Raw genomic sequence first — 263,906 nt, 5'->3', positions numbered from 1 at the left:
GTGCAGACGCACAGCTGGTTGACGTGTTGATGTTGTCGTTTGAGATGTTTTATCTGGATAATGGCGGTTGATGCAGAACATGGCCTTCAGCCCCCGCCCCCCCCCCACCACCCCCATCCTATCCCAGCTGCTCACATTAAGTTCTGGTTAAGAGAGGCCAAGCAGGCAGTGATGAGGGGCCCCTATGCTGTCAACCAGGGCTGGGGCAACAATAGTTCTCCATCACTTTATGGCTGATGGCTGAAGCAGCTGTGGGTCAACATGCCCCTCTCGCTTCCTAAGTGCCCCCCGAGGAGGACAACCCCATCTCGCTCTCCGTGCCGAGGCCCAAAGGTACTCAGAGCCTCGGGCTTCCGAATTCCCTAGATCCAGGAGGGAGAGCGCCGTGCCCCGTGCCTCGCCCTGCCTCCTTCCTGACAACTGTCCTTCTGATGCCCTCCCATCACACCAGGGGGAATGGGTCCTGTTCCCCACCCTCTTTGGATGCTAACGCATACCAGGAATACCTCAATTTGGACCTGACTCAGGTCCCCCCCCCACCCCCCACCCCCCCGAAACTTGAGTTTCCATAACATGACCCAGAGGCGGGAGCATATCTGAACAAGACACAAAGAGTAAATGGATCAATGGATCAATGGATCAATGAATGGATGGGCGATCGTGTGAATTCGTGAATGGGTGAGTGAATGAATGGCCCACGCTTGGTGTGAGAGGCCAAGTGAATGAATGAACGCATCCCTGTCTTTGTGCCCAAGGGCGCAATGTGCAGCACGGACATTGGAGGGGAGGCCAACGAATGTGAAATTGGGTGGAACAAGTCTCCACGGAGCGCGTCGATGGTAAAGGGCGACTGTGTTTGTTCCTCCTCCTTGATAAAAGTTCTGCCATCCGCAGGGAGAGCACCAGCTTTGCAACCCCGGGTCCTTTATCTGGGGTCGACTGCTGGCTTTGTCATTTCTTAGCTTGTGACCTTGAGCAGCTCGCTTCATTTCTCTGGGCCTCAGTCTTCTCATTGGTACAATGGGATGAGCGGGTAGCTATCTTTTGGGTTGTGTGGAGAAGTGGAGGATTTGAACATAAGGCCCTTGCCGAGTTTTAGTGCTCGTCTCCCTGAAGGGGGGGTCAATGGAAAACATAACCTCATCACCTGGTGGCACAGCGGGTGAAGGCCACCTTTTGGTCCCAAGGGAACATCTCCTCTCTCTGTGGAAAGACATCTGGCTACAAGGACATCTTCGGGAACACAGATACACCCAGGGGACACTGCCAGTCTCCTCTGTCCTTCCCCTCTCTCTCTTAGCTCCTGGTGAATGTTTGACATCACATGGACCCAGACGGAGTGGGTGGATTTAGGAAAAATACTTCTTGGTGTGAACGATGGAACTTCCTAGAAAGAATCACTACTAAATACTAGCAGGGGTAGCAGAGAGAACGTTCACTGGGGCTGAGCGTGTTAATTGCCGAGGCCTGCCATCGTTATGAGCCAGATAGCAAGCAATGGTGTAGAGCTGGGCCGACGCTGCTGAAATTCTTCCCGGCAGGTGGCCTTGGCCGTGTTATTTAACCTGTTTACCTCTGTTTCCCCATCTGTATGATGGCAAAAATAGCATCTACCTCAATGCTTGGAATACAGCCTGGCACATGGTGAGCAATACATAAATGTTAGCTAGTATGGTGGTGATAGTCCCCAACTACAAGCTCATTCTTTTTTTTTTTTTTTTAATTTTTTTTCTTTAACGTTTATTTATTTTTTGAGAGACAGAGCATGAGCTGGGGAGGGGACAGAGAGAGAGGGGGAGTCACAGATTCCAAAGCAGGCTCGGAGCTGTCGGACCCCGACGCGGGGCTCGAACCCACAAACCATGAGATTGTGACCTGAGCCGAAGCCGGATGCTTAACCGAGTGAGCCACCCAGGCGCCCCAACGCTCCTTCTTGCAAGAGGATTACGCAGCCTCTCCCCACTGTGACCGGGCTGGGGCACGTGACATGCTGTGGCCACTGGAGTGCAGACAGGTTGAACTGGTGTTCCAGGTCCCAGAAGAGCTTTGAAGAGCATCTTCTGCTTGCTGTCTCCGGCCTGCCTCCACCATGAGAGCAGCGTGTTCTAGATTATGGTTGGTTCTTCAGCCTAGGACGTGGTACAACAAGACATGTAGAGCCCAGCCAAGTCCGGCCAAGGGCAGGAAAGCTGCAGTCCCCATGTAATGAGAGCAAGAAACAAATGCTGCTTGTATAAGCTTCAAGATATCAGGACTGCTGTTAACCGCAGCAAAAGCTGACCAATGCAGCTATTGTTACTATCATTATCCCCATTTTATAGATGAGGCAACCGAGGCTCCGAGAAGTTTGGTTACTTGCTGTGTTTACACAGTAATTACGGGGGTGCAGATGGAATTCAAACTCGAATCAGGCATTCATTCAACAACAAGGGCTGGCACTGAAAAGGTAGACAGGGACCCGGCTCTTGTGGAGCTTACATTCAGCTGGGCAGGAACAGAGAAATACAAGTCAATTGGTAAATACACAAGAAAATTTCAGGCTGTCATAAATAGAGTAAAAATAGGGCTAAAAATAGAGTGATGTGATCGTGCCTGGGGAGGAGTGATGGGGTAGTTTTGACAGGACGGTCAGAGAGGATCCTCCTGAGGAGGTAACATCTCCTTTAAGGTATCAAGGATGAGAAGAAGCCAGCCCTGGAGAAGAGCGTGGCACAGCAGAGGGAACAGCAAATGCAAAGGCCCTGAGGTTGGAACCAGCATGGGGTGTTCCAGGAGCAGAAAGGGGCCTGGAGTGGCAGGGGGCAAGTGAGGACCGAGAGTGGAAGACCGGGGTGTCGAGGGAGAAGGGCCAGTGACGCGTGCTTTGTCATCCATGCTCTGGAAGGCGGGGGGAATTTATTCCGAGTGCGCGGAGGATTCTAAGCAGAGGAGAGATGTGTTTGCATTTGCTTTCTAGAATTACGGTTATTTGGGATGGAGAAGGCAGGAGGCCAGCTGGAGGCTATGACAGCGATGTAGGAGGAAGCAGTGGCGAGGCCCCATGTGGGGGTGGAAATGAGCGAACCGACTGCGGATATCCTTTAGAAGGAAGGGCTGCGTGTTCATTGGAGGTTTGGAGGTGGGCGAGATAAGGCGGTGGCTCAAGGATGACCTTCAGGTGACCTTGGGGGGGGTTTGGTACCTGACTCTGACTTGAGGAGAGCTGGAGGAGGGACCAGCAAGCCACTTCTGTCTAATTCCAGAGGAGGAGCTCATTATGAAGAAGCTCTGGGGGGCCCCTGGGGGCTCAGTCGATACAGCATCCGACTGGATTTCAAGCTCAGGTCATGATCTCACAGTTTGTGAGTTCAAGCCCCGCACTGGGCTCTGTGCTGGCAGTGTGGAGCCTGCTTGGGATTCTCTCTCTCTCTCTCTCTCTCTCTCTCTCTCTCAAAATAAATAAATAAACTTAAAAAAAGAAAAAAAAAAAAAAAAAGAAGAAGCCCCGTGACCTTCGAAGCCTGAGACCGTGTCCTGTTCGCTCCGGTAGCTGCCAGCCATGGATGGCTACCAAGCACTAGAAGGATGGCAGGGCCACGCTGACATGCACGACGAGTGCATGTCAGCCTCCAAAGACTTAGTACGGAAACCAGAATGTAAAACAGCTCATTAATAATTTTTATATTGATTATACATAGAAATGGTAATATTTCAGATATGTTGGGTTAAATAAAGTAAGATAAATAAGATATATATAACGAATGTAATATAAATATCATATATGTTACAAATGCTACCTGCTTCTTTACTTTTAAAAATGTAGTTACCAGAAAAATCTAAAGTTACTATGGGGCTCACGTTTGCAGCTTGCACTGCCTTCCTACTGGGCTATGCTGTCGTAGAAGGACCACCATGGGGTGCCACCCCACATAAGGATGTAATTGCTACAGCGCTGCCCAGAGCTGTCCCCAAGACTCTCTTCTTCCTGTCCTCCGGGGTCCCTGGGCTCCCTCAGCCAAGAGTAGGTGTCAGATTTCTCTGCAAAGACTGACAAGTTCTCACTCCAGCCCCTCCGGACCTGTTTTTGCCTAGAAACCACATGCAGTTTTCATCAGAAAGAAAAATACACACAACACGAAACTAAAGAAAGGAGCAAAATTTCCCTGACGCACTGCCAAGCAACTGTTCCATCTCCCACAACGCCCCGCAGTTTCTTCAAACACAAAGACGTTTGCCACATGGTCAATGAAATCATTTGGGAAAGTGTCAAAAGACTATCCACTTCGCCGGGAAGTTTGGGAGCCCTGAGATTTCCCCATTCCCCACAGTGGTCTCGGGGCCATTTACCTGTTTCCCCCTAGCTCAAAGCTCCCCTGGGGGTGGTCCCTGAGATCACACCCCTGTAAAACCACAGCCCCACCAGACCCCGCGCCCACAAGGATTGCCACCAAGGGTCCGCATGGGCCCTGGGGGCACCTTGGGGCTCTGAGCAAATATCATTTCTCCTTCATGGGGGGTATTTGAACTCAGCGGGGTCAGGCAGTTTTTGAAAAGTGTCATATTCCCTGCCTGCCCACAGCCTAGACTGGATACGCCACCTTGCCCTGGGGCCATTAAACGAGGTGGAACCTCAGGAGAGCAAGATAGCTACAGAGAGAGGCAAAACCCAAAGAGACCACCCAAAGAGAGAGCCCAGAGACAGTGAGACAGAGAGAACAAAGGGAATACAGAGCAAGGACACCTTGGGTACTCAGGTAGGGCCAGGCCTGAAGAAAGTTCAGAAGAAGAGAGTGCATTCATTCATTCACGAAACTGTAACTGAGTACCTACTATGTGCCGGGCACTGCACTAGGTGTGGCTAATTCAACAGTGAATTAGAGCGCAGCAGGTCTGGCATCTGCCCTCACAGGCTTGCAGACCTGTTGGGAAGATTAAACAAAGAATGTGTGGATGTATTTATAATGAAAACTATAAATGCTATACAAAGATAAGGATATGACGCCGTGAAATCTGCAGCAGAGACATTCGAGCTGAGCTGAGAGACCAGGAAAACCTTCCTTGAGGAAATGACGTTTGAGCTGAGATCTGAACAGTGACTTGGGGCTAACTGCACAAAAAGGAAAGTGAGCATGCCAACCGAGCAGTGCAAATGACATGTGCAAAGGCCCTGGGGCAGAGGGAGCAGAGTGAATTTGAGGACTAGAGAGCAGTGTGGTTAGAGCAGAGATAGCTAAGGAAAGCTTGGCAAGAGATGACTGTGGAGATGGAGGCAGGGGCCAGACCACACGGGTCTCACGGAGGCCCCAGAGTCAGGTAGGGAAGTAGAGTCGAGACTCTGAAGCCAAAGGCTAGAAAGAGGAGGAGACTTGTTCATCGCCAAGGAGAACAGGTGCATGGTTGAAGCAGTGACAGAAGCTGGTACTTACTATGAGTGGGTCACACCCGGAGTCAATCACCTCTGTGTTCACAGACCCAAGATAACTTTTACTTGGTGGGGTGTCCTGATGATTAGATGAAATATGCCTGGGACACCCTTGGCAGAGAGTTGGCATGTGGTGAGCGAACACATTCTAAGCAATTATGAAAAAAAAGCAATTACATATTAATCTATTATTAATATTGTGGAGGTGGGACAGGGGACACAGGCAGGGAGCCCCACAGCAGAGCCGAGACCTAGGGACAAGACGGTTTGTGTCCATGGAGGAGCAGGGCTGTCGAGAGGCCAAGCGGTCTGGGGTAGCAGGCCGGGCAGGGCACTGCCAGGCTTCCCCAGGACCTGCCACCACAGTCCGGGGACCTCAGTTCCCGCCTCTCCTCCTGTGTGCCTGGGAGTTGCCCTGTATTTTCCAAGAGGGAGGCGGACAGAGGCGGCATCCTGGGGCCCCGTCCTGGTGTCTCCCTCTAACGACCTCAGCCTTGAGCTTGAATTGAGAAAAAAAGACCCTTGTTCCTCCCGTGGGAGCTCAGGCACCAGTTTCTGAGATCTTCTCCGGAAGCAGTCACCCTGGTGTCTTCTGGGCGGAGCCTTCGGGGAGCCTGGGAGCTTAGCATTAAAGGATCATAGACGTCCGGGCTGTGAACAACAAGGTTTAACATGCTTCAGGCTTCTCCAAGATTCCAAATTTTTCATCTGCCTTTAAAAAACTTTTTTTTTCAATTTCAAAGGGTTGAAGGTTTTTGTTTTGCTTTAAAAAATGTTGCCTATGTCTGAAGAAATCCACACAAAAGAACTTGGGGATTCGGGAGGTGATTAGTATACAGGTAATATTTTTTTGTGCTTTCTCTTAATGATAAAAGTAACATACACCCAACCTGGAAACTTGTAAAACACAGAAAAAGATCAATTTAAAAAAATTGACCTAAACCCACTCTCTGCAGATACTCACTGTTAATGGTATTGATGTGTAGCACAGGTATATATATTTTTTGAGCTCTTATGACAATATACGCCAGCCATTACATTTGAGGTTTTTATGCACGGTTTTATTTTGTCCTCACAACAGCCCTGTAGGGTCGTGCAAGTATTTATTCCCAATTTACAGATAAGTAAAGTGACCCTCAGAGGATCACACAGTTTGTTCAAAGTCATTCACATTAGGTGGGAGGAAGCAAAGCTGGAATCCAAACCCTTTCTGACCCTAAGCCCACCCAGATCACCACCACATTTATTCAGCTTCTGACTCTGGTTATATCCTAGTCACCTTCCTTTCTTTTTCCTTTCCTTTTCTTTTTTTTCTTTCTGAGAGAGACAGAGAGAGAGAGAGAGGGGGAGAGAACGAGCAGGGGAGGAGCAAAGAGAGAGGGAGACAGGGGATCTGAAGCAGGCTCTGCCCTGACAGCACAGAGCCTGATGCAGGGCTTGAACTCATGAACCATGAGATCATGACCTGAGCTGAAGTCAAACACTCCACTGACTGAGCCACCCAGGCGCCCCACTACCTTTCTTTCTATACACACATTTATACATACACACACACACACACACACACACACACACACACACACACACACACATATATATAATATGTAATCACATTTAAGGTAATATTTACACTTATACTGATTGCATTGCCCAGGTTATTTTGCTTTTTCACTTTGCAACACATCACGCGTATTTTCTCAAATCAACAATACTCTTCGACAGCACTGTTGTTAATGTCGGTATAGTATGTTTCAGTGCAGACTGGTGGCGGCTCTCAAGGTTCGCTCCAGGGTCATCTGGGAACTTGTTGGAAATGCGAATTCTCAGGCCCTGGCCCCAGACCTACCGCATCAGAAATTCCGGGAGTGCGGTCCAGGAATCCGTGCTTTAATCGGCGGTGACTCTGACGCAGCTCAAGTTTAAGAAGGGACCCTTCAGACGTTCTGTATTTTTCTGAATTAATCCCCTCTAACGGATATGTTTAGATTATTTCCAGGTTTTGTTTACCAAAAACCAGGCAAAATAAGCATCTTCGTTTGCCCACTTCTCTGAAGATCAAGAAAGTGATTTTAAAATAAAACAGGTGTCGAAACCAAATCAAAACAAACAAACGAAACGCGAATTAATAGATGCTACACTTAAAAAAAAAAGGGGGGGGGAACTAAAGAAAAGCATGAGAGATTTTGGTCAGACCCGAGGAAGTACTCTCTTTCCTGGCAGGACCACCTGGCAGGAGGAATGTCTCTGGAGCCCTGGATGTCATCTGCGGGGACAGCTCTGTCCCGCAGCAGCCTGGGAGGCCCCCGGGACACTGCTGATGCACTCCAGGCCCTTCTCATGTTTTCTGGGCTTGGAAGCATACTGGCTGAGCCGTTTATTAAAGAGACAGCTGCTGTCTGGGCCCACCCAGCGGGAGGAGGGCAGAGGGGCCCGGAAGCCGCGAAGGTGGATCTAGAGGGTAGGCTGGCCACTCACCTCCCAGCTGGTGATTTCATTAAGCGGGTGCCTGCTGAGCGGGCTCTGCCCCACGCCTCACTGTTCCCCTGCCCAGCTGCAGGGTTGTCGGCCTGGGGCCGAGCCCAGACTTCTGAAATCAACTCCAGGCTGCTCCCCGGGTTCTTGGAAGACACCCTCCATCTGATACCGAACGGAGATCGGTCAGCGGGGCATTTTGCTGCCTGTTCTGGAGCTCAGGCTATCGCTAACGCCCGCCAGCTCTTATTTCCTGTCCACGCCTCCAGCCTGCCTGTTGGCAGGAAAACTTCCCTGGAACCTGATGGGCCCGAAGGATGCCTTGACAAAGAATTAAGGAAAGCAGTTTTAACTTTCCGGTGTGTCTGTTTTCTCGCCTGTGAAATGGGAGTGGCCGGCGATCCCCGTCCAGTGAGCAAAGGGACTGCTTGTGGGGCGTGCGCGGTAAGTCTTGGGTGTGACGTGGGGTTTTGACGTCATTGCTGTGTATTCCGAGTTTAGAAGCGGCCGTTGGGGCTGGCTACTAAGGAAAGCACAGGTCTCTGGGGACATGTCGCCGGGGAGCAACAGGGCTCTTCCGCTTAGTGACTGTGTGACTGTGGGTGAGTCACGTCTCCTTCCTGAGCATCCGGTTCCCCGTTGGTGAACAGAGGTGATAACGTCTGCCTCACAGGATGAAGGTGAAGGCTGTGTGGGTGGCAGGGCCGAGAGTGCCTGGCACCTGGCGGGCTGCTTAGCAAGGGGGCCGTCTTTCTGTCCCGGAGACGGTGAGATACAGCAATATGTGTTTTTCACATCAGACACCTGCAAACTTGGGTCTTGGCTTTCCCAGTGAACGGGCAACTTTGGACACGTTACTTGACCTCTCTGTGCCTCAGTTTCCGTCTCTGTAAAATGGGGGAACAAAAGCACCTACTTTGTAGGGTTCTTGAGAGAATACAATAAAATCTGTTCTTAAAATGTGAGGGATTGTTTGGAATTACTGTTACCATGTTTACTTTCCAGATGTGGCACAGCCTGAGTCTCTGTGCCATCAAATATCTGGAAATGTGGGCATGCTGGGAGAGCCCACTGCCTGCCAGTTTTGATGGGACATTCAGTCGGTGGATGTTTATTGAGCACCAGCTGTGTGGCAGGCCGTTTACTGACCCCCTCAAGCCCCTTGAGCTCGGGGTTTGTGGAGGACCCATGGCAGAGAGGCCCCAGGACTGCGCATGCAGGAGGGCACAGAGGGGGCCACTGTCGGAGGCAGTGCACGAAGGCACAGAGGCAGAGGGGGCAAAGGTCGGAGGAAGTGCACTGCCCTTGGCCACCTTCCAGCAAGGAAGCAGAGCTCCCAGCTGGTGTGGATGCGTCTCAGAGTGGTCCCTGACTGCCCCTCTCTCACAACCTCCCAAAGAGCAAGACCTTGAACAATTTCGGGTTCAACATCAGCCCTCGGATTCCACTGCAGGTAATTCAAGGGAGAAAAAGAACAAAAATCAATGCGAACCCAGTCTCCGGGTCTGAGGACCAGTCGCCTCTTGTTTGTAACCTGAAGGGATCAATAGAGATGCTTCTTTGGGTCCATTTTGAAGCTCAATACCATGGATGCAATTTGGTTGACAATTATGAGCAATCAGTTATCTTGTACAGCCTCGCTCCCACCGCCAGCCGCCAGTTCAGGCAATCATGAGCTATTACCCCGGGGGGGGGGGGGGTGGTGGCGCTGGCGAGGGACTGGAAACTATGACACGCTCACCAATGATCACTCAGGAGTAAACGGAATTCGTTGATCAATTAAGTCGCTGGGATGGAGAAGTTATGAATGCTCCAACGCAGAAGGCTAGCTTCTTCTTTTCATATCCATTAGCCAGGGGTAGGTTACTATTGATTAAATGATCTATCTCCCTGGCATTGGCAGTCACAGGGGCCAAGTGTCTAGGTTAGGGCTCGCAATAGTTCAGAACATCCAGTGCCCCCTGCTGCCATCAGGAACACACAGGGACAGTCGCCTTCACGACGCAGATATCTTGAGTTAGGGTGGATAAAAATCTATGGGGTGCTCCTGGGTTTTAGGTGCCCCAGAGACGGCCCGAGCTAGGGTTTGGCAATTCCCTTGTGGGGAACCTTCCTCCGGGATTCTTGGCTTGTGGCCACTTGGCTGCAGGTGCACACAGAAGCAGCCCTGTGCAGAGTGGGTGAACGCCGGGGACCCCGACCCCTCCCGGGTCATGAACTGCTTTGGAAAATGGGTGTAGCCTCTTCATCCTTTCTCTGGAAAATTGCTCAGATCCCCCAAGTTGTGCATATCCTTTTAAGGCCGCCTATGAAGCCCGTGATAAGACTGTAAAGCCAAGAGTTTGGGAATCAAATAAATCTGAATTCCTTCCTGTTTGCAAGGCATGAGATCCCGGGCCGCTAACCTTCGTCCTTCAACCTGCATTTCCCCCCTGTAATGGAAACGATACTACTACTGACCTGGTAGAATTGCAAGCTGGTCCACGTGAAGCAGTAATCCATATGCTTAGCATGTAGTAAGTGCGTAGTAAACATTGACCAGCATCATTAGTAACACGAATAATAACTATTAGTAGGAAATAACTATAAATCATGTACTCTCTCTATGCTGCATCTGTAAAATGGGGATATAATAGTACCCGCCTTACAGACACATCGAAGGAAGTGTTACTTAAAAGGATGTGTATGAAGCACTTAGCCCAGGTCTGGCACATCGTAGGTGCTCAATAAATAGTAGTTCTTTATCGTGATTCTGGTGGCTCCTATTTTTCTACTAATGAATATTACTGATTATTTTCTGGGCCCTCCCATCTGCCAGGGCAGGCGTGGGCTGAGGGGGATTCTGATGAAGGCCTTGGCAGCTGGCCATTGACAAAGATGGTGGTATTCATGGTGGCCTCTGGTGGGGGGCAGGGAGGCCACAAAACAACCACATGATGCAAGCTACCTGGCCCCAACTCTGCAATGGGTATGCTGTGTGATCTTAGCTAAGCCTCTTTCTCTATCTGGCCAGCACTTTCCTTTAACTTCCTAAACCAAAGTTGATGATTTGCAGTGGTCCAGACTACAGTTGGCTCAGCCCATCTTGTCAGTTGCTGGAGACATTTCCTGTAGCTGGGTCTGGACAGGTGTGGCCTGATGCTAAGGGTGGACCAAGGAGAGCAGTAACTTGACCAAAGGCAAAGAATGCCCCTCCTTTGCCTTCTCCTTTCCTTTGGAATAATAGGGTTTGCTGTTCCCCAAAACCTCCTGGCCACTGTGGGTCACCTCATTCCATCACATCTAGAAGTTTCAGGTTGGGCTAAGATTGCCCCCTGTCACGGTCCCAGGAGGCCAGGCAGCCAAGTCCTCTCTCTATCCTTCCCCAGGAACCACGGGCTGCCTCATGCTCGCTACTTCGGCCGTGGGGTTGGGATAACCAGGATGTCTGGCCTCCACCATTGACTTATAGATCTCTTGGAGCCTTCAGATCTCTTTCTGTGGAACGGGGTGAATAGCCCTCGTCTTGCCTCCTGGTGGCAGAAAGGCAGGACTTCTCCATGTGGAGCAGGGACAGTGACGTGGCCACCTACAAAGCCAACGTTGCCTTCACCAGCCCTTTGAGTGAGCTGGCCCACCCCAGCAACCTATCCTCAGGACCCGTATGTATGGACGACCGGCACAAGGTCGTGGAGGCGGCTGTTTCTCACCCTGGATTTGCCCCTCCCTCCCCTCCGAGGCCAGCCTCCTTCTCTGGGGCCCTTCTCTGCAGTTTTGTTTTCGACGCCATCTCTCCGCCTTCCCCCTCCATCTCCCCGCCAGCCCCTGACTCGACGTTCATCCCATTAACCTTAAAAAGCAAACTGCCAGTTATTTTACTAAAATAGTGAGTTCATTCAAGAATAGCGAATTACAATCTAGAATAAGCAAGCTGCGGCAAAACAACACGCAAAACCAGGAAAGAAAGGAAAGAAGAGCTCTTTGATAGAGGGAAGCGGGAAGCTGGGAGGAGCTGCTATCAAAAAGTCCATTGGAGGAACCTGGGAGCAGGAAGTGGCTTCTCATTGGTTGACTTGTGACGGTCTGTCATTGGCTGAGCTGTTGCTGGGGGAGGAGGAAGCCTGCCTTCCTCTTGCTAGGATAATAAAGAGGCAAAAGGTCTCTGTCTGTCTCTCTCTGTCTCTGTCTCTGTCTCTCTCTCTCTCTCTGTTGGGTCTGCAATGGATTTCCAGTGGTAGGGCGTGTGAGCTCCTGACCCCGTTCTAAATGAGGTTTGCCTTTATGTATTTTCACAATCCAGATATTTTCCTGCCAGCGTCTCAGCTCCCTCACTCTTTCTGTTGGCCAGCACCATCCCTTCATTTCAGGACCCTGTCCTAGGTTCTTCCTTTCATGCATGTTCACAGCCAGTGTCACAGCCTGTCTTCCTAGGGGAAGTGAGAGCAAGAGGGACTGGGGTGACTCCAGATACCCTGGGCTGCATTATTAGAAGCATACAATTTAGGAGGAAGGAGGTGACAGTCATGCCCATGGTCCTGCCAGGCCCCCCAAGTGTTATATTCAATACAGGTTTCCTGTTATCACTTCCAGGGAAGTGGGTGACCTTTCTTTTGAAAACACTCCTTACTGTCTGGCATTATTTACTTAAGTGACAATTTGTTCTCTCTCTTGCCAGACTGCATGCTCCATGAGGCTAGAGACCATATGAATGGGTGTAATTAAAAATTTTTTAATTTAAGCATTTATTCAACTTTGAGTGACAGAGACAGAGCACAAGTGAGGGAGGGGCAGAGAGAGAGGGAGACACAGAATCTGAAGCAGGCTCCAGGCTCTGAGCTGTCCGCACAGGGCCCAACATGGGGCTAGAACCTATGAACCGCAAGATCATGACCTGAGCCCAAGTTGGACACGTAACCAACAGAGAGCTACTCAGGCACTGGTGTCATTCACCTTGTGTTTATAGCTCCTGCCCACGTGTTACCACCATGGTAAGTACTCAGTATCAATTTATTGAGTATAGGAGTGGATGAATGGATGGTAAAATGGATAAATAGGGTAGGAGGGGAAATAAAGACTTCCTATAGAGGCAGCCCCTTACAGGTGTGAGTTTAAAGGAAGTTACATTAACCTGAAACACAACGCTGTTGATTATTTTATGAGCAAAACTGGTTTATTTGGGGATAAAAGAGAAATGTAATACAGGACAAGCAAGCTATGCCAAAACCATAGGCAAGCCCAACAAATAAAGGAGAGGAAAGTTATTTTATGGAGAAGAGGGAGGAATGTGGGAAGGCTTGTTTTGAAAAGTCAGCGGGAGAGAAGCAAGAGTTCAGGATGATGACGGTTTCTCATTGGCTGAGTGGCTGGGGTAGTTGATTTCATAAAGGAAATGCAATGTACATTGCTCCCTGTTGGGACTTGTAATTGCTGATTCTTTTCTGTTAATGATTCTTCGGTTGGGGTCGGTAATTGAGGATTCTTCCTGAAATTGACATTGAATGGTATGGCTTCCCCTCTCCAGCCTCCCTTTCCAGCTCCACAATCTACTTTAGTGAGGTTTTCCTTTACTAAATTTCATAGTTAGAAGGGGGAGAAGCCCTATATGCAGAGGTCAGTGTCCTGTGAGTGTCTGGGAAGGCATCCCATCTCTGAGTCAGAATTCAGGTCTCCTCCCATCTCAGGGCATTATAGAAGGAATTGGATGGACCACAGGTCCTGGACATGCTTCTACCCACCCCTGCACCTCACCACCCCACCCCCCGGCCCCTACCCTTCAGCCCATCGGATGGCAACCTTGTGCCCCAAACCATCTTGCCTTCAGGAAATTACATGATCCTTTCAGGAGCACCTGAGACTGAACTGGATTCCATTCTTGGGGTTATTTGCATTTTAATGACCAGGGAAAAAACCACTTCAGTCCAAGGGGTGATGCAGATGGGGTGAGACAATAAGCCCTTGTGTGAGGCTCTTTAGGTGTTTACAGAGAAGGTCTCTGGGTAAGGAGGACTTGATAGTTGATGTCCCACTGGCAGGTTTGTGGGCCATACAGCTTCACTCCCCACCCCCTATTCCCAACATGTACTGTTCCAGAAACGTTCTTTATTTCCAGAATGGAGCTGGGTTCTCCATGGTGGGCATCGTGGCAGCTTTTCCTAACCCAGCTGCAGGCTCCCCTTTCCTTGCCTTCCCCAGGCGAGGAGGGTTCCTCTACCTGCCCAGGCCACCCAGCCTGGCTGGAAGCACCCCATTCAGCTCCTCCCAGAGATGTACTCCTGCATAGGGACTGTAGCTTTTGCAGAGATGGGACTGGAACAGCCAGGCTGCTGCGAAGCCAGAAGTGGGTTTGCAGCAGCCCCCAGCCCCTCCGTGTAATTAGGCGGGCACTGTTGGGAAGGAGGAGGGGAGCGAGAGCAGACAAGCGGCACCAGGCACCAGAAAAACAATCGCATGAAGTGCCTGCGGCTTCTCAATTTAAACAGTCTCCTAGAAGGCCCAGATGGCTATCAGTGACCCCACAGAGAACCTTGGGGTGGGGAGAGGGTGGGTGGAGGTGGGTTGAGAGGAAAGGGGCCTTTTCCCAGCCAACCCCGGGTGGGGAAATGGTCTCCCAGGAAAGCAGACCCACTTTTGCCTAAGTGGCTGGTCTGTGTAGCACATTCATCCGGTATTCATGAGCCTGGCATTAACTCTAATGGCAAGGCACCATGGGCTCTGGCTGTGATACTCAGCGTGGCCTTGTCGCTCCCTTCTTCAGCCACTCTGTGATTTCCATTAGTGAAATGCATGCACAGAACTCAGATGACAGTAGTCTGGACTTCCAGACATGGAGACACACACACACACACACACACACACACACACACACACACACGTCTGCACATGCACGCACACTGGCCTGACTTCTGACCCCATGCCTGGATGAGGGTGGCTGGAAAGGCACCTCCAAACCCAGCTAAACATCCTCAAGGACCTGCTCAGGACCTGCTGCATCACAGAAAGCTAGAGTACCACACACGGAGAGCACTGGACCTGAAGTCAAGAGAACGGGGTTCAAGTCCCAGCTAAGAGCTAAGACTTGCCAAGTATTTCTCTACCCCTAGCACTATGCCGTGTGCAAGGTGTGCCTTATCTCCTCAAATTCTCAAGACAACTGCTCGAGTAGCTACCATTATCCCCTTCTACAGATGAGGAAACTGGGATCAAGTAACTTGCTTGACCTCCCACAGCCAAGGCAAAGCTGGAATTCAAATCCAATCTGTCAGATGCCAGTGACACGCAAGCTGGTGCTGTCACTTGGCTGCTTACTCACCGACGACACTCTTCCTGGAGTCCCCAGTTCCCTCATCTGCAAAACAGAGGCTCACACCTCTCCTGCTTCCTGCACAGGATTGTTACGAAGCTCGCAGGTTACACACATCCCTACATACTCACCGAGATTTTTAAGCCTCTTGATGCACGTTGAATTCTAGGCCAGACATTCAGCCTGTCTAAGATAGCGGAGAGCATTTTTACTATGAAAGCCCTACTCCAATGATTCGAGAAATGTCCTTTTCCTCGTGAAAAACAACGGAACTGACATGTTGTGGGAGAAGGAACCCGAGCCAGACTTGGCAATGCCTGAGAAGACCCAAGGTGATGAATTTCTGTGAACTTGCACCTTGGCCTCTCCGAGTCATTGTCCTGAGGGCAGAAGAAAGGGCCGGTGGGAGGGGGTCTGAGGCAGCTGACCCTTCAGCACCCCCACCCCCGCTCTTGCCCACACAGAAAGTAGAGGAATCACCCCAACCTTCCTGCGTCTAATCACCTTTGTCTTGTTGTGCTGTCCCCCAGGCCGGTTTTCCCAGACCCTAGAGCAAAGGATGTTTACTCCGTTCCTACCTGAATCCGCGACCATCAAGAAAGCATGAGTGGGCTTTCTGGGGAGGGGGACTGGACAGCCAGCGGGCTGATTTTCCTGTGTCTTGGAGAGCTAGACACATGACGGCTGAGGCCACTGGGTCTAGGTTGACCTGCTAAGACTGAGGCAGCAGAATCCGTTCCAAACAGCAGCCTTCTCCTTCCATCATCCTAAGCATGAGCAAAGCCACCACCACCTACATGGTGGAGTTGGAGGGGCGCCCAGCTTGCCAGTCTGGCACCTCCACACTGAAATGTCCCAGTTATAGGCACACGAGACACACACATTCCAAGTGAGAAAGGCACTGGGAGACACTGTCGTGTGATGAAGCCGCTCTTCTGGGTTCTTTGGACCAGAACCAGGGGAGGCCACAGGCACGGTGAGTGCGGGGCCTTGGAGAAAGACGAGGTCGCTGGGAGCCATCGCCTGCTGGCTGCTCCCTGACCTTTTTCTGTTCAGGCCCCAGAGCAGAGACGGGAGTCTCCTTCCCTCCCTTCATCCGCAAGCCTCTTCTCACCTCGCTTTGCAAGAGGTTCTGCCCCAGGCACTCATCTGGCCACATCTGGTTGTATGAGTCATTGTACACTTATGAAGACGTGTGGATCCGTATCTGTATGTGCGTGTGTGTATACGCACGTGTGGGCATGTTGATGTGTACAGAACACAGCGTGTGTGTGCGCGTGCGCACGAGGGGTTCATAAAAGCACAAACCCGTGTGTTTGCCCGTGTTTGTGCATTCTCAGCCCGCCTGCCTCCAGATTCTTTTCCCTGCCTGGGTAACGGTACCTCCGGGCTGCTTCTCTACCGAGTCTATACTCGTATAGGGATTTCATTCTGATTCATAGCTTCTTTTCTTCCCCCGTGAGGATAAAACTCTCAGATCTATACCTCCAACCTCCGATCTCTTTTCCAGGCTCTAAAGCTTTGTTTCTGATGGATCGCTTGTGTGCCTCTCAAACCCGATGGTCCCAAATTGTCCCTTATCACCCCTTTCCCCAAACGTGTTTTCCCTCCAGCCCTAAGTATGCTAGAGACTGGTATGGCTGCCCTCCCAGCCTCCTTCACCCCTCACACCTTGTGACAGAGGCTTGTGGCTCCTTCCTGTGAAATGTCGCCTTCTGTTTTCACCACCGCCATCCTCGGCCAAGGCTTTATCGCCACACACCTGTTCCACTCATGAGCCCCTAACTGGTCTCCCGGGATCCAGGCTCTCTGGCCCCGGCTCACCCAGTCCTGGGAGAGTGGAGCCCTTTCTAAAAGCATGAGCTAGATCTCATCACTTCCTATTAAAAACCTTTTGCTGGGTTCCTGTGGCCTTCAAAGTCAGCTCTACCGGAACCTAAATATACCCTCTGATGCTTGCTACCTATGAGACCCTGTCCACGTTACCAGGCCTCTCTGAAACCACACTACGGTTTTCACAGTTATGGCCCAAACTAAGCAAGGCAACACGTGGAAGTCCTGCAAAATGTCTTTTCTGTAATATATATGCTATATGAATGTGCTTATATATGTATACAATATAAATATGTGTGAGTATTGTATGAAATATGTATTTTCTTAATTCTAGTTCCTTGGTTTGGGGGGAGAGGTTGTGTGTGTGTGTGTGTCCATGTGTCAGTTTGCAAATATGTAAGAAAACGAGGGTTGTATATAACTACATGCACAGAAATGCTTTTATTTGTCTATCTTGTCATTCATTCATTCATTCATTCAGCATGCAAGCAAGCAAACGTTTGTTGACCCTACTATGTACCATGCATTGTAGAAAGACCTACGTTCTAGGCCTTAAGGATTTGGCTTCATATCTGAACTTCCTCTCAAGTCATATGCTCTGAGCAAAGTCCAGATTCATCTGTCAAATCCTACTTCCCTTGTCGAGTCCGAGTTCATGGAGGTGTGATGATCTTTTCAGGGAGGGCTGGCTGGCCCTGTCTCTCCATCTCTGAAGGCCCCTCACCTGGAATTATTTGTCTTGGAAATCGCCAGGCTCCACGGAGCCCTTCTGCATCGTGGCAGGCCTGTCTTCTGCCCTGCTTTGCTCTGCCGAGCAGGAGGCCCTGGGCAGTGCAGGCGATGGCCTGTGCAGAGGGGCAGAGGGCGGGCGAGGCCCCTGCAAACCCTTCCTGGGAAAGCCATGCTTGCCTTTGTGGGGGGCAGGGAGGTGGAGGTCGGCCAGACTCCATCAAACGGAAGGCTCTCCAATTTACTTTCAGGAAGGAGCTCCATTAACGCGAGCGTTTGGGGAAAAAAACAAAAACACTAATCACCATCCGAAATGTACATGCTATTTCCCATCTGGTGTGCGGAATTGGATCATCTCGGGAGTCTCGGGAAAATGCAGCAGATGGGCTGGGTTTGGAGCCCGTCTCCCCACAGGCAGTGGGGAGAGGAGGAAGAGGCTTGGCACAGGCAAGCCAGCCTGCGTGAGGAATGGTGGGCCCCGCCGGGTCCCCATCAACCGGGTCCTGGAGGAGCCCTCCCCGCCGTCAGATGCCTGATGCAGCCAGAGCAGCTGTGTTGGCTGCCCCTGTGGCTTCTGGTCCGTTCTGGGAAGCGGTGGCTCATGCTCTCAGTTTGCAGGAACTCTGCAGCAGCTCAGGCTGCAGTGGTGCCAGGGAAAGATTTGAGGGGCTCAGACGCTGGCTGGGACTACCCCTTGGCTGTGCAGTATGGGGCCAGTCTCTCACCAAGGCTCATGGTCAGTGTCTCCCAGAGCGGCCGAGAGGCTCAATGAGGCCAGTGGGAAACACCTCCCACGGTGCCTGTGCACCTGATTACTTGGTTGGGATGCCCCCAGGCGGGGGATTTAGGGGTGCTCCGGAGAGGATGGGGGCATAATGAAAGACCTCTGCTGGGGAGGAGGCCTCACCCGCGAGCTCACGGTCAGGCCGAGGGAAGAGGTGCCCAGGCCCCCACACTGTACCACGGCAAAGGGGTGCGTGTGTCACAGACAACAGCTCATCCTGTGACCTCCGAGTAGAGTCAGGAGGGACAGGGGCATGTGCAGGCAGAACACTGGAACAGCTCCCAGCAGGTGGACAGAGAGAAACTGGAAGAGAAAGAATGGGGCGGGAAAACAGAGCTCCTGCAGAGGACGAGGGAGACACAGCAAAGAGTAAACAATGCATGATGGCCGTCCCTTCTGGAGATGGGATGCCCCCCACCTCCATCTGACCCCCACCGATGACTGCTGTCCTATCAGGTGGCAGGATGCTGCCAACACCTTTCTTGTCTGCAGTGACTTTCAGACCCCCTCCCTGGGGCACCCCTCCCCTCCACATCTAATTAAAGGGAGGAAAGTAATTAAGGAAGGGCATGTAACATTCCTTGTTACACTGAACTTAATAACACCCCCCGCCCCTCCCCCACCTCCGATCCATAAATATGACACGCAGAATAACTCGCTGCAACACCAAATTGTTTATTGCTTGCTAAGCTGGAAAGCACTTGAATTAACCTCCTGCATAAGAGGAGTTAGGAAAGATCCAGGCATCTTGAAATGGAATGAGGACATGAGCCAGACAGAGTCCTTGTCTGGGAACCCAGAGGATGAGGCTTCACTCACTCTCTCACACACGCACTCCTTCATACAAGCATTTGAGTGCCCACCGTGTAATAGAGCATTTGGTAGTGCTCAGGACAGAGAGGAGGCTAAGCCAGGATCGCCTCTGCAGTTTGACACGTGTTGTCCTTTGCAGCTTTAAAAGGGGCGGCTCTGAGCCAGTGAGGGGAGGGCCTGTTGCATCGGGGAGAGGACCCTCCTCAGGCTGGGGCTGAACGGAGATGGTGGGACAGCTGCTCAGTCCTGGCTGGGCCATTGCTGTTCACGGGGCCCTTCATATACGCAGGGGCAGTGGGGTTATGGAGATGAAGCAGCCGCTGCCCGCCCCCCCCCCCCCCCAACCCGGCCCTAGAGAAGCTCACAGTCAAATTGGGGAGAGGGACGGGGACACAGCACGAGTTGCAGCATTAAGAGTGCCAGTCCTTAATTGAGATGTGTACCAAGTGCAGGGAAAACACGGGCGGCAGCCATCAACTTTGTCTGGGGGAACACTAGAAAGGATCACAGAGGAGCTGACATTGAAGGCGGGTTTTGAAGCGTAACTGGGAATTCCCAGTGGAGAGAAGGGTACGGGAAGATCTAGGTATGAGAAAAAGCTTGTGCGGAGACTCAAAGGCATGAAAGGGGAGGTGGCCTGCTTGGGCTGGAGTAGAGAGGGGTGGGGACCGGTGGGGGAGCGGGAAGGCATGGGGGTAATCTCAGGGAGGAAGATACTCTCTCCTACGAAGAGCAGTGTGATACGGTCTAACGGGTGAGCTGCCTGGATTCAAAACCTGGTTCCACCACCTCCTAACCATGTCCCAGTCTCCTGATGAGGAGTGAGACTTTCCACTTTCCAGAGTGGAAAGAACGGCAGCACGCACCTTATAGGGGAATCGTGTGGATTAAGGGAATTAACACTTGCAAAGTGCCAGGAGCTGTGCCTGGCACGTAGCGTGCACAGATAATGCCTGGGATTACTATCTGTTTCTTGTCACCACCCCACCCTGGCACGCTGGTCTAGGAGCCATCGGAGGGTTTTGGACCGAAGGGCAGTACCCTCTCTTTGCGTGTTGCATTTTGGAAAGGTCCCTCCAGCGGTGGTTTAGATCCAGTATGTCCCCGAACGTCCCTGTCCCAGAATCCCCTAGGAAACTTGTTCAAACATACATTCCCAAACCCTGCCCCAGAATGACTGAGTCAAAGCCCCTCAGATGAATGGGCACCAGGGACATTTGGGGGTGATGGAAATGTTCTAAAATTAGATTGTAGTGATGGCTGCATGACCCTGTACATTTAGTAAAAGTCATGGAATTGTACACTTAAAATGGATGAAGTTTATGGTATGTAAATGACACCTCAATAAAGGCATTACAAAGTTTTCCCCAGGTGATTCTGTAAGCCGGCTCTGCCTTGAAGGTAGGGGCAGGCCGGTGGGGGGACTCAGAGCCTGACTGCAGGCTTGATGGGCAAGGTGGGGGGAAGGGACAGGGAGGTCACAGAAATCCTGCTGGCGGCTTGTGCAGGGCTCGCCTGGATTTGAGGCTGCTTCGCTGGGTTTAAATGCTCTCTCATCTTTACCAGGGAAGCCATTGGATTTCGCCCAGAGCTCTCTCTCCTCAGGGCTCCTACAGCACCAGCGTCTGCGGCCCGCCATTAGCATGTGGCCCCACCCACGGGATGTTCGGCATCCAGGCTGGCTCCCCACCAGTCCTGGGAGCTCCTCAAGGGCAGGTCCACAGGGGCGCAGAGTAGGTGGTTTCCTAGCATGCAGCGGGCCTCCGTGCACACACCACTCCTGGCTTCCTCTGCGCGGGTGTGGACAGGGCTTCAGAACCTAGGAGGAGCAGGTGTTCAACTTGGCCTTCAAGGCCTGGTTGCTCAGAAGCCACCTTGAGATGATATGTCTTCATCTTTTCCTCCTCCTCTGGCCATCAGCTTCATCTGTGGCTTTTCTGTTCTTCAAGGCTGAGAGCTCCTTATAGGGGTGATTTGTCCTCTTGGGTTCCCAACTTTGTCCCCTCCGGGTTTCCCTGAGCCATCACGACTCCTACCTGTCTTTCTCCAACTCTCGCCTGGGTTCCAAGACTTTGGATGTGACTACTTTGGATATGACCCCCTCGTTTGTCCCTCTGTCCCCTCTGTGGGCTCTCAAGTTCTCATCCGTCCCCTCAAACTCTCCAAATGTTACCCTTGTCCATTTCTGTGACGCCACAGAAACCTGCCTCCTTCCTGTCACTATCTGTGCCCCTTGGCCTCTGCCATTTATCCCCATGGATCCCCCCTGTGACCCTATGGCCCTCCTCATGTCACCTCAGCCCTTCCTGGTCTCCCTATGACAGCGGGTCGCCAGGGAAAAAGAATAAAGGCATGGATGAGGGGAACAGCTGGGCAGGTATTGGAACGAGCTGCAAGTACGGTTGGTATAAAAGTGTTTTTCCTTGAATTATCTGGAAAGTTGTTTCTATTTTTTGCTCAGTGGTATGTATGTTGATGCAGGCATGGGCCTCAATGCCACACCATGGGCTGTGGAACTTGTGTCCATGCCCCCTGCCCTTCAGTCCTGACCGTTAAAGACCCAAGTCCCCTGACCCAACACATAGGGACCCTCTTGCACTTGACATGGAGATCCCGCGGGCCATGTCAGATGCCCTCATATCCCAGGAGAACGGGCATCAGAACCTTGTTCTCTGGTTCCCATCTGTCCTCAAGCTGCTCGGAGTTTCTCTGGGCTTCTCTGGATATCTCTGAGCATCCTGGTTCTTGCAAGGGACACGCATGCCCGCTTGAGAGCAAAGGGACCCGGCAGGCAGAGTCCACAGAATGACATAAAGCCAAAGCGGAGAAATGAGGCTGTGGCCACTGGCACCTGTTCCTGCCCAGCCCGTCTATTCAACCCAACCAAACCCAGGCGGAGGGTGGGAGACTGGGATTAACTGATTGGCAGAACACAGCTCTCCATCACACAGACCTCCTGGTGCCTCGAGATAACACAGAGCAGGAGGCTGGCTCCTGCAGCCAGCACCCCCTCCCCATCCCAGGTCCAGGCGACTGCCCAAATCTGCCTGCCGCCTCCCTTAGCTGCATCCCTTTTCCTCTGGGAGGCACAGCAGCATTAGCAGCTAGGCCACTAGGCTTATGGGGCTTTTGAGACAGCCTGGGGACCCGAGCCCTCCCTGACGCTTCCGAAGGCTCCCAGCTTCTGATGGGGAGGGAGGGGCAGGTGTTCTCTTCCCAAATAGGATTTCCTGAACTGTTTCTTGGGCCAGAGGCTGGGGAATTCCCCTAGGGATGAGAAGATCCAGGACTGAGATGCAGGGAGATCAGGTCACCAATGTCAAGACCAAGAGGCAGCCCAGGCTGGTAGGGGTGGAGAGGAAGGAGCCCGGAGCAATCTCCAAGCTTGGAAGCTGGTTTGGAAGTCCTAGGCTGCCCTCCTGCCCCACAACGGCAGCCAGTTCGTCCCCCGCGGAACAGAGACCCCACCCCCAGCAACCCCACAGATTCTGTGGGCATTCCATCATGCAGTGTCGGTGAGCAGGGGAGGGGAGCAGAGGGCCACCTTGACACAGAGCATTCCTTCTGAGCCCTTCCCCACCCCAGGGAACCCGGCAAGGCCCGAGTGAGTGTGAGCGAGAGTGTGTGTGTATGTGTAAACACACTGTGCTTCCTCCCGGAGCCTTGCAGGAAAGACGGTTTTCTCCCAGGACCTATTCAGGGGCTCAATGCATCCATACAGCAGAGAAAGTTAGTCACTAAGTACAGTGCACTCTGACTGTGTGCGGGTACCATTCTAAGCACATCACATGTGTTAACTCATTTAATCTTGCAACAACCTTGCATGGCAGATGGTATGATTATCTCCATTTTACAGACAGGAAAGCGAGGCAAAGAAAATTTGGTAAATGGCCAGCAGCACTCAGCTGGTAAGAGACAGGGCAGATGTGAAGTCAGTCTGCCTGGTTCCAGAGTTCGTACTTTCCAGAGAAGCAGGCCTGCCCAGCTCTGTTCAATGAAATCTTGAGGAATCTGTCTCTTCTCCTTCCCCCAGAGAAGCCTGCGGCTTTCCTCTGCCCAGGCTGCCTCTGCCTCTGCCCAGCTCCCCGAGGCTGGTGCTCACCACCTCTGCGCCCTTGCTGTCCATGGACGAGGCATCAGGAACAGGAACAAAGCCAAGGCATGCTTGAGCCCTGAGAGCTTGGATGTGGGGTGGGTTTGATTTCTAGCACCTGCCTGCGGCTGGAATTTGGGCCACCCCCAGCCCTACTTGGGACACAGACACCAATCAATATTTCTTCCACATTAGGCAGTTGCTAGAGGAATATGTCTCGTTAGAACCAGGTGGAATAGGGACCATATTACTGGGGGATCTCCTGCACCAAGAGGCGGGGGCTGGGAGTGTCCGCATCAGAGCCGAGGTCTGACATCATGGAGAGGTAAGGACCACTCCCCTCTGGACCTGAAGCAGGGAGGCAGCATCGCATTCCAACAGCCTGTTGTCCCCATCTCCCTCTGGGTCCTCCTCCCGAGTGTGAGGGCACGTGCTCCTCTCCGCTCCCCGCCTGGCTGCCTGCCGCCTTGTCTGTCTTGCGGGCAGAGAAGTGCCATACCTGTGTGCCAAAGAGACACAGGTGTGCCTGCGACGCTCACACAGTGCACCACCTGCTGGAATCTTGGCGGAGGGTGGACCTGGGACGGGATCCATGCGAGAGACAGTCTGCGGCATAATTAAGAGGGAGCAAAACACAAAACAAAACAATGTTTTCCTGCCTCTCTTTTCTACCACTTGCTCTAATTATTTTCCCACTTTAAAATTCTACATCAACTTTAATTAAGCTGGCCTCGGGCAGGGAAGTCTGGCAAACTTGGAGAAGTTCACTTGTTTATTTTCTTATCACTCAGTGATTGGATTTTCGCGGCTCTCTCTCTCTCTCTTTTTAAGGAAGGATGATGGCGGCCTCCTGCCCGTGGGAGGGACAGGTGCAGACAAGAATGGCTCCGTGCAGCCTCTGAGGGACACACTCCTCCAGAAAACTCTACTTCGTGCTCTGTGTTTGCCTCACCTCCCCCTCCAGCCCCCGCCTCTTGCTATACCCTGCAAGGTCAAGGTGTGGTAGAGGGGAGCAATTGTTAAACAAAGGAGAGAGCACTGGGCTTGGAGTCCAGAAATTTGGGTCAGAAGCTTAGTTTAGCCTCTTATTTGTTGGGCGCACATCATTCATTCATGCATTCGTTTGCTCATTCTCTCATTTATTCGTTCATACACACGTCCACTCCCTCATGTATCATTTAGTTTCTCATTCATCCCTCTCTCCCTATCACATTGAACCAAGGCACATGCTTGCTTCTGCCATCCGTGCCCCCAGCAAGTTATTTGTGGGAAAGTTATTTGACCCCTCAAAGCCCATTTCCTCCCGCTGGGTCGTTTCAGGGACAAAGAGATCATGCAAATGGAAGCCAAGGTGGCTCCTGGCACAGTGTGGTGGCACCAAATGGCACCTCTGATATTACGTCCATCATCAGCCCTGGGCTCTGAGTCTCTGTGGGCCTTTGATTTGCTAGCACGTCAACTGCCCAGACCATCTCCAGGGTCAGAGGCGAGAGCTGAATTCTGAAGGTGGCTGAATTTCACGATCCAGTGAAAGAAGTGAGCACTGGGGGGCTCTGAAGGAGCCAAGAAGCCTGGGGGGCTGACTGGGGACTCAGCACACTGCTGGGGTACACTGGGCTGTACCATGAGGTTGGACGGTGTCTGAGGCTCCGCCTGCAAAGTGGCCGAGGACAGGAGAAGCAGGCAGGTGTCTGCCAGCTCTGGTGGGCGCCCAGTGCGTGAATGACTGAGTGATGGAGGGAACGAGTGTGGATGTGGATGCGAGTAACGGAGCGAGGGGGTGATGGAGCAATGGGCTGAATACATGAGTGAATGTGCGGACAGCTGACTGTTTGAAGCAAAGGGTAGATGACTAAGTAAATGAATGAGTGAATGTCTAAGTGAGTCATTAGTGATGGAATGAATGAATGAATGGGGAATGGCTGAATGGATGGATGAGTGGATGAATGGGTAAAGAACTGCGTAAGTAAATTAATGAATGGGCCAATGACTGAGAGCATACATAAATTAGGGAATGACTGAGTGACTTCAGTGAGCGAGTGAATCTCATCTGCACACCCAGAACCAGGCCCACGGGACCCAGGAGGTGACAGTTTCCTGTGGGCAGTTGTCCCCTCCTCCCCTCTCCCTCTAGCGCCAGAACCCCATGGGCACCCAGCCCAGAAGCGGGGCCACTCCGTTATGTATAAATACAAACAGGATCCCCGTGTGTCATTTACCCTCTACCACAACTGCATCCCGACTACTGAAACGCACATGTCAGTAAAATAACATATCTCTGGTGGCTTGTCTACCTGTCTCCCTCACTGCTGAGAAATAACTTGCAGCAGCGGGTTAAGCTGACAATAAACACAGGAATTGACTTCACTGGGAATGAACTTGCTTGACTGTTGACAAAAATCTAAGGTGATACAACCTTTGCGGGGCTTGTGGCTTGCTCAGGGGGCTCGGGTAGCTGCTGTGCTCCTTCCTTCTTGGGATAGGGATGAAGGATGCAGGCCCCAGGGTGTTGAGAGGGTCTCCTGTCCCTGGGCCCAGAGGCAAGTCTCCGTGTCCCTTAAAGGGCTTTTGTGGTCTCACCAACTTTGCCGTGGAGAGAATGCTGCGAAGTAAAGACCGGGTATGAGGAAGGCATCTCCCTCCTCCTCCCTGCTCTAGTAGTCGGCAAAGATCAGGGGAGGCTGGCAGTGACCAGCTTCTGGTCCAGGCCCCCTCCAGGGTGAGATGGTGGGAGGTAGCCCGTCCCCTCACGCTCACCAAGGCACCCAGGCTCCGGGTGCAGGTCTGCACAGCCGCGGGGAGAGGGCCGGTAGTGGGACACTTGGAGGAGGGGCTGGAGCCCGGGCTACAGCAACCAGCACCCCCACCCCCTCCCCCAGCCGGCAGCCTGCCCGCCGCTGGGCAGCCTGAAGGGAGATGAAGGTAGGCAGGCTTCAGCAGAGGGCACTCCAGTGCTAGGAATCTGCACTCAGCAACCACAAGCCTGTGCTCCGTGGTTTCCCTGGGAAGCGGAGATCATGAATCTCGGTAACTCGAGCCCAGGGCCTCATCACTCACCGTGATTGTGGGGGGATTGAGGGCTGGAGTGGATCGGTCTAAACAAAATGCGCACACAGGGGACTCGTCCAAATGAGCCCGCCTGGCCACCCCTGGGAGGCTCCTCCCGCCCCAGCAGAAGCGGGGAGGGGCCGGGAGGGGCCGGAGGTCTAGGGTTTCTTCCTTCCCAACCCCCACCTGGGAGCCAATGGGAGACATGAATCTCGCTGGCAGCGACTTGGGCCAGCTCAGCCATTTTCGGGGATGTTAATGAAATGCGGGAGCACTTGTCCTTTCAGACAGCGGCCCCTTTTATTTTGGAATGAAAAGCTGCATTAGTCTGAATGAGGTTTGGAGGCCTCATAAATCCGGCGCTGGCTGCCTCGTGGGGGAGTGAGGAGCCGAGGCCTGGCTGGTGGGTAGACTTGTTTACCAACAATTCGAAAAGCCTGGATTGGCGGCTCCCAATCCCAGGAGATGCAGCTTGAGACCCCGCCAGCTCTGGTGCCTGCTGGTGGCAGGACAGCCTGGAGAGGCGCCCCACCACAGGGAGAGAGGGCTGCAGGTTTGGGGGGCGCCCCGGTTTGCTCTAGTAAAGGGCCCCGATCCTATTCTACTCTTAGCCTTTCTGCAAGCAGCCGGAAGCCCCAGTGGGCCCCCAGCAGAGGTGATGAGGACCTTTTGCTAGAGCCTATCCCTTGCTGAGTCCAAGCAGGACAGGATAAGGGTCGAGCTTGCAAGCTTAAGAGGCGGATAGGACTGTGTGCGGATCCTGGGTCCTCACCCACAGTGCCTGGCAGTGATGGCCAACAAGTATTACAGGAAGGAAGGAAGACGGAGGCAAGGAGGAAGGAAAGAAGGGAAGGAAGAAGGAAGGAGGAATGAAGGGAGGGAGGGAAGGAGGAAAAGAGGAGGGAGGGAGGAGGGAGGAAGGAAGGGGGAAGAGAGGGAAAGAAGAGGAAGGAGGGAGGAAGGGAGGGAGGAGGGAAAGGAGGAAGGAGGGAGCAGAGGAGGAGGAAGAGGAAGGGGAGAGAAAAGGAAAAGGAAAGGAAGGAAGGAGGAAGGGAGGAGGGAAAAAGAGGAAGGGAGGAGGGAGGAAGGGGGAAGGAGGAAGGTCACACACTAGCTTTGTGACTTTGAACCTCTGAACCTCCCCGAGGCTCAGAGTCTTTAGGGTAAAATGTAAAAATCCCAGGGATCCTATCCTGGCAGGCTGTGGAGAGGGCTAGAGGAAGTGATGCATGTAAGGTACATTGAGTAAGTACATCGTCTGGAACATAGAAAACATGTAATAAATACTAGCAGTCATTATCGTCATTGCTGTTGGTTTTGTTGACGTAATGCGTCCCACCCTTCCCCAGCCTGGAAGGGAGCGGGCTCCTGTCAGTTTGGCGAGACCTCTGTGGTACAAGATGGATTGCAGCGAGGTCCAGAATAAGGCCCAGTTCTGGGCTCGTGTCAGCCCGCTTCCCTCTGACCCAGGGGGCTCCCGAGGGGCTGCGGGCCCGGTGACCTGAGCCCCACAGCCTCTGCAGCTGGGGGCTGTTTTCCACCGCAGCCAACGTGGCAGCAGAGGGAAGCCTCCTTCTGCAGCGCTGGCTAACACCCGCCCACTCTGGGATGCGGCAGGAAGCCTGGCCCAGCTTGTGCTGCTTCCCTGGACCTGGCCAGGGGGCTGCAGGGGACAGGGCCACAGCGTGCCCTGGGGGCCTCAGATTCCCCCTCCACATTCATCCACTCACTTCTCTAGTACCTCTCCTCTTGTGCTGGCTTTCTTGAAGGCTACTCCTTCTTCTCCTGCCCCCCATCTTTCATGCCTCACTCTCACTGTCCCGGCATAGGGTTCTGGTCTAGGGTCCAGATCTGCTCATCCCCTGGAGTCGTACCTCTTCCCTTCTGCTTCCGCAGTTTCCTTGCCAGGCCATTTGTTCCCTGAACCCTACCCCTCTCCTGGCAAGAGGCCGCCTGCAGGATAACCAGACAGAATTAGCATCCAGGCTCTTGCCTCCTCCCCCACCTCCCAACCATGCTTGGGCACTGTTGGCGAGGCTTTTTTAGCCCTGCATCCTTTGCCTTGAGTTCAGGTCCTGCCAACCCCCTTTCCGTTCCCCATCAGGGCACCGGAATTTCCTTCCTTAGAGACTGGTCCTGGGCTTTCTAGCCTCTTGGAGCAACTAAGCCAGGGGACAGGGACGGGTGTCCACCTTCATCCTGGAGGGTGGGGCCTCTGGCTCCCCTTTCCCGCGCTTCCTCCTTGCTGGTGCCCACTGGGGCCCGTTGCTCTCTATCAAGAGGTGGCAGTTGCTGCCTCTTTGGCTCTGGTCTGCATGTCCTTCCCTCTGGTCTCTTGGGCAACATTTTCCAGTGGCTGCTGGGGAAACCGGCCGCTGCTGCGCACGGGTGAGGAAGGCCGAAGTTCGGGCAAAGACGGAAGCCGGTAACCTCTCTTTGCTGTTGGGTCTTTGAGGATGGCCTCGAGCCCGGCACACCTCTTCCCCTTCTTAGAAGAAGAGCCCTGATGGGGCGCCTGGGTGGCGCAGTCGGTTAAGCGTCCGACTTCAGCCAGGTCACGATCTCTCGGTCCGTGAGTTCGAGCCCCGCGTCGGGCTCTGGGCTGATGGCTCAGAGCCTGGAGCCTGTTTCCGATTCTGTGTCTCCCTCTCTCTCTGCCCCTCCCCCGTTCATGCTCTGTCTCTCTCTGTCCCAAAAATAAATAAACGTTGAAAAAAAAATTAAAAAAAAAATAAAATAAAAATAAAAAAAAGAAGAAGAGCCCTGGGAATCCTCCTCCCTGCTCCCGGCTGCCTTCCCTTCAGGTGGGAGGGAGTCCCCTTCCAAGTGGCACGATTGGCCACGCTGCAGTGTCACATCTCCGCACAATGCCAACGTGCCCTACTCCCAGAACGGAAGGGAAAGAAAAGCCAGGGAAATTAACGGGCCGGATAGAACTGGACTCATAGTCTATTTGTAAGAAAATCAAAGATTTGCTTTTCAGACGTTGGGGGCCATGCTCTTACCAGACAGCTGGCAAATGGGAGGTATTGGGAATGATGGAATAGATCAAGTTATTTAAATGAGAAAAATAAATTCACACACAGCCTAGCCGCTGCCCGGTGACAGATCCGTTTATTTATCTACTGTATCGGCACCGCTTTGTCTCTGTCAAAAAGGTCATTAAACTCGCCTAACTGCGTAATTCCCAGCCTCCTGCTCTAGACTCGCTCCACAGCCCTTCCTTTCCCTCGACACCCAGCGCCACTTGAAAAAAAATTTATTATTGCTAATAAACAAGGTTTTTTTTTTTTTAACCCTTTCTAGCTTGTCCCCCCATGGGTCTCGCTGTATCCCACAGAAAATGACAGTTTCTCTTTATTCGTTCTCAGGAGGAAAGGGGAAGGGAACTAGCCCCTCCTGCACGGTTGGGGAGTTGGGGGAAGACGGGTGGGAAGTAGGTACCAGGGTGCATCTCAGATGCCCTCCGAGTCTAAGGATTTAGCCATCTGCCTCCGAAACCCCTGTGGTTGCCGGACGTCGTCAAGTCCTGCCTTCCAAGGCACAGGGTCTGGCCTGGGCCGTCCCACCGCCACCAGCTCCCGCTGCTCCCCTAGCCCAGCGTGGTCGATTCTGTCTTCCCGGAGCCCCAGCCCCAACTCTGCCTCCCCGAGACATGGGCTTAGGGAGGGAAACCGGTTCCCGGGTCCGTCTCCCGCCGCAGCCGTCCAGCCTGCGCCCGCTGCGTGGGAGCTGGAAGGCGAGACTCCGCAGACGGCGGGCTCCGCGTCCCTCTGCTCCGGCGGGCGCGTCTCCTCCAGCTGGTCGGGCCGCTAGGCTGCCGCCGTCGCCCAGCTCGCGGTGCCAGCTCCCTTGCTCCACGCCCGGCTCCCAGGCTCCGTGCCCTCGCTGTTGAAGGGACCGGGGGCGGCAGGGCGGATGGGGACATCTGGGAAGCGAGGAGAACCCTCGTTCTCCGGGCGTCCCCCTAAACCGGGTCCAGGGTCCCCTTCCCCGCCCCCTGCGCAGGTGTGAGCGCGCGAGTGTACGCCTCGGCGGGCGTGAGTGTGAAGTGTGTGTGCGCGGGGGAGTGCGCGGAGGGAGCGCGGGCGGCGGGCGGCGCGGGAGGCGGGAGGCAGGGCGCGGGGAGGGGGCTGGGAGGGAGTGTGTGCGCGCGTGCAACTCCACTCCGGGGCTTTGTGCGAGCCCGGGCGATAGCATTGGCGGCGGCTGGAGGAGGAGCGGCCGGAGACGCGTGCAGCCCGCCCGCCAGCGCCCGGCAGCCGGGGCAGGTGGGAGCCCGCGCGGGAGCCGAGCCGACGCGAGCCGGAGCAGAGTCCGAGCGGAGCCCGAGCGCAGCCCGGGCGGAGCCCAGGAGCCTCGCTCGCGGGCGACCCGTGGGCGGCAGCCGGGCGGGGCGGGCGCCGGCGGGGCGGCCCCCCAGTAAGATGTGCGCGGCGCCGCGGGGCGCCCCCCACTCGCAGCGGCGCTCGGGAGCCGGGCAGCTGGGCCAGGCGGCGCCTCGGGGGCTGCTGCACGCCCGCGCCTAGAGCTGCCGCCCCAGGGAGCCCGCCACGGCCGCGCCCCGGGCACGCTCGGCGGCGCCCAACGATGACCGCTCCCTGGCGGCGCCTCCGGAGTCTGGTTTGGGAATACTGGGCCGGGCTCCTCGTGTGCGCCTTCTGGATCCCGGACTCGCGCGGGATGCCCCACGTCATCCGGATCGGTAAGGGCTCCCTGGAGCCGGGGTCTCTGTGCGCCCGGGCGGGGGCGGCAATGGGGAGCCAACGAACGCGATCCCAAGAGATTTTTCCCGATCTCTCCGGGCCGCCGGGGCCGGGTGACCACCGGGAGCTCGGCCCGGTCAGGGCAAAGTTCCAAAGCCGGGGGTCACGGGCCCTACTTAGTGGGGAGGAGACAGCCGGGCCGCGGCGGGCGAGGGGCCCTTGGAGCGCTCGTGAGAGGCCAGACCTGGCGGAGAGGAGCGAAGCGTTCCAGCCCCAACCCGAGTGGAGGGCTCATTTCCCGGCCACTGCCGTCACGACCGGCCACAGACCGAGTTCTGGGAGCGGGCTTCTCCGCGGAGCGGGAACCCTGGGGGAAGGCGCCAACTTCTCTTTCCTCCTCGCTCCCGGCAGGCCCCCGCCCCCACCTGGGGAACAGCTCCAGCGGCCGCGGCGGGGACGCGAGGGACGGCTTCGCAGGACGGAGGAGGGGTGGGCGGCGGGTCTCTCCTCCCGGCGGCCGCCCTCGGCCTCGGGAGTGCCCCATCCAGCCCGGTGGCTTGGGGGAGGGGAGGGGCAGCCCCGGCCGGTCGCTCTTGCGTTCCCTCGCGGCTGGGGGGTAAGGGGGGCGGTGAAGGAAGCCACGGAGGCTGCCCGCCGCGGCCGGGAATGTGGCGGGAGGGATGCGAACGGTTTATAAAGTTAGCCGAAATCCTTCCGCAGCTGGCGGCGGCTGGCGGGGTTGCGCGCGGCTTTCCGGGGCTGCCGCGTCTCCGCTCTCTTCTCGCCGGAGACTCCTACTCCGGGCTTTAACTTTGTTGTGGCCGCCCCAGGCACCCTGTAGGCAGCACTCTGGGCAGTGCGGGAGACCCTGCGGGGCCCAGGCCCGCGCCCGCCAGGGCTGGGCCCGGCCTGGCCACGCGGGAGCCTGCCGCCAGGCCGGAGACTTGGGCCTCCTGGGTTCTCGAGGCGCCACCACCAGCATCTGGCACAGGGCGGGCAGAGCTCTGCTGAGCCAGGGCCACCTTCCCCCCTTGTGGCTCTTCTCCAGGAGAGGACTGCTAGAGGCTTGAGGGGATGCAGGGAACCGAGGTCGGGCTTGGTTTCCGTACTTGAGGTTTTCCTAGGAGGTGGTCAGGAATCGGGGGGTTGAGGGGTACGTCTTCGTGGTTCGCTCCTGGATACCACAACCTCTGGAACTCAGTATCCGGGTGGGGGTAGTGCGCGGTGCTCAGCGCTGCCCACGCTGGGGTCTTTGAGTCCATGCCCGGGACCCTGGCAGACTCACACCCCGAGGCAGAAGAGGCACAGGAGGCAGAGGAGTCCAGGCACGGGACTCTTGGGACATCCCTCACGGTCAGGCTTAACCCTTTGCAGCCCAGGCTGCTCTTGGCAAGCCAAGCAACGTTTTGTATCTGCTTTTTTGCCTGCCCCAGCTCCCTGTTTGGTTAGCATTCCAGGGGCAGGCACAACCTTAGTACTGGGCCAGCACTTCTTTCATTCCCTCCTTCCTTCCCTGCTTTTTGAGGGCCTACGCGGAAGAGTGCCCTTGAGAGAAAGGAGAGGGGCCCCAAAAGGTGCTCTGTGCGCGTCCCACGCGTTGCAGTTTCCTTTCCTCTGCACGCGGGGAGCTGGGTATGCTCCCAGCCTAGCTTCAGGGGTGGAGGTTTTTGGGGCCCCAGGAAGTCAGGAGAAGGTGAGGACAGCCCCAGAAGATGAGCTAAGGAGGGGCAGGATGGTGTGTCCTTAGCTGCCCCCTCTTATTGTGAAATTGACTTCACTGGGGGCTCTTCACTGCTCTGAGGGGAAGCCCCAGCCTGCCTGCCCTTTCTTGGGTTCATGTTGTAATAATGCAATTAAGGATGGCAAAGCCCTCCTCTCTTCCAATCTTCTTCGTATTAAGCCCCAGGATTAATTAGCATGTCGGCCCAAGCCATTTATATCAGAGAGCCCTGCCCCATTTGATTCCCAGCCCGAGGACTGGGGTGCTGTGTGGATGCCAAACGTGACCGCCGGAGCTGTGCCAGCTTAGATGGAAGATGGGAAGGCTCCGAGGCCTCTGGGCTTCTCTGGAGCTTCCTAGGGAGCTGAACTTCCATCCTTGGGAGTCCGGGCTGGAGCCTTAGCTGGGGCCAGGGAAGCACAGTGGACATGGGCGGGCCCATGCGCGCGGGAGCGCACACACACGCGCGCGTGCGTGCACACACACACACACTTATGCAGAACCTAAACACACTGCCTTGGCTGGGTCCCCCACCATCTCCCTTTTCTGATCCACCCGTGGGATTCCAGGGTTTTCTGCCTGAGGCTGCAGGAATTGAGGTCCTGGAAATGGGGTTCGGGAGTATGCTGGGTGCTTTGTGGTTCCCGAGATTCGTGCCTGAGCTGGCTGTTCCTGGAGCCGAATTCTCCAGCAGGCAGGCATCCTCAAACACCAGCTTGGGAGAGGGTTTTCCTGCAGGTGTGTGAGGGGCTCTCTGGGCTGGGAGCAGTGTACCCGCCCCCTCTCTTTGTGCCTTTTTTGGGGGCTGAAATTTCCTCTTAGACAAGGAGATGGATAGCTCAGCGGTGTGACAGAGTGTTCAAACAATCCGTCTTGAATAGATGAATTGCATTGCTCTGTCTTTTTGTAATTGTGTCTATCAGAGGGAGAGGTCAAGGCATTGATTGCTTGGATGGTTTGCAAGTAACAAAGGAGAGCGAGGGAGAGAGCGAGGGAGAGAGAGTAATTGGATTGTAGTCTGCGGGAAAAAATGATCATTGATTATTTTATATGAATATGTGAAAGATGTATCTGCGTGTGATTATCAAGTGTTTCTCATTGAAGGTTTTCAAGGCATATTGTTCGGCATTTTATTATTACTCTTATCATCGTTATTATTGTTGGGATGGATTCTGGTCTTAACTCATGGGAAGCAGTTTAATGCATGGATCATCTCAGCCAGATGGGCTTCAGTGACCTTTTGTGGGAACCTGGATTTCCTGGTTATATGACCTAGAAGCTGAAGTGGAGGGGCCCTAAGCTGGGAGCTAGGAGGCCTGGGTTTTCTGCTCTCTCTTCTGCCCATTTATTGAGCCATTGTGGTCAAATCACACCGGTCCCCCCAAACTTGAGCCTCTGTTTCCCCATCTGTAAACCACCGTTGGATTGGCTGTGATGGTTTGGGATATTCTGTGGCTTCAAAGTTCCTTTTAGTGCAGACGGTGGGGACTGTCCGTGCCACTGTAGGTTTCATGGTTACACGAGGCTCCCTCGTATTACATGCATATGGTAGGATCGGGGGCCAGCTTGGAACTTGAAAAGGGATCCAGACAGTGGTGGCAGCAGCTGGGGAGCCCTGGTGGATGGTGATGATCTCTAGCCAGCCAGGGGGAGGTTGGGAGCCAAATGACTGCAGAGACATAAAGCAGGTGTATGTGTTGGGGATGGGGGTGGGGTAGAGAGGGAAGGATTGGCTCAGCTCTGGACTCTCTGAGCATCTACAGACAGCAGAACAGATGAGCCTCAAGACCCAGAACCTGGGCCGGGGGCGGGCGGGGGTGGCCAGCGGGCAGTCACAGCAGTCTCTCCCTGGGGAACGAGATCCCCCTCCCCCAGAGTTCCCCAACCAGCCCCGTCTTCATTGTCTCCGATCAGTTCACCCAAACGGTCCTGACCATTCGTCTCCTGAGTTTGGGAGCCGTGTGTAAAACAATGAGGAATTTCTTACAGTGACTGGTGATGCGCTGAAACATTGCCGCCTTGTAGGAGCAGACAGGAGCTGAATGAAGATCAATAGGGCTTTCCCCCCTGGAAGTAAATAGCTTCAGACAAGACCTGGGAGTGGCCCGAGGGGCCTTGGAAGGCATTGACTTGAGCAATTTCTGCCTCCACTTTCCAGCCCAGCCGCTCCTGTCAGCCCAGGCTTCCCTCTTCCTCAAAGCTGGAGTTTAATTTCTTCGTGATGCCTGCCTCGCACTGCGCTAAACAGTCTTTTGACATCAGGATGAGCTGGGGGTTTTAGAGGTGGCTTATGCAGGGTGAGCCAGGCACTGTGTCCTGACTAGGCTCCTCCAAGGTCATTTGCATTCCCCTGTTGCTGGCCTGACAGCCAGTCCAGCCTGATGTGCTATTTTGAAAGGGCTTTGAGGGGCGGCCCTTTATCCCCCCCACTCTTTCAGGAATGCAAGGTTGCTTGGCTGCTTTTAGGGTCCTTTCTGGGGCCTGGGAGCCTCCCTGAGTCCTCCTGTTCCGGCAGGCACTCTCTGTCCCTGCTCTAGGAAACAACCCCCTCGCGGTGGGGGGATGCAAGGGGGCAGGAAGCACAGATTCCTCTGTGGACATCACAGCGCTCCCTCCTCTTGGGGGAGGCACGAGGCCATGTACAGGGAAGGTGGCAGAGGCTGCTTGGGGTGTGCTTGTCAGAGGAGACTTGGTGGTACTCAGCAGCTGGGTTTGTTTCTGATCTGCTGAGGCCAAGCCTCCTCCATTCTGCGAGAGACTGCTGCCCCTGCCTCCTGTGGCTTCAGCCCAAGCCGTGGACCCTCCAGAGGGAATGCAGAGAGGCGAGAGCCAGTGCTCCATTTGGCTGGGCAACAGCAGAGAGGACCGAAGTTCCGGGGACAAGGCTGGTCCTCCCGAGGCTGGTGTGATGGGGCTGGAGCTTTGGATGGATTGATGGGCCCAGGGCCTAGTGCAGACGGGGCTGGGGCTTGTTCGCCAGAATAGCTGTTCTCCCAGGTGCCCATTCCCCGACAGCAGCACCAGGGGGCAGTGTGCCTGTGTCGAGGTATCCCTGTGTCTCCTGCCTGGGACCCCACCTGGGTCGGGAGTGACATCAAAATAATGCACAGCAATGCGACAATAACAATGACCCCCACTTAAGAAGCGCTTACTAGGTGCCAGGCACCGCGGTGTTTCACACGCTGACTAGTAATGCGGGCGCATAGTAAGTGCTCAGTAAATGCCGCTGCATTTCCCTCCCCCATCTTATTTAACCTTCACCGCCGTGCGGGCATCATTTCCATTTTGCAGTTGAGGAAACTAAGCTTGGCAAAGTCACTTGCACAAGCTCACACGGGCAGTGAGTGGTAGACGGATAAGAACTCCTGTCGGCCTGACTGCAGGGGTCCTGCGTGTTTGACGGTCCGTGAGGGCGGAGGACGAGGAAGCACCACCAGTTTGCACAGGTGCTGAATGGAGCACCCCCACCCCCACGGCTCTGGGCGCTGAGTGTGTCCTCACAGGGCCGGGCTGTGTTTGGCCCTGTGTTGGAGGTGGCTCTGTAGGTTCTATGACATTTAACCCTGCCAGTGCCAGTTTTCAGAAGCAGATAGCCCTTGTTGATGAGCTGTGTGGCAGATACGCTTCCTGGATGGGAAAGGATGGATGGTCTTTCCCACCCTCCCACCAATAGACACACTGACTACATCTCACTTTGTCCGGGCTTCTGGACTCTGCCCAGTGCTTCCCTGGGAGCCTGAAATAAAGGATGAACTCTCCCTTGGATATGGCTGGTCCACCCATAGGAATCCTTCTGCTCCGGGGACTCCAGCCTACGTGTCCCCCTGGAAGCCACCGAGCTGTCCTCAAAGACATCGTCAGAACCATGAGGGAAGGGCTCCATGTCTGTGCCTCGTCTTCGCCTCTGTCCTCATCAGCCACTGACCTGGCCAGAGAAGGTGGTCGCGAATTGTTCTCTGTTCTTCTTTTTCCCCTCACCTCCCTTTCCCCTCCCCAATCCCATCCCCTCTCCCTTCCGACATCCTTTCCAGGCTAATAGGTTTTATGGTCATTTTATTTTTAAGCAAGAGTCACATTCTGCCCTTCCGAATAGAGCCTGCCTTGCCAGTCACTGAGACAGGTGGACAATCCGAGGCCACTGACGCTGGGCCCTGGAATATTTATTGCTGTCTCAAAAGACACTGTGGTAGGGTGTGGGGACGTCGGTGCAGGAGCTGCTCAGTCCACTCTTCCCCATGCCACCTCTGGAAGAGCAAAGGCAAAATCAAATTTACTCTCCTTGTCCCTCATGTTCCTTCTTCTGGGGGACCCAGGAGGCTGGAATAATGGTGGCTTCCAGGGACGGAACTGTTTTGGAAGTGGGCGGAAACTGCATGCTGAGAGCCCCTAAAGAGGTGACAGATTTGGGATAAGCACAATCAGAGGGCTCATGGTATTTTCCAGGACCTCAGTTTCCCCTTCTGTAAAAATGGGGGCGATACTGTCTGCCTCACAGAGCCGAACAGGTACGACATCTTTCCAGAAAAGCTTAAATGCTGTCCAAAGATCAGCATTTCTTCTTGTTGTTGTTTGGGGCGTCTGACACCAGCACAGGGCCAGCACCGGGGTGAGGTGAGCGAGGCAGCTAGGGAGCAGAGTTGAAGCAGGCTCTCTAGTGGTGACCCTGCATTCGCACGACTGACCACGAGAGCGGGCGCTTCCTTAAATGTTGTGCCCCTAAGTGCCTCATTGGCCTGGACCAGTACCTGTGTTTGCTCATGGAGTCAGTTTTCTTCTGCTTCTCTTTGTGCCCCAGAGACAAAATCCTACCTGAGTGTGATTGGGAGTGGGGACACTGGGTCGAGGGCCAAGGGGTTGGGCTCGAGGACCATAGGCCATTCTGATTTGGCTTTCGTTCCCCGTCGGCCACCTTTTATAGGCAGCACAGAGCACTCCGCCCCGCCTTGCCTCATTTTATTTCCTTTGGAGTTATGTCCAGGGTCCCACTGCCTTTTACTCCAAACCTGGCCCTCCCCTCTCCCCAAAGCTCACTTTCCCATGTCCCCCTCCTTGTTTCCTTGGACCTCTGTGCCTTGTTTACTAATGCTGGTTGGCCTTGGCTGTAGTTATGCTTTGTGGGTTTGTCTAGGGCTTTCTCTAGTGCGTGCGTGTCCTGCCTCCCCCGTTAGGCCAGAAGCTGCTCCAGAGTGTGTAAGGCCAGCTCCCCCGCATCATTACCAAGAGGCAGAATGAATTTTTGCGGGGGAACCAAATAATATATTTCATTGATTCTAGGATGGACTTTCCTCCTCTCTCTTCTCCCTTCTCTGAAGTCAGTACGTGTCTCACGTGTCGTAGCTGGGGTTGCCTACAGGATGTTTTCTTTTTTGGCACCTCAACACGTAATGGCATGGCTTGGGTTTGATGAACTGTGGTGGACCTGGGTTAGACCGTGCGTCTCACATGTCTGCGCCGCGTGACCTTGGACGCGTCACTTTACCCCTGGGTCTCCGTTTTCTCATTTTAAGATAGAAGTATTAGGATTAAGTGAGACTACATTCAGATGTTTTTGACCTGCAAAAATTTCCTGTGGCCGAACCTTAGAGTATCGTCTTCACAGAGTCAGTGCGGGGATTAAAGATGATAAAGTGTATGAAGCTCTTTGCTCAGTGCTTGATGTTTAATAAATGCTGGGAGAGAAAGGATTCTCCAAGGTTGGAGGCCATGTTCCTTCATCAGACTGTGAGCTCTGAGGCTGTCTGCTTCCTACGTACCCTGTGCCAACCCTGGTGCCCAGTACTCCGTGCCGCTCAATACCTGGCATTTATTTACCCTTTGCCCACACACCCACATGCCCCGTAGTGGAAATGGTAGGGTCCGGCTGCCTGTGACAATTATCCACCACATTAGGGGGAGAGAGAGGTGCCGTTTGGGATGCTTCTGTGTGTCAGCTCCCAGACTCCTCCTGGCCTGCTATTTATCACATACCTGCAGCCCATGGGGTGCTGGTTCTTCCTCCCAGGTGCAGTGTTTTAGCTGAAATGCATTTTGCATGTATTCAGGACCGAGGAGACCCTGGTTGTGGGATGCTCTTTAGGGACTGATCCAGAGAATCCTTGTCAGTCCTTCTTGGATGTAGAGTTCAGTCTTGCTTCTTGGGCAGGCTAGTATGGCCCAGAGAGGGTCTGCGGCTAGAGCCTGGGCCCCAGGGGATAGAGACCGCTGGCTCTGCTGGGAGACATCAAGTAATGAGGCCACGGCAAGAGCTGGGGAGGAGAGAGTCCCCATGGTGATCATACAGATCGGAGATAATGAGATGGAGTGAGATCCGGGGGGAGTGGCAGCTTCGACTCCAAATCCTTTGGTGCCATGCTGAATGGTGGTTAAGGAAGGCAGGGGAAAAAAGGGAGCGAGAAGGAGCTAAGATTCCAGTTTGTGTGAAGAGGGTTCCGATCCATAGGAGACAATTAAGCCTTGTGCTATTAAAGGGACTGATGCAGACAGGCTGCCGATGGAAGGGGGTTTATAGAGTTCTCAGAACAACTGCAGGGATGAGCTCTTTAAATATGGGAACGAGGGAGACTTCTGCAAAGCCTTCCTGCATCTGCTTTGCAGAACTGAAATATGCTATTCCAAAAAGCCTGCCCAATTGGGCGGAAAAGCAGGAGCAGGGAGCCAAGGACTTCCCAGGGCTCCACGCATCACATTTCCTATCTGTGGTGGAGAATCACAGAATCTAGGCTGAAAAGGACCCCAGGGGTCATTCTTAGGCCTCTGGTTCTCAACCGGAGCCTTGCACTAAAATCACCTGGAATGCTCATTAAACTACAGATTGCTGGGCACCCGCAGAGTTTCTCATTTGGTAGGTCTGGGGTGAGACCTGGGATTTTACACTTTTGACAGGTCCCCAGATAATGCTGATGCTGCTCCTCTGGGCACTACCCTTTGAGGACCACTGTTCTCAGTCACTGGAGGGACCTTCCCCTAACCCCCCTTATAGGTGGATATCTGGTCTCTGATTGAACATCACCCGAGATAGGAAGCTTACTACTTTTGACCCTCTTTTGTTCTTTACTGCGAATGTTTCGGCTGACTCCAATCTTTGTTGCAAATACCGCCCCCCCCCCCCCAAAACTTGTCTCCCTGCAGTCCCAGGGAAGGCGATAGAACTTGGATGTTGGGAGTATAGGTTCTGAGATCCATCTGTCTGAACTTAAACGTTTTCCCCCGTCCAGGCTCTGGCACTTGGGATAAGTCACTTAGCCTTCGATTTCCTCACCTGCAAAATGGGGATAATAATAGATTTGGCCGCGTGGGCTCATTGTGAGAATTAGTATGCCTGGCAGAAGAGCAGCTTTCAATGCACTTTTACAGTCTAGCATGTGGATAAGTTCACAGGTTCTGGAATCTGCTGGCCCGAGTTTGAGGCCTGCCTCCATCACTTCCCACCTGTGTGATCTTAGGCAAATTTATCTAATAATAATAACGATGATGATGATGATGATGATGATGATGATGATGATGATGGTATCTGCCTCACAGGGTTGTTATAAGGATTAAATGAATTAATGCATATGAAGTGTGTAGACCACAGCCATGGGAAGCACTCAACAAATGGTGTCCATTATTCTTATGGTACAATAGCCATGCTCCCTGGTTCTGGTTCTGGTCTGCTCCCTATGCTCCCATGCAACCCTACAGAAATGTAAAGGCATTTCTCCCAATTAGAGATGCTCAGTTCTTCCCACCAGGCGTTGAGAGCTAAGCTAACCCCAGTGCTGCTTGTGTGTTGCACCCAGTGAGTGCCTGGCTTCCTCGGACCTCAGCTTCGGTGTCTCCTTGTACAGCCCAGGCCAGTTCAGCCTTCTCAGCAGCTACTTCACTTTGCCGAGTTAGACTGAGCTGGCGGTCTCTTGAGATCCCCTGGTCTTTTTCACAGGCATCGCTGCTGATCTATAACTTCTCTCATCTTCCCTTTGGCAGTGATCTTTTGAGCCTAAAGGCAGGACCTGTCATTTATCCTCAGTAAATCCCACCATGGAACCTTCAGGCAGTTATTCTTGCTCGTTGTTCCTGGACCACCAGAGCCTGCTTCTGGTTCAACATCCTCAGGAAGTAGGCATGGATTTCACCTGGCCTCCCTCTGGGGGGTCTGTGGTGGACAGGTTAAGTGGTTATTGGCCTACACTACGGTGGGGGCTGGGAATTGCTGCTCTGGACAGTGTAGCTTTTGCGGCTCCTCTTCCATTGTTTGCCTTACTCCGTGCCATCTGAGCCTGAGATGAGCCCGCCTTCCCTCCCTTCAGCTATTTCTGCCATTGACGCATTAGGCAGGAAATGACCAACGTCAGAGTCTGTTGGCTTAATTCAGTAATCATGGATCCACGATCCTATACTTTAACCCACTTCAAAACCCCACTAGCTTCCTTATACTTTCAGGCCCTTTAGGACATGCCCCGGTTGGCAGACCTATACTGCATCCCTCCTTGCCTCATACACACTCTGCGCTCCACTATACTGAACACTCAAGTCCGCAGGAGGCACCGTGCCTTCCCTCACACCCTGGGGCCTCCACTCTTGTTATTCTTTGCAGACAACTTCTAGTCATCCTTCAGGTTTCAGCAAACGTGTCTTTTCCTCCAGGAAGCTTTTCTTCATGTCTGCCCACTTCTTTGGGCCCCCACAGCACCCTGTATTTCCCTTATCGTAGCACTTATTATATAAGCAGGGACCCCGATGACTTATTCACCACTTCATCTGGTGCGCCTAGCACAGTGGATGGCACATAGTAGGTGATTAATAACTGTTGAATAAATGAATGCATTGATGAATACAGTCATTTGAGTAGAAGTCCACACTCCTGCCCTGTTACTCAGCTCAACATTTTTTCCATCTGGTCAACAAGATTTCATGAAAGGCATTGTTAGAGCCTTCTACAAAGTCAAAGTTCTAATGATGTCTGTGGTGTTCTGACACATGAATTCAACACCTTCTATACCAAGACTTTTTCCGTGTAGTAGCTTGGGCAGAACTGGAATATTCAGGGGAGTGGGTCCTTCGTTCCCGGGACTAGATTGGTCTTCATATCCATTGTTTGGTTCATACTGTGATGATTCTCCTCGTGAGAGACACAAGGTGTCTGTTTCCAGAAGAAACTGAAGAAGGGCTCATGGTCCTCCTGTCTTCCTGACCTCACCTGTTTCTCCTTCCCACTTGCCCCTAAGCATCCCTGCTGCTCCCTTGGATTGTTGAACCCAGCAAGAGAACTTCTGCTACTCATCCTTAATAGGCTGGCCACTTAGGACAGCTGCTAGACAGGGATGTTTTGCCGCTTACACTGTGGCCAATTATAGGTCAGGCCTCTCTGTTTTCCGTCGTCACCACATCACTTACTCCTGCAAGGATGTCTAGACAACAGGTCTACATGCCAGCTTTGTGTAAAGCAGAGGTGTTCAGGCTACATGGACAGTCAGCCTGGGGCATTTAGCCCTGGGGTTGAGTGCATCATCTGCACTGGGTTCTTGAGAGTGTGAATGTGTATATTTCTATGTGTTTGTGTTATTTTAAGAAATGACCAGTTGGAGGTTTGCTTCTCTAGCACAGGCTTCCCAGGTTGTGGCTCAACAGCCATTCTTTACCCCAAGCCTGTTAAATGGATCAGTGGGAAACTGAAGACTTAAGTGTTGAAGTGACGGTCCCAATTCCTGACTGTGCTGATTGGTCTGCTGTATTTGTGTAGCTGAGAGTGAGGCCAGGGCAGGTTTGCAGTGAGGCCCTGGGCTTCCCCTCTTGAGCATGACAGAACCGGGCTCTGCCCTGAGGCCATGCCCTCCCTTCCTTGCTTCCCTCCCCAAGGAAACAGATGACACATTATGGGCAGAAAGAGCCTGTTGCCTACATGGCCATTTTTCCTGCCCAGTTTAATAGAGGTGACAGCCGTCTATTTTACTTGTCTCGTAACATTGAATCAGTAAATAAAATATGGGTGAACTCTCAGGTTTAGCTGAATTATGGCTGGTCCCTGGGGGTTGAGGGCTGGGGGAGAGCTGAGCAGAGAGGTTGAATCCCTGGCTTGTTGCAAGAGAACCTGAGCCTTGTGTCCTCCTGTGGCTCCAGGAAATCTTTCAGTGCTGAAGAAGGCCAGGCAAGGTCACCTTGTTGGACTATCTCTGAGTCCATGGAAGAACCGGAACACAACTGGGGGTCCCCCAAGTGTTGGAACTACAGGAGTACAGTACCTGTCCCTATTCTCTTCCTATCACAGATTAGGATACTGAGGACCAAATGGGGGGCATGATTTGTGCCACATCCCTTGGGAAGCCATGGGAAAATCAGATGAAGACATGAGTGTCTGACCTCCATTATATTAAGAAAACTCAGTCTCTCTCTCTCTCTCTCTCTCTCTCTCTCACACACACACACACACACACACACACACACACACTTGAAGCTTTACATTTTCAGTCGTGAAATAGAGACTAAATTTTTGTAATACTGAAAAACAGACCGATAAAACATTTTTCCACATTGAGGGAGAAGTACAAACCAGATTCGTGTGTGTTTAGAAAGGCTTGTAGATAACGGATCCACCCTATGAAGTTCCCACGAGGCCTGGGAGATTAAGGTTCACCCCTAACCTCTGTGTTCAGCACCACGGAGAGCAGTCAGGCGCTGGGGTAGTGAGTGGGCGCCATCTGCCCGCTGACTCCTCTGGCAGGGGTGATGTGGTTATTGCAAGGTCTTGCTAAACAGGCATTCTTTTTCAGAATGCTATTCCTCTAGGATTCTGGTGTTCGTAAACTGGACTGAGGTGTTTAGCAGGCACACGTAGGCTAGTGAGAACTATCGTTTGTGGTCGTTCAAATCAAGCAATTCACAGTAAAAAAAAAAATGAAGGCAACAGATAGAATTTGCTCATCCCCCCCCCCCCCCCCACATAAATTGTGCCTAAGCCTTTGGTGCCTTGTACAGCTTGTCTGCTAGGGAGCAGTAGCAGATGACAAAACGAGTGAACATTTCTATTGTCAAATATCACACCCGATACCAAGCATCTTTGCTCAGCTTGTCAACATCATCTTTCACATTGCATTTGGTAAGTAGGCTTGTGTTATGTATTTTTATCCTGCTAAATGTGATTTCTTAAAAGTATTTTGTGTGTTATTATTTCCTGAGTTGTGGAACCCTGCATACCTATAATGGAGCCGTATTTCCTGTTAGTAAATAAAACGATTCTTCGTTCAGGTGATGGGAATGGAATGTGCCAGGGCTTTGTGGTTTTCCCCAAAGAACCCCAGCAGTACCAGGTGCTGTACCACCTGGATGTGTCTGGGAAGCCTTGTGATTGTCCTGGGTATTGACAAAGGTCTCTCCTAGATAGAAAGTCACTCCGAGTGGCCTCAGCATACCTCTGAGAGAGGGGTAGCTTGTGTCCATTACCGAGACACTCTGGGTTGGCCGGAACACCTGGTCTAGAAGCCAAAGAGCATAGGAACCTAAGAGTATTTGGATGATAGACTCTGAGGAACTGACACGTGCCTCTGAACACGGAGCGACATTTAAGTAAATAGGCTCCAAGGATGTAGGAGACAAGATGGCACCTTTCAGTCATACAGCAGAAGGATCTGGAATGGGCAGAGGGGAAGTGCGCTATGATACCAACAAAGCAGGGCTCTTCAGGAGCCCTGGCTTGAGACATCTCAGGAAGAAAGGATTGGTTTCTTTGCTGCTCCTGCTTGGGTTCAGAGAATCAGAAAAATCTGCTTTGGAAATGTGGCTATTTTTATGCTGTTTGTAATTTAGTGTTTATTTCCTGTCGTTTTCACATGGACTCTGGGCTGACTCACCGATTCACCAAACATGGGTGGCGCGTCCACTCTGTGTACTGCAGAGTGCACAGGGAAGGGACTTGTGGAGGGCCTGGGGGCGTGAAGCAGCCTCCCTGGACCTGGTGGTAACTCAGTGGCCTCCTGCTAGGTCCATGTAGGTGACCTTCAGTGATAGCCATGGTTCCTTGAACAATCAGATACGTGCAGTTTGGACCAGAGCCCCACACTTGGATCTTTCTCATTCTCCTGGGTGCTGGGGAGGGGCACTGAGGCTCAGAGAGGAGAAGAAACAAGCTAAAAATCACACAGCAGAGCCAGCTGGGAAGCCATGTCTGTTCCCTTTCACCCTTTACTCCTCTGTTCTACTTGCCTTGCTGCTAAACCATATCACTCCTTCCACTGTTCTGAGAGCCCCCTCCTCCCGAGCTGTCACACCCTATCCTCGGGCCCCCGTCAGGGTTCATTTTGGCCAGTTGTCTGTCTCTTGTCAGAATGGAACCTTACGTTTTCTAGATGGGGCAGGTGAGTAAGTGTAAGTAAGGAGGAAAGGTAGGGGTAGGGACTAGTATCTGATTTTTGTCTCTGAAGAAGTGAGTCTGTCTCCTTTGGTGGAAGTTTTTCTCTCTGACTGACTCACCTTCTTCCTGCTGCAGTGTAAATCCATCTTGTCCGTGACATGACATGGCCATTTGTGGAGTTTGGGAAGGAACATCTAGATTGGGAAACAGTAGCTTCGGGGACTTCCTTTTCTAGGGCTGTAGCAAAGAAACTCTCAAACAATTAAGCTGAAATGGCTACACTGTCCCTCACATGGGCTCAGGCAGATTTATAAGATTTTCTTTTTTAAAAAATTGGGATTTTTTTTCCCCTGGAGACAATGATTTATGGAATAATCAATTTCTTTATCTACCTAATACATTGGAGCGATCCGTCCACGCAGGCATCAATCTCCCCCAGAGGCTGGAGAGGGCCGACAGCCTTTTGAGCCTGACTCACCCGGCAGAAGGTGGCTTTTTCTGTGAGCGACTTTGATCCCAGAGTCTGGCTCTGAGGCCCGCAGTAAGGAAGGTCTGGGGCTCCCGCAGCCCCGCTCTTTGAGCAGAAATGCTAATGCTTTCTCCTGCTTGGTGTCAGCCCCACCTGGAGAGGAGTCAGGTCCAGCACTTGCTGGCCCCGTGGTACAGGTATGGAGGCTGAGATGAAGGTCAAAATCCAGAGCTTGGAGATGTGAAGGTAAGGGCTGTCATTCTCTTCATCTCTGAAGGCTGTAGTGTGGAAGGGGGAGCAAACCTGGCCTTAGAAGTCCCAGCGGAGAGAATTGGAGCCAGTGGGATGATGGTCCAAGGAGGCAGAATTTGGTTCAATGCCAGCTATCTCGTATTCAGTGCTATTTGAAGATTAAGTAAGATACCTCGGGAGTAGTGATCTTCCTGGTACGGGAGATAATCAAGAACACGTTGGCCAAGGATGTTGCCAGGGGACTCCGGGTTCCTTTCACCGTGCAACTCCAGGCATCCCCAGACGTGATGCTACAAAACCCCAGGCTTTCTAAGCTCCCCGAAAGGAATGCGCCCACCCTGGTTACACAAACTCCACGAACTCACAAACTCTGAGTTCAGAGTGGTGGCTGCAGCCAGCCCCAGGAAGGACCTGTCGATATTTTTGAGCAGTGTAATTCCAAATACACGGGCACTCCTGATGTCACGTAATTGGCACATCTCTCTGAGGTAGGTACGATTACCTTCTCATGCAGTTGTAGAAACCGATGTGTAAAGGAGAATGGGTGGGTCCAAGGTCACACAGCTGGTTGGGGTAGAGCTTTGGCTCATTCAAACCAGCACCTCTTTACTCCATGAGCCTTTAGTGAGCACATACTGTGAGCACATACAGCCCTGTGCCAGGTGCTAGGACTACAAGGGGGAGCAAGACAGATATGCTTCTGGCCCTTACGGAGCTTGCATTCTGGCAGGACAGACATCAAGGAGTCACTACAAGTTCAAAGCGTGTTATAGAAGGGAAGCGCAGGCTGCCTGGGGGAACACCAGGAAGGGCTTCCCTGAAGAAGTGACATTTGGGCTGACACCCGGGGGAGAAGAAAGGGGCAGTGAGGTGAAGGTGCTGGGGAGGAGGGAGGCACGGGTTCTAGGTAGAGGGAGCAGCATGTTCAGACGCCCAAGGGGCAGACAGTTGTGTTAAGTTAAACCAGAAGAAACTGCCAGCTTTGTAGGTCAAACGTGGCCAAATACCAGCAGAATTGTATTTAAAAAAGCAAAAACAAAACAAAACTCAAGGAAGTCCAGTGTGAATAGAGCAGAGAGAGGGGGTATGGCAAGATAAGGCCTGAGTAGTGGGCCTCGAGCCAAGGTAAGGAGGCTGGACTTCATCCCAAGGGCACTGGGGAGACATGGAGGACTGTAGAAAGGGAGCAACCTTTGAAAAGTCATCCTGGTGGCTGTGTGGTGTGACTACATGGGGGTGAAAGTGGAAGCTGGGGGCCCATCAGGAAGCTGTTGAAGTAGTCCAGGTGAGAAAGGACAGCGAGACGGGCAGATGGCAGGTTAGTTCGGGACCAAGTGTCCAGGGTCCTTCTCAGAAGCCTGGCTCTTCCCTCTGCCCCAGGCCTGAGCACTGGAGGCCAGGCCATGATACCTGTGAGTGGACCGTCCCCAGAGCCATGTGCCTGTTTTCTGAGCCCTCCATCGATGGGTACCACATCTGGTCATCTGAGAGCTCAGCTGGGCCTCCGGCCACATTTCATGGTTTCCTGGGTTGGCCGGGGAACCCTAGGTGAGTTCCGTCTCCTCCTGCACAAGGCAATGAGCCCTCCTTGGCAGGTGGGCCGCTCTCAGTCTCCTTCAGCAGGCAGGCGGGGCTTGCAGGTCAGACCTTCTACAAGTGCTAGGTCTTTGTGACAACCTGTCCGAGAGGCTTCAGAAAGGAGCTCTTTGGGGGCGCCTGGGTGGCTCAGTCGGTTAAGCGTCCGACTTCAGCTCAGGTCATGATCTCACGGCTCGTGAGTTCGAGCCCCGCGTCGGGCTGTGTGCTGACAGCTCAGAGCCTGGAGTCTGTTTCAGATTCTGTGTCTCCCTCTCTCTCTCTGACCCTCTCCCGTTCATGCTCTGTCTCTCTCTGTCTCAAAAGTAAATAAACGTTAAAAAAAGAAAGGAGCTCTGTGGCTGAGCTGAAACCCCTTCTCCCGCTGAGGAGGGAACCCTCCTTCTCCTTGGCAGAAGGTGGGAGGAGGGAGACCTCTGACCTGCAGGGCAGGCGCAGGGGTCGCTGCTGCCTAGGACTGCAGCATCAGGGGCGGGAGTGACAGCCCCACACAGATCTGGCTGGGCTGGGCTTCCCCTTGTGGTTTCAATTTCCAGCCCCCTGTGCTAACACAGTGTTACTGTGCTCATAGACGTAACAGTCGTGATGTGTTAGAGGCTTGCAGTGTGTCAGACACCGCAAAGAGCATCTTCCTGACATTCATTCACTTAATACAGCAAATCTGAGCAGTAGGAACTTTATCCCCACCTTATAGATGAGGAAAAGAACCTGACGTCACGCACGCGGCAAAAGCATTCAGAGATGGTAATTGACATCATCGCTGTCATCCATCATCATGGTCGTTGTTGGTTTAAATAATGGATACAAAGACCTATCCCAGTACCTGGCGCAAAGTGGGTGCTCAGGGAGTATTTGTTGAACCTGTTTGTACAGATTCAGGCAGAAAATGGGGTGAGTGGCCTGGGTCAGGAGAGGGGAAAAGCTTGGGAAAGGGGTCTTCCCAGCTTCCTGGATCCCCGAGGATCTCTTGCTTCCATTCCCCTGGCTAGGCCTTTCTTAGCCTGGTCCCTCCCCTGTCGCCTGCTCCTCGCCCACCCCCCATTCTTCTAGCGAGGGCGCCGGATTCTCTGATGCCATTTCTTGGCAGCCGCAAGGGAAGCAGGGACAGCCTCCAGTGTCCCCCTGTCTTGGGAGGGAGTCGGTTGGAAGACCCTCCCATCGTTCAGGGCTTCACCCTCCGGTTGGCTCTGCTCTGTCCTCAGCCACTGGCAGCCGCTTCCCTCAGCCAGTCCAGTCAGGACTCCACAGAAACACCTCTTCACACACAGACCCGTTGTCAGCTCGAGGCAGGTGGTGAGGCTGTTTCTGACCCCGTGCTTCTTTCCACCTGAATGCCCTCCCCTCTTCTCCTGCTGCATTTCTTTCTCATACTTCATGTTCTGTCATAGGCTCACCTCCTCCAGGAAGCCTCCTCTGATACACCCAGGCAGTGGTGCAACCTTCCCTGAGCCTCCCGGAGCCTTGCTGCACCGTCCGTTGTTATAACACTTCTTGTGGGTGCAGAAATGATCTTCTTCCCCATCATCCCCCTGGTGACCCCAGAGCTCACACTGAAGCTTGTGGAACCTCTTGGGTTTGCCTCCAACTAGTTGTTAATATTTTTTTATCCTGTTATTAAAACGACACCCATGACAACATCTTTTGATGGTTTACTCTCTTGGAGACAGACTTCTTAGCCTAGAATTTAAGGGATTCTCCTTCTGATCTCTTTTTCTAGGTTCTGCCCTCCCCCACCCCCCCATCAATTTAATTTTAAGTTGAATTAGTTTCTTAGGTTGAGTTAGCCAACATACCCAAATTGGGATGTTTTATATAAAGTTTTGGGTTTCCGGCTTCCTTTCCCACATTCCCACATGCCACAGCCCCCACCTGTCTTTATAGAGCTTCCGCCAAGATGGGGCGATTTACTGTTATGCAGTAAAAGCATAAGTACTCTTCTTGCTGTGGAGTTAAGAGGGAAAGGTGAAATGTTTTGTGTGGCTGTGTTTTTATTATCAGGAGTGAAGAAGACGCAGACCAGGAGGGCCGTTTATTTCAAACATTTGTTCCTCACCGGTCCTGCTTCCCCGTTGGGTTCCTGTTGGCTCCTGCAGGCACCGAGTCCCTGACCCCCACGGGGGCCAGGAGCTTCTCAAAGGCAAGGCCCTCATCTCATTCTTATTTACTGTGATGATAAGACCTAGTGCTCACTGAGCCCTTTTCCCATCTCCTTTAACCCTTACAACGTCCCAAAGATGGGGGCCCTTATCCCCTCTTCCCAGAGGAGGGATCTAAGCCCTAGCCAGGGGGAGGACCCCTTCGGTAAGTGACGGTGTCTCCCAGATTTGAACACTGGTCTGCCTGGCCCCAGCTTGATTCCCCTCTGTATTTCCAGCAGCCATGCCAAACGAGGCCCAGAGCAGACCATTCATAAGTGCTTGACAAATCAGACTGAATCCCGGAGTCGCAGATGGGATGGAGTTCTGGGAGACGTCCTCCGGCAGTGGACAGTGGCATGCTTGGGATGTCCCTGGCCCTTTTCCTTCTTTTGGTGCCTGGATGGCTCTGAGTGATGCTGTGTATCTCTAGGGCAGCATCACGCACAATTAGGCTAATGTGTGCTGGGCAGAGAATTTGCTGTGAGTCCCTTCGCATTACCATGTCTTTGAGGCACTAGGACGTGGTGGGGGCATCAGAGCTCTGCAGTAGCATTTAAAAACATTTTTTTAAAGTTTATCCACTTTTGAGAGAGAGAGAGAGAGAGAGAGAGACAGAGCATGAGCAGGGGAGGGGCAGAGAGAGAGAGAGAGGGAGACACAGAATCCAAAGCAGGCTCCGAGCTGTCAGCACAGAGCCCGACGCGGGACTTGAACTTTCGAACCGTGAGATCATGAACTGAGCTGAAGGCGGACGCTCAACCCACCGAGCCACCCAGGCGCCCCTGCAGGAGCATTTTAACAACCTCTGTCTGTGCTGGCTCCCTCTGGTGTTCGCCGTGGCCGCAGGCCCATCATGCCGACACAGTCCCGGCAACTAATCAGGCCTGGATAATAGGCCACACGGACACACGCCCTTTTCCCGCCGGCCTCTGAGCTCTGGGGATGCAGAGGAGGAGGGTTGCACAGCCTCCATTTCTGCTTGGCTGGGGTCGGGGGAGAATGGGGAGGGCAGGGAGAGGCTGTGCCCGCACTCCAGCAGGCATGAGGTGCTGGGCGCCCTTGCCTTGGCTAGGCTGCGGCTGAGGGGCACCTACGGTGAGAGGGCGGGTTGTCTGGTGTCAGTCAGGACTCAGGAGGTGGCCGCAGAGGGAAGACTTAGCGAAGAATGAATCAGCGGCTGTGTCTAGAATAGTGTCTGTAAATGCCGCCTCTCCCAGACGCAGCCGGTTTAAGATTCTAGACATCTGGCCTCTCTGGGTCTGGAAGAGGGTCTCTTCCCGGGGAGAATATCCTTGGCTGATGGTGGTAGGTATCGTGGCAAAGACAAGGCGTGAGTGACTTTCTCCCGACACCACCTGGGAGCTGGCGCCCGCTGGAGGTCTCCCGGGCCCACGGTTCAGGGCCGCCTCCCGGGGCTGGGCTCAGATCCGCCCCACTGTGGGAACCGGAGGTCTTGGCTTTTGGAAAGTGCGGTGGTCCTCAAGGTTATTGGAGGCATAGCTCTTGTGACAGTCTGTCGGAGTAGCCTTCGTTCTTCCCAGTCCTGAGTAGGTCATGCTGAGGATGTCAGCCCCACCCCCGTATTAGCGGATCTAGGGTCATCCACCTCCTGGGAGCTTGGAACCAAAAGAGGGGGAGTAAGGGGCCCCATGCAACACGCCATATCCCTTGGCCTCGGTGTTTCCTGCGCCAGCTGGAAGTGACTTTGCACGGTCCCCTTGCCGGGGTAGATGCCAGCCCCTCCAGGGGTGGCGAAGAGAAGACTTCCTCTGTGTCCCACTCAGGGTGGACAGCACTACCTCTCCTCATTGTCCCTGGAGGCAGGCTCACACTTAAAACAAATAAACAAGAAGAGAACTAATAGACCCAGACCGGGAAAAAACTCCCACTAGGACTTACTGGGCACTTACAATGCCAGACAGTATGGAAGCAATTCTGGGTATTCACTCTTTAGTCCTCGCAGCAACCCTGTGAAATGGTCCAGTCATCCCCATCTTCAGGTGAAGAAATTGTGTGTGGCTCGGGACATGAGAGCACTGACCGGGTCACTCAGCCAGTGGGTGGCAGAACCCGGGTTCCCGGGGGGAGGTCGGCTTCAGAGCCCTTAGCCGTTCGCTCTAGGATGTGTCTGCATACTTAGAGAAAACACGAGTTACTGCTGAGTATGGATTTTTCCAGATTTCTGAACCTAGAATCCTGATAGAATCTGGGCAGGATCTTCCTGGGCTTCAGGATCCCTTGATGCTAAGACAGGAACAGGATGTTTAGACTCTATTTTGAGCCCACTGTTTTCATCCTTGAATGAACCAATGTGGATGAATTCCCATTGAGAGACAAAGAGTGAGTCAGGAAGAGGAAGCCAGTGATTGAGACAGAGGCACTCAGAACAGAGGAGATGGGGAGGGACAAAGAGATGGGACAGAGACAGAGAGGAGAAAGGGAGATTAAGTGTGTTTGGTACTGGGATAAAGAAGCTCTCAAACACCTGGTGGGGTCAGAACGACTTCACAGAGTGGCAGGTTCAGATATCCTAGACGCCCACCTGGGATTGCTTCACTCTGGTGCCCACCAGGCTTTCTGCCCCCCACCCCCCCACTTACCTCCAGCTGCTCAGCAAAGAGGCCATCCGGTGTGGTTTACCCCCTATAGGTGGATGGGCACCACATGTAAAATACTGAAAGTTGTGCTAGCCTGGCCCAGAGTGGGGTTCAGTGAGTTACTGGATGGAGTCTTCCTAGAGGAACCAGATCATCTACATGGGATCCATGTGAAGAGACGTCTGAGAATCTGCCAGAAAAGGAACACCTTAGCTTAGAGTACACCCATCCTGGTTGATTCTCAGGAGCTGGTCTGCAGTTCACCTTGCTTGCCTGGCTTCTTCCGCCCCTCCCCCCCCACATCTCTCCTTCCCTCAATAAATGCTGGTTGAGCCCCTATTATGCGCCCGGAGCTTCAGGTGCTGGCTCTAGGGACGAGATTCCCTTCTTCATGGGATCCTGTCTAATATGTTCGGGATGACAAACAGTAAGCAAGTGAAAAAGCCAGTACACGCACAGTTAAGGATTAGAGCAAATGCTAGGCATGAACATAATTGAGAGGCTACTCTGTGCTTTTTGGGAGCAGGGCGAGCCTCTCTGAGGAGGTAGCATTCAGGCCGAGGCCTGAAGAAGGGGGAGGAATTGCCATGTGAAGCATGTAGGAGCGTTCCAGGCAGAGGGAGCAGCATGTGTGAGGGCCTTGAGGGTCGGAAAGATTGTAGGATGGTCAAAGGAGAGAAGGAAGTTCTCTGTAGCACGGGGGCTTGGTGTGCAGGGGTGGGGGTGAGGCATGGCATAAGATGAAGCTGGGAGGTGGCTTTGCAAGGTCCCGTTCCGGTGTCGTCTCTGGGCTTTCCCAAGCTGGCACAGGTTCTGGTCTGAGGCTCGGGCCAGCTTCATACCACAGACCATTGGTTCCTGTGGCCCGTTTAGGCTTTGGGAGGTCAGCCTTCACTCTTCTGTACATTCTCGCGTGGAGCTGCTCTTGGCCAGTGACGCCTCCTCCCAGCCTGGGGCAGTGGGGGGGCTCCCCCAAGCCTGTCCCAAGCACATGCTGGATGCAGCAATGGAAAAGCCAGCGCGACCCCACGGAGGGGCAGGCTCTCTGTGGGGGCGGGGCTTCTCTTCCAGGGAGATTCATGTCTCCTGGCAAATCCCCAGCATCTAGGGGAGTGAACTCCAGGTGGAGGTCTTTAGGAGTCTTATGGTTGTGGGGGACACAGGTGGGCATTAAACAGCCAAGGTTCTTTTTGGCTGCTTCCATGGAGCATGTGACAAGAGTTTTTTTTTTTTTTTTAATGTTTATTTTTGAGAGAGAGACAGAGTGCGAGCAGGGGAGGGGCAGAGGGAGAGGGGGAGACACAGGATCCGAAGCAGGCTCCAGGCTCAGAGCTGTCAGCACAGAGTCCGATGCGGGGCTCGAACTCCCGAGCGGTGAGATCGTGACCTGAGCCGAAGTCGGACACTTAACCGACTGAGCCACCCAGGCGCCCCACAGGTGCCGGGCTGTGTGCCACCTACGCGTGGCCCACACTTCTCGAGGAAGAGTACACACACTCTTCCAGGCATCCAGGTATCGCAAGGATGGGACACCAGGCCATCTGGTTCAATCCACTGATAGATTATTCAGCATATGTGAGTGTGTGGGTCCAGGCTGGGTGCTTTGGGGGAGGAGAGTCCGTCATTTCCGATAGCAGAATTCTCTCCAGTTGGCCGAGTGTGTGCACGTCTGTGTCCCGTTCCATGCTCCCAGCAGCGAGTTCGGCAGGCAGGGCAGGACGGAGGCTCCCCGGTTGGCGCTGAAAAGACTGAGGTTCGCTGAGGCCAGGTCACTACTTCAAAGTCACACCGGGGGTGTCTAGAAAGCCCTGACTGAGGTCCGAATGCGGATCACTCCTTCACCATGTAGGCGCTCTGCCAACTCGAGAACACAAGGCCAGCCCCCTTTTTCTCATCTGTAAATGTGGGGTAACGTGCTAAATGTCGAAGCGCTTGGCTGGGGGCCTGGGAAAGGGTCCGTGGCCAGTAAGCTCCGTTTCCCTCTGGCCTTCTGACCCGACTCTGGGCCTGGGCATCTCCTAGCCCATCCCCTTCCTCCCCGCCTCGCGAGTTTCACGTGTGTTGTCGTGACCTTGCACAGAAATGTCTTGATAGCTGCTGCCGGGTAGACAAAACATCTGGAAGATTGGTCCATCCTTTTTCTCTCCGTCCCACTGTTTTGGTGTCATGAAGATAAAGCCACAGACACGGAACTGCCAGGGCCCAGTTCCCAGAAGGCCATAAAACACGGGCGATGCTGCCTGGCCCCGCTCGCCGCAATCCAGTAAAGTGCTCCTTGCATCCAACACACGGTTATTTTTTACAAAATCGCTGAACTAGCCATGTTAGCTGTACTGATCAATAAATTACTTTGATGAAAACTCAGTAGGCGGCGTCCCCCCGGCGCTCATTCCCACATGAAGGAAGAGCTCCACACTCTTCCCGTCTCGGTGCCACTTCTTGGTGCCATTTCCTGTCTCCTTTTTCTTCCTGGCGTACCGTTCCCGGGGCCACTGTCTGAGCCAGAACCGCCCCCCTGGACAGGATGTGGAGAATTCCGGGACCACCGGCAGGGCTTCCGGCCCAGGGCATGGGAGCTCCGTGGGGGGAGAGAGTTGATCCATCTACCGAAGCCTCCAAGAAGAGACTTGCTTTCCAGGGCACCCTGTATCCATGGCCACCTGCTGCTGGGTGTCCTCCCATCTGTGAGACTCCTGATTAGCAGCCCTGCTGGGGGGAGTGACAGCCAGTCACAGCACCGGCCTCCTTGCTTAGAAGAACCAGGAGCCACAACAGATCCATGGTCTTCCCTTCAAGTCACTCATTCATTCGTTTGCATGACGTGTTTTGAGACCTTGCTGTGGGCTCGGAACTTTCCGAGTGCAGTCTTACTGAGTCCTTGCCAAAGGCAGGTGTCGGGAGTTGACTTTTCACCACTGCCTCCCTTAGTTATAACAATACCTTTATTGCATATGCTTAGGGAAGGCAGGTTCCTGCATTCGATGAAGCGGCAGCTCATGCTAATGGTAAGTCCAGACACGGGGCTTCGCTGCCTGGGTTCAAATCCTGCCTCGTGACCTTGGACCAGCTCTGAACTTCTCCACGCTTCAGTTTTTCCTTCTGTAAAATATGGATGAAAAAGTGTTTACCTCATCGGGTTGTAGCATAGATTGAGTTACTGAGGGCGAGCACCCCATGCCTAGAATTTTTGAGCACCACACGAGTGTTGGCTGCTTTAAGCTGGTGAGGATTAAGTGGGCTCCTATGTGGGGGCGCCTGGGTGGCTAAGTCAGTTAAGCGTCTGACTCTTGCTTTTGGCTCAGGTCATGATCTCACGGTTTGTGAGTTCGAGCCCCGTGTCAGGCTCTGCCCTGACAGTGCGGAGCCTGCTGGGGATTCTGCCTCTCCCCCTCTCTCTGCCCCTCCCCTGCTTGAGCACACATGCTTGCACTCTCTCTGTCTCAAAATAGGTAAATAAAAAAAAACGTTAAAAGCTATGTGTAAAGTGCTCAGGATAGCACCTGCTGCATCCTGAGAGCTCGAAGAATGTAAGCTAATGGCCTTGTCCCATCCAATTGTCACAGCACTGCTGAAGCAAGAACTGTTAACCACCCCATGTTACAGATGAGGAAACTGAGGCCAAGCAGCTCACCCAGGATTTCAGAGCAGAAATCTGACCATGGCTTGTCTGGCTGCAGCCCCCAGCAGTCTTCTGTAGTGCTGGGCTGCCTGTGACTGTACTGCTTTGGAGTTGGAAAGCCCCCGGGAGATGCTTGGATGGGACAGGTGGGGAATCTGCCTCCCAGAGGGGTCACATGACTCACCTGAGAGCACACCGTTAGGTGGGTGACTCCTGGGTGCTTCCTACACGCATTGTAGCCAGGGATCGTGTGTCCTGAAGTGGCCTGGGCTGTCTCCTGGCCACGTGTGCTGTCCTGTGCAAGGATGACCTTGTCCCCTTCACTCCAGGAGCATCTTAAGAGCTCCTCGCACAGGTGCTAAATGAGTAGCAGGTACTTGAGTCGGACTCGCCGGGTTTGGATCCTGGATCCACCATTTCCCGTCTGCCATGTTTTCTGTGCCTCAGTTTCCCTGGGTTGTAGACAGGACTGGGTGGGAGAAGGTGCCTGGCGTGCCGCGGGCACTCAGTAGACGTTCGCTTCTATTTATTCTCCTCAAGAATAAACACTGGAATAAAAAGAATAAACGTCCTTTGTACAGCTCTAAACATTTACAGCTCGTTCTGACCCTCAGACAGCTCTGGAAGATAGAACGGCTGGCGTCCGGTCTTCGCTAATTTGTAGCTGAGCAAAGAGAGGTCCCGCTTAGGTGATGGGTCTGGGTCACACAGCCGGCCGGTGAGGGAGGCAGGACGCAAAGTCACATCTGTGGATTGGCAGAGCAGGCTTCTCCCCCAGCTGCATCTGCCCCCTTTATGAAGGCCCCGCAGTGGGGAAACCTGGCCGCCCCCACGGAAGCCAGTACAGAGCTTGCTGGCCGCTCAGGCCGCTTCTCCCCCTCCCCAGGGTAGGTTCGCTGTCGGGGAGCCCAGCACTGCTGGTCCCTGGGGGTGGCCCCGATCAGTAGCCTCAATACTTGCCTCCTCTTCTTCATTATTGGGACATTGGCTGCCCCCTCCAGGCTCTGTCTCTCCCCTGTCCCCTGCCCCCGCCAGTCCACATCCTGGGGACCGTGGCTGCAGGCCAGGGGACATTTTTCCCAATTACAGCGGTCACCCAAGTTCCTGATTCAGCCTGGCCCGGCCCAGCCGCATTTGCATACCATTAGCTATGATGCCATGCATTATGGATTCATATTTAATTTTAGGACTTTTTGGAGGCAACTCTAACCTAATTAAAATCTCCTTCTCCAAGAACCTGACATTTCCCCGAACTCTGGTAACATGGGCTCTGCACGAATGGACCCCACACGCATACACACACACACACACACACACACACACACACACACACACACCCCTCCAGCCATAGACACACACTGCCATTTCAGCCCCGGTTCCTGTGGATTCTTTTTTTAAATGAAAAGGAAAAAAAATGAAAAAAAAGTCTTTTTCCTCCAAGTTGATTTGTATGCAGACTTATCTCTGCGAGCCCCCTGGGGCTTGTGCCTGGAGAGGCTGCCAGATCTGGGCTCCACAGAGAATCCGGGGCCGGGGGAGTGTGGGGACCCAGGCTCTGCCTCAGCCTCGACCTGCCTCCCTCTGGGAGTCACTCAGCCTTCCTGCGCCTCAGTTTCCCCTCCTCCTTGCGATCATTGTGCGATAAAAATCTCAAGTCCACATCATGCCATTATCTTCAGCCCGTTTCAACTCAGGCAATCTGAAATGAAGTATGTGGAAATCTTTTTCCTTAATCAAATGAAAATAAGATAGCGGGGGTGGGGGGACGGAGGGAGAGATGAAAAGGTGGTGCACAGGGGATTTTTAAGACAGTGGAACTCTTCTGGATGATACTATAATGGTGGAACCGTGTCATTACACATTTGTCAAAACCCACAGAATATACAACACCAAGTCTGATGTCTGTGTAGGCTCATGGGTTGTAACAAATGTACCACTCTGGCAGGCGGTTGTTGATAGTGGGGGAGGCTGTACATGTGTGGGGCCAGGGCTATATGAAAACTCTGTTTGCTGCTTATTTTTTTTCTTCTGTGAACCTAAAACTTCCCTAAAAAATAATAAATTGCTCAATATTTCTTGAGCACTCACGTCCGTCTAGCATTTCGCATGCATTAACTAATTCTCACGGCAACGACTTGAGGTCAGTATTATGATCGTAGCATCCCCACTTGACGGAGGAGGAAACTGAGGCTCAGAGGGATAAGTAGCTTGCCCAAGGTCACACAGCAAGCAAGAAGAGGAGACTGGATTTATTCCTGGATGTTCTGGCTTCAGAGCCCATGGGCTTAACTATAACACTGACCATGCTGCACTAGAAATGCTGGAACTCAGACCGCACCTAAGCAAGCTGGGCCCTGTCTTGTCTGGGGAGGGTGAGGTGAGAGCACAGAGCTCCCCAGGGAGCGGGCGGGGGACGTTGGCCCAACACCATTCCCAGGTCCTCATCGTGACCTGCCCACACGCCTGTGTCTTTCCACGCGTGGAATAGCCAGAAAGCTGCACCTAGGTGGGTGGCTTTGTCTGGGGTTGATCCTAGGTTTGCAGTGCCAGGGGAAAAAATACAGCATTTATTTTCCCCAACACTGAATTATGAAAAAATTTAAATGCCTAGGAAAGTTGACAAGAATTTTACTGGGAATACCCATACACTCACATGGTATTTCTTCAGTCATCGTCTGCCTTGTGCTCTGGCAGAGTCCTGGCCGATCTCCTCACACGCTCATTTCAGCCCTCATGCAGGGCCAGTGGAGTGGTCATTTTACAGACGAGGATACTGAGGCTCAGGCAGATGAAGATACTTGTCCAGTGCTGCCCGGCTTGGTAAGGGGGAGAGCCGGGAGTTGTACCCAGAGCTCTCTGACCCTCAAGGCTGATCTTTCTCACTTTTCTCTGTTATCCTCGTGAGATTCTGAAGTCCCTTTCCTAATAATGGCAGGCAAAGCATCCTTACCTCGGCCCCTCTGGGTACCAGGAGGAGAGATGTGCATGGCGGTCAGAGGATGGAAGATACGGGGTGTTTGTCTTAGGCGGGCTTGTGCTGGGCACATCACCCTTTATGACAGTGGCTCCCTCTTCTGAGGCTCCTGGCCCATGAGGGACCCAGAGCTCTAAAGAGCAGGTGGGCCCTCAGGCGGCTGCATGGGTCCCGGGGCTCCGGGGTCCTCCCACCTTCCCACTCTGCCTGCTTGGCTTGCCACACGGTGAAGCCCAGATTAGTGCTGTGACCCATCGGCGCCCTCCTCAGAAGCCTGAGCGGGCTTCCTGGCTCCCACGGCGCTCAGCCCCCTCCCTGGTCCGGGCCACTTCACCTCTCCCCTGGGACAGCCATTTTTCAACTGTGATGTGAAGAAGTAATTGTTGGACCAACACTCGTGGTTGACGGTGCTGAGAAAAGGCGCACAGTATACACACAGTATGGGGACTGTTCTTGTGACCTCCAGCTGGATTTGTACTCCCGTCTCCAGCCGGGGCCTGATGGCATCCAAATGCCACCGCACACTCGGACCTCCTCGCCTTCACTCCTTTGGTCCTCTCTGCCTAGAATGCCCTTCCCAACATCCTCCAGTGTCAGATCTCCTCTCCTCCGGAAGGCTTTCCAGTATCCCCTGTACGAATGACTTCCGTCTTCTCCCTCTCGCTGCCACCTGAGCTCCGTGATTAGAGGCACGGTCGGGTGCCGGGCCGTGTGGTTTGACTCGCCGCTCTGTCACGTGTTGGCTACCTGACCTTGTAAGTTACCGATCTGCTCTCTGCCTCAGCGGGCTCATCTGCTAAATGGGCGCGATGGAAGTAGCTCCCTCCTCGTGAGACCTGCGTGAGTTATGACATGAGGGAGCATTGGCATGGCGTCTGCCACAAGCATTTCAGAGCCTGCCGAGTTGAGACGACTCTGTGCTCAGCCTCCAAGTGTGAGACTCGGCAAGGGGGAGGCCCCGCAGGCGGACGGGATCGCTCCAAAGGGCAAAACTCGGGGCGGCTCGTAGACTGGGGTGGAGAGCGGGCATGCCGCTGGGCTGAAGCAGGGGCCTCTGCCCTGTACGGGATCATCTCGGTGAGGACGTGGGCTTTCCCGTGCCCCGGTGCCAGTGGCACAGGGCTGGGGAACAGCCTCTTGGTTGTAAGAAGTCGCTGTGGTGACAGACCTGAGTTCAAATGCTGCCTGCACCACCGGTTTGCTGTGTGGCCTGGGGCAAGCTCCTGGGCTCCTCCCCGGCCTCAGTTTCCTCTCCTGTGAAGCGGACAAGCGTCGTGCCGCCTCCAAGCGTCCTCAGCGCGGCAAAGCCGTGGCCCTTCTGGCACTCGTTTCACCGCCCTTGGACGTTCAGCTCAGGCCTGCCTCGCCCGCCCGCCTCCTTCGCCTGAAGCCCCTGCTGGTGACTGGGAACAGAGCGCTGACGTGTAACCCACGGGCCTGGTTTGCATGGAGGCTGCCCTTTGTCCAGAGGGATTTCGATTTTTAGATTTTTCGTGAATAAGTTCACCTGAGTCCTGCGGGGCATTGACCAGGAAGGTCTTTGACTCGAACCTCCATTAGCTGCCGCCTCCTCTCATGCTGAGGCTTTTGCAGAAAAATCATTTAATGTTTTCTCTGTGTTTAAAGAAAGCTCCGAGGACCCATCAGGCTCAGCCTGGCTGGCGTGATCCTGAAACAAAGTGCAGTCCCCAGTGGAACAGGCCAACCTCTGCTCTTAAGTAAATTCAGGGGAGCATTTCTGCACGTGGCCTGCCTGGCTATATTTAGGCCTCGCCAGGCCTTTGAGTTCCTCCCCACTGCATTATTAAAGTTGCTCTGAGCTAAGGCTGACAGGACGGGGGTGGGGAGAAGCCCCCCCACCCCCACCCCATGAACACAGCTGGAGTTTGCCCTTCGAGGTCTGGGATTCATGCTTAGCTCTGTCATGTGTGCGTTTAGAGGCAGGAGAGAGGGCCACAGACTCCCAAGGGAACAGATGGCTTTCCAGAAGAGGCTCCCCCAGCCTCAGGCCTCCTGAGTCCCCATCTCACTGCCCACTCACTCACATCCTCGCCCTTCTCTTCATCTCTACCTTGACGCAGGTGACCTTCCGTGTCAGGGATTCTCAGTCTCTGCCATGTCTCTGCAGGTCATATTATCCTCTTCAGAAACCCTTAAGGGCTTCGCGTTGCCTGCACAAGAAAGCCTAACCTCCTCAGCCTAGCATTCAAGGCCTTCCGTGATCTGGCCTCTGCTTACCTTTTCATCCTCACCCAGCAGGCATAAACCGCCTTGAGTGTAAATGCCATGCGAACAGGGGCTTTCATCTGCTTTATTTACCACAATATGCCTAGTGCCTTGAGGATTGCCTAGAATACTGTAGGTGCTCCATAAATATTTGCTGAATGAATGAATGAATGAATGATGCAGTGATCTGCAGTTTCCCAACCCTTGTGGTGTTTTTGCTCTGCCAGCCATCTGCTGCCAGGCAGGCCTTCCCACCTCTTTGCCCACCTGCGTTCTACCCTGTAAAGCCCCAGCTCGGGTCCTGCCTCGTCTGGTGGCCCAGCCCCTGTGATCCCTCCTGGCCTACCACTTTGACACCATCTGTTGTTAGACACCCAGCGTCTTCCTTGTTAGCTGGCTTTCTGGAGGCCCCATCTGCTCTTATACTTGGCTGCACACCCTTGAGGTCTAGGACGGGTGAACATGGCCTCCCAGGGCTTCACAGACTTCCCATGTGGCCAGAAAGTGACCGAGCTCAGAGGAGTAGTCCCGGAAGCAGGTGAGGTTCAAGGCAGCAGGCGAAGTGGGCCAGGACTAGGGGGTGCTGTCATTGGAGAGACGGTCCTTAGAGGGAAGAGACTGTTAGGCGGGTGTCTGAGACTGGCACCGAAGGCCAGGAAATAAGGCAGCAACCCTGTGTGATGCCCAGAGACCAGGGTTAGGGCTCCAGCTGCCAAAGGACCAGCTCCATCAGGGGCTCACTCTAGTGCTGGGTTGGTTGGGAAGGACGTCCAGAGATACGGAGAGCCGAGATCCATGGGGGGCAATCCAGGGGTCTCGTGGGGAAGGGAAATGAAGAGACTCCAGTTCAACACAGTAGGTGTGTTGTAAATGTGGGCTTCAGCCAGTGCAGATAATGGTTGTCCCCACTGTGGTCACCACGCCTGAGTCGCTTGTAGAAATCACCATTGGAAGCCTTCAGAGGACGCGCAGACGCACACACACGTGTGTGCATATTCACAGATACACACACACGCACACACACAGACACACAGCCCCCCCTCTACAGCTCAGTGACAGCAAAAGGACACCAGGCATGGAGCATGGGGAGGAACCAGATGACCGCCCGTGACCTCTGGAGGCCCCTTCTCTAAAGACCAAGCTTGTGGATTCAAGGGTACGCATGTGAACAGAGGGAGTGGGAGATGTGTAGGGGGGAGGGGAGGGGAGGGGGAGTGGGAGCTGGGAGCCCTGGCCGGAGCCCAGACCCCGGTTCCGCTCCAGATCCTGAAACTCAGTGTTCCTCTGTTTTTTCTGGGGTCACTTAGCTCTCAGAGGGAACAATTCTCCACTTCTTTGTGTGATTCTTTATCCTTTTCAAAGCCCTTTTGTGCACAGTTTTCAATTTGATACCCACCCCGTGAGGGAGAACGGTATTCTTATCTCTGCTTTATAGATAAGGAAATGGAGCCTCAGAGAAGGTGCCTGGCTTGACCAAGCCCCTCAGAGGGTGGGTGGTGGAGCGGGGATTAGAACCAGGAGCGTGTGACTCTGCCCCGTTGCATTTGCCTGTGCCCCCTCTGATGAGTGCTTATTTTGGAAAGCAGCTTCCTTTGGCCTGCAGGCGTCCATGCTGAGGCTTCCTGGTGTGTGTGTGTGTGTGTGTGTGTGTGTGTGTGTGTGTGTGTGTTTGAGGGGGTGCGGAAAGCAGCGGATGGGCCAAGCCCTCCGGTATTTCATCCACCCCCTTCCTTCAAGTTGGCTTTGGGGGTTCTGATGGCAGCAGGCACCAATGCCGGTTCCCTCCCCCCCTGCCTCCCCTGCCCACTGGGGGCAGCCCTGGGCAGAAGAGAGTGGGAGCTGGGGAACCCAGTGGGGCCCCAGTGGGGTCCAGTAGGTGGCCCTCTCATCCCAGAAGGGTGGCAGCTGGTGGAGCCTGACTCAGGAGTCAGAATTTGTCAGCTTGGAGGGAGCAGAGAAGCGGAAGAGCCCAGGTCACCAGGAGCCACCGAAGGGGTCTATTTGAGACCCAAAAGGACAAATTCCAGGAGAAGTTCAAAGAGGAGGTTAAGAGGCATTTGGAGAGACATGTGGGCTCCTAGTTGCTCAGAAAGACCAGGAGTTGATTCAAGGTACAAAGGAAAACAGAGTGGTGATTCTATTTGGGGGAGGGGCAGTGAGCTGGGGGCTGGGAGCCTCTTGGCCAGACCCCAGACCCCCGCTGCTCCAGATCCTGAAGCTCAGCCCTTTCTCCTGTTGATGCTGATGTTATGAACATAAAGGAAGCAAAAGACCTTTTTCTCTTTCTCATGTGCGAGGCAGACTCGGTGTCTGAAATTTCATGGCACTGATGCAGGAGGGCGTTATTGATGTTTTATGTTTATGTCCAAAAGTGCAGTTGGGGGGCATCAGCTGGGATTAATTTTTATTTTTTATGTATTTTATTTTTTTAAAACGTTTATTTATTTATTTCGAGAGAGAGGTGGAGGGAGCTCACTTGAGGGAGGGGCGGAGAGAGAGGGAGAGAGGGAGAGAGAGAATCCCAAGCAGGCTCCGTGCCGTCAGCTCGGAGCCTGATGTGGGGCTTGATCTCACAAACCACGGGATCATGACCTGAGCCGAAATCAAGAGTTGGACGCTTAACGGACGGAGCCACCCAGGTGCCCCAGAATTAATTTTTAATTAATGAATCAGTAACTTACTCCATCTCATAACACGGAAATAATTTGAGGCTATTTGTAAGACTTACATTAAATAAGGTGGCTAACTTATTTTTCTAAGTATTTAGAGTAAGGAAAAATATAAATTAGAAATAAAATGTTTTCTTGGAAACATGCTAAAATACTTTTGTTAAGTCATAATGTCCATTGCAGTTGCTGTAATGGGGCCATGTATTTTTAACTCTGTGCTTTCTAGTGGCCAACACTTAGTTATAGAAGTTTTGCCTTTTCTTTGCGGAAAGGTCACCTAAGTTTCTCTGGGGCAAAATAAACCTTTTATTAACCCCTCATTAAAAATTTTTTTTAATATTTATTTATTTCTGAGACAGGGAGAGACAGAGGATGTGTGGGGGAGGGGCAGAGAGAGAGGGGGACACAGAATCCGAAGCAGGCTCCAATCTCCGAGCTGTCAGCACAGAGCCCGACGCGGGGCTTGAACCCACGGACCGTGAGATCATGACCTGAGCTGAAATCAAGAGTGGATGCTTAACCCACTGAGCCACCGAGGTGCCCTGTCATCCAGGGCTTTAGATGGAACATGCTGAGGATGCAAAGTCTTTCTAACAGACAGCAGTAGCAGATTTCCTTAACCAACCCAGGCGCCCCCAGCAGTAACAGATTTCCTTAACCAACCCAGGTGCCCCCAGCAGTAACAGATTTCCTAAGACTGGGTCTGTTATTGTCTGCTCTTCATGTTACCTGAAGCCATGAAGACAAAACTCATGAAGACAAAACCAAGCCAGGAGCCTAAAGATGCTCCAAGTGCACAGCTTGATCAAGGACAGATCCTGGAATGGCTGCAGGAATAGGCGGCTGGCCTCCCCTTCTGCCCATTCTCCGAAATGTTATTTTTCTCCATCAGACTTTGGGTTTGTGTTGGGCGAGAGACGGCTGATGGGACCGTCTCTGGCAAGATCTGACATCCAGGTGGCTCTTTGGTTGAAGGCCGCTCCGTGTAATTGAGAGCAGTGATCACCAGGCTTTTCTCTGATTGATAATGATTCCCCACTACTAACAAAGTATAGCATGCACCCTGATCAATGTGGCTTATTCTTTATGTGTCGTATGCAGATACACCCAGGTCCATCTACTATTTACCCTATACCTCATATGTGGGAAGAACTAATTAAAATGGGTGAAATTCAGATCAATGTAGGTAGAAGATAATATTTTGTTCCTCTTCCTGGTGGGTTGTCTTATGCCCTCCCTAGGCTGTGCCCTCCCTCCACCTTCTTCTTTGGTTCCTCTGCAAGCCTAGGCTGCTTACTAATTCCTGCTGCTCTGACTGGGAGCTGGAGGGCAGAGCGAACCTTCCTCCAATGGCAGGAGATCACTACCCCTGCTCCCTCTCCCCTCCGCTGGGATAGCTCCGAGGCAGGTTCCCCACCGTCTCCCAGAGGTCCCCCCGTGGTGGCTGGCTTGAGCCCAGCTGATAAAGCATCCATTATTAGCTACCCCTTTCCCTCACTTTCCTCTCCCTACCATTGTAGCCCGAGATCACCTCCCAAGTAAACTATGGGCACTCAACTCTCGGTCCTGGACTCTGCCTCTGGAGAGATTCAAATTCCCCCAAAGCCTTTTTCTGAGGGGCTGAGGAACCTATCCAGATTCTCCTAGCTTCTTACTTTAACATGAAGAGGGGCCTTGGTTTTTTTCTTCAAATCCAGTCCCGTGTCTCTTCCCACAAATGAACCAATGGACAGTTCTGTACCTGGTGTAGGGTCCAGGCCTGGGAGATTTCCTTACCAATCTTCCCAGGCCCCCTCTGTGAGCAGGGAGAAATTCCGTAATGCTCCTGGGGCGAGCCAGCGCTAGAGCCCCATGGCTTCCTGCCCAGGGAGTCAGGTGCAGGACATCCCCCCTGGCCCCCACCAAGTAAGGACATTGAGCTCCCTGCTGTATGGAGTTATTGAATATACACTCGTTAAATTTGAGAGGACAACTGCCAAATGCAATTGATTTTTTGCTTTAGAACAATTGATCTCAGACAATTCTTTCTGACAATAGGCAGATGAAGGACCACTTGGCTATCACAGCCACTCCTGGTTTGTGACGATAAAATGGAGCCCTGGGCCCGCGGGAGCTCCTCTTTCTGAGTACTGTGGGCAGCGGGGGTGGGAGACACAGAACATACATTTGCAGCATCTCAAGGTATTTTGATTCTTTACGTTGGGAATGAATGTTACTCGCTGGTAATCCCAAGAATCCCCTTGGATGGTTATGGACAGAATCGAAGGAGGTGGTGAGACAGCCATATGCAATTTACTCCTTGACCTCTGCAGCCAGGATGTGCTCCTGGCTTCCCTGGCTGGGGATTAAGTGAAATCAGGGCCCAGCACAGTGCTTCCTTCCGTGTGGGCTGGTGGATGATCGCGGAATGTGGGTTTCAGGGATGGAAGAACTCCCCACAGGCATTTTGACCCAAGAAAGGAATTGGGATCTAGTCCATCGTTTTCAAGGCTTACCTTCTTGCGCACTCTGATTAAAAAAAAAAAAAAAAAAAATGTTTATTTACTTTTGAGACAATGCAAAAGACAGAGTGCCAGCAGTGGAGGGGCAGACAGAGGGAGACACAGAATCAGAAGTGGGCTCCAGGCTCCGAGCTGTCAGCCCAGAGCCCAACGCAGGGCTTGAACTCACGATCCATGAGATCATGACCCGAGCTGAAGTCGGACGCTCAACCAACTGAGCCACTCAGGCGCCCCTTGCCCACTCTGATTTCACGTCCCTCTGAATGCCCACTTCTGCTGCGAAGCTTCCTGCCCAGGTGGACATGGGGGAAAGGAGGCTGAATTTGGATTCAGACAGACGTGTGTGTGTACCTTGCTACCCGGGTGACCTTTGACAGGTCACTGCCTTTATCTTGGCCTCAGTTTCCTATTCCATAAAATAGAGTTATTGCCTTGTAAGAGCGTGGTAAGCATTAAATGATGTAATCCACGTGGAGCACCCACATGGTACAGGGCACATGGCTGTGTGACCTTGGGCAAGTTACCTTACCTCTCTGAGGTCCATTTTCCCCAGCTGTCAAATTGGGTTAATAGCACTTAGCCTCCTAGAGTCGTGAAAATTAAATTGATCAGATTTATGCATGTGGAGCTATATCACAGGCCCTGGCACATAGGAAGTGCTCAATAAAGTGAGCTATGAGCACTGTAATTATTATTCACTCATACATATGATAGCAGTAATAAAAGGAACACCTGTCTTGCCAACCTTAATGATAGGAAGGCTGAGAGATCAAGTGGGTGGTTTCTGAAGGTCATTCGCTCAGCAGGTATTTCTGGAGTGCTCACTGTGTGCCAGGCACTGTCCTGAGCACTGGAGAGTGAGCAAAGAGCAGAACAGCAAAACTCCTTGCCCTCCCGGAGCCTACATTCCAGCAGGGACATTAACCACAAGCCTCGTAATTGAAGGAAGCTATAGAATGTGCTTCGTAATATGAGGTGTTTAGGAGACAAAATAATACAGGATGAGGACCAGGAGGTGGAAGGAAGGGGTCATGTGAAATCGAGGTCCGGGTCCCCAGGGACCTAGGTGAAAAGTCTGAGCAAAGACCTGAAGCAGTGCCTTAAAGCGGAGACAGTCGAGGGACTGAGGTGGGCCTGTCCTTGCAGAGGCCTTCTGCTGGGTGTGGGCCAAGCGTGCCTTCTGGAGGCCCAGCCAAGGGACGGTGCCCTGGACTGGTGGGGCGGGGGCGCACGCTCCTGCAGGAGGGAGCTGGAAACTCCAGGCTGGGTGGGACAGGTGAAGCGAGCACTCCCTAAGGCCCCTCTCCAGCTGCCTCGGGCCCCTTTGGGTGCAGAATGGGGAAACTGACTTAGATTTGGGGCCTCAGGGTGCTTTCCAGAAAGGACCTTTTCTGAAAGCAGTTCTGAAGGTCAGACGCTGAGCGCTGTGCTCTCTACCTGCCCCCGTGCTCGCCAGCCCCTCACACCTGGCTCCTGACTTGCAGTTTCCTTCCTTCTGAGACATGGACGTTTGGTCCCGGTCTGGGAGAGTGACCCACTCTTCCATCTGCCCTTGCAGCTGCCTCTCTGCCTCGGTGCACCTGGGCCCCTCCCCTGGACCATGCACCTCGGCCCCCCAACTCTGTGTTCCCAAGCCTCCCTCCACGATTCCTGGGTCCCTCTGGGTGTACCTGACTCTCCCTCCCCCCCCCCACAACCTTTATGCACCCAGGCCCCCAGATTCAGGCACCTGAGCCTTCCACTCTGTACCCCATGTCCTATCTATTCCCCAGAGCAGCCCTCATCCCTGCTCCTCCCCTCCCCACCCCCAGCACACGCACGCGTGCGCGCGCGCGCGCACACACACACACACACACACACACACACACCCTCCACACCTGAAGTTCAGCAGAAGTGGGCAGGGCTGTGATGGGAACCGCAAACGCTGCAGGTGGACGTCCAAGGACATGGCAGGGGTCTCAGAAGCCCCTTAGGCGTCAGCAGGAGGGGTCTTTCACGGATTCCGGGGGCCTAGGGACTTGCCTTGCCCCGATTACTGCTTTGGAAACTGACATTCAAGCTGCCTTTCACAGGTTGGGAGAGGGGTTCCCTTCACCACCAGCCCAATGGGGAGCTTTGGGAAGAGCAGTGGAGGGGGAAGAGGAATTTCTCTGTAAAATGGAGATAATAAGCACCCATCACAAAGCCGTCGGGACAGCCGGGTGAGACGGTGCAAGGGAAGCTCTGAGCACAGTGCTTGGCACGTGGTGGCGAGTCCAGCCAGTGACCGGTGCGGTGAAGATGCTGCTGGTCGTGCACCCCCACCCCCTGGTCATTTATGGATCCCCCTAAAAGACGCTAAGCACCGTCTGCATCTGGGTCCTTGCTGATACTGGAGAATAAATTAGACGTGGGGCTGATTCTCAGGGAGACCACAGGCTTACTGGGGAGGCAGTATTAGGCTCCAAGGTCAGGCTCTAACAGGTGTGAGATGGAGTGCTGGCTTGTCCACTGGGCACAGTCAAGGAAGGGTTCCTGTGTTAAGCCAATGGGGAGGGCCCCTCGTGGCGGGGTGTTGGGCCACTTTATCAGTAGGAGGGCAATGGTTCAGCCAGGGCCTTCCATCCCCAGATGCGGATCAGGTTCACAGCCACCTGTTTGTTTATTTGTTTTAGTGTTTATTTATTTATTTATTTATTTATTTATTTATTTATTTATTTATTTCGAGAGAGACTATGAGTGTGAGAGGGGCATAGAGAGAGAGAGAAAGAGAATCCCTAGCAGGCTCCATGTTGTCAGCAGGGAGCGGGACACGGGGCTCGATCCCACGAACTGTGAGATCATGACCTGAGTCGAAATCAAGAATCGGTCATGCAACCGACTGAGCCACCCAGGGCTCAAGGGTGACTGAGCCACCCTTGGGTCCTCCAGTCAGAAACCTGGGCTTAAGGGAGTGGTACGGCCAGCTTTGGTCCCCACAAGATGGGCCTGGACACCGTTGCTTCCTCCCACCTGTGCCTACTGTAGGCCAGGTGTTGCTTTATGCTCTGAAGTTACACCAGGGAACCGAGCAGATCCTGGTCCTTGGATTAATAGTCCCCTCTAGTTGGGGGAGCGATGGCCAGTCAATGGGCGCGGTCACCCCTGGCCCCTCCCAGGCAGGGTCTGGCCACTCTTGTTTTCTCTAGAAGTAGCTTGAGAGGCAGGAGTCCGCAAGGGCTCTGGACGGAGCCCCCCTGCGCAGGGGTACCTCCATGGCTCCCCGTATGGTTGCGGCCGGCTCCCCCTCGCTGCGCGTGGCGTTGAGCTCTGGAATTATATTTCCTGATTTAACAACTGCAAGTGTTTGCTGCAGCTTTACTGCCTTAAAAATGTTTTCTAATAATCCCCAGGTGTTTCTCTCGCATACAATAGCCTGGCTTGTTACAACCCAATTAAATCCTTATTTGAGACGCTTAATTAAAACTCTGAACGGAACAAGCCATAAAGCTTGCTCCTCGCCAGCCTCGTGCCAAAAGTGCCTATCCCTGCCCCCCACCCCCACCCCTTTCCCAGGCCAGCCGCTGACATTTGCCACTTCCGGTTTTGCGTGGTGGAGGGGGGCACTCCGTTTCCCGCTTGGGGGGAGGCTCAGATGCTGAGCTCGGTTACCTAGAGACACAGGGCTGGGCTCCTTGAACTCTGGGTACCCGGTTCCCCACCCAGAATCCGCCTCTCCCGGCTGCCGCAGAACAGGGTTTCTCAGCCTCCGAACTGTCTGCATTTGGGGCCAGATACTTTATTGTGGGTTGGTCTGTGCACTGAAGGGTGTTTAGCGGCATCCCTAGCCTCTCCCCCCAAGATGCCAGCAGCACACTCCCCCCAGATGTGACAGCTAAAAATGTCTCCCGACGTGGCCCAGTGTCCCCTTGGGGGGCAAAATGGCCCCCCACCATTGAGAAGCCCTGTCCTAGAGGGAGGCGCCACCCCAACACCACTGACAGCCAGGAGCCTGGGCACAGCTGGGTAGCCACTGGCAATTCACTTTCACCCCCTCCTCAAACCAAGTTCTAACAAAATAAGGAGCTACAGGCGATAGACTGTGTTCTCTGTCTGGGGCACCGGGAAAGTGTCTCATGCGGAAACTGAGAGAGGAAGAGGGCCCTGCCTTGGAGCCCACAGACACACATCTCTGCCTGAACAACCGACTCGTCTTCACATCTTCTTGGCCTTCTTCTTTTCTCCCGCTCCATGCTCGGCTTAGGACAAAATGGAGCCAGATCTCTTTGAGTAGAACCTGAAGGTAGGGTGACCCACTTGTCCTGCTTTGCTGAGACTTCTCCAGATTTAGCACTAGAAGCCCCAGGTCCCGGGAGACTCTGTGGAGCAAAGTGGGATGGTGGGGAAGGCCTGTTCGTTGCTCTTCCCACCCACCAAGTGGTCCCTGAGGGGCTAAGAGAACAGCCCTGGAAGAAGGAGTTGTTATTGAGAATCTATGGGTCCCGTGGGCGTCATCTCACTTCCTCCCACAAACTGGTGGGCCATTAGCTTCACCTTATGGGTGAAGAAACCAAGGCCCAGAAAGACTGGCCCACAGTGATGCTGTACAAGTGAAGATCCAGGATTTGAACCCGACCTGTCTTGCACATGCCATTCTCATGTACCTTTTCCCTAAGATCCTGGAAAGGGAGGACTTGGACACACGGGTTCTGACGTGAAGAATCTCTCTTTGGCCTTGGCCTGGCCATGGAGAAAGAAGGGCTGCTTTCCTGGTACCTACTGCCTGCTGATGCGGAGTCAGGGGTTGTGATGGCAGGAGAGCCTGACCTCCCAACATCAGCTTAGGAGTAGCTTCAGTCCTGCACGGGCTCCCGGTCGGTTCTAGACTTGCCTGGTGACAGTTCCAGCGCCCAGAACAAAAAGAAAGTGACCGGAGGAGCCGCTCGGGACCAAACTGTCACCAACAAGAAAACGGCTGGTGAAGGGGCATGATGGGGACCAGCTCTATATTTGTGGTGTCCAGGGAAGATGCAGCCCGCACTTTAGAAAGTGACATATGGAAGCTCAGAAGACACAGGAGCAGGTGTCCATGGCCTGAGCTGATTGGTGGCAGGGTGGGAGGTGCTCAGAGAATTGGGACAATTGCAGACTCCTGTTTCTGACAGTGTAGTTGCAAATCGACCCAAGGAAATAGAAGGTGGGGGGGGGGGGGTGGCTCCTAAGGAAACGTGTGATTGTGTAAGGAGCTCTCTGGATGGGCTGGATTTATAGTGGTTGTATTCCAAGGGTGGCAAAAAGGCACATCAGAAGGGATGTGATTCCTGGACCTCATCATCCCCAGGAGGAGTGTCAAATGCTGAGACTTCAAGGCAGTGTGTATAGCATATGTGTAGAAAAACATAACTGTGAGTCTTAACAATGGCTGTTATGTATTGAGTGTTTACTACGTGCCAAACCTGGCATTAAACATTTTCCATAACGGCCCGAATAGCCCTCAAAACAGCCCATGAGGCAGGAAGTGTTGGCCACCCTTGGCTTTTCAGATGAGGAAACTGAGGCAGATAGTGGCACCTGCCCAAAGGCACACACATAGTCTGTGCTGGAGGCAGGATTGAGGACCGGCAGACCTGGGTTCACGTAATGGTTTGGCCACTTCCTTACTCGCTGTGTGGCCTTGAGTTGGTTGTCAGTGGCTGTTTCCTAGATGGAAGGTCGTGAGGCTTGGGAGAGTTCATCCACGTGACATGTCAACACAGAGATGGGTCCACGGCCGGTGTCCAATAAACGGGAATTCCTGTCTATCTAAGGGACTGGCCATCATAATGTAATAACTGTTAAGGGGGAGCCCCGGGGTGGCAGGGACTCATTTCACACCATTAAGGGGGACGATGGTCAGCCCAAAAGGGGAAGCCCAGACCTCGGGGACAGACACCGTGGCCCCGGGGACAGACAGGGTGGCCCAGGCACCGTGGACATCCCTGAACTGCTGGAAAACTGAGGACAACGGAGCCCTGGGGGAGTGGGGAGGGGCAGATCCCAAGAGGGAGACTGGTTTTCAGAAACCACAGGTCGGGGAGCTTGCTTAAAGCTGAGGTTTGTGAACGCCCATAAACCAAAAGCCAAGCTTCCTTGAAGACCTGTCATGTGTCCCATGTCATGTTAGGTGTGAGGCCAAATTCTGCTAGACTGGACTTGCTTTCCTGGACAGTCATTAAACTTCAGACCAGGGGCCTGCATTTGCCTGAATTCAGCAGTGATTTGGGTTTGCTCCTCAACTCTCCTTGTGGACAAGATGGAGAAGCCAGGTATTAAGAAGGACAGTTAGGTGGGTGGGTAACTGGCCCAATGGTTGCATCCCAAAGGTGCTTACTTATTAACAGTTCTGTCCACGGGCAGAGAGGTTTCTGCTGGAGTGCCACGGGGCTTTGCCATTGGGTTACAGATGTAAGGTACGGGTTGCTAGGTTCCTGTGCACAGGGCCCAGTAAAAGAGAAAGAACCGGGGTTCGCTATGACAGGGCCAAAGGTGAGGAGTGGTTCGGATCTAGGACCAAAGTCGGGGGACCTCAGCCACAGGAGTGCCCCAGAGACAGCACTTGGATTCCCTGGCTTCTGCTCCGTCTTCCTGATTGCCCGTTGCTTCCTCACCCTATTCTCTGAGCTCTCGGAGCTTGTGTTCACACATAGTTCCTGGTCCCCCGTGCCTGTCACTTGCACATGGTTGTTCGTGACCTCTCCCTCCTATCTAACCTGGTGGCCTTTCAGCTCCCACTGGCAACAGCTTTGTGCTCAGCATTGTGTAGTTTACATTCGTTTGTGAAGGGATCTGATGGGACCTCCAACTGTTCACATAAGGCCATTGTCGTGGGCCTTGGCCAAGCTGTGGATAGGCTTCCAGCCACAGTCAAGCATTTGCAGCCCCCGGGGATGAGGGCTGGCGGGGTCACTAGATGCAAAACAGAGGGGCCCAGTGGCTGCTCTTCCTGTAGAAATGGTGGATTGAATGAAACCACCATGAACAATGATGATTAATTGTTATTACCGATGGTGTGGCAGGCATAAGGATGTTAATTTCACGTTGTAACATGAAATTGTGGGGAATTGCAATTACGGATGACAACAGCAACATTCATGACTCTCTTGATGGCTCTGGGCTTTTCGAAAACCCACTCCTCCTTCCAGTGGGCATCTGCCCCGCCCGTCTCCGGGAGCTCATTCTCCATTCCCACCGCTCTGCTGAGGTCACTGGCAGTGTCTGTCCGGCTCATTTGTGGGTTCTCTCCCCCCTTCTGTTTGTGAAGGGCTTTCACCGGCAGAACCAAACGGAACAAGTCTAACTGAGCGAAAGGTGGCGCCTTGCACACAGGTGCAGAATCCCACCCGAGTCAAAAGGCACAGACGTGCCGGGAAAGCGTGCGTGCACGTTTCACAGGCGGTTCTGTGTTTGTTTTTGTGTTCTGCCGGGAATCTCAGGATGATGCTCCGTGTGTGTGATGGCTTAAAAGACCCATTCTGTAAAAATACTGTGCAGCGTCATTCAAAGCAAAGGATCTGCCAGGGAGGTGATAGGGCCACTCTGCTCTGCGCTGGAGACACCATAGCCAATGGTACTGCATTTAGTTCTGGGCACCCACTGATGAAAGAGCTCTGAAGATAATAGCTGACATGTATCGAGAACCTACTGCACGCAAGGCACCATTCGAGTGTTCCGTGGATTAAATGGCTCTAGGAGATTTGGTGCCACTCCACAAATCATAAAACAGAGAGATTGGGTAACTTGCTTAAGGTTACGCAGCTTAAAATAACTTGAAACCTGGATATTTTTTTAAACGCTTATTTATTTTTGACAGACAGAGAGAGACAGAGCACAAGCGGGGGAGGAACAGAGAGAGAGGGAGACACAGACTCTGAAGCGGGCTCCAGGCTCTGAGCTGTCAGCCCAGAGCCCCACGTGGGGCTCCAACTCACGAACCGTGAGATCATGACCTGAGCTGAAGTCGGACGTTTAACTGACTGCGCTGCCCCGCCCCCCACCCCACCCCGGGCGCCCTGAAACCTGGACATTTGTATAATTATCTGAGAAATTGGGAATGAGAAAGTTTAGTGGCCAGTGGTTTGAGGGCACAGCCCGTGTTACATCCTAGGCCGTGCACGAATATCTTAAGAAACACTTAACAGTTGTGCAAAGTAGGGGTTACCATGTCTACTTGATGGAGGAGGAGACCAAGGCTCAGGAGGAGTGAACTAACATGTTCAAGGTCCCAGAGCTAAGAAATGGAAAGGGGTTGGCCCTGATTGGTGGTATTGACCACCCGGCTGGGCGATGTGTGGGACCCTGAGAGCTGTCAAAGCAGCTGCCTGTCAGGAGAGCCTGGTAATGGCTGGCACAGTCCACTGATGGGCTAGGCCACCCAGGGAGATAGAGTCTCTGTCACTGAGGGTGTGCAGGCGTGGGCTTGGCGATCTCCCGGAGGGGTGCTTCTTAGGGAGGGTGCTTGGGCCCCACAAACCCCACACGGTGCTGTGGAGCTAGGGTGGCCCTCCGGTGGCCCGTATACCCCTGTGCCGATCAGTTACTCTACACAGGCCACCACTGGAGGCGTGACCTTGGGTAGGGCCGTTTTCTACAGCAGGGGTAATCCCCAAAGCGGGCCGCAGGCTGAGGGCCGCTCTGGCGGTGGAGGGTAATCTTTCTTATTTCTAATCATCCCAACGGCCACCACACCCCCTCCCTGTCTCGCACGTGTCATCTGGAGACACCTTGCCAAGACTCTCTCATCACATCACCGTCACTGTGAGGGTGCTTATTAATATCTATCAGATTTCCTGCTAACAAAAGGCTCTTAAATGTTCTGTTGCATTTTATCCTCCCAAATGCCCTCTGAACGGAGGATGATTAACGCCCCCACTTGATAGAAGATGGGCTCAAATGCTCAGAATTAAGCTACTGGTTCAAGGCTGCATACCCAGCAGGAGGTAATGTGGGGACTGACCACATCGGCCTCCTGCCCCCAGCTACAGGCCCTGGGCGTCTCCTGTGGCACCCATGGAGATGGCACCTTGGATTTGCCACACTTGGTCACTTTCCTGGCTTTCCCCTATGACCGATCCATTGACTCTCCCCTCTCCCTCCCCCTCCCTCCCCAGGGCTTCATCTCTCCCATCTGTGCTGATGCCTCCAGAACTCCCATTGCCCCTGAAATTCAGGCCCATGTTTGTTTGTTTTTTTCCTCCCTGTTAGCCCACCCAGATGTCCCAGGGACACCTCGGACTTGCCATGTGTAGCACTGACCTTATCCTCTGAACTCAGGGCTGCAGGGCAGTGAGGTGGCATGAGCTCAGGCCCTGGGATTAGACTGGGTTCGAATCCTGGCTCGCCACCTGCTGGCCATGGCCTTGGGATGCTGCTTAGCCTTTGTGCCTCAGTATTCTCATCTGTAAAATGGGGATGAACATGGTGTACGCCTGCCTCATGCCGTCGTGAGGGTCAGCTGAGCTAATGCACGTCGAGTGTTCAGAGCAGGGCCTGGCACATAGCGGTCTGCAAATGTGAACCGTTTGGGTTATTGCTCGTGATGGCGCTTACAAGGACCGCCATCTACCGAGTCCCGGGTAGGAGCGTGTGCCACCTCGCCCTTGACACCTGACTGGTCTCTGCTTCCCCGTGTCTGGGGCACACGTGCCTCCTTGCCTTCCCTGTCACCACTGCCTCAGCTTCCGCCGGGACCAGTATTTCAGTATTTCCTAGGAGGGCCACCCGATCCGTCCACTGCTCTTCAGCCACCGGAATTGGACTTCCCTAATGTGAATGTTTGATCGTGGTTCTCTTCGGCTGCCCGTCCTTCCATGGCTTCCTATCGCCCGCAGGGTAAGGTTCAGCTTCTTGAGGCGGGTGTTCGGGGCCCCCTAGCATCCCACCCACAGCCCCTTCTCCAGCCTCTCACTGCCCACGAAGGCCCCTGGATCCTGCCTCACTAAATGCCTGGCATCTATTCTGCCTTCCGACCTCTCTTCCCTGGGTGCTGTTCCTAGCACACCGCCCTCCACTAAGCCTCTGCCGTCACACCGGGATATGTACACAAAGCCTCTGTACAGGGGCTTTCCCTGGTCCCAGGCCCTCCCTGCCACCTGGCTGATAACCTTTGCTGCTGTGTTTACCCTTTTGCTTCCTGGACCTTGGCTGAGCCTTTGACTGATGCCGGGAGAGGCAAACGGCCTGAAACTACAACCCTCAGGGACCTTCAGTTTCAGCCGGGAAAAGGCAGATTCCCGGGAAGAGCTCCTTTTGGAACCTGAGAGACTGGAGTTCGAATGCCAGCCTTTCCCCTTGCTGGTGGTGTGGCCAGTGATCGGCACACCGCTTCTCCTGCAGGGCCCGGTTTTGCCATCTGTAAGGTGAGGGCTGTGGCCGGCAGGCTGCTAAAGCCCTTTCTTATGGAGCCGAGCCCAGTGGGGCAGCGGGGGCGCTGAGGGAAGATTGGGACCTGGGTTTGCGTCTGGCCTCCACCATTGACTACTGTGTGTTTGAGGCTGCTCACTGCCTCTCTCGGGGCCTGTCAAATGCAGGACTGAAGCTGATGGTTTCTGTGGCCCCTTCAAGTCCTGGCCTGTGATGATTTAGGACTCCTGTGAAGGGGAGTCTGAGAGAGAACGGTGGAAGTTCATGTTTATGAAGCTACTATGCGGTTCCAGCGCTGGACTAAGTGCCTTATATGCATGAGCACCTCGGTGAGGTGAGGGCTGTTATTATTTCTAGTTTACAGATGAGAAGACGGGCTCAGAGAAGTAAAGTGATTTGCCCGAGGTCACACAGTAAGTAAGTGGTGGTGCTGACTCTGGCACCCTTGCACTTGCCTCGGGCAGCTCAGGGTAGTCTATAGTCCCTTTCACACACCAAGGAAGGGGCAGCTGGGAGCAGGTGGATAGACAGGTGGGTCGGGACTCAGGACCCAGGGCCCAGTCTCCACTCCCACGTAGACTATGGAGGCCAGATCGTTGCCCCTTTTGAGAAGGCTCCTGGCCCTGGCACGGCCCAAACTTGAGTCTCCAGCTAAGCACCTTGCCTTCTCATCTGATCCCAGTGACCCTGGGGATCGCCTTCCCCACTCCCTGGAACTCTGGCTACCACTGGCAGCCAGAGTCCTGGGCCCAGATGTTCGTAGCTCCTCAACCGCAGCCCCTTGTGACTGTATCCACACTCACAAGGGAATGGTGTCTTTCATTCCCTTAACAGAGCGGAAGATCCTGTCAATATCCGTATTTGCCATTAGAGAAAATGAAGTTTGTTTTGCTTTCCCCCTTTTTAAGTGGGACCCCAACCCAGGCAGTTCCTTGGAACTCAGATACTAAAAACAGCAAATTAACGGGAATTTGTCTGGGTGGAGCCCGTCACGAGTCCAAATGCTTCTCTGGGACTTCTCATCAGTCCTCCCGGCGGCCTTCGTCTGGAGCCAGCAACTCCTGGACTTCTCCCAGCACCCCCCGGGGTGTGAGCACATTGCTGGCCCAGGTGCAGGGGTACGGGCCCTTCCAAGCTGGGAAGTCAAGCAGGATCTGGTGCTGGGAGACCCGGATGGTATAGATGTGGCTGTGCGGAGAAGGGCTGACCTGGAGGACACAGCAGCATGGGGTGAGGACAGGCATGACTCAGGGTTGGCTCGTATCTCAGAAACTGGACCTCAAGCTGAAGAGGGCTGAGCAGAGCTCGGGGCTGGGCACCACGGGTCTGAGCACTGGAGGGCTGTAGTCATGACAGGGACCTGGCAGACGAGCAGTGAGAGCCTTGTGCTGGAGTGTACTGGTCCAAGGTGTGTGCTCTAAAGCTAGGCTGTCGGGGTCGAGCCCTTACTTTCTGCTACTTGGTCTAAGATCTTAGAGGAGTTACGTAGCCTACCTGTATGTCAGTGCCTCCCTCTGGAAATTCAGGATGAGTGTAAATGTCTGCTTCATAGAACTTCAGTGAGGCTTAGTGGGAAATGGTATCCTGAAGAAGTCAGAGGGCCGTGTGGTTGTTGTTGTGTCGTGGGTTTCACGAAGGGGAGGTTGTGAGTTAGAGCGTGGTCGGGATGAACTCTGGTTCACACAGGACCCGCGGGAAGAGAAGTGGACCCCAAACTGTGTGGGTGTGAGGGCGGCCAAGCTTTCTTGGGCCGGGCAGGGATCTGGCCTGTGTCCACCGCATGGTGGGTGAGGCCTGGCTGGAAAGTGGTGGGGGGCCCATGCTTGGTCTCCCCAGGAGGATCCCAGAGATCGGAGCATGTGATTCAGAGGGGCCGTTTCGCTGACAGCTCCCTCTGCCACACCAGACTCCAAGCAATTAACCAGCCAGGCCCCTGGGAGGAGTGCTCGGCGGCAGTCAGAGGCTAACCTTGACCTCCTTTGCACACTGCTGCAGCCGCCTCCTGCCTCCCATCTCCAAGGTGCTCCAGTGTTGTTGAAGGGCAGCTCCTCCCTGGCATACGGAGCGCTCGTGCTTCTCTGCCAGCAGAATAGCGGGCGAGGGCTCCCGGGCCATGAACGCTGGCTCTTGGGTCTCCCACTGAGACAACGGGCCTCCCTGGGTCTTTAACCCCGGGCACCCTTTCTTGGAGACGCACAACATCCTCAGCTGTGTGTGTGTGTGTGTGTGTGTGTGTGTGTGTACGCGCGCGCACACAAAGGGGAGAAGGGCTGGAGGATGTGCGTATGAGGGCAGGGGTGGAAACACCTGTATGCATGTGCGTGAAGGGAGAGGATGCGTGTGCACGCGTGTGCTCGGCTGGAGGAATGCGGACGAAGCGTGTGGAAGTGCGAAGCAGGGAGAGGGGATGTGTCTGTGGGGGGCGGGCGGGTGGGAGTGGGGGACGTGTTGAGGGGATGTGAGCTGCGGCGGGGAGGAGGGGGAGTGTGTCTGAGCATCGCGTGCGTTGAGGCTCCGGGATGGGTAGAGGGGCGTGGAGGGATGTGGTGACACTACATTCCCCGCCACCCCCTCTCCACCAGCTCGGGGCCTGTACGTTTCAAATACTTCATTGTCAGTCCTGGTAAAGCCTTTATTTATAAAGCGCGGGTGTCTCATTCAGCTTAACTGAAAAGGCCTTTAAATCACCGCAGCTGGGAAGGGCTAATTGCAGTTAGTTGTCAAGGACTCTCTTGTCTGCTTTTGCCATCTGTGACATAGTGAATGCAAAGATCATTTTAAACATAGGCAGTTAATGTAGAGAATAATTTGAGAGCTTTAGATATTTATGGTAAATTATTTAACTTTATAGTTGAGTTTTATTGCCTCATTATTCTATGTGTGAGGAATCTTGGCGTTTTCTGTGACTCGGCACTTTGTGGAGTTTCTCTTTGCAACACTCGAGAGTGAAGTTATTCGGCCCTCACGTGAGGTCCGGGCTCATTGCTAGTCCTCTCACGGAAGGGGCTCTCTGATCTTTGCCCAGCTGGCCACGGCTTCTACTCGCCCTGCCGTCAGGGTTTCTGGGCGGGCTTGGGTGCTCAGCAAAGCTTCTGGGTGCTTCCTGCTGCCCCGTGGGTGGGATGCAACTCTGTGGAGCGCAGCACTGCTCTGCTGCGGTCCCTCTGTGGGCTCCACGGCGATGCTGGCGGGGTGGGGAGGAGGGAGGGGCAGGCAGGAGGCTCCCGTTCTGGGATGGTCCCCAGGCTTGGGTTTTCATTTGCACTGAGGCTCTTTGGCACCGCTCTCCTGGTGCCTCTCGTGCCTGCCTGAGTTCTGTTAGGGCAGACCCTTGTCATCTGGATGTCATTTATCTGCTTGCGTTGTCACTGATCACTGTTCAGAGTTGCAGCTTACTTAGATCTCTTTTGGGTGTCTGAAATGGAAGACTTCCCTCCTCCTGGAAGGTAGCCTGTCTCTCCTTGCCGTGATCAGAGGGGGTCCTGGCCCAGGCACTGCGGCACAAGCTCTTGGTGCCCCTGCCTGTGTCCCTTGGGCACTCACCATTCCAGTGCTGCTGGCAGCCTTTTGCTGCGAGCACCCGAGACTCCTCCCCCAGGCCCACGTGCTGGGGTGCTGGTGCCTCAGGAGCAGCCCTCAGCCAGGGGTGGACAGGAATAGGAAGAGAAGTACCCCAGCCTCTTTGCTGCTCTAGTGGATGATGCTGGGGTGTAGCCTGTTCTGTCCCCCATAACAACCCGGTGAGATTGAGCTCAAGTTGTCCTTGGCCATAATCTACTCATCAGCACTCCCTTTTTTGGCTTCCTTCCCTTCCCTGCCTCACTGCCCTTTTCTTCCCCCGTATTTCCTGGTATCACCTCCCAAAGAAACTACTTAAACTCCTTGTCTTAGGGGCAGATTTTAGGAGAAACTTTATTAGGCACCTGTGTAGTTGAACTTTACCACTGCCCACTTGATAAACTGGGAGCCGTGATCCTTGAACTCTTGCTTCTCCAACCCACTGGCTTGGCTTGGTCTTTGGACGTGGCATGTGCATTGCTTCGGGCTGTGCTCTTGACCAAGTTCAACCTTGATCAGGATTTCTGTGAGAGGGAGGGAGTGCTCAGCTAGCCAGAGCTCCATGAGCACAGCTCCCTGAATGAAGGTGCTGGGATTTCCAGGGGAAGATTATGTCCTTGGGAAGGGTGAGTGACTCTTTTCTGTGAGGCTCCAACTCCTAGTTCAAGGTCTCAAATGAGTGCATCAGGTCCGAGTTCAATGGCTGGGGAGGATTTAGTTTGAACCCCAGAGTTATTAGTTGTGGAGCTAAAACTGTCACAAGATACTTGTGAGGAATGTCAGAACGAGCTCTCCCCCACATCTCCTGCTAGAAGACTGCCACTCATTCTTCAAGACTCAGCTGAAATGTCACCTCTTCTGCCAAGCCTTCCCCAACTCCTGCAGGCTTTGGCCGATGTGTTTCCACAGCTCTCTGTTCATAGCTTGGTATTTGTATTTATCACATTGCCTTGCCATTTATCTGTCTCCACATCTGATCCCTGACCAGGCTGTGAGCTCCTTGACGGCAGGGGCTGTGTTGATTCATCTTTTCATCTTTCTTGTCCGCAGAGCCCAGGGTGTGGCACAACTATAGGCCGAGAAACATGATCTGAATTCATGGATGGATGTGGATGGGTGAATGGATGGGTAGATGGATGGACAGATGGACTAAGGGAGGGAGGGAGGGAGGGAGGGAGGGATGGATGGATGGATGGATGGATAAATGAATGGTTTGACAGGCAGACTGAGAGATGGATGGATGGATGGATGGATGGATGGATGGTTGGATGGATGGATGGACTGACAGGGATGGAGGGAGGGAGAGTGGGGGATGGGCTGGTGGGTAAGTGGGTGGACGGAAGGGTGGGCAGATTGTTGGGTGGATGTTGAAGAATTGTGGCATTCTGTGTTCAAGTCGAAATTCAGAACCAAGAAACGGCTGCCTTCTCCAATGTCTCTGCATTCTTGGGCAGTAGACAAACACCTCAGGATTTTCCCTGGAAGCTCAGAGAGGAGAAGATAGTGAGTCTGGGTCCCTGGAGGTAGGTGTGGGCTCCTCTCAGCTGGAGGATGGGGGCCTTTCGCTTGGGCTGGGAGCTGTGGTTCAGGGGGACTTCCTCCTCCACCTTCTCCTGGAGCCAGGGCATTTCTCCACCATACCTGCCCCCACAGCTTTGCAGAGACACCACAGGGAGGAGCAGGGAGGAAACTCAGCTGGGAGGGGCTGCCAACACCCTTCACTGAGGTCCTACTTTGGAGAGAGAGCTGATGAGGAGGGACCCAAGTAGGACATGCTCAGCAGGTGGAGAGGGAGCCCATGCATGACTCCAGCTGTGTGGCAGGAGGTCTGGGGTCAGGGGCAGGACAACAGCCTAGAAGGCAGGAAGCAAGAGTACGTTTGAAGTTCAGTGACAGTAGCTGGGGACTTTGGGTGCAGCCTCTGACAAGCCGCCTTTTGCCATTTGATGGGAGGAAGCCAAGATCCCAAAGCCTTCCTCTGGCCCTGAGCTGTCCCAGCAGGAAAGCTCATCCCACTGCCACACCTGAGACCCATCCCTGCCACCTTGGGCATGGACAACACCCACCCCTTTCATTAGCAGCGACAAAGGAGGCCGAAGGAGATGCGAGGCACTTGGACCCATGTGCATGCCCAGCCTCTGCAAGGCATTGTGCCCGTGAATATCAAATTCACCACGCCTGCCCCTGCTTTCTCCACCCCAGACGTCCAGGTGCTTTCCATGAGGACAGTGCTCTGAGGCCCCTGTCAATGATGGCAGCCCCTGGGAGGCAGGCAGACGTGAGGGGGTCGTGGCTGGTAGAGAGGGTGCACCAGGAGCCCCAACTGCAGGGTAATAGCAGGTTTTCAGCACTTCGGACAGCTTTATTAGGGATGGGCAGGGACACCCCGGCGGCCTTGGAGCCTGAGGCAACAAGGCAGAGCAAGAGCGGCACCCCACCCCACCCCCATTCTCCTCCCCAGAGCTCTGAAGACAAGGCCCTGCCTGCTGTCACCCTGGCCCTGCTTTCCCTCCTCTTCTCCTTGTGGATTCCAGTCTTTTCTCTGCCCCCTCTGGCTGTCCGCATGGTCTCCAGAGCCTGAAGCTGCCTGCGCCCCCGGCACTGCTGAATGTCCACCGTGGGGGCGATCCTGTTCGGGGCTGCTCTGAGTGTCCATGCCCAGCATGTTCCTTCTGCCCTTGCTTCGTGGAGCCTGTGGTCACAGTGCTTGTCCCGGCCTCCTGTCCAGCTGTCCTGCACCCCCTCCTCTGCCCATTCTGCATGTGCCAGACTCTCCCTGAGATGTCCCTGAGGCCTGGAGCACCCTGATTAATCCTTGTCTGCTCCCCATGTGTGCTATGTAGCCCTCCTGACCTGGGCCCCGCTCCCCGGCCGCGCACACGGGGCTGGATTATTCTGGCACGGAGGTGCCACCATTTCAGCCGGGCTGAAGAGGGGACGCCATGGAATGGAGAGGTTTTGTCCTTACCCCTGGGCAGACCCCAGCAGCCACCCACTGCCTCCTCCCTTCCCTCCTAGTTGCCACCACCCCCCACCGCTCTTTCCACCCCTCACCCACTCGCAAACACCTCATTACCCACACTGGCCCATCTTCGTGATTCCCAGAGCCCATCTGTCCAGGAGTCTGGGCAAACGGGGTAGCCATTTAGAGAGCTGGGGGCGAGATATCTGGCTGCCTGAGAGGGTCACTTCCTGAGGCCAGGTGCCCTGAGCTACAACTTTCCTCTCTGTCAGCTATTGAAGCTTCTGGAGTCACACCTCTGTCCCCACCTGTGTGGGGGTGGGTGGGTGTGTCTATGCGTGTGACCGTGCGCCTGTGAGGATGCGGGTGGGGTGACGGCATGCGGGTGCCGAGGCTGAGGGTGGCGCTGCCAGCATGCGAGGCTTGGAACCCCAGCTCTTTGCCCGTGTGCACGTGTGTGCAGATGCCACAGTGTGTGGCTGCTATGTTGTCTGTCTTTCTAGCTAATTCTGTTCTTATCCAGTGCCTGCTCCGTGGAAGGCACCCTGCAGGGTGGGGTAGACAGTGGCGGGAGAGACCGAGACCTCCCCGGTAGAGTGCCTGGCACCTGGTAGGTGCTCAGTCAGCATTTGTCGAGCGAACAAGTGAAAGTTAAACAATCCCATAAATACATCATTAACTGATCATTGACTTCAAGGAATAGCCCAGTGTGCCCCCAGACCATATGTTGGAGCAATCTAATTTAAACTGGGGGTCAAGGAGGGCCTCAGTTTTGAAGGTTTCTTGCTGTGAGTATCATGGATGGAGCAGTTAGACCAAGAGCTCGGATTGGAGGCCCAGCTCTGCTCTGTATCAGCCGTGCGATGGGAGTAAATGCCTTGACCTCTCTGTGTCTCCACCCACATCCTGTGAAATGAGCACGATCAGGGCCCCTACCTCCTAGGGTTGCAGTGAGGAGTAAAGCTGGGGAGAGCACTAAGGACGGTGCCTGGCACATAGGAAACTCTCAGGGCTCCCTGGAATTGCTGTGTCCCCCACCCCCGGTGCTGGAAGGGATGTGCAAGCGTGTGCCATGTGTACATGCTGGTATGAGCCAAAGCGGGCACGTGAAACGGTATATGTGGCCCAGCGGTGTCGGGGTGTGGATCCATACATCCTAGCTGTGTGTGTGTGCAGGAACTCTCTCGTGTGTGTGGGACAGTGTGGATGTGATATGTGCGGGGAGGGGGCCGTGTGTGTGTGTGTGTGCGCGCGCGAGCATGCGCGTACCAGAGCAGAAGAGGCAGCCATTCTGGGAGTGCCGGCAGCCATCAGCGTACGGGTGGGGGAGAGCACGCCTGCTCCTCAGTGTGCACATGCATGGGTGCACACTGATGTGTGCTGTAAGGGTTGCAGGGAATGAGTGTCTGTGTGACAGTGTGAGAGAGCAGGAGTGAGCAGGACCAGGAGAGGGCTGGAGCCAGAGCCGGCACAGCAGCAGGTGGCCCGGGGCCGCCAGGGCTCACTCCGAGACAGCCGGGTTTTAATTGTCCGTGGAGAGGATGGGGCTCTGGGGAGTTGTCAGCAGCCCTCTGAGAGCTGCAGTTGGGCTCCTTGCCCTACTTGTGGGCCAGCATCCTTCAGCTCAGCTGGCAGCCGCTCCTCTCCTTCTCCTCCTTCCCCTCCTCCCCCGCTTCCTGCTTGCCTCCCGGCTCCCTCCCTCTGCCAGCCTCGAAGCTCTGTGAGTGACCCCCCTCCCCACCTCTTTTCCCCCTCCCCTTCACCTTCCTACTGCTTCAAGACCCTCGGCCCTGGGGCTGCCCCTTCCATTCTCCCTGACCAGTGATTTGCCTGGTCCTCCCTCTAGAAACTTGGATGGATGGGCCCAGGAATAGAGCACTGTTCCCTCCTGCCTGCTCCCTGAAGACCCTTTTCTTCAGAAAGTGACCTAAGGCAGTTTTCTCCCAATTCAACACATGGATTCCTCTTTTTTTTTTTAAGTTTATTTATTTTGAGAGAGAGAGAACGAAAGCACAAATGGGGGAGGGGCAGAGAAAGGGAGAGAGAGAATCCCAAGCAGGCCCCCCACCGCCAGCGTGGAGCCTGATGCGGGGCTCGAACTCATGAACTGTGAGATCACGACCTGAACCCAAGTCAGTGCTTAACCAACTGAGCCAACCGGGTGCCCCATCACTTGGATTACTTTTATGCAGATCTGAGGGTCTGGGTTATGAATAGAACCTGAGGTTCTGTGTTCCCTACAAACCCCTAGGGTGGTATAGGCGCCCCGTCTGGTCTGAGTTCCACACTTGGAGTGAGGAAGACGCGAGGCCTTCAGGGACCAGCTGTAGACAAGCGGCCTTGCTCAAGGACTCCATATGCTCCCCACTCATCCTCTCTGAGCGGCCTGAGCCAGGCCACCTCCCTTGGATGCTGCAGGAGCAGCAGCCACACTCGAGACCCCGGCCCTGGGGGACCACAGCCACAGCACACGTGTGCTTCTGGCCGGCCAGCCTGGGAACCAACCACAGGAGTCCTCTCCCAGGGAGCTGCCCCTCGCTGGCACCACCTGCCCACTCCCCCCGCCCCACCCAGTTCACCTGGACAGGTTGGGGACGCCGCCCTGAAGGTCTGTAGGAAACATGCCTTCTGGGGTACCCTAAGCTGTGACGGCTGGATGAGATGGTGACAGCAAGGGTGGGATCTAGGAGCTGGGGGCAGTGGGAGGACTTAGGAGTATGTCAGGGACCCTGGGGAGGTGGGGAGGACTCCCTCCTCACCACCTGCAGTGCCCTCTCCAGCACCCCCGGCCCCGGTTTGCAGCATACCCCTCCCCCTGAGGGAGACGCAGACATGCTACTCCCTTACACCTTGGCTTAGTGTCATTGGCTACTTGACATTACGTTCTCTCATTTGTTGGTTTATTGTCTGACCCTTCTATAAGACTCGAGGCTCCGAGGGGACTTTGTTCAATGTCATGTCTTCACTGCCCAGAGCAATGCTCGGTGCATAGTAGGTGCTCAAAAGCATTCACTGCACGAATGCCCTAGGCAGCCTGTATACCCTCCTAGAAAGAATGAACAAGAGTACTCAGTTCAAGCCTGACTTGCCCCTCACCCCCCATTATCTCTTGGAGGAATGACTAGGCTGGCTTCTGGGAGGTAGAATGGAGCAGGTGGCAAGCCGACTCTAGTCAGATGAGCCTGGCTGCACTCCCTAGCTTGGCCACGTACAAGCTGGGTGCTGTTAGGCAGATTGTCTCGATGGCTCCGTTTTCTCAACTGTGAAATGGGAGCGATAATCCCCCACTCACTGTGGCCATGAGGAGTCTCAAAGCATCGTTGAAACGGAGCTCTGACGATGGTTCCCTGTACCTTCCCTTCTGTCACCCCTGACCTGTCTGGCTGCCCCACCACCCCACCTCCCTGGTCACCCCACCTCCCTAGAATCCTGTAGCCTCTGGAAGCAGCCTCTGTCTCGATCTGGGTCCCTTCCCCCCCCTCCCACCCCATCTCAGGCAGTGTGGCTTCAGCCCTGTGATGTATGAGTCCTCTTTGTTCTCCCTGTTTCTCCACCCCCTGCAGTCCAGAGGTTCTGCTCCCCGTGGAGCACTTGGCTTCTGTGGCCCGTCATACCCTCTCTGGCCTGACTGCACGTTATCGTCTCTCGTCTGCAGCTCCTGCCACTGCCCAGCAAATCTTGTCTGTGTTTCTTAGTTCAGATTCCCAAGAGAAAGAAATCTGATTGGATCAACTCTTCCTTATGAGTCCGGTCATACATTGTTTGTCTTTGGGTCAGGTGCCTGCCCATTTGTCTGATGGGTTATGTCCAAGGAAGACATGATCCAAAACACAGTCTCCAAGGCAGCAAGCGCTATGAATGGGGCACCTCCCCCTTGGAGAGGGTGCGCCTGGGACGGGCACATCACCAGCTTATTCCAAACCTAGAGAATTCCTGCGCCAGAGCTCCAAACTTGAGGCCTCCTGGATCGGACTGCTTAATCGGTTGTGCTGAGAAGCCAAAACCAGGTTCTGATCAGCTCTGGGTGACCAGAGCTGAACATAGATCTCCAGCCAAAGTAAGACCTAATTCTGGCCTGTTGGCTGACTAGCCCATGCCACTGGTTCCAGCAAGGGAGTGTGACTGGTTCCTTGCAGGCCAACCTCATGGTCAGAGTACATTTTGTACTGAGGGCTGGTGGATCTGGGCCCTTTTCTGTCTCAATGACTGGCCCATTAGACTAGGGCTGGATACCACACTTAGAGGGGAAATAGAGTTAATAGAAGTCACCATGACCAATAACAGTTCATCTGTCCTTGACCCATCCAGACATCTCCTACAGTAGCTTGATGGCAAGTGGCTATACATTTTTTCATTCCTCTCTGTATCCCTGATCTACATAAGGTGACTGCAGCATCTCCCATCAAGAGGTGGTCTATTTTGGGCCAGTAGAGTTTGACAGAAAGGACATTGTGCCAACTCTAAGCCTAGACTTTAAGACTCTTTGCATGCTTTTACTCTCTCTCCATTGGAATCCTGCTACTGCCCTATGGATGATGAGAGATGGGTGGCCAAGTCACCCCACGGCCGCTGTTGACAGTGAGCCAACCGCCAGTCATCGAACGAGGCCATCCTGGGCCAGCTAGCCCCTACTCACCACTGACACACAAGCAAGCCCAGCCTGGGTTTGTCTAGGTTGGCCCATATCAGTAGAACCACCCACATGAGCTTGTTTGTTGCTTTAAGCCACTAACCTTTAGAGCGGTTTGTTATACGGCAGTCGCTGACTGATACACCTCCTTGCTGGGAGACCTCCAAGGATGTGTTAATAAGCGCTGACTAATTCAGTCTCTGAGCCTGGGAAGTTCACTCCTTGAAGGCAGGACATAAAATGTGGTTGGACTCAAGTTGCAATGATGACTCTGTACGTTGATAGATGCCCCGTAATCTGGGTGGGGTGTGTGCACCAGGCAGCTGCACTTCCTGCCACTTACAGAGAATTTGCTGTAATGCATTGTGATGCATTAGCATAATAATTGCTAAGCATTCGCAAATGAATAGCTCACTGACTGATGGATTTTGTACAGAATCTGTGAAGGTTACATCGAGGGTGAAAACATTTCACTGTGTCAATGAACATACTTAATTTTTCTGGAAGTGCTATTTAAATTGCGTTGTGCTGTGACATTAGCATAACAAAGACATAATGCATTCGTTTATGCTGTAGTAGGGAACACTGCCTTAATCAGCGGACACCATGGAGGGAGGAGGCGGGACGTGCAGAGAGTGGCCTGGGAGCTCCGAAGAGCAGCCCCATTGGGTCCCTGTGGCTGTGCAAGGGAGGTCCTGCCTGTGCAGGTCCCGCCCCAGACGCGACTCCAGGGGCCCTGGGGGCTCTGGCAGTGGGTGGACTCTTTTTATTGGCTTGTTTCCTTTTCACTGATTTTTCTCTTCTCACTGTACTGGGCACGGAGTCCTGCTAATGGCTGGGTGGGTCTTGGCTGTCAAAAGAGAAATCCTCAGAACAGTTAGGAAGCGTTCAAATCTGACAGCAGTCACCCGCCCCCCTCAGAGGGTAGGGTGGCCTCCCCAGAATCCGCCAGCTGGTCCCAGGAAGCTGTGCCTTGGGGCCTTGGTCTCTCTAGCCCCCTCCCCTGAATGGGCCTTCAGAGCTGTCACAGAAAACCTCAAGAGGGAGGGTGGCTCGTTATACATTTTCTCCATATCTGGCTCTTCAAGGGGGAAGTGTTTGGGGAGGAGAGAAAGAGCCTGCTAATTGAGAATCTACTGCCTGCCAGGGAGTGAACTGTCTTTATATGCACCATCTCAGAGCTTCTCTGCCAGCTGTGCACAGATGCGGCATTTCATGGTCCAGTCCTGGGTTAACCAGAGTGGGACAGACTTCTTTTTTCTTTTGCAGGACTTCTCAGGACCTTTAGTATAATAATGAATCTTAAGTATGTCCAAGAGGGAGATATAAGGGAACCAGACATTTAAAACAGTGGAACCTGGTGAGAGACAGACAGTTTCATTTGTTGCTTTATAGGGGCTCCATGAGAATAGGATTGTTAACCTCATCTCAAAGCTAAGGAAGTGGAGGGTTCACAAGGAAGTAATTGACACAGAACTGGCAGATGGCCCAGGTGGGATTTTCAACCACGTCTCCCTGATTCTCACACCAGAGGGATGGTGTGGACTGGCTTCCTGAGCGAAGGAGGGTACTGAGAGCCAGCCTTTGGAGGGAGAGACCAAACTGAGGATGACCCACAGTTACTGCTGGTCACACCCACTCAGACCCTTAAGACCCTGGCTGCCTGAGGGAGCCCATTCTGGAGATGCAGGGCTGAGGTCAGGACAGAGAGATGTCTGTCGTGTGTCCTGTGGCCAGGGGCCCTTCTGGCAAAAGGTACATAGTTGAGAAATGTGAGTCTCTGGGGAGGAGGTTGGCCAGGTCTCCTGCCTCCTGACGTGGGGCTTGCAGAAGAGGTCATTTGAGTGTCTTGGTGCTTTGAGACTGGGCTAATATGGAGTGAGGAGGGTGGTTGTGATTGAGTCCAGGAAGGAGGGAGGAACCATGGGGAGGGGAGGGGGATCAGTACCCTGTCATCCCGTCCACCAACAGTGTACCCTTGAGATGCAGTTGATTTCACATGGAGTCTCAGTCCTCAATCCAGATGGCCATGAGGTCTGGATAGTGGCTGAGCTCACTGGGCGAGCTCCTCCACCCTCGCCTGCTGAAATCTAAGGCCCATGGGGATGAGGGACAAGTTGTGTGGGACCCTACCCAATTGACTTTTACCCAGAGGTCTTTGAGGTATCACAAAGTCCTTTTAGAATCTGATGGAAGCTATGGACCCTTTCCTCAGAAAACTGCACATTCATATAATGAGTTGCTTACAGTATGAAGGGTCACAGATGCCCTGAAGACCATCCTCTGGTAGGATCTTCTGTCTTGGGGAGAAAGTAGTTGAGACTTGAGACTCTGGCAAAAGGGAAAAGGCAGGGAGCCCTCCCACTGGCTTCTAAGGACTCATCCCAACTGCCCTAGGTTGGCGTTCAAGGGCTCATTTCGCCTTCTATCCTCCTCGCCCACTAACCACCCCAGCTCACACTCCCTCCCAGCACCACCACCCCCACCTGTCCTCTGCCAGCCCAGCGTGACCGCTCACCGTCCACAGAGGACACTGCAGGTCTCCCTACTTGGTTTGGGTTTCTGCTTGGGATGCTCTTCTGCCTCTGCTCCCAGAGCGAATCTTGTCCACTTTTGGAGTCTCTCTTCTCCTAGGAGGCCCTCGTCTAATTCCGTCCCTTTCAGTTGAGCATTTATTTTATTAAACACTTTGCACATGCTACATTCCGGGATACAGAAAGGAGCAGGAGGGACAGATCACTGCTGTCACATAACCTATAGGCCAGTGGGGGAATCAGAGGAAATAAGCATTTACAGGTGTAATGGGTGTTTTGAAAAGGAGAAAGTGGGAGAGTGCTCTGCGACCATGTGGCAGTGGGGATTTCATTTCCTCTAGGGTGGAGTTTCCCAAACGGTGATCATTGAAGTTCCATTTTTACAATTTTTGCCATATCCGCTTGCCATCTATACTATAGTTTACTTCTCATTTAAGGAAATAAACATTAAAAAGTCTTACCTTCTTAGCATTGTCCTCAGCAATATTATCTGTGAAATCATGGGTCTTCATGGGTTATTTATGTATTTAAAAAAAATTTTAAAGCTTTTCTTATTGTGATAAAATATGCATAACATAAAATGTATTATTTTAACCATCTTTAAATGTATGTCTCAGTGGCATTCAGTACATTCACCAGGTTGTGTAACTATTACCACTATGTATTTCCAGAAATTTCTCATCATCCCAAATAAAAACTCTATACCCATGAAACAACAGTTCTCCATTATTTAAAAAAATCTCTATTATCACCTCCTCCCAGCTCTTGGTAACTTCTGTTCTGCTTCCTGTCTCTATGAATTTGCTTATTTTAGATAGCTCACATAGATGGAATAATACGATACTGTCCTTTTGTGCCTGGCTTATTTCACTGAGCATAATGTCCTCAAGGTTCATCTGTTTTGTAGTCTGTATCTGAATTTTCTTCCTTTTTAAGGCTGGATAATATTCCATTGAGTGTATATACCACATTGTTTATGTATTCATCTGTGATGGACGTTCGGGTTGTTTCCACCTTTGGGCTGTATGATGTGTGTTTTTTGTAAGTTAATATATGTTAAAACATATACATAAATATTAAAGTAAAAAAGATAGTTGTCTGTGATTTTTTTTTGTCCTGTGAGCAGAGCCCAAGATAAGGACCTGAGTGCAGGCAGTTTATTTGGGAAGTACTTCTAGTAAACAAGAGTGAAGGAGCAGAGAACATTAAAGAGGGAGGGGATAGAATCCAGTGAAATAATGAACTGGTTTTTGTGGGCAGTTGGGGCTCAGTTCCATTATGGCCTTTTGAAGAACCAAGTAGAACACCCCTCAGAATTACCCCATTGGAGGACAGGAAAGCTGGGCACATAACTGCGACTTCAACACCCACTGCTTTATCTCCCACCCCACACTTCCTGGTGGTTGCTGAGGGGTTCAGCAACCTTCCCAAAGCTCAAGAAAATAGACTCAGAGACCAGTGCTTGGCAATCCCTATAAAAATAACACCAGCATTCTTCACAGAGCTAGAACAAACAATCCTAAAATTTGTATGGAACCAGAAAAGACCCTGAATAGCTAAAGCAATCTTGAAAAAGAAAACCAAAGCTGGAGGCATCACAATCCTGGACTTCAAGCTGTATTACAAAACTGTAATCATCAAGACAGTACGGTACTGGCACAAAAACAGACATTCAGATCAATATAACAGAATAGAGAACCCAGAAATGGACTCACAAATGAATGGCCAACTATTCTTTGACAAAGCAGGAAAGAATATCCAGTGGAATAAAGACAGTCTCTTCAGCACATGGTGCTGGGAAAACTGGACAGCAACATGCAGAAAAATGAACCTGGACCACTTTCTTACACCATACACAAAAATAAACTCAAAATGGATGAAAGACCTAAATGTAAGACAGGAAGCCATCAAACCCCTACAGGAGAAAACAGGCAAAAACCTCTTTGACCTTGGACGCAACAAATTCTTACTCAACACATCTCCAGAGGCAAGGGAAACAAAAGCAAAAATGAACTATTGGGACCTCACCTCATGAAAATAAAAACTTCTGCACAGTGAAGGAAACAATCAACAAAACTAAAAGGCAACCGACAGAATGGGAGAAGATATTTGCAAATGACATATCAGATAAAGGGTTAGTATCCAAAATCTATAAAGAATTTATCAAACTCAACACCCAAAAAACAAATAATCCAGTGAAGAAATGGGCCAAAGACATGAGTAGACACTTATCCAAAGAAGACATCCAGATGGCCAACCAACACATGAAAAAATGCTCTACATCACTCATCATCAGGGAAATACAAACCAAAACCACAATGAGATACCACCTCACACCTGTCAGAATGGCTGCTATTAACAACTCTGGCAACAACAGATGTTGGTGAGAATGCTGAGAAAGAGGATCTCTTCTGCACTGCTGGTAGGAATGCAAACTGGTGCAGGCACTCTGGAAAACAGTGTGGAGGTTCCTCAAAAAATTAAAAATAGAACTACCCTACGACCCAGCAATTACACCACTAGGTATTTATCCAGGGGATACAAGTGTGCTGTTTCAAAGGAGCACATGCACCCCAATGTTTATCGCAGTGCCATCGACAATAGCCAAATTATGGAAAGAGCCCAAATGTCCATAGACAGATGAATGGATAAAGAGGATGTGGTGTATATATATACAGTGGAGTATTACTCGGCATTCAAAAGAATGAATGAAATATTGCCATTTGCAACTATGTAGATGGAACTAGAGTGTATTATGCTAAGCGAAATTAGTCAGAGAAAGACAAATATATGACTTCACTCATGTGAAGACTTTAAGATACAAAACAGATGAACATAAGGGAAGGGAAGCAAAAATAATATAAAAACACGGAGGGGCACAAAACATAAGAGACTCTTAAATATAGAGAACAAACAGAGAGGGTTGCTGGAGGTGTTGTGGGAGGGGGGATGGACTAAATTCCTAAGGGGCATTAAGGAATATACTCCTGAAATCATTGTTGGACTATATGCTAACTAACTTGGATGTAAATAAATAATAAAAAAGAATTGGGGAAGCCGAATTGGAAGCCCAGTGCTTGAAGTGGGACGTGGGCAGGGAACTGTCCACTACAGCGGTGCTGAAATCAGGTGTGCCAAAGGATGGGGCACACTGCATTGTAAATGTCTGCTGCATTATCTAAAAACATTCCTTATACTTCATTTTATGCTTTGAGAGGGTTGGCCCCTAAAGAAAGTGATCTCTAAACTCTCAGCTGAAGAGACATTAGGAGCTAGTCAGGCAAACACCATGGGAAGGGTGTTCATGGTGGAAAGAACAGCTCAGATAAAGGCCTGGAGTACGGACATCGCAAGGCCATGTTTCCAGAAGGTCAGAGCTGCTGGAGCAGGGAGGAGGAACAGAAAGATGGCTTCAGGGAGGTGGGCAGGGACAGATTGTGGAGAGTCCTCAGTGTGCCCCCAGTGACGTTAGTATGCTTTCCTAAGACCCATGGGAAACCTAGGAAGGATTTAAACAAGGTTGGGGTGTGTGTGATACCCTGGGCCTGAGACCACCTGAGCAGGCCAGACCCCTGTGTGGTTCTCTCAGTGTCAGCATATCTTTCTCTGGATACATGTGTGCAGCCATATCCTTTGTCTTCCAGTGTAGCAGAGAGGAAAGAGTTCCATGGGACTGGGTCCCACCTCTGCTACCAGCTAGCTGGAGAACTCCGGGAAAATCACTTTTTTTTCTCTGCTAGTCTCAGTTTCCTAGTCTGTTAGGTGGGAATAATCATAATGTCCGTCTTTCATGATTATTGGGCAGATTCCATGAGAAGACTTTACCAAGAGCATAGCAAAGTGCTTGGAAACATAATAAATGTCCAAGACATGAGGGTTTCCTTTCCTAGTATCCAACACACATCTTGGTTCCATGAACATAACCAGGCCCAACTTGCCGGAGAGAAAGTTCGCTTAACAGTGGCAGAAGGAAACCCTGGAGGTAGTGAGAGCCCTCATTAGGGTAGGGTCCACCTCATTTCTCAAGAGTATACTCCTGTCCCTTTCATCTTCCTTGTTAGTGGGCATTATATCTTCATCCAGGAACTGTCTGAGGTCGGATGGACCTGGTACTTTGTTCTAAAGGTGCTGAAGTCAGGAAAGGCTAGGCCACTCCAGCAGGATCTGTCTGCTTCCAGCTTGGGCTGGGTCTTTGGTGGGGTTCTTAGGGGTTCCACGGTGGCTCTAGCCCCAGTGAGGTTCTTATAGGCAATTCCCAGGGCTCCCAGGCCCTGTAAATTCCCCTTCAAAAACAATGGCCTCGTTGGGATGCTGAGCACGTGGTGGAGCTCGTGCCAAAGATGGATCGGGAGCCTCTGCGTGTGGCCCGGCTGGGATGATTACTGCTGCTAAGTAAATTGCCAGCGCCTCCTCAAGCCCCCTCCTGCCTGGCTCTGTGATTCATTTCCGTTCAGAGAAGTTTAATAATTAGCAAAGGGGATTTCTAACAACAGATGGTGCCTGGCCCTGGGGAGTGGTTCTGCCGCAGACATACTTTGCAGAGAGGTAAGCTGGAGATGTTCTCCTGCTCCTTCCAAACGGGTGTCTCCAGGGCTCTGTGACGACTGAGTCTATTTGCATAATGAGGCTGCAAAAAGAACAGAAGGAAAGGAGGGTGTCAGCTAGGGGCATATGGGTGGTGGTGACTCTGCTGGAGAGGGGGCACCAGGCAATTGTCTCCTTCGCTCTGCTACCCATGTGGAGGTCTACAAAGATAGAAGAGAAGAGCTGCCAAGTGTCATGAGAGGCCACTTAAGAGCCTGCCTGGGACTGGGGCAAGAGAGAATGAGTGGGCTAGGGGCCTCCAAGGGCCTCAGGAGGCTTCTCGTACCCATGCATAAACTTTCCCCCAGACCTCCTCTGAAAGCTGAGCAATTTGCTCGTCTTCTATCTCCCTCCTGGTACAGAGGGAGAGCTCAGATCTACCTTGGGCTGTCCTGATTTTAGAAGCCAAACTCAAAGTATCTTAGGTAAAAGAGGAGTTGGCAGGCCCTCCACATTGGACAATCTCAGGATAGACTGGCTTCAGACATGGGTAGACCTAGGGGATCATTCCTTGATTTTGCTTCTGGGAGGCCTAGTGGTGGCCTCATTCTCTTTATAGCATAGGCTTTCTTCCATTTGTGCGGGAAAGATGTTGCCCTGCTAGCTCTAGCCTAAACCCCCTACGCTGGCCCGAACTCATGTGCCCATCCTGTAGTTGATCTCTGTGGCCATGAGAGTGCTGATTGGCCAGTTTGGACACTTAATCATTTTCTGTGCCTGAAAGAGAGCACTGTGGTTGATGACTCCACCAGAACCACAAGGAGCAGGGGGTTTTCCAAATGAAGAGCTGCAGAAGAGCCAGACCAAACATGTCCTGGAGGTGGCCAGCCAAGATCATGCAGCAGCAGGGCTTGGGTTAGGCAAATTATACTTTGCTTGACTAGTGGCATCTCAGGGATCAGCATGGCTCCCCAGTGAGGGCCTGGTATGTTCATATTACCACCTAGTGAGTTCCTACTGGGACTTGCCCAATGATCCGGGACTGTCCTGGGATAACACAAGGTATTTCCTTCGTGATAGTGGTAGGCTACTTGGAGGACAGACATAAAAAATGGTTGCAAGATGAAGAAGAACGTAAGACATTGCAGGGGCACTCTGCAGAATCAAGGCATGATTTATATCCCACCGAGCATGGCAGACCCATTACCAGAGGTTAAGAGAGACAAGAAACCACTGTGTGATCAGATGAGCTGGGTGAGGGAAGGGTCCTGGAGGATAAATCTTATGAGCCAGTTGTTCAAGGGTAAGCTGGTTTGGATTAAGAGTTCCAGGCAGAGCAAGTGGCATGGTGGTAGGACCTCTCCAACCATTCGTCCATCCATTCACCCTTTTATTCATTATATAGAATACGTGTTGAGTACAATTTATGTGCTGGAATTGAGCTAAGTTCTGTGTTGATCAGAACAGTATGTCATGTGACGGGAATGGTGAATAGAACATCCCAGCTAGATTAGAGAGTAATCTAGTGGAAGAAAAGACTTGAAATGTATTTTGGCTCAGAGAATGGGGGCCTTAAAAACCAGACTCAGGTGTGGAAGGAGTTTCCTGAGAGAAGCCAGTCCTTATATGGGGAGTTGATTCCACTCACTACCCAAGGACACTGTGGGGACAGTCTCCTAGGTCAGGATAGGGGTTTCGTGAACAGAGAGTGCCTCCACTGGTCTAAACATAGTGCTCTTTTCCCAAGTCATGGACACTGTGCAGTTAGTTGATATTCTGAATCACCACAACTCTTGTGCATTTTTTATTAAATCTTCGGTGCCTGCCAACACTGATCTCCAGCAAGTAGTACTAGATGACATGAACAGAGGCTGTTCAGTTTTGAGATATCGCACCTTCTTCAGCCTGTTGACCTCCCCCTTCACACTGCTGTTGGTGAGATTGGTATTATGTGTTTTCCCCTGTCAAGATGGAGTTTCTTAACACTACTTCATAGTGTTAGTTTCTATATGATCATGTCTGTTAGCTGAATTGTTCTTAGCTCATGCAGTAGAGTTCTACTCATCCACGTTTTCATGGTGTTCCCAGGAAAGTGCTATGATTTCTGGGTGTGCAATGCCCTAGATGTGTTTAAGACCTGTGTAGCGGCCTGAAGCTGGGACCCATGATTTTATTGAACTCTGTGAGCTTCCTGCCTCCCCTTGATGAATTCTTGCTTATCCATCTAGTGCCTGGGCCTGTGTCCCTCAGCTATGAAGTCCTCTCTGATATCCTCAAGAAGTAGTGAATCTTTCCCCACCAGAGGCTTCCAGGGCACCTTGCACGTAGCTCCACCCTAAGACTAATTCCATCATTAGGGCTTTCATTTCTATACCTCCAAGGCCTAGCCTCAGAGCCTGGCACATGGTTGGTGCCAGAAAATGTTGAATGGATGAATGAACGAAACTATCTATTAGTGATTGTGTGTGAGGGGGTCAATCTGTCAAGATCACAACTCTGCAAACTGTTCCAAAAAAAAAAAAAAAACAACTAACAAAACAAAAGCCAAGTCTGTTCCCAGGTGATAGATTCAAACACAAGTCCCATGCTCCTTGTTAACACCTTCCACTGATCTCCCCAGAGACGTATAGGGTAAAGATGATGGGATACAGCCTCCTGTGCTAGTTGCCAAAGACAGGGGTGATCCCTCTGAGTTCTTTGGGTTCACTCCTCCCCTTTATCCCTGGCTGTCTTGTCAGGTGTCTGCCATTGGTGGATACCCAATCCACTCAGCTCCCAAGGAGACTCTTGGTGAGGGAATCAGTAAGGGCTGATTGAGATGAGCAGGGGGATGCTTACCTGTTTTTCTGGAAAGGACACTTTGTCTTGGGAGCCAGAATAATTTGGGGGAAGCAAAGGTGGCATTTTCAGCCAATTCCATTAATCTGGCCTCCTCTTGGGGAACAGAGGGAGTGGAGAGTGGGGGCTGACTCCACAGTGGGCACTCTGACGAGGCCATTTAATTAGTTTGCTTCCCGTGGGAGAGGGTTGGAAAGGCTCTCTGTCTTGGTTTTGTCTTCAGGATGAGTCGTTCTGTTTGCTCAAATTGTCAACTGTCAAACTACAGTCAAGAGTGCATTCTGGGTAGAGGTGTTGGTGCTGTCCTTTTCCTGAAACACCCACTCTTGGGAAAGGGGGGCATGTTGCTACCAAGCTACTGGCTTGAATGTCTTGGCAAGGGCTCCAGAAGGGCCCGGCCAGCCCCATATGGAGCTACAGTTGGGGAGATAGGGAGGTGGGGGTTTCAGGCTGAAAGGAGGATGCACCTACTCTGTCCATGTCCCAGGACTAGTAGACTCATGGGATGTCTACGTGTATGTAAGAGGGGGGAGGGTCTATACATCAGAGGCCTTTAAAAAGGCAGCTGAAGATATTTTCTGAGCTGTCTAAACCTTGACTAGAAACAGGTTAAAATGTTCTTTGCTCTTGGGGGAGTATCAATACTTGGGGGAAGAATACCCCATTGTCACCCTTAACAGAGAGCTTCTGACTTGCCTTATGGAAACGTGCATCAATCTCAATGGCCACCAATTATCCTGCCCTGCAGGACAGTGGTAATTAGGGGGATGTGGGAGAAGAGAAATAAAGAGAGAGGGAGAAAAATAAAGGTAGAGAGAGCATGAACAGAAGGAGACAAAACAGAAAACACAGGGTCATAGAAAGAGATGGAGAGAAAGACGTAAGAGCAGGTGATACTGTGGGGAAGTGAGTAATAGAGCTCCCATGGATCATGGTGGAAGCTTCTGAGGATGCTCCTACCTACAAGAGACAGATATAGATGGGGTGTCTGGGGCCGTGGGGGGTCTGTACCATCACAGAATGCCTGCACTCTTCGAGCTCAGCTTTTCAGTGCAATAGAGAGACTGGAAGTGAATCTAGGCATCTGTTCCCAGGATCCTGGGAGCCAGGTCCTTCAGAACAAGCTCAGTGGATAAGTATGTCACTTTTATCAATAGTCTCACTGTCATTAATTGAGTGCTTACTGTGGACTATAGATCTGTTATCTCAGTTAATTCTCACAAGAAGGGTATATTTTTGCTCTTATTAGCTGCATTTTATAGATGGTAAAACTGGGCCTTTCAGAGTTTAAGTAACCTGCCAGTAAGTGGCAGAGTTGGGCATCTAACCCAGGCCCATCCAGTACCAAAGTGCATTTTCTTGACCCTCTGTCCTTCACTATTCAACATATACCTTCTATGGGCACTGCCTGAGGAACCTTCCCGTTGCTTACACCACTGTGTCGCTCTCGCTGGATTTCTTTCTTGGTTTTCTATCCTGCTTCCTCTTTACTTCCTCTTCTGTCACCTCCCACTTTCCCAGACCATCGGCTGTGGCTCAATGTCCTGGTGTTGGCTTTTCCCAGCTAGCCACAGATGACCCCGGAGTCTTTGCTCTCTCATTTCTAATTACATTCTCAAGGGGTTTGAGTTCTGCATTGTGGAGTGATCCCTGGAAGGGGACAGTGAGATCCTGCTGGGCATGGAGATGGGAGCAGAAAGCCAGGACAGACCAGAGGAAAGCAACTGAGTCAGAAGCACTTCTCAGGACTTTGTGGATCCCAGCAGAAAGGATTCAGGCCTGAGTGGAGAAGGAGGACCAGGGGTTGGGGAAGAGAACTAAGGACCAGAAAGGCTCTTCTACGAACCCAAAGGCCTCTTCCATTCTATCACTGTGCAGATTAAAACTGTATTGTCATTGTCTAGAGGTTAAAACCCTGGAGACAGGCTGCCTGAGTTCAAATACTAGCTCCTCCTCTTTCTAGCTGTGTGACCAGATGATAATGACACCTCCTTCGTAGAGTTTCTTAGAAAATTAGATGAGATACTGTCTATGGAGTGTTCAACACAAGTCTTGATACTTAGAGTTCAATAAACATTAGTGATAATTATCATCAACTTATTTGTCCTCTTCCCCCTTAGGAAAACCAAAATTCTATACATTTTTAAATACTTGTATCTTCAGAAACAAGAACATTCCCTGGCAAGCAGTGAGTCTTAGACAATTTGTTGAATGAATGAATGAATGAATGAATGAATGAATGGGAGACTCACCACATCCGGATCTCTTATTATTCCTTCCTTTCCTGGACCCACGTCTAGAGGTCAGAATCCCTATGAAGGGGAGAGTACCAGGGGTGGCAGGGCAGGGTTGTCTCTACCCAGGAAGAAGGTTCTGATGAGGAAGATTCTGGGAAATAAGCTGCCACTGAATCCATGAGGGATCAGTGGTGTCCAGAGTGGTCCATGAGTGTCCACAGACACCCAGCTTTGTGAGGGAGAGAAGGTTCTTGGTGTGGATGAGGATGAACCATCTCCACAAAGATCAGGATCTGTATTCTCAGTCCTGACCTTTCAAGCTAGGAATTTCTCTCCCCAGCTGTCCCGGGTGGGCCTAATCTGAACTGTGTGGGCAGTCAAAAGGCTGCAGTCAGCCCCAGTCTCAGCCAAGCCTACTTGTTGGGAGCTGTCCCTGGTCCTGACCCACCAGCCCCACCTTGGTTCTGGCAAAGAGGCTGTGGTCCAGACCGACCCAGCCCAAGCAGGCCTGTTCTGCTGAACCTTCCAGGGGCCCTATTGGCTTGGCAAAGTCTTTAGGCTCAGTCCAGGCCAAACATTGGCCTGTATGACACTCGTCTGGTAGCCTGTCTGGTCTCATCTCCTGCTTCAGACATCACAAATCTGCCACAAGCTGCCTCAGCTGAGGCAGACTGGGTCTGCAGAGAGCAGACTGGGAAAATGAAGGGAAAACTCACTGGTTTTCCTCTTGTCCTCTACCCTCAGTGCTTGACTTCTGAAAGCAAATTTGGGAGTTTTTCCTCCGCACCAAACAATTCTTCTGTTCTCTGCAGATACTAACTGGGAGTCCTACAATTTCACTTGATTCTGACACTGTCTTGCTGGAGTTAACATCATCTCCCACAGATTAAGGACCCAGTCCCACACAAGACTACCCACGCTCCAGATGCCAATCTCAAGCAATGGGTCCCCAGGTTATTGTGTCTGACTTAGTTATAAGTTAGGGTTCCTCTAAGCCCCTCCTCGCGTTCAGTAATTTGCTGTAACAACTCACAGAACCCAAAGAAACACCTTTGTTTGCTGGTTTAGTATAACATAAAGGATATGATAAAGGTTGTAGATAAACAGCAATATAAAGAGGTACATAGGGCAGGGTCTGGAAGGATCCCCAGTGCAGGAGCTTCTGTCCCTGTGGAGCTGGTGACCACCCTTCCAGCACATGGAAGTTTTCATCAACCTGGAACCCTCATTCTTTAGGAATTTTTATGAAGGCTTAATCATGTAGATATGATAGACTATTAACTCAGTCTTTTTAGCCCCTGAAGTGGGGCTGAGAGCTCCAAGCTGGGGTGGTCTTTCTGGTGGCCAGCTCCCATCCAGGAACCAGCACAAAGTCACCTCATTAGAACAAAAGATGCTCTTATCACCCAGGAAATTCCAAAGGATTTAAGGGCTATGTGTAATATGCTCCTATCACCCCATCACTGCAGAAGTTACAAGGATTTTAGGAACTCTGTGCCAGGAACCAGGCTCAAAGACTAAATATTAGCAGGAACTGGAGGCAGAGAGACCAAATACTATATTTCTTACTGTGTCACAGGTGACCCTTGAGGACAAAAGATATGGTGCATCCACGTACAGCTAGCTGGGCCTGCCCCCTTGGCTGGCACCTCTCACTGGCCAGCGTGCCCTGTGGGCCAGAGTCTCTTGGGACCATGGGTCGTATTTCTTTTCCACAGCAAAACTTGTGTTGTGGGTGGGGCTGAGAAGTGCCGTCTCAGCATGATGCTTCCCGGCTAATATAGCAGTGTGAAGGCTCATCTCTGGAAGGGCAGATTAATCATTTCTGCCCCGAGTCACCATCCAGGCCAGATTTATGGTGGCAGGAGCTTGGGAGCCCCCGACTTTATGGTCTTGTAAATTACAGAGCTGCTTGTGCAAGAGGCAGGCTAGACTGTAAATCATGTGTAATTGCTTGTAAATCGGGAAACAAATAGTATTTTTGCTTAAATTACCCTGTTTGCAGTGTTTCTTAGGGAATTGTGGGTCCATAGAGGACCTTTAACCTCTCTGGGGCCAAAATTCCCTTTGGGAATCCATATAAACCATCTCAGAGTCTCTCAGTGCCAGCCCAGCAAGTCTGGAGGCCTTTGGGTCAAATGGAGAAGAATTGACTGCGGTTGTCATAAATTCCCCTTTCAGGCAGGCTTAATCCACGTTCTCCTGGGACCTCCCTCCCCCTCTCCCTCCATTTTGAATTAGCCCCAAGGGTCCCACCTCCCCCGTGGCCACGGCCAGTCCTCTCCAAGGCTCTGGGAGGACAAGCCCACGTGAGCTCCAGAGAATCCCAATTTCATTCCTCCTTAACCCCCCACGCAAAGGCAGTGACTCACTTGTATGCTGGTAAGCGTGGCCTCTGTGTTAAGAAGCTATTTGCTGGCTTTTTCTCATTTTTTCCTCATTTCAATGAAATTACATTTATAATCTTTTTGCCTGCCTTGGTCAACTTTGAAGAGTCATTAAATTCGCTGATAGGCAGCCTGGTAAACTTTAATTGAATCACGAATCACAGGCTCCTAGAAGGTTCAGCCTTCAGGGGACCTTGGGGACCACATAATTCAGCTCCTTCATTTGACAGATGAGGAAATAGAAGTCTAGTGTGGTTAAGTGACTTGCCCAAGGTCACACTCTGAGTGAGGGCGGCTCTGTCTTGAGTGCATGCCTTCCCCTCCACCACGTGGGCCCTCAGATTCAGCTGTCACTCCTACATCTCCGCTATGGGATAAATCTTAATCGGATCAACAAGCATGTGTCTTATAACTGCGGGAATGAGCAGTATTTCCTTCCCTAGGAAACTGAGTCAGCCGGAGGGCTTGGGCTATGATGGTGGTTCTGGCAGCTCGGAGACATTCCTTATGGGCTCCGGCGTAGGATCCCTCTGGGACTTCACTTTTCAAAGTGGCACTTGAGGCTTGAGTTTGATGCTGTTGGTTGGGCCTGCGCTAGTCATGTTGCATGGGGTAGTTGCGGGGTGTAGCGGGAAAGACATGAATAGTCTCGGATTCCAGGCTACGCTACTCACTGTGGGTGGGGTCTTGGTGAAGTCACCTCACCAAACCTCAGTTTCCTCATCTGCCAAATGGGCATCAGTAGATTTCCCTTGCAGGGTTTCTGTGGAGACGATAAAGGTGGGACATTGGAGAAGTCACCTAGACCACGGCCTGGCACATGGGGATCCCCCCATCCATGCTGGTTATATCAGAAGGGCAGAGATGTGGGGCTCTTGGTTACAGTGACCTGAACTTGTCTGTGGATGCTCTGTGTACAGAGGAGTGGGGGAGAGATCACTGTGTGGGGGCCAGCCCTGGGTCACAAGGAGCCTGTGGTCTGATTTCCTGTCTTTGGGGTCTTTATCAGCAGCACTAATCGAGGCTGCCAGGCCAGAGCTCACGGGCACCCTCCAGGAGAGGTTACCTGAGCTCTGACAAATCCTGAACCCTCACCCAGCACCTCTCTCTGGCCAAGACAAGAGGGTACTGTCTGGGGAAGGACTTCAGTGCCGTCCAGAAGGCTGAGGTACAGCAGCCTGACTTTCCCCCATCTGTCTTGGGCCTCACTTGGCTTTGTGAACAGACTCACAAGGGGTAGCTCTCCTCCTGCCCAGGCGGAGCCTACAGCTTCTCCGCACCTCCTGCATCCACATACTTCGTTTGACCCATGGGGCCTCCGTGGTTAAGGGTGTGCTGAGAGAAGGGCGGTGGGCTTCTGCTTAGGAGGAGAAGCCTTCTGACTCTACACCATCTCTTCACTGTCACCAGCCAATTCCTCGTCCCTAGGGCTGACTGGGGCTGACAGGCAATCTGGGACCAGTTGGACACACTGAATGCTTTGGGATGCCCTTGTCAATGACAGCCATTCAAAGCCGAAATGCCTCTAGCGGCTATACCAATCCGAAGACTAGGAAGGAGACTGAAGGGTCCTCTCGTGAAGGATCATTTCCTAAAGGACTTTGAACCTCAGTAGGTGGGGAGCTCGCACAGAGGCCGGCACCCTCTGGCTCCTCTTTATAGGTAACAAGAAATAGAAACTCAAAGCAGGGGCTCAGATCCTGCTCCACCACTGACTTCCTGGCTGTGCCACTTTGGGCGAGTTCCCGAACCTCTCTGGGCCTCAGGTGTTCAAAAGGGGGGGTTAAAGGCACTTGGTTCAGAGGGTCTTGGTGAGGACTCCATGAAATCATGCATAGAAAGAGCTCAGCACAGGGGCGCCTGGGTGGCTCAGTCGGTTGAGCGTCCGACTTCAGCTCAGGTCGTGATCTCACGGTCCATGGGTTCGAGCCCCACGTCAGGTTCTGTGCTGACGGCTCAGAGCCTGGAGCCTGCTTTGGACTCTGTGTCTCCCTCTCTCTCTGCCCCTCCCCCGTCACGCTCTATCTCTCTCTCTGTCTCAAAAATAAATAAACATTAAAAAAAATATTTAAAAAAATAAAAAAGAAAGAGCTCAGCACAGTGCCTGCCACGTAGAAAGTGTTCCTCGACATTGTGGTTACTAATGTGACTCCTAAGCCTCCTTCCAGGCCTGCAGGAGACCGTCAGGAAGCGTGACGGGTGTGACTTTCATGTTCAGCCTGGCGTCCTGAGTGTCCTGGTCTCAGGAGGCTGAGCAAGATTGTTTATTCCCGGAGCTGTTTTCTCCACTGCCCGCCTCCCCCAGACATACTCGAGGAGCCAAGTGGGCAGGAGGCACGAGGGAGACCTGCCAGGCTGACGGAGTGGAAGACTGTGGTCTAGCTCCTGTGGACAGACAGATGGAGTAGAGGACGCTGGGCACGTGGCCTCCCTGCCTGGGACTCTGACCCCAGGCTTGGCCTGGCCTGGATAGAGACTCTCCTCCTTCTCTTCCCTTTTGCTGGTTCTGTCCCCTTCCTGGCACTCGCTGGTCCTGTCTCCCTCCGTCCCTCTCTCTCCTTGCTGTTATACTCCCCCTCCCCCCCCCCACTCGTCACCTTCAAACACCCTGGATAATCTTTGGCCACTTATCTATCGCCCTCTCTTTTTCTGCTCCTCTGCCTCTCTGGCTTTTTTCTTTCCTTCCTTCCTTTGTATTGCTTTTTCTCCATCTGACTTGGTCCCTGTCTTTGCGCCTTGAAATCTCCCCCTCTCTCGGAACTTGTGTTCACCTTCTGCCTCTCTCTGTCGCGTAACCTCTCTGCCTCTGTGTGTGCGCATCCCTCTCACTCTTCGGTTGTCCTGTTCATTCTTTTTCTTTCTCTCCATTTCCTATTCTCTCCCTTCCCCCTACCCCCACCCCTCTGCGCTGAGGCTGTCTCCAGCTCCCCCTGCTTCCCTTCAGGGTTAATCACCCTCTACTCAGGTGAGCCCAGGGCTCTGCTCAGGACTCTTTAGTTTTCCTAGAACAGGTGGTTTGCGTGGCTCTCCTTCTCCTTCCCTGCCCCTTCCCCAGAAGCTGAAGCATCAGTTTGATTCTTTCCTGGAAGGTGGGATTGGGGCTGGGACTGACCTCCTGCAGCACATACCTGGGAGTCCCTGAATCTCTTGGAGGAGAGAGTGGGAGGGAACAGAGGCCTGAGCCTACGACCCCACCCGCCACCTGCAGCCCTTTTCTAGCATGGCCAGAGCTTCCATGCAGTGAGGATTTTTTTTAAGTTTGTTTGTTTTGAGAGAGACAGAGAAAGTGCAGGTGGGGGAGGGGCAGAGAGAGGGGGAGAATCCCAAACAGGCTCCGCACAGCCAGCCAGTGCACAGAGCCCGAGGCGGAACTTGAACCCACAAAACCAGGAGATCCTGACCCTGGTCGACCTCAAAGGTCGGACGCTTAACTGACTGAGCCACCCAGGCGTCCCATGAAGTGAGGATTTGTTAAGCCCACTGTGTGCCCAGGGCTGTGGAGGGTGTAGGGGGCAAAGGGGAGAGGGCCTGCTCGTAGAGATCTTTCTATCTGGTTGTGGAGGAGAAGCTAATAGGCGTGAACTGGTTCAGAGGCGGGTAGTAAGCGGTGAGGGAGCGGTAGTTATTCGTCATGATGTCCGGAATTGTCAGGGCCAAGGCTGATGTTCCCACCACCACCCGCCATCCCACCCCCCACTCTCTGCTTCCTTAGGCCTCCCTTCCTTTAGACACCTTTCTGTGCCTTCCTCGGACAGCCTGGACCCCATGTCCATCTACAGTCCAGACTCTCAGACCAGCCATCACAGTGTATTGAGCTCATCTGGCCGGGTCTCTCTGTCCTCCTCTGTCAGGCTGGGAGCTCTCCAAGAGCAAAGGCTTTCCTGGTCCTTGGCGAGTCTAGCTGGGCCTGGCATGGAGGAGGGGGCACATTCCGGCCTCTTCCTAGGAGAGGTTGGGAAGTAAGGAGGTGTGACGTGAATTCAAGCAGGACAACCTTGATGCAAGGGTTTTTGCATCCTTTGGCAAAATGGTTCTGTCTGGCACATCCCAGCTCTCCCGAGGCACGAGTGTCAGGGCTGGCAGGCACCTTAGAGAAGACTCTGTCCAGCCCTTTCTGTTTACAGATGGGCCCCTGAAGCCCACCCTCAGCCTGGCCTGCCTGGGAGCGGAAGAGGGAAAGGGCCCCTCAGGGCTCTGCCTGGGGCCGGCGGCCTGGCTCACTCTTTCGGGCAGCTGTTTCCACTAACATGCCACCTCTCTTGGTACCGGTGCCTGTTGCTGTCTTTGTCTGCCCCGAGCTGTCTCTCTGTCTGCCACTGTCCTCATCCTCTCTCTCCTGTTTTTCTTTCCTCTGATGGGATAATTATGCTAATCAGCCTGTCAGAACAAAGATAATTGTGGTGGGCTATTTCAGACTTTGGAATTCAGGCCGGGGCCCCTTTCCTGCTTGCTTCTGCACGCCCTTTAACCCCCCCCCCCCCACCCAGGTCTGGGCCGGGCAGGTCTGTTGTGGGAACGGTGGGGGACACTCGGGAGCAGCGGCAGGGTGCGAGCGTGGATGAGCGCATAGGTGTGCCCACGCATGCACACATGCACGCACACACGCACTGCACAGGGCCCACCTCTGTGCACAGGCACACGCTGCACCAAATGTCTGCAGAAAACGGCGGAACACGAGGAGGATAATCGGAGAGCTGGTATCCCGGGCGTAGGATTGCTGAGGGCAGTTCATCTCTGCATGGCCGGCTCCAGCCCTGGGGTGACCCCTGACCTGCCCCAAAGCTGCAGTGGTAGTGACGTGTGTGTGGCAGGTATAAAGGCCAAATTAGCACCCTCTGTTCTTTGGGGACTGTGCCCCATCCCCAGCCAGGCCTGGCTCCACTCCCTGGGCACAGTTGGTCATCACTGGGTGGGGGCAGAGGGGGGCTGCTGTGACAGGCGGCAGGGCTGGCCAAGCGGGGCCAGAGGGGCAGTTCTGTGTCCCGGGGGTCTCCAGGGGAGTGAAGGGAGTGATCCCTGAGGAGCCAGGCTCAGCAGTAGGAATCCTGGAGGTGCTCGTGGGGAGGGGAGGGGGGCCGGAAGGAGGTTCTGGACCACCCTCCCTGCTCTCCTGTTTCTCAGATTCTGATGTGTTCCAGAAGAGCTTGGGCTCAGCCCAGGAGTGGATCCAGAGTCCCCGAGGCCACTGTGCAGCCAGCCAAGCCCCTTCACACACCTCCCTCTTGTCCTCAGTGTCCCCTCCTTCTCCAGGGACCCCCAGTCCCCTCACCCTCCTTTCACCTGCACGCACTCGACAGTATTTATCAAGCATCGAGCAGATGCCAGGCACTGGGGTCCCCGCCTTCACGGAGCGCTCTGAGTCACCGCTGCCCCCCAGACAGTTCCCCAAAATGTCACCCTCTCCTCTTTGGTCAGAGTACAAGCCCCAATCAGTACCCCCGGATTCAGGATCTGACCCAGCTTTGTTCTGGGCCCTATTTGTCGGAGGCTCAGTTTCTACACCTGTCGTTGAGCATCCTCACGCTCGCTGCCTCCGGGAATGTCAATGAGGTGGGGGAGGGGTGGTGTCTGTCATGGAGCCTGGCACACTGCGTGGTGCTCAAAGCGTAATGGTTCCCCTGCCCCCTCCTGCCATCCTTCCCCCTGCCCTGTGCCAAGCGCCCAGACCTTTTAAGGGACCCAGCCAGCAATTTACCTTTAAAAGACCAGCCTTCCCTGTGCCGGCCAGCCCCCTGCCCACTGCATCTCACTGCTCCCTCACCTCCATTCTGGCAAATGGCAGCCGGTCCCCAAGGGAGCCAGGCTGACGCTCTGGATGTGAAGCTGTCCCCACCCCCTCGCTCTTCAGGTGTGGCCCACCCGGCACCCCAGACCAGCTCAAAGCCTCCAGCTCCAGCATAGGGCGGCGGGGGGGGGGGGGGGGGGGTGTCTTTCTTCTTGTGCCCGGAGTGAGGCAGGTGAGTCCGCTCACAGGACGGTTCCCCCGCTGGACATGCAGCTCCCCAAGGGCAGGGCCCCCGAGCAGCTGACAGAGGGAATGAATGTGTGATTATGGGAATGAGTGATGAACGAGTATTATCTCTAAGAGAGGAGATCCAAAGCCTTTATTTTAGAAAATTTCAAAATACACCGAAGTGGAGAGAATGGAAGTCACGCGCTCCTCGGCCGCCCTTGTCATCCGTTGCCAGCTGGGGCCAGAGCTGTTTTCAGCCGCCCCTGCTCACCTGAGTGCCAGCTCTGCTCTGCACTCCCTCTATCTGCCCACAGATGCTGGTGCTCAGGGCTGGGCTCCCGTAGGAATCTTTCAAAGATGGCAATACAGATGCCTTGCAAAGGTGGCAATATAGCGTGCTGGTGGGGGAGTGGTGCAGGGTTGGACATGGCCCTGGGCAGCCCTTTCCCCAAAGACGGAAGCCTGTCTGCCTACAGGCTGGCGCGGAAGGAGTTAGCGGCATTTCCTCCCCTCTCTGGTGTGCGTTTGGAACGTCGCCGTCCCAGTAAATTGTGGCCATTTCACAATCGAGCCTTTGAGTCATTTAAATGGCTGTTGGTGAGATGCTACACTGACTCATTTAATCTTCCTAAGTAACTTTCCTCCTCTGGGCTTGTGCTTACGCAGCACCTCTGCCCAGTCTGGAGCCAAGGCGGCTGCTGGCTCCACGGATCACACTCGCCAGCGCCTGCCCCAGCCCTCTCCTCCTCGGGCTTCTCCCCAGCTCGGCCGCCCCAGCTCAGCTCAGCCGAGTGCTGACTTATGTGGGGAGAGGAGAGGCTGATGGTGGAAAGGGCGAGTGTCAGAGCTCCTTGGGGCCATGCTCCCCAGGGAAGACTGGCATCTTGGGAGAGGAGGAGACTCCTTGGAATCTGGTTCCTGGCACTCTTACTTCCCATTTCGGAGCAGTCAGTCTGGATGCTGAGCCTTCATCCTGGGGGCCTTGGACTTGGCCATGTTTATCCCACATGGGTGACACTGGATCCTGGCCCTGTTGGCCAGGAGGGAGGAGTGGGGAAGGGGACCCTCAAGCAGGAGGTCAGCGAACACTCTGTGGATGCATGTGTGAGTGCCTGTGTGTACATGTGCAAGGTGTGTATGCGTGTGTGTGTGTGTGTGTGTGTGTGTGTGTCTTTAGTCCTAAATGTCTTGGTGTATTTGATGCATCTGTGTCTATACAGCATGTGCCAGGGTGTTTATGAGCCTTCTGCTGTTGTGCCCACGTACATGAGTGCTTCAGTATGGCGTGTTCGGTGTATATTTGGGTACGGGTGCGGCCTATGCGCCTGTTACCCGTGTCTCTGTGTATCTGGGCAGCATGTGTATGTATGTATGTATGTGCGTGTGCATGTGTGTGCATCTTCTGGAGGTCTGTCTGTGTGCAAGTGTGTGTGCCGTGAGTCTGTGCCTCTGTGTGTGGATGACTCAAAGATCTCTAATGACTTGGCGGTTGTGTTTCTGCGTATTTTGGTGCCGTGTGTATTTCATGCCTCTGTCCGCCTCTGTGCACCTGTCCACATGTCTGTGTGCTGCTCAGGGATGGGGAAGCACGGCCAAGGCCGGGTCGGGTCGGGCCGTGCCCCCGTGTCCCATGCCTGCCCCTCCCGATCCTGCTGGCAGGGTTGATGCCGGCGTGCCAGGCCCCGCCGTTAGCCCGGTGGGCAGTCACTCACCCACTGCTGCTGTTTTAGGAGAGGAAGCCGCTGGCTGGTGGGCTGACAACATTCACCCAAGTCTCAACAAGTCGACGAGCTTGAGGCCCGTTGTGTGCGCTTCCATGTCTGTCTGGCTCCAGCTGCGATGTGTATATGCATGTGCGTGTCCTCGTAGGTACGCAGATGTACACACATGTGCCTCTGCGTACGTGTGTGCTTGGACCTGTGTCTGGAGGTGAGGGGAGCCCGCTCCCAGCCTCCTCACGCTGATCAGGGTGAGCCTGGGGGACCTGCCTTTGGGAACACAGACGGGTTCTCCTACCTGTTTTCCCCCTCTCCAGCCTCAGGCCCTCTCCCTACCCCTGAGCGTCCTGGAGGTCCCCACATACCACTCAGTGTCGCGCTGCTCAAAACCCTCGCAGTTCCCCACCGCTTACTCAGAAATGACCACCTGCCTTCAGGGAGAGGCTGTCCAGGCTTCCCTCCCACTCCCCCCTCAGATGAGCTGTGTGGTTTCTGCCTTCACTTGTGGCTCCCTGCACAGAAGGGCACCCATGAACCTCTTTGGAGCAGGTCCTTGGCTACGTGCTGGGCCCTGGGAGACGCGGGCAGGAGGAGGTCCAGCCTCGCACCCCAGGGCCTGTCAGGCTGGTGCAGTAGGAAGCCCAGAGCCGGGATCTAAGGATGTAAGGCGTACCAGACACACAAGTGCTCGGCCACGGCCAGGTCTTCCCAGCAGGCACTCCCTCCCTCCACATCAGTGTGGAGAGGCCCTCTGGCTTTGAGAGTTCTTTCGGAGCCCCTCTTCCCAGATTCTTTTCTGATTCCCCAGCTGAAGGTGCATGCTTCGCCCTCCTCGTGTCCACACAGCAGCATCAGACCTCGCCCTCTGGGACATCCTCGGGACGGTAGGTTTCCCGAAGCAGAGCTGGGCCTGGCAGCCAGTGCAGAAGAGGGAGGCCAGGGGCTGACTTGTCGCCCCCTGGGGAAAAGGAGGCCCCGCGGTGGCTCCCACGTGTCCTCAGCACCGTCGCGGACGTCATCTAGCCTCTGGATGTGCTCCCCCACCCCGGGCAGCGTTCCTTATTCAAGTTGTTCTCTCTCTTTGTACTTTCCCTTCAGGGAAGCTCTTCCAGGGCCACACTTGGTTGTTAAGCCAATAAAACCCATGTGAATATCTACTCCTGTAGACCTGTGGGTCCCAGTCCTCGCTCTGTGTCTCTACTTGGACGCCTCGAAAGCCCCCAGCTCGCAGTGAATGGCACCTTTAGGTGCCCAGGTCCACAAGCTGGGAGCCCGCGGGATCACCGCTGACTCCTGCCCGTCTCCTCTGCCCCGGCCGGTCTATCACTCTGCCTTGTAGGTTTCATCTTCTAAGTGTGCCTAGATCAGTTTCCTTCTCTACGCCCCTCCCCACCCCCGAACTATTGTCAGTGCCATCTAGGCCATTCTCCTTGCATCTGCTCTGGCCCCTACTCCTCCCTCTGCTCTACATGTGGTATCTACTGATTCAGTCTTGGAGCTCCACCCCCAAAAGCCGTCAACAGCTCATCATCTCTCTGAGAATAAGCCCCAAAATCTCTGCTCAGTCCACCAGGCGACCGCTGGACCCACTGACTTCTCTTCCTCCACAGATCTCAACTCGACCTCGTCTCTTCAGGTCGGCCTCTCCTGATCTCCCTCCCCTCTGCCCCCAGATGTGCCTGGTGGGGTCCTCCTGCCACCTGCTCTGATCACGCCAGGCACCCCTCAGCACTTCCAGAAGCCGGGTGGCCTGCTTACTGTAGATGATCTATCTCACTGGTGTCCAGTGAGACCTCCTCCTCTCCAAGGGCTGTGGGGCTGCGGCTGTGTCAGGGGTTGGCCCCCACCGTGTCCCCAGTGCTGGCAGGGAGGTACAGAGTCTGCATAGTCGGGGAGCTCGGCAAACGTGTCCTGAATGAATGAATGCGTAGAGGGCACTCAACCACCTTCTCTTCCTCCTTTTTCCTCTCCTCCTCCAGGCGGTCCTGGGCCAGGCTGCTTGCTCCCGCAGAGGACACAGTGCGGACACTTCGGTGGTGACACTGATGCTCCCTGTCGTCTGCCTTGTACAGTGTGCCGCTCATGTTGCTCCCTTAGCCTGGAGGACTTTTCCCCGTTACCTGGCTGGGTTCCTTCCGGGCCTTCAGATCTTGGCTTTAAACGGTCCCTCTTTGAAGAGGCCTTCCCTGATGGCCACATGCAAATTAGGCTCCCCAGCTCCCCACTCTGTATCATTACACCTTGGCTTTTTCCTTCCTGGCACTTCTGTAGTCAAATAGTTGTTCATTCGTACACTTTTTGTTGCTTGTTTGCCCCTGACAGACCGTAAGCCCTAGGAGGGCGTGGACCACGTCTGTTGATTCCCTGTCAGTTACCCAGTGCCCATCACAGAGCCTGCTTGGCATGCAGTAGGTGCTTAATAAGTGTATAAATGAATGAATGAGGGATTGCATTGTGTAACTGATTTTCCAACCCTGTGAAGGATCCATTTTAGAGATGAGAAAACTGAGGGGATTTTTTTAAGTGTTTTATTTAATTTGAGAGAGAGAGAAGAGTGAGCAGGGGAGGGGCAGACAGACAGGGAGAGAGAGAGAATCCCAAGCAGGCTCCATGCTGGCTTAAAGTCACGGACTGTAAGATCATGACCTGAGCTGAAATCAAGAGTCAGACGCTCAACCACCTGAGCTACCCAAGCGCCTGGAGAAAACGGAGTTTCACAGAGGCTTAGCAACTCACCAGTGGTCACAGCTAATGAGAGGTGAAGTGGGGATTCAAACCCAGGTCTTATCTGACCTGAAAGCCTAACTCCATTCATTCATTCACTCGTTCATTCATTCACTTTGTCCATCTCTCATTCTATGCTGGGAAGCAGGACACAGAGGGGATGAATCGTGCTGTCGGGGAGATGTCTCAGGCCGGCAGGGGAGAGGACTTCGGGGGCCTGAGGAGACTGCCTGGAAGAGGGGCCCTCTGAGTAGGATTTTGTGGGAGGAGTAGGCTTTCCTCACTGGGTGGTCCATGCTGCACAGCAGGAAGAGCACTGGACAGGGAGTCAAGAGGCCTGGGCTCTACTGTGTAGCACTGCCCGCCCCCATGACTTCAGGAAACCTGCTTCCACACTTGTAAAGTGAAGGGCCTGGTCCTGTTCTGACAGCACATCTGCCGAGGTAGCTACTTGGCAGGACTTTCACTTCCCTTTCCTTTCTTTCCCTTTCCTCTCTTTTCCCCCTCACAAGAGAGGTCACCTTACCAAGATCCTAGACGGGCTGTCTGGTAGAGCGGGAGGAGCAGGGGCCTTCGCAGGCTTCCTGCCCCGGGACACCGCTCTCCTGCACCCCCACCTCCTGCCCCCTTACTTCCCTCTCCTCCCGCCCTCAGTGTCTCCCCAGTTCTCCCTTCTCCTCCCCTCCTTCGTCCCCCCTCCTCTCCTCCTCCCTGCCCCCTTCCTTCTATCCCTTCCTCTTCTTCCTCTTCCTCCCTCTCTCCGCCTCCTCCCTTTTTCTTCTCTTCCCACCCTGCCAAGGGGGAGAGCTCAAAGGGTAGTCAAAGTTAATTTAGGCTCAAGTGCCTGGTCACCTAGAAACAAGGCCAGTCCCCTGGTGCAGGGCCTCAGCCGTGGCCTCATTAATCTGCGAGAGACCAGCATCGGCGGTGCCGACGTAAGTAAGTAGGACAGAGGCATGCTGCGGTGGAGGGGGGCCTTGGGCTCTGGCCACTTGGCCCCCCAGCAGTCACATGGCCACCCCCAGGTGTGCAATGGGAAGAAGACAAAGGAGAAAGAAGGAGAAACAAAGACCCCCGGGTGTCTGCTGTCCCTTCCTCCATGTGTCCTTGCTTTTGGCCCAAGGACCCTCGGGTTTTTGCTGTCCCTTTCCTGCATGCGTCCTTGATTGTGGTCCACTCTTCCTGACCCTGAATGCAGGGCTGCATTGGTAGATACCCACCTTCAGAGGGTGTTGCAGAGCCCGGAGTCCCCTGTCCTGCTCTCTGCTTGCATGCACTGACCCTCAAAGGACTCCTGTGTCCAGCGTCACAGCTGTGAGCTTCGACAGCGGGAGTGCTGGGTGAGCCCGAGCAGTTTGGCCTCCTGGGTCAGCCACTTCCTTCTTAAAGCCACCTCCTCCCAGCCACATGCTCCGTACCTTCTTTCCTGGGCCCTGCCCTGGGACGTCTTCTTTCTGGGGCTGAGTACATCTGTTCTGCTCTGTGCTGGCTAATGTTGAGAAAAACCTCCGACCCCAGCCTGAACTGAGGCTCCTCCATACCCCAGCCCAGACCTTCTGCATTCACTGTAGCATTAACGGGCCTCTGATATCCCAGGGGGATAAGTGTGTAATTGGTAGGTGAGAGTGCACAATCATTCATGAGAACCTGCTCCCGCAACTTGTGACCCCAAAGCCCCAGTTGTGTTTTGCAGCGGGGCTACCATCAAGTTTTCATCAAGATAGTTTGTAGAATAGGGGTGCCTGCCTGGGTGGCTAAGTTGGTTGAGCGTCCGACTTCAGCTCAGGTCATGATCTCAGTGTGTGGGTTCGAGCCCCGCGTCGGGCTCTGTGCTGACAGCTTGGAGCCTGGAGCCTGCTTTGGATTCTGTGTCTCCCCCTCTCTCTGCCCTTCCCCTGCGCATGCTCTGTCTCTCTCTCTCTCTCTCAAAAATAAATGAAAACATTTAAAAAAAGATAGTTCGTAGAATAAACAGGCAAATCTCATGGAGGCCCTCGCCTTTACCAGAGCAAATTGTATAACGGGAGGAAGGGTACCAGCTGGGCCAAGCATCTTCTGCATGGCGTGTCCCTGCTCTGTGCTATCTGCTGGCCGCACAGCCAGACTGACTCAGCCAAGCCCATTCTAGTTTGGTCTTCTGGAAATCTTATCTATCTGGGAGTGTGGGAGGATGGGCTTAAACACCTAGGGGCCCAATTGTTAGGATTTGTCAAGGAAATCATGCGGCACCCACATTTTGGAGGGGGGGAATACTTTACTGAAAAAATATTATATTTATTGATGGGAAAAAGACTGGAAGGACCTGTACCAAAATACGAACAGTGATTTTTTGGATGGAAGGGCAATTGGAAGTATCGCTAGTTTTTCTTCTTTCTGTTATGCGGTGTGCACGTATTTTGTAAGCAGGAATGAATATATTTAAAAATCTGAATTTGAATGCCAACTTGATCGGGTCTCAGCTGAGCTATCTTTGGCAAGCCAGTTCTCCTTACAGAGTTCCAACTTCTACGTCGCTAGGATTGGGGTAATAAAACCCATTCTGTAGCATTGTTCTGAAAAAGAAAACAAGATTGTGTGTGTGTGTGTGTGTGTGTGTGTGTGTGTGTGTGTCTGTGTGTGTGCGCACACGCACGTGTGAATACTGAAGCCAGAGCTAGCGCATGTTTAGAACAACTCCAGGATCATGGGGGCACACGCAGGTGCCATAGTGTCGGGTGGCTTGGATTCGAATCCTGACTCTGATACTTACAAGCTATGCATCTTTGGGAAGGTTGCTTAACCACTGTGTGTCTCTCTTTTTTGTCTGTAAAATGGGGTTGTTATAACGAATAAAGGCATTAATACATGCAAAGCACTTAAAATGGTGCCGATACACAACAAGTGGTCAATAAATGCTGGTAGTGGGAGCAGTAATATTTTATTGTTGAATACATGTTCTTTCACTTTCTTTCTAGACCATTAGGATTCAAAGCCCTGTGTGGCTCATGGGGTCGTTTTATTCCAGGAGGATTCCATCTGCCTGCCTATTTCAGAGTCAAGGGAGACAGAGGTCCCCCAGGAGCCTCAGCCAAGGAAAATTGGGGCTCAGTGTAGAGCTGGGATCAAAGGTCAGAATGGGGTTAAAGTCAAGGTTCAGTCTGATGTGAGAATCAAGACTAATCTGAAGAAAGATTTAGGTCTCCAGGGCAGGAGCGCAGATTCGTCTCTTGCTTTCCAGTGGAAGCTGGCAGGCTCTGGGGCCTGCTCTGTGCTGCTGGCTGGACATCCAGAAAGGATCTTTCCCTGGGTCCCAAGCTCACCCCTCAGTGAACTCATCCTTGGGCCTGTTGCAGCCTCCCCAGAGGCCAGACCTTCCTTCCTAAACAGTCTGAGCCGCCCAGCAGTGCCCTGACCCAACCTCAAGGAATCCCTGGGAGCTACCCTCTGTGTCCTGGTCCTGGTCATCTTCCAGCTCAAGGATCGGCCACCTCAGCTCTGGCGGGAGGGAGGAGCACCCTTATCACGCCTGCGCCGGACCTCGGCTGTATTTTTAGAATCGCTCTGGGCCCGTCCACCTGGTGGCAGTGGGCTGGACAGCTGGACAAGGAGGCCGGGTGCCTCTTGTCCCAGGCAGTGACGAGTTGATGGAAGGCCAGGATGTCCCCCAGAGCCGAGCTGGGCTCCTGTGCTGGGCCGTGCTGGTGATGAGCGGGCATGGAGCTGTGTGCACAGATGGCCCTACATGCACTCATAATTTGCCAGAATAAATAGTTGTTATTAATCTCCCCTGTGCTTTCCTCCTTCCCCTGCCTCCCCCATTTGCTGCTCGCCTCGGGCTGATTGAGAGGCACTTGAAGGCAGGGGCTGAGTTTTACTTATCTTGCTGCCCCCGGTGCCTGGTTCAGGGCCTAGCACACAGTAGGTGCACTCTCAGCATGAAACCAGGTACATATGTGCCCCTACCTTCCATCACAGGAGTGCATCCAAACCAGATCTATACACAGTAGGGCTTCAGCCGACTCAGACTGGCCCACAGGAGGTGATTTCTTGGCACAGAACCTGGCACATGAGAGGTCCCTCCTCGTATGGGACCTGGCACACAGTAGAAGTCATGCAGCATGGTGTTTGGCACATAGTATGGCCTCGGCCAACCCAGAGTTTGGCTGGGAGTAGGTAAATTTCAGAAAAATGCTTGCTGAGTCGAATCTTCTCTCTCTATACCACACTCAAGAAATAATTACTGAGTACCTAGGAGGTACCTGATTTGGTACTAGGTATTGTGTGGGGGAAGAGGGTGGGTAAGACACAGGCCTTTCATTCTTATTTAAGGAACCTACAGCCAAGTGATGAAATATTAGCCCTTCAGAAATACTCTATCACATGGCTGACCGAGTGAGGTCGGTTAAAAGAGGGGGGCTGCCTGGAGGAAGAGGCATGGGAGATGGATCAAGTGTCCCACTTGAGCTTTAGGACGAAGGCGACTGATAGAGTATGGGTTGGGCCCGTGAGGACAGCTGCGGTGTCGTGAATTGCTTTAGCAGAGAGTACGAAGTGTGGGGGGACAGGGCTGTCATTCGTTTGTTCAGCAAGCACCAACCAGTCCCTGGGACAGACTGGCACTGCCCTGAGCCCTGATGTTGTGGCTACGGATTAAACCATCCCTGCTTTCGGCGGGGCAGGAGGGTCAAAACTCCAATAGGCTCAGGTCATGATCTCGCGGTTCATGAGTTCGAGCCCCCGCCTCGGGCACGCTGCTGTCAGCATAGAGCCTGCTTCAGATTCTCTGTCTCCCTGTCTCTCTGCTCCTCCCCTGCTCGCTCTCTCTCTCTCTCTCTCTCTCAAAAATAGATAAGAACGTTTTTAAAAACTTAAAAAGAAATCCAGTATACTGGTTGTCAGCTGTTGATAGTGTTTTGAGGGAAACCTAAAGCTTTAGGGTGAGGGCGTGAAAGACCGGACCAGACCAGACGGGTGGGCTCCTTTAGACGGTAACCTGATATGATATGTTGACATTTGAGCCAAAACCCGAATCCCAGAAGGGAGAGCGCACGTGAGGTGTCAGGGAGAAAACCCAGTAGGTAGACAGAAGGGAGGGAGCGCAGGGGGTGGGAGCCAGACTGGGAAGGGCCTTGAACACCAGTGTAAGGAACTTGGACTTGACTCTGTAGCCAGTGGCCTGCCTTTGAAGGCTTTTGAACAGAGGAGGGACGTAATCAGAGCCTCAGAAGGAAGAAGCCGGCAGAGCTGGGGCTGCGGTGGGGGGCGGGGGGGGGGGGCAACGGAACTGGAGGCCAGTGATGGGGGGGCAGCTCCAGGTGGAGGAGGACAGAGCTGGGAGGCAGGTGCTATAGGCATTTAACAGCGGAATTGTCTGGTTGTCTGAGGTTGAAGGAAGAGGAAAAGCAAAAAGGTGGATGAGGGTGAGTGGGGACCCCTCGATGAGAAACAGAAACACCAGGCCCTGGAGTGGGTTGAGGGAGCAGGTCCCTTCTGAAACGGATGTTCCTCCTGCTTCTCTCCCCCACCCCCCCACCCCCATCCAAACCCTCTTCTCTCCTCCTCCAGTGCCTTTCCCTACAGTCTGGAGACTCCACAATCCAAATCCTGAGGAGTATCTTGCCGTTGGCCTTACATGTGTCTCTTTCTCCTTCTCCTCTGTCCTTCTTAACCCTTCTGAGCCAACCTTCTTGGAGGAGATCCTGAAAATCAACTAGTCCGGGTCTTTGTGGGGCCCCTGACCGCCCGATGGGTTGTGGACAATATCAGGAGAAGCTAAGTGCTCTGGGTTTTGTGCTGGACAAAATGGGGTTGGAGTCCCCGCTCCGCTGTTTACAAGCAGTGTGACGTTGGGTGAGTTACTTAACGTCTCTGAGCCTCCGATTCCTCCCCTGTAAATGAGAACATGCATGTGCTAGCATGGGGCCTGGCACAGAATAAGGCTTCAGAGAGCATTGGCTGTTGCTGTTATCATTGTTGTTATTATTATTGCGGTGACTTGATAGCCACACGTGAGGCCATTCACCCCGGCAGGTCCTTCGGGTCCCAGAGCCTCCTTCGGGAAAGTGTGTGTGGTTTGGAATCAGGCCGATCTGCTCAAGTCATTCCTGAGGAGGTGCTCATCCCGGTGTCTATTTGGGCCACCCGGTAGGGGAGACGGTAGGCAGCCAGTGCCCCTTCCATAGCGTGCAGCAGGCTCTGGGCCCGAGTCTCCCTGTAGCAAGCCCAGCGGGCACTCGCAGACTCCTTGCTGTGTGCGCTGGGTAATCCCAAGGCCCTGCCCCCAGCCTGCAGTGTATTGCCCCCAGGGCCCATGTCCCCTCAGGCAAAGGACAGGTGTCCCATTTTTACTGTCAGGGCACAGCCCTGCCTCTCAGCCCCAGGCCACAGGTGTCAGGGCTTCCCAGGGAGGCAGATCTGGCTTCTGTCCCTGGCCTGGCCTGGGCTATCATGATGGGGATTTTGGCTCCCCACTGCCCGCAGGCCTGGCCAATATCCTGGCTGCATCCCAAAGCTCTGCCCTCCCCTCTCACTTTCTGGCCTCCTCAGACCTATACCTGGCTTTTCACCTCTGCCTCTGCCACCAGCCAGGAGCTTCTTGGGGTCCAGGAGTTTGTCACCCTGGGGAAACCAGGGTACTCCATAACGTAAGACTCTTTGGGGCACAGGGCTTCTTCCACAGGGACCCAGGGGAATGAGACACACATCCTCATCCAGCACGGAGTGGTAAGAAGAACAGAACATCCAAAGCTGCCACTCAGCTGTGTGACCTTGGGCAAGTCCCCTAACGTCTCTGAGCTTCTGTTTCCTCAACTCTGAAGTGAGAAGAGAAATTCCATCCTTTCAGAGCCAGTGTGTGGATTAAATGAGATTTTAAACCCCAAAAGCACCTTTGGAGCTACAACCTGCCTGGGAATGTGGGTTGTGTATTAAATACCTGAGTCAGGAGCCCAGGCCCTGATGACAACGTTGAGCCATCCACAACGTCTCTTGGGTCCCCCGTGTCCTCCTATCTGTTGCATAAAGTCTCAGTCTAAATGATGTTGCAGGATCAGTTTTCATGATACCACAAGTCCCTGCCGGCTTAGACAGCCTGGGATGGGCACCTGGACTTTTCCATTCCCTGTTGGGGACCTTGAGGCCCGAGAGTGCACCCCTGCCCAGGCCGAGGGCTCAGACCCGCCCCCCCGCCCCAGCTGCCCCATCTCAGTCCGCTCGCACCAGCCCCTCTCTGCTCTGCTGCCCCTTGTCCTGTAACCTGGAGCCCTGTCCAGAAAACTAATTGCTGTGACTCCAGTGTTTATTTGGAGACAATACAAGTCAATTGAAACTGCCGCATCAGGAGAAATATGTTCCACTTAGATCTTTAAATTAGCTCAGCGCCTGCCTTTGATGAGGCCGACTTGGGAGAGGCGTCCGCCCTCGTGCTCCACTGATCATTGGCCATTGTGGGCCATTTGCTTAATGAACAGTGTGGCCAGCGGCCAGGGGGTGGGGACAGCCAGGCACACCTGCCCATAGGCTGGCGAGGCTGGGTGGCCTTGCCGTCGTGCCATTTGCCTTGGCCCTCGGCTCCGCAGCCGACCCTTCTGGTTGGAGAGGACACTGACGTCGGCTCAAGCTGTTGCTAATGGCCAGAATAGAAAGGTGGTGCCAGCCACGGATTACGAGGCGCTTCCCGTGTCCCCTGCCAGGCACAGGCTGAGCCCTCTGCAGACGTTACCTCACTGCCAATTGGAGCAGCCTTAAGAGGTCAAGGCCGTTGTTCTCCCATTTTACGGACACGAGACTGATTACAGCCACATGTCTCTGACTCAGAAGCCTGTGGAAGTCAGCGGAAGAGGATGGGAGGGAAGGGGGCTGCGGCGGAGGATGAGGTGCGATGCGCTGGAGACTTCCGGCCAGAAACTTCGGAGGCCCCGTCTGTCTTCCCTTTTGTTTTGTGGACTCAGGCGTGCATCCTGGGAGCAGATGCTCTGCAGCCTGAGAACACTCCTTCCCCTCCTGCTCCCCTTCCTCCTTTCTTCCTGCTGCCCCCCTCCCTCCCTCCCCCTGCCCTGACATCCTGCAACCCTCAATTTCCTGCTTCGCCCCCAGATCCCTAAGTGTGGGGGTGCTGCAGAGATCCAGGGGAGACCTGTGACCCTTTCGGCCTGCAGGGCCTTCCAACAAGGACGCCTCTCTGCCGTCTCTAATGTTGCCTTCTAGATGATCCTCAGGTGTCCCGACTCACCCGTGCCTTCCAGAGGTTCTGTTCCCTAGCAGAGCTATAGCCCTGGGAAAGTTGTTCTTTACTCCCGTCTTTGTCCCAGGCCTTCCTTCCGGGGTGGGGGAGTGGATTTAGAAGTCATGATTGCAGACCTTTGAAGAGCTCCCAGTCTGGAGCAGCTTTGTGTGTCCCGGGTAGAAAGGGATAGGGTCCTAAGTCGCTGCGGCAGTCCCCAGGTTTGCTCGGATGCCCGGTGTGAGATGTGAGACCCGAGCCGGCCCAGAGCCTGGTGAGGAGGCCCTGAAGGGCAATGACCTCACCTTCCCCAGAACCCCGCCACACCTACAGGCCCAGCTCGGCTCTCTGTCTGCGAGTGAAGCATTTTCCTGCAGCCAGGGACCTGGCAGGTACCTGCAGGGCCAGTCAGACTGGGTGGGTCTGGTGCCTGAACCAGACCAGCCCCTGGCTGGGCAGCACAAGCCAGAGATGAGCATTGCTGGCTCCACCCTAGGATGGTGGTAGGCCCCTTGAGGACAGGGCACATGCCTTCTCCTCCTAGAGCCCCACAACCCTTGTCCTGCACGGGCCTGCCTGGCGAGACTAGACCATGAATGAGTAAACAGTAGCTATTGTTAATGCGGCTACTAGTCATTCATTTTTCCTTTATTCATTTGCTCATTTACTGTCTACTCTTGCCAGGAAGTTTCTGGTCCAGATTCTTAACATGTAATTATCTCCAGGGCCCGGACTGGGGAGAGACTTAATGAGGTGCCTCGGGCACAAAATTTAAGGAGACCCTCGCTCTCAGGGTCATGGGAGTGCCTGATTATCTCAGCTCCTGAAAATAACCTTGCTGGTAGGTATCGTAATTTCCATTTCAGAGATGAGGAAATGAAGTCAGAGAAAGGCTAATTCGTTTCCCCTGGTCACCTGGCTGGGAGATATTTATTCCCAGATCTGTGGGACTCCAGTGCCTTTGTTCTTCCCTCTGAACTGGTCCTCAGTTTCCCTGCCTCGCCTGACCTCCCGGGTGGGGCCCCGGCTCGAGGCAGGGAGGGTGAGTTACCGTCGTTTACTTTCCGTGTGTGTTAGCTCCGCATGGCTCCCTCTCCTGTGTCCTGAGCACAGACTGAGCGCCTAGGGGCCGGTCCTGTCTCCTCTGCTTAGCAGAGGACAGTGAACTCTCAGCGCCTCCGTGTTGATCTGCAAACAGGGACAAAATACTAGTCCCTATTTCGTGGGTTGCCGTGAGCACTTGATGAGAAGGGATGTGTAATACGCACAGCACTTAGAACAGCGCCTGCTACGCATCTTCATGGAATTGTTAGCTGTTAACTTTCATAGCTGGGTAACCTGTTGTCACCCCAAGGTAGGTGGGGTCTGCAGTGAGCCCCAAACCCTCAGCCCACTGAGCCTTCAAGATTCATTCTCCACCTCCCTCTCAGGAGAGCTGCCCTCCAGGCTAACAGTTCCCAGCCTGTCACCTCAAGGCTTCTGGGATGGCAAGTGCTCCATCAATGCCCCCCCCCATGTGGAATGATGGGGATAGGGTTTGGTCCCCGCCACCCCTGTTCGCCCTCTGCCTCCAGGCAGGGGAGCAGCCTCCCTGGCTCCTTCCAGCTTGAGGTCTCCTGGAACTCACGCTGGAGCTTTGGAGAGCGAGAATTCACACCTCACTGAAAATTCATTTCAAACAATTAGCAGGTCTTTATTGGAGGAGCCTTTGAAGTGGGAGCCCAGACCCATCTCTGTGAAGGATTTCCCCCCAAATGACAGGCTGGCAGACGCTGCCACCAGCTTGGCCCTTCCCTGAGTGCCAGGGGCTCCTGGCTCTGGGATGGCACCATGGGGCTCCTGTGCTTCTCTCTACTGTAGCCCCTCAGTGTCCTCCTGTCTGGCACAGAGGGCTGCTGAGACCATAGATAATGCGTGGAGCTGGGGTCCCCCTGGGGTGGGGGGCGCTTTATCAAGTCTGTGGGGTTTTTCTGTTTTCCAAATCTGTCAACCCACAGGCTAGGGCAGCTGAAGCCCTTGACTGTGAACTTGGAGCTCATGCATCCTTGAACAGTGCCTAAAACTGTGTAATTATCAGTCGAATGAATGTACGGATTCCTCCAATGATTGGCCCTGTGGCCTTAAGCCGGCCTCCATTTCCATGGGCAAACTGGAGGCAGGGTGGGTGAGAGAGGAGTGGGCTGTCTGGTCTCCAGGGCTCTGAGCCAAACCTACTTTTCTTAGAAGGGCTTCTATTGCAGTGGAGTGAAGACTGGGTTCTGACTCTGCTCCCCTTCTACCTACGTGATCTTGAGCCAGGCCTCCAGGTGCCTCTCGGCTTCTCCATCTGTAAAATGGGTAAACTTCTGCTTCGGATTCTGTATCTCCCTCTCAGCCCCTCCCCTGCTCACACTGTGTCTCTCTCGGCCTCTCAAAATTGAATAGACGTGAAAAAAAAATTTTTTTTAATGGGTGAACTAATCTCTATGTTGCAGAGCAAGTGTACAGATTAAATGAAGTCATACCTGGAAAGTGCCAGGCCCGATAAGTGCTCGCGATTGATCGGCTACAGCCTATGCCCCTTACCGTGACTTTTCTGACCTCTTCCTCCACAGCCAAAGTAGCCTGTTCGTTAGCTATGGCGGGAAGGGCCCTTTCTGCATCATCCTAACCCCGCAGAACTGAGGCGGGGAGAAGGGGGGCAGGGAGAGCCAGGAAGGATGGGAGCTGAAAGGATCCTATCCCCACGCTCCTGCCCCACGAGGCAGCCCCCAGCCTGGGCCTCCAGGCTGCTGTTTGATTCCCTTTCTTTGACATTCCATCCATCATCATAATTGCTTCTCCCGAAAAATGAATTTGTAGTTGATTTCTTCAAAAGAGGGAATCAGCCAACAGATAAAAAGGTTGTTTTATTTAATTTGCATGAAGAGGCCGCCTGCTGCCCCCCAGATGTGCCAGCTGGGCTGTGGGGAGGGGGCCTGGCGGCAGGTACTGTGTTTACACAGGTAGGCACGGCTGTTCCCCGGCTCAGGACCTCCCTCCCAGGTTGTGGAGATCCTGGCCCCGGGGGGGGGGGGGGGTCTTTGGTGTCCCCGCTGGGCTGAAATCATTCTATCCCAAGAGAACTGCACCTGCCCCACACCTGTCATTGCTGGGGCAGGACGAGGCTTCTAGCTCTGAGGGCCGAGGGTCACGAAGCCAGATGCTCCTGAGGGCAAAACTCGGGACATCAGGGGCTCTATTAGGCCAGGGTCTGATCCACATGCCAGATATCACTGAGTTTTCTCAGGAGGAAGGGGCATTTAAATGGCATGTATGAGGTACCTGGAGGGCATAGTTGGTTAAGCATCCGACTTTGGCTCAGGTCATGATCTCACGGTTTGTGAGTTCGAGCCCCATGTCAGGCTTTGTGCTGACAGCTAGGAGCCTTGAGCCTGCTTTGGATTCTGTGCCCCGCCCCCCCCGTCCCTCCCCCACTGTGCACTCTCTCTCTCTCTCTCTCAAAAGTAAATAAACATTTATTTATTTTTTTTTAATTTTTTTTTCAACGTTTATTTATTTTTGGGACAGAGAGAGACAGAGCATGAACGGGCGAGGGGCAGAGAGAGAGGGAGACACAGAATTGGAAACAGGCTCCAGGCTCTGAGCCATCAGCCCAGAGCCCGACGTGGGGCTCGAACTCACGGACCGTGAGATCGTGACCTGGTTGAAGTCGGACGCTTAACCGACTGCGCCACCCAGGCGCCCCAAACATTTAAAAAAATAATAAATTGCATGTATGTTTGGGTCAAATTGAGAACTCCAGATTCCTCTGTGAGATATATTTCACCCAAGGGTGTTGTGTTTCCTCTCAGTTTAGCAAACACTTGATGATGCTCCCGTGCTCCCAGAGCATGGCTGATTCTCTCCAGAAGCTTCTCTTGCAGTCAATGTGAGCCCTGTCTTTAGGAGAAATTCTTGGCAGGGGCGAGGGTTAATGGACAAGGCAGAGCATAGCCGGGGGTAGGAGTGGGACCAGACAGGGAAGGCCTACTGAAGAGATGCCTCAAAGGTTGAGTGATATCCAGGGAGGTGGGCACCAAGGTTTCCTGGGGCAGAATTCGGCAGAGCTCCTCGCCTTGTCCAACATCTGGAGAAAGTGCCAAACACTTAGACGGTTCTCCACCAAGACGCTTCAAAGATTCAGAGGCTTAGGTACGCCACGGATGGGGGTGGGGTGGGGTGTGCGTATAATTTGTTGTTGAAACCTGGACGCTTCTGCACGTGAAAATGGGCTGTATTCATAATTACTCCAGGACAACAGGTGTAACTGAGACTGTCCCTGGCAAAGCAAATGTGTGTCTTCAGGTCGACCGTGTGCCAGATGCACTGGGGACTTAGGCCAGCAAGGCGTGCTCCCAAGAACTGCCAAAAAGAGCATCGGACATTTCTGGATAGAATGACAGGGCATCCGTGGGGCGACCGGGGCCACAGAATGGAGGTGGGGCAGTAGCTGGGAGACTGCAGTTGGCGGGGGTGGGGGGTGGGGGGGTTGGTTTCATCCCCTGGGGCTGTTGCTTAGGGCAAGTCTCATACCCTCTCTAGGCCGGTGTTTCCTCTCCAGGAGTTGCTGAATGTGAGAGGGTCTCACACGTTTATTACATCTGTAATTGCTTTGCTCCTTCATTTGTCCCCTTTCTTACTGCGTGTGCTCCTGCCTGTCACATAAGTCTATGAGGACAGAGGCCTTGTGCGTCTTACTCGCTGCGATGTGCACAGCTTCTAGAACAGTCTAGCGGGGGTAGACACTCCGCAAGTGGGATGCGGTCATGCGGGTGGTCTGCGAGGGGCCTCGCTTGCACACGCTTCCCGGTGCGGCAAGGATGACCGCGTCGGGATGGCCCGCGACGGCTTTGGTAGAGGCTGGTGGCGCAGGTGCTTCTCCAGGAGTTCCTGCTTGGTCTCTGCTCTTGTGTTTTTGTCCCTTTTTCTGAGTCGCATGGAATTCTTCTACCCCTGACCACCCCCCACCCCCCATCTGTAAGAAGAAGCGACATTCCGGGCACAGAATCCTCGTTGCAATTATTAGGTTTTTTTTAGAAGATTGCAATTTTTAAAAAAATTTTTTTAACGTTTATTTATTTTTGAGACAGAGAGAGACAGAGCATGAACAGGGGAGGGTCAGAGAGAGAGGGAGACACAGAATCTGAAACAGGCTCCAGGCTCCACGCTGTCAGCACAGAGCCCGACGTGGGGCTCGAACCCGTGAACTGTGAGATCATGACCCGAGCCAAAGTCCGACGCTTCACGACGGAGCCACCCAGGTGCCCCAGAAGATTGCAGTTTTTTAAGTTGATGTACTTATCTTGAGAGAGACACAGCACGAGAGGGAGAGGCGCAGAAAGAAAGAGGATACTTTCTCCGTGCTGCCAGCTGCGGAGCCCAACACGGGGCTCGATCGCAGAAACTCTGAGATCATGACCACCAGAAGGGAGACGCTCAACCGACTGAGCCTCCTGGGCGCCCCACCCCCCGCCCGCGTTTGCAATTGTTAAGGCAGGTTTGGGGGTGGGATGGGGCAAGGGGCTCCCTGGCTTTACGAAGACGGCAGTGATTACCTTAAAAAGCATTATGAACAGCAACTATGGCTCACGGAGGTAGGGGTGGAGCTACGTCTTCTTTTCTTCTTCCGCGAGGGGTGGGTACGAACTCCCACCGGAGACACCGCGTCCGACCATCTGAGTCGCTCCTCCTGCCCGTCTTCCCTCCCACGTGGACTCTCTGTTCTCCATGTGGCTGTGGTTGTGTCTGTGGTTGTGCCTCGTCTGAGCTGGGATGGAGCTGCCGGGTGTCGCATGGCCCCTCGCTTGGCTACGAGCAGGAGTGGTTTGTCCTCGCCTGGCAAACGCACAAAGCCAAGGGCAGGATCTTTTCCGTGGTTTGGTTGGGGGAGACTTTCTTCCATGGTAGCTCCTTGTTGTGACTGTGAACGTCGCCACTTGGGTCACGTTCTCCCTTGGGGGGGTGTGCCTCCCCCACAGGCTCCCCTCACGGGTGCACGATCAGCGTTTCATGCCCCCCTCACGTGTGCGCTGTGTGTTACAGGGACGCCTGGCCTTGACGGCCACTGGCAGCAACATGCCAGGCAGGTGACATGCCAGTAGGGGCGTATTCGGCTCCTGTAGCCACGTGCGGGAAGGCGGGGTTGGCTTAACCTTAGGGACAGCCAGAAGCCTTAGGGACAGCCAGAATCTCTCTGCCCTCCCCTCTCCCCTGCCATCTTGCACTGGCTCCCATCCCACTCTTCTGAGTCAACTTTATTCTCTCAGGTTGGCTTCTCCACGAGGTCAGAACCCTACCTTCTGGAAACTCCAGGCTTCTGTTCATTAGCGTGTTATGTCAGGAGAAAAAACGGCCTTTTCTTGTCACCTCCCATTCGAAAGACCCCAGGAAAGGACGCAGTTGGCTAAGCTTGGGTTGGCTGCTGACCCCTCAAGCAGTTACTCTTCAGGTCAGAGGACAGTAGTCCCCATTCGGAGACAGGCCGCGAGTGGGGTGGGGGCTACACGGAGGATGGCTGTCGTAAAAGAGGAGGCAGGTGGGGGTGACATAGACCTGGCTGCTGGGAGAATGGGGTGAGGCGGGTGAAATTATTCCAGTTTGTGACTGACACAGGAGGACCGCTTCTCATCTCCCGGCCTTTCCGCAGGAAGAACTTCGAGAGTCAGTCCCAGGCTAAAAACACATTTCTCCAATGAACAGAAACGCAGGCACCACGGAGCTCCTGACTGACATGATCAATTCCTTCCCTGGCAGCAGCAAGCCCCGGCTTTACTGTTTAATCACTTCCAAACCCTGCTTCGTGGCCAGTGATGCAGCTCAGGGCTTTGGAGGGGCTGGAGTGGGCAATGCTCTTTCTGGGAAAGGAAAACAGTGCGGTGCGTAGCCCCGTTGTCTGGCACAGAACGGGTCTCGCCTCCCCGTCCTCGCCCTCCGCCCGGTCTGGGCTAGAGGCAGCCGCGGAGGACCCAGGAGGTGGTGCCCACCACTTTCCACTCCACGGGGCCACCCTCTGATTCCTGCCCTGTCCTCCAGTCTCAGCCAGCACCCTCTGCCTCCACACTGCCAGCCGTGCAGTTCTAGATTGTCCTGACTGTGCGCCTCCTCTTCTCTCCTTCCAGTCCATGTTACTTACTAGTAAAAGAATGTGTATACACTTGGAAGGCCTGCGGGGACATTAGGTTGGCAGAGGGGCAGAGGTGCCTTTTGGGGGCCACTCAATGCAGCCTGACCAGCCTTTATCTGAGGGCCCTCCAAGTTGACTGCATAAGGGCATTGTCCTCCAGCCGGGTTAGTTCACGGGTGTAGTGGCCCCTGGGTGGCAATGAATAGCTGTGGAACTTGGCTGGTCATTATAAACCTGAAGTGATAGCAATTGGAAGGGGCTGCTTTGGAGAACCCCTCCCTCCCTTCCCTCCTTTCTTTCCTTCCTTCCTTCCTTCCTTCCTTCCTTCCTTCCTTCCTTCCTCCACTCCTTTGCCCCCTCCCTCTTCCCCCCCTTCTGCCCTCCCCCTCTCTCTTCCCCTCCACCTCCTTCTCTCTCCCTCCCTTCCTTCCTTCTTTCTTCCCTTCCTCAGACTCCGTGGGACTGTCCTCCGAGGAACTGGGCCTCGATCATCTCTGCTCCCCACCTCTACCCCAACGGTAATCATATAAGGATGTGAAGGGTAGGGCATGTCTCGGGTCCTTTTTCCCCACCAAGATTTCTGTTTCATTGAGTCACAACCAACTCCGACGGAGTTTATCAGTGAGGCCTGAGACAGTCCTCTCACGATGAGGAATAACTCACAAGGTCTGATAACGTCTGTATCTTCCAGCATCCACTTTAGGATCTCAAAACTGAGCCCGGTTCTGTCTGTGCACGCAGAGTGGAGCAAGATAGCACCCTCCACCTTCTAGAGTCCCTGCTTGCATTAACGTGGCAACAGATGTCCTTAGCCTCCTGGGGAGCTGATTCATACTGGGCCTGTTGAGCACTGGAGGGCGTGTCACTAAGCTGTGTCCCCATCCTGCCCTGTGCTCTAGGAATGTGGCTTCAGTGTACTCCTGGGACAGTTCGTCTTTTTAGAGTTAGTCCATTGTTCGAGCTCGCTCACATTCTTCCATCCGATTCACAGTGCGACGCCTCTGGCTTTGTGACATGCCCCTCATCTGGTGACAGGATGGGGGAGAAACAGAAAGTCCCCCCTTAGGTGTCTCAGGCTAGTTATATTGTTCAGTATAACACTTGCCGGGAAGGTATATAGAGAGGGGAAGCAATAGGGGTGCACAGGACACTTACTGACAAAGCAGCACTTCCTCTCTCATTTGACTTCCTGCTTGTACACACACTCCCTCCACTGGGAATCCTGCTGCTTCTTGCACTCCTGACCCGAGGCCCTGTCTGCTCTCTCACCCGGTCTGTGCATTCTGACTCTGCCCTGCCCTCCACACTGGCATGGTTGTCTCTTGCAAGCACACAAGTGGTGCGAAAGCAAGGCTCTTTTACCCTGGGCCAGAGTCTGTATCCAGCCTGAAGGGCTGCCCCCCCGCTCCCTTCCTGGCACTGCCCTGGGCTCGGGGGAGCCTTCCTTTCCTGGTGCGCAACCTGAACACATGTCCACAAGGCCTTTCTGCCTGCCCTGCCTCAGGGCCTCTGCTCTCCTGCTTGCAGACTCCCAGGACCTTGATTGCCCTCTTTTCCCAGCCACCGAAACACTTTTCTGACTCTCACCTTCTACCTTCCTGAGCCCGCGGGGTTTTTTTCCTGCCCCTGCCGTGATGGCTGTTTCAGGTCTTGAACAAGCTGATAATGTCTGTATCTTCCAGCATCAACTTTTGGATCTCAAAACTGAGTCCAGTTCTGTCCGTGCCCAGAAAGTGGAGCAAGATAACACCTTCTGCCTTCTAGAGTCCCTGCTGCCATTAACGCAGCAGCTGATGTCCTGTCTCAGGGGGTTCACAGAGCTCTTCCCTCTGATGGAATGTTCTTCCATCCATTCATCTCGACTAGCCCTTGTCCTTTGGGTCTCAACGCAAATGTCATGTCTTCAGATAAAGCCTTCCTCCACCTCCATTCCTGGCTTTTTTTTTCTTTCAGAGAATGTCACAGACTGTGAGTCTGGAGTTCTCTCTTGTCCAGCAAGAGCACGGATGCAGAATTGAATACGAGAGAGGCTAATGTCCAGGAGGAAACAAGAGCCCCTGAACAGGGGTTTCATCTCCGTATTTTGAGCGCTCAAGATCTTACACACGTGGTGAACGTGAGGAAAACAATCAGACAGTAATTATTAACATTTGTGTTTAAGAAGCAAAGAGTCTGGGAGGCAAATAGATTTTGTGATCACAGCACAATAGGATATAGGCGTCAAATGGAAAGTAATTTCCTGCAGGTGATATAACAAGTTATTTGTGGTCCCATTATAATATCTCGCTAGCTCACCTCGGGCACTTTTGCCCTGCGCCCTAAGCTTGTTCCGAACCCATTTATGTAACTATAAGGAATTCTTGAACCTATGTCCCCACGAGAGAATTTATTACAAATTGTAACTATACGTGAAAGCTGCAGAGGCAACAGATCTGACCCAGTGCCACGCCGATGCCCCGCAGCCTCTCCTGTCGTTGTGCTAAGCTGCACGTGTGCACCACACGCTGAACGAGGGGGAGCAGAACAGGAGTCCAGCGGTCTGTCACCCAGCAAAAACTTGCAAAGTGTCTCCTCCTCGGCATCACTCTGTCCCCAGAGCTCCGACGCTACGGCAGCTGCCGCTTCTCTCTTCTCCCTCCTCTTGGGCTGCCATTCTTCTGCCTCCCCTTCCGGGCTCCTGCACCTCCTTTTTTTCTCTTCCTTATCTGGAAACTTCCCTTCAAGGCCTTGATTTCCCTAGCTTATTTAGAGTAACTTGACCCTGCATACACATAGGTATATTCGATGCCTGTCCCCACTACCGTATTGCAAGTTCCACGACACTCACGTGTCTTCACAGATGCTTTATTTGCCACTGTATACCCAGTGCCTAACATGGTGCCTGGCGCATAGTAGGGGGGGGGTCCATAAATACTGACAAAATGAATGAATACCACATGTCTCTAAAGAAACTTATTATTGATTTCACGTTGAATGTCCAGAGCCCCTGGATATCTAATCCTGGGCACTCATCTACCTGGTCAGAAAGTCACTGTGGTTTAATAAGAAAGATATTTGTTCTTTGTCCCCAGTGCCTAGCAGAGAGTTCCTATAAGCTCTTGAAATTTCTTGAGTGGTAAGGGTGATACGGGAGCATCTTTTGGTCTAACAAGGTGCCTCTTGGTGGACCTACATAGCTTCAGGATGGGGACTGGTTGCCAGAAAGATTAAGCCTTTATTAGAGGCTTAGAGCTTTCAGTCCCACCTCCCAACCTCCTGGGAAGGGAGAGGGGCTGGAGATTGAGTTCAGTCGCCAATGGCCAGTGATTCAGTTAATCATGCCCACATAACGAGTCCTCCATGAAACCCCCAATGATGAGGTTGACAAGAAAGTCCAGGTTGGTGAACGCATTGGGTGCTGGGAGAATGGTGTGCCCAGGAAGAGCATGGCAGCTCCCTCCCCTCCCCTGTACCTTGCCCAGTGTGGCTCTTCCATTTGGCTGTTCCTGAGTTGTAGTCTTTGTAATGAACCAGTAAATGTAAGTAACCTGTTCTCCTGAGTTCTCCAAGCCATTCTAGCAAATTATGGCACCTGAGCGGGGGTTGTGGGAATGCCCAATTTATCGCCAATGGGTTAAAAGTTCAGGTGGCCTAGGACTTGGAACTGTCATCTGAAGTGGGGACAGCCTTGTGGGACGGAGCCCTTAACCTGTAGCGTCTGTACTAACTCTGGGTAGTTACTGCCAGAACTGCACTGAATTGTGGGAGATCCGGTTGGCATTCGAGAATCAGAGAACGGGTTGGGTAGAGAAGAAACTCTTCAGAATCACCATAGACCTTGGGCACATTTTGTGGTCTTCATCTCCTGGGGCAGACAGGAGCATTCAGCACTCTCAACCTCATTTGGATTACAGTCAGGGGGTCCTCTGAATCCAGGATGAATTGGAGTGCCTGTGGCAGCTCTGGGTCTGGGGAAGACCCCCTCCCCTCCCTCAGACCCTCCCCCACCTTCTCTCCCTGGCCCTGCCCCCACACCCGGTAAAGATGAGAGTGACTGAACAAGCATGAAAGATATGGAAACTTCCCTCCTGAATGATCACGCTAATGGTAAATTGATGGGATTGAATACATTCAAGTCGGAAATGATCCAAATATATGCTAATGAAGCTGAATATGCATTATTTAGACTAAAACAAACTAACTGCGAGTCAGGAAATAAAGTAGGTGAATTATTAGTTTGGCAACTCAAAGAATCGGGGAACTCAAGCACCGTTCCAGAGACAGGCAGAGGCAGGCAGGAAATGGTGGTTAATGAATTCTAAACCAATTAACCGCAAATTGATGGCGTGCTCTGAGACCCGCCACCCCCGACTCCCTCGGATTGCTTTCTGGAAATTCAAAAGGAAAACGCTGTTGCCGTGCACTTTTCTTGTTTTCACTTCCTAAGTGTGCTCTCCTGGCAACTTGAGTCTCGGGGAAAAAATATTAAAAACTACAAACAGATCCCAGACACGGGAATGGGGCTATTTTGGCCACAGGGAGAGATAAATAATGCAAAGAGGAACCTCTCTATTCTTCTTTGTCAAAGGGAATCATCCTCAGACTGAAGAGAGGAAAGCGAGCCTTGATGAGAGGGAGCTAAAGCCTGAGATGGGTGAAGAAAATACGAGAACATACCGTGCTTGTCCGGACCAGAACAACTCAACTGTCCTGGCTGAATTCTGCCCCAGGGCACAGAAGATCACAGATGAGGTCCCCATGAGACTGACGAGTCACTAGGAAGGGGTTAGAACCCAGGAGGTGGCATTGTGCTTTCCAAAGATAGAGTCTGTACATTCCAAGGCATTTGATGGTGATCATAGAAAAATCTCAGGTTCGGTTCATAAAACGTTACAGTTTCCGAGTTACAGTTACCGAGATCTTAGGAAAAGTAAGTAGCGATCAGTTGGAGCCAGCATGGGTTCACCATGAACTAGATCTTTGCTGAAAGGGCACCTTTGTTGATGAATGCTTTCCTGGTCTCTCTATAGAAACAGTCCTGCCCCTCCCCCACTTTCCCCATTCCCATCCCCACATATATATGTACTTGCTATTTCCTTCTCCTCCCGCTGGACTATAAGCTCCACAAGGACTGGGACTTTGCCTGGTACATGGTGAGGGCTCAGTACATATCTGTTGAATGAGTGAGACTTCCCCCTCATTTCGCATTCACCAAATATGGCCAGGCCTTCAAGGAAGACCTATCCCTCCCTCCCTCCTTATCCACTCACAGACAGAGACACTGGAAATGAGAACCAGAGAGCAGTTCTGGGCCCTTACTGCTCAGGTCTTGACCCCTAAGGCATATATCCCTCCCCACTTGGAAGTAGGGCCCAGTGGACTTGGAATACTCAGATTAGCATTTTTTTTTTCCTTTTTAAAATGTGTATCTATTCATTTTTGAGAGAGAGTGTGTGCATGCAGGGAGAAAGAGAAGCCCAACTGACAGCGTGGAGCCCGATGCGGGGCTTGATCCCATGAACCATGAGATCACAGCCCGAGCCAAAATCAAGAGTCATCTGCTTAACTGACTGAGCCACCCAGGCACCCCTACTCAGATTAACAATTTACCATCCCACAGTGGGGTGTCCGGAGGGGGCAGAGGAGGGCCAGAAGCCCCAGTGGAAGCTCCTGCTTCCTCTGGGAGAAAGCAGAAGCACGAGGGGAGGAGTCGCTGTGGCCTCTCCACACAGTCAGGACTCACCTCCTCTGCTCAGTCGCGGAAACGGAGGAGAAGGCATGGCTGGTGAGCTCTCTCAGTTCTGTGCCCCTTGTCCTATACTTGGCTGCCTCTGAACTTGGAAGTAATGTGGGAGAAAAGTGTAAGACACGCGAAGGCCTTCTGCCTCGAGCCAGCCAAAGCACGCGGAGACAGATGTTTGACCTTTGATTACGGTGTCGTCACTCGGTTATCTGTGGGTGGGTTCACCGGCTTGCAGGTGAACCGTGGGAAAACACGTAATAGTAAGGGAAACGATGGGGTAAAATAATCAGACTGATAGCCTATCAGTAATAGCATCTCTCTTAGACACCTACTGCTGGGAGCTACGTAGATCTCTTTAGGTCCACATTGTGTTCTTCGCAACAAGGCAACATCCCCCCACCAGCAGTCTGTTCAGGCAGCACGCGGTTGGAAGGGGAGCAGTGGCCACATTGATGCGAATACAGTCATGAGTGGCTCGCTGCAATACCTCCGGACTGAGAGGTCTGACAGCCTTGAGTAAAGTCAGCTCACCCGGCAGAGAGGTGGGGGAACAGCACTGGCGGCGGAGGGGCCGCCCCCCAAAATCAAGCCCCAGAAGCTGCTGGGCTTAGTCACTTCGGCCTGTGCCGGCTGCCAGACTGTTTAGAAAGCAAATAGCTCAGCCTGCTCGGTGACAAACCGTGTTAGTGTAGGCTTTGTTCTCTATTCCCACACAAAAAAGATAGCTCAGATAGAAACAGACAATGTAACAGACTGCGGAATGAATGGTAAATGTGTTTCTACATATTGGACGGGATTGTAACTGAATCAGCTGACGCTAAGTGTGCTGTTTGGCACGTTTTGGTGATTAGTGTTAGCAGTGATTTGGGGATCTCCGTGACCTCTTCTCCCCTCCGTTATCCCAGTACGTTCATTCCGCATAGACTTATGTGCCAGGCACCGGGCTAGCCATGCAATGGTGAGCACACAGACGTGGTGCCTGGCCTCAGGGTGTTCACAGGCAGGCGCTGCCTGCAGGTAGGTGTACCTTCAAGGGTGACCAGATGTACCTGCCTCTCTTCTTCAAAAACGTTCAGGATGAAAAGAAAAGGAGAGTGCCTTTAGGAAGGGGGAGTGGCTAGATGCAAAGTGGCAGTTTGGGAAACAGTATGCATCTTCTTTTAGCCAAGAAACTTCTTTTTTAAAAATTGTTTTCAGTTTATTTATTTTGAGAGAGAGTGCGTGTGAGTGGAGGAGGGCCAGAGAGAGAGACAGAGAGAGAGAGAGAGAGAGAGAGAGAGAGAGAGAGAGAGAGAGGAGAGAGAGAATCGGAAGCAGGCTCTGCACTGTCAGCACAGAGCCCGACGTGGGGCTTGAACTCCCAAACGGTGAGATCACAATCTAAGCCAAAACCAAGAGTCGGAAGCTTAACCAACTGAGCCACTCAGGCTCCCCTAAGCCAAGAAACTTCTTAATGCCTCTGGCCGTAAAGTGGTCACCATGGTTGCTGACCCTTTGTTGGAAAGAAAGACCCTGGGAATGTTGCCTCCATGTGCTCTGACTCTGACCCCAGAAAGGAAAGGACATGAGCTCCAAGTGTCTCTGGTACCAATGGATAAAGAAAAGCAAGGAAGGCTTCAGGAGTGCTCGGGTGTCTTCTAACCCCTTCCCCTGGTGGAGGAGGGGACAGTGATATAATCCAAGTCCCAAGGGCCAGAGCAGACCACAAACTTCACTTGTTTAGAAGTGGCATTCACCGAGCTTCTAGAGATTGGGCACCACCCAAAACCCAGGGTCAGCTTTCTATACCTGCTAAAAATGAAAACAAGAATTAGATTATCATATAAAAACTATTATCAGTCAAATTAGAGTGAAGGTCGATTATGAGAAATTGTCAGCATCAGGAATTCACAGCCCATGGGCCTTCTGTGCCCCGGAGAAGGAGGGAGGAACCCACTGAGAGGTCAGTAGGTATGTGGGATGTTGGCTCCCAAGGAAGTCCCAAGCATAGAACAGGTTTGTCTAGGAAAGGGAGAGAGTGATGAATCCAGGCTGTCCCAGCAAGCATCGATGTCTGAGATGGGTCCTGTCTCAGGGGGATAGAGAGGCAGGAGAAGGCTGGCAGAAGGGTTGATGCAGAAATTCTGGATGATCCAACTGGGACAAGACAGGATGAATATGAGATGGGCAGCCCACTCCTGAGATATGGGGGCTGGCGAGACCAGGGTCAGCAAGTTGGGCTTCAGCGGGTCAGCTGGGGAACAGGCAGGGCTCCTTGTCAAATGCCGGAGACACAGCATCTGAGACCCTGAGAGAAGGGGATGCACAGTCTCTCTATGGGAGTGAGTTGGAGAAGCTCTCATCTGGTCCCAATGACCAGGAAGATGGCCTCTCCTCCAGATGTCTCAGCCATCCTGCATATGGCAAAGGGAAACACTCTTCTCTCGAGTCCAGAACAATCATTTGCAGAGTGCCAGCTTTGTGCTGGACATCGAAGACAGAGTGGGGAACCAAACAGTCATCGTCATGTCCCCATGATCCTTGCAGTCTTGTAAGGGAGATGGACAACCAATAAGTAAATACATACGTGGATGAGCACACCATGTATTAAGTACTGTGAAGGAACAAACAGGACCCACCATGAGGAAGAACACGGTGATGAAACCTCAGAGAAGGGAGTCAGAGAAAGCTCTCTGAGGAGGGTGAGGTTTTGAGCTAGAGCCTCTCTCTAGCGGGGATGGGAGCCGAGATGGAGCGTATTTGACCAGTGAGGGCAGGCAGGTGTCTCCGTTTTGATTCAGTCTTGCTCCTTATTGACTTTTCTCCGTGTATCCTGCATTTATTGAGTGATCTCAAGAACATGCTTGTGGAAACTTGTGACAGGTACGTGGAGTCCCAACAGCTGGGTGGAGGGGAGACCCTGCTGAACCAGCTCAACCAACCACTTGGGACTGACCAGAAAGGCAGGCCCCATGCCTAGAAGGACCTCATCCTTGGCAGTCTGCTGTGCACATCCAAGCCACGACAAAGATACAGGGTCAGCAAGCATGTCACGTGTTCACGCTCCATTCTTCCTGGTTCTACAGCCTGGATGGTTGGCTGAGCTTGGGTTTGGAGAGAAGCGTGGGCCTCAAGAGGTAGGCTTTGCAGAGAAAGCTCCTAGTTCCTGTCATTCCCTTGGATGGTGATAGTGGAGTTGCTCAGAAATCGGGTGTACCCCCACCTCCGTAAAGCCTCCACTCACACCATCCCTGGCCTGGAGCTCCTTGGACCCTTGGCCCATGTGGTCAGGTGCGCAGAAATGTCAAGGCTTTCAGTAGGGATGGGGAGCACCCCTGGAATTTCTGGCCAGTGGATTTACATTTGCATCTTGTCAAGCATGTGTGATGGAGAAGGAACACAAAACTTGCAAGCCGTGGGTTGCCACTAACTTTCTCTGTGACCCTGGACAATTTCTTTGCTTTTATCGGCCTCCGTTTCCCTACCCGTGAATTGAGTTAGGACTGGATGGCTTCTAGCTCTGACACGTGGGATTTATGATTCCACAAGGTCAAGAGATTTAGGAGGTCAAGAGAGGCAGCTCATGGCAGCAGAGTGTAAAAACCAACTGGTCAATGGGCATGGCTGTGTGAGTTGAAAATAGGTCTGTGTTTACCTGCAGACCTGAAGGAGGAGACACATGCCTATCACCAAGCTCCAGAAGCTTAGGTCAGAAGGCCATCTGGACAGTGGGCCTCCAAGAAGTCCCCACAGTAATCCTTGCATCCTGGTGTTCATGCCCTCATGTATTCCTTTCCCACATTGTATCAGGGATGCCCTGTGAGACCAATAAAATGTGGTGGTCCCAATAGTCTGTGACTCCTAAGGCGAGGCCATAAAACACATTGTCACTTGTATTTTGCTCTCTGGGACCACTCCTTCTTGAGAAACCATAGCCTGGGGACACTTGAGCAAGCCCCATGGGGGATCCGTATGGTGAGGAACTGAGGCCCCATGCCAGCAGCCAGCACCAACTTGCCTGCCCCATGAGTGTGCCGTGTTGGGTCTTCGGGCCTCCGTCAAGCGTTCAGATGACTTGGCTGACATCCGGACTACAGCTCACGCAAGAACCTTAGCCAGAATCATGCAACTAAGTTGCTTCTGAATTCCTAACTCATCGAAACTGTGTGAGATCATACTGATTGTTGTTTTAAGTTGCCGAGTTTTGGGGAATATTTCTTACACGGCAATAAATAACGAATACACCCTCCCTTATAGTCCAAAACATGTGACTCAAGGGTGGTGCTTCCCAAATTTTGTTTGCTGGGGCTCTGGTCCCAGGAGATGCTCACCAACCAAAAGAACTTAAGAAGGCCTGAAGTAAAGAAGCCTGTTTAGCTTTGTTTAACCTAGAGCCCTCCAAACTCGCATGGCTATGGGTACCGTTTTGTGCCTGTATTTCCAGGAATTTGTGCCCCCTGGAATGTTTTCTGGGAACTACTGTTCTAGGACAAATGGAAGGTTTGATGTACTAATGTACTAAGGTACTAATGTGCTGTAATCTTATGTATTTGTTACCTCAGGGTCTATTTGTGTTCTGATTACATCTGAATTCATTCACTGCTCCATCATTTCATCCATCCATTCATTCATTCATCCATCCAGCAACATTCACGGATACCTCATCTCTCCTGGAACCCATTCTATGTACCAGGAGTGCAGAAATGAATCCTATAGCCCCTGTCTTCAAAGGCTCAGTCTAGTGGGGTTTAGCAGAGAGGTTAGAGCGAGGGCTCAGATATCATAATGCCTGATTTGGAAGCCCAGTTCTGTCCCTTACAAGCTGGATAACCTTGGGCAGGTTTTCTTCACCTCTCTGATTTAGTTTCTTCGTTTGCAAGTTCAAACTAATACTGGTTGTGTCTATCCCATAGGGAATATTTTAAGGAGTAAGTGGCATAACGTACGTAAAGCACTGATTTGGTTCCTGGCACGTCGTAGGTGTTGAATGAACGTGAGCTGTCATCATTATGTTTATTATTCATTCCCTAAAGTTCAACACAGGTGCATTTCCTCTGGGGAGAATTCTCTGACACCCGTACCCCCCAAGCTGACCAAGGTGCCCCTAGTATCTGCTTCCTTGAGAATATCCTGCCCTTACTTCCATCAGAGCATTTTCCTATTATATAACTGGAGACAGTGAGTGACCTACTACAGCCAAAGCAGAGACTATAAGGGAATGGGGCTGAAGAGGTGGGTTTGGGGTATCTTTTTTCGCCAGGATGAAGTCTAGGCTAGATTTCTTGGGTGATAGGAAACCAGAGAGGGTTGGGAGAAAGGCTGTGGCTGGGCTCGGCCTGCCGTTGGAATGATGTCTCACAAGGCTGTCCCTACACGCACAAGAACAGATGGCTGTACTAAGCCTTGGGTCGGTAGCCTGTGTTTTGGGTGGCAGGCGGTGACCTCATCACTCCTGCCACTCCATGCCACTGCCATGTTTGTTCAGACACATCTGGAATATACCAAGTAACGCCCTTCTTTGTTCACCTGGGGAGCCACAGTGCAAGGTTTGAGTGATGATAGGGAAGCTGCTTAGGTCTCTGGAGTCTGCATCCCTGAGGTGGGGGGAACTGTGGGCTAGACTGTGGCTGTGGGAGTTTCTTGTCTTGTGCCAGCTGCATTGCACACTCAGAGGGGTTTTGCAGAGAACAGCTGGTAAATTCACTTCAGTATCTGCTTCCCCCAGCCCTTGCCTCCACTCACCTCTTCCTTCCCCACCACAAGTGGGTGGCTGCCTCTCCTCTCAGCCACGGCTCTGAAGGAGTCTCGGGGATGACTCCGAGGCCTTCCCGGTCTCCAGAGGCAGTTTCCAACCAGCAGCCTGGCTCGGGGGTGCCCGAACCTCCCTCCCAGCCTGCTGGCTTTGAGCAGGACAGCGGCCATGTGCCAGCAGCTCCCGGGGTTCCAGGCGAGGCCTGGTGCCCCCACCTCTGCTCTCTCTCCCTCTCACACGCAATTCCGGAGGCAGAATGCTAGACAATCTCTTTTTCTTTTTAAATCCGTGAAATCAGGAACCAGAGGGCAAACTGGGGCTCCAGGTCTCCAATTATCTCTCTCCCCCTGCCTCTCGGGGAGCCTATACTCTCCCACTCCGCTTCAAGCAGTCAACAGCCTCTCGGAACCTGTTGAAATCTATTACCGACCTTTGGTCTCATCACCACAAAGGAGTTTTCTGCAGCGCGGAGGTGGATTAAACAGAAATGAATTGGCCGATGGAGACTTTACGACCCTCTCCGTTCTTGCCTCCCACTTCCCCCTTCTCTTTCTTGATCTCACTCTTTATTTTTTTTATAGACGCCAGCTGGGCAGAGCTGAGACAAGGTGATGGGGCCCGAGCGGACTGAGGTCACAAATACCTCGACAAATCCGCTTCATTCGTTTTGCAAACTAGGGCACCCGCGGTTCCGTGGCACGGGGCCTGTTTGTGCTAAATTCATCGTGTCTGGCAAAAAAGAAAATAAAACAAAATGAAAAGCCCATAAAGTTGAACCATTAAATATTTAGGGCTCGTGATGAACAGCATGTCATAATATTTGTTGACTTGCATTTGCTATTCAATGCATCTTTTCCACTTAAGGCCCCAGTTTGGGGAGGTAGAAGGAGAAAATCAGAAGAATTGGGTTGCGTCAAAAATGAAACGTGGGCTTTAATTTAACCTCAAAAGACAAGTCTGTCTGTGTGCCCTGGGCTGTGTGGCTGTTAGCACTCTTGAATGGGGGTCTTTGCTTCCCCAGAGCCTGTCTCTTGGTGTTCAAACACAGCTCTGTGTGTAATTAGCAGATTCTCTTCAACATTCGACTTAAATTATCAAACGTCAGGACATGACACTTTATTTGTGTATGTTTTCCTTGCTTAGCAATTCAGGCGGTACCTAGGGAAGGGAGATGTGTCTGCTGAGCTCTAGGAAGGAGCTTTTCCTTACAGTTCCTTGTCTCAAAGTCTCCTCTTACAGGTTCTCTTTTTTGGCTTATGACCTCTCTTCACGCAAATTCCCCAGGAGAACCCATGGAACTCAGTTCCTTACCTCATCAGGGGGTGGGTTAATAAGATAGTTTCTTGAGAATGAAAAATGAGTGAATATAAAAACCTAGGGAGTGTGAGAGGTGGGGAGACCCTGGCTCTCTGGCCTGGGAAATAATAATAGATTCCTTCTCGACAGGCCTGGGGGATCCTGCTCCATAGAAGGGGGTGGCAGAGGAGAAGACAGAGGAGACAGAGGGAAGGAAGGAGGAACACCAAGTGTGTGCATTGCATGCATATTACCAAGTTCAGGTGGGGCACCTGCCGCCATCTGTACCGTGACCACCCCCCATTCCCACTCTGTGATGCTAACCATCCAGTCCGGAAGTTTACACTGCTCATAGGGCTTGCCTTTCTGTCAGGAGCCCAAAGGGCCAGGGCAGACAGCAGAGCTGGGCCTTCCTAAAGTAGAAGTGGGCCCTAGGAATGCTTGGGGCTGGCCCTAGGAATCACTGTGATCTCAGGAATCCACGTGGTCTTCGAGATCTCTGCCCACTGACCAGCCAAATCATTGTGCAATGACCTTGGGAATCAGAGTAGAGATCTGGTGAATCCGAGAGTGCTCAGGGAGACTGGAGGCAACAGGTCAGGCCTGGGGTTCCTGAGTGGACCAAGCCAGTGTGGACTGAGACTGTGGGCGATGCTTAGGGATCCTTAGCCAGGCTCCTGCCACACCAGCACTGAACACCCTTTTTCTCCCCGGGGCTACTAGGACCCAAGTGATGTTTTGCTAAGCTGCCCAGAGCTCTGGAGAAGTCCAGACTCCAAAGCTGAGCCCTCCCCCATATGTCACCAGGCTCTTATGCCAGGCTTGGCCTATAGTAGTAGCCACACCGACTGCACCTTCAGCAGAGCTCCTGCCTCTAGGAGACCGCTGTGCAGGGCCTGGCTGAAGCTGAGCTCCCAATTTCAGCAGGCTTGTTTGTTTCCATACAACATCTGGGGCTTACCGCCACCATCTGGACTTGCTCCCAATCAAAGCCCACTCTCTCAATGGCTGCCAGTACTGTTCCCGACATGAGCCAGCTCACCCTACCAGAATCTGGACAGCTTATGGGAGAAGGGCTCAGAAGGCACGAACTGGCTCTCTCGAGCAGCGCGTCCAGGCCCTGAGGGGCGCTGAGACAGAGGATACGTAAGCTTGGGGGAAGACGGTTGTGCTGTGTGTGCGCGCGTGTGCGTGTATACACGCATATGTACAGGCGAGTTCGTTTCTGTGAATGCACACGTGTAGCCCAAGTTTGCCTCCGTGTGTGCCTGTGTGTCCATGTCTATGGGTGAGTGTGTCTGATGCACATGTACCTCGGGTGGGCAGGTGTGTATCAGCACAGTGGATGGTAAGAGCCCTAGCCGTGGTGTTGGCCTGCTGGAGCCTCGATTTTGTCATCTGAAAAATAGGAGCGTGATCATGCGAACACTGAGGGTTGTCAGGAGAGTCAAATAGGATAATGCATACTAATTGCCTGAAAACAGTGTTCGTGGTAGGTTCTCAATACCTACGGGGTTATCTTATTACCCCGAGGATGTGGGTTTGTGTGTGTAGGTCTACATGTGGGTATCTGTTTGTGTATTGATGGTAAGCGTGCCTCTAGGTTTCTGTATGTGTCTGGGGAATAAGTCTGTGTGGATGTTTGTATCTGTGTGTTGGCATGCTGTGCCCTGTGCGAGTAGGTGTGTGCACGTGTGCTCCAGAGCCAGGCGCCTACTAAATATTTGTTTTGCCGGGCCCTGGGGAGTGCAGTTGGCAGAGCTGCGAGCGCTGCGTGCAGTGTTTCTGACAGCTCGAGCGCGGCCTCCGAGAAGTGTGAACTTTCTCAGGGTAAACAGTTAATGATACCGCGATGCCAGCGCTGACCCCCTTGGCAGGCCTTCTCTCATGCTGGGAGTCATTAGGAGGCTTCTGGCTCATGCCTCCCTCCCGCTCCCCCAGCGTGGCATCTGGAGGCCGGGTGAGTGATAGGACAGTGGGGCTCCGCACCCAACCCACACCCCCACCACCCTCCCCCACCCTTCCCCGAAGCTGGCAGGTGCCAGGGAGGAGAAAAACAACTTCTCTCAGCCAATCTCCCCAAGCCTCAGCCATCAGCACCTCGGAGAGCTCCTGATGAATGCATGCGGGGTGGGGCGGTGGGGGGAGGCACATTACCAGCTCCCCCACCCCCTTCATTCCAGGTGCAGCCAGGACTGGGGCTGTGGGTCTCCAGCTGCTCCAGGTCTCTGGATCTGGGGAAGCCCTAGTAGGGATGTGATTACCTGGTTAATTTACGCAAAACCTCACTCTTGTCTGAATTGGGTCATGGCCTCTGGGAACTCCTGAAACCCTGGCATGAAACCTATTTGGTTGATGAGAAAAGTGGCCCTTGGTCCTCCACCCCAGCAATGCCGTCCCTGCCCCTCACCCCCAGTGCTATGTGCCCAAGCCACGTGTACCCGATACCCTCCTGTCCATGCAGGACTATGACAAGCCTTCACCTTTAATGCAACTGTGTGTGCACATGTATGCACTCATGTGTGGGAGCTCTGAGCATGTATGTGTCTGTGTGCACACTTGTTTGCATGCGTAGGTCCTAGATGCCAACATATGCCTGAATGGGGCAGCCAGCGCATGTGTGTGCGTGTATGTATATGCATGTGCACATTACCAGCTGTGTAGACATATGAGTACCCTTTTGTGCTTGTGTCAAAAAAGGGATTTCCCAAAAGCCATTCAAGGGTTGGGATATCCAGGTGCACCCCACATGGGGCTCAGCTCCCCACTAGGTTATCTGCTGAGGGTGAGGGCAAGGTGAACATTGGGATTTATTCTAGAAGCCCATGATATGAAAGAAGCTGAGCTGGAAGAGAGCATCGAAGAAGGTTTCATTCTCCTCCCCAATTGACAGGTGAGGAAACTGAGGCCCTGCCAGGAAGTTGGCTTGTGTAAAGTCTCTAGGGGCAGAGCTGGAGTGCCATCCCATGGTCCTGCTTCCCAGGCAGTGTTCTCCACCTTTGCAGCCCCCTGTCCTTGGAGTGGCCCACTGCTTCTGCCTTGATGCCTTCCCCTCTGAGGCTCCAGCAAATCAGGGGTCAAAAAGTCTATGTTTTTCAGGTTTCCTGTGAGCCAGTGGAAGCCCCCTTGGGTCTCTCCCCTCCCTGCTGCCCCTGTGCCAATCAGCTGAGGTCCCTTTAACAGATGGATCAGGCCTCCCACCCCCCACCCCCTGCTGCTGCTGCTGAAGAGAGAGAACCTTTCCAGACATCCCCTGTCTGTGTTTCATTACAAAGACGCAGCCATATTCCATTAATTCCTCATTTGCTGTGGGCAAAGCGCTGATACGTACATTTTTACCTGGGGTGGTTTTAATCAGTTAATTTAACCAGAAACATTAATAATGTATTTCTTTGCCACTCGACTGCCCATCTGTTGAACAACTTACCTGTTGGAGAGCAATGTCACCTCCCGTGACTCAGAGCCCTCGGCTGCCCAGGAACAAGATGAGATTCTGCATATTTAATGGCTTTGCAGGCCAAGGGTGAGGGCTGGGGGTGCTGCTCCGTGCCTGGCATGGGCTCCCAGGCTGCAGCGGGCAGCATGGCCTTCCTTTTACCCCAGGCTCCAGAGAAACATCATCTCTCTGCCTTTGATCATCGCTTTGTTGGTAGATTCTGGGTTACGGGAGAGGTTGGATCTCTGCTTACTGTTGAGTGTACGTTGGGAGATGCCAACAGACAGAGCTGAGCTTTTAAGTGAAGCTTAGCTGCTTCCCAGGCAAGCAGCTGCTCCTCCCAAGCCTCAGTTTCCCCGACCACCTCTTGGATCTGTTGGAAGGATTCAGTGGGAAAGTCTGTGTGACCAGGCACAGGGCCAAGCATAGAGCGGGTGCTCCATATAAGGTTTCCTTCCTTGAGTCTAAGTAAGCTCATGGTCCCGAGCATCAGGACCAATCCCAAAAAGGCTGAAAGCCTGAATTACCTTGGGGGAGTCCGGAGTGATGTTCAGAATAAATACCTACCAGGCTGGGAGGGGAGGAGCAGCAGCCAATCAGAGCTTCCTGTGGGGCTGGAGGCTAAGCATATAGTTACTGGGTCATGGAAGGTTCGAGAAGGGGGTGGGAGCTATTGAGGCAGCCGTGCAACTTTAGATGTTTGGGATTGCTGGTTGGCTGAGGAGGTTGGCGGCGGGGCGGCGGGGGGGCCTGCCAGCTGTAGGACAGACCCACCACCTGACCTCCCCTACATCTTAGCCTTCCTGGGTTCTCGGCTTTCTCCTCCTTCCTCAGAAACCATAATGCAGCCAGAGCTCTGGGCGTGCTGTCCCGCTTCTGAACCTGCATCTCTGGGACTAGTACTCAGCCCGCTCAGGTCTGTGTCCCGTCTATCCACGGTGCTGGGGACCCTGAGGGTGGCAAAGCCACTGTGTTCCCTCCTAGTGGGCGGATAAGGACTGGATCCCTGTGAATATCCACTGCCTGACCAGCCAGCTCTTGCCTGCAGCCTGGTGCTGGGAAAACAGGCCTCACCCTCTTACAGAGCCCAGAAGGACACTGACCTCACTCCAAGAAGAAAGAGTGGGCAGATGTAAGGAAGAAGTCGAAGAGGGGTGGGCTGAGGGGGAACACTAGCCCCAGGTGACCAGAGAGATTTGTCCCTGGGAGCCTGGAGGGGCCAGGGCAGGTGGGATACCCTCAGGAACAGCAGGGCCAGGTCCTCAGAACTTTCCTTCTTGCCTCGGTCTGCCCTGATTTCATCAATTCTAAAACACCACTGACTGTAAGATACATAATTTTATGTACTTCCCTAAGAAAGAAAAAAAAAAATGCCACCAATTAAACTATGACACAGTGCTTTCTTATCGTCTATTGCAAACCCATCTCCATTTCATGGATGTTAAAATGCGGAGGGAAAAAAAGTGTGACTTGGAATCAATGAAATATGGTAATTAAAGAAAAAAAAACCCAAAACAGTTACTGCTGTTTATCCAGGGCTCTCTGTGCACCAGGCTCTCTGCTGAGGGGCATACGAGCCGCACCTTGTTGCGTCTTCACAAAGCCTGGAAATCGAGACACCGCTCAGAGAGGCTAAGTAACGTCACAAGGTCACAGACAATCCTGTTAGCAGAGTATCTGACCGTGCTTATGTGCCAGCAAGATCCGCTTCCACATCTGTAGTAAGGACTCGGAGACCCACAGAGCTTGACAGACTTGTCTGAGGTCCTGCAGCCTGTGCGTGGCAGAGCGGCTGGGTTTGAGTGACCACTCTACCGTCCTGTAATCAGCTAGCAGGGGCGGAGCTCAAACCCCGCTCCAGCCATCCCCACGCTGTGCTCCCAATCGCTAGCTAGCGGACATGGCCTCTTTTCAAGAGCAGAGGGTGGGTTCCAGAGCGGGTGGTTCTGCATCGGTGTCTCCCCACAGGACTCAGCCTCTCTCTGGCCTCCCAGTGCCCTGGAGGTTCCCTCCTTCCCCTCCCCCCCTCCAATGGGCACTTGCTTCCTCCACTGGCTGGCCAGCCGAGGGTGAGTCCCACCTCTCTGGCCTCCTTCGGATTCTTACCAGCCAGCAGAGCGAGTGGGGGCAGCAGGCAGGCGGAGATGAGGCAGAAACGGGAGAGCTAGAGCGGCTGCCGAAAACTCACAAATTGGTCCCAGAGAGAAATGGAGCCTCTTTTTTGCCCATCAGCTCACTTCCCCAACCATTACCAGGCAAGCAGCATGAGGGCCTTGGCTGGAGCAAAACTCAGGCACGGGCATGGGGAATGGCTTCGGGACAGCCGGAGCTCCCTTTTAGAAGTCAGCCTGGGCTCGGCCTCCCCAGGGAACTGGCCTGGAGCTGGGGAGACTTGGCCCCCGCCCCGTACCCTCAGGTGGATGGGAGGGCCCAGGCCCACCTGATGCAAGGAGAAGGGGTGGGTGCTAGATGGGCCGAAGGGCCCAAAGTCTATCCCAAGAGCAGACGGCAGCTCCGGAGGATTGGACATGGCCAAAGGTGGGGCTGACCCAGGGACTGTAAATTCAGGAGCTGGCCTTGTTCCAAGTTTTGGGCAGAGAACAGCAGAGAGGGAGAATCAGAGGCCACAGGTGCGTCTATTGTGTCCCAGGCACTGGGCCAAGGGCTTTATATACACCATCTCCTCTCACCTGTTCAGCGGCACCAGTTGATAGGCAGAGGAGGTGAGCTGGTTAGTGGCTGTGAGGGGTGTGAACTGCACTTGGCAAACTGACTCCAGACCACTGTGGTCCTGTCCTTCTGGGGAAACTGAGGCATTCGACAAGTGAGCCAGGCAGGGCAAGATGAGCTCCCGGAGCTGGGGCACACAGCGGCACAGGAGAGCTTCGGGGACTACGGTGCTTCAGCTCCCTGATTCCCCCCAGCGCTGTTCAGCTGTGGTCCTATAGGCCTGTGCAGGGTTGAGCGGGGTGTGACGGCGTGGGGGTGGTAGCAGGGGGACACAGGCCTTGCCTTTGAGAACTGGGAGCCAAGCTGCATCCACTGGGCATCGGTGCTGCAGCCTGCATGCCTCTGCTGCTGGCCAGGGCGGAGCTGGCTGTCCAGCTAGAGGGGGTGTTCAGTCCTTTGCCTTGTGCCACGTGCCTCCCTCCTGAAGATGAGGGTGCTCCCAGCAGCAGGCAGGACCCGGGAGGCCCTGGGTGCTGTGCTTTCCCACTGAACTCTCCAGTCCTCTAGTGCTGGGCTCCCTGGCCGACCCAGCACCTACTGGGAGATGCAGTGTTCAGCTGGCAACAGAGCACAGCAGTGCTAGAGAAAGGAGCAGTGGTTCCTCGAGGCAGTGTGGCTTTCCGAGGCAGGGACTGAGAAAACCTGATGCCGGGGGGAGATGGCCTGCCAGCCGGGGGCCCGTGCATGACCACACTAGCCCCTGCCCACTTGCTGAAATCACCAGGCTCTGTCATGCTCCGCCCCTGCTGTCCTGCTGCCCGTTCCATCTGCTTCTACTCATTCTTCAGGGCCCAGGCTAAACATCACCTCCTCCAGGAACCCTACTGGGATTTCTCCTGGCCATTTTCATTCCTGATGCACTCTGTATTTACCACAACAGAGCAGGCATCATCCATCCTGTTAATTATTTAATTGATCCTTTCCCCCTTTAGGGAACCCAGGGAGAGCAACCCAGGGAGACAATGGACTTATCCATTCTTCTGTTCCCCTACACTAAGAAGGTACCAGTGACCTTCTCTGGGAGAGTCTGAAAAACCAGTACCCCGTAGGCACTGGTATGATCTCACCCTGTTTTTTCCTTTCGTGGTTTTTATGACAAGAAAGTTGGCACCCCAAAGGCAGGGACCTTGTTCGCTTAGATCATCACTGTATCCCCAGTGCCTGGAATGGTCCTTTAGCACATAGTAGGTGTGCATGGGATCAGTGAGTTGGAGAAGGGCCGCTCTGAGCTCTCAGTCACCAGGGCCAAAGATGTGGGCTTTATTCCCGCCCGCTCAGTATCTGGGCACTGCACTGGGCACTGGACGACACGTCCCCTGGAGGTCCTATGGTCCAGTTGGAGGACCAACATGGAAAGAGTGACAGGTAAACGCAAACTCCAGGTCAGACCAATCAGTGTGGTGTATGGGGAGGACACACCTGGGGACACCTGGGTTTCAGGTATGAGCTGCAGGGAAGTTACACTCTCTCTGAGCCTCAATTTCCTGATTAGTTATGTAGTGAGAATCTAACATTTAGGGATGTTGATTAAACAAGGTGAGGCTCATAAAGTATTTGGCCTAGTATCTGGTGCACGAGAAAGGATCAAGTGCTTTGTCACCATTAATGAGAAGCGCAATGTTAGGAGCGAAGGCATAAAGATGTGGCAGTTCTTGGGGCGTGCTGAGAAACTGATGTGCCAAACTACGCATTGCAGAGAGGGGTTTAGTGGGAGATGAGGTGGAAAGATAGATGGGCCAGATTTATGAAGACATCGAAAATCAGAAAGAAAACTGGGGCCCCGAGCCTCAGGGCAGGAGGAAGCCAGGGAGGGTGTGAGGCAGAGCCCTGGCACCATTGCGTTTGGGCTTTGAGGGCCACTGGGCAGATGAAAGGAGGGGGAACTGGGAAGAGAGAGGGCGGGGGAAGGGAGGGTCTGGGGAGGCTGGTGCCCTGGTCCAGCAGGAAGGTGGCATTGAAGATGGCAGTGCCAGACAGACCCCAGAGTCATCTGGGGACTGAAGGGTGAGGAGGGGGTCGGGGTGGGAGGGGAAGACACCAAGGTTTCTAGTCTGGACCACTGAAGGGCACTGATGCCCTTCCTGGAGGTAAGAAGCCAGGGAAAGAGCAGATTTGGGGAGAAGGTGCTGTGTTTGATTTCGGTGACGTTGGGTTAGAGATACCATGGCGGACTTGAAGGCAGGTCACAGGACAGAGATCCTTGCCTTACAAAAGCCTGTTCCTCGACCACAGCCTGGAGGCTACCAGCCTCTCATCAAAAGTGACAGCATTTGGGACCGGTGCAGAGCACCCCTCTCCTGGGTGAGGACAACAGGCAGCCCACCTGGGCAGGGACAGGGTCTGCTCTGGAAGGGGCCATTTACTTGATCTTTTTGGAAGACAGGAGTGCACTGTTTTATTCTCGTGGCCTAATTCCCTCTGCTTGGAAATACTTGAAGTTTGTTGTTGTTACTGTTAATTATAACCTTTTAAGCATTGCCCTAAGAAAGAATTAGTTGGAAATGACTGAACCCGTACTGTAGAATGAGAACCACACAGTGTTTCCTAAATAGTTAAACATAAATCTAGCAACGCTAAGCTCCAGATTTAAGGACTCTGTGGGCACTGATGTTAACTACCACGGGAGATCCTTTCTCAGATGAGGCTCGGAGGAGATCGTACCTTGGCTCTGAGCTAGATGCCCAATTTCATCACCTGTGTGCCGTTTGCAGTCTTAAGCTCCTGACTCAAACCAGAAGAGATCATAACTCCAGGATATGCAGAAGCTGTGTGGTTTTGGACTAATCCCTGACTTCTCTGAGCTTCCGTTTCCTCCTCTGAAAACAATGAGAATAACAGTAGAATCCCTGTCATGGGGTTTTTGTGAGGATTAAACGAGCTAATGAGTGGAGAAGGCGTAGAACACAGGCTCAGTAGCTATTAGTGATTCTCCTTCCTGTTAGTAAGTCCGACTCCTGAACTGCTTTTGGTCCCCCAGCTAATCCACACCAGATGGTTATGCAGAAAGTTCTGTCTTTGCATTTGTTCCAAGTGTGGAGTTTTGTGGATGGTGTCTTTAAACCTGAATTTTTAAAATTCAAGCTCCTTTCTTTCTCCACGAGTGCTGACAGTCCATGCAGATTTTAAGATTGCAACTTTGCTCCAGCTCTCGAATGCACCTGCTGTCCCGCCTGCTGGGACTGCCTTGGGCTTTCTGAGTCGTTGTGACCAGAGGGGATTCTACATCTTTCTGGCTCTTGGAAAGAAGTGCTCAGCTTTCTGATCCAGACGCACCTGTAAGCTTTCTTACTTTTTTGTGGCATCCCCTTCTGCCACCTGAGGCAGCAGCCCTGGTTAAAAGCCACTGCCCATGTGTTATCCCTGTGGAGTTTTGTTGGCCAGTCATTTCATGCTTGCTTAGACTTGTATGTTTCACATACATTCAGTAATAGTTGAGAAGCGTTTGCTGAGTGCCTACTATGTAGCAGGCACTGTTTTAGGCACCGGAGAGAAAGTGAGATATTGGCTCAGTGTGCTCAAAGAGCTGATGTTCTGGTGGTGGCATCCTATAAACTAGATGACAGATACTGGAGATCAGTTTCTTTTATTTTAACGTTTTTATTTATTTTTGAGAGAGAGAGAGGTCATGAGCAGGAGAGGGAGACACAAAATCTGAGCAGGCTCCAGACTCTGAGCTGTCAGGATAGAGCCGGACACGGGGCTCAAACTCCTGAACCATGAGATCATGACGCGAGGCAAAGTCAGACACCTAACCCACTGAGCCACTCAGGTGCCCCTGGAGATCGGTTGCAACTTGCATTAAGAGCTTTGGGGAAATAAACAAGGTGCTGCAGAGGTAAAGGTCCCCCTTACTGTTTAGCTGCTGTATGTCCGGTGCCTGACATACGGAGGGTGCTCTCTGAGTGTTGAATGAAGGGAGGGCGGAGCGGATGAATGGCTCTATCTGTCAAGTCAAGTTGGTGGAGGGCAAGGTCATTTGGAATTCCTTTGTATGAGCCTGGAATTTCTTTGCACAAGCCAAGAGCTTGTGAGGATGCAGGCAGCCTCATTTGCTAATGATCATAATTCAGACAATCTCTTATCTCAACCCCTTGGGGAGAGAGGCACGAAGCACTGGGTTGATGAATTGGCTCTATGTGCTTCCCTCCCTGCTGTGTCCCCGCCCAGGTGAGATGTGTGCTCACACACAGACACATGCTCATTACCTGGCAGGGTAGTCACACCTTCAAGCTCTGTTAAAACAACCAGTTGCTAGTGTCCCGGAAGCAGTCCGGTAAAAAAAAAAAAAAAAAAAAAAAGTGTCACACTGGGCCCCTGGTGTTAAGCAGACCGAACGCTTTCACTGTCATACTTTGTCATACTTTCTTCATTCTCTCTGTGTGTCTGTGGTGCTCAGGGCCAGGTATGTGGGGCAGACTGAGTTGTGAAGCGTCTAGCTCTGGATGTCAAATAGCTCACATCTCGGAGAGGGGGAATAAAGACCACTTTTGCCCAAAGCAGTGTAACGCAGCGATTCCCAAAGCGTGTTTTCAGTGAGATGCTCTGCCAAGACAGGTTTCCACAGTTGTCAAGTAAGTTTGGGAAATGTTGCTTATGCTACTACCCCCGTCTCTGAGGCTGCACATGAGCAGAATAAATGCCCAGAGAAGTCCTGCAGGAAAGGAAACTTCTCCATCTCGTTTAACTTCTAGCTTCCCTGCGCACCGTGATTTCCTGATTCACTGAAATAGCAGGGACATAATCTGCCCTCCAGCCAAGCCAGAAGTACCCATTCTCTACCCAACGCAGCACAGTGGTTGGAGTCAGAACCCGGGCAGGGGGAGAGAGAGCGAAAGGAAGCCCAGGCTGGCACGCTCTCACAAGGTCCAGGCACCCTGGGTCCCCAACACAGATGAGCAGGGAGCCCTGAGAGGGACCTGAGGGGTGCCAGGCCAAAGCTGCTCTGTATACACCATCTAGTTCTAGCAGGCCAGCAAGATGTCGGGAGCCAGGAGCCCAGATGAAGTCAGAGTCTCTGAGCAAGAAGTGGCTCTGAAATCGCTTTGGCAGCATTTGTGTTGGGTTTTTTATTTTGGGGGTGTTGTGAGGGGAGGGCCTATAGGGTAGGTGGGTTGAGGGTGGATTCCAGCCAATGGCAGGTGAAGTATACTGGTATTTTCAGCATCTTAAGATCCTACCTTGGAGAGCTCCTACCTGGACCTGGCAGAGGTGTAGCCAGGAGGCTGGACTGGGAGAGCTCACCCCAGAGTCTGGGGCCACACGTGCGCACATGTGTGTGTGTGTGTGTGTCCCTTTGTGTGCGTCCGTGTGTGTGTGTGTGCATCCACATGTATGTGAATGTACATGGGCGTGTGTGTGCGTCCGTGTGTGTGTGAATACCCATATGTGCGCGTCCGTGTGTGTGTGTGCCTGCGCGTGTGCATCCATGTGTGTGCGCTCGCATGCATCTGCGTGTGTGTGCATGCGTGTGTGTGCATGCGTATGTGCACGTGTGAGTCTGTGTGTGCATTCGTGTGTGGGTGTGCGTGCGTGCATCCATGTATGTGTGCATCCGTGTGTGCATGCATCCATGTGTGCGTTCATGCACGTGTGTATGTATTCATGTATGTGTAGATGTGCACGTGTGTGCATCCATGTGTGTGCGCGCTCATGTGTGTGTGTGCACGTCCGTGTGTGCATGCGTGTGTGTATGCGTCCATGTGTGTATATGCATGCACATGTGTGCGTCTTTGTGTGTGTGCATGCGTATGTGCGCGTGAGTCTGTGTGTGCATCTGTGTGCGTGTGTGTGCATGCATCCATGTATGTGTGCGTCCGTGTGTGCATGCATCCGTGTGTGCGTGCGTGCACATGTGTGTGTGCATCTGTGTATGTGTACATGTGAGCGTGTGTGCATCCATGTGTGTGTGCACGCTCGTGCGTGTGTGCATGTCTGTGTGTGTGCATGCATGTGTGTATGCATGCACGTGTGTGTGTCTGTGTGTGTGCATGCGTATGTGCGTGTGTGAGTCTGTGTGTGTGTGTGCATGCACCCATGTATGTGTGCGTCCGTGTGTGTGTGCATGCACATGTGTGTGCATCTATGTATGTGTACATGTGAGCGTGTGTGCATCCGTGTGTGTGCATGCTCATGTGCGTGTGTGTATGCGTCCACGTGTGTATGCATGCACGTGTGTGTCCGTGTGTGTGCATGCGTGTGTGCATGCGTGTGTGTGTGTGTGTGTGTGTGTAGTGGCTGTGGGGCAATGTTTGCTGTTGCAGCCTAATGAAAACAGCATGCATTCTTGCCCCACCAGGCCCCTGTCACTCCTACAGCCATCGTCAGAGAAGAAACAAAACAAAATAGAGAAGTGGAAGTTGATTCTATAATTAGTGCAGTTTCTTCACTGTTCATTCAGGATCTCCAGAGATCAATTAGCTTGCTTTTAAGCTAAAAGGCATCTGAATAAGTATTTAACCTGCATAGCAATTGATATTTAAAACAGATGAGGATGGGAGTAATAATGCAGAACGGGCTGCTCCTTTCTCCTCCACTAATCTCCCGGCCTCTGCTCCTCCTGCCCCTCACCTCTGCCCACTCCACATCCAGAGCGGCCTTCAGTTGGGCCTCCTGGTATCTCCGTGCAGGGCTGTGGGTGCGTAGGCCAGCGCTGAGGGGCCGCTGGAGGTGGGGCTGTCATTCATAGGCTGACACCACCGCGGAGCAGGTGGCCGGGGGTGGGGGTGCCCAGCCAGGGAGAGCCAGGTTCCCCCTCTGCTGCCACCAGCCATGCCTCCAGCCACAGGGCACCTGGCCATCCACGCAGGGGGCAGGGGCCTGGAAGGATGCGTCCTGAGAACACCTCAGCTGAAGCTTCCTCATCTAGTAGGAGCCAATCATTGCCAGGCTGGGGTGGGAGCAGCTGGGAAATTGTGGGACCCGGGTGGCCTCCTGGCTGAGCATCTTTTGGCAGGTGGTCTGAAGGATATTTGCATGTTTTCTGCTTTGTCACTGAACTGTATTAACATCCTGAACTAGAATTAGCTTTTAAAAATGAGCTCTGTGTGTGTGTGTGTGTGTGTGTGTGTGTGTGTGTGTGTGTGATGTGCATGGACAAATGCATTTATTTAACAAATGGGTCTTGATATCCTCTCTGTGATAGATATGTGCTGGGGACTGGGGGAGGGAAAGGGATGCCAGGATGACTGAGGTGTGTCCCCCTCCTTCCAGATGACCACAGCCTAACAGGGAGAGGGAGAGGAGCCTATGACGCATTGTAACACGTGTGAGCCTACCCACAGAGGATGAGTTCAGAGCTCAGGGAGGATGTCTTAGTAGGGGACCCCAAAATCAGGCCCTGCAACAAAAGTTCTCGTGTGAGCAGTTTTATCTGGGAGGTGATCCCAGGCGTGTGGGACGAGGGGCACTGTGGACGACTGGTGCTTAGCCCTGCCGGGGGCCTATAGAAGTGGACCTCAGAATTGCACCCCCAAGGGGCAAGGGAACGAGTTCATTCATCTGCCCCATGTCTTCTGGGCAGAGGTTCTGCAGCGTTCCTAACGCCCTGGCTCTTATGGCCTGCACTGGCCATGCCTGCACCATTGCCAGAGGATATCCCGGATACAGAAAGCTCAGACCTCTGCCCAGAAAGCAGAGGAAGTGTCTACAGGTGGCTCTTGGGTGGGACAAGGGCATAGGGACAGTGTCTGCTCTGCAGGCTCAGAAGAGAAATGTGGGAGCCAGGTTTGGAGGGATGAAATGGAGGAAGAAGGGAAGGTGACCCAGGCGGAGGAAGAGCACACTGGAACGGACAGGTGCGGACAGACCGGCAGGCTCCGTGATGTGGACAGAGGACGTGCTGTGTGGAGGGGCTGAGGCTGGGGGAGGTCGGACTGGGCCGGGATGCCAGCTAGGGGCCGGTCTTTGTGCTGTGGGCATGGGTGCGAGAGGGTGGGCTGTGTCACGGCTCAGCGCCTCCGGGGGGCAGGCTGGCCCCACCAGCCTCTCAAGGATTCTAGGTCTTTGTTCCTTTGGCTCCTCCGGCAAGGGCACTGTCTGCTCACCGCACCCCTCCGCAGCAGCCCCCTTCCCAGCCCTGTCCCCAGCAGCTCTAGCTCCTGTTCCTCTGCCTGATGACAGCCCATCGGTCATCAGGGTCTCTGGGCAGCACTGGAGCCTTCCAGCCATCCTCCCGACACGGTCGATTCCGCAATATTTGACTTGCGTGTCCCTGAGTTGTACAGACAAAGCTCCGCATATCACCGGATCAATTAAAACAACTGCCACCAGGCCCCGGAACTCAATCAGGAGACCCTCCCCCGGGACCCTATGGGCCTTGCACATCCTGTTGTCCAATCTGTTGCTTCTCTGGATGCCTCTGTCTCAGCTAAGTGCTCCCCGGCTTCCTTGTCACCTCGTGAGAGTAACTTCCTGCCCCTCTCGAGGGCTTACGGCGCGCCTTTGATGATTTATGCCATTTAGGCCTCAGAATGGCTCTGTGTTACAAGTGCTGTTAATATCCCTGTTTTCAGAAGGTGAAACAGAGACCCAGAGGGGTGAGGGACCCACCCAGGGTCACACAGCCAGGAAGCGGTGGGGTCCGCTGAAACCCAGCTATCTGGCTGTAGCACCTACGCGCCTGACTGTACTTCTGTCCTCATCCAGACTCTGGGGGTGTCTTTGGCGCACTCTGTCCCAGACCCTGCCTCCCTCCGGCCCCTCCTCACTGACCAGTCCTCCCTTCCTGCCTGGGTCCCACCCACCCTAGCACTCTCTCATGCCCACGGTGCCCGCCCCAGGCCAGTCTCCCTACCTGCTGCAGCCTGCCACACTCCCTCCACAGCTCAGCTCGAGCAGGTCAGATGCTGCCTCCTCCGTGAAGACCTCCATGGCACCCTTCTGAGCCTCACCAGCTCTCTGACCATTCTTATCACATGGAGAGTTTTTACCCATGTAGTGTTTTTATGGGTGTTCCTCCTCTCACCCCTTGGAGGAAGTGACTCCTTCCTCCAAGCCATGGAGGTGACTCACACAGTGACCGGCACACAGCCGTGTTCCCACTTGTAGCCAATAAACTGCTTGAGGAACGAAAGAATGAATGAACGAATGAATGATCGAACAAATGAAAGGGGAGACACGCCTATTCCTTGCCCCCTCCCCCCTTGCCCACGACCTCAGAAAGCCCATCATTGGGCCTTTTATGCTGGGCACTGCTTGCCTATTGCAAACCACATACTAGGCCCAGCGGGGAAAGCCAGCCAACGTGTCCCCTGACTCCTCCTGCTGAGACAACAGCACAGAGAGGCCCAAAAGCAAGTTCAGAAGCGCTGTCAGGGTCCCCTAAGGGCTGGCCAAGGTACAGCAGAGAACAGAGCCTGGTTCTTCCAACCCACAGGCTGCACAGAGCCGCAGGGGCCCTGGCAGGGAGAAGAGAAAGCCCTGATCAGAACAGACAGGGAGGCGGGCCCCAGGAAGAGGCTGTTAGCAACAATCTCGCTGATCAGCGTCTCAATTAATCTCCACGACACCTTGGAAACTTCAGAAAAAGAACAAAGCACACTAGGAAAAAAAAAGAGCAGACTCAGGCCCCGGAGGACAGACAGTGCCTGGGCCTGGTGCTGGGAACATGAGTGTCTCCTGGGACTCTGCTGCCAGACAGATGGGGGAGGCAAGCACAGGCTCTGCTGAGTCTCCCAGGCTCACCCCACTCAGGGCTGGGCTGCTTTTGCAAGGGCCAAATTCGGGAGCACAAAGTTGTTCAAGAGAAAGGAAAATCTCAATAGTTTCCAGACCAGCCCTAGACAGTCATGAGGTCATGGGCTTGACCAAAGGGACTCAGCCTTGTGCTATCGTTTGCCCTAAGACCTGTGCCTCAGGGTATTTCTAGGTCCATCTGACCAGAAAGAATATGTGTTAGAGGGGAGGGGGTGCCTCCAGGGCCCTTGCCCTTAATGTTATAAGGATGAGGCCTGGCAAGGAAGCCATGACAATCCTTGTTCCTGGTTTTTGAGGTCCCATTCAGCTTGACACAGGCCACCATAGCAGGGAGGCAGGGAAATTCCACCATTTGGGCACGTTTTCAGAGACAGAAAAAGCAATCTTAAAAATATGGGCATTTCTGGGACGCCTGGGCGGCTCAGTTGGTTGAACGTCTGGCTTCAGCTCAGGTCGTGATCTCACAGCTCTTGGGTTCGAGCCCTGCGCTGGGCTCTGTGTTGACAGCTCAGAGCCTGGAGCCTGCTTCCAATTCTGTCTCCCTGTCTCTCTGCCCCTCCCCCACTTGTTCTCTGTCTCTCTGATTCTCAAAAATAAATACACATTGAAACAACTTTTAATATGGGCGTTTTTGCTTAGGGTATCCAGAGTGTTTCTCAAAACACAATAGCACGTTGTTGTAGAAGGAGCCAGAAGGAGGTTCATTCCTGTGGGCACAGCTCACTTCAATCCCCCCCTCCCTCACCCCTGGCCCTCACTTTCACTCCGCAGACGAGGGTAGATTTGAGCAGTGGTTTTTGTGCTGTGCTTGGTGGAGCCTTCCTTGGGGGCTACAGAGCCTTCTCCAGAACCATGGCACCAAGTCTTTAAATGCCCAGATGATGGAAATAGGCTTGGGCAGCGGTGTGCTAGGAAGCACACTTTCCAGAAAAAGAAAAAAAAGTCCTAATTTGTAGCATCTGCTTATTTCCGTGGTGTAAATACTTTCACCATGGCTGATTTCAAGCTGCCAGCTCACTTACAAATTCTGAAAATTTCACAGTTGGCTCTAACAAGCTGGCTTTGGTTGTAGAAGAGAAGTTACTACACAGTAGTTAATAACAGCATCCTGAACCTCCCTGGGCCTCAGTTTTCTCTTGTGTGAAATGGAACAGTAATAGCTTCTATCTAATGGGTTGTAGAGGTTCTTGTGAGTATTAAATGGAGAGTACGGAAGGCACTCAGCATCATCCCTGACACATTAGTTGTTATTATTATTATTATTATTATTATTATTAGTTTTACCCAGTAGGTTTCCATTCAAGATCTAGTTTAAAGAAAATGTTCCAGTTCCAGCTGTGCTCCACCCCTGCTTACATCTTCTGGAACCCATCTCTCCTCTCTCTCTCTCTCTCTCTCTCTCTCTCTCTCTCTCTCTCACACACACACACACACACACACCATTTTCTCAGCAGCCCTGGTGTCTCTGCTCCATTTTATTAAAGCAGAAAGCAGTGACAATTATTTTCATAATGAACTGGCTCTTCAAATTAATGCCAATTACACTATGCAATCATGATTAAGATTATGCATTAATCAACGGTGCCAACCTACTTATTAGCCTCTTTAAATAACGATCATGAGGAATGTATGGGAAGGGAGAAAATGGAGGGGAGCCAATTGAATGGGGGAACTGCATCTAAGTGGGGCAGGGTGCTCTTTCCAGAAGCCAAGACCCAAAGCAGCCTTTCTTCCATGGGGCGGAGCTTGAATCAGGGCCCTACCCTATCAGACCCTGAGCTCCCAAAGCTCCCTGGTCTGTAGAAGCCCCCTGCACAAAAGGGAAAGGGGTCAAGAGGACCCAGTAGGGACAGGGTAGAAGAACCCTTGATGGTTTATCAATTGATGAGGTTCGGTGCCCCCTTTCCCTTCCTTCAAAAGCATGGAAAGGTAAAGTGTGGTTGATACTTCTTCTGGAGTAATGTCACCCCCATCTTAGATCAGGTCTCCCAGACGCAGAGCCTGAGGCAGAGATTGGGATGCATGAGGTTGATAGAGGGGAAGAGAGCTCTTTAGGAAAATTCTGTAGGGGGATAGGCAAATCAGGGTAGAGAAGCAGACCGGGCTAGGCAAAGATACGGCCCCGGGTAAGATCTGGCCTTTGCCAGACGCAATATGGAGGTGCTCGGGCGGGGGCTGGGGGGTGGGCTCTTGCATACATGCATACAGTTATTCCCATCTTGAGGCAAGGGGACCACACTTTCGAGCCCCAGTGTTCATGAGTTATCAGTGGCTGCAGACTGTCCCCGGGGCCAAGATGAGTGGTGGAACCTCTTGGGCAAGGTGGCTCCCTTCAACTGAGAACAGTTCTCTAGAGAAAAGGGCACCCTATGAAGGGAAAATTCAAACCCGGGTCTGCTACATCCAGAACCTGATCTCTCAACCTTTGTGTTGTACCCAAATACGTACTGCCTTGGTGTCCCAAGACATTCAACTTTAGGGATCACCTTGCCCTTACATGTTCAAGTAGAATGACGCCCACCCTTGCACCCTGCTTGGGAGCAGGGGAGGGGCCGCCTCTTCCAGGCCGTGTCTCTGAGGATCCTCCAGGGCTTCCGGTTTCTCCGAACCTCTCCTATTCCAACTTCTCTTCTCTCTCTCCCACCTTCTCTACTTCTTATCTTCTTTCTGCCCAATTCACCTTGTGCTGGGCGCTGCCCGCCTTTCGTCACTTCCCCCAAAGAGCACAAGCTGGTGTCCACTTTCTACGGGCAACTCTACTAAACGTCAGGGCTCCTATAAGGAAGGGAGGTGACAGCACAGTGCAGGCTCACAGAAAACTAAGCACCGGGCATCGCTGTACTACCACAACTCCTTCCTGCCGTGAAGGATTTCATACTGGTCTCATCTGGTTGGGGCCATGAGTCATATTCTTTTCCTGTCTCCCTTTTTGGGTCCACATCATGCCTGTTCCCTTCCTCTTGGGCCCTTCTCCCATCCTCCCGGTTCAGAACTCAACTTTGCGTCTTTCCTTTTCTTTGCCCGGCAATTTAGTACTATCACAGTGTTCTCTTCTCCATCCGGGCCCTAAAGTCCTTTTACCTCTAAGATAAAGGCTGCCCTTCCCTAGAAGAGGGGATGAACTACATACAGCCCACTAGCCAAATCCAGCCAGCTACCTGTTTTTGTAAATAAAGTTTTATTGAAACACACCTGCACCTGTTTGTTTACATACTGTCCATCACTTTCATGTTACAGTGGGAAAGTTGAGTAGACCGTCGTGCCCGCAAAACCAAAAATATTTACTATCTGATCCTTTACAGAAAAAGTTTGCCACCCCCTGCCCTAAAACGTGGAAGTTTAAAATTCATTTTGTTTTTATAAATGGCATTGTTTGGGGGCACCTGGGAGGCTCAGTCAGTTAAGCGGCTGACTTCAGCTCAGGTCATGATCTTGCGGTTCGTGAGTTCGAGCCCCGCGTCAGACTCTGTCCTGACAGCTCAGAGCCTGGAGTCTCCTCGGATTCTGGGCCTCCCTCTCTCTCTGCCCTTCCTCCACTCACACTCTGTCTCTGTGTGTCTCTCAAAAATAAATAAAATGTTAAAAAAAAATTAAAAATTAAGAAGTAAATAAATGGCATTGTTTGTGTCTTCCTTTAAGAATTACCATGAGGGGCGCCTGGGTGGCTCAGTCAGTTGAGCGTCCGACTTGGGCTCAGGTCACGATCTTGCGGTTCGTGAGTTCGAGCACCACGTCAGGCTCTGTGTTGACAGCTCAGAGCCTGGAGCCTGCCTCGGATTCTGTGTCTCCCTCTCTCTCTGCCCCTCCCCTGCTCATGCTCTGTCTTTCTCTGTCTCAAAAATAAATAGAACATTAAAAAAATAAAAAAAATAAAGAATTACCATAAGCTAAATTCTCTCCATGTGACCTGCATTTAGTTACATCATTTTCTTCCTTGCCATGGTCAACCCTTGGTAGTATGTACCCATTTTCCAGATGGAGAAACTGAGTCTCAGAGAGATCAAGCGTAAAGGGCTTGGATTTAGACTGAGGCATAACTGTCACCAGAGTTTAAGTTGGAAACCTTTCTACTTTTGCATCCAACAGCTAAGCACCACACAGGTGCTGGGTATTTTCTGCTTATTGTTGCCTAAGCACTCCTTGAGAAGCAGGAGCCTGGTGGCAACTTCTCTTGATGTCCTAGGACCCGGTGACAGGTTGGCATGTGGTGGAGGTTGGTGGTTGTTCATGGAACTGAATCGCATATCCCCTAGGCTGGGGTCTCAGTGCCTGAGATGTGTCACCACCCTTGTGAGATATCAACCTCTCTCCTTTCCTCCGCACCAGGATGTGAGAGGCCGGGAAGATGTGAAGCCCTAGGAAATGGCTCCTTGTCCCATGACCTTTGACCCTCATTTGGGATGGGATCTATAGTGACCGGACTTCTTCCCAGGCTCTCTTTGATACATTTTTTTTTTTTATTTTTACATGTTCAAATACAAAAAAAAATGCATATTTATTGTGAATAACCTAGAAAAACCAAGATAATACAAGGAACAAGGGAAACGTATCCATAAGCCCCTTCTGTCCAGAGATGTGCATTGATCAGATGTTGGTACAAATCTTTCCAGTCTTTTTTCTGTAAATATAGATAATGTACTTTTACCTTGATAAATAGATTTCAAACTGTAATATAATTTTGTTGCTTTGGTGGGGTGGGGGGCGAAGAACGAGCATTTTCTATAACATTAAGTATTCCTTAAGAGCATTCTTTTAAAGCTTTTTCCTTATTACCAAAGCTCTTGCTTGGTGCAGAGGACTTGGGGAAAAAAAGCACTAAGCAAACGCAATCCATTATCTTTTTACTTTCTAGAAAGAACCTCTGTTAACATTTTCGTGTATGCCCTTCTGGTATGTCCTTTTTGATTTTAATTGGAGTTGCATTAAATTTATAAATTAATTTGAAGAGAACTGACATCTTTACAATATTGAGCCTTCTCTTCCAGGAGAAAGTTATGCCTCTCCATTTATTCCAGTTTTTTATGTCCCCCAGTAAAGTTTTGTGGTTTCCTTGGTATAAGAATTGCACATTTATTGTAAAGTATTTTATTTTCTTATTGTTGCCTTTGTGAATAGGGTCTCTCTTTTTCCTTATAATTCCTCACGGTTTATTGCTGATATATAGGAAGGCTATATGTTTGTCTCTATTTGTACGCTGGCTCCTTGATGAGCTGTTTAATTTCTACTAGGTTTCCGTCTGAGTCTCGTGAGTTTTTACGAGAACAGTAATAAGCATCTGCAGACACCATCCGGCCCCAATGATCAGCAACTCCTCACCTTTATGCCCCATTTGTATCCTTTTCACACACACTCACCCTTCCCCTTTTGTTTTGCAGCAAATGCTGGGCACCATATCATGCCATCCTATACCCTGACTCTTTATTTTTTATTTTTTATTTTTAGTGTTTTATTTATTCTTGAGAGAGAGAGACAGAGCACCAGCAGGGGAGGGGCAGAGAGAGAGGGAGACACAGAATCCGAAGGGGGCTCCAGGCTCGGAGCTGTCAGCACAGCTCGAACTCACAAACCGTGAGACCATGACCTGAGTCGAAGTTGGACGCTTAACCGACTGAGCCACCACCCAGGCACCCCTGACTCTTTTTTTTTTAATGTTTATTTATTTATTTTGAGAGAGTGCACGCGAGCAAGAGCAGGGGTTGAGAGAGAGAATCCCAAGCAGTCTCCACGCTCTGCATGGAGCCCTATGTGGGGCTTGATCTCACGATGGTGAGATCGTGACCTGAGTTGAAACCAAGAATCAGATGTTTAACCAACTGAACCACTCAGTCGCCCCTACCCTGACTCTTAATGCCTGCAAGTTGTTCTGCCATATGGGTGGCTTTTAATATATTGAGTAATTTCCTACTTTGGGACATTAAATTGTTTCTATTTTTTTCAATATCATAGTCAAGAAGATCCTTATACATAAATGTGTTTATGTGTCTCTAACTTACTCTAAATTTATATCCCTAGAAATGCTGACTCCCCAGCATTAAATTAAAATCCCTAGAATTACCAGATCATATGGTATTTTGATCATTTATTTTCCTTTAAACACACACACACAGTCACATGATGGCTTTTCTGATTAGAAATATAACACATGTTCACTGTAGAACTTTTGGAAAGTACAGAAAAACACAAAGAAGGGAATTAAAGTCACCCATAATCCTGTCACTCAGAGAGAACCCCTCTTGACGGTTTGGGGTACAGTTCTTCTCGTCTTGTTTTATGCGTGCGCCCAGCCCGTTTATGCACACCCACACACACTCACGTGCATACACACTACATATTACAAATTGTAAGCCTGCTGGAGGCCTGAGGCAGGGGTGCAGGTTTATTTATCCACTTTTTAAAATACTCACTTTATTTTTTTTAATATAATTTATTGTCAAACTGGCTTACATACAACACCCGGTCGCATCCCAGCAGGTGCCCTCCTCAATGCCCATCCCCCATTTTCCCCTCTCCCCCGCCCCCATCAACCCTCAGTTTGTTCTCTGTATTTAAGAGTCTCTTGTGCTTTGCCTCCCTCCCTCTCTGTAACGATTTTTTTCCCCTTCGCTTCCCCCCTGGACTTCTGTTAAGTTTCTCAAGACCCACATATGAGTGAAAACATACGATATCTGTCTTTTTCTGACTGACTTATTTCACTCAGCATAATACCTTCCAGTTCCATCCACGTTGCTGCAAATGGCATGATTTCATTCTTTTTCGTTGTTAAGTAGTATTCCATTGTATGTATAAACCACATCTTCTTTATCTGTTCATCTGTTGATGGACATTTAGGCTCGTTCCATAATTTGGCTGTTGTGGAAAGCCCTGCTTTAAACATTGGGGTACATGTGCCCCTATGCATCAACACTCCTGTTTCCCTCGGGTAAATTCCTAGCGGTGCTATTGCTGAGTCATAGGGTAGTTCTGTTTTTAATTTTTTGAGGAACCTCCATATTGTTTTCCAGAGTGGTTGCACCAGTTTGCATTCCCACCAACAGTGCAAGAGGGTTCCCGCTTCTCCACATCCTCACCAATATGTATAGTTTCCGGATATGTTCATTTTAGACATTCTGACCGGTGTGAGGTGGTATCTCAGTGTGGCTTTGATTTGTATTTTCCTGATGATGAATGACATTAAGCATCTTTTCATAAAATACTCACGTAAAAAATTTTTTTAATTTTATTTATTTTTGAAAGAGACAGAGTGCGAGCAGGAAAGGGGCAGAGAGAGGGAGACACAGAATCGGAAGCAGGCTCCGGGCCCTGAGCTATCAGCACAGAGCCCGACTCGGGGCTTGAACTCACAAACCGTGAGATCATACCATGAACTGAAGTTGGATGCTTAGCCAACTGAGCCATCTGGCACCCCTTAAAATACTCACTTAAAAAATTTTTTTTCAGGGGCGCCTGGGTGGCTCAGTCGGTTGAGCAGCTGACTTCAGCTCAGGTCATGATCTCGTGGTCCGTGAGTTCGAGCCCCACGTCAGGCTCTGTGCTGACGGCTCGGAGCCTGGAGCCTGTTTCGGATTCTGTGTATCCCTCTCCCTGACCCTCCCCTGTTCATGCTCTGTCTCTCCCTGTCTCAAAAATAAATTAAAAAATGTTAACAATTAAAAAAAAACAAACAAAAAACAAAACAAAACAAAAAATAAAATAAAATAAAAATTTTTTTTCAGGAGCTCCTGGCTGGCTCAGTCGGTTAAGCTCAGGCTTCGACTTCAGGTCAGGTCATGATCCCACAGCTCATGTGTTCGAGCCCCGGGTCGGGATCTGTGCTGCCAGCTCAGAGTCTGGAGACTGCTTCGGGTTCTGTGTCTCTGTCTCTCTGCCCCTCCCCCACTAGTGCGCGCACGCGCTCTCTCTCTTTCTCTCTCAAAATAAATAAACATTAAGAACAACTTTAAAAAATTTTTTTCAAAATGATGGAAATAACCCAAATAAAGAAACTGTGCCACATCTGTAGAAACTAATATTATTTAACGGTCAAAAGGAATGAGGTACTGAGACACGCTACAACATGGGTAAGGCTCAGAAATATATTCAGTGAAAGAAGCCAGACACAGAAGACCACCTATTTCTTCTTCCATTTATAGGATTCCATTTACAGGAAATGTCCAGAAAAGAGGAATCTCTAGAGACAGAGAGTAAATTAGTGCTTGCCTGCGGCTGGGGGCGGAAACCATGATTGACTGTAAATGGGCACAAGGGATCTTACTGGGGTGATGGGAATGTTCAGGATTGTGACGGTAGCCACCCAAGTCAGTGCATTCACCTCAAGTCACCATGCACTTAAAACAAGGCACATGTTGTGGAATTTCTCAATGTAAATCATACCTTGATAAAGTTGATTCCTTAAAGGAGTGAAGAAAGAAAACATAAAAACTTCACTTGGAAAATAAAGAAGAGCACGAAGAACAACATAAGAAATCTACCTCATGGGACCGTTCACCTGTGCGGTTTTGAAAACATCTCCTATTTTTATGTCAGTGGTAGAAATTCCTCATCTTCCTTCCATTCCTTCCTTCCTTCCGTTCTTCCTCTACCGACATGGAATCACACTGCACCTTATAACCTTTGCGTTTCACTTAAAACTATGTCGTGGGAGGTTCCAAATCATTAAATTTTTGCTATGACATGGAAATATACAGCTTACTGTGGTTCATTGACTCTGTCCCTGGTGTTGGACGTCCCTAGAGCCCCTGCCCCACGCATGATTGGTGTGTCCACCATTGCCGTCAGAGTCAATTCCTAGAAACCGAAGAAATTGAGTCAAAAAGTATTGAGTCAAAGACCTGAGCATTTTTAAGGCTTTTGATATTTTCTGGTAGCCACCGGGAAGGCGGGGTGTACCAGTTCTCACTTCCATCAAAAGCTAGGCAGGCGTCTATTTCTAAACACACTCAGCAAAGCTGGGTGTTATAATTTGTTTTGTGTTTGCCCACGGGATGGGCAAAACATGGTATCTCACTGATGGTTGAAATGGAGTTTATTTGATTTTTAGGGACGATACACATTTCTTAATACGTTAACAGCTCCTTTGTATTATTTAAAAGAAATTTTTCAATGTTTATTTATTTTTGCAAGAGGCAGAGAGACAGAGCATGAGTGGGGGAGGGGCAGAGAGAGAGAGAGGGAGGCACAGAATCTGAAGCAGGCTTCGGGCTCTGAGCTGTCAGCACAGAGCCCGACGCAGGGCTCGAACTCACAGACCACAAGATCATGACCTGAGCTGAAGTCAGATGCTCAACTGACTGAACCACCCAGGCGCCCGTGTCATTTTTTTTTCTTTAGGGAACTATCCTTTGCACATTTTTCTATTGGAGTATTTGGGTTTTTTTCATTAAGTGTTTATTTTTTTTAAATAAGATCACCAACTTTTATACGGCCAAGTAAGTTACAAATATTTTTCCAAGTTCGATGTTTGCCATTTAATTTTGTTTATGGTAGTTTTGATAGATCATTATTTGATATATATTATTTCTGTAGAGTTATCCATGTTTCTCCTATGATTTCTGACTTTACTGTAATTCCTGGAAAGGCCTCCTCCACCTCAATATTGTGTAACATTCACCTATATTTTCTTTTTTGGTACTTTTATACTGTCTTCTTTCCTCCTTCCTTCCCTGACTTTCTTGCTATTTAATCTTTAATCCACTTGGAACTTATTTTGATATATGGCTTAAGATTGGAATCTAACTTAAATTTCTCCCAAATAATGGAATAATTGTCTCAGCACAATTAATGAATAATTTATATTTTACCTACTGATTGGAAATGGCCACCTTTGTCGTGTCTTAAATACTCATCTCTACTTAAATCTCTCTCTGGGGGCTTTTTATCTCATTCCGTTGATCTGTCTGTATTTTCATATGCCATTAGGACATGTTTTTAATTATTTTGGCTTTTATGATCCATTTTAAATCTGGCAGTGTAGATCACCTCTCTTCTCTTCAGGCTGTTACCTTCCGGTTAGTCTTCCAGATGCATTTGACAGTTATCTTGTCAAGTAAAAGAAGAACCGTTCTATGATTCTGATAGGAATTGCATTAAATTAACTGAAAAATTAATTTGGAATAAACTGACACCTCCATTCTTGGGCCTAACCATCCTGGAACAGAACATGCCTTGTCATTTAAACTTACTGTTATATCTCCCTACTGTAGTGTTGTTGTCATTTTTAATGCTGAAATTGCATACTTCTTATTTGCTCTATTACTAGCTATTTAATGTTTTTGTCGATGTTATAAAGGAGATCTTTTGCAATTAGGTTTTCTTACTGATTGTTGGTGACATAGAGAAATGGTGTTAGTTTATGCTAACTGATCATCTAACTCGACCCTCCTACTAGTTCTTAACTAGTGTTTGTTTTGGGGGATTAAGGGGTTGTAGGAAGTCATTTATAACATTTGCAAGCATTTGTTTTCTTTCCAAGAGGTGTGCCTCTAAATTCTTTTTCTTATTTTGTTGGTTAATGGTGTGGTGTGGATCTTTATCCCTCCTTTATTTCTTTAATGGGAATGTCGCTAGTGTTCACCATTAGTGTGATATTGAAGGCAGATTTGAGCTAAAGATGTTTCAAGGCGGTGACTTTTCTGGTACTAGTTTATTAAGCATTCTTAACAGCAGTGTATATTGGATTTTATCAAATGCCTTTCTGCATCTCGTGAGTTGATCATGTGTTATTTTTTTTCCTTTGAACTATTGATGTAATGGAATGATATTCATAGATTTCTTTATGTTGAACCACCCTTTCTTTATATTGACTATAACTCTACCTGGTCATGTTATCCTTGTCACATTCTAATAGATTCTACTGGCAAGCACTCTGTTGAAAATTTTCATAGCGATATTAATAAGTTGGTCATTTTATTTGGCTCTGTTTGCCAGTCCCTGGCTGAGTGAAATGAACTAGGAGAATTTTCCTATTTCTTATGCTCTGGCACAATTTCTACGTATAGGAATTATCTAGGATATTGTTGAACATTTTTTTAGGGGAAAATCTTGCCCATAAAACCTTCTGAGCCAAGCATCTTTGTTGGCATGCCCCTCCTTCCCCAGCACACATGAGTTTACCTCTCTCTCGCAGGAGGAATCTTTGAGTATGCAGATGGCCCCAACGCCCAGGTCATGAATGCTGAGGAGCATGCCTTTCGATTTTCTGCCAACATCATCAACAGGAACAGGACTCTGCTGCCCAACACAACCTTGACCTATGATATCCAGAGGATTCACTTTCACGACAGCTTCGAGGCCACCAAAAAGGGTGAGTATGCAGCCTTGACTATTGTCTTCCAGGTTTGGGGATAAAGGAGGAGCCTGTTTGCTATCCAGGGTCCTGAAAATAGGCCAGCGCTCTTGGTGGGCTTGAAGCTTAGAGTCTATTCTGTCTGGGTTGGGGTCCTGCCTCATTCCCAGCTCAGCTTAGGCTGTGTCATCCCCCAGGTTGTCCATCAGGAATTTCCAGGCCACTGGCAGGTGCCATGAGGGAATGAGGGGCCATGGGAGCAGGGGGAGGGTGAGGGATGGGGGTCTGAGATGGGACTGGAGAGGTCGCATCAGATCCCCAACATCTTTGAACCGAAGCTGGCATTTTCAAACTTGTTTTTTTTAATTGAAATCTTATCCAGATAACAATACTTAAAATACGTATAAAATAGATAATGTATAAGTTCAAATATGCAACATTTCCTTGCCATAAAAAGACCTACTGAAAACAATGAAGTTGCTTCTATGGCTACAATGATTTCACCCCAGAGGCTGTGGGTAACACTTTCAGTTTGACATTCAACACATTTCCATGCTTTATTTTAGCTTCACAGTAATAAAATTATAAGTCATAAAAATAAGTCTTAGTAAATCCAATCAGCTTTCCCCACACCTGAGTTTTAAGAAACAAAATAAATGTTGGGTTGCAGCCTTCCTTATTAGTGACACACTCACAATAAGTTCCTGGAACTGCACAGAAATGACTGGAGAACTTTATTCCAACATTGTCAGGCGAAAACAAAAAACAAAAAACAAAAACAAGGCAACTTGCCAATACCTGAATGAGCTCACAGTTCCCAGTGTATCGTATAGCACATTTGAGTATACACATACGCTTTTCTTGTTACTGTTTTAAAAATATAGTTTATACACACACACGTATTTAACTGAAATGAACTTAGAGGCTCAAACAACTCTAGAAATAGCTTCCGTATATCCCTAGATGTCCACGGAACTCTATTTATAAAATCTCAGGCCTAAGGAATCCCATTCCCAGGAAAGACAAGGTCATCCTTCCTATAATTTGTCATCATAGCCCTTTGCTTTTCTTCTTCAAGGCCCTTATCACAATTTGTAGCTAAATGATGGTGTGTGTTTGATGTCTTTCCCCTTCTCTCCAACACTACTGAAAGGAAGGCTCTCTCTTGTTAGCTGATGTAGCCCTAGCACCTAAAAGACTGGTGAGTTGTGTAAGTGCTCAATGAAATAATTATTGAGTGAATAGATGAATGAATGATGTGAGAATGGAGCGTGGAAATCTGAGCATCGTTACCCAGGCCCCCTGTCAGCTAAGCTTAGGGACAGCATCATTCATGTATCTTGGGAAGATCTCCTTGGTCTTCCTAAGGGGTTACCAATAGCTAATCATGGTCTCCTGGGCTCCCAGGGATAAATCTGCCCAGGTGCTTCCTGATGCTGGTTCTGTTTTCCAAAGCCCCATCGTGGGTAGACATCTTAACACAGAAAGGCAGTGTAGCGTGAGCTTGGAGCCAGAGTGCCTAGCCTTACACCTTGCCCATGCTGATACTAGTTGTGACCTTGAACAAAATACCCGGTGCCTCAGTTTTCTCATCTGCAAAGTGGACACGCTTCTGTGAAGCGCCTAGAACGGTATCTAGCACGACTTGGCTCTTATTACATTGGCTGTCTTGCTCTCTACCCGCCGAGTCGTCAGGTTAAGGGGCCTCACATCTACAGGCACCTTCTCCACTCCTGGCTCCTGTCCCGCCTCCCTGCTCCTCTGTGCCTTGTGAGCTGAAGGGCCCAGGGTTCCTGACATTGAGCACGATTGCCTGACATTTTTGAGACCGCTGCCTTGAGCCTCAGGGCCAACTTGCAGACAGACTAGAGCATCCCCATGCTGTTAGTCTCGAAGAGTGGTTCTTTGCCCATCACCCTTCTCCCTGTGCTGGTATGCCCCCCTCCCTACCTGTGTCCTCCCAGCTCTCTATCCGCGTGCCCTGTGGCCAACGCCGTGCAGTCAGATATCCACCTCCCTACTGAGAGTTCCTGCTGGCATCCTCTGCCTGGCCTCGTCCAGCTAGAAAGTAACTGAACTCAACCAAAACTCCTCAGTGAAAAGGTGAGGACATAGAACAAACGCCTGGGATCAGAACAGAGTTTCACGTGGGCACGATGACCCCAAAGGGCTAGGCTGGGTATTCTGTTCGTTTTTTTTTTTTTTTTCTAAAAATCACTAAAATAATATGACAGCTCTTTAGCGGCACACTTGTGAGTCAGCATAGGGACCTTCCCCAGCCAGCACTGAGCTCGGGGCAGAACTCCAGAGCCTTCTGAGGCACTTCCTCCAGCAGGAACTTAGAGTCCCAAACTATGTGGAACAGCCAAGTGGTGGGTGACTAGGCCTGAGACAGACCCACCCAGCTCTGGAAGTCCAGTCAGACCAATCCAAGTGACCAAAGCCACACACACACACACACACACACACACCCCATCCCCCACCACATGCCTTGTTGGCTTAAAAGCCTGAATGGCGTGTCCTGTTTTTCTTCCCCCAAATCATCAGAGCCCAAGGGAGGTCTGTCCAGTCTAGCCCAAATGTGACCTTCCAGCCACTCTGTGCCATATGCTCCCTCGGCCTCTGGGTTCCGGCCCTACCTGCCATCCTCCGGGTGCCATGCTTCCTCCCACCTCACGGATTTTGCACATGCTGTTCTCTTTGCTTGTAATGCCCTTCCCCTGTCCCACCTCTGCCCTGCCATTTGTCTAGGTCCTCGGGGGAGCCTTCCCCAAGTCCCCAAACCAGGTCAAGTCTTCACCTCATAAAGCTCTGGACTTTTCTTTCACAACCTTGATCCATGGATACGCGTGTGTGTGTGTATGTGTGTGTGTGTGTAATTATGTGGCCATTGTCCATATCTTCTGCTAGATTACCCACCTTTTGTCTTTTCACTGCTGTGCTAAAGAACCATTGTTCTGACGGCTGGTGCCATACATCGTTTTGCCTGTTTTTGAACTCTACGTAAATAGAACACCAGTGTGTACCTTCAGCGTGTATAATATACCTGTGAGATTCATCTAGGATGTTGAATATAGCAGGAGTCTCTTCTTCATTGTTGTATAGTGTCCCATTATATGAACATACCACAATTTTGAAAACTCAATTTATTGTCGGACATTCGAGTTACTTCCATTTGGGCCCACAGGGTAGCGCTGCCCTGATCGTTCTGGTAGATGTCTTGTGGCACACAAGTGTGCACCTTGTTTGGTGGGTAGACACCCAGGAGTTAGAAGTACGAGGTCACAGGATGCCATATGGTCAGCGAGACAGCTTCCCAAGTTACAGCACCAACCCCTTGGGCATCCGATGGCAGTGGCAATCGCTCCACGTCGTCACAAACACTACGGGTAAAGTCAGTTTTGTTTCTGGTGGTTCATGTGATGGATATCTCATTATAGTTGTACTTTGTATTTCCCTGGTGCCCGGAGATGTGGAGCATGTTTTCATATGCTAATAGGGCATCTGAAGTTTCTCTTTCCCGGAGTGATTTTTGAGGCTTTCAACCACTTTTAAAATGGAGTTGCTTGTCATTTTCTTATTGACTTGTAGGAGTCTTTTACATAGGGCGGGTAGGAGTCCTTTGTGGGACTTAACGCGTCGCATTAGAGGTGCCACAAGTGAGCTTGCCTTTTTACTGTCTCTTGAGGAACAAAGTTCTTAATTTGAAGAAGTCTGATTTATCCATATTTTCCATTACCTCTAATGGCTTTGGGTTCTACATGTGCCTGTCTTAAAGTTATGAAGGTTTTCTCCTGTGTTCTAGAAGCTCTGTTGTTTTGTCTTTCAGAGTTGGCTCTATGATCGGTCTTACATCGATTTTCTGTGCATGGTGAGAGGTAGGAGCTGAGGTTTATTTTTTTGATGCAGTGTTGGTGAGAGTGAAAACTGGTGGAGCCTCTCAGGGGAGCTGTTTGGAAGTGTTCCTGGCCACTTTTTTGATAATAGCCAAACGTGGGAAATAAAGGTCCATCGACGGGAGAATGGACAGATTGGAGTATAAGTTATACAATGGAATTTGAACGAGCAATAAAAAAAAGAAAAGAAAACATTTCTTCCTACACAAAACATCATGGATGAGCCTCGCAGATATAACGTTGAGTGAATGAACAGTGGTCCCCTCTGGGGGAGGGAGGAGTATGAAGCGTGTGTTCTGGAAAAGGGAAGAGATAACCTTCTTAGGTGTTGGAAATGTTTTATTTTTTTTTTTCAACGTTTATTTATTTTTTTGGGGACAGAGAGAGACAGAGCATGAACGGGGGAGGGGCAGAGAGAGAGAGAGACACAGAATCGGAAACAGGCTCCAGGTTCTGAGCCATTAGCCCAGAGCCTGACGCGGGGCTCGAACTCACGGACCGCGAGATCGTGACCTGGCTGAAGTCGGACGCTTAACTGACTGCGCCACCCAGGCGCCCCGGAAATGTTTTATATTTTGATCCAGGCAGTAGTTACATGAGTGCAGTTCCATGTAAAACTTCATAGGAGTCTGTGCCTTGACTCTACACTTTGCTGTATTGTGTTATATCTCAATAAAAATTTTTTTTAATTTTTTAACGTTTATTTATCATTGAGAGACAGAGAGACACGGAGTGTGAGTGGGGAGGGTCAGAGAGAGAGGGAGACAAAGCATCCAAAACAGGCTCCAGGCTCCGAGCTGTCGGCACAGAGCCCGACGCGGGGCTCGAGCTCACAAACTGCGAGATCGTGACCTGAGCCGAAGTCGGTCGCTTAACCAACTGAGCCACCCAGGCGCCCCTCAATAAAAACATTTTTGAAGAGGACCCTCTCTGCCATCACTTTCCCTTAATGCCCCTCCGGCAATGTACCTAAGATAGACCCCTGCTGTGGTTGGAACCACCTCTGTCTGACCCTGAGGGCATTTCTGCTGTTGGACCGTGCTCCCCTTTAGTCACTCTCCATTCCTCAGGGAACCCCTGATTTCCGTGATCTTTATTTTTTCTTTTGATCTTTGGTTTTCAAAAAGGTAGTCCTCAGGAGCATCGTTAGGACTCTTCTGGGGGATGACCTTGGGCTTCATTCTAACTCACCCATTGGTAATGATGAACTCTGCCATCACAGCTGGATCCAGCCACCTTGGGCCCCACGGGGTGAGCGGGCGCAGAGGCTCGGAGCCTGGCATTGTGTGCCCGCCAGCTCTGTTTGAATTAGTCCTTCCCTCCGCATGAGGCCCAAGAGGCCTTTTCCCCATTAAGAGGGACTTTCACGTATTGTCTTTATTTTTAAATGTTTTGTGGAAAATTAAAAGATGAGTGACTGCCAAACGGTGCCCGAGCCAGCAGCCCAGAGAGCGCCTGTGTTTTCTTCCAAGCCTGACCGGAGCGGGCCTGGAATCGACCCAGCACTCCCCAGGCTCCTCTGCCGTCACTTATTCTCTGGGCTGCTCAGTTCCTTTTAAGACACAAATTGATTGGGATAATTTGTGCTATAACTACAATTGCCATGGAAAGAGGGGGAGGGGGGCTGCATTCAGGCTGTGGACTCCCGCAATGACTGTGAACCACTGAGTTACTGTAAAATGACCAGAAAATGGATTCCAAATTGAAGCTACAAATAATGTAATTACTACAGTGGGTGCTCAGGGCTGCAAGAACAAGAGTTGGCTGCTGCCCTGGAAACATCTGGGGATAAAGCTGCTGCCGCCGCCGCTGCTGTAACCCCTGCCCTGGTCCCTCGGGGGCAGCAGTGCTCTTCCAGGCTGGAAGATCCTCAGAAGCTGAAAGGAACGTGGAGAGGACAGAAAAAGGGATGCGGAGAGAGGCCAAAGAGAAGAAATGGGTGAAAGGCAGAACTGATGCTTACTGCCATGCAGCAGTGACATGTGATCACCGCATCTCTGGCAGGATGGAACCCCGTATAGCCATCGTCTTCCTACCACCACCATTGTCACCACTACAGATGCCAGTGCGCCGTCACCACAACGACTATGATCACCATCAGTGATACAGTGGTTTCACCTCCATTCTTGACGTCATCAGCACCTGCCATCACCACCAATCACTGCCAGACAGCAACATCTTCATCAGCACCAATCTCATCAGTGCCCGCATCATCGCTATCATTCCTACCATCGTCACAGTCATGACGTTGACATCTTCGTCAGAACCAATCTCATGAGTGCCCGCATCATCGCCATCATTCTTACTACCATCGTCACAGTCATGACATTGACATCTTCATCAGCACCAATCTCATCAGTGCCAGCATCATCGCCATCATTCCTACCATTGTCACAGTCATGACGTTGACATCTTCGTCAGAACCAATGTCATCGGTGCCCACATCATCGCCATCATTCCTACCATTGTCACAGTCATGACGTTGACATCTTCGTCAGAACCAGTCTCATCGGTGCCAACATCATCGCCATCATTCCTACCATCGTCACAGTCATGACGTTGACATCTTCTCCAGAACCAATCTCATCAGTGCCAGCATCATCGCCATCATTCCTACCATTGTCACAGTCATGACGTTGACATCTTTGTCAGAACCAGTCTCATCGGTGCCAACATCATCGCCATCATTCCTACCATCGTCACAGTCATGACGTTGACATCTTCGTCAGAACCAATCGCATCAGTGCCAGCATCATCGCCATCATTCCTACCATTGTCACAGTCATGACGTTGACATCTTCGTCAGCACCAATCTTATCAGAATTGTTATCGCCTCCATTCGCACCCTTGACAACATCACCACCCCTACTGTCATCCTTCTCCTCATCTTCATCCCTGTCGTGGCGTCAGCATCTTCGTCATCGCCAGTCTTGTCAATACCAACATCATCACCACAATTCCTGTCATCACCGTCAAATTGTCATCACCTCCTCTCTCAGCAACACTTGTATCACCGTCATTATTCCTACCATCGTCATCACCATTACTGCCACAGCACTGACATTTTTATCATCATCAATCCTGTCATCATCCTCTCGCCATCATGTGACAATATCAACATTATCATCCTTTCCATCTTCGCCACTGCCATCGCCAAGATCATCAACAGCCACACAGTATGGTCTTCACCATCACAACTCTCATTGCTATTACCTTTATCATTGTCTTCACGATTGATGTCGAAATCAGAATCCCCTCCTTCAAGATTGCTCTTTTTTTTAATTTAATTTTTTTTTAAGATCGCTCTTATAATCCTCTGCAGAATCATAACTTGCATTATAACACTCTCCCCTGCCTCAGTCAAACAGGATACCTAGACCTTGGGCCTGGGCAGGGAGCCATGACCTAAGAGGTTGGGCTGGGCGAGGGTGAGGGTTTAGGAAGTATCAGGCACAGATCAAAGGGGGAAATCCAAAGGGCAGATTCTTGGAGGTGGTAGTAAGGCAATGAAACATACTAGTCATGTGACCAAATTATCAACTAGAGGGTCCCAGAGACAAGAGGAAAAGAGTAGAGACAGGTGGAAACCAGGGACTTCATAGGACAGCTAGAAGGTTCAAAACTGGGGTGAGAGGCAGAGCATGAGAGAAACCAACAGATTTTATAGAGTGCTCACAGCCTCAGGCTGTGAGCAAGAGGGGGTGACCAGGCCTGGACAGCTGTCACCATCTCCTTCATGTTGTATCCAGCCTCCATGGCTACAAAGGGACTCCTACATGGTCTCTTCCTTCAGGGAGCACCTGCTCTCAGGGGGACAGAGTGGCCGAAGAGACACTCAATACACCCAGAGAGCAGAGGAACAGCATGAATGAGCAGTGAGTGTATAGGGACAGAGCATGGCCTCCTTGGGGCGAAAGCCCTTTTCAAAAGGAGAACTTCCTGAAATTGGACACCAGCAAACCTGGGTTCCTGTTTTTGAAGCATTTATTATCCCTGGCGTTAATCTCACACAGAGCGCCGCTCAAGGTCTTTTTTTTTTTTTTTTTTTTTTTTTTTTTTTTTTTTTTCAACGTTTATTTATTTTTGGGACAGAGAGAGACAGAGCATGAACGGGGGAGGGGCAGAGAGAGAGGGAGACACAGAATCAGAAACAGGCTCCAGGCTCTGAGCTGTCAGCACAGAGCCCGACGCGGGGCTCGAACTCACGGACCGCGAGATCATGACCTGGCTGAAGTCGGACGCTTAACCGACTGCGCCACCCAGGCGCCCCAAGGTCTCTTGACTGTAGGGTGGGAACAGCAGTGTTTTCCCAACTTGGTCCCCAGTCCTACAACTGGGGGGTGGGGGGGTACTGGGAAGGTGCCACGTGCCCCACTGGGCATCTTTTCCTGCACCTGGCATTGGCCATGAGGAGCCCTGATCACCCAGGAGATGTTCTCTGTGCTGGCCCTGCTGCTTCCCATCCAAGGCTGCCCTGTCCCACATTCCAGGTGGTTCCAGCACACTCCTGACAATAACTGGCTCCCCCCCCCCCCCCCCCCCCCGCAGAGTGCTATATCTTTCACCTGGGCCATAAGTGGCATTCTCCAGTGTTCCTGAGGGAAATACAAATCTCAGGGGAATAAGTACCTTATATAATACATCCCGGTCCCAGGAGGCAGAGAGGGAGAAGGGAGTGGATATTCATGAAGAAGAAAAAGTACCCTGAAGACCACCCATTCTGATCAATTCAAAACCTCCCTAGGGATGGATGCCTGGCTGGTTCAGTCGCTAGAACATGCAACTCTCGATCTCAGGGTTGTGAATTCATGCCCCACATGGAGTGTGGAGCCTACTTCAAAAAACAAAAACAAAAACAAAAAACCACGCCCTATATCTTTGGATCCATTGGTACCACCCTTAGCCCAAGAGGCCTTAGCAAGAGGCCCCTTTCTCTGGGTCCCTGGGTCTGTGCTTTGGAGGGGCTGCCCTCACCCCCCTCTGGTCAGTGTCTCCTTCCAGAACAAAAGGTTAGTGGGACCAAGCGCACTTGCCTGCCAGAAGCCTGTGCCCCGCCCTTTAGTTCTAGAAGTATCTAGAACGCTGAATTTCCTACCCACTTGATCCTGAGCCCATGTCCAGGCCTGCATGAGCCTCTTCCTGGGGCTGTCCTCCAGAGGGACAGCCATACTGCCACGGTCACACGCCTGGGCCCTTTCCAGGCCTACTCACTTTCCAGGAGTGAGCAAAGGGCAGCTGTTTGCACAGATGTGGACGGAGCTTGGACATGGGAGCGGGGTGTGCACATGGAGAGTGCAGGACCCCTTATGGTTCACGGTGGAGCCGACAATGAAAGAGAGGGGGCAGGGTGGGAGCTGCCCCCCCTTTCCCCACATCACTGCCTACGGGAAGTCTCCATTCTCACTTGACTTTCCAGGTTGTTATGAAGGTGTATTTGTCAAGGTAGGAGGAAAGGGTGTGTTTTATGTGACAGTTTGTTAGCTTGACTTACATACAGCATTTAAATATTTGGCCACATAGCATGTGGGCCTCCATTTGTACTCTCGTCTGGGGCTCTGCAAATCCCAGGGGTGGCCTGAGCACAGTAGGTCATTCCCAGAGGCCCTTGGGGCAGCCAGGACATGTCTGAGCCCCTTGTGCACCGATGCTTAGGCGCTGTGTCTCGCCTCCCGCATGTACCACACGTTCATACGCGTGCATGCAGTATCGGTCCTGTGGCTGCAGGCTTGGGGATGCTCTATTGATGGATTGGTTAGGGCTCCTCTGGTCGCAAGTGACAGAAAACCAAATCCTAAGTGGCTTGAGCAAGAAGAGAGCGTATTGGTTCATATAACCAAAGCCCAAGATTCCCCTTGATCAGGGGCTCTTATTTCGTCCTCTCTGGCTCTGCTCACCACCACTGATGACTCTGTCCCCAGATAAGCACTGTACTTGCTTTGTGAGCACAGGGTGGCTGCTGCACCTCCAGATCTCACCCCCCCCCCCGCCTCCCCGCCCAACCATGTCCCATTGCAGAAGGAGAGTGCTACCTTCTCAGCGTGAGGTCTCATGGCATCCCATTAGCTCTGACTGGTCACGTGACCATTAAAACCAACGACTGTGGCCTGAAGGAGGCCAGTGTCTAAGGCACTTGCCTTTTTTTTTTTTTTCAACATTTATTTATTTTTTGGGACAGAGAGAGACAGAGCATGAACGGGTGAGGGGCAGAGAGAGACGGAGACACAGAATCGGAAACAGGCTCCAGGCTCTGAACCATCAGCCCAGAGCCCGACGCGGGGCTCGAACTCACGGACAGCGAGATCGTGACCTGGCTGAAGTCGGTCGCTTAACCGACTGCGCCACCCAGGCGCCCCTAAGGCACTTGCCTTAACCCTCGTGGCTTGGGAGTGGAAAAGGCAGTGGAGCCCAAAGAAAAATCAGAGACAGTTGCCAGAAGAAAGGGCAATGGCTCCTGGGGAGCCCTCTCCTGACTGCCCCTGACAGTTCCCACTGTAGGGATCTTCTAGAGACAATCCCTACGTGAGCCTATGCCCCCTTTTGAGCCTGCAGCTGCCCTGAGGCTGCTCATTTAATGCTCTGCTGTGCCCACCAATGTTTGCCCTCCCCAGAAGCATCGGCCGTCTGGCATGCCTGAGCTCCTGGCCCCCCGCCCAGGAAAGCAAACTGTTTGAAGGCAGGGATTCAACACGCATTCACTCAGCAGATGCTGGGAAGCACGTACTCCGACCAAGTACTGTGTTCAGCACTGTTTAGGTGCTAGGAAGGTACTGTTTATCGTGGAGACAGCGGTGAACAACATAGATCAAGCCCTTGCTGCCTTGTGCTTACATTCTGGTGGGAGGAGAAAGTCAACAAATGAGTGAGACTTCTGGTGGTCATTTACTAAAGAAAGAAACAAAGCAGGGTGTGGGGTTTAGGGACCATGGCTGAATGGGGATTCGTATTACAGGTTGGGCAAGTGATGCTTCTTTAATAAGGCCACACAGATGGAAAGACCTGAGGGGGGGTGAGGGGAAGTCATAGGGATATCTGAAAGAAGAACACTGCAGCCAGAAAGGACAGCAAGTGCAAAGGCCCTGAGGCAGGAGTGTGTTTGGCGTGTCTGAGGAACATCATGGAAGCCAGTGGGGCTTGAGTGTTGTGAGGGAGGAAGAGAAGGATGGGAGATGAAGGCAGGAAAGCGGGGGTGGTAATGGGGGCCGGGGTGGGTCAGGGACGGGGAGGAAGTGCAGCAAGCAGGCCCTCATCAGTCACTGGAAGGACTTTGGCTTTAGACTGGGTGAGACTAGAGCCTTTGGACTCAAAGAGCGACGTAAACACCTTAGGTTGTGAGAGGAAGGAAGGCAGGGCGGGCCCCTGAGGAGGCTGGGGCCGGGGAGGAGGCTCCTACAGTAACCCAAGCCGAAGCGGATAGCGGCAGTGGTGAGAGGCGGTCACATTCTGAAACATCCCCATGGTGCAGCCGCAAGATCGGGATGAACTGGGATGTGGGATAGGAGAGAACAACGGGAGTTGGGGCAAAACCAGGGTTCGGGCCATAAGGCACTGGGGTGGTGGAGCTGGGAGGCTGGGAGGGGAGGAGGAGTCGCGTTGGGGACACGTCAGGTCTGAGATGCATCTTGGACACTCACACGGCCGTGTCCAGGGAGAGGTGAGACGCGCACGTTTGGACTTCGGGGAACAGGCTGGGGCTGGAGGCTTCACAGCCCCCAGCGGGGAGGGGTTTCGTCCTACCTGTTTCTCAGCCTTCGCCCACCGCCCAGAACAGGACCAGGTATGGAGCTGGGGGTGCCCAACAGAGTGACGACAACGTCAAAAGGAATCACCATCTCTGTTTCACAAGCCGTGCTGAGGGTCTTGTGCGCGTGATCTCACCCCGCCTTCCTGTGATCCCCTGAGCCCGGGCGATTGCAACCCCGGCTTCCAGATGAGGAGACAGGTTCAGAGAGAGCCTCGGTCATCCGCCCTCGAGGGTTCCAGCGTGTTCATGGGATCATGAAAATCACTGCGTCCCCATACCCGCAGCCCCCCACCCCACCACCCCCCGCAGCCTGACGAGGCCCGGCACTGACCCCTGCTCCCTGTCTCCCCTCCTCCCTCCACCGCAGCCTGTGACCAGCTGGCGCTGGGGGTGGTGGCCATCTTCGGGCCGTCACAGGGCTCCTGCACCAACGCAGTCCAGTCCATCTGCAATGCCCTGGAGGTGCCCCACATTCAGCTACGCTGGAAGCACCACCCACTGGACAACAAGGACACCTTCTACGTGAACCTCTACCCCGACTACGCCTCTCTCAGCCACGCCATCCTCGACCTGGTCCAGTACCTCAAGTGGCGATCGGCCACCGTGGTCTATGACGACAGTACAGGTGGGTAGCCGGGCCCGGCTGGGCTGAGGGCGGGGAGGGAGGGGGGCGGAGCCCCAGGGTCAGGCTCTTGTCTGCTCACCCAACTCAGCTGTCCCCGGAGGAGGATCCACACTCACACCTAAGCCTTATCTAGTCACCCAGACACTCCCCCCTGCACTCCCCCCGCAGCCTCAGGCTCACCAGCCACACTCCCACCTTCCCCACGTTCCTGCCTCCACCCCTGCAGCCTGCTCAGGTCTGCGCTCAGCAGCCACCAACCAGCTGCACTCACCCCTGCCCAGTCATGCCCGACCTGCCACGCGCTAACGGCTCACATTCCTGCCTGCAGCAAATATACCCGGCTCGGGACTCGGACCGGCCCGTGCGTGCGTGCCGGCTCTGACGCTCACTAGCTGTTCCCCCGCTTCCTCTTTCATTCCAAAGACTTGAGTCCCGAGACATTTCTTAGCCTGGCCTCTTAAGAGAGAGTGACCTTGGCAAGTCACTTAACCCATCTGGCCCTTCTCTGCCCACGTGTCAAGTCGAGAGCTATCGCATCCAGCCTGGAAAGAGCCCTCCAGCTCTCTGCTGCCTGTGATTCTATGTCAGCTCTTGATTACCTCCTAATGGGGTGTGGGAATCATAGGGAGAGAATCCCTCAGAAAAGCTGTCTATTTAACTCGGGATTCTACGAGCATCTGTTGGTTACCTGCTATGCCCAAAGTACCAGACAGGAGATCCTGGAGGGCTGGGCACCCCACCCCGGCTCAGTGCCCCCAGCATGAGGCGTCTGCCTTTAAGGGGCACTGGCACCTGGCTCCGGGTCCCCGCCAATGTTTTGGGCAGCCCTGTAGACGATCGGTCTTAGCACACTGCTGGGAATGATAGTGTGGCTTCGAGCCTGCTTCCTTGTCCGGACATGAGCCTTGCGTGCCTCCGGGGCTTAGCACAGGGCCTGGTACAACGTAAATGTTTTTAAGTGCTTGTTGAACTGAACTGAACTAAATCGAATTGAAAAATCAAGAGGAAATAAGTTATAATTAAATTTTGCAGGAAGAGAGTACTGGGCACCGGTAAGGAAGAAGAATGAGGATGTGGTGATCCCATCTTCTTTCGAGGAGTTAATCATATCATAGGGGCATGAGTCCGTACCCAGAGGTCATTGGTCATTCCAGGCCATCAGAGCTAAGAATCCGGCGACAGGCACATACAGTCAGCGCCAAGGCCCCTGGGGAGAGGAGGCCCTGTGGCCTTGGCTAATCTGTGCTGACTTACTAGAGAAAGAGAGACGTGAGCTAGGCCTTGAGGGTGGATGGACGGGGAGAGCAGTCGCGAGGGCAATCACAGGAGGCGGGGGCAGCACCAGCAAAAATGAGGAGGCGGGACGTGCAGCGCAGCTTTCTCGAGAGCAGGGCCTGGCCGGGGGAGAAGATTCACGTTTGGAGGGTGGGAGGAAAGGGTCAGATAAACAGAGCATATCAGGCTGTGCCAGGTCTCTGCTGTCTAGCTTCAGAGTTCAGACTTTATCTTGGAAGCAGCCAAGACCCCATCGAGCGTTGTTGCGCAAAGAAGTAGAATAATGAAAGCAGAGTTTTAGAAGGCGGCTGTGACGGCCATGCTCAGGGAGGATTGCAGGGAGAGCCCGGAACAAGAAGGCAAGCAGAGGTGGCCGGATTGATCCAGGCAGGAACAAAGGAGGCCTGGATTCGAGGGGCTGCTTGGAAGAGAGCTTGGGGCCGGTGGGGGAAGGGAAGAACTGAATGTGAACGGAGTGATGTTGAAAAGGTGTAGCTGGAGTGTCACGGACACAGAGCAGTCAGAGCAGCCTAGTTGAGTTCAACTTGATTTTCAATTTGGTTCCATTCAGCTTAACAAACATCTCAAAACGTGGGGGAGTCCGTGGCGTAGCTGGTTCGGTCAAGAACACAATGGGTACTAGGGGTTCGGTCAAAGAATGATCTGACTTTGATGATGACTAGTGGGTGGTAAGAGGTATGCTCCCAGAATCAGGATATTTCAAAACGTCGGCTTGCGGGTCATCAAAGCCCCAGAGCGAGAAGCACTTAAGAGCAGGGTTTGGTTATATCTGCTCTGGGGGCTTTGTGCTTTCCGATGTCTTGGCTGGAGTAACAGACAACTCAACTCAAACTGACTCAAGCCATAGGCACTTCGTTATCTGACTGACAGGAGGTCTAGAGATGGGCCGGTTTAACAGCTCAACAGAGTCAGGACCCTGGGTCAGTATCCCTGCAGTTCTCCTGGCTTTCCCTCTCATAGTCACAAGAGGGCTGCCGCAGCTCCTGCCATCGCATCCTCATGTGATGATACCCCAGGAAGTAGAAGGAAAGAGGTAGGAGCCAACGGGATTTTTCTTAATGTGACTCATGCCTCTTACCAAGAAAGAAAATCTGTCTCAGAACCTTCCAACAGACCATCTGTCCAGCTCGCTGAGTCTGTGCCTACTACCCTAAGCATGTTCAAATAGGAAACAGATTGCCACTAACTGGCTCTTTTTTTTTTTTTTTAATGTTTGTTTATCTTTGAGAGAGAGAGAGGGAGCATGAGTGGCAGAGGGGGAGAGGAGCAGAAAGGATCTGAATCAGGCTCTGTGCTGACAGCACAGAGCCTGATGCGGGGCTCAAACTCACAAACTGAGATCATGACCTGGGCTGAAATTGGACGCTTAACCTACTGAGCCACCCAGGCGCCCCAGCCACTGACTGGCTCTTAACCAATCACCAGTCACCTCTTGGGACTGGCGCACTGCCCCCTGAACAAAAGCATGTCTCTCTTCGCCCACCTAGAAGGGGGCACAGTGCACCAGTTTCTACAATATTTGTACAATAACACTGTGTAAGAAACCGCCCCCAAAACGGAGCGGCTTAACACAGTATTTGTTTAGTTCACGGGTGTTCAGGGTCAGTGGTTGGCTGAGTTAGTTAGGCGGTCGTGCTGGTCTCAGCTGGATCACTCGCATGCCTGCGGGTCATTTGGCGGTGGGTTGATGTAAACCAGCCTTGGCAGAGATGACAGGGGCAACGGGCCCCTCCTCCACCAGCAGGCTAGCCCAGACATGTCATGACGGTGGCAGAGATGCAAGAGACCAAACCCAGAGTGCAGTTCCATTTCGAGCGGCTGGTGTCCAATGCCTGCTAATACCCCGTTGGCCAACACAGGTTACATGGTTGGGTCCAGTGTCATTAGTGGGGCAGGTCACCTGCCCACAGTTGGAGGTCACTGCAAAGTTACGTGGCCAGAGGTGTGCCTCTAGGGAGGGGTGAAGAACCAGGGTCACCAATGCAATCCACTGCAGGGAGAACTCTTTTTTTTTTTTTTAATGTTTATTTATTTTTTTTATTTACTTATTTTTTTTAATGTTTATTTATTTTTGAGACAGAGAGAGACAGAGCATGAATGGGGGAGGGTCAGAGAGAGGGAGACACAGAATCCGAAGCAGGCTCCAGGCTCCAAGATGTCAGCATAGAGCCCGACACGGGGCTTGAACTCACGGACCGCGAGATCGTGACTTGAGCCGAAGTCAGATGCTCAACCGACTGAGCCACCCAGGCGCCCCTAATGTTTATTTATTTTTGAGAGAGAGACAGAGAGACAGAGCATGAGCGGGGGAGGGGCACAGAGAGAGGGAGACACAGAATCCGAAGCAGGCTCCAGGCTCTGAGCTGTCAGCACAGAACCTGATGCGGGGCTCGAACTCACAAACCATGAGATCATGACCTGAGCCGAAGTTGAGCACTCAACTGACTGAGCCACCCAGGCTCCCTAAGGGAGAACACTTTTTAAATGTACCCGGGGACCCCACAGATGCGGATGACCAACTGATGACGCAGAGAGGTCAATGCCATTGAGAGGAGAGTTCTTACAGTTGCCTAGAAGCAGGACGGGGCACGTCGTGGCACACAGATCCTCATGGAGAAGCACCGGGATCCGTCAGGAGGCAGGGGCAAGCGGAAAGCATGGGCACAAGCCTTTTTTACTCCGGAGACTTTATTTTATTACCCTAATGTAGCCTATAGTACGACAGGTGGGATTTGTTAGGCGGCGACATCCTCTGTGGGGCAGGAAGCAAAACACAGATGTTGGGGTTTTTTTTTAATTTTTTTTTTCAACGTTTATTTATTTTTGGGACAGAGAGAGACAGAGCATGAACGAGCGAGGGGCAGAGAGAGAGGGAGACACAGAATCGGAAACAGGCTCCAGGCTCTGAGCCATCAGCCCAGAGCCCGACGCGGGGCTCGAACTCACGGACCGCGAGATCGTGACCTGGCTGAAGTCAGACGCTTAACCGACTGCGCCACACAGGCGCCCCCAGATGTTGGGGTTTATAATGTGAGCCTTGTGTACTCAGAAACAGAGGGAGAGTAGGAACATAGACAAGCGCGGCCATTAGTTTGGCGCATGATTTCGGGATGCCAGATCCTCAGTTACAGAATATTCCAGAGTGATTATTACAGGAACCAACAGGGTTGGCCCGTGACCTTTGACAGCTGGTCGCCTTCACAACCTGATCTGCACCCAGAGACAAACTGGTGTCGAGAATGAAAGGAAGGGTCTTGGAAAAACCTGGGGTGGAGGGAAGGGCCCCACTGTAGGAGCCAGCCAACAGGTTGAGTCTCAAATCTTGATCCCGTTGCTAGCATGCTGCGAAACCTTGGCAGACCACGTGACCTCTGTGAGCCTCAGTTTCTTCGTCTGTAACGTTGGGAAGAAAAGTCTCTATTCTACATGCCTTCTAGGACAGGGAGATGGTTAAATAGGGTAATGAATATGCAGAAGTGCTTTGTAAGTGAAAAGCATGAGTCCAACAACCATGATTCACTGCAGATATTTTGAGAGAGATTGATTAGGGAGGCAGCCGGGAAGAAAAGCTCATCTCGGGCAAGCCAAGAGCCTCATCCTCTGTGGTGGGGGGCGCTGAGACGAGCCTCTGGTCTCCTTTGGGAATGCGCTGATGAGAAGGAGGTCTGACATTTGCTGCTGGAGAATGTGGGTCACTGTGTATTACACGGGGCAATGCACTTGGCTGACAGGTAGACCCTGGTGGCCTCTGCTCCAGCATGCAGGCTGTCCCCGTCCTCATGTCCTGGATCCCCAAAGCCCACGTGCCTGCCTACCGAAGCTGGGCATGACTCTGAACACTGAGCGAGCGGGCGCAAAGTGAAAACTCGGAGCCTTGCAGGGTAACAGGTGTGAGCGGGCAGCGGCATTCACCCAAACGGAGAATTTCTGGGGTTAGTTGGGGAGGGAGGGTAAGGCTGGGTGTGTGTTCCAGAGGGGCTCGAGGCCCCTCCCTTTTCTGCAAGGGTCGGCTGATACCCTTGTTCCTGTGCCCCATCAAGTTTAGGAAGCACTGTGACCCCTGTTTGATCCAGATCATTCCAGGATGCCAGAGCCCTCTGCCAGCCCATGCACCTCGGTCTGAGGCCTTCCAGGAGACCGGGGGTTCCTGATGACCGTGGCCATGGCAACGCTTGTTTGGGAGCTCCTTGGGAGGCTTAGGTCACAAGGATATATCTCTGTCCTTTCCAGCAGAGGGGAACGATGGATACCATTCAAACTGCTTTCCTGGTGACCAGCCGTCAGGAATGGAAAGGAGAGGCTGACCAGATCTAGGCGTTTGTATCAGAAATGCATTTGGAAACCCAGATGCTCTGTTGGAAGGCTCTCAAAGTAGGCTGTCTGTGTGGGGGGACTCTGTCCAGACAAGGGACACTGAAATAGTTGATTGCAAACTTTAATCCAGAGAAAACTAGCTTAAGCGAAAACAAACAAACAAAAAAGGAGGAGTGGATTTTGTTGGCTGTGTTTACTGGAGAGTTCAGGAGTAATTTTAGCTTCAGGTACTATTTGATCCAGAGGCTCAAATGGGTATCATTAGGACTTACTTGTCCTGACTTCTGTGGTTTTGGAATCCTTCTCAGGTTCTGTGTGGTGATGCCCAGAGTTACTTCCTCCCTCTTTGGAGTGAAGTGGAACAGGGGGCGTAGCTCTTACCAGTGGCTGAGGCACCATTTCTGGAAGTCATCTGATAGGACCAGCTCGTGTCACATACCCATCTCTAAGCCCGTACCTATGCCTGGAGGAATGTGTGTGCTGATTGGCCAGGCTGGGGCCGCATGCTGTGCCCCTAGAGCTGGGGGTTGATCCCTCCTGAGTCATGTGGTGCGAGCATGGAGGTGGAGTTGCTCCCCAGAGGAGAACCCAAGTACTGTCGAGGGGGAATGGCCTGTAGCCGGTGGACAGCACAATTAGGACACAGACGCTAAGCCCTGACTGTGGGCGGGGAGCCTAGTGGGCAGGAGGGGATGGCCCACTTGGGACCCTGGCCCCTGCTGGCTCAGCCCCTCCCTGCAGTGGGGAGAGGTACGGAGGGCAGCAAGCAGGCTTGCTCCCAGGCTAAACAGAGGGGAGTCAGCAAGAACGGACCTTGAAATAGCTACGGAAATGAACTTAATTAGACCTAAGTAAGCCATTTGTCTCCAGGAAGTGACATTCAGTTTTCCCTGAAAGTCCCCAGATTAAGTGGTTTCGCAAAATACCAAGGTGGAGGATGGATTTTTCAGTGTGGGGAGAAAAAAAAAAAAAAAACAGTAAGTCAGTTCAATTACGGAAATTTGCATGGAGCACCACCTAAGCGCCAGGCCCTGTGCTCGAGGCTGTGGGGACCCAGGGTGGGGGGTGAGACGAGGGGCTGAGGGCGAGGCCACCGGGTTGGAGGAGGGGGTGTTTTGTTTGGACAGAGCAGTAGGGGTAGGCTTCACGGAGGAAGCGATTCCATTGAGCTTGGAAAAAATGGGTCGGGTTTACTGAGGTAGCCTGTCCTTGGGTTGGGGGACACAAATACCATGTAGGCTTATACAGTCCCAACAGTAGTTGGTACAGAGGAGCCTGGAGCCTCCACTTGTGCCACATCCTGGAGGCAGGTCCCACGCTTCCCAGTGTTGCAGGTGGGGTGATGAAGAGGGGTGGCCTCAGGTCTGGGCTCCGTAAATCTGTGTACCCCCTTCTAGTTTAGAGGGGAGCGGGTAGGTGTGGTCAGTGGGGACTTGCTGTCTCTCTGTGCCTACTTTTGGATCTGCACGTGTTGTATGTGTTTCTGTGTCTGCACACGCCCTTATTTACATATGTGAACAAGCCCAGGTGTATGTCCGTATCAAAGTACGCATGTCCACGTAAACATGTGTTTGAGTGTGCACAGCCCGGTGCCTGTGTCCGGACACATAACTGAGTCCGTGCACATGCACGTATCTCTGTGGGCCACGCGTCCACGTCTGTGTGTGTCTCCAGACCTGTGGCCGCAGGCGTGTGTATACCCAAGATGCCCGCAGCTGTGTATACCTGTGTGCACACATGTGTCTTTTGCACCCCGGGGCCTCCCAGGGCTCATCCGACTGCAGGAGCTCATCATGGCCCCATCGAGGTACAACATTCGCCTGAAGATCCGCCAGCTCCCCCTTGACTCCGATGACTCACGCCCCCTACTCAAGGAGATGAAGCGGGGCCGTGAATTCCGCATCATCTTCGACTGCAGCCACACCATGGCCGCCCAGATCCTCAAGCAGGTGCGTGAACGCGGGCCAGCCGGAGGGACGGAAGGCATGGTCGGGATCTGCCTGCCACGTCCCCCCGCCTTCCCTTTCCCACACTCGGGCGTGACGCCGGCCAGAGTTCAGCTGGACCCCAGCTCCGCATCCTTCTGGCGATGGGAACCGGCCTCTGAGAGCCCGTTCGAGCAGCAGCAAAATGGACGCAGTGCGGTCTTTAAGCCCTGGCTTGGTGTGAGGATGGAATGAGACCAGGGTTGAGCCGAGCCTGGCACCCGGAGGGTGCTGTGAGAATGCTAGCTTCGGTGCCATCACTGCAGGTGGGGGTCAGGGGCTGCCGCGCAGGGCCCAAAGCCACACAGGACAGAACATTTCAGGAGGCCCGGAGAGGCCTCGGGGTCGCGGGAAGAGCCCCAGGAGTGCCTCACCGCCTCTTCCGTGATGAGTTCCCCGTAGCCCACAGCACTTGGTGTTACTCTTCCTATTACTAGGTTTATTGAAGTTCCCCGCACCATCTGCTCCACTTTGCAGTGACAGTGGGGGAGGAAAGTGGCTCTCGGTCCCGGATGGGCCTCTGTTCCTTCCCAGACGCAGCCTGGCATGGCATGCTGGGAACAAGAGCAGTGTCTGCCAGCTGCCTAAGAAATAAACAACGAAATCGCCTACAACCCCCTTGGAGGGTGCTGCAGCTGAAACCCAGAACACTCAAATTTGAGCCAGTGCTCTGTGTAAAAGGCGATTATATGGTCCCAGAAAGCGTCCCTGGTGATAGAAGGAGGCATTCCGTGGGGCTCTATACTCATGACCCTGCGAGAGGCAGGTGGGGGGGTCGGGGGGAGACACGGAGTGCAGGGAGATGGGCGCTGAGCTGGGGACGGGGCATTTTCAAGTCCGTGGGGGGGTGGGGGGTTTCCGGTCTCAGCCTCCAGTTGGGCCTTGCCAAGGGGGTGCCCAAGCCTCCTGGACGTCTCTGTCCTCCCCCAGGCTCCCTCACACAGCGGTTAGATAGCTCATTTGGGGGTTTGAATCCTGCTTCTGCCCTTGGGTGTTGTGCGCCCAAGAGCGAGGGACCCCAGGGTCATCCCCTCCTCTGTCCGTGGAGCCAATGATCCCCTACCTCAGCCGGTGACGGAGGATTCTGTTGAGACAAGGCAAGGAAAGAGTCTAGCCCAGGGTCCGGTGCACAGTCGGCACCCGGTGTGGGACATCTTTAAAGTCACAATGGAGGAGACCCACACTCCCCAGAAGTCCCTTAACCCTCCTCCCGGGACACCCTCCAGCGCTTCCTTCTATCACAGAGTAATAGAGACAGTCACGACCCCGGTTCGCCGAGTTACTATGTGCTGTGTCCATATAGCCCCTCACTGCCACCCTGGGAGGTGGCAAGGATTATCACGCCCAGTTTACAGGTGAGGAAACTGAGGCTCAGGGGGAAAGGAATGGACCCAAGGTCATCCAGCCAGAAAGTCGAAATTTACTCCCCACGTAATTTACTCCCCACGAAATTTACTCCCATTTACTCTGCCTAACTTGAAAACATCCAGAATTAAAAGTGGAGATTTTGTGCTCAGCAGCTATACACTGCACCCCACAAAGGTAAATACATCCATTTACTGAAGCTTTTCTGAGCCTTGAACCTGCTGAAGCAGGCTGTGAATCTCCAAGAGGGCGAGAGAATGAGTGACATTTTCCAAGTGGACTTGAGCCCGTGACATTTATTCCTCCGGAGCACTTTGTGGGCCCAGAAGATCTTTGCAGAAAATGCATTATGGTAATTATTATAGATGATAGGTTTCTAATAAAATACATAAATGTGTACAATGCAGGCTTCATGATGGTACATGGTAATAACTCCAGCCGTGCGGGCTGCTTCGTGGTCAGATGGACGAGGGAAGCCTGGCTGTCTAGGCCCCCTGGGAGGCTCTCAGCCTGACCACAGCCTCTCCTCCTCAGGCCTGGCTGGAGGCTGGTGGGGGCTGGGCTTTCCCACACCTCTCTCTGGAGCCAGGACGGTGAGCTCCGCCGGGTGGAGTCAGGGCACTGGCAGAGGCGGTCTGGGGCTGATCCCGGCGGCATTTCTCTTAAGTGTGGCAGGCCCGAGATGCTTACTGAAAAGCCAGACTACCGGGCCCAGCCCAGCCCAGCCCTGCGGAATTTGGAATCTTTGCAGAGTATGGGCTCAAGATTCTGCGTTTTAATCTGTCCCAGGTGACTTTCCCGGACACTCCTGTGTGAAACCCTCCGCTGTCTACCAGCCGGTCGTTGTCGCTTTGGGGAGGTGGTCTCAGAGAACAGCCCCCTCCCTGCGAGGAGCCAGACCCTCCCCACCCCCACCCCCAACCCCCCACCACCACTCCGTCCAGTCCTCACCACTGGAGTGGAAGTGGGGAGGCTGCTTCTCGGGCACTCCCTGCAAGTTGCTAATGTTCTGCTTTCCCGCAGGCCATGGCCATGGGCATGATGACGGAATACTACCACTTTATCTTCACCACTCTGGTAACGTACCGCTGGGTCATGGCACGGGTCGGGGTGGGACCCCTCGGAGCAAGGTCAGCCTGGTGGGGACAGTTGCTGCAGCTAGAGAAGATTCGCGCTGGCCTTGCTTCCTGAGGCTCTAGGTGTGGGCCCAGGCAGGGGCACAGGGATATGTTTGTGGCCCGCCCACTTTGAGAAATGACATCGTGTTGTGACCGAGGGCAGTGAGTCTAGACCTGCCCATGCGACCACAGGCCCCTCTGATTACCAGCCACAGCCTTGCCTCGGTTTCTTCATCTGCGAAATGGGCACGATCATGGCCTCTACCCCCTAGGATGGTTTTGAGGACTAAATGTGCTGATTAAGTAAAACGCTGAGAGGGCTGCCTGGTTCGTGCAAAGAGCTGTGGAAGTATTAGCTGTTCTTACTATGGTGACCCCGGCCTCCCAGCCCACACGCTTCGCCTCGAATGTCTCAGGCCTCACACAACAACAGGCATTGCTACTTTGGATTTCTGCAGCATCCCCGCCGAAGTCTCCCCACTCACTGTCAGCCGGCCCAGCCCACCTGCAGGCTCCAGATGGGTCCTGTCCAAACTCTGAGAGCATTTAGGGCCATTTAAACCCATTAGGATAATTAGTTGTGGCCTGAAATCAGCAGAATGAAGAGATCCCCGTGCCAAAGGGGCACCAGCACCCAGCCGCCCTGCGTGGAGCCAGACACCCTTGCACCTCCCGGGGGCCCTGGGGGGACTGTTCCATCCAGCCTTGTTCTGGGGCAAATGACAGCACGGCTAACCGTTCTGTCACTGAAACGAGCTTCTGCCACATCTGCATCAGCCCGGCAGGCTTCTGTGTTCCTTCATCCATCCGGGACCCAGATAACATTCCTTACCCAGCACCTGGGCTCCGCTGAGTATCTCCTGACGACTGGCACTGAGGCCCTGGCCTCAAGGAGCTCCCCTCCTGTGCGGTCTGCACCTCCGTGTCTAGGTCCTTCGGCAGGCTCGTGCCATCACAGGCCCGGACAGATGGCCGTGGGGCACAGTGCAAGGAGACACCAGGTACGGAGGGGCCGGTGGAAGGTGGGAAGTTCGAGGCAAGAAAGCAGATGCTTACGTTGTTCTTGAAGGATCAGTAGGAGTTCACCAAGGAGAGAGGGGAAGGGCATTTCACACGAGAGAACAGCATAAGCAAAAGGCGAGAGGCACGTTAGCGCCTCCCCGGATTGCTTGGGGCTGGCTCGCTCTGGCTGATTGCCAGACCCCGTTGTGTTCATCTCTTCGCAAATCCACGTTCAGCGATAGCACATAGGTGGCTTGAAGTCAGCCAGGGTGGAAGGAATATTCGTGCCACAGGAGTTGGCAAATGCCACAAATGACGGTTTTTAGCCTCCCCTCCCCTGAGAGCTGGTTATTAAGCGTTTGCCAGCACGCCATTTCTTATTCCCCTCTCTGCACCCCCACATACCCTGTGCCCGTGGCAGAGCTCAGGGGCCACCCTGCACATTCCCTTGATCCAGAGCTCAGACCTGGGGACGTGCCATGAGTCACGCTGGGAGAATGGGATCCTGGAAACTGGAGACCGAGATCAGGCGCCTTTTCCCGCAAGTCCCTGCTGGAGTTCTGCCCACCCAAGCTGACTTTTCCATGCCATGCTATATGCTGGAAAGTCATTGCAGGCTGGAGGATGAGGCCATCAGGTCTCCCATGTTTCACCTCTGTTTGGAGCCCGGAGCGAGGCAGAGGAGGAAGGCTGGGAAGGGCAGGGGCCCAAGGCCCTGTCCCCTGGCATGGCAGCCCCGTGCACCCCTTCCTGGGCTCCTGGGGTGCGGAGACCAACGTCCGGGCCCTTTGCCCTCTGGCCTGACTCCACCTTTCAGGCAACACTCTGGAGACGGCACCTCCCTAGTGACCCCAGTTTCCTTACGTTAATGCCATTGCCCTCCTGGGGGCAAGGCTAGAGGTCTTAGAGGGAGGCTCAGGGCAGGGAGTGCCCTGGGGTTTCCTCTGGCCCCAGACAGTGTCCACTTCTCTTTTTCATCTCCTTAATTCAAGCATCCGTTTACTCCCTTGTCCAGCAGCCACGTACAGATGCTCTCAAAGCCCCACGGACTGAGCAGGGCACTTGGGTGGGAGACAGGGTGCAGAGGTGGCCCCAACACAAAGCCCACCAGCTGGCAGGCTCCCTTCATGCACGTAAGGATCAAGCACTGCGACCCGTTCACCTGTACATCTCCGGTGCCCAGATAGCGCCTGGCCAGGCAGCAGGCGGCCATTAATGCCTGAATGAATGAATAACGACAGTACAACGTAGAAAGTAATCAGTCAAGTTACCGAGACCTTTGTCATAGCCACGGTGAAGACCGTGGACTCTGGGGCCAGCCTGCCTGACTTAGAAGTCGAGATTCTTCCGCTTCCCTGGGCAAGTTACTTCACCTCTCCGTGCCTCGTTTTCCCGTCCACAAAACGGCCACAGCAACCGCATCACCTCATGGCATTGTTACGCAGAGCATTGAGTATGTTGAGTGCCTGATGTTTAATTAAGTACTACGTTAAGTGTTAAATTGCTCGTATTTTCTCTGTATTCAGCATCGCCCATCTCATGCAAAATTCGGAACAACTCTCCAAGGGAGGAACGATGTCCCGATTTTACAGGAGAGTAGAAACCAAGGCTCAGAGCGGCCACTCGCGAGAAAGGGAGCGGAGCCTGGATCTTTACCAGCTGGGGGCTGTCTAGCTCCAAAGGTCCCTGTGGAGACCTGTCGCCCTGAAAACCCGCACAACGTCATGGCTGGCCTCCCCTGGCCGCACACGGCAGCCATGGTCCAGGCACGGTGGTCGACACTAACGAGGGGAAATGGAGCCTCCACAAATCCCAGCCTTGCCCACACCTCACAGGTTCCAAAGCCCTTTCTCCACATCGCTGGTTTTCCTCTTTCCACGGCAGAGTTTTTGCTCCCCGTCGATGGATGGGCAAACCTGGGACCGGAGAGGTTGAGTGGCTTGCCCAGAATCTCACAGTGGATCGGTGGTGGAGGCCGTGGCTCCTGACTTCCGGTCTGGTGCACGGTCTCTCCAGCCCACTGCCCGTGCTCCCCGGGCCTCTCTGAGGAGCAGGGAGAGTGGATCTTTCCAGGGAGGAACCCTGCCGCACAAAGAGTTCTGCAATTTGCAGCCGAGTAGGTGCGCGCGCGTGTATCAGGGGCTCTAACCAGCGTGTCTCCCGACTGCCCCCGGCCGCCTGCCTGCCAGGGCATCAGCCGTGTCCCTTGGGTCCCTCCGCTCCAGCCCACGTCCTGCTTCAGCTCCGGCTCCAGCCCCGGGATCCTCCTCCCGGCCCCGCTGGCTTCAGGGTCGGCCTCGTGATTCCGCCTCTTTGCTGCCCATTGGTCAGTCGAGGCTGTATCGGGGAGGGCAGTGGCATTTGCCATTTCTCTCCTTCCCCTTAGCAACCCACGTCACCAACTCCTCGCCTCTAAAACATTCTCCAAACTCGCTTCTTTCACGCAGAAGACATTTTAATTACCCCAGCGGCCAGTATCTGTGCCAGCCAGCTTTGAGCCATTCCCAGATAACCCCGCGTTAATCAGCCCCAGCTGAGCCCCTGGTACATGTCATGTGTAGGTAAAAGCCTGGAGGTGGAAGAAGAATTATAATAAATTAATAGATAAGCAATCACAATTAATGCCACTTCCCGGCAATAACAGTTATATCATGGGAAAGATATTTTCATCTGTCATTCCTTAAGGCAATGTTTTCCGAGCTTCAGCTTCTACCCAGTCAGACCCATGGGGTGCTAATGAATTAGTCTATTATGTTATGCTGAATGTTTCTAAAAGGTCCCTCGTCGACACTGAATTCGGCGTGTCAACATTTGGCATCGAGAACAGCAACTTTTTGCCAAGCGGCAAGGTTGCGCTCGGTTCGCCGTGCGTGGCACCTGGGGTCTCGGCGCGGGGCAGTTTGGACCAAAAATCGGAGCCGGACAAAGAGGCCTCTTCAGCAGTGCCCCGTCGTCACTGCCCTCGTGTCACAGGAGCGGGGACATTTGGTGCCACGGGTCCTACCACACTTTGTACCCCGGGCTCAGGGTGACAGGGAGGGAGGTGACCCCAGCAGTGTGACCCCAGCTTGCTCCCTCCCAGGCTCAGCATGTCAGCAGACCACATGCTACGTCTTGTAGGCTTGGAAGGCCCAATGCCACCAGCATCCAGGCCCCCACAGGGCCAGAGATGCCCCCTTCCCCCTGAGTCACGGAGGTCCTAGGCTGATGCTTTGGCAATCCTTCAGGCCTTTGATATTAGGTTAACGCCGCATCAGAGAGGAGGCTGTGCCTTGCCCCCACCAGCCTGTGCAGGGGCGGCGTGAGGAGGGCGCCCCCTGGGGGCAGAGCTCAGCTTCTCTCCCGGGGCCCCAGCAGCCCAGCTCTGGCCCCAAACTCCCCGTTCTCCACTCTGCGAAACAAAAGTGCTTCGTCTTCCCTTACCTGCCTTCTTCAGAGGCGACTTGGGGAAGATCCCTTGATCCTGAAGCAGTCTCCTTAAGGGTCTGTCCCTCCTCCCCAGGCAATTTGCCAAACTGCTCCTAACCTCCAGCGTCATTGAGAGCTCCCCCTGAGAGGTGGATGTGAAACACTAGTCTTGATCCCAGGCTCTTCCCAGTGCTGTTTGGGTGTCCAGAGAGCGGCTCAGCTGGCCGACCCTTCTTTCCACTTCGGGTGACAGGTGCACGGGGGAGACAGACATAGACACTGAGAGTTGTCATCAGAGGGCTGAAAGCCGAGAGGTCCCAGGGTAAGAGCGGAAGCACCCCTGACCCACTCTGTTGTGCATGTGTAAAGGAGTAGTCAGGGGAGGCTTCCTGGAAGAGGTGCCCCTTGAGTTGGATCTCAGAGAATAGCCCACCCAAGAGGGTTGAGAAGAGAGACATTCCAGCCAGAGGATAAGAACACGCACAAATGCCGGCACAGGGAGGAGGAGATGTGCGATGGGGGCCAGCGAGGAAGGGAAAAGGGGAGCGAAAGTGGTTTGGCTCCTGAAACAAACATGGGAGGGGGTGGGAAGAAAAGTGGGGCTGGCGGGGTGGAGAGCTTTGTAAACTAAAGAATTGCACTTTCTTCTGAGAGGGTAGTAAGGATCCATAAACACAGGAGTGAGGGGGGTGGATTGATCCATCAGAAAGACCCCTCTGTGTGCTGTGTGGACCGAGGGCTGGTCACAGGTCAGAGGGAGGGCTCGGGAGCTAGACTTCCGGGGTTTGACTGCACCGCTCCCCAGCGGTGAAACCTAACCTCTCTGTGCCTCAGTTCCTTCCTCTAAAATGGGGTGCCAACAACACCCTCCTTGTGTGAGGTGGAGATGCGAATTAAGTGGTGCCTGAGGTGTAAGACTGACAGGTGCTCATAGCTATTAGCTCGTCGGGATTGTTTCTCTATTGCCAAGATGGGTAAGGCGGGAAGGACCGGACTCCTGTCTGCCCCTCACCTCCCAACAACCAGGGGCCACACCCCAGACTGTCCATGGCTTATACGTCCCCCCCCCCAAAAGCTCCAGAACCCATCCTGATGCATATTGTGTGTTTGGCAACCACTGGGGACAGTAAAGCCCGGGAATTTTTGAATAAGACAGACAAAAATGTACAACCAGCTCTCAGAGGGGAGGGGGGATGCCCCTGGACTTGTAGTGCCTCTGATTTCCGTGGTGTGAATACTTCCACTGTGGCTGGTATTAAGCTACCAATGTGATGTCACTGGACGCGCACAGGGACAGGAGGAAGTGCGAACAGTTAGCTCCCACGGGCCCGTGGGAGTCGGCTCCAACACACCACTGAAATGGCCCCGGGTCCGAATTCTGCTCCGCCCTGTAGGAACTTCGTGACCGCAGGCGAGTCGCCTGATGCCCCTGACCCTGCTTCCTCATCTGTAAAAGGAGAAGACGATTAAACAGCTACTTCGCAGGGGGTTACTGAGATGGGACAATGTCTTCCACATCAGGGCTGAGCGCGGTGCCCACCCTGGGCTCCCCACTGAGACTGGGGCAGGCACCCTCTGGCCGGCCCAGCGAGACCCCTCATCTGCTGAAGACCCAGCTTCGTGCTCCCACCCGACCCCTTCCCCGTCCCAAGTCCTGGCCGAGAATCAGCACCCTATTTGTTTGGGCAAGGCTAGGACTGACTTTTCTTGTCGGTTCAAGTCTGTGCCAAACCTCCCCCCTACTCCCTACTCCTGAAGCCTTCAAAGGGGAAACCAACAGAATGCACCCCAGAAGAAGCCCATTCTGGGGGTGCAGCGGGAGCAGCAGGAGTTTAGCATCAATTAGGGAGACAGGAGGGCGCCAGCACCATGTGCATAACCTGCTCCGTGGGCTCATTGTTCCTCGAGCCACCACTGAGTTAACCGAAGCATGGACTGTGACGGGCTGGGGTGTTATTCCCGATGGCTGTGGCCATGCAGAGAAGAGTACAGCCCACGGGGTGCCCTGCCGCTCTCCCAGCACAGGATGGAGGGTCTGAGTCGAGGGACCCAGGAAAGAGGATGGACCGGGGGCCGGGACGGAAGGCAGCTTGATGAGGGCAGAGCATGGAAAAGGATAGGCAGTTGGCCAGGAGGACCTTAGGACGCAGTTTCTTCACTAGTAGGAAGGGGCCAATCCAGAGGATCATAGTGTGTTACATTTTCAAAAAGTAAAAAAATGACTCATGCAAATATAGGATGAACACGTATCAAAGACGGATTCCGTTCACTAACAAGGGAACCAGTAGGATGGCAACACTGTCTCCAAGAGCTTTTGAGGGATTGAGTTTTTATTTGGAGGGGAAAACACAGAGTAAGACTGCTCAGTGAATTAATGTCCTACAGGGCAATAAACCACAACATTGGGGTTTATCTTTCCAGTTGGCAAAGATCTCCAAGTTAACCTTGAGTCTGGGCCTTTGATCAGTAGCTGAGAGTGAAGTCAGGCCCAGGTGCGTTCTCCCAGAGCATCACAGAATCCAGGACGGGCCTGGTCAGCGATGCTTCCCTACGACATTCCCTACGACATTCCCTTCCGCCTTATTTCCAAGTTTGGGGAGTTTTGCTTAACAGGACGGAACTCTGCTCCGCTCCTCCAGCTACCACCTGCCACCTCCCTGCCCCTGCCACCTGCCACTTTTTATTAATGCCTGGCTTGCCCCCCCTTCACCCCCCCCCCCAACCCCTCTGCCTCCTCGCCTGACCGGCCCACCTTGCCACAGAGCTGGAGTGCAGGGAGGGGCCGGAGCTGGGCCGCTCCAGGCATTGAGGCTTGTCTTCCTGGCCCTTCGGCCAGGGCCTACCCATTGCACCAGACCGGATGTGGCCTGGCCACGGACAGACGGGCTGACTGTCAGCCAGCTGCTCCTAGGAGGCGAAGGGTGAGAGGCCTGGCTTGTGAGAAGAAGACAGCGGTATTTCTTGAGTCCCAAGCAGAAAGACTTCTTTTTTATTGAATTATAACTGACCTATGATATTATGTTCATTTCAGGGGCACAAGATAGCAATTCAATATTTTTATACATTACAAAACGGTCCCCACAGTAGGTTTGGTTGCCGTCTGTCACCATACAAAGTCATGACCGTATAACTGACTGCATTCTCCGTGCTGCACATTACGTCCCCGTGACTTACTTATTTTATAGCTGCAAGTTAGTCCCTCTCAATCCCCTTGACCTATTTTGCCCGTCCCCCCACCCCCACCCCTCTCCCCTTCTGGCATCCACCAGTTTGTTCTCTGTGTCTGTGAGTTTGTTTTGTTTTGCTTTTTAGATTCCACACGTAAGTGACATCATACGGTATTTGTCTTCCTCTGTTTGACTTGCTTCACTTAGCATAATGCCCTCTAGGTCCAGACACATTGTTACAAACGGCAGGATTTTGTCGTTTTTTTTGTTTTTTTTTTTTATGGCTGACTTACATTCCTCTGTGTGTACACACCACATCTTCTTTTTTTTTTTTTTTTTTAATTTTTTTTTTCAACGTTTATTTTATTTTGGGACAGAGAGAGACAGAGCATGAATGGGGGAGGGGCAGAGAGAGAGGGAGACACAGAATCGGAAACAGGCTCCAGGCTCTGAGCTATCAGCCCAGAGCCTGACGCGGGGCTCGAACTCACGGACCGCGAGATCATGACCTGGCTGAAGTCGGACGCTTAACCGACTGCACCACCCAGGCGCCCCACACCACATCTTCTTTATCCGTTCAGCTGTCGATGGACACGTAGGTTGCTTCCACATCGTGGCTACTATAAGTCATGCTGGAGTGAACACAGGAGTGCACGTGTGTTGTCAAACTAGATTTTTTGTTTGCTTCAGATAAATGCCCAGAAGTGGAACCCCTGGATCATAGAGTAGTTCTGGTTGTAATTTTTTGAGGAGACTCCATACTGTTTTCCACAGTGGCTGCACCCGTTTGCATTCCCACCAACAGTGCACGAGGGTTCCTTTCTCTCTGCGTCCTCGCCAACACTTGTGGTTCCTTATCTTTTTGGTTCTAGCCATTCTGACAGGTGCCAGGTGAGGGCCTGCGGTGGTTTTGATTTGCATTTCCCTGATGATGAGTGATGCTGAGCACCTTTGCATGTGTCTGTTGGCCATCTGGATGTCTTCTTTGGAAAAATGTGTTTTCAGGTTCACTGCCCGTTTTTTAATCTGGTTTTGGCTTTTGGTGGTGGTGGTGTTAACTGAGTTGTAGGAGTTCTTTATATATCTCGGGTATCAATGCCTTGTCAGATATATAGTTTGCAAGTACTTCTCCGGCTCAGTGTTTTCATTTTGTTGATGGTTTCCTTCACTGTGCAAAAGCTAGAAAGGACTAGTCTATTTTTTATTATTTTTTTAATTAACACTTATTCATTTTTGAGAGTGAGAGGGACAGAGTATGAGCAGGGGCGGGGCAGAGAGAGAGAGAGGGAGGCACAGAATCTGAAGCAGGCTCCAGGCTCCGAGCTGTCAGCACAGAGCCTGATGCGGGGCTTGAACTCATGGACCGCGAGATCGTGACCCGAGCTGAAGTCGGATGCTTAACCGACTGAGTCACCCAGGCACCTCTAGAAAGGACTGTTTTCAACTAGTCTTTTGGGGGCAGATAAAATAATTCCCTTGGGCTTCCCTCTGGGTAACTTGGAGATGCCCAGACCCAGTGCTCTTTGTGCCCCCAAAGTGGGCTCCCCCATCGTTGGGAATGACCATGATGGCCTTTACCAAGCTCCTGTGATGTTCTGGGCTGGGCCTTTACGTGACCTGTTGCCCCGGGTCCTGTAAAAGAGCCACAGTCCCCATTCCGTAGATGAAGAAATTGGTTGAGCCACCTGCCAGAGGTCCGGCCGTGAGTATGTGAGGTCGGCCAGCAGGCAGAGGGTGTTCCCGTCAGTTCCACATCAGTGCTCCTGCAGGTGCTCCGTCACCGTCACTGTTGAGCCTCCCCCCTGCAGAGCACGGCTCTGCTGGGAGATGCAGCCTCGGGTGGTGGGGCTCTGAGTGTGGGATGGTGGGGGGGGGGGGCCCAGGGGGGTGGAGCTTACAGCAGCCACACCGTTATTTACTCGAACCTCTCTCCGTCAAGGATCTATATGCGTTAGACCTGGAGCCCTACCGCTACTCAGGGGTGAACCTGACGGGGTTCCGGATCCTCAACGTGGACAACCCCCATGTCTCGGCCATCGTGGAGAAGTGGTCCATGGAGAGGCTGCAGGCGGCTCCCCGGGCAGAGTCCGGCCTGTTGGACGGAGTGATGATGGTATTCCAGCCAGGCGGGTCAGATCCGGGGTCTCCCCTTTTCCTGTCCTTCTCTCTCCTTTCCCTCTTCTATCTTTTCTTCCTTCCTCCCATCCTTCTTCCCTTCCCTCCATCCTCCCTATCTCTTCTCCCCTCCCACCACTTCCCTTCCTCAGACCTTAGACTAGGTTCTGGGAACACAAAGGAATCAGACACAGTCCCACACCAAAGGTGGTAGCGGAGGCTTGTAAACGGATTGTTTCGGAGCGCGGGGATGAGGACCTTCGGCTGTGACCAGCCGAAGGCGGGGGAGCGGGAAGGGAGAAGGTGTGGGCAGGGCCTAGGGGAGCAGCAGGAGCGGTGGGATGGGGTGAGAGGGCCTAGAGGGAGGTCTGAGCTGCAGAGGGTGGAAGTTGAGTGTCTGTGGAACAGCAGGGACACCCAAATCTGGCCTTCGCTGGGGGCGTGGACGGGGTCACCGTGGGCCTTTCCCTCACCCGGACCCCTCGTGTCTGGCGAGGGAGGGGAAAAGGGACAGAGCAGATTGGGCCGAGGACTCTCGGGGCTTGGGATCTGCTCTCAGGCAGGCCCCGGGCCCTCCCCTGCAGACTGACGCGGCCTTACTGTATGATGCCGTCCACATCGTGTCTGTGTGCTACCAGCGGGCACCCCAGATGACCGTGAACTCCCTGCAGTGCCATCGGCACAAGGCCTGGCGCTTTGGCGGCCGCTTCATGAACTTCATCAAGGAGGTGAGTGTTCCCCTGCACCTCCCCCAGCCAGGGCCTCCCCCCACTGCCCCTGGGGATCAGCATGGGGTCAGCAGAGCTGCAGAGCGAAGGCCCGGGTGTGGGAGTCAGGCAGAACCCGTTTCCAGTCCGCACAAACCCGGCCTCAGTGCTTCTCCTCTCTGAGCCTCAGTTTCCTTGGGGGGAAATTGGGCCTGATGGGCTCGTTCTTACAGGGGGATTGAGAGGCAAAGGCCCTGGCGTGTAGGAGGTTCTCCGTGGGCGGGCAGCACGGCCAGCAGGACCTGCGTGGGCTTTCTGATGCAAGACATGAGGGTCTGTGCCTCGGGCTGTGTGACCTTGGGCAAGCTAGAGAACCTTGCTGAGCCTTGATTGGCTCATCTGCAAAATGGGGTACGAAGCATGCCCCGTCACAGGGATGCTGTGAAGCGGAGATGAGACCCCGTGCGGAAAGGGCTCAGGGCGGTGCCAGGGCAGAGGAGGCTGGGTAGATCATAATCAGCCCTCCAAACTCCTCTTCGTGTCGTGGGCCCCCTGGGACTCGGCTCTCCTGGCATCACAGCGGCTGTGAAGAAGTCCCATCCGTGGGGCTGATTCAGAGGAACCAGAGAGCAGAAATCCATCCTGCTATTCAGATGACCGTTGAAACACTTAGTGCCAACGGATAATTTCGAAGGACTCTCCGTCACCACTGTCCTTGTAAGCTGTGGGTGGCAGTTTACCGTTCCCATTTTACAGGCGGGGGAAGCTAAGGCCGGGGCCAGGCGTCCTGGCTGCATCACGATTAGCTGTGTGCCTTCGGGTGAGAGGATTAACGTTCTGATTCTCAGTTTCCTGGACTGTAAAATGGGCATTAAGAGTCCTTACCTCCGTGTTGTTTAGAAGACCGTGTGAAACTGGACGCAAAGCGTCTAGCCCAGGACGTGGGCAGAGGCAAATCCCAGTGACTGGTGGAGGAAGACCGCTTGGGGACGAGATCCGGGCAGGGTTACCCTGGGTCAGAGGGAGTGACCACGTCCAGGCGGCACGGAGTGCGGCGGGGGAAGCCCTCCAGGAGGGCTGTGTAGACGATCTCTTTGTAGCAATCACAGTGGACCAGAAATGAGGCAGGCTGCCTTGAGCGCTCATTCATTTATTCAGCAGCTGATTGTGGTGGGCCCGCTGGGTGCCAGGCACAGAACCCTGCACTGGGATCCAGTGGGGCTGAGACAGACGAGCCCCCGCATTCCCAGAACTCCCAGCCTAGGGAGGGGGCAGACACGAAGCAAGCCCTTGCATTCAGGAATGTAATCCCACGTGCAAAGGAAGGCAGCTCCAAGAGGGCCAGTAACAGACCCACCACCTTATTCTCAGTGGACAGTTAGCCTTCCCCCAAGTCCCGAGGTCACTACCACCACTTGGGAACAGCGCTAAAAGGAATGGGGATGGGACACGGGCTGTAGTTTGACGTACGTGCCTGTGGAGTTGTCTCTGCCTCTCCCAGCTGTGTGGCTTCACGCATGGTCCTAGATGTCCCCAAGTGTCCATTTCCTCTCCTGGCAGATGTCACCATCTGGTGACCATCATGGTGAGGGTGGCACGAAGTCCTTGGGACCACCTCCCTCACGCCTCGAAGGGGCTCCATCCAGTGTCGGATATTTTGGTATAAGAAGACCATGATGGTCCCTTCTCATCCAACTCAAAACTGCAGAGGAAGTCTGATTGTCCAATGCCCTGAGCAGGCCTGCTTGGCCTGAGCGATCACCGGCTTGTTCTCGGGGAACTCTGAGACCCGACTCTCAGCCGCCTGTGCCTCCTTCCTCGGCAGGCCTCCGATGGAGCGGTCAGAGGCCAGCGTGAGGGGGTCGGTGACCCGAGCCACGACCCTGGGACCCTTACGAGCCAAGCAAAAGTGGCTTTGAAGCTTAACCACTTTTTAGCTGTGTGACCTTAGACAAGCTACTGAATGTCTCTGTGCCTCAGCTCTGTCTCTGTACCCTGGAGATTTTCCTAGGGTTGTTGCAGGATGAGGTGGGTGATGGTGTGGGTGAAGCACTCGGGACAGAGCGTGGCACAGAGCAGATGCTGAACAGATTGGCTGCAGTTACTGTCGTCACAACTGCCATGACTATGACTTCTTCTCCATGCTGGGTTTCCAGCTCACGAGGATCTCTGGGCCACATAGCTTCGGGGACCCCCACCCTGTCTACCCCTCACCCGTTGGAATTTTTGAGGCTCAGTGACAAAACCCTACAGGGAGCAGATTCGTCACCGCCCGCCCCGTAGAAAGGGGCCCCTTCTCCCTCCTGGGGCTGACTGGCCCACACCGGTGTACCTCCTGTTTCCTGGCCGCTGGCCCAGTGAGTGGCCCTCACCACTCACACTCTTACGGAGCCCTTTCAGAAACACGTTTGTGCCACCTGCATTTGAGGGCGGTGGAGACGGAGGCCCCGAGCAGCCGCGTGGCTGGCCCACAGTGCCACTTCTGCCCGGGACCGGGACCCCAGTGCCCTGCCTGAGCCCAGCACAAGTCTTCCCTCAGACCATTTCCAAGTTGCCCGTCTCCTTCTCTGACTGCGTGACAGTAAATCATTTTAAAGACTTGGCATTTCCGAGAGGAGCTGGAAAATACCAGGCCGGAGTTCAGAGCGTGTGAAGCATCTTTCATTTAGCGAGTCTTGAGCGGTGGCTGGAAGGGGCGGGCAGGCCGGGAAATGTCACGGGGAGGAGCTGCCAGTGGCTCCTTGCCCTGGCCCTGCCCACCCGCCCACAGACAGTCCGTGCCCCCCTGCTGGCATTTAATTCCTCCAGAGCTGACAAGGGGGAAGCTTTGTCCGCTCCCAGTGCAGGTTGAAGGCACCGGCTGTGATTTCCCCTGGGGGCCAGGAGATAGCCTGAGGGTGCAGAGGAGGGGGGAGCCAGCCAGCCCGAGGGGAGCTGAGCCTCCCTGTGAAGTTATAAACAGTGGTCTTTACCTTGTCTGATATTTCCGTCTCTGTCCCCAACCCCGTTTCCAGCCCCCCAGGCTCTGTAAGCCTCCCCCACTGAACTTGGGCATGGTGACCCCATGCTCTTCAACTCTGTTCCTGCAGACCCGGATTCTGCCCTGCAGCACCATCCCGTGCAGCTTTCTATAGCTCAGCCCCTCTTTGAGCCTCTGTGTCTATGATCCTAAAATGGGGGCGACAGTGACACCCACCTGGCAGGATTGTGATGAGACAAAGCACATTCAGGAAAGGGGGTTAGTTAGCCCTCTATGACAGGATTTCTACTGAGGCCTCAGGCCCTGGCCCCAGCCCCCAGCCTTCTTCCCAGCTAAGCACCAGCCCTGTAATCCAAGGGAGAAATAATATCTTAATAGCACTTAGCTGGGATCGTAGATGGCAGGCACTGTGCTAAGCACTTTATACATCTTTTTGAACACCTGTGAAATAGATCATTTTCCCCTTGCTGAAGCTCAGAGAGGTTGGATCACTTGTGCAAAGCCCGCATTCTGTCCAACTTGTCTTAGAGCTTCCCGTACCCCTTCCAGGCCCCGCCCCTCTGCCTCGGTCGGTCCACCGGCTGGCTCATCTGCACACTTACCTTGGGGCCTTAGAGCTGTCCAAATGCTTGGAGAGCCCACGGGTTTTATTTTGGACTCCTGGGATCCATGGTCCCACGAACTTGGGCGTCCAGTTCTGAGTGTCAGTGTGTGCGCCAGGGACAATCAGCCAGGGAGAGGCCCTGGGGCCATTTTCAGAGCCTGCAGGGGGTCATGACCCCAGTGTGGTTGGGAACCACCTTGGCAAAGCAAACATTTCCATAATCAGACCTTCCCCCGCCCCCATGTTCTCTGGCGCCTCCTTCCCCAGCCTCCTCCAGCCCAGTGGACTGTGTGAGCTCCAGATTTCCTCGCCCACCTCCAGCCTGCAGCCTCCCTTGGTTCCCAGGGCCTCCAGGATGGATGGGTTTGTTCTCCCAGACACAGAAAGCCCGTGGGTATTGGGGCGTTTACGCGTGTGCTGGCTGCCTCCTACCTCTTTGGAGAAGGGAGAGAAAGGACGGGGCTCCAGCCTGAGGGGTGGGGCCCTGGGACCCCAGCTGCAGCTTGGAGCTCTGACCCCCTCTGCGAGCTTGGGTGATGCGCCTGGCCCTCCTGGCCTGCTTCCTGGTCTGTAAAATGGGAATCGTGACCTCACCTGGCCCACCTGCCGGGCTGCTGTGGAGGTTACATGCTCTGAGCGGTGTGAAGTACTTTGCAGGGATGCATTGGGTCCACAGGAAAGGTATTTTCTAGAACGGAGTCAGCAAACCTTTCCTGCAACGGGCTGGATAGTAAATATTTGGGCTTTGTGGGCCAGATGGTCTCTTTGTAACTATCCAGGCCTGAGGCAGCGGCTCCAAAGTGGCCAAAGACAATAAGAAAACACATGGGTGTGGCTGTGTTCTAATCAACTGTTTACAAAAACAGGCCGCAGGCCTATCGGGGCACCAGCTGTAGCTTGCTCGCCCCTGATCTAGAAGAGTGGGACTTTCTCAGCTTGGGTCCTGCATGTTCTCTGCATCTCTCTCTGGTTAACGAAGTTAATGACAATACACAAAAGTGACCATGAGCTCAAGGGCTCGGGTGGTACCACGCACTGTCCTAAGTATTTTATGGGCTTTATCTCCATTCACTCCCCATGGCGTTTTGGTACAATTATGAATCCTGTTTTGTAGATGAGGAAACTGAGGCAGAGAGGTGACCTAGAATTCCTAAATTTGCACAGCTGACTGCGGTTGGACCCGGCATTCTGACCCCAGAGTTCTTAACCTTGACCCTCGTGGAGCTGGGACCGGGGGCGGTGGGGGTGACTTCTCGGTCTCCTCCTGCTCTACTCCACGCGTCTGGTCTTACCGCCAGGGCTGGCTCGGCCCCTTGGCTTTTCCGCCTCTGGGTAGGTGTCACCTGCCCCAAGCCGCCCGCCTGCCTCTTCCTTGCCCCTCTCTGGGGACCTGACACGGGCTTCCCCTCCTCTTTGGCTTCAAGGCGGGGGCTCATTTGAGTGCGTCTGAGATCGATGTTGTACACGAGAAGGTGCAAATGTAAAGCTGGCTAAAGAGCATAATAGAATTTATGGAAATCGCTGGCTCACACCACAGCCCAAGCAATGATGGAGGTGATTATTAATTAATCATGGTCTTGGGGGAACAGTATCAGTGCAAAGAGTAATTAAAATGAAGCATTGTACAGTTGTACCGAATGATGATTTATGAGCCCGAGGAATTGCCGCTCTGCCCTCTCCCTTCCGGCAGGCTCAATGGGAAGGATTAACTGGACGGATTGTTTTCAACAAAACCAGTGGCTTACGGACGGATTTTGATCTGGACATCATCAGCCTGAAGGAGGACGGCCTGGAGAAGGTGCGTGGGCTCAGGAGAGGGAGGGGACAAGACCTTGGGGGCTCGACATGACCTGGCATGGCCTGTGCCCTGGCCCTTCGGAGAACATGGAGGCCTGGTCAGACTGGAAGGGTACAGAACCCAGTGGCCTGGCCGTGGCAGACACCCAGGCTATCGCCCGGTGAGCAAGGGCCACCGGGGATGCTTAACTGGGAAAAGTCATGAAAGGCTGGGGGGGGAGGGGGGGTTGCGGCGCGCAGAGAGACAGACCCGACTTTGGATAACAGAACTCTAACCACCAGGGGGTGGCTGCCTGGGGAGTAGTGAGCTCACTGTCACTGGAGGCATTTAAGCAAAGATTAAGCAATATGATTGCTTGTCTGGGAAATGCAGTTGGTTCTTATCCTTAGAGAGAAGTTGAAGCACATGAATTCTGATCTCACTCTCGGTTTCTAAGGTCTCAATGATTTCAGGGGGGTTTGATGAGAAAGCAAGCCCTTCTGGGGCCTCCATCTGGCTACCATCAGACGTTTGTAAATGAGGCCAATTCTCCCTGGGAGCCTTCTGCATATTCTGTCCAGTCAGGCTGCTGGCCTGGGGAGGAGATTCAACATTAGCCCTAATTCTCTGAATTCCTGGGACCTCAGGACCAGGGGGTCAGCCACACCCTCTCCCACCAGCCTGGGAGTAGGGTGAACAAAAACCCGGAAGTTGGGGAGGGGCCAGCTTGGATGCCTCTGAGACTTCAGGATGGCTTGATTCCTCTCCTCTCCACCCCTGTCTGCCATTGATCAGGCCTCCCTCCCTTGGATTGTTTTAGCACTCAGCCCTGGCCTCTCCACCTCCACCCCTGAGCCTGCAGCCATGCTCCGTGTGTATACACACACACACACACACACACACACACACACACACACACAGCTTCCCAAAGCACAGCATGGTCCCCCCCACCCCCTCCACCGCCAGTGCCGAGTTAAGCTCCAGCCCCTGACTTGGACTTTTATGGCTCTCTGAGAAACAACCCAACTTGCCTCTCCACGCCCAGCCTCCACTGGCCCCCGAACATTCCCTGTGGCGCAGTCACACCCACTCCCTCTGGCCCCTCCTTTGGCTCAGTGATCGCCCTGGCTGTGGAGGTGGCCTCTGTCTCCTGGGGTCGCTCCTTCAGGCACAGACGTGGCTCTGGCTGGGTTGCAACTTGTGGCCAAGTTTACTCCGCCCACTCCTGAGTGTCCCACAGACTAATGGGGGCTCCTGTGCAGGGGTGGCCAGGGAAACGCCACCTTTCCTCTGCATACAGCGTCAGTCCCTTGGGGACAGGCGCTGTGGCCTCCGCTCCTAAGATCAGGGAGACCGGTTGGTCCAACCTACTCGCACCACAAGGTCTCGCCGGGCGGTATGCCAGCTCCTGTTTAAACTCCGGCAGTGCCTGGGGGTGGGAGGGTGGGGGGTGGACCTTCCTTCTCCAGCAGTATTGCTGCAGTGGTTTTCGCTCAAGTGGCATCTCCCTTCTGCTCTCTCAACTGTCCATCTCTGGAGATGGCCTAAAATTCTAAGGATGGCAGTTAGACCCACGTATGCCCGTGCGACCCGCTCCCGTGCCCGCAGCAGACGCGAGTAATGGGATCATGAGAGCACTTTCCATCTGAGCCTTCTACCGCAGCATCCCTCTCCCAAGGACAGAGTGACGATAGCTAACACCCAAGAAAAGCCCTCCTACTATATACCCGGACAGAGGTTGACCTGCCTCCTCCAGAGGCTCCCGGTCACAGCCACAGGGAGTGGTGGGCAGACAGCCTGTAGAGGCTGGGTCCTCCTCCGTCCTAAGTGTTCTCGCCTCCCCGGGACTCCCGGGGTCTAGCCAGGCATGCAGTGGGAAGTCAGTAGGTGCTTTCTGGGGTGAGGGTTCCAGCTGCTCAGGAACCACTGGACAGATGTGCATGGGGCACCCGGGTGTACTGCTAGGGACCCCTCATGGGCTGGGCCCACTTTGAGGCGGTCTGCCTGTCTCTTCTCGTGGCTCTAGGGGGTCTGCGTAGACAGAAATCCTGCCTGGAGAGGGTGCTAAGCCCCCACACAGCCGCCCTGCCTCTTGTATCATCACTTCTGTTTGCTAAGCCGGGTCATAGCTGATCCAGCCAGCTCCAGCCGGTGGCTCTAGGAGGATTAAGGCAGAATTACCCAGGCATAATTACATGTCTGTCTGCTATCTGCTTTGCACAGCTCTCTTAATGGGATGTTTGCATTTGGCCTCTCTGTTTAATTGATTAAGTTTCCCGAGTGCCCCCCCAGCTAGGCCAAGGACAGAATGGGCATGCCAAAACCTTCCTTGAGGGAGGGGACCTGAAGGGGAGTCGGGGAGCTGGGCAGAGTGGGACCTTCATGAGGCCCGAGGCAATGATTGGTAAACTTGATCTTCCCTGGCGTCCTCCAGCCTCAGGCCTGATAGCAACTAGGGCACCGTGGAGAGACAGATTATGCCACCTTGGCCAGGATATCCGCCAACTTTAGAAGGAGAACCACAAAGCAAACTGCCTTCTAACCCAGCAGCAACCAGGCCCGCAGTGAGGGCCCTCCGCTCTTTGGTCTGCCAAAGACCAGCTCCTGCCCAGCCTGCCTTCCTGCATGGGACACATCTCATCACCCATTAACCCAGTCCGCGAATGTTGGGTGAACATCCCCCTTGCTCCAGACCCTGTTCCGGCCTTTGGAGGGTGTCCTGGCCCCGGGAAGTGGCACCAGGGCAGAGACCCAGTGAGTGAGCAGCTGGGTGCCCAGCGTCTTCCCCAGGAGGAGGGAGGCCCACCAGGCTCAGAGTGGCTCTGTCCTGGGGTAGGACTGGCCCTGACCCAGGACCCCTGATTTCTTAGTGTATCTGTTCCACCCCAGGCTGAGGTCCCTGGGCTGTTTTTACACTCCCCTTCCCCTCTGCATTTTCCCCTCCAGACAGCAAGGGGGAGGTGATGGAATTCAAGAGACTCCACACCTTGGGCGCCTCCTCCAAGAAGAAGGGAGGCAGCAAGGTTGTCGGGAGTTAGCTCACAGCCTGTCAGCCGTGACGACGATGCTCACCAAGAATGGGAAGGAGATGATGGCCTTGTTGGCCGTCTGAGGACTCGGCCCCTTTTCTCCGTCTGTCTGTCCATCCAGGTTGGGGTGTGGAGTCCTGCGGAGGGGCTCAACATCACGGAGGTCGCCAAAGGCCGAGGCCCGAATGTCACCGACTCTCTGACGAACAGGTCCCTCATCGTCACCACCGTGCTGGTAAGAGCCTGCAGCCCTATGGGAGGGACCGTGTGAGCCAGGGACGGGCTGAAGAGGCCCCTCTGTCGCCCCGCCCAGCCCAGACCGGGCACCGCTCAGGGGGTTGCTGCTAGGCTGGAAGATGGGGGAGGTGGAAGCGCTGAGGGTCCCTCAGAAAGCCCTTGGCAGTTGGAGCACAGCAGATCTGCTTGTGGCCACAGGCCAAAGAACCCAGGGGGTGGCTTTCAGAGGCCTCTTTCCAAAGGCAGAGGGGGCTGGTTCTCGTGCCCGTCTGAGAACTGCTTGGAAGCCGATCTTCGGAGACCCGTGTGTGTGCATTTATCCCCCCGCCCCCACCCACCCCTGGGCCCAAGCACGAACCGCGAAGGGGTAGAAGGAAAGAGGTTAGCCTGCCCTCTGCACCAGGACTGAGGGTCCGCCTCTTTACCTCAGTTCCCAAGGAAAAGGCCCTTCTCAGTGGTCCCCCCAGCTCTGATGGATACTGTGGCCACACCCAGAGAGCCCAGTGGGTGCCGGGAGCCCACACACATGCCACGGTCCACGGTGTCCCATCCTGAGAGCTCTCCTCTGTGGCCGCTCTACCTGTCACCCTCCCTCCATTCACCAGGACTGAATAGCGCCTCCTTCTTCTGACCCAAGGAGCGGCTCTTGGCATCTCCCAGGCTCTCTGCACCTTAGAGCTCAGGGTGGGCAGAAGGGCATACCCCGCCACTGGCCTCTTGACTGGCCAGTGCTGTGCCCTCTCCACTGCACTGGCCCCTTCTGGAAGGCCTCCAGAGCATCCACAGACTCAGGGCCCACCCTTTCAGAGACACAGCACTGCTCTCTGGGACCCAAGCTGGGCCACGCTGGGGACAGGTAGCCTGATCACAGCCTGGTGGATCCTGACCAAAGACCTTTTGAGGACGATTCAGGGAGCTTCTCCTTATATTAAAGCACATACAATACGATACAATAAATACAATATGAGAAAAGCAAATTCTCTACAAAAAAGAGGGCTCAACCTGGTTCGAAGGGCTTGGATAAAATGAGGCTGCCCCAGGATGCAACCTGGGAGCGGGGCTGGGCACTGGGACCTTCCATGATGCCGAGATGGGGTTGCCCCACCTGCTTCCCGTGGGAGGCAGCTGAGCCAGGCCCCGATGAACGGTCCTGTGTCCTCTCTCTAGTGTGATTCGCCAGACGTATGCTTGGTGGCCAAATGGTGGACCCCCCCAGGCAGGAAGGGACATAGGAGTTCAGCCCCATTCTCCCAGTGAGCAGCAGACACGGGGACACCAGCAGCTTCTAGAGAGCAACTATAGCCTATGGGTCTCACCTCCAGCCTTCAGGGTCATGACCATTGACAGGATCCATGTTAAAGGTGATGGAGTCCTAACCTTGGTTCTGGACCTACTGCCGACAGAGCCGGATCCAGGATGAGAGGGCTGGGGAGACACCTGCCCCGCAGGTTTGGGGATGAACCCCCCTGCCCCAGGCATCTTCCCCAACACCGTACATCCTGCCTGCCTTTATTGATTAAATTGTTGTTAACTAAAAAAAATATAAAAATCGGGGCGCCTGGGTGGCTCAGTGGGTTAAGCTTCGACTTTGGCTCAGGTCATGATCTTGCGGTCCATGAGTTCGAGCCCCGCGTCGGGCTCTGTGCTGACCGCTCAGAGCCTGGAGCCTGTTTCAGATTCTGTGTCTCCCTCTCTCTCTGCCCCTCCCCCATTCATGCTCTGTCTCTCTCTGTCCCAAAAATAAATAAACGTTAAAAAAGAAATATTTTTTAAATATAAAAATCAGACTGCTGAGACCAGGAAGTCAAAAGATTTGATCAGGAATGGGGGAAAATTATATTAAATATATATATATGTATATATAAAAGATTAAAAAGAAACAAATAAAAAAGAACAACAAAGGGATTAAAGACAGATGAGCAATTGAAGGGACACTGATGAGAAGGAAAATAGAAAAGGAGAGAGAGTTGAAAGGGAACAAAACACAAAGGTTAAAAGGAAAATAATAATGAGAAAAATGAAAATAAGGAACGAGATGAAAAGGAAAGCCATCAGGAAAGACGAGAAATTAACATAAATAATTAACGGCTCCAGCTAGACAAGGTAAAAAATGTAAAACCCCATGTCAGAAAGCAAAAGGATACGAGTGTGACAAAAGCTAAAATTTAAAAGGGGGAAAATAGGGGCGCCTGGGTGGCGCAGTCGGTTAAGCGTCCGACTTCAGCCAGGTCACGATCTCGCGGTCCGGGAGTTCGAGCCCCGCGTCGGGCTCTGGGCTGATGGCTCAGAGCCTGGAGCCTGTTTCCGATTCTGTGTCTCCCTCTCTCGCTGCCCCTCCCCCGTTCATGCTCTGTCTCTCTCTGTCCCAAAAATAAATAAAAAACGTTGAAAAAAAAATTTAAAAAAAAAAATAAATAAAAATAAAAGGGGGAAAATAAAATAATAAAAAGGTGGTAAAAGATTAAAAACAGAACTGCATAAAATGTGAGATATAAATAAAACACTTTTCACAAGGCAAGATTAAAAAAGGTAAAACCAGTGTGCTCTAAGAGATTGGGAAGAAGGGTGATTAAGTGAGCCGAGGTGATTCAGCCACAAAACAATGCCCTCAAGTGAGCGACCAGCTAGAGGTAATCTACCAGCAGGATACGGGATACACACACCTTGAAAGACCACAGGCGTGAATTTTATTAAAGTGGCAGCGGCCTGATTTCAAGGGCATAAGACCCTTCCGCAAAGGTGCACAGGATTTGTCTACACCAGCAGAGGCAGGATCCAGCAGACATCCTAGGCCCTTCTCTGTCTGCACTCACAGCTTCTTGCAAAGCCCCCTACCTGATGCGCTCAGTCCCTTGCCGGAAGTCCCACCCGCAGGGTCGCACTGGCCTTCAGGCACCCCGGAAGATAGGGAAGCAGAGAAGCCCGTCTCGGCCCCTAGCCTGCACGAAGCTCCATTTGGCCCACCGTCTGTCGTCTCAGGCAAACAGTAGCCCAGCAGCCGTTTGGGTCGTGCAGTGTGACCAGGATGCCGGGGCAAGGCTGTGATGGTTAAGAGCTCAAACCTTCCGGTGGCCCCGGGGTGGCTCAGTCGGTGGGCGTTAGACTGCGGCTCAGGTCACGGTCTCACAGCTAGTGAGTTCGAGCCCCGCATCGGGCTCTGTACTGACATCTCAGAGCCTGGATTCTGTGTCTCCCTCTCTCTCTGCCCCTCCCCTACTCACGCTCCGTCTGTCTCTCTCTCTCTCCTTCAAAACTAAATAAATGTTAAAAAAAAAAAAAAAAAAAAAGACCACAAACCTTCGGGTCTGAGCCCTGGCTTTACTGTTATCCAGCCTGTGACGCTGGAAAACTGCCTAACCGCTCCATGCCTCAGTTTCCCCACCTGAAAAAGAGAGATGGCGGTAACTGTGTCTACTCCATAGAGTTGAGAGGCAGAGTGATTCATGAAGATAAGTCAATAAATGAATAATTTATATTCTGTAATTTGTTGGTAATTAATACAAATACGTTAATACGTATAAATGCATGCCAAATGGTAGCTGCTATTGTTACTAATTACTATTACCGATTCTAGATCCGGTCCCCAGAGAGCGCAGGCTTAGTGCAGTATGCAGAGTGTTGTAGAGAAAACCTCTGCTTCTGTCCCCAGCTGAGCCCTGGACTTCTCTGAAGACTGACCCCTGACCATGACCACAGAGGTTCTCTCCAGCACAGGGTACCCTACAGACTTGGAACTTGCGTCCAACAGCACCCCACCACTACCCACTGCTGACACTCAGCTGCCTCTCGCCTCCTTGTTCCCTGGCCGGCCCCTGGAGGCCTTAGGGTTTGTGACCTTGACCTCCGGTGTCCCTCCTAGTTCTAGTCTCCTACCGATATGTCAGATTGCAGCTCCCGACCACCACCTTCTCATCCGCTCTGCCCAAGGTCTGAGCTCCTGGGCCTGACATCATGGTAATTCCCCACCCCTGGCCCCTATTGCCTTGACCTCTGACAAAGCTACCGACCTACCCGAAGGGCGTGTCCCACCAACCATCTTAACCCCATCCTGCAGTATCAGATGCTCACATGGACTGAGGCAGGGGGCGGGGGACCCGTGATTGCTCTCTGCATCCCCACTGCCCCGAGCTCATGGACAGTAGGGTCTGCTTCTCCCTGCGGGTCAATGAGAGAAGCCCAGTCTTTTCTGGAGGAAGAGAAATGGCAGAGAGAGCCTGTGGAGTATCCCTGATGGGGACAGGGGATGATGTGACGCACGGCCTTTGCGCTAGTCTGCAAGGAAGTCTGTGTCCGGCTGAAAATGTCCCCCGAGTCTCCTGAGTGAGAGGGGCCCACTCCCAGGAGAGGACTGGCCTAGCGCCTCCTTCATGGAAACTTAGAGCCGGTCCAGATGCTCCTGAAAGTCTCAGGGTGGTCTGAGTGTCTCACAGCCCCGGGGGGGCGGGGGTGCTCTCTTTGGGACAGCTACTCCAGTGGCGGAGGGTGGCCCAGCCCCAGCTGCTCTGGCTGAAAACCCAGCCCCCACCTCCACCCTGCTTGGCTGGTGAAAGCGGGGCCAGCACCTCCCGCTGAGAGCACTGACGGGTGGGGTGGGCCAGCCAGCCTGGAAGTGCGTTGTCCAGGCAACGGCACTTTGAGTGACAGGCGGGTACCGAAGCACAGTTCAGGAGCATCCAACTACTTTCCCCTTAGAGAACAGGGCTGGACCCCTATTGAGAGGGGTCTCTCTTCTTTCTTTTTCCTGGAATCTGGGTGTGGCAGAGGGGCCACAGCTCCCCGTGGGCTGCCCCTAAACCTACCTCCTCTCCTCTCCTAGCCCGGAACCTGGAGTTAGGTGCAAAGCGCGGCTCAACCTGGACACACAGATGAACAGAGCCCTGACTCCACTCCCCCCACCCACCCCCGGCCCCTCCAAGCTGCAGATGGCCTTTCCCGTGCCTGAGGTCAAGCTGCAGCAGCAAGAGCCTGGAAGCCTGCCCTCACCCGCCCCCTCCCGCCCCCTCCTTGCCTGGCCCTGGCTTCTGCTCTGGTTCTGCTCTTGCACGGGCTCCTGAAAAATTCATCCGCCCCAACCTCAGCTCACACCTGACGCACCTGACTCACTCCTGGGGGCCCTGCCTTTGAAGGTTCAGGGTTCTCTGGGCTGCTGAAGAAAGCAGCGGTGTCGACGTGCCTGTGGGTACGTGTGTGGGTGTGGGACTGGACCAGCTACACCCGGGTGTCTGGATACACACCGATGGGTGTATTTGTGCCTTGTGCACGCTGGGCCCTCGTAAGACTCCCAGGCAGGCGGGACCCATGGCGCCAGGCCACAGGAGAAGGAGAAAAGCAAAGGGAGGCCAGGGTGTGGGCGGGGAGAACCGTCCCAGGCCAGGGACCCCTCCGGGCCCCACCTGCTGGGCCGGGAGGACTCCTAATGCTCTGTCCTGGTTCTAACAGGCAGCAACCGAGGCCTTGGATCCAGGGCCTTCAGCTTCTGTGTCCAAGCAGGACTGGGCAGACAGGACATCGAGAATGGGGGTATTAGTGCCCGTGGCATTGTGTACAGGTGTGGATGCTTATACAGGTGTGTGTTAACACTGCCTGTATCAGAAGGGGGCTTGGGAATGCTGATACCCGGCAGCTCACCCTGGATCCTTCCCCCCCCCGCCCCCCCCCCCCTAAACGACCCCTTCCCACCTCCACAGGTCCTGCTGCAGGGAAAAACTGACCACAAGGCCCGGCTCTCACGTTGGTATAAGTGATCAGAGAGAAACCAGACTAAGTGAGCCCTGGCAACGAAAAGTCGGGAAAGGTTATTTTTCTGGACCCCTGTTTCCTGTGACTTGTTGAAGAGAAATATTACCCCGCTCCTACGGCTGTTCTCCCAGAGCAATAGAAGAGCGTGAAGTTATGAAATTGAGGGCACCTTCACTGAGCAATCGATTAGCAGCCGAGAGAGCTTGTGAATTGGCTGTCTGGACATTTCCAGTAATAAATTGTGAAATAGTCCATGAATAAGTAGTTGGCGGAGTTCAGAATTACCCCCTAGGAAATGTTGCAGGTCTAGAGACACATTACTAAGGCGAGCACCATTTTAATGCTCTGGGCTTTGGCTGTTAAATATGTATGCCATCCGCAAAGCACTTCCCGAAATTAATGGCATTTTACAGCTGCTCCGAAGGCAGCGTATTTATATGGAGATGTATAGATTCTGGGGCTGTGGTGGCTTCACAAATGAAGTGCTAATTTTAGAGAATAGGCCCAGGGAGGGGCGTGGAGGGAGGGTCAGGAAGTGAGCTATCTCTGGGACCTTTTCCGAAATGGTTTTCGGCTGCCAGCTATGATTTTTAACCTTTGCTGACCTTGGGCATGGTCTCTAGGCTGGAAAGGGCACTGCAGTAATGGACTACCCGGCACACAGAGAGAAGGTAATGATATTGATATAAATAAATAAATAAGTCATATTGGCAGCTTACATTTGCCAGGCACCGTTGTAAGTGCTTTTCGCAGATTGACTCGTTTATCCTCACAACGACCCTGTCTGGTAGGTTCCATTATTATCCCCATTTTACAGAAGGAGGCAAATTGTGCCCAGGATTCAGTGTGTGGTTGGTGATCCCCCTGGGGGAGATATTACCTTCTCTCCAGTTCTTTCCTTGAGCTAAGATCAGGGCACCGCCAGGTACAGTGGTGCACGTTGTTCACTGCACAAGAATGTCCAAGCAAAAGGAGAGGTTAGGACTGAAACTCTCACTCACTAGGCCCCCTGCCAGGGTTCGGGCAGCACCTTCCCAGAGACGGATTTGCACAATGGCAATGTGTGCCCAAACCAAAGCCCCCCTTCTCTCCAAGTAGCCCCAGAACCTTCCCCGCCCCCACCTGGGCTCTCTTCTCCGACCTTGTGAGCTGCCTACTTGGTTGTAGGGTGGGATAGGAGGCACACAGATTCAGAGATTCAGCATGGACTCAAGCTGAAGGACCCAGTGTTCACCCAGTTAGGCTATGAGGTGGTTTTCTCAGAATCCCTAGAGAGGCGGGAACCCTTTGGGGCTTCCCACGCTCCCCCCCATCCTTTCTGTGAGGCATCCCGAAGGACTGTTGAAAATTTAGAGTAAATGAGTCCTGGGGTGGGGGTTTTGAAAGGTAGCAGTGCTGGGGGAACAGGGCCAGAGAATTGGGGCCACCTGAACCCACGGGAGCCCGCTAAGAGGCTGCTGGTGGGTTCCTGCTTCTGAGACTCTCCGGTGAGGGTGTCCTCTGGGGACTTCATTGCTCACCCTGCCCCACGGGCCCACAGTGTCAAAGGAATAGCCACTCTGGTTGACAAAATGGTAAGACACCTCCATAATCGGGCGTGTGCCTTCTCGTGGGCATGTGCACATGGGATTGCCAGGACACGTGCCCTCTGTCAGCTACTGTGTCACCTGTCAGCTAAAGACCTGAGGCATTCTGACATGGGGGTGGGGATGCTGAGGTGGCTTTAGGGAAGATTAAGGCCCAACAAGAGGCCACGGGCATGAAGGACTGGAGCTAGCCTCTATCAGATTGCAGTTCAGTTCTTGCAGTAAGTTTTGAGCAACTTACTGACCTTCCCTGAGCCTCAGTTTTCCTCATCTATTGAATGGGGATAATGTCACCTGTCTTGCAAGCCTGTGAGGCCTGCCTCAAACAACCCTTGAGAGACTTTAAGGCCGTGTCGGGTGCATAGTAGGAGCTCAGTAAACGTTGAGTTTGCTGAGAGGTGGCTTGTCTCCCGCAGCCTGGTGACAGGGGTTTGTCAGTGCAGCTGGGTGGATGCAGCCAGTGGAAACACAGACTTGTGTGTTGACCCAGGTTCCGGACAGTGCTGTGCGCCTGGATTTTGCCACAGCAGAGCCCACGGTTCCTCATTTCCTGGACCTCAGACTGGACAAGGTCAATCAATGGCTACTTTCCACTGTCTGTCCTGTCTCTTCGAGTTCTCTGCAGGGCGGCGAGGGGTTTGTTTCTTAAATAATTGTGCCCTATTCTAAGCCCCTTGAGGCTCCCCATCGCCTGGCAGGGAGGGAGCCTGACAAGGGATAGGGGGCCCTGTGCCCTACAAGCTACCTCCGGGGACCCCGTGCCCACCAGGGAGAGGCACCCTTGTGGCTCCGCGCCTCTGGCACAGTGAGGCGGTTAAGAGCTTACACTCTGGGGCCACACAAGCCTGAGTTCATATCCTCTCCATGCTAGGAGGGCGAGCTCACACCAGTCACTTGTCCTCGTGAGCTCCCTTACTACATCTGTAAAATGGGATTGTGGGTCCCCACCCCCGAAAGGGTGAGGTCAAGGTGGGAGGAGGCAATGCCAGCCGCTGTCTGTCAAGCACTCCCTTGCTGGGCTGCGTGCTAGGCTCTCCACAGCAAATCCTAATGCTGGAGACTGAGATCCTCTGAAGGAGAGAGAGGTATCGGGGGGCGTGAGAAGGTATTTGGGGGAGAAGTCAGGGAGGATACTGGACGGAGAGCCTTGTGCCGCAGGGTGAGCAGACAACAGAATCCCCTGGAGGGGAGCGTCTTAAAATAGATTCCTGGGCTCCACCCCAGAGCTTCTGGCCCGGTGGCCTGGGTGGAGCCCGAGAGTGTGCATCTCTGAGGACTTCCTGGGTGCTGCTGGCTGGGGACCATTCTTTGAGAACCACTGGCCTTCATGGATGGTGCAGCAGAGAGTCTGGGATTCAGAATCAGATCGTCTTGTGTCCAAATGCCTGTTCCACCACCTACTAGCTCTGTGACCAGGGGACAATTAGTCCACCTCGAGCCAGGGACTGCGAGAAGGTGCCTATTTGTGAGGCACAGTGTTGGCCTGACTTAACAGGCCATTCTCCTAAGCCCCCTGGCCCCCCCACAAGGCTTCTTAGACGCACAAGCCGAAGTTCCAGCCTGAGCTCTCCCCCCAACCCACTCAGCCTTGGTCAGCCCCTCTCCCATCTGTCCCTGCAGGAGGAGCCCTTTGTCATGTTCCGGAAGTCCGACCGGACGCTGTTCGGGAATGACCGCTTCGAGGGCTACTGCATCGACCTGCTGAAGGAGCTGGCCCACATCCTCGGCTTCTCCTACGAGATCCGGCTGGTGGAGGACGGGAAGTACGGGGCACAGGACGACAAGGGCCAGTGGAACGGCATGATCAAGGAGCTCATCGACCATGTAAGCAGGAGGGCACCCCCTGGGAGGCTTGGCCAAGTCCATACACATCAGGGTGGGGCATCCTGGCAGGTGGGGGCTCCGGGGAGCAGGAAAGATGGAGACAAAGGTTGTGACCTTGGGGAGGACCCAACTGCCTTGGGCCTGCCTTGCTCATGCTCCCCGGGTCCCAGACGTTGCCCTGCACCAATGTATTGCCTCCCATCTGACCGAGCCTTCCCCACTTTGGTGACTTTGGTGAGCTCCCTCTGGAGGGATGCCTCAGCTCCCCACTGCCTCCTGCTCCCCTAAGAGTGACCAGAGGATGCCCCAGCCATGTAGGCAAGGTGCCCATGCAAGACACTTTCCCACACTCTAGGGCACGGAGTTAGATTCATCGGTGCCTGAACAGCTTTGCGCCCCATGGGGGAGACAGGTGGTGCACGGAGCTGAGGGCTGTATGAAGGGACAGGCAAGGCCCAGCTGGGCAGTTCTGTGCCCGAACGGGGAGGTGACCCAGGGAAGCAGACAGGCAGAGCTTTGGGGGGCAAAGGAGCAGCTGGTAGGAGGGGTCTGGGGTTCATGGGACCCTGGGAGGAAGACAGAAGCCACAGTGTAGGGTCACCACAAGGTAGGGAGGTGGGGGGAAGTCAAGGGCCCCAGGGTCGAGTGCCGTTTCTCATCAGCTGTGTGAACCGGGGCAGGTCAGGGGACCTCTGTAAGTGGTTTCCTCATCCGTCAAATGGGCGTTAATCCTCCCTTCCTCATAGGATTATTGTGACACGGGATGGGAGGTACGAGGCACGGGGTGCGGCCCACGGGAAGCCCTCGGTAAGAGGAAGGCTTGTCAGAGGCAGTAAGTCGGGAGCCCGGGCTGCAGTCGGATAGAACAGGTTCAGATCCCCACTCTACCACCTGATAGGTGTGGGATGAGAAAGTTCATCAACCTCGTCGAGTCTCAGTGTCTTCACGTCTAAAATAGGAGTAAGCCACAGCTACCAAGGCTTCTGCATTTGTTGCGGGAATTCAGTGAGGAGCCGTTAGCACAGGCTCAGCTGGCACGTAAGAAACATTGCCTGCCTTCCAGCCGGGGGCCCTCAGCTTTCCAGAGGCATTGCTCATCAAGGACCTGCTAACGTATGCAAGGCCCTAACCTATGCCAGACCCCCTTCTATCCCTTCTCTCAGTTCTCCTCGCAACAAGCCCGTGAGGTGGGTGCTGTTATCACCACCCCTTTCACAGATGAGGAAGCCGAGGCAGAGAGAGGTGCGGACCCACGGCTAGTAAGTGGGGGAGCTGGGATTTCCAAGCGGCAAAATCTTTGGAGGCTCTCTGCTTTCTGAAGCTCTGTCCAACCTCTGCAAAGAGCCATCTGTGGCAGGAGCCAGGGCAGAGAGGTAGGCTTCAGACCTTTGCCTGAAAAGTACCAGCTGCTGGGACTCTGGGACTGTTGTCACTCTTCTCCCCGCCGGCCCCTGCTGAAAGGAACGCCCAGCGGGGACTTTGGAGACTTGGAAGGGAGGGAGCTGGAGCTCAGAGTGGGAAGGCTCCTGAAGAGCTTTGCCTTGGCATCATTTCCTAGGCCCCAGGAAATCGGGCTCCTGTGGAAGGCCGGTAGAGAGGCTGTAATGGGTAAAGGGCATGAACTTGGGCTGCGCTTGATTCCCACTCTGCCACTTGCTACTGTGTGCCCTGGACAAGCGTCTTGGCCTCTCTATGTCTCAGTCCCCCTATCTGTAAAATGGGAATGATGGTAACAGAACCAGCCCCATAGGTTGTCGGGAGGGCTACGTTCACCCATGTGCATTATGTCAGTACTTGCTTTGTTTTCGTCTTTATCCTTATGGTTATTCCTTCGAGGCCGGGGGAGGGGGCTTCAGGAAGTACCTCTGTGTCCCTGAACTCCACTTTCTAACTCAACAGTGAGAATACTAATACCTGCCCTGCGTTCTTCCCAGCATGTTGAGTGGCTGGGAGGAGAGAGCTGGTAGGGGAGCACTCCTAGATCGTGGAATTCAATATAAACGGAAGGGAGTGGTGTTGTCACCATTATTAGTAATAACTATAATTATTATGGAAATTAGTCAGCAGGCCCCAGAGGCATCTCCATTTATCAGCTCCCCCACTCCTGCTCTGTGAGTGGGGCTCTGGAACGCGGGGCCCCCGGTGGGTTCCGAGCCTGTCATTTGCAGAGGCCGGCGGGGCTGCGGGGGAAGAGGGGGTCACACGGAGAGCGGAGGCCACATGTGGAAGTGAGCTGGGCTGGTGCCAGCCTCCTCAGTCACAGCATCTCCAGCATCCAGAGCTTTGGAGAGCGTTTGCAAGGGGGTGGATCAGAAAAACCCAGCAGCAACCAGACCTCTGTAAGCTGACCCTCAGCTGGGGAAAAGAGGGGGCCTCGTCTGTGGCCTCCGTGCAGCCCAGTATCCATCAAGGCGCGGGCCCTGACGGGACATGCAGGGGACCTTGTTAAACCCGATTCCCTACAATTGATGAGCCTATAAATCCTAGCTTGGTGCCATTTTTAATAACATCATAACCATTTATTAGTGTCGTCAGATAATTAGTCTTCTCGCTAGCTCATAGATAGCGTGGTAAAGGCTTGGCAATATTATTACTTTCTTATTAGGGATCTGAACGTAGACGTAAAAGTGATGAATGCCTGCCTTTGCAAGAATCTGACCCCCGAGGCCCATTTGGAGGCCCCAGGTGGAGCCTCTGACCAGCAAGACTTCAGTCCTCCTCTGACACTCTGCTCACCTCTGTCCCATGCCACACGGCCTTCCAGGGAGCCAGGGTTATGGGGGAAGATGGCATGTGCGGGGTGCGACCCCCTCCTGCTGACATGCTCCCCTCCCCCAGCCCTGCCCTCTCCCCCAGGGCCAGCAACAGACAGGATAGGACAGAGCCTGATTTCTCCATCCATCACCCCAGCTCTCCCAGACCGTCGCTCTCTCCAGTTTCACTGCCCGCTATCTGTCATTTCCTCTTTCTTGAAGGTCTTCTGCTCCCGTCTATGCCTTAAATTGCTCCCGGGTGTTTTAACGACTCTGGAATCCGAGAGAGGTGACTTCAGATTCCGAGTCTAGCACATATTCAACGTCTCTGGCCTCCGTTTCCACATCTGTAAAATGGGAATAAAAAAAAAAAAAAAAAAAAAAGCCTTTTCTCCCCGAGTCTGTAGGAGGATTTAATGAGATACAGCCCAAAGTTGCTTAGCAGAGTGCCCGGCGCTCCGTAAATGGGGCAGCAGCTGGGAGCTGTCCTGCTCGTCAGCGTTCCTACGGGGACAGGCCTGCTGTCTAAAGTGTGCACATGGAAGAACATGATGGTGGTGGCAGGGGCCTGCCCCTCAGCTGTGGTCATCCTGGTGGGCCACAGTGATCCCGGATCTGATAGCCTCTGGATCCAAATAGCCTCAGGAAACTGACTCACACCGATTAGACTCACGCGGAACTGAGGCCCACACGAAGGCATCAGCCCCTTACTTCACTTGGGGCATTGGCCTTTCCTGCCATCCAGAGCTTCTGTCCCGGCACCCGGTGTCCAGGATCGTGCTGGAGAGTGGAAACAGAGCTCTCAGAGTGTGGAGAGTCTGAATCCGAGAAGAGAGGCTGCTGCTGGAGAAGGGGGCAAGAGACGAGTCTTGAAGAGTCTTGAGTGCTAAACGGAGGGATTTGATTTCCATCCTGAGAGCTACAGGGCACGGCTGGAAGAGGTAGAGTGAGGGGGTCACGTGAGATTGGTACTGGAGGCCGTGACTGCGACCTGGGTGAAGGCAAGCATGGAAAAGGAGGGAGGTGGGTGGCACAGGATGGAGATGAGGAGGTAGCATCGAGAAGATTGGCGGATGGTTGGGTGAAGGAGGTGAGGGACAGGGAGGAGTTCTGCACCAGGACGGGGTGTGAATTTCTAGCTGGGAAGGTGGCAATGTCTTCCCTAAGTGAGGAGCCTCTTGGCAAAATAGAGGACTGCGGGAGGTACAGAGATCATTCTGGGGTTGGGGTCCCAGCAGGTGGCTGGCCAGATGGCTGGGCCCTCAGAGGACAGAACAAGGCGGGAGGCTAAGTTTTGGGGGTCATCAGCACAGCCTCGGGGGGTGAGGGGGAACCTCAGGAGACAGTCAGAGGCGGGACCGCTGGGCAGAGGAGAGATGGCAACCTGGGCAGGACCTAAACAGCATGGAAGTGTAAGGAGAGAGGAAAAGGAGGACTCTATAAGACCCCGGAGCTGGGGCGCCCGGGCGGCTCAGTCGGTTAAGCGTCCGACTTCGGCTCAGGTCATGACCTCGCGGTTTGTGGGTTCGAGCCCCGCATCGGGCTCTGTGCCGACAGCTCGGAGCCTGGAGCCTGCTTCGGATTCTGTGTCTCCCTCTCTCTCTGCCCCTCCCTTGCTTGCGCTCTGTCTCTCTGTCTCCCCAAAACAAATAAATATTTATAAAAAAAAAAAAAAAAAAAAAAAAAGATGCCCGAGCTGCCAGAGAGGAAGAAGGAGAACCAGGGGAGCACGGGTGGCAGGGGCCAAAGGCAGAGAGGCTGCTGGAAAAGCATGGACACACTGAGATCTCCTGAGGGTGCACGGTCAGCCCTCCGCGTGGGCTTCCTGCACGCTTCTGGCCTGACTTCCTGCAAACTCTTCTCAGAGACCCAGAAATCCTGTCCTGGCTGCCTTTCTCAGCCCTGGAATCGGAGGGGATGGGTGGGGCAGAGAAGAAGCAGAGCCTGGCCTTGAGGGAACGCGTAAATGCCCTCCAGGCCACAGGGAGCCGTCGGTTCTCTTCTCTCTAAGTCCTTCCGTCTCCCTACAGCAGATAAGGAGATTTCCCCGGCTCACGGATGGGGCTGGACCAAGATGGGGGATAGAACCAGATGGAGACAAGGAGCAGTCATGGGTAGCCCCGGCCTGTCGTCTCTGCCCTCGTGAAAGAAATAGCACTGCCCGGACAGCCCCTGTGCCCCCCTGTAGTGCTGAGTGCAGAGCGAAGAGGAGGGCATAGCCGCAAGTGCCCATTTCCCCCGCCCGACCTTTCTTCCAGACAGCGAGTGCCTGATGAACTGCTCTGGGCTGCTGCCCGAGCGCCTGGCATGGGCTGGGCACACAGAGCAGGTGCCGGCGAATGAGCACGCGGACTTGCACGCCTCCCCCAGAGACGTGGCTGTGGCGTCATAACCACTGAGCTTCCCATCCTGTGCAAGCGGACGGTCAGGCGTCAAGCAAGGCTGTGACCCCATCACCCGCTTTGTCCCCTGCTTTCCAGCCAATAACCCGGATTTTAGTTCTGGCTTACGTGCTTTAGTGTCAGAAGGGGCCCCGGGCCCCTGTTCGTGTGGCCAGGAAAGGCTCTGCCACACCGCCTCCTTCAGGCTGGCCAGCGCAAGGCATGCTGGGAGCTCACCTGAGGCAGGTGGAATCCTGGATGGGACAGGGCAGTTGAGGGCAGGGGATTTCCTGATAGAGTGCCAAGGTGGACTCTTGTCAGGGCGGCCGGGTTGCCCAGAGCAATGACTGAAGACTTCTGGGGCAGCTCGGGATCTGCCTGAGAACGAGCAGGGAAACAGGCGAGGGACGCAGAAAGGACCCGGACCACAGTGATATTCAACCGAAGGACTCTTAGCTGCCAGGACTCAGCCAGCAGAGAGCAACCTGGGAAAGACCTGGAAAAGAGCCTGGCAGGAGGTCAGTGTCCAGACAGCCAGAAGCAAGAGTGGTCAAGGCACAGGTGGCCAGGGTGAGGGGGGACTGGAAGGAAACAAAAGTCAGAGGGAGCGATAGGGACATACTTGACCCCCTACTGAGGGCCACCTGCTCCTTCCTTCATTCCACAAAACCTTATGGAACACGGTCTCAGCCTGGCTGCTGGAGAGCACAGCCTGAGACGGAGGCTTAGATGCCACTGCTTAGTTCAGGGCTGGGGGGCCAGGGAGAGAGCGAGGGGCAGAAGTGGAGTGGGAGCAGGACAGGCCATACGAGGGCTCCGCACTGAGCCGGTCAGCGCTCAGTGTGCCCAGTCTCCGAGTCGGCACCCTGGGAAGGCCTTGCCAGGGGTGTCTCAGGGTGAAGGGAGAAGGGGGAACAGGTTTATCCCCAGGCTCCGGACTTCCATGCATTTCCGGGTCTGGCACAGCAGGCGTGGGAACCAGTCAGGCCCCTGCAGCAGCATCCACAGCGGGATGGTCCTGAGTGAGCCTGAGGGTCAGGAAGAGATACTGAGGAAGAGCTATCCAGGGCATGGGTGGGGTACCTACCTGGGGCGGGGGGGGGGGGGGGGGGTGGCGCACTGAGGATGCCAGCCTCTCCACCCTTGGGGTCGTGCAGGGCATGGGGAAGGGGGCTTCTCTTAGAGGGGGGAATGCAGGTGTGGTTCATCCCCCACAGTGTGCCACAAAGTGGGGAACACCTACTGAGTCGTCCTAAAAGACAGACGCAGGACAGCCTTTGGTGGGAGGTGGGAATCGGGCCCTTCTCGCAGGCCCGGGAAAGGCACAGACTTCATTTCTCACTGTCAGGCGCCCAGCAGCTCCGGAGGGCTGTGTGTGAAGCATGGGTCCGTGACCCCTCAGTCATGTCTACATGGCACCCGTCCCCATCTCTTTAGATATATCTGAGTTTTCCCAGGCTATTAGTGGCCACAGTGCTGATGAAGTCCCGGGCAATGACTAGGGAGGGATGCGAAACTAAAGATAGTCACTAGGACCTACCTGAGGACGGCCATGAGGACAGGTGAGGGCTTTCAACGAATAGGCCAGAAGTAAGGGGCCCATCAAGGACCGGGGTCCAGGGAGCAGAGTCCTAACTCTGGAAAAAGACAGGCAAGGGAGCAGGGTCCGGGCCGACTGGCATGGGTCGTGTGGCTTCAGGGACAATGGGGGTACTGATTAGGGAAACTGAGGCCAGAGCTCTGCCCGTTAGGCTGGGGTAAGGGTTGGTCAGGACCCTTGGGGGGTACTTCATTGCTCCATCTTACCAAAGAACTTTCCTGAGCTTCTTAGTGCCAGGCTTTGTGCTAATGTGGGGGATACATCAGTTCAGTCCCTGCCCTCCTGGAGATTATGTACCTGCAGATGAGCGAGGTGTTAAACGGTGACTCACAAATAAGAATTTAGTTGTGCCAAGGGCACCGGGGAGCCTCATGGGAGGCTATGGGAACGCATCACTGGGACCTAGCAGCATGTGGAGGGAGAGGGGCTCACTGCCCCCAATTCGTCGGGCTTTGCAGGGCAGGGCCTGTCTGGGCTGATGCCACCTTCGGGGCCCTGTGAGGTGGGGGGAGAGGAACCGGTGGTTGGAGACGGAGCTCCAGCAGTGTCCGTCCTGGGGTGCCTGTGGCTCTGAAACAGGGAAGACCCGCCCTTCCTTCCTGAAGGAGACAGAGATAGCAGTTCTCCCGGGCCAGGGAGAGACATAGGCCTCGTTTCCCACGGGCAGGAGGTGAGGCCGCCACAGGCTCAGGAAGCCTGCATGTGAATTACAGGTGTAGTGGTTGACCCATCCATCGACACTCAAGAATCTGCCAGCACCGTTTGCCCTCTATTCCGATTTTGGGTTGTTGAGGCTGTTCGTTGTCAGGCTCCTGTCCGGGGCTGTTCCAGGAGCAGTGTTTTCTTCAGCTTGGAATTTGGGAGCCGTCAGCAGATGCTACGGACATGCTTGCTGGGTGTCTCTCCTCTACATCCACAATCATTTGGCCCCACGACCTCAGCCATGCGCGGGCTTTGAGCCAGGCGCTGTGCTAGGCGTGGGGCGTAGTGTGGTGCGAGGACAGAGGCTCAAGCCCTGCTCCCATGAGCTTATATGGTCCAGGAGGGGAGAAATCACCCAGTCCCTCTAAAACCCAACTGTGCTCAGTGCTAGGAGCAAAAAAAAAAAGCCCACCTGATGCCATGAGAGGAGTCACCAGGGAGACCTGAGGTCATGTGAGGATTTTGTGGATGTGATATTGGAGTTGAGGTCTGAAGAAGTAGACTTCAGCAAGACAGAGAGCTTGTGGAGAAAGAAGTTCCAGGTAGAAAAACGCACAGGTGCAAAGGTCCTGGGGTGAGAGAGAGCATGCATGGGGGAGGGGGGGGTTGAAAGAAGCCAGTAGAAAGCGAACGAGGGGACATGAGGTAAGGAAAGGCCGGAGAGGCAGGGAGGACCAGGTCCACGCTTTCCAACTCAGTAGCCACCAGCTACTGGGGTTATTTAAATTTAAACTTAAGTTAATTAAAATCCATTTTTAAAATTATTTAATTCAAAATTAATTAAATACAAGTATAAATTCAGTTCCTCAGTTACACAAGCCACGTGGTGTGGCTTAGTGGTTACCATATTGGACGATGTAAATGTAGAACTTTCCCACTGTTGCAGAAGATTCTCTTGGACAGAAAGTTGTCTTAGGCCACGAAAGGCTTAAGGAACCCCTGATAAGAATTTTTTTTATCCTAAGGGCCAGAGGGGAGTCTTGACCTACGTTAAGTAGGATTGGGAGTGGGGAAATTCTAGATGGAGAAACATCACTTTGAGAAAAGAATGGAAGGTGAATTCTATGGATACCACGCACATGGGCGGGGAGCCAACAGACCCAGCCCTGGGGGAAAGTCCTGCATGCGTAGCAGGAGCGAGACTGGTGTTCTTGGGTGGCTGTGGAAGCATCTGGAGGGAAGTGGAGGTGAATCTGCAGGTTCCTGCAGCCATAGGATTGAGAAGCCCCCACCAGCCGATGTGATGCGTATCCTGGGGAGACCCAATGAAAGCCGCGTATGGTCAGGAGCCAGAGTCAAGTTCTTGTCTCTGGGAATGGAACCCGCATTCGGGACAGGGCAGGGTGGGCCCAGCCATAGCGGAATGCTCATCTGAATGGGGAGGTGGAAGGAGCTCCGTGCATCCTGCCCAGGATCTAAGTGGCAGGTGTAGGAGTGACCCAGGGCTGTCACAGCAAATGACCACAATAGAAATTTGTTCTGAGTTCTGGAAGCCAGAAATCGGAAGTCAAGGTGTTGGTGGAATTGGTCCCTTTTTGTTTTAGTTTTTAAAAAATGTTTATTATTTTTGAGAGGGAGAGAGAGAGAGAGAGAGAGAGAGAGAGACAGAGTGCGAGCAGGGGAGGGGCAGAGAGAGAAGGAGACGCAGAATCTGAAGCAGGCTCCAGGCTTTGAGCTGTCAGCACGGAGTCCGATGCAGGGTTCAGACCCACAAACCACGAGATCATGACCTGAGTCAGAGTCGGACACTTAACCGACTGAGCCACCCAGGCGCCCCGGGATTGGTCCCTTTTGAGGGAGAATGTGTCCCACGCCTCCCCACTGGCTTCCGGTGTGGCCGGCCATCCTTGGCATTCCTTGGCTGGAAGCTGTATCACCCCGGTCTCTGCCTGCATTGTCACGGGGCCTCCTCTGTGTGTCCCTGTGTGTCCTCTCCTCCTCTTATAAGGACACCAGGCATTGGATTTAGAGCTCACCCTAACCCGGTATTGACTTCACCTTAACTTGATTCCTTCTGCAAAGACCCTGTTTTCGGAGCTTCCAGGTCGGTGAACGGGTGGAGATATGGGGCGCATGGTGAGAGAGAGAGAGGACGTGGGAGCTTCGTGCCCCTTCCCGCTTACCTTGCCCTGTGCCTCTCTTCCATTCAGCTGTTCCTGAGTTCTGTGTTTTTCTAATGGCTGGTGACCTAAGCAGATGAACCACTTTGCATTCCTGCCAACAGTCTGGCGGGGGGGGGGGGGGGGATTCACTTGCTTTACATCCTCATCAGCACTTGTATCATCAATATTTTTTTCTGGCTATTCTGATAGGTAAGCAGTGGTATTATGAGAGTTTTACACCACTTGGGGAGTGTTGCTGGGGACATCTGAACTACTGTGATGCGGAGTCTGGATAAACACAGGCTCCTGCCAGGAGCCATTTCCTAATTAGCGCCCCCAGTGCCACATGCTCGGGAATGGCTGTTAGGCACACTGATGAATTTAGGGGCACCCAGCAGGAGCCAGAAACAGATCTCTGGGGAAGTGAGAGTATGTCCTTTCTTTGCACAGCCCCAGACACTCTCCCAGCAATTTATCTGATGCCGTTTAATATCAGTGGCAGTAATAAAACACTATTTTAGTGGGGGGGCGGGCGGGCGGGGGGGAAGAGCCTATCTCCAAGTAAGGTCACACTGCCAGGTACTAGGGACAAGGACCTGAACGTATTTGGAGGGCGCGCGCAATTCAACCCCCTACGCGTGACTTGCATGGTAGTGTGGTAAAGCATTGGGGTTTGAGGTCATGGTGAACGGGGTCCAGGTACTGGCTCAGCCATTCACCCGCTTGGAAGGCAGCTATGCTCTCTACTGTACTGGAAACACCACCTGTCACTCAGACCAGTAGAGCTCGAAGCAATCTCCTAGCCTGATTGAGCCATAGTACCCTCATCTGGAATGTGGTAATAACATTTACCGCCAGAGGAGGCTGCTGGGGGGGTCATATATGGCAGTAAAGTATATGTAGCATGCTTTGCCATGATTGGTGTATAGGAATCATCCATGAATGACCGTGGTCATTACTGTTTTAACTGGGCAGGTCACAGTCTGAGTAACAAGACATCCTGGGGGATCCCAACCAAGAGGCTGAGCACAGAGGTGGGGAATCTGATGGAGACCATACCTGGGAACGCGAGGAGGCAGGTGGAACCAGAATACCGGACACATGGAGCAAGCTGGGGCTCGGGGGGCAGATCCTTCCCTGGGGAGGACCCCTGGCTTAAGAGAAGGCTGATCAGCAATAAGTTGCCAGAGGTGGGACCACGGTCACAAGTCTGTTCCCGGAGCCGGGTTCCCCTGGTTTCACTTTCTGGTACGAGGCGAGTATCCAAGCAGCAGCCAAGAGGGCGGGATGCTAAGGGCCAGACTGTGGAGCTGTAGCTGGGTAAGTGGTTCTTGCCTTCGGTTCTGGTTGTTGGACACACGGTGGAGCAAATGGCGACAAGTGGCCGCGCACAAGTATGGCGTAGAGTAGGAGAGGCTGGAGCCAGGTGCGTCCTGACAGATTCTTGGTAAGGGAGAGCTGCTTATGGGGATGACGTAATGCCCAGGAAGGGTTGTCCGGCCCGTTTTAGAGGTATAGGAAAGGTATGGAAAGGTCCTCAGGCAGATGGGACCAACAGATCACCCGAAAGACCAATGAGCGTGCTGGACAAGTCAGGTTTGGTTTGGCCAAGGGCATGATTGCTGTGAATATGAGGGCAAGGCCCTTGGACCTTCTTGCAGCCTCAGTTTCCCTCCATAAGAAATAGAGGTTGGAATCGAGGTTTCTGAAGGTCTCTCATCTAGCTCCGACAGCCCACGATTTTACCAACCATCCTCAAAGAAAACTGGCATGAGTGGGAAGAGCCTGCCAAGATTGGGCCTTTCGTTCTGAGTAATGAGCTGAAACAGCAGAGGCTTGACATCTGTTCCCCTCTTTCAAGGGAAGCTGGACAAAATAATGCCTTTTAGCAGCGAAATCGTAACCAACGGTGAAATGTAGTGTTTCCGGCCGCAACACCAGCTTTCCTGAAGCCCCAAGGGAGAACACACATCAAAACCCCCTTGAGGAAGGACAGGTTGACCAGCTGACTCTCTGCCGTAAGCACAGAATGCCGTGGACGCCCGCCTCCCAGCATGCGAGAGCCGGAGGACCGGAGGCTGGTGGGAAGATCCTGAAGGTTCCGTGATCCCCAGTCACTAGCCCTTTCATCCAACTTGCCATCAAAGCCAAAGGAAGACTGGCACCATCGACTTTGAGGTTCTTGCCAGGAACCCACTCCAAGCCTCAGAGGCCATTCCCAGAGGCCAGCTCCAGATGAGCAGTGACGATGATGTTGGAGTCAGAGCAGGGCCCCTCAAAGCAATGTGCTTTGAAGGGTTGGGGCCAGGGGAAGCCAAGTTCTAGAATCAGAAGCCCACTACACTCCTGTCATGCCAACATTATACAGGATCCTAGAACGAGCACCGAAAGGAACCTTCCAGCATGCCCCACCCTGGCCGCCACCCCTTTGAGTCCCAGCAGCATCCGCCAGCAGGGGCTCACTTGACAGGAAGCTCCGTAAGAGCGGGAGCTGGGACTCCGGCTCAGCCTTGCATCCCAGACCGGAGCGTAGTAGGTCTTGAGAAGACACATATTATTCACTCTGCACCTTCCCTGATAGTTCTCTCCTTTTGTCGCATTCCTTTGTACACACCCTGAACTGACAGGGCTCCAGGGAGCCACTCAGCATTTCATCTTCCTCTGCCTTCCAAGCTAGGCAAGTTCCGACTCACGCGTTCAGACATTTACAAAAGGAAGGTCCCAGTATGAAACGTCCTTTGTATTAGGCTCCTCCTCCCTGTCTGTCCCAGGTTCCAAGGTTCGCTGAACCCTTGGGCTCCCAATGTCAATAATCGGCTGAGGGGGCTGCCGCTGAAAGGAAAATCATGGGGGTTGCAACGTCAGGGTTGTGTGTTCGTCAGCGCCCTCCGCCCCCAGCCCGGAGTACCTCCAGAGTCTTTTACGAGCTGGGGTTCTACCCAGATTAGCCTTCCCTTCCTTGAATCTGATTTCAACTTGGTTGTTGGTTCCTGTTCTAGGATTGGTGAAGTCAGAGTTAGTGTTAACAGTTACCATTTAGGAAACAATTTGTATAATGTCCATCTCCCCCACCAGATTGTAAGCCCAGAAACCATGTCTGTTTGGCTGAGCTCTGCATCCCTAGTGCTTGGCGGAGCTCATAAAACGAATGAATGAGCGCATGAATGAATGAATGAATGAATGAATGAAGCTGGGCCACGCCAATGGGTGGCTGCCTAGACACATTGCCTTGGAAAGAGATCTCAGAAGCAGCCACCCCGCCTTTGCAAAAAGGTCTTTAGTACTGGTCTTTAGGACCCGAGCTCCCTCTCTGTTCTGCCCACACCTGAGATAGGGAAGTGATAGCTTGATTCACATTCTGATATGTAAATAGCCACAGGAGCCCTCCCAGAGGAAAACGCTATTAACTAACAAATATTCTAGAGGCTGAGAGGGGGCTTGGGAATGGACAAACAAAGCAGTAAATCAGCTACAGTCCCAACTGCACTTAGGAACTCACTGGTAAATAGGCAGATAAGACAAAAAGTCACATGGCCACACATCCTGCATTCAACCTCAGCAGGTTAGGACCTTACCGTGGGGCAGAGCGAGCTTCATGGGAGTTTAGAATTGGAGGCTATCAGGGAGGGCTTCTTGGAGGAGGTAGCCTGTGCAAAGAAAAATCGTAGGTGGTAAGAGACAGCAGGGAGAGGGCATTCTCAATAGGGCACAATGTGTGCAAATCGGGGAGGTGAAAAAGGGAATGTGGTCATCAGGAAGCAGTTACATGGGGTCTCATGTAGCAGGAGAGCAGTGGGGTGGAGGCTGGAAAGGTGGGAGAATGAGGGATTATAGATTTTTAATCAGGAAAAGCTCAGACCGAAGAGACAGACCTGTAATTATTACCCTCATTAAAATTGTGGTGAGCTAACATTGGCCAACATAGGAACATTCCTAGCCTTCCCCACCCCCTTCCTTTCTTCCTCTGCTTTGCTCTCTTCCCTCCCCTCCCCTGTGGAAGAGGGCTCTGGACTTATCACTCCTTCCAAAGAGGGTATTATTTTTGCCCAACTGGTTTTGGGGGGCTGTTAGGATGTACAGAATATCCAGAACAGAGCGAAGCAGTCAAGATGTGGAGAGGAGAGGAAAACAGATTCAAATAAGGTTGGTTGTGGATTCATGATGTTTGAAAGTCACAGAGAAAGAGCAGGAGCTATTTTTGAAGGTTTGTGGATTGCTGAACTATATTTATTTGACAAAACCCCATTTTGAGAATGAACCCCCATGGGTTACAGCTTTAATAGGGTTCCATTCTCTGCATGTCGATACTGCTGTCCTCTTCCTGGAGGCCAAGAGCTCTTGGAGAACGGGGTCAAGTCTAACTCATCGTGGTCTCCCCAGGATGCTGGGCATGGCCTGGCGCAGGACAAAGGTTAGTAAAAGTTGAAACTGAAGAGTGCGCAAGTGACCCAAGGCACAGACGACGGGCTCCATTCCGCTCCCTTACCCTCCCTCCTCCAGGAAGAGGTGTCTGTCCCCTGCTAGTCTGAGGCTTTGTTCTTACGTCTGTCTGTGCATATCTCTCTCACTGCAGAAGGCAGATCTGGCCGTGGCCCCCCTGACCATCACCCATGTCCGCGAGAAGGCCATCGACTTCTCCAAGCCCTTCATGACACTCGGTGTGAGCATCCTGTATCGAAAACCCAATGGCACCAACCCTAGTGTCTTCTCCTTCCTCAACCCGCTGTCCCCAGACATCTGGATGTACGTGCTGCTCGCCTACCTGGGTGTCAGCTGTGTCCTCTTTGTCATTGCCAGGTAAGGGTAATGCCTTGGCCAGGGCTCTGGCCCAAGGTTGGGATTTTAGGGAGCCAGACTGGTCCCTACATCCTCAGTCCTTCACACAGAAGGCCCACGTTTAAGGCCACTGTGCTGCCTGTCCCTGTGTCCCTTACCGAGGCTCAGATCCCTTTACATCCTTCAAGCAACATTCCATAGCACCCTGGGCGTGACTCCCCCAGGCCTTACTCTAGTCTGTGTCCACGACTGGGAGGCAACTGTTGTATCCCAGGCCCTGGGAGCCGGTTAAGCCATCACCCAGAGCTGCTCACCTGGGCCAGGCACCCAAGTACGACAGACTCAGGTGCACTGGATGGTCCATGGTGGTTGGTGGGAGGAGGTCACTAGGGGGCGGGTTCAGCTTGGTGTTTACTGAGCACCTGGCGTCTGCCAAGCACTGTGCTCTGGAACTTAGACCCATTGTCTTAAGTGATTCTCTCAGTCCGCCATGAAGGGGAGACGTCTGAGGCTCACAGAGGTCCCATGTTTGCCAAGGCCATCCTGGCAATAAGTGACACATCGGGCATTTGAACTCTGGTCACCCGGCACTTTATGTGTGACCCACATCTCTGACCACCTGGACGTTTGTCCTTTGCCCCTGCCCCAAGGTGGCAGCTCCCGGGCCCTGGGCCCTCTGCCCCCTCCTTCCAGACTCCGGCCCCAGCCCCTGCCCTGGTTCCTTTTTCTCTAAATCCTAACGAGGTGCGAAGAGGGGCTTCTCTAGAGAGGCAATTTGAGATCCAAGGACTTGGTGTTTTGGCCTTTTTTTTTCTTCCCCCTCCAGAGTCTTCTTTGAAAGCCTTCCCCCCACCCCGCTCCCTTTCACTCCCTCCTCCCGCACAGAGAGAGACCAAAGGGAAGGATGTGAGGGATGAAATCTGCCTGCCTCGGAAGCCCTGGGCTGCCAGCTGGCCGGTGCCGCCTGCCTGCTCTGCCCAGCCCGCCTGCCACGGAGAGGCCTTTATCACGCCTCTTTCTCTAATGGCCTAACAAGCCTTTGAAAGCAGGAGCCACTCTCCAGAGCTCTTACTATAATTTTAGCAGCTCCAGCCCACTCTCGGCTCCCCACCCCCTGCAAAACAGGGCCAGTTTCTCTGGCGTTCCTTCCGCCCATTCCGTGTGCGGCCAGTCCCCCTCCAGCCCCTGGCCTTTCAGCCTGCTTTTCGCCTCCTGCCTCCCGGCGAAGAAGAAAGGGGCCCCCTTGCCAAGGTTAGGCTGGGGAGACTTTCTGGAAGAGATGGGATTTCTGCAGCTGCTGGAATGACAGGACAGGAGAGGGGCAAGGGACCCGGTCACAGAGCCGCGAACAGGGTCATAGTACAGTTGGCACGTTAGGTAACACACATGTTACACCCTTCCCGTCTGATCCTTAGAAACGTCTAGGGAAGTGGGTATAATTCCCCCCACTTTGCAGAAGTAGCCAACGAGGTTCAGAGCGGCTAAGTCGGTGCCTAAGGTCAGAAAGCTTTTTCTTGCAGAGTTGGGTCCCAGAGCGAGGCCTGTCAGTTTGAAGTCGGGTGGCAAACACAGGTGCCCGTGGGGCTGGACAGGAAGCGAGAGGGAGGGAAGCAGGGAGGGGGAGAGATGGAAGCAGACTGGAGGACGCTCCCCTGGGGAGGACAGCCTCTCTGGGCTCCAGCAGACGGCACTGGGCAGGAATGCGGGGCCAGAAGGGCAGATTTCATGGTTTTTAGAGACACATGTAGATTCTTCAAGGTACAACTCATGACTTCTATAGGTAGCCGCTAACTTGATTTTTTTACAACACTGTCAGGGTCAAGCCCAGCACATCCATAGGCTAGAGGTGGCCCTCTGTCCCCCGTCCCATGTGTCCTGTGTCCTTTAGACCGCTCCACGTTGGCTGCTGGAGAGCTGGACACAGCTGCCCCAGAGGTGGGGTCCGTGAAGTGTGGGCAGGTCCCCAGGCCCACTTCAGGGCCGCTCTGCTGTGTCGCACGACCGTCCGTCTTGTAAAGTGGCCTGGCCTGTGTCTGTCGGGCACCAGGAGTCGAGGCATTAACCAAGGCCTTCTTCCGCCACCACGATGTTCTGCTTTATGCCTGGAGAGGTAGGACAGGAAAGGAGGGAGTGTGCCTTCTCACAGAGGACAGGACTGCCGGCACTCGTCAGCAGAGGGGTGGTAAAAAGCACCTATGAAGTCATTACAGGGAGTTAGGCAGATCTGGAAGAACTGATCTGGAAAGAGGCTGGTAACTTATTCAGTGGAAAATCCAAATTTTAGGGAGTACTATGGTATGATTTTTTGTGTGTTTAAAAAGTATCACAGGTACCGTGTATGTAGGCACACAGGACTGGTGGGGTCTCGTCAGAAATCATCTTTATCTCCCACCCCACCTCCCAGTGTGTTCAGAGGTGAGGCTGTCCTTGCCCTCGGTGAAAGTTCTTTCGGGACCTGCCACTTTTTGGCCCACTTCCAGGTCTCAGAAATCCTAGGTCTCTCTCCAACCACAAACACTGTTTCAATTCAGAAACTAGAAGGTTGAGGGGCGCCTGGGTGGCTCCGTCGGTTAAGTGTCCGACTCTTGGTTTCGACTCAGGTCGTGATCTCGCGGTTGGTTGGTTCGAGCCCTGGGTCGGGCTCCGTGCTGATGGTGTGGAGCCTGCTTGGGGTTTTCTCTCTCTCTCTCCCTCTCTCTCTGCCCTTCTCACTCTCTCTCCCTCAAAAATAAATAAATACAAACTTAAAAAAAAAATCAGAAAGTTGAGTCCAGTATAGTCCTCGACATTTCTAGACATTTCTACATTCGTTCACAAATCAGACTTCTCCCCTCACCTGCACCTGGGCTCGCCTGGGCAGTGCCTCCTCTGTCGGCCTGCTCCCCCGCTCAGCACCCAGCCCTGCAACAGCCCAGGCCCCGTGGCTTCTCCCTGTTACGGTCCTGTCACCCGTCTCGGATAGGACCCAAGGTGGAGCCGGGCCCATCTGGTCCAGGGAAGCCCTGTTGGCCCAGGGTCCTTACACCTGGCTGTGTCTGGGCACGCAGGCCAATGCCATGCAGCAGGGACTTGCCCTCCTGCGTGCATCCATGAGGCACACCTCAGCCACACACACATGGACCCGGGCGGTGGTCCACCTTGTTACAGAGCCGCCTGCTGGGCTCCCCCGGCAGTCCCGTGGGAACCCCTCTCCCCAGACTTCACGGGGAGATCTGAGGACCGCTGAATGCGTGGCTCTCCAGAGGTCTCTTCCCCAGAACCTTCCCACAGCAGCCTCCGCCTCCACTCGCCTCGGGCTTCATTCTCTTCCTTCTGGATTTCTAGAGCCCCTAGCCAGTTTGTGGCCACTGCCTTTGAATATCCCCGTCTTGGTTGGAAGCCTCCCTTTAAAATTTCACGCGGGTAGGATCTTCCCACCTTGTGAGGACAAAATTCTTCTCACGCGAGCTTTGGCGATCAATGTATAATTCATTAAAGCTTTTAAAGAGGGGGCTGGAAAAGTCACAACAGCATGCTTAAAGCGTATCGTACATTAAAAAACAAAACAAAATTCCCCTGGACACGTCTCTCCTTCTGGGTCTCTCGTCTCAGCATTCTACCCCACGCCAGCCACGCCAGCCACGCCAGCCTCTTGGGGACCGTCTCCACGGGCTCTCAGTCTCCCCCCCAGGACTCTAGCCTCCTCCGGCTTTACACTTCCTCAACTGCAACACTTTTGCCATAAACAAAGATCCCTCCAACTGCAACCCTTTTGCGATAAACAAAGATCCCTCCGTAATCAGGACTTCTCTTCCTTAGAAGGCAGTGGGGGGCTTTAAGTAACAATTTTTTTTCCTGTCATACAGGTATTTGTAGATTCAGAGCGAAAAAATCTGAACACTTATGTAACACATTGTTCTCTCCGGGGGTGGGAACCCTCCAGTACTTTTCACTTTTTCACTGTATTCTTCTAGACCGTTTGAATATTTTATGAAGAGCATGTTTTGCTTCTTTTTTTTTTTTTTCCATTTTAAGTATGTAAGTAATTGAAAAGCCGATTCTTGGGGCGCCTGAGTGGCTCAGTCGGTTCCGCGTCCGACTTCGGCTCGGGTCATGATCTCATGGTTCATGGGTTCGAGCCCCGCGTCGGGCTCTGTGCTGACAGCTCAGAGCCTGGAGCCTGTTTCAGATTCTGTGTCTGTCTCCCTCTCTGCCCCTCTCCCACTCACCTCTCTCTCTCAAAACTAAATAAATATTAAAAAATTAAAAATAAATAAGCATTAAAATATTAAAAAAAAGAAAAGCCAATTCTTATTTTTAAAAATTAATATAATCCATATAAGGCAACAGGCTTCCCTGAAATTCCTGCCACCATTCTGACCCCCTCCCCAGAGGGCAACACTGATATTTTTAGACAGGAATCTTTCCAGACTCTTCCAATGGGTTTGTATACACATGTATGTGAAGAGGTGTAGGGCTGTGTCTTTAGGAATCTATTTATATAAATGTGATCATATTGTTCGTATTTTTATCTTTTTTTTTTTTTTTTTTTTTTTTTAACCCAACAGCATGTGTGGAAGGACTCTCCCTGTCGGGACATCTAGACATCCCTCATTCTCTCCCATCAGCCGTGTGACATTGCAGAGTATGGTTCTGACATAGTTTACTTAATCATTTTTCTGTTGAAGGACATTTAGGCTGTTTCCAGTTTTTGCTATTACAAACAATGCTTTGATAAACACCCTCTTTATGCTCGTGTACGGGCGTTTTTTCTAGGCTGGATAACGAGTCGCAGAATTGCTAGGTTGAAGGGCATGTGCACTTCTAATTTTAAGAGATACTGCTGAATTACTTTTTACAGCCAGAAAAGGGCACTAACAATAAAGAACGAGAAGCAAAATGGCCCTGAGTTCCCATTCCCTGCCTCCCCGGCAGAACACTAAGTCGATCGGTGTTAAAGGGGCAGCACGGCCGCGTTTGCTAAGCAAGCAGCCCCCGTGGTGGCACCGACGCCCCTTCCCCCGCTGCCGGCTCCCCACAGCTCCGCCCCAGCGCTCCCCTCTCCCTGCTGCAGGTTCAGCCCTTACGAGTGGTACGATGCGCATCCCTGCAACCCTGGCTCCGAGGTGGTGGAAAACAACTTCACTCTGCTCAACAGCTTCTGGTTCGGCATGGGGTCCTTGATGCAGCAAGGTATGTGGCCTCTCCCCAGGGGCCTCCACTCCAGGAGGGGGTACCTCCTCTCCTGAGTCCGCAGAGCCTGCCCACCTTCCAGGGCAGCCTCAGACCTGCTAAGCTGCCAGCAGGTTGGAGACACCTGGATAGTCAGGTGTGTACCCTTGTCTCGGGTCCCTGGCTGAACTGGCTCAGGGCCTGAGGCGAGAGCAGATAAGCCAGCCCACCCGTGGCGTGCAGGGCTCATCCCTAGCTTCTCCTGCTCTAGCTGCAGTGGACATAACAGCATCCTGCTTCTGGGGGCCAGCCCCACCGATGGCCTCGCCACCTTAGACTCTGGCTGAGCAACGCTGAGCTGAGAATGGGCCAGACTGGAGGCAGGGAGGCAGGGCGGGAGGTCACCGCAGGAATGAAAGCATGAGACCTGAACTGGAGTCGTGGCCGTGGGCGTGGAGCACAAAAATGCACCAAGAGAACTTCAGGATGTCGCAGGGACGGGACTTGGTGACCACCCAGCCCTGGGGAGCCTGGGAACCGGAAGGGTCCTGGCTGAGGTGGGGACATTAGCCTGAGCGCGTCAGGGAAGGTATGCGCGGAAGGATACCGTTTTCTTTCGTGTTCTAGAGTGGGGGGGGCTGGTGTACCGCACCTGTCGCCAGCCTGGTGGCCTCTCCTTTGGCCAGATCAGCAGCTGCTCAGACGTCTCCCAAAGCAGAGTACCTGCACGGGCTGCAAGGAGCGTGGTGCAGACACACCACGGGCTGAAGCGCGCGTGCAAGGAGAGGAGCCCCCAGGCAGGAAACGCTCCCGGGGAGGACCCCACCACCGCCGCCCTGCGAGCCAGCCTTGCTGGCCAGGAGCCACGTGCTCCTTGCTTCTGCCTGTCGAGTCACACATCTAAAGCCTCTTAATTCAGGGAATGAGGTGTTGGGGGGGAGTGTGGAACCAAAATCTCTGCCTATGTTAGGGTCCCACTGTGGGAAGGTGGGTGACAAGGGGGCAAGGAAGGGAAGGAGATCCCAGGGGCAAGAATTCTCTGTTCCTCACTCACCTGTGTGTGCTCGCGAGGCCCACTACAAACCCTGGTCCTCGGTAGACCTCGATCAGCGAATGCCGAATGAATGGTATCATCCCAGCGTGTCCTGAGTGACCGCTACGTGCCAAGCCCTGTGCTGGGCACTAGAATGGAAGAAGAGGAGAGAGAAATCTGCCCCCGGCTCGAACGATCTCCCAGCCACGACAGAGGCCAGTCAGGGGCCCGGGTAGGGGTCCAGCAGGGCCTGGCAGAGTCCAAGGAAACAAGGAAAACAATTCATTCTCCCTCTTGGGGGGGGGGGGCAGCCCTCGCCATAGCTGGGAGCTATCTGATGAGGCTGGGTGTGGCCGGGTGGGGAAGGGAGCCTCAGAGCTCCCAGTGGTCTCCAGAGCTGGGAAGCGACAGGCGGCTTTTGACGGCAGTGTCTCTTTCAGTCCTCACTATTAATGAGTACCCTGAAGCCTCACCTTGCTTCTTTGTCCATCGTTATCTTTTCTCAGTGACAGTTGGGAAAGACCTGGAAAGCCCCTCAATGCAGTAATAGCTTCTCTCCAGCTGCTATTCAAAGCATGGGCCCCTGATGTATTCCCCACGAGGTTTTGATTAGGAGGGAGAAAAATAGTTATGTATTTGAAAAACTCTCCTTTGAGTGATTTCTTTGAGAAAAAAAAAAAATCATCCATATCAAAGCAGACACTTTTCAGATTGCAGGTCCAAACATTCTGGGAAGTTCAGGAGTCACTTGCTATTTAAATCTCTTGAAAGCCGCCTCGTTAATTACTTCAGTTAGAAGGTTTCATCTAAATTGTGCTCGGCACCCAAGGTCAGGGAGGAAGAGTGATCTATTTCGGCAAAAAAGCTTCAAAAAATGTTGATTTTCTCCTCCTGCGAAGCACCACCCAGCAATCCTGTGTTTGTGTACCGCTTGTATTTCCAACACACTTTCTCCTCCAGTTCTATCGCGCTATTTGTGCGAGGCTGGGACAGAGGAAGGACAATTCTCCGTGCTTTGCAGTGTTCCAGAGGGGGAAAGCGTCTGGCATAATCACACAGAGTTAGGAGCATGATTCACTCAGGAACCCAGGGCTTTCTACTCGGAACCTGGGACCCCAGGGGGCTGACAAGCCTGTGAAATGGTGTGCGTGTGCGTGTTGTTCTAGAACAGTGGTTCTTAAATTTTAGCCTGCCCCAGGATCCCCTAGAGGGCTCACCAGACCCAGACTGTGGCACCCCATCCCTCAATGACTGATTCAGTAGGTCCTGGGAAGGGGCCCGGGGACGTGCCCGTCTAACCAGCTCCCGGGTGATGCTGAGGCTGCTGGTCTAGGGACCACACTGAGAACTGCTGCTCAGCTCTTACTGGATTATCAGTGGAGTCTGGGCCCCAGAGGACTTGAGCAGCCCTAGACATTGTCAGGGACCGCCTGCCCTCTCCATTCTCCCAGGGTCGGAACTGATGCCCAAAGCCCTGTCCACGCGCATCATCGGCGGCATCTGGTGGTTCTTCACGCTCATCATCATCTCCTCCTATACGGCCAACCTGGCCGCCTTTCTGACCGTGGAGCGCATGGAATCTCCCATCGACTCTGCTGATGACCTGGCCAAGCAAACCAAAATCGAGTATGGGGCTGTCAAAGACGGGGCCACCATGACCTTCTTCAAGGTGAGACCCTCCCCCTCCCTTGCAGCACCACAAGCTGACCCTCCCATGCCCTTCACTGTCCTTCCCTAACTGCACAGAATCCATGGGCCAGGAACCCCCGGGGGGCTCAGGCCCGGCCTGTTTGAGACCGATTGGTTTCAGGGAGCTTTGATGACGTGGCCACCTGAGTTGGTCCCGGCACAGAGCCTACACGTTGTCACCCCTGGGACAGGCAGGGTAAATGTGCTGTTCTCTTAAATCGTCACAGGTGGGAGGATGAGACTGGAAAAGGGGAAGGAGAAGCGTGGCCCGGACACCCAAACGGGGGCCTGGGCAGTGGGCTCCCTGCGCCTGGCTTAGGGTCTTCATGACCTCCATCTTCCAAGAGGCTGCCCTGCACTTGGAGGTGAGCTCTCCACCGCGGAGAGCGTGGCCGGGGGCACGTCCTCCAAGGAAGGGAGGAGGTTAAAACTGGAACAGGTGTCTATAAACATTTCTTAGTGTATTACACTCTTGGAATGCCGGTGTCCGGATACAACCCCTGCCACCTGCTACGGTCACTGTCCTGAGGGGCATCCAGCCATGGCCTCCCTGCTCCTCCTGTAGGGTGTTGGCTCAGTTCCCCCAGGGTTTCCACCTCCTACCAGAGTAGCTATGGTGGAGGAGACTGACTGACCCTGAGAACCAGCAAATGTTCTTCTGGAAATTAAAGTAAAAACAACAGCGGCCACCGCTGAGAGCTCACAGTGGGCCAGACTAGCGGCTTGGCTTCACTGAATCATCAGAACAAGGCCTGTGAGGTGGGAACCACAACTATTTCCACTTTGCACGTGTGGAAACTGAGGCTCAGAGTGATTAAGCAGGTTGTTCAAGAACTCAGAGCTGATGGACCCAGGTCTGCCTTCCTCCAAAGCCCACGTTCCAGGCCATTTGTTCTTAGACTGGAATATGCATCCAAATCACCTGGAAGGCTTGGGGAAAACCCAGATTCCTGGGCCCCGCCCTTGGAGTTTCTGGTTTTGTAGGTCTAGGGCAGGGCCACGAATGTGCATGTGTAAGGCATTCCCAGGTGCCACTGGTGGTGGTCCAGGGACCACACTTGGAGAACCACTACTCTAAGGGTTTCTCAGAAATGGTTAGGATTCGGGAACTCGGGGACTGTAGGTCTAGGCATCCATCCATTTATTTATTAGTCACTTGCTCTCAATCAGTCTGGAACCCTGGGCCCTGGTTCCCCATCCCCCCAGCTCTTGGGTCCTTCCACGCTAAGCCTCTGAGGGATGAGTTGAGCCTCCAGAGGGGCCTGAGGGAGGAGAGAGGAAGGAAGGAGAGGGCGGGGAGGGAAAGCCTCTACCTCCTGGAACCCCACCAGCACTGGCCCCTACCCTGGCCTCCCCTGTGTCCCTCCTTGAGGGACAGCAGATGTTTAGTGAAGAGGAAAGAGAGGAAAAGGGATCCCCTTGTGAACATCGCTGCTGCCACCAAGAAGTGGCAAATGTGGCCTTCCTGAGAGGTCACTATCATGCATCTGGTGCGAGGAGTATATAAAAGTGTCGCAGGCATGCTGGGGGCTCTCTGGGACCCCGTGTAGGTGTTCATGAGTGTGGGTAGTATGTGAGCATGTGTGTGCCTGCGTGTGTGTATCATAGTATATGGTACACATAAACGTGCATTTAGGCACGTATGGGTGCACACAGGTGCCCGTGTACAAAGTCTGCCTGTGCAGGTCTATGTGCATCTTGGGGCTCGGACATAAGCGTTTGCATAGATCTGTGGGCGTACGGGCGAGCGTATGCGTGCGTGTATTTCTGTGGTCTGGGCATGTGGATGTGTACACAGGTGTATACGCCAGAATGTCTACGTGTGTGTGCATGGAGATTATGTGTGTGCGTGTCTGCTTACATGTCCCCGTGGGTGTGTCTAGACAAATGTGAGCATGGGGGGGTGGACCTCTGTGTCAGCCCATGCGTGTATGTGTGTCATAGCTTGTATGTGTGCATAATGGCCCCTGCACACATGTGTGTCTGTGTGCATGTGTCAGCAAGTGTATGTCATGGTCCGTGCATGTGTGTGTGCCTCATAGCCCCTGCGTGTGTGTGCCTCATAGCCCCTGCATGCATGTGTCTGCATGTGCGTGTGATGGTTCACACATACGTGTGTGTGTATGTGTGTGTGTGTGTGTGTGTGCTGGTGTGAGTGTGCTTGCTCGTGCCAGTCCCCAGGCTGTGGCCCAGCCCTTTGTGCCCAAGCATCTCTCATGCATTACACATGAGCCCATCTCTGAGCAGGGCTCCCGATCAAAGGGAAGCGGCATAAATAAGGCCGGTGCAGGCTCATTGCCGCTGATTGGATGCCCTTGCCTCCCTCCATGCTAAGATGCTCAGATTGGCTGCCAAGAGCCTAGTTCCAGCTCCCCGCCGAGCCTCTGTCCTCAGCATCAAGCAGCACCCCCGGCAGCCTGCTCCGCCCTCACGCACCTTCCCTGCAAACAGTGCAGTGAGGAGGGCGGGGGAGGGACACAGATGCTGTCACCCAGCTGGGATGCTGGGGCACGAGGGCCCATGCTCACAAGGGCCGCCGGCCAGAAACAGCAACTCGCATCTCCTGCGGGACCAACTCCACTTTCCTGCTCTCCTGATCACCAATTAATTCCTCTGGATGTCTGGCTACGTTGCCTCCTGCTTTTTTTTTAATGTTTATTTTTGAAAGAGAGAGAGAGACAGAGTGCAAGACAGGGAGGTGCAGGGAGAGAGGGAGACCCAGAATCCAAAGCAGGCTCCGGGCTCTGAGCCGTCAGCCCAGAGCCCGACGCGGGGCTCGAACCCACGAACCGCGAGATCATGACCGAGCCGAAGTCGGACGCTCAACCGACTGAGCCACCCTGGCGCCCCTACATTGCCTCCTGCTTTAATCCAAGCGCAGCTCTTCCTGCCCAGGCTCCCTTTTCTCTGGCAACAGCAGTGGGAATGCTTTCCAGGCCAAGAGGAGCTTGACCATGGGGACCCTAACCCTGCCTCAGATGATGAGGTAGAAGCCAACACCCACCCAGAAGTTTCCCGGACAAGCTTGCTTCCTCCCCTCTCCCCTGCCCATGAGTGAATATGGCGCTAGGGTCGGATGGGGATCAGCTTCAGGAGTAGACACAGGGAGCCTAGGAGACATTGGCAAGGTCGACGATAATAGTAACATTTATCAAGCACTCACTGGGTGCCGGGCAACATTCCATGCACTTGGCCTGTATCCGTGTGTGTCCTCCTCACAACTCTGGAAGGTAGAGACCATTGTGATCATCTCCCATTCTACCCCTGAGGAAAGCAGGCTCAAAAGTGGCCTGAGTTCACACGGACTTGCCTAAGATCAACAGCTAATGAAATGCAGAGCCGGGATTTGAACCCCTGCGGTCTGGCACCAGGGGCCATGCTCTCTGTCGCTGTGTGCATGCGGCTTCTCCAAGGAGTCAGCCACGGTCTGGGATTCGGTTGGGGAAGAGCAGAGCTGCAGCCAGTGCGTATCCCCAGTCCACACGGTCCCACTGCATCCCGCGTCGTTGTTCAAGCGATACACGTTGAGCGGACGCTGTCGCTGAATTAGAGTTTGGAAAAAAAAAGAGGCAGAAGCCAAGTAGAGCAGGTGCAGGAGACGTGTTAAGGGCAGGAACTGAGCAGGTGGCTCCCTGAACATCCTGGGGTGCAGGGCAGGGGAACTTCGTGTGCTCCTACAGAGCGCCGCCCCCCCCCCCCCCCCCGCCCCGACTGAGAGGAGAGCTCCAGGGAGAGAACCCACTCCTGTCCAAAGGCAGCAGCGGGAAGCAGGAAGTCAGGCTCTGGGGTAGGACGGGACGGGGGGGGGGGGGGGGGGGGGGGGGGGGCGGGGGGGGAGGGGAGGGGGTGCGCCAGAGCCCCGTGCCCACCCTGCAGCCTGGGAGACGGGGCGGCTCAAGGCGCCCCGGCATTCCAAAGGAAATTGCATTTGAAGAGTTGTCGGGGAGCAGCAGACATCACAAACAGCGTCTCCTGTGCTGTCTTCCCTCCGTCTGGGAAGATAAAAATTAATTAGGAGATGAAAAAAGGAAGTCTTTGAAAGCACTGTTTGGCTGTAAAAATATGTAGGCAAAATGTAAAGAAGAACATTGGGGAAGCGTGTTCTTTGGGCAGCTTTGAAAGGAGAAGCCGTAGGAAAACAGCCTCTCCGAGGATTTAGCCCCCTTTGGTGCTGGCGCGAGGCAGGCACATCGCAGAGGGAGGGACTGCGTGTGAGACACAGACGCAAAGGGCAGAGACCAGAGCTGGGGGCCAAGAATTCCAGCTCCCTGGGGCTCTGGCACCGTCAGCCCCTCCCTCTTGTATAGCCCTGCCCTGCTGTAGCAAGGGAGCCTGGAGAGTTCCTGGAGAGGCCTCTGTCCAGCCCCCCACCTTCCAGCCGCTCAGCTGACTCTTCCCTGAGCTGGAAGCCTCACCCTATCTCAGCCTCCAGTTTCTCCTGACCCATCTGCCGGCCTGTCCAGGGTCAGAGTCTTGCCTTCAAGCAGAAGGAGGGTCGGAGGGCCAAAACGCAAGGACCGGGCGAGGTTCGGTGCCGTGCAGCCTGGCCCTGTCCAGTCACATCCGTCTTAAAGTCAGACCGCCCAGGACTTGTTGTCTCTGCTGGGGGACCTTGGGTAAGTCACTACTTCTCTGAGCCTCATTTTGTTCACCTGTATGACGTGGGTACTGATTGCCACCAGACGGCACTCAGCGAGAGGACTCAACGAGCTACCGCACGTACAGTGGTTAGCCCAGTGCTGGAGGCAGAAGCACCCAAGTCGGATGCTCCTCTGGTTGGCTGACCCAGAAGACTGGGAAGCAGGCTGGACACTTTTCTCCTTTTGCCCCGTAGTCCCCAAAGGATTTGGAGAGGGACCAGCCAGCGGACACCTGGTGAATCTCCCTTCCCCTGGGTCTGTGGGCTTTGTGAAGGACCTTGGTGCCTCTCACGGGATGGTCATATGCCTCCGCACAGAGCTAAGAACTCAGAAGGAGCCCCGAGATCCTCCGAATAGGAGAGATCCCGAGAGGGCAGGCAGAGGGGCAGGGACAGGTGCAGGGCTGGGCCAGTGATGAGGGGAAGTGACTGAAAACTACTGTTCCTGAGGACCTCTCTGTGCCTTCGTTTTCTCATCTATGGAACGGGTATGATAATAGTACCCATCTCGCAGAGTTACTGAGATGATTAAGTGGGATAATTCACGTAAACAGCTTAAAACCGGAGCTGACACGGAGTATACATGCCCTAAGTGTTAACTGTGTTTATTGTTTGTTGTTGAAACTGGAGATACGCAGGCCTCTTCAGCCCACAGATGCAGTTTTGGGGGCCATACATCGCTTGCATTTTCTTACGTGAGTTGCCAGCATTTTAAAATTGAGAGCTTTTTGCATTTAAAAAATTCACATTTCCAGCTTCTTGAAAATGTGAAAGATTTGGCATCACTGAGCTGCTCTCTCGCTGAGCACCAGTTGTGGGAGCCAAGAGGCAAGTATCAATCTCTCCAGTGTATCAATTCCACTCAGCATTTCCTACTTGTTTTACAGCGCCCTCCCTGGCCCCCGTCAGCACCGGGCTTTCCTACCCTGCGCTTTGCGTCATTTATTTTCTATAGAAACTCTACATTATAGCAATTATTATCCCCGATTTCCAGATGAGAGAAGTTAGCCTTAAAGAGCAATAATGATGTCATCCACTTGTCCAGCACTTCCTAGGGACCCAGCCCTGTGCTAAGCCAGCCCTCATTTGACAGAGGTGGAAGATGAGGCTCAGATTTGTGACGTCACTTGCCTGTGGTCCCAGAAGGAGCTGGCATTTGAACCCAGGTTGGCATGACACCAGAGTCCATGCAACAGAGCTGACCCCTCCTGCCGCCTCTATCCCCAGCCTGCAGCCCCCGCCTTCCCAGGCAAGCCTCAGGGGGCATGTGCGGACAGCAGGGTGACCGCTAGACTGGAGGGTCCGTGAGTCTGTCCTGGTGAGGTGACATGTAATGGCGGGCAGAAGCAGCAGACTCCGGGAAGCCACCTGGTCCCTGAGGAAATAATCCAGGAGACATGATTAACTGCCAAAGCCTCCACACCCAGGGATAAGCAAGCCAATTAATTTGAGGAAAGGTCTCCTCTCCAACATGGAAAATACCCAAGGTCTCGCATGGAATCACATTGCTTCTGCCTCTCTGCACCTGTTCCCTGGGATTCAGCTCCCTTTGAAATTTATATATATATATATATATATATATATATATATATATATATATACATTTTTCTTGTACAGAAATGTTAAATTCTCAAGATTAAGTATCTTCAGTTGGGGAAAATCAATTTACTTCTTTGAGGAGGCTGGAATTGAAAGTCGTGAGCCTGAAACTTACTTTCTTGCCAATTTTACTGATAAAAAAAGCCTCTCCGTCCTGGCACGTCGCCCTGTATTGGCGGCTCCAAACGATTCCATTAATTGATTTGGGTGACTGGCCCTGAAGCAATGCTTATTAAGGTTCCCACTGGAGCTGGGACAGGCAGGATGACGTGGGAGCCATAGGTGTGCGGGACTCCGTTCCCTGGGGTGGTGATCATAGCTCCGACCTGAGACTCCAGGAGGGGCCCTGGCTATATCCCTCCCTGCCTCAGATGGGCCCTGCTAGAAGAGAGCTTTTCAGAGATGTGCCTTGGAATCACAGAATCCCTGGAAGACAGAAGGAAGGAATTTAAGGGGAGCCAGAGACCATGAGTGGATATGGCTGAGCATCTGAAAACGGGAGCCCCAAAATACAGAAGCACAGTCAGTGGCCATTCTAGGGAGGCAGATTTCAGAACCACCTGTTTAAAGTTTGGAGGTGAGAATTTGTTGACACTGGAACTGGGAGAGCTGAACCTCTTGAAATCAGCATCACAGCCGTCTTCACGCCTTTTTGTCACCTCTCCTCTCAAGAGGCCCTAGCTTCCTGGTGTTCTTACCAGCTCCCTCCCTGTAATCCTTCACCTTTGAGGCTACTGGAGGCCTTCAGCCTCAACACCCCCCCCCCACACACACACAACCCCCAAAAGAAATTTCTGTCTCCATTTATGGTGGAGTGTTACTGGAAAGAACATATGTTTTGATGGCAGAACCCTCCTTCTGCTCGACTTGCTGTGGAAAGAAGGAATAAGGTGTTGGGGGAGGATGCAGGGAGGAGTTTGCAGAATGAGGATGAGTTCTCATCGCTTTCTGAGACAGAAGGAGTGGGGCAGGGCTTCCTGGGTGGTTCGTTGTCAAGTTACTTTTGCCAGCACTTGGGATTTACTGATGGATGACTGGTTTCATGGGAGAGTGGTGGGTAAGATGGGTGAGGTGGAGAAGTGGATGCATGGTTGAGTGATGGATAGATGGATAAAAGAACGGATGGATGGGTGGGTGGATGGGTGGATGGATGGAAGAATGGATGGATGGATGGATGGTTGGTTGGATGGATGGATGGATGGTTGGATGGACGGTTGGTTGGATGGAAGGATGGATGGATGGATGGGTGGTTGGATGGATGGATGGATGGTTGGATGGATGGTTGGTTGGTTGGATGGAAGGATGGTTGGATGGATGGATGGATGGATGGATGGATGGATGGATGGTTGGATGGAAGGATGGTTGGTTGGTTGGATGGAAGAATGGTTGGATGGATGGATGGATGGATGGTTGGATGGATGGTTGGATGGATGGTTGGTTGGATGGAAGGATGGATGGATGGATGGATGGATGGATGGATGGATGGATGGTTGGATGGATGGATGGTTGGATGGATGGTTGGTTGGTTGGATGGAAGGATGGTTGGATGGATGGATGGATGGATGGATGGTTGGATGGATGGTTGGTTGGATGGAAGGATGGTTGGATGGATGGATGAATAGATGGATTCATGCATTAAGAGGTATAAGGGGAGCCCTGAGAGTCTCATCAACACCTGGTTCCCACCTCTGATGGAAGGAGAATTTGGAAGCAGGAGAGACTGAGATGGAAAAGAAGCTGAGGTTCCAGAGCCACTGATGGGATAATAGTACTTAGTTATAATGACCATGAAGACAGAGTATCTGAGGAGCATGTATACTTGGCACTAGGGGTGATTGGACTTGGATGACCTGGTTAGAGGAATCATCGGAACTGATTATCTGAAAAAAACAACGATCTGAGGAACAGCAGTAGCTTGTGTGCGTATGTGGGTGAGAGAGTGTATTTGTTACCTTTTGCTGGACAGCTGATTACATGAAACCGAGGGTCCTAAAACAATGGCATTACGATCTCACCGACTGTGGGTTGGGAAGCAGCACAGGTTAGCTGGGTCCTCTGCGCGGGGACTGTGACAGGCTGCGGTCGAGGTGTTGCCTAAGGCCACAGTCATCCCAAAGCTGCGCTTCCAAGCTCGCTCACATGGTTGTTGTCAGCAGTCAGTTCCTCCCGCGCTGTTGCACTGAAGGCTTCAGCTCTGTGTTCGCTGCTGGCTGGAGGCTGCCCTCTGTTCCTGGCCACGTGGGCCTCTCCACAGGGCGACTCGCATGGCAGCCAGCTGCCATCAGAGCAGCCAGCGAGAGTGCGAGCAAGAGGGCCAGTCTCCTGGAGCCTAATCTTAGGAGTGACATCCCATCACTCGTGATGGGGGCAGGGGGAGTTCAAAGCAAATCAGTAGTCCAGTCCGCACTCAAGGGGAGGGGATTCCGCAAGGGCATGAGTACCAGGGACGGGGATCTCTGGAGCTAGCTAGAAGCTTCCTAGCACAGTGAACCTGGGCAGAGTGAGAAAGGCCCTGTGGGATAAAAGGAGCCAGAGAAGGAGAGTCTGGATGCCAGAAATTATCTAGAAGATAAGCAATGTCTGAGGACTCAGAAAGTCTCAAAAAAGGAATGCTTTTAAGGGCAAGAATGGTTAGTCGGGAGAGGGCATGGGTGGGGGGGGCGCAGGAGGAGCTGAGGGGGGAGAGTAGCTGGCGAGATGGAGTAGCTGGAGAGCACGGGGTTTGGAGACAAGGGTTGAGGAGGTCAGAGTAGCTGATGGTGGAGTAGCTGTAAGCAGGAATAGGAAGTAGGATGGCTGGGTTGCTGGGAGCAGCCAGCTTGCCACTCGACTGGAACCCATCAAGGGCCTTCAGCTTTGAGGCAGGTATATTTGCAGGTGGGATGGTGGCTGCTTCTCTGGGAAGGTGCCCTCAGGCCCGGAGGAGTGGGGTCTTGCCTGCTGCTTTGGGGCACCCCGCTCCCCTAGGCATGCGTGGGCCTCCAGGAGCCAGTTTTGGAGAGGACAGCCCTTACCAGAGCCAGAAGGCCCCGGAGAATAGTAGATACAACTTTCCTCCCAACCCCTGCCCCCACCGCCCTGACTCCTGACAAACACAGCTTCTTTCCCATCCCCTCCCCATCCCCCCGGCCCTGCACCAGCCTGTTCAAGCACACCCCTGCTGTCACGCACACCGGAGCTGGGCCGGGTGCCAGTGAGACAGGCTGACATCACAGACAGGCACAGCTAGACTTGGAAGCGGCCGGGCACAGTGGGGCCCACAGAGCCACCTGCTCCCCTGGGGACCCTGGAGGCAGGGCCATTCCCCCCGCTGGGAGCAGCTAGCTGGCTGGCTGTAACTTCCTGAGAAAACTCAGGAATGCTGTGCAGCCTGATCTGCCCATTCTTCTCGGCAGCAGGGGACATTCAACCTCGGCCCCCTCTCCCTGCCCCCCACACCTTCTCTGAGTCTCCCCAGCCAGCCGGGGCAAGCACAGCTGCCCACCCACCAGGCCTGATCTTAGCCATGCTAGCTGTGTTCGCACAGCAGCGTCCAGCCCGGGATGCTCTGGGGACAATCACAGGAGATAAAGGGCCTGCAGACCACCTGCTCTGACTGCCCCCACTTCTCGCCCCCCCCCCTCCTCAATGAAGCACAACAGACAAACCCTCGTCTTCCCCTGGAACACGGCACACAGGGGGAGCCCTCTTTGGCTGCAGTGGAAGTGGGGGGAGGCCAGAACCCACCAAGCTTTACCCTCACTGGCATCCGCTTCTCCCTGTCTACCCTCACAGAGGTTTCTATGAGGCAGTGAAGCTCAGTGGTTAGGAGCATGGACTCTAGAGCCAGATGGCCTGGGTTCGAAGCCTAAATTTGCTACTAACCTTGAGCAAGTTACTTGGCCATGCTTCCGTTTCCGTAGAACGGAGCCAAGGGTAGTACCCGCCTCCTCGGATCGTCGTGGAGAATCAGCCAGTTAATGCAGATAAAGCTCTTAGAACAAGGCCTGCACATGTAGACCTTTAATACATGTCAGAGGAAGGAAACTCATTTAAATTTAAAAAACAGTCAGTCTGAAAATCACTGCGCCACGGCAAAGAGCCAGGCGTTTCTGGGGGGGGGGGGCGGGGGGCTGAGTCTGAATCCCGGCTTCATCACTCCCCAACTGTGTGTGTCGGGACCTCCTCTCCCAGGGCCTCAGTATCCACGTCTGAGCACCGGGTCGCATTCTTTCCTCTGAGGGCCATAGACAGGGTTCAGTGGCTAGAGCGCTGCTAAGTAGAGGGTATGGTACTTGGCCCCCGGTGTGCTCAGTGACTGTGTGCATCCCCCCCTCCCCTCGTGGCCCAGAAATCCAAGATCTCCACCTTTGAGAAGATGTGGGCCTTCATGAGCAGCAAGCCCTCGGCGTTGGTGAAGAACAACGAGGAAGGCATCCAAAGGACCCTGACAGCCGACTATGCGCTGCTCATGGAGTCCACGACCATCGAGTACGTCACCCAGAGGAACTGCAACCTTACACAGATCGGGGGCCTCATCGATTCCAAGGGCTACGGCATTGGCACACCCATGGGTGAGCGAGGGGCTGCAGGCGGGAGTGGGGCTTGGGGGACAGAGGATGGGCAGGGCCCCCACATCCACCCACACACACAGTCTTCTGCCCCCTCTCCCAGCTCATCCCACCGAATCTAAAAAGGTGGCATTTCTTCAGCCCAGAGACCAAGGCGTACGTCCCAACCTCGCGGGGTCAGCCGGGGCCTAGGCAGAGGAGAGCTGGGGGCAACCCAGAGGCGGAGTGAGGCAGGGCGGGGGTGGGGGTGGGGTCCGTTCAGAGGTCATGGCTGTTCTCCCTGACTTTTCCCCTGCTGATGCAGCCCAGATACACCGTGCGTTCCAGGGGCCTGTGGAGACAGGGACTCCTAGGCAAAACTCCCCACCCCAAATCAGGACGTTTCTCCCACCCAAACACCGTAGATCATTCAAAGAGGGGCTTTTGTGAGCCTACGGAGGTGGTGGCCAGCACCGAGCAGGGTGCCGGCAGGGCGAACGCACACGGCACTGAATGCCGCTGCCAGCCGGACCCCTGTCCCCCACGCAGGCTCCCCGTACCGGGACAAGATCACCATTGCCATCCTGCAGCTGCAGGAGGAAGACAAGCTCCACATCATGAAGGAGAAGTGGTGGCGAGGCAGCGGGTGTCCCGAGGAGGAAAACAAAGAGGCCAGCGCCCTGGGCGTCCAGAAGATCGGGGGCATCTTCATCGTCCTGGCCGCCGGGCTGGTCCTGTCCGTGCTGGTGGCCGTGGGCGAGTTTGTGTACAAGCTCCGCAAAACAGCGGAGCGAGAGCAGGTGAGCCTCGAGGACCGGGACCTGCGCGGGGAGGGGAGGGAGAAGGGAGGACAGGGTTCCAGCTGGGTTCGTGGGTTCGTGCCTCCCAAGCGCACGGGGTATCTGAGCCCACCCTGCCTCCCCCTGTCCCCCCCCCCCCCCGCGCCGACCAGCAGGCCCGCCGGCCCCACCCCTGCTCTGACTCCGAGCACACACTCCCACCGCTGCTGTTCCATTCCAGGACAAGCCCCCTCGCCTCCAGCTGGACCGTGCGACAGCCTCCAGTCTGGCCTTCCTACCTCCCCACTCCCATCTGCTCTCCATACACAGCTAGTGCCCTGTTTCACACTTAATTCAAACCGTGTCGTTCCCCTGCACAAAACCCTCCATGGTAATTGTTGGAGCTCGGTGATGGTTACATAGGGATTCATTATACGCTTCCCTCTCCTGCATATAGTTGGAAATTTCCATAATCAAAAGTTTAAAAAAGAAAAGAATGTTAAGAGGTCTGGCCCAAGTGTACATGCAGGAGAAGTCTGCTCAACCCAACTGATTAATTCAAGTGTGGTTGAGCAATGTTTCTGGGTCCTGGTAGCAAATTAGAATCACAGGGAGAGAGTTTTTTAAGTGCTAATGTCCTGGCCTCACTCCCAGAGACGGTTTTAATTGGTCTGTGGCAGAGCCTGGCGTTGGTGTCTTAAGAAAGCGTACTTATAGGGTGATTTAAATGTGCACGTGAGTTGAGGGCTGGACAGAGGTCCCTCTCACAGAGAAGTTCAAAGGGACATAGGGCCAGTGTGGAAGGAGACTGCAGTTAAGTCCCGTGTGGAAGGGACCATTCAAAACAGGCGCTTTTTACATCCAATCAGAAATGAAATAGGGCCCTTTATAATCAGAAAGCCAGAGTCAGCAAAGAGGAAGGGGAAAGATCATTCTTGGTGTCGCATTTCTCCTGGGCAGGAGGAAAGGGACATGTTCCCGTATTGCTGGGATCAGTCCAAGCGGATACGTTTTTGGAAGGCAACTTTGCGGTCTGGACAGAGTCTTAAAAGTGGCCACACATTTTGACAGTGAATTTCTACTTTTCGAAATGCACCCAGTGGAAGTGGCCAAGGGTAGATGCAGTTTTATTTACAAGGATGTTCACGGAAGTGTTAATTGTCACATGAAGAATGGCGTGGGGGGGAACCCTTGACGTCCAATCAAAAAGAATGGCTAAAAAAAATTACAATACATTAAAAAAGAACCACCAAATTCTTTAGGAATTCCCAATACCATTGGCATGAGCTCCACATTTCCCCAAAAGCCTACAAGACCTGGTCTTGGTCCACTTGTCTGACTTTCTCCCTCTCACACTGAACTCCTTTACTCTGCTCCACACACATCGGCCTTCTTTTTAGTCCTTAACACACCAAACACAGTTCAGCCCCAGGCCATTTGCACATGCTGTTCCAGCCACCTGCAATGCTCTTGCCCCAGAGCACCCTGTCGTTGGCCTGTTCTAGCCATTCAGGTTTCAGCTCAAATGCCACCACTCAAGTAACCTTCCCCACCTGCCCCCACGCCCAGCCCCCGCTCTATCCCATTCCACTGGTTTATTCTCTTAGAGATAGTTACCATTCCCTGAAGTGATTTATTTGCTTGCAAGTTTATTACCTGTTTCTATCACATCCTAGACCGTAAGCTCCCTGAGGGCTGAGACCTGTCTTTTTCACGTCTGTATGCCTAACATTTAGAACAGTGCATGGAACATAGCAGGCCCGCAATAAATATTTTCAGAATGAATAAGGGAGGTAAGAGGGAGGCTATTCTGTGTTTAGTGGGTGAACAGGGGAAGCTTGGAGGGGAAGCGGGTAAGAGGCAGAGCCAGAATTCGAATTCCCCTGCACCACACCAGCCGCCCACAGGTGCCTGGGTGTGCTAATACCCTGACCTCATGCAGAAGTTGAGCTATCAACAGCGCCCCCTGTCTGCCAGACAAGTCACAGGACAGCCTCCGTCTGTTGGGCTCAGAGGAGCCACTGCCCTCAGATACCTGCAGGCAAAGCTGTACCTTTGCCTTCCCTTCTGGGTGCCCATGAGGGACCCAGGCCAGAAGCCGCTGCCACCCCGCTGCCTCGCAGGGACCCGCCTCCCAGTTGCGCACCTTGAGAAACATGCTGGACTTTCCCTAGTGGGAGCACAGTGATTCTCCCCTCAGTTGGAAGCCCTCCCAGGGGAAAGGTTACCCATACATTCACCGGGTGTTTCTTAAGCTTGACTCTGGGCCAGGCCAGAGCTGGGCTCACCCGGACGAGGCTGGTTTGGTTCCTGCCCTCAGAATCTAGTGGACAAAAATCAGACAGGTCAGCTTCTCAAACTTTAAGGTACGTGCCAATCAGAGCCTCAGTTTGCTCCTCTGTGAAATGGGGATAGGATGATACTACCTGCCCTATCTCCCTTAGTCTCCAAACAAGAATGTAATGCTTTGTAGGCTGCCCCACAAACTGGTCATCCTGAGTTGGCAGCGGGTGGGTGGCCTGAAGGTGAGAGAGAGACAGGCAGCCTTGGCACAGCCTGGGGAGGAAAGGGAGGCACTGGCTGGGGTTGCAAGGCCAAGCCTCACCCATGTGCCCCTTGCCCTCCCTCCCCACCCCAGCGCTCCTTCTGCAGCACCGTAGCCGACGAGATCCGTTTCTCCCTCACCTGCCAGCGTCGGGTCAAGCACAAGCCGCAGCCTCCCATGATGGTCAAGACTGACGCTGTCATCAACATGCACACATTCAACGATCGCCGGCTTCCGGGCAAGGACAGCATGGCCTGCAGCACACCATTGGCCCCTGTATTCCCCTAAGCACAGGTGGGGTGGGGACCGAAGGCCTGGGGGCAGGGCAGAGGAAAGCAAAGGAGACTGGAAGGCACCTCCCCCGTGCCCACACTGGGCTTGGGGACCAGGGCCGTTGCCTGCCTGCTGGGCCAGGAGCCTTCTGCCCTTACCTACCAGGAGACCAGCAGGCCCCCACTTGCCTCTCATTTCTTCTGTGGGTTTCTAAAGCTGCCAGCCGAGACAGCCAAGGCCAAAGGAAGCACATGCCTCTCAGGCCAAACTCACCTGCCCCTCAATTCTCCTCAACAGTCAGAAGTTTCTACCACGGCCCTGCAGAGGCCAAAGAAAATGAGAAACAGCTCTTATATTGCCACTCTTTCCCCATGAGCCCAGGCCTCCTGGGCCTTGACCGTGAGACCAGAGACAAACCTTGGGTACTTTAAGGGTTGTAGTGTGGCAGCCATTGGGAGCTGAAGATGGGATGGCCACCCCACATGTCTTGAGCAGAAGGAAGACCTTCACCCTCAGAGGCTGCTCACATAGTCCTGGTCTCAGGCAGCCCCCATCTTTGCAAAGTTGAAGGCAGAAAGCCCCATAGAGAAAAAGAGGAGTTTGCGGTATGGGAGAGAGGAGAATGCAGAGGCCGCCATCTTGAATTCTTATGGACAATGTCCAATGGCTCCCATTCCTCAAGGAGGTCTCCAGGAGTATAAAGTGGGGGGGAGTGGTCAGAGCAAATTTTCTTTCTGGCCCGAGGATAGAGGCCCCCCCCTGAATCTCTCACAAAGGATGACCAGAGATTCAGTCAGTATTTGAAGCCAGAAGAACAATGGATTCCATGGAAATCCCATAGGCCCTTGAGCCATTGGGTCTCATTTTGCTGGTCACTGGGCTGTTTTCTAAACCCTAGTGGCATTTGAGAGCTTGGGCACTTCGCCATCTACTCATCAGCAACTCTCCATTCCTGGCCAATTGACCTTGACCTCCTTCTGTCATCTCGGAAGGAGAAGAGAAGCCTAGGTTGAAGTGAACGTCATCACCCCTCCTCAAAAGAAGGATCACAGTCCTGCTGCACAGGCTAACTTTGGGGTAGATGGGGAAAGCCAGACGGTCCCTAAAGAACTCTTGGTGTCCTGGGCTTGCCAAACCTAAAGATGCTCCCCAGTAAAAGAAAGTTTTCAGGGACAGAATATCAGAGCTCATAGAGGCCCCAAGAACGGTGAAAGAAAAGCTGCCTCCTGGATAATTAACCAAAGACCCCACACAGAGACACAGGCCATCTTGGCCCCAGTCTCTTGTCCAGAGCAGCTTGGACTTAGTGGGGTTGGGGGGTACAGCAAAGAAATACTCGCAGATGGGGTAACAGTCGGGTGGACCAGATGATCTGTGGGTTCCAGCTAGGTAGAATGGATGCTCTAGAAGTCTTACGATTCTAGAAAAGGAATGAGACGTGGAAGGGTTAGGAGCAAAGTGTCCTTAAAGAGAACATGATGGGGCCAGCAGGGCTTCCCATTGCCGAGGGCAGAGGGCAGTCTCTGAGCAGGGGAGGGAGGGCTGGAGGTTCCGGACAGGGACCCAGAAGACACTAGTCACCGCCCTTCCTCCTCTGTCTTTTTTCTGCTCGGGGAGTCTGGTTAGGGAAGAGCTCCATTGAGATCTCGAGGGCCTTCTCAGTCGGGGTTAAGGGTAACCTCCAGTCCCACCCCCCAGGGACTCCCAAAGCAGGAGAGTGCAGTTGACTCGTGATTAATACTGTTCCTCCTCCAAGCTGTGAAGCTGCAGGACCAGACCAGCTGGCTCCCGCAATCCCAGCAGCTCCAACAGGCTGTGCGCTTGGGAGGCGGGAGAAGGGAGCTGGATGTGCGGCATCGCCAACACGTAATGACAGGAAAAGCCATGCTGTCGTGAGCTTCCATGTGTAGGAGTGTGTGCGTGCGTGCATATATGTGTATCTTTGTGTGTGCGTGAGCTTTAGGGGCTGGGGCTGAAGGACAGATTTGGACGTCTCACAGAGTCCAGGGCATGAAATGAACACAATCCCTGGGTTCTGACGTGTGTGTGCACACATGTGTGTGCATTTGGGATGAGGAAGACAGATCTGGACAAGCAGCAGAGCCCCATACACGTAAAAACAGAAGAAGCCATGTCTTAATGGGGTTCTGGTGAGTATACATATGTGTACACGTGTGCACAAGTGGGTATGCTTATGTGTGTGTGTGTGTGTGCACGTGCGTGCACATTTATGCGCCAGTGGCAGAGGTTGGAGGACAGGATAGAACCCGGAGCATCGCCAAATGTTGAAAAGGAGAAGCCATGTCATCAAGGGGTGCACGTGGGTGTGTGCGTGGGCTCGTGTGTGCAGCAGAGAGCAGGAGGGAGGACAGAAGCAGACAGACAGCCGGCACAGCTCAGTGCATGTATGCAAGAAGCCATGCGGAACTGGAGTTTCTCAGTGTTGGGGGAACGTGCTCGCACACGTGTGTTCACACTCACACATGTGCTCCCAGCTCGCAGTAGAAGCACAGATGGACAATCCAGCAAGGCAGGGAACCAGGGTCTATTTGCACTTCTGTTGTGGGGGAGAGATCGTCGGTCACAAGGATCTGTCGACATCGTGTGCTCTTGCGTATGACGCTCCGTGAACGTGCCGTGTGCTTCTGGGGCCGCGCGCATACGTGGACTGGCGGGGGGAGAAAGAGAAGTGGCATGAGCTGGGAAGAGGCTTCATCAGTGGCGTGAACAGTCCTGGGCATCAGAGGCACCATTCCCTCGGGAACCCCCTCTCCCCCAGAAAGTACTTAAGTGATTGGGGTGACAATGCTGCCCGACTCCCCCTCCCACTCAAGCCTTATGTCCGTGTGTGCGGCGAATGGGCAGACTCCGGCTGGTGCCCTCTGTTTGGCTTCGAGGCCAGCCCAGTGTTCAAAGTGCAGTGGAAACCGCTTCTGCCCAAGTGTGAGCTGTCGTCTCTCCCGGGGCAGAAGAAGTGCCGGGCGGCACTTCTGGGGCAGAAGGTTTTCCCGTGGAGGCGGGCCAAGAGGAAGTCAAGACTGGGCCCGCCCTGCCAGCAGGTGCACCCCGGGGCTGCAGAGGGTGCCCGTGGGCACGCCCACACGCGGTGGCACTGAGGTTGGCCCATGGAAGCATAAAAGCTGGCTTTGACAGCGCGGAAGACGGGACTCGCGGGAGCACCTGCCGGACCGCCCTCGTCTGGCCCCACACGCCTTGCCTTCACAGAAGACTGACCCCCACCTTCCACCTGCGTCTCCCACCCGCCATGCCAGTGCCTCCTCTCAGCCTGGCCAAACTGAGGGGCCACCCCCTCCCCAGCCACCCTGGGGATTTGGGACGATGAGCCCTCCTCCTCTCTCTCTCCCCTTGACCCGTTCCTGGTCTGTCTGCTGTGGACAGTTAAGAAAACCCTGACGGCTTTGTTGCCATCAGACGGCCCTACTCTGCGAGCGCCTCTCCAGGGGAATAAGGCTCTCTTGGCAGGTGAGCTGACTCCGAGTCTCTGGAGGGTTGGAGGGCCTCCCCACCCCCACCTCACGGCCAAGACTGCCTCAACGAGAAGAGCACATCCCGGCTTCCTCCCCAATGCACTTGGCAGACAGACTGTGATGGCCCAGAATGGGGGAGGGGTGTGGCAGCATCCGATGAAGTTTCCACGTGGTGAGAAGTCACTCCCCTCCTTACACCGGAGGCGAGCAGGGGACAGACCCAGGCACACGCTCACGGAGAACAGTCAGAGGCTCCCTCCCTGCTTTCTTTTCCAGGGGTTACTGTGTGGAGTTTTGCAAAGCTGCTGCTTCGTGGCTCAGCATGAGGCCAGTCCCTCCCCAAGCCTTTCTCAGCTGTATGCACAAACATCTGGAAGGTGGCCAAACTCTGGCCCATGTCTGGACTGGTCCCGTGTGGATAGCCATCTGGAAGGGCCGAGGGTTAGGGTTAGGGTTAGGACGAACAACTGTAAGGACCTAACATCTGGGACAGACCAACCCCTGGACAGATGCAAGAAATGAGCCCAGTTCTGTGGACAGGTCTGGAATAGACGCATCCGGAACAGTCTCCCAGGCTGAGTGGACACATCTGGAAGGGGCCCAGCTGCTTGCCGCCGTAGAAGGGCCCTGCCCTTTGTCCCCATGCCAGTTTGAATCGAGCTCTCATTTTTCAGTCGTGGATTTGCCCTGGAGTTAAGATTTCAGAGCTGAGGCCATATGTGACGTCACAAAACTGTTTTTGGTAGAAGGTTAATGTTCTGTACCATATATATATGAATGTAAAAAGATATATATATATATGCTGTATATATATATATGTATATATATATGCACAGTGTATATATGACCCGTAGCCCATGTGTATACGCACCCCTCCCTGCACGTCTGCACACAGAGTGTACATAACCCAGCCAGTATGGGTGGGGACCAGGTGAGGGATGGGGCGATAGCAGCCAAGTCTGGAATGGAGGCCACCTGGGGCAGGGCCGCAGAGAGCCCCGCGGGGATGGGGAGCACACATCAGAGCTCCAAACCCTGAAGAAGAGGACCCTGTGGCTGGGAGGTGAGCCTTGCCCGGGCAGCCTCTGCTGGGGGTGGGGGCAGGGCAGGAGAGACCGACAGGCCTTGTGTCAGTCCGAGCGTGTCTATGGCCTGTGCCTGAGGAGTAATGCCCTATCGGGACCTGGCTCCTGGGACCTCCGCCTGTCACAGTGGCCGGGCATGTGTCCGGCTCCACCCAGAATACCCTCAAAGGCTGGAACATTCTAGGCGGCGAAGGCCTCTGCCTCAGATTCTCACCCCCACACAGAGACGCAGTTCACAGCTAGGAAAAAAACGCTTTTCAGAGGGAATGACCCCAGAGGCACTGTCAGCATGCCAGTGCAATGTCCCAGTGCCCTACTTATGGACCCTGTCCCCATCCCCTGCCTTCTAGAACAGAAGACCTCAAACCACCCTACAGTATGTCTCTGTTTTACAGATCAGAACTCTGGGGCCTCCCGATACGGGGAAGCGGCTGTAGTCATGCCAGCAAGTTTGTCCCACTGCAGACAATGTCCCCAGACCCATTTGACCCAGAGACCAGCTGTTAGGGAGTGACCGAGGAGCCAGAGATGCGAACAGTGCAGTGACACCCGGTGAAAGATGAGAAGCCAGCAAGGCCCTCTGGCCCTAGCACAGCCCACGCCATCTGTCTGCCTCCTCTCCCTGTCTACACCTCCCCCGGCAGGGCGGTCGGCCGGGAGCACCGCCCCCCCCCCCCCCCCCACCATACCTGCAGACCTCCGGCCCTGCCCCGCCTGGGTCTTCCTGTTCTACATAATGCCAGCCTTTTTGCTAGTGGTCCCGCCCTTGCCACCGGTCAGAGCACCTCTGGAGTCTGCAAGGGAGAAGGTACTAGAGTAGACTTCCGTGCGGTCAACAGCCCGCCTTTTGCTCGGGTCCCACGCGTCAGGCTGGTGTGCACTAATCTGCCTCTGGGGCCCCCCCCCGCCAGAGCACATCTGAATCCGGCTCCCCGAGGAGGGGCCTGTCCTGGCTCCAGGGGCCCTCATGCCACTGTGCTCCAAACCCCCACCCCATCTCTGCCTGGGCCGACTTCCTGGCTGGGCCTCCCTTGTCGGGGACTTGGGTTCTCCGCCCCAGGGCTGAGCCCCCAGACAGCGCCATGTGAGACCCCTGGCCTGTCCCACCACCCAGACCAGAGTGCCTGGATGCCCCCCTCTCCCACTCAACATGGTTCCCACACACTGGTCTCTGGGCCATTCAGGGGATGCCCTTTGTGGACATGCAGAATTTCTATGAATATAGTTTTTTGTAAACATTTTGTAACGATTTGGGTTTCATAGTAACTGTGTTACTTGCCAATCATTCTAGGCTGATGTAAATAACTTTCCAAACAAATCTGATTATTTTCCTTTTTAAGACACTGTGATATATTAAAGTGCACAGTTTGCTGTATGAAGTAATATGGTTTTAAATTTTAAATAAAGACATGTTTCTAGAAAACAGGGTCCCCTTGAGGTGTGTTTTCTGTTGCTTTTCTCTCTCTTTCGAACCAGAGGGTACTGGGCCGCTAGGTCCTTTTCACCGCCGACTGACTGTGTCCCGGCAGGAGCCCCTAGTGGTGAGCAGGTAGGGGGCTCCAGCCCAGGCCCCTGGTTCCTATTTCAGATATGAAGGGTGTGGTGACTGTCCTTCACGGCGTCTGACCTCTGTCTCCTTGTGGGCACATCTGTCCCGAACTCATCACCATCCACGTAGCTACCTTGGGAGTTACTGTGTCCTTATGTGACCCTGCCTCTTTGGCCACAGCTGGGGATGTTGGGTGGGCCTCTTATCCAAGCCTGACCAGTCAGAGGTCTTGCCTGAGCTTTTTCAAAGTGGAAATAATGCAGCTGTAAGTCAGTTACTCTCAGGAGATGGAAACCGTACATATAACCAGGGCTCAGGACAGGACATGTTAAGCAGGAGGGGATTGAACACAGATGTGTACAAAACCAGTGGAAGCGATGAGGGAGTAAGGGCCAGCTGGGCCCCCCGTGGCTCCCAGAGTGACACAGAACAGACCTATCCAGGGAGACTCTGGGACTAGAGCTGCAAGGTCACGCCCCGAGCTGTAATCCAGGGCTCAGAAAGCCTGTAATCCAGGGTCAGGAAGCTGCTGTCACCCCTGGCCCCATCACGATGCTTCTCGTCACCTGGGAAGCAATAGTGTGGAAAACTCTCACGTTTCCACGACAGAGACAGCCCATAAGAGGGCAGGAAGGTGGCCTCCACCTCTCTTCTGCCTCCCACAGCTCATGCAAATCGACTTGGTAGAGACTGATTTGCATCCAGAACCCTCCATGCTCCCCATCGCAATCATAAGTCCTAATATTTATTGAGAACTTCCTACGTGGCAGGTGCTATGCTAAACTCTTGACATATATTATTATCTCCTTTACTACTTGCCTTAGAACCTGACACAGCTCAGACCCAACCATACATTCAGTCCGAATGTCCACCACCGTTGACTCAGTATCTCAGTGTCCCCCTTCTAATTCCCTGGAGAATGACTGTTATTAGACTAGCTCTGGTTCGTTGGTCGCCTGTGGCCCAATCAACTGTGGCCAGAGGGAGTGAAGGGTCTCATAATATAATCATGGTACCCAGGCTCTTTGCTTTAGGAGGGCTGAGAACACCCAGAATTCCAAAGAAAGCTATGTGGGTTGAGCAGACCTCCTAAAATATCCACCCTCCTATTCCGTCAGCTGACAAAGTGCCAATCCAGTGTCCCAGAAATCCCTATAGAATGGAGAGGAGGCCAGGACCCAGTGGGCTCCTGGTCTAGCCCACAGCCACAGCCCGGGAAGAGGTTTTGGGTCTAAGCCAGGTAAGAGGTAGGTAGAGGCCCTGGGTTGAAATATATGTGTCTATCATTGGGAGACAAAAGTAAAGTCCATCGCCTAGGAGTGAATACACTGGGGTTCAGGGTAGACGCCAGGTCCAACAAGCAGTAGGATAACTTGGATAAGAGAGAGGGCAGAGACCGGGTAGGAATGAAGCCCACATTGAGGGGGAAGGAACAGGTAGATTACCCACTCATCCATCCATCCATTCATGTATCCATCTACCTACCCATCCATCCATTCCCCCATCCACCCATCCATCCATCCACGCCTCCATCCACACATCTATCCCCATTCCTGTGAACACATTTCTACCCACCTACCGATTCACCAGCTACTCCATCCATCTATACATCTACCTGCCCACCACCCTCAACCCTTCCATCCATCCATTCACAGACTTAAATATTGTGTGTGTGGGTCCCAGCTCTACCACCTACGAGCTGCGTAACCTTGAACAAGCCACTTCACATCCTTGAGCCTCAGTTTCCTCATCTAAAATGCATAGTCATGAAAACCACCCCTCATGGAATGGTCGTATAGGCTAAATGAGAAAAAGCATGGTTGGTACTTAGCACAGACATAGTGCATAAGCCAACAGTAAGTGACAGCAATCTTCACTAAGAAAAAGGAGGAAGGGGAGAAAAGAACTAAGGTCTACTATATGCTGAGCCTCTCAGAGCCCCCGACTCTACCTCTCGGAGCCCATCTCTACCTGGCTGGCCCTCCTGGGCACTGAGCTCTCTCCATGGCCCTGTCTCGAGGAGACAAGCAAATGATACCAGGCCTTGTCTCTCCCTCCTCACCTCAACCCCGAGAGCAGGAAGTGCTGTTTCTGTCCCTTCAGAGAGGGTTCTCGCCGCTCCCTCCCCAAGGAAGGAAGCGGAGCCTGTATTACAACTCAACCAATGAGAGCTTTTATGGTGGAGGAAAGTAACAAATGAGCAGAGCCCTCCCCAACCTGCCAAGAGCCCAGACACAGAGGAATCAGAAAGCAAAGATGATCAAATACTCAGTGCAAAGATCTGGGCCCCAGTCTAAGACCCAACACATCTGGAAGGACACATGATCCTGCTCCCCCTCCACCATTTCCCAAATTAAGCCAAAGATTCCAAGACAAGGAGGTAACCGGAAGAGGAACCACCAGACAGAAACAGAGTCAGGTGTCGGGGGACCCTCAGTTTCTGCCTGAGCGCCCACGTTCAGTTGCCAACCTGTGAGCTCCAGGGAGTGGATCCCAGGGGATCTGCAGGAGTCCAGAGCAGGGACGTGCCCCCCAGAGGTCCTTCTCAGCCCCTCTGTAAGGACACCTTCCTTAGCACCCAGGTGACTCCCACTGGCCAAGTTGCGTGAGCAAAGCACCAGCTGTACCCTGTGAATTCACTCAGACCCCGTTCTCCTCACCCTCTCTGGCCACGCCCTCTCTCACTGAATCAGGACCAGGCCTCTGTCCTCAGCACTTAGAGGGAATGCGGTGGCATGGCCAGAAATCCCCCAATATACTCCTAGCCAAGAGGGACTATACAAGAATGTTCCCTCTGAGCCGGGGGAACAACCCACTTCTTCA

General features: G+C 53.2%; 1 protein-coding gene and 1 long non-coding RNA gene across 2 annotated transcripts; one reads left to right on the top strand and one right to left on the bottom strand.

Moving 5' to 3' along the window:
• The first annotated feature begins 30,972 nt into the window (after nt 1-30,972).
• GRIK3 (glutamate ionotropic receptor kainate type subunit 3) lies at nt 30,973-260,957 on the top strand. The gene is made up of 16 exons (XM_086716491.1): nt 30,973-31,157; nt 167,737-167,913; nt 179,900-180,157; nt 187,535-187,716; nt 190,141-190,194; nt 199,752-199,925; nt 200,512-200,655; nt 205,909-206,016; nt 209,146-209,259; nt 218,207-218,410; nt 232,522-232,745; nt 237,778-237,896; nt 240,360-240,577; nt 251,166-251,388; nt 251,914-252,164; nt 254,782-260,957. Exons 1-16 carry the CDS (start codon nt 31,043-31,045, stop codon nt 254,974-254,976), a joined length of 2,760 nt encoding a protein of 919 aa, XP_086572617.1. The 5' UTR covers nt 30,973-31,042; the 3' UTR covers nt 254,977-260,957.
• On the bottom strand, nt 243,722-244,881 carry LOC147577923 (uncharacterized). The gene is made up of 2 exons (XR_015254612.1): nt 244,467-244,881; nt 243,722-244,138 (listed from the first exon to the last, which is right to left on the bottom strand). It is a non-coding gene; the product is annotated as an uncharacterized LOC147577923 (long non-coding RNA).
• Nucleotides 260,958-263,906: the final 2,949 nt, after the last annotated feature.

This window comes from Puma concolor, chromosome C1, assembly GCF_028749965.1.
Source record: "Puma concolor isolate L17-30 chromosome C1, mPumCon1.1.hap2, whole genome shotgun sequence".
NCBI lineage: Eukaryota > Metazoa > Chordata > Mammalia > Carnivora > Felidae > Puma > Puma concolor.
The sequence above is the reverse complement of the archived record's forward strand: the minus strand, read 5'-3'. Positions and strand labels throughout refer to the sequence as shown.

What these genes read in the sequence shown, in the direction of transcription:
- GRIK3 (XM_086716491.1), top strand. Translation starts at nt 31,043, where the DNA reads ATGACCGCTCCCTGGCGGCGCCTCCGGAGTCTGGTTTGGGAATACTGG. An exon ending in ACTTTATCTTCACCACTCTG is followed by an intron (nt 190,195 to 199,751) that starts GTAACGTACCGC and finishes CTCTCCGTCAAG; the next exon opens with GATCTATATGCGTTAGACCT. An exon ending in GTCCTCTTTGTCATTGCCAG is followed by an intron (nt 232,746 to 237,777) that starts GTAAGGGTAATG and finishes TCCCTGCTGCAG; the next exon opens with GTTCAGCCCTTACGAGTGGT.